The 288,358-nt window shown below is 39.6% G+C and overlaps 2 protein-coding genes across 20 annotated transcripts; both read right to left on the reverse strand.

Annotated features, from left to right (window-relative positions):
• Positions 1–18,834: 18,834 nt before the first annotated feature.
• Positions 18,835–37,079, reverse strand: aebp2 (AE binding protein 2). Of its 2 annotated transcripts, XM_072672788.1 has the most exons (8): positions 36,433–37,078; positions 28,310–28,520; positions 24,411–24,518; positions 24,035–24,221; positions 23,804–23,928; positions 22,861–22,928; positions 21,011–21,124; positions 18,835–19,662 (listed from the first exon to the last, which is right to left on the reverse strand). In XM_072672788.1, the coding sequence occupies exons 1-8, from the start codon at positions 36,951–36,953 to the stop codon at positions 19,650–19,652; spliced, it is 1,347 nt and encodes a 448-aa protein (XP_072528889.1). In that variant the 5' UTR covers positions 36,954–37,078; the 3' UTR covers positions 18,835–19,649. The 2 variants fall into 2 exon arrangements, with proteins under 2 accessions (XP_072528889.1, XP_072528890.1); XM_072672789.1 differs by lacking the exon at positions 18,835–19,662 and having other exon boundaries at positions 21,007–21,124; positions 36,433–37,079.
• Positions 37,080–45,068: 7,989 nt separating this feature from the next.
• On the reverse strand, positions 45,069–203,014 carry plekha5 (pleckstrin homology domain containing, family A member 5). 18 transcript variants are annotated; one of them, XM_072672790.1, is made up of 31 exons: positions 202,888–203,014; positions 202,673–202,749; positions 201,827–201,884; positions 100,472–100,555; positions 94,636–94,674; positions 91,754–91,874; positions 90,042–90,146; positions 88,370–88,442; positions 82,752–82,852; positions 80,693–80,808; positions 78,697–79,647; positions 76,717–77,161; positions 76,421–76,492; positions 74,789–74,908; positions 74,151–74,204; positions 70,172–70,252; positions 67,023–67,085; positions 66,693–66,773; positions 66,225–66,374; positions 63,628–63,729; positions 63,341–63,449; positions 61,919–61,962; positions 60,554–60,724; positions 59,489–59,609; positions 59,291–59,406; positions 56,035–56,232; positions 54,823–54,954; positions 54,491–54,621; positions 54,209–54,351; positions 49,580–49,661; positions 45,069–46,434 (listed from the first exon to the last, which is right to left on the reverse strand). In XM_072672790.1, exons 1-31 carry the CDS (start codon positions 202,977–202,979, stop codon positions 46,407–46,409), a joined length of 4,260 nt encoding a protein of 1,419 aa, XP_072528891.1. In that variant the 5' UTR covers positions 202,980–203,014; the 3' UTR covers positions 45,069–46,406. The 18 variants fall into 18 exon arrangements, with proteins under 18 accessions (XP_072528891.1, XP_072528904.1, XP_072528892.1 ...); XM_072672803.1 differs by lacking the exon at positions 94,636–94,674; XM_072672791.1 differs by lacking the exon at positions 70,172–70,252.
• Positions 203,015–288,358: the final 85,344 nt, after the last annotated feature.

A 288,358-nucleotide genomic window follows, 5' to 3' on the forward strand; every position in this document is an offset into this window, starting at 1 on the left:
ATAATTACTGTAGTAAAAAGTATAGATAACCAAAATTTCTACTTAAGTAAAATAACAGTACAACAACAAGTATTTGTACTTCATTACTTGACACCTCTGGCAGTAAACTAATCAAACAAGTACAATTTATAAGATATAATATAAGATGTACTTTCTCTAAATTCAACACCAACAGACACGTTTAATGATTACTGCAGTTTCAGAATCATTCATCCCCTTCATGACAAGCATATAAGAGTACTCATCTGCTGTTATGAAGCATAGCCAGACATCCATTTCTGGCAGCGTTTCTGAGCTATCTTAGCCTTTTCCTTGTGGGCAGTGATTTCCAGTTCACTAATATGCTTGGGTGAACTGCAACCACCTTCTTCAAATCCTATATATAATGACCACTCCAGAATCGTTCAGGACTTCTTCTGAAACCAAACATTGGTGGACTTTGAGGTACGCCAGGGATTATTGTCCTGTTGGAAGGGCCAATAATGCCCAAGCTTTCTCTGTCCTCACAGAAAGATGAGGTTTTAGACTAGGAAACTCCAAAAATATGACCTTTGTTTTTTCGTTGCTTTTTCACCCGTCCACTGGTAGTGCTGTTAAGCAATATTCACAAACACTTACACACGTTGTCTCAAAGTAAACAGTGCTGGAAGATTTGGAGATAATGTCTAAAATAACTTTTTTATGCTTATAAAAGAGAAATTAATGGACTGACATTAATCGACACAACAATCAATTGTAAGACAATGCTCTGTTGTCAGTGGACTCTAAGATGAGTCACCTGTAGTCTTTTCTTTTCTTCTAGAGGTCGCGTTTCCTCTGAATGTAGTAATGGGTTGTTTTACAAGACCATAAAAAACGACCATGGACGTTTTCACTAGAAGATCAGACTGATTTCCTGATGTCCTTGTGAACTATGCCCCCAACTGTACCTCTAGGAACATTCAGTGCTTAGCTCTCTTTTTCAATACTTTTCCTTGTTTGTGCAAGGCAGTGATCTCTTCTCTGAACAACTCTCTGGACTTATCTCAAGCACACCAACAAAGCTGAAGCCTTTGATTTGACACCTGATTTGAAAATGTATGCTCTATTCAATGTTATTCAAATTCTATTCAGGGGGTTAAATAATTATAAAACTGTATGTATGTGTGTGTCTGTTTGTTTTATTTATGTATTATGTTACCAGTTCACTGTTGCATGATCCATTAGTTAGCCACACTTCGCTTGTATGTGATTGTTACAGTTTTCAACTGCAATTTGAAAGAGCTCTTCAAAGTGATATGTAGGTTATTCCATGGATTATTAACAGTTTTTTATGAACAACTTTACAGTATTGTACACTTGCATACTGTACGTTTCTGTTCCTATTTTAAAGCGTCTGCTGCTGCACTGCTCAGAATTGCCCTGCCAGATGCAGTGATACGTCACTGGGCCTTTAAAGCCCAAGGCACACTTTCTCTCTCTCTCTCTCTCTCTCTCTCTCTCTCTTTCCCTCTCTCTATACACACAGACACACACACACAAAGGAAGCGAGTGAGTCAATGATAAACAGCAATTGCTGACACTGACCTAGATTCTCCACGAACATAAGAAAGTGGCTGAGGTATTGGCTAAAGGTGCTCAATAAAGCTGATCTGAGATCACTATTGCTTTTGCTCTTGTGGGCAGGACTGTGATTTTAACGGATGAAGCTTGTCCTACATCAGCATAATGGCAACGTCTGCTTGAACTGGATTAGGAACCATGTGACATGAATGACGTCAGTAGAGAGGGAGTTGTGTGCCTTGCATGCCAATGAGAGAGCCCCTGTAAAGAGCACTGCTCGGTAATGTATGATGAAACACTACTATTGCCATTTATAGTCTATAGGACAGGAGATTTGGCCTGAAACTGACAATCAAGATGGCTTTGCTAGTGCTTTTCTTCTATTAACAGAAAACATTTCCACTATCCCATGTTTCCCAACCACCACATGCCTTTTCAGAGTGTAAAACAGCACACAGGCAAGTGAGCCCCATGAGATGATATTCAATGTGACACACATTTGAAATTATTTATCTGATGAGCATTAAAATCTGCACTCTGAGGTTGCAGCTGACTCTCTCTGGCTAAAGGCTGCATCCAAAAGCTTACTTCACACATTCCTCTCACTGTAACCTTAATATCTCTCAAACCACAGACATACACCAAAAAATAACAGCGAGGCCACATATCTTCTAATCCCCCTTAGTTACAGCATTAATAAATCAATAAAAGAGTCTTACATGCCTTCACCGAGAACACACAAACCAGACCTACAGGATCTGTGAGCACAATAAATCACAGAACTTGATGAGAGGTCGCAGGACTTTTAAATCTTTATGTTTGCATTACTCATTTTGTTGTCAAACCTTTGTAATTTTGATAATGATTCTTTGATTAGATGAAACATTCATTTTCCTCTAATTCCATGCTTCAGGCCTTTTTCAAATGATGTACAAAAACAGAATATCCAATCAAAGAGCTTCAGACCAAAGATAAACACACAGTCATCAAGTATGTGCTTTTCTGTCCAAAAAGAGCTCAGTGCACATAGCTCCAGAGTTTCAACTTAACATCACCCTTTCTAGTAATCATACCTATCAGCCCAAATTGAGCAATCCATTCAGAATGCGTGCTCTATAAACATAATATATTGGGATCATTCAGTATATAGTGTAATTAAAATGATGCATGAATGATACTGCACTATAGAATTCCCACTTATTTTTCCCCATAAACACATTAGTGGCAATAACCTACAGTGATCACTATGAAATGTGTGGGATGCAAGGAATGAGATACGTCCCCTTTGCCAACCTCCATATGCTTGATAGACTTGATTCTTCCACCTTCCCACATCTGAACCCCATCCCCCAGACCATGAAATATGCAAAACCCAATTCTAATGTCTCCACGGTCTCCACAGAACCAAGATTGCTTGGCAAATTTGCAAAACACTCAGAAAGCTTTAAATTTCAACCCAGATCTCTTAAAAAGCTGCTTGTTCAGACTCTGTGGAGCTCAGCCATGTTCCTCATGTGCTTCCAGAACCTGGTTTGGAAATGGTTGACATTGTTTGATGTTTTTGTTGGGCCCACCTTGCTAAACTTTGCTGTGGCCAATAGTGAAAGCTCCTAACTTTACAGTAATTTATCCAATATGCAGTAAATGACTGTGAGAAAGATGACCTGAACTACTTTACTTCATTTTCAAACCTTCCATAAGCCATCATCAACCTAAAGCGTCAGGAGTAAATGTAAACATAGTGCTATATGCAAGGCAAACATATCAATACATTCAAAAATGTACATACATATATATGTGTTCATTTGATCAGTGGCACCCATACTTCTGCATGCGGCCTATGCACATTAAGCTCAACCTTTTGAACAACCATCTCAAGGTTTTCTTCACAATGTTAAGTTTTTCAAAGCAATGGAAAACAGACTTCACCAGCTTTAGCCTAGAAGCTGTAAGGAACTTCTAAACATTTGTTAAGTCTCTGTCCCAGCAGTAAGGGTATGCTAAGGTTTGTTTTAACATGAATGAGATTTGCCATGGATTTATCCTACAAGTTGTTGCCATTTTTTAAAACCTGCACTTATTAATGTCTCTGGTTTAAGTCCAGTGTGTGTGTAGTATTAGCACAGTGGCGGAGGGGCTAAGGACATTTCACAACCATGGAAAACAACATCAAACTGACAGGAAACAAACTTGGGCCAACATTCTCTCAGTCATTTGAATGGTCATCAATCACAAAGTCCAGGATTCCTCCTCTGTGGAATAATTTATATGAAGTCAGACTGTACTGCTGGCCCTTTTCAGGAGCTCAATGTAAACAGAATCTCTGAAGCACTTTCCCAGTCAATCTGAAGGACAGTTGGAAAGCAAGTTTACACATTTCTGAAGAGTTGAGGGGGACTGAGAATCTTCAGATAGATTCTTAAGGCTGGGTAGCTTTTAGGGGTTATCCATGCATGTAAATATAAGTCACTGCCAAGACCCTTTTTACACCATTTTTTTTATCACTTCTAGGACCCAGGCAACAGCGTTGACACAGACGGAGGAAGTACAGAGTCATTACAGAGTACTGAATGGAGGCAACCTTCCAGTACAGCAATAAACAGAATGTTTGGTGTTCAGTCTGTAAGGAAAAAAATAGATCATTAAATGGGCTAGATTTTCTTTATTAAATCAAATATTACAAGCATATAGTGTCTATTGTTTCTTGCAATGTCTGTTAAGCCAACAAAAATATACCATTCTACATCATAACAGGAACATTTATGAATAACATTCTACTAATTAGAGGTTAATAAGACTCCCAGAATTAATTGATTCCAAATTTATTCCATGGCAGTTCACTTGTCAAGAACCACTGGGCACAAGGCGGAAAGATCCCCGGAACAGGGTGTCAGTCCGTCGCACGGTGATAACCCATTAGTTTTCATCATCATAATGCTTATCTGATTAATCCAAATTTAGGTTGCAGTGGCAAAAAGGTAATTAATGCTGGGTAAATAATGCTTATAGGCCAGCTAGGAAATGTAATCCCGCTACTGGATCCTGGGTCTTTCTTTGGGTCCCACCCAGCATTCAGAATTTAGAGTATTTGGCCTTCTTGGAGAAGTAGATGCAATTCTGTTGAGGGCTTTAAGCATTTCTACTAGGCAACTTTAATATGCATGTGGGCAACTTGGGTGGTGGGATCTTGACTTCTGTGCTAGTCAAGGTTTGTTTATAACAAACACTATTTCTGAACATAATGTACTTGCTACCAGATCACCTTGGGCCAGAGGTCAGTGATTGACTTTGTAGTTATTTCATGTTTTGGACACTCAGGTAAAGAGAGGTGCTGAGCTGTCAACAGATCAAATTGCATGTTCTGGAAGTGTTTGAGGACTGCACCCTGTTAAAAATGTGCAATTGTAGCTAACAAAAATTTGTTAGTTTCTGCTATGGCAGGAAACAAAAAACCTGCTAATACCGGCAGGCATTGAAGAATGCATTCAGAAAGGGGACTGCAGATTGGCACCAACAGGCAGAAAGGGTTGCAGCATTGGTAGTGGCAGAAGTGAAATCCAGGGCATGGGAAAGTCCATGTAGAATAACTTTTGGAAGGATTCAAGAAGGGACACTGTCTAAACTGTGCTCAGTAGACTCAAAGGATTTACTTTTTAACCTGAGGAACTCCTAAACATGCCTTCTATCCAGGAGGTAGGGTTGAAAGCTACTGTAGAGGCAGACATTTCTTTGGCTGAAGTCACTAAAGTAACCTGGAGTGGATGAGATCTGCCTAAAATTGCTGAAGGCACTGGACATAGGAGAGCTGTCTGTTGCATGGACCTCGGCAACAGTGCCTTTGGACTGGCAAACTGGGGTGGTGGTGCCTATTTTTGTAAAAAGGGGAGTGGAGAGAGTGTGCCAACTATCAAGGCAGTTTCCCCAAGTCTATACAGGAAATGCAATGTGGATTCTGCCCTGGTCATAGAACAGTAGACTAACTCTTCACCCCCCTCTCGCAAGGCAAGGAAGTTCGCCACTCCAGTCTACAAATGTCCTGCAGAAGGCTTAAGACTGGAAAAGTATTTTAAAGAGATGCTTAATAAAACCAATGTAAAACTGTAAATACAAAACATTATATTATTTCCTATGTAAGTATTATACTTTAGAAAGTCTGCGATATATTTTTTATTCTTCTTATAACTTCTTATACAGAGTATAGCAAGCAGCCAACAAGTATCCTGTTTTGCTTGTCATCAAAATAAATTTCCTGGCCATGAAAAAAGTCTCTGAAGTTTCCAGAATTAATATTCGGTCACCAGTTTCCATCAAATCAAGAAGCAATGTGTTTCATCTGCTTCTAGTGTCACAAAAATTTTCTAAACCTGGGTGATCTCTCTTGGTCAACACAGATCATTTTTCACTCTTTCCAGGATTGGTAATTTAACGGCCATCGAGACATTTTCAGTCTGTGCTAAACAAAAGAATATGTTAACTCAAAATATACAGACTTTCAGTGGTTTTACTATTACAGTGTACTTATTTTGGTTGTCAGTCAAAAGTAATACTAAAAAAGTATTTAACCACAGCACATCTGATTTTCTGATTCTTTAAAATAAAGTTAATTAGGCATTATGTCCTTATTCAGGAGAAACTTTCGAAGAAAATAGGTTTAGACTCTTTTGAGAAAGTACTGGGTCAAGGTCTCGCAAAGGAGATTTTTTAACATATTGTATTTCAAATATCATTTGCAGTTGTAAAAAACAAATGAAAATTAAACACAATCTGCAACAAATAGTACATGATCAAATACATTAACCTGTTGTGACAGTTAACATGAAATTAACACTCACCAATAGACCACACAAAACACTGTACAATAGACCATACAACAACCCATCATTCAGAAGATACTAGACAGAGTATACTAGATAAGAGGGGGTGGAGGGATATGCTATGGCATATGCCTTTTATAAGTGCAGACTTATTGCAAGTAACTGTCCAGCTTGGGTCATTGTCCAAAGTGTGGATAGTGTACAAAATTAAACTGAGTCTGGAAGCCCAAATGCTACATAGCCTGCATCCAGATGGAAGGAGGTAAAACGGTCCATGTGAAAGTTGAAAGAGGTCATTCCTGATGCTGCAGGCATCATATATTCATGATGAATTTAGTTATTTAGTTTAGAAAATAAGGGACATATTGTTGATATGTCATTCCTGTCAAAAAACAGGAATCTCATCCAACTGATGTTAGTTGACTTTATATGAATCTCCTCTTGAACTGGAAAATTAGGCATTTTTACACATCTTTGTTATAGTTACAGATTTGTTTTATGTTTTTGTTGATAAATGGAAAAATACAGATCACTCACTGAGTAACAGTGGAGGTGGGGATGCATGTGATCCACTTGTGATAGCATATTCTTTCCAGATACGATAGCGTACATAGTTAAGCTATCAGCAAACAATGAGCCAAAAGAAACCAACAATGCTACAGGCCTGGTAACTGTAGCTTTCAGAACTTTTATAAAATAGAAATAAATGAATTTTAAATACAAATGTTGACCTTGAATTTAACTGCCTAGTTACCACAGTGGGTAAAAGCTAATTAACTGGAGTTCTACATTTTATAGCACTTGGCACAGATGCCTAGAGGAATGTCTGAAGATTGTAATTTTCTCACTGTTTTCTTTACCACTGTGAACTTTATTATTTATCTCTCTGAGGTTTAGCTGTAGTAAAATCCTTTCAAAGCAATGTCAGGATTCTCTTACAACAGAAATTACTACTACCAGCTTACTAAGCTAATTAGTGAAACTATGTGGCATTCCTAAAAATCAGTGACCTCTTGCTCCTGCCAAGACAGAAAATGGATGGTGGGGTTTAACTATTGGCAAAAAGTGTCTTGTCAAGTTTATTTTTATTCCACTCCATGGCAACCCAACACAGACACACACATGAAAATCTTCCACCACAAACTGTAAATCCTACTACATTTTTTTTTAACAAAAACACATTCACATTCACAAAAAGACTTCTTTAGTAAAGACTATACATTTGTATTTTTTTAAGACAAAAAGGATTTGTTGTTTGGATCAGTTAATTCTAATACATAGTACAAGGACGGACTAGGATAGGTTCAAAGATTCTTTTTTAGTACTAAATAGAACCAACTTTTTTGGTTCAAATGTAGTTGATCATTTTGCATGTCCAGATCCCATCCTGTTAAAATAGATGGTTTTAGCCAAGTGTATCAGTTTCTGTGTTTGGAGCAAAGTAGAGCCACATATTCTCAAACTAAAATAAAAAAAGGATAATTATGGCTGCTAACAATCTCTTTTCTTTATGTCTGCTGCTTCATTAGTATATTTTTATAGAAATGTCTGGGTATATTTAATGTACATTCAAATAATTTCCAATAAACTATTTCATCAGTATAACCCTACATTCACTAAAGGGACATTTCGTTTTTATAGAAGGATAGTGGAAAACAAACCATTATTTATAAACTGTGACATAGTTGAAGTTGACTTCAAATTCTATAGTAATTTAATGTATTTACTGATGGTTAAATCGGTACTCCACATATATAGCTAAGGAGTCTCTCTATCATAAGGAATTTGCATATTGTCAGGTCTGCGTCGCCGCGCCCGCCCCGGGGGCAGTCCCGAGCCGCAGTCCACAGGCTTCAAGTACAAGGACTCTTATGTTCATGTTCATGTCACGTGTTCTGCATTTCACGTTCACGTCACTCACCAAGGACTTTTATGTTGACAACCCTCTCATGTACCACTCCATGTTTTCTGTTAGGTTCCCGTGTGTTTCATTTACGTTCATTGTATGTTTTGATTTGGTTCACCTGAGAGCTGGGGTATTTAGGGAGCAAACGCGATCTCCCCATCGCCGCGAATTACGGTTCCTAAGCCGACCTGGAGTGTCGGCATCTGTCTACGGTTACTAAGCCGACCTGGAGTGTCGGCGGCTGTCTATGCTTGCTAAGCCAACCTGGAGGGTTGGCGTTTCGTTTGTGATATCCTTGGTTTAGTTTTGGTCTTCACGAGAACGTCACGTTCATGTGCATATCGCTTCTCTGGTTTCTACGTGGTCGCCTTGAGGATACGGCGACTAATCCCTAAGCTCCTGTTCACGTCACAAAAGTTTAGTTGCGCCTGATGAGCGTGGGGTTTCGTTTGTTTCTTTTGCTGGCCCTGCCAGTGGTTTTTGGTCTAGCTTTGCCCCCCTTGTTTATTTGCCCCATCACGCCTAGCTCCCTGGCTATCCTCCAGCCTCAGGTGGCTTTCATGTTTTTGCCCATGCTCAATTATCATGTTTGTTTTGTTTAATCATTATCCCTTGTGTTATTGCTGCATTCTCGTGTTTACCCCTGTTTTGTTCATTAAAGTCTTGCATCGCACCGTCCCGTCATTGATCTAGCCAGTCATGACAGGAAATGTTCTACATGCATTTCTGGACAAACCTAGGGACCCGAGAACCAGCATCTCAAGTGGTTTTATGTAATAATTTGGCACACATTTTCTGCTGTGTAATGCAGTTTTCACAACCTTTATTCTATCCGCTTCACCAAAGTTGCATTTTGCAGTTTCTTGCATGCAGAGCACCGGGCATGTTTGAGTGGCTCCTCAAGGATTTAAAGCACAAAACACAGTCTTAGAGAAATGGTGTTTACTGCAGTTAAACTATTGTCTTGAAAATCTGTGCATTTAATTTGTAATTTTCCACACAGCTCCAGGAGGTGTGTGGCAACAGCGGGGATGGGTGCCCAGAATCTGGTTCCTTGCGCCTAAGGACGAGTCTAGGGGCAGCAGCACCACACTCTGCAGAGTGTGTCTGAGACCGTTGGTCGCCTGATGCAGCAACAGACGGACCAACGGCAAGGGCTCATAAAAACATTTTTTCCCCCCGCCATATCCCTAGTCCATATCCGATGGATGTACCGGATACGTATTCTGGCGATCCGGAGCTTTGCGAGGGGCTTGTGTTTCAGTGCTCGGTTTATTTAAGTTGTCAAGGAACCAGCACTGACCAGGCGAAAGTCACCTTTCTCGCATCCCATCTCACGGGCAAAGCTCTGGATTGGGCCACCTGGGAGGAGCTTGATGTGAAGCACTTCAAGGCAGTGTTTCAGCGTCCCCAAGGGGGGTTCACGACCTGCTGCTGTGGCTGGAGCAGGGCGACAGGTTGGTAGCCCACTATGCGCTGGAGTTTCGCCCCCTAGCCACGCGTAGTGGGTGGAGTCACGCCATACTTGTCCCCCGTTTGCAGCAAGAGTTGGCATGCCGAGGTGAGGCACTTGAGCTGGACGAGCTCATAGCGCTCGCCATCAGGCTCGACCACCACCTCTACCAGGCCCCGAGGTGCTGGGGGGCCAGGTGCTGTGGAGAAGGGCTAACCCCTCCTGTAGCTCATAGTCATGCCACATTCCCTAGCCATGCCACATTCCCTAGCCATGTCATGTTTCCTAGCCATGCCATGTTCCTTAGCCATGTCGTCCAGCCCGCAGCCACCTCAGTTAGGGGACCACTGGACATCGAACCCATGGAGGTGGGCGTGTGGGCATCATGCCTACATCCTGGCCCATGGTCCCTACCCCGGTGGCAGCGCCCAGCACCTCTGCCAAAGTTAAGGCGGTGCCCCGCTCGCCCTCCGAAACCATGGCGGCTTACGATCAGAGAGTCTTACGATCAGAGAGTTAGTTGGTGCTGCCCTTGCCACCTTGGCTACTGATATTGCAGCATTCACAAGTGGAGAAACCTTGAACAGCACCAAGGATAAGTGTCGATCCCAGTCTTGCTGATGGCTGTCGGTAATAATCGATAGCTTGTGGTGAACGTGCGACTGAAATTCTCCACCAGTCTGATGCTCTGCAAGTGAAGTGTTGTATCAGTCTTCCTGCCGACTAGCCTAATACACAACCCGGCCATGACCTGTGTCTCAAAGTTCCACCCCTGGTCACTGTACAACTCTTCCAGGCACATCTTGACTGCCACAATTCCCCTGAACTACCATTTCTTGATACTAGTCCACACTGTAGAAACCACAAGCTGGAAATGCAGACATGCAGACTATGGCATTCCGCTGCCTTATAGGCATGGTTTGTTTTCTGATCTTTAGTCAGATGAAGAATTCAGAAAAAAAGAACATTGCTGACTTAAATATCATAAAGAGTGTAAAAAAAGAGGTTAACAATTCTGAACAGTTTCAGAGCCAGAACAAACCCCCAACAGAAATTCTTGTACTTGTATTTATGCACTGGATTTTCCAAACAATTAAGAGTATGTCAAAAAGGGCTTTTGTATCTTATATATATTTACATTAATATTTTATGGTAATGCCTTCGTTTAGATCATTAAAATGTAAAATAATTTACTGATGATTTATGACTTAAAAATATGTAGCAATTAATGGACTGTGGGAGCACTAACTGAGAAAACCATAAGATTATGCTGGCACATTAGATTAAGTTTTGTTTGAGACTTTGAACTTGTTGGTTGAGCTGTATGTTTTTCTTTCTTCATTTTTTGGAAAAGATTCATTCAGGTTATTTATTTATGGTATTGTGCACCTGTGACTGCATTTTGTGGAAAATAAACCACCATCATATCACGCCCTACTTGTTCTGAATCAGTTTTTCCACCACCTCTTGGCTGTCCTACATCTGAGCTTATTACATTGAGGAACAGCCACCATGTTCTAAAAAACACAGGCTATATTGTGCCATGTACACACGTGGACAAAATTGTTGGTACCCCTCGGTTACTGATGGTCACAGAAATAACTTGAATATGACAAAAGTAATAATAAATAGGAATTCTATGAAAATGAACAAAGAAAAAAAACTGACATTGATTTTGACCCTTGCTTCAACAGAATTATTAAAAAAAAATATCATAAAATAGGCCTGGACAAAAATGGCACCCTTAACCTAATATTTTGTTGCACAACCTTTTGAGGCAATCACTGCAATCAAACGATTCCTGTAACTATCAATGAGAATTCTACACCTCTCAGCAGGTATTTGGCCCACTCCTCATGAGCAAACTGCTCCAGTTGTCTCAGGTTTGAAGAATGCCTTTTTCAGATGGCATGTTTCAGCTCCTTCCAAAGATGCTCAATAGGATTTAGGTCAGGGCTCATAGAAGGTCACTCCAGAATAGTCCAAGTTTTTTACTCTTAGCCATTCTTGGGTGTTTTTATCTGTTTGTTTTGGGTCATTATCCTGTTGCAAGACCCATGACCTGCGACTAAGACCAAGCTTTCTGACACTGGGCAGCACATTTCTCTCTAGAATCCCTTGATAGTCTTGAGATTTCATTGTACCCTGCACAGATTCAAGACACCCTGTGCCAGATGCAGCAAAGCAGCCCTAGAACATAACAGAGCCTCCTCCATGTTTCACAGTAGGGACAGTGTTCTTTTCTTGATATGCTTCATTTTTCCATCTGTGAACATAGAGCTGATGTGCCTTGGCAAAAAGTTCCATCTGTGCATAGGACATTCTCCCAGAAGCTTTGGGGCTTGTCAACATGTAGTTTGGCCAATTCCAGTCTGGCTTTTTTATGATTTGTTTTCAATAATTGTGTATCACTTGGTTGTCTCCCATGAAGTCCACTTTGGCTCAAACAATGGCGGATGGTGCGATCTGGATGTTCCTTGAGCTTGAAGTTCACCTTTAATCTCTTTAGAAGTTTTTCTGGGCTCTTTTACCATTCGTGTTATCCGTTTCTTTGATTTGTCATCAATTTTCCTCCTGCGGCCACATCCAGGGATCTTTCCTTCGCTTCCTCTGGTCCATATTGAGTGTGGTACACACGCCCTATATATAGGCCCACTGACTGATTACAAGATTGTAGACACCTGTGATGCTAATTAGTGGACACACCTTGATTTAAAATGTCTTTGGTCACAATATTTTCAGGGATACCATAATTTTTGTCCAGGCCTGTTTAATGAGTTTACTTTTTTAAATAATTCTGTTGAAGGATGGTTCAAAATCAATGTCGGATTTTCATTGGTTCATTTTAATAGAAATTTTATTTATTATTACTGTTGTCAGATTCAAGTTATTTCTGTGACCATTGTGGGTTTATCTTTCATTAACCGAGGGGTACCAACAATTTTGTCCACATGTATATGTGGACTTTATGCATAATATCAGAGCCACAGTTGTAGTCCACTATCATAGCAGGTTAACTACCTCTGACCTGATCACATGGCAGTATAAGGACCTATCTTTCTATCAATCTGTCTAATGATGATCCATTCATTTGTTTCGAGTAATAGCTGCTGTTATCGGGCTGCCCGTCCAAATGAAGGATTTTTCAATTTTTCCACTGCAGTGAGTCTGGGAGATGCAATCACATGGAAACTGATGCTAATGGAAACCTAGACCCATTCTATAGTGGTGTTGGGCACCCTTTAAAGCAGTCCCAATCTCTTCAACCCCTTTCAAACTTTTAAGCTTTCAAACAAAAAATTCAGAGGAATTATGAGAGAGGGAGACTGTTTTAAATTCATCAGCTGTGCATGTGAGTCTAAATGATTTCTCGCTTAACTACATGGAACAGCCCTAAAAGCCTTATGGGGCAGTGTGGTTGTCAAATGCTCAGAATAAACAATAGATTCTAGAGCTTCAATCAACTGAGAGATGATGCTCACCCTATGCCTTAATGATGTTTAGCAGGAACCATGGACAGAATGCCTGACAAAAAGTAAAATGACAACATGCTAAACCTCTAATAACATCCTAATATGCTAACAACTGGCCAATGTTCAGCGGTGTCCTTGTGAATCCCAAGCTTTTTCAAGAGATTTCTGCTTTTAGGCTTTACTTGGCTGTAGTCACAAACTCCCCATGCATGTTGTCCTAGAATCGTGGGTAATGTGTGATGTCATGATGGCGGCCATGGTCCCCCTGAGAGTTAACCTCCTTTGTTCTAATTAGAGAAAGACAGCAACCTACAACCCAAACTCTCTTCTTTTCCCGGTTCAACAATGACATACCCCCCTCCTCCTCTCCCGATTGAATTCAAATGAAGCTCAAGTATCTTTATTTATACCATGTATTATCTTTTATATGGACTATTATATGTCCATTAAAGTTCAGACCTCTCCTCTGAAATGTGTGATGGTATTTGGTGTGGACAAAATATATATTTTTTGCTATCATTAGCAAATGATAACTTTGGTTCCACTGTTTTACTGAAGGGTTACAGTTTAATTTTTGTGAATTCATATCACTGCATATTAGATCACAATAAATAAATAAATAAATAAATGTTATCTGTGTAATAATTTTATTGATGTTGGTTAACCTACTAGCTGAGTAACTTAACTAACCTAGGTCCAGTTTTCCCCAAACATCTTATTTTAAGATCCTCTTTGCTGGTAGAGAGAGTGTAATGCTCGCTCAACCATTTAAAAATCAACTGTTTGCACAGATGCTTTTGGAAGTCCAGCCTGGCTTTTTAAACCAAACAAAGTTTTTTTTTTTAGTTTTCAGTTTTCTCTTAATTTCTGGCACATTACTTTGGATAAGGTCCTGTTGTCTATAAAAGTATATTCCAAAATGTGTCATCTCCTCTTTACAGGTTGGAACAAACATGCCTCTACAGCAAACTGAGAACAAGTAGAAATACAGTACCACTCCAAAGTTTGGACACACCTGTTTGAATGTGTGCTGAGCATCTTAAAAACATCTGACCATATTCTGGTTTCAAAAAAAAAAAGGACATTACGGACATAAGCATCCGATGTAGTTAGGATGTCGTGGCTGGGAAGGTTTCAAGTAGGCCTAAGTTGTAGGACTGTAGCAGTGTGTGTGTGTGAGGGCGGAAATACCTTTAACACCATGCAGCTACAGTATATTAATGTACAATTATACAAAAACATTTACTATTTTAGCAGGACCAATAAACAGCCTTAGTAGCCAATACAACCAAATCATCTCCTTTGTCCTCCCATTGGACATGATGGACTTGTATGAAAAACATGTACAGATGTACACACCCCCTTGCGTGCACACACACACACACACACACACACACACACACACACACACACAAAGCTTAGAATTCATTCCAAACGCAACTCGTTTAATATATCCACCAAATCCACTTTATATGATACAGAATAATATCTCAATGTGACCTTCCTTGTAATCAACCGCAGCAGTGATGCTTTCAGAAGAGGGCGGAGCAAAGCACGAGACACATCTACATTGTCACAGAACAAGAAAAACAAAGTGAGTGAGTTAGTCAGCCCCCCAAAATAACCACTGACTGGAGAAAGGCACTGCTGCCCAGTGGTCAAACGTCAGCTGGCCTGCAGCAGGGACATGTAGTATCTACACATCAGTAGATGCCCATTTGTAAACCCAATGAAACGGCTGACAAAGAACGGGCTTGCACCGGAGCTGCCCAGGGTAAGTGGAAAAAGCCACATTGTCTGTAAGCATGAGAATCCTATTATTGGTTGGCTTTGTTTAGCCATACTAAATCACTGTTCCAAAACACACGCTTTATTTCGATACTGGTGTAGCAACCAAACTGGAATAACAAAATGGAGAGGGATGAAATAACACTCAACTGTGACAAATGTAGGTGGAAAAATACTTGGAGCAGCACTGAATTAGTGGTAGAGGGAGGGGTCTGTGTAATACAGACAGACCCCCACTCTCTCACACATTCCTTCTGACATATTAGATGCAATCTCTTCCACGCTTCTCTATCTCTCTCTCTCTCTCTCTCCCTCTTTCCCTCTCTCTGCAAAGGCTGTATTTGACATCTGGCAGCCATCTTGAATTGAGTAAGCACAGCTTGCGCAGATGGATGGTCATGTGACCATATCAACCCCTCTGTGAAAAGCTTAAGCTTTCCACATGTTTGTTGCAGGGCAGGCTGGTAGGCATCTCATTCAATGGTAAAAGATGGGTTATGGTCACATGACATGACCCCACCACCTGGCTGACCCATTTTAAAATGACCACCAGATGGCAAAGTGTTTTAACTTGCCAAATGATGTAAAACATGCTAAAAATCAAAAGGAAACAGATACGTGTGAACAAATAGAACAGGACTAGACCTACAAGAGCTTTGCTATCAGATCTCTGAACTCTTCAGAACTCATGTTTTGATGGGTTTTTTATATGTATATATATATATTAAATAGTTATGTTTGTCTTTTTAAAGATGTTTCTTGTTAAAGACCACTACAATTGCTTGAAGGTCTATAATGTCAGCTACGGGACTGAGCCTGTTGGGTCATTGTGCTGTGTTATGTACACAGAGTTAGATAGTTTGTGTAGTTCAGTGGGTCAGTTTTCAGCATTATTTACCGGCAGCCGTAAAAACTGATTAGAACATTGTGGGTTAAACAGATTTTCATCAAGCAGCAGTGCAGCCAACTTACCAGTGACACAGATTAGAAAAAGTACCGCTTTCTAATAAGCAAAAATCATGAACATGTTTTATTTCAGGTAAATGAACATTTTCAGAACTATTTTTTGAGCCATTAATGTGTGAATGATAGGATTAGTTAGTAACTAGTAGCTTGTTATAATTTGTTAGCTTGGTTTCACTGTTTTACTGAAGGGTTACTGGTAGTTCCATTTTGTGATATTTGTCAATTCATTTAGCTGCATATTAGCTATGTCATGATGAAGCCCCAATATCACCACACCATCAATAATCAAATACTATAAACAAGGTTGGCAGAATAGTTACGTTAGTCTTTTTTAAAGATGTATTAGGTTAGCTAGTAGGTCTAGAACAGCTACGGGATATTACAACAGTGCAAAAACAACTGTGCAAGTATTCACTGCTCACAAAATTAAAGGGAACACTCCAATAACACATCCTAGATCTGAATGAATGAAATATTCTAATTGAATACTTTGTTCTGTACAAAGTTAAATGTGCTGACAACAAAATCACACAAAAATCATCAGTGGAAATCAAATTTATTAACCAATGGAGGCCTGGATTTGGAGTCACACAAAATTAAAGTGGAAAAACACACTACAGGCTGATCCAACTTTGATATAATGTCCAAAAAAAGTCAAAATGAGGCTCAGTATTGTTTGTGGCCTCCACGTGCCTGTATGACCTTCCTACAATGCCTGGGCATGCTCCTGATGAGGATCTCCTCCCAGACCTGGACTAAATCATCCACCAACTACAGTCTGTGGTGCAACGTGAAGTTGGTGGATGGAGCGAGACATGATGTCCCAGATGTGCTCAATCGGATTCAGGTCTGGGGAACGGGCGGGCCAGTCCATAGCTTCAATGCCTTCATCTTGCAGGAACTGCTGACACACTCCAGCCACATGAGGTATAGCATTGTCCTGCATTAGGAGGAACCCAGGGCCAACCGCACCAGCATATGGTCTCACAAGGGGTCTGAGGATCTCATCTCGGTACCTAATGGCAGTCTGGCTACCTCTGGAACATGGAGGGCTGTGCGGCCCTCCAAAGAAATGCCACCCCACACCATTACTGACCCACTGCCTGACACTCTGTCACGTCTGTCACATGTGCTCAGTGTGAACCTGCTTTCATCTGTTGATGTGCCATCCTGGATAAACTGCACTACCTGAGTCACTTGTGTGGGTTGTAGAGTCCGTCTCATGCTACCACGAGTGTGAAAGCAACACCAACATTCAAAAGTGATCAAAACATCAGCCAGAAAGCATAGGTACTGAGAAGTGGTCTGTGGTCCCCACCTGCAGAACCACTCTCTTATTGACTGTCTCTTGCTAATTGCCAAAATTTCCACCTGTTGTCTATTCCATTTGCACAACAGCATGTGAAATTGATTGTCAATCAGTGTTGCTTCCTAAGTGGACAGTTTGATTTCACAGAAGTTTGATTTACTTGGAGTTATATGGTGTTATTTAGGTGTTCCCTTTATTTTTTTAAACAGTGTATGTTCATAGTTTTTGGCTTTATCTAATGTTTAAAGCACACTGCACTGTGAATAACTTTTTGCAGTGTTAATAATGTGGGCTACATAATTACTCCCTGTAATTCAGTCATTTTCAAGCAACTGTAGACTTCCATTCCCCACATTTGGCATTATCACAACCAAAGTAGTTAAGGGATACTGAAATGAAAAGAATCTTTCAGTGAAAGACTTGGCGTGAAGTTAGCCAGAATTCATATTTTCAAAAACCATTTGGATGAGTGGAAAGTGAAATGGTTCCAGAAGTGATTTTAGGGTTTTGCGTTGCAGTCTTTGTTCTTGATAGAAGACTGAAATTCCTGGTCTGTGCAGCACTGCCACGTGCCAACTCAGGGAGTAAATTTATAACATTTGCATTTTCACACCAGTGTTTCTGGATTGTGAAGGACAAGAAAGGAATATGAATATTAAATCCATGATTCAGGATTTGGAATTGCAAGGGAACAACTGAGGGGAAATGTAGTACAATGGATGTGGCCTTTGCACAGAGTTCAGTGAAACATTATACTGTATCAAAAATCTTAATGGAGCAGCCAGGATCATTTACGTCAGACATTTGAACAGTGGTCAAAAGAAAGTAGTGTAGGAGAAATGGGGTCAGGCAGGGCCTTTTCCATAACTTCTTTTCCAGCCTTACAGCACTCCCATCCTCTTCTACAACACTTTCTCATTCTGAATGTACAAAATAGTCAGAAATATTCCTCTTGCAGACAGTATTCTACAAATCTACTCAACTCCAAGTAGCTGATAATTTGCAGATTTAATTTCCTCTCTGAAACCAGTCAATCTTTTGGTTAGGTTGAGAAGTATTCTAATATACAAGTATTTTAAGGTCCAAAACATCTTGTTTTAACACTGGTACCTGTGGTACAGGCGTTCAGCATGAAAACACACCAAATTTGCTGAAAAAACAAAAACAAAAAACAAACAAAATCCCTGCTACCATTTCTGCCAGTACACTAGACAGGTATCTGATGCAGCTTTTTAAAAGTGGACAGTAATGGCCCTCTTGTCTGTATAGAGAATATGCACTGGCCAGGGCAGCTGTCGCTGAGCCGAGACCTTCTGGCAGGCTCTTCATCAAGCCCCTCCTACCCAGTGCCTGCAAATCTGGGCCGATAGAAATGACTCCCAGATGCCCCTGGCCTCTGCGTTCCCAATAAACAAGAGTCCTGTGTGAGAACAAGGAGATTTTATACAGGCTAGTCTCAGTGCTAACACCAGACCTGCTAGGAAACGCACAGTGAAATGAAAGCCACAGGTTTAACAAAGCAGGAGGCACAAACACGCACGCAATGAGACAAAAACAAAACAGTGGCACCAGATTTTACATCATTTTAGGCTTTACTACAAAGACAAAGTTAGGATCCAACAGTACAGTGGGCTGGGGTACTCCATGAACTACAGAGCACCATCATTATCGATCTAAAAGCTTTTCTATAGTCTAAAAAGCTAGTGTTAGCTGTAGCACCATTCATTTGAGATGTATGCATGGTCATTGGCTTGTATATAGCTTGGGTAGAGGTCACATACAAAGAGCACATACATTAAGATTTACATCATCCTCATCTATTATTACCGGAATGAAATATAGCAGTACGAGACAAACACCGGACTGAAGAGGGGATCACTAGATCTAGTCTTTGACTTATTAAAAAAACAACAAAACTAATTATCTAACCATTCCATCATTCTGTACAGTAAGCTTGTGGAATATTACAACTATCTACAGTACAGTATAATTTTGAAGTACAAAAATATATTACAAATCTCCAGGAAATCTCCAGGGATATTTACATGGGCACTTTCTCAACAAAATGTGTCTATAAAGCTCAAGAGGAGGGCTGTGAATGACAGGACAGCAGTTTAGTTTCAACCCTAGGGTGGCATAAGAAAAATTAAAGAGTCTTCCAAGAAATGTCAAGCACCACAGAGTTTGCAGTTGGATTTTTTTTCCTCTTCCAGGGATGAAAACACATTAAAATTTTCACTGCATGCTTTGGCAGACTTGAGGGGCATAGTAGGAGGCCCCACCAAAAAAAATAAAAAAATAAAATAAAAATCCCACAACATTCTTGTGTCTAGATCCACTTGTCCACTTCTTCAGTCGGGCACATCAGCAGGTGATGACAATGGAGCTCCTCTGAGTCTTAGAAAAACATCCTGAAAAAGAAGGGACATGTGCGACTCAGTACAGCACTCAAATGCACTTGCGCACACACACAAAATACACATCAAATATGCTGCTTGCTTAAAGCAAATGCAGGGATCAGAAAATGAGGTGAAGAACATGGGTCATATATTCAAGGCTCAGCTAAGCTTCCACAGATGTGTCTGTGGAGCTCTCCTGGCTTTCTCTGTAGAGCATGTTTCATTGTGGGCTCTGTGGGAAGCAGAGAGCTGCATGTAATCATTAACACACAGTGATGCACTCTTCCACACACAAAAATGCATGCCTTGACCAACATGCTCAAAATGCCTTGCATTCCAAAGGAACTAAAGGTCATATTGAGAGGCCACATAAACAAACTCCTTACAAAGTGCAAATAAGGAGGAACAGGGGCATTAGACAATTAACCATAGGAGCCCAGCATCTTGAGGATCATAATGGCAGAGAGTATAGCAGAATGACCATAACAGAAACATGTAATCATTTAAGATTTACAACCTTCGATACACGGTGTATTAAAACGTTCAATTTAATTAATGCAGGAAGTGTGAAGCTTCAATTGGAGACCACACAAACAGCATTACATTCGCGTGCTTGTTACTAGAACAAATAAATATCACAAACAAATATTGCCAAATGTTGGTGTGTGGCATCAATTTCAGAGGTTTCAAGGGTATATGCTAGGCTTCTCCAGCTTTTAAAATACATTACATTCTGATGTGAATAATCATTTCCTGACTGCTGAGCATAAATATTAGATTGTGTTCAGTTCGCCCAACTATAACAAACTCCCACAATCTGAGTAATGAACTTTAGCTGTTACTTGCAGGTACTGGTGCCATCTTGTGGAGAAATTATCGCATTATTGACTTTTGAGCTCAGAACAGAAGAGAAGCTGAACTTGGGTGTTGAACTGTGTTTCCAAACTCCTGTCCTAGAGAATCAGTCCCTCTGCAGAACAACATACTACATTATCAGGGACGAGCTTGTTGTTTCAGTATTTGGGTGCAAGCAATTATGGTAAAAATATGGTGATATTACTCCATTCTATATTAAAACTGTAAAAATAATCAAATAATTCTGTAGGCCCATGTAAGTGTGCTAGTTACCTTGCTATCGTAACAGGCTCTGGACTAAACCAGAGTTGTTGGGGGTTCATTTACTAACACATAAAATAACGTAGGTTATTTATAAACACATTCTTGTGTTTTCTTATGATCAGAATATGCATTGGCATTTTGACTGGCGTTGCACTGAATAAATCTTGAAATTGATCGATTTATAAATCCCACAGAAGGAGACAAAGACAGACATTGGTAAAGTGCCTTTGGTGTCCTTCACCTGTAGATATTGGGGTCCAGTAGCACAGCTGTGTCCTGGGGCAGCTGAGAGAGGTGTACCACTTTGGTCTTCATTTGTGGCCGGTCACTCTCGCTCACCCACGAGTCTGGCAGTCTGTGCAGAGAAATGGGAGAGAGGGAGGAGCTTCATTCATGGGCATTCTTACATCAGAGTAGTTGACTGTGGTTGCCATCAGACCACAAAAGCAAACAGCAGCAGTCAACAGTTCTGAATGAGATACAGATGAATGGCACTCTTACGCCTCCTACATACCACAAGACTTTTAACACCGGAGGACCGCTCACACACTATGCAAGCGGAGGATTTCAGATTTTTTCTTTTTCCACAACCAATCAAAGAACCACCTGGATTTTTTTTTTTTTGGTAATTTCCTGTTCCGTTTTAGGTTCTGGTTTATAGGGCAGATACATGCCTTATTACAGCTGCTTTAAAATGAATAACACAGCATACCTCAGCGTACATTTGCACATTTTTATTTTGAAATATCTTGGAACAATGTTTTATTATTCCTCCCACCGCTAACATTTTACATCAAGGGTATGTTTTGCATAGTATATCTGTGATGCATAAACAATCCCCCAGCCCCTAGCTGTACAGTGGTATCAAGTGCTCTGTGATGATAATAGCACATCTGTGATGGTTCTAGGTTTGGAGAAGACCAACAGATTTTATTTCTGCTCATTGTCCATTAGACAATCACTGGTCTAGAATAAATTCCTTGCAGGTTGTGGAACCATCTTGCATAAGAGAACATAGTAACGTGTATTATTTAGCAGTGTTGGCCAAGCTTCCTCATCTTTGCACATGGAACTACCATGTTTTCGACAAACATTCCATTATCAGACCTAATGGGCTTTTTAACCTTATTCCACAAAGGAGTGTTGTTTTCAATGTTCTGGTGACCCAGAAATCTGTGTTTTATACACAGCCTCCTGGGACACAAACTTTCTCAGGGTTATCGTGGAGCTGTCTCCCCTCCAGCTCTGGATTCACATGGGCCTCAGAAGAACCTCTCCCAGAAGAAGTGCATTTCACCCACTCTACTTTTTTCACTTATGAACTGGAAGAATCATATCTTATCACGGTATCAATATGACTGTACAGTACCAATGGCACTCAAATAGTCATCTGGTGAGTCAATGACTGGAAAAATTTAGGCAAACACACAGGAATGCGACATTTCTGTCCACTATCAGCCATCTCAGCTTATATAACCACCATGTCATGGATAAAGGTTGACTTGGCACAAATGTATCTCACTCAGTTGGGACTGTAATTGGCCAAAAGTAAATCAAATACAGTGCCAATGCCAGACTTGATGAAAACAACAATTCACGTTAGACATTACTCGCTTCCCAACACGCACCTAATAAGGTAAAACCTCCCAAAACAACTCCAGGTTCTCTGTAATTTAAGAGTCATTAATGGCGACACATTAAAAGGTCATCTTGTCTTTGCTTTAAAAAACAACCAGGAATAAAAAAGAAAAAGTTAGTGCTTCCTTTTAGAAGATTTTTGAGAAAAAGCAGGACCTTGGACAAACATCAAGACTATGTGCCTTTAGAGCATGAAAGATGAGAGATTGTAGATGGTGCATTAAAAGTGCAAAAGAGCCCCCTCTCCATTAGAGCTGACATTAAATGTGGGCTTTTACCATGCATGAGAAAGGTCCTTCCCTCATTAACTCCAGCAGAAGTATACAGAGGCAGACGGAAAGCAAGAGAGAGTGTGCGCGAGACAGAGAGGTAGACTGCAAGTGAGAGAGTGTGCGTAAGAGAAAGAGCGGGCCAGACATAGACTCTCGGAGGGGGGATGCTGCCTGTACTCACATGTCCTCTGGGGTCCAGTGTAGCAGCACCTTCACCTTCCCAGAATCCTCCTTCCGCCTTGCAATAACCTGAAATGTGTATGAAAAACAGTGAGCCAAGCTTCTCAAATAACTAGTTTGGAAATTGAGGGAGATTTCCAGACCTTTGTGCAAAAGAAGAGCCACAACCTGACAGTTAACTATGTCGGTGCGTCTGTTCGTTCTATAACAACAACAACAACACACAGCTTATTAACAGTATCTACCCATTCAATACTTGCTCAGCTAAGTTTGTAAGACATTCTTAACAGCACTAACTTATTAAATACATTTAGTAGGTATACAGCACTGTCCTAATGTTTTACTTAACTTTACAATTTAAGTGCATTAGATGGACTTCATGATTCAAGATTCAATCCATACTCAAACTTAAATGCCATAGTAAATGAGGACCTGTTGAGAAACTGTTTTATAGTTTAGTGTTGTTCATGCCAAGCCATAGCAATGCTGAGAGGGGCTTATATTTTTGGTCCCACGATAGTCATTTCTACAATCTCTCCTACTAGCAGAGCATGAGTATTCCAGTATGTTTATTTTTATGGCATTTGTGTTTATACAGCTGGGTTTATACATCTTTAAACATTAATGTGCTCTTATGAATGCTCTTCTGAAGTTTATGCATATTTCCTAGTAGCATGTTCAATTAGCTTGCAAAATGTGAGGTTTGGAAGAAAAAATAAATGAATGGTCTTTGTTGCTTGTTACAAGTTAGAGTAATAACCCATTTAACTATTAAGACAAAGAATAATGTAGGTAAACATCACTGCAATCATTAGATGCAAATCTCTTATGAGATACTGGACCGTGATTAAAAATCACATTCTTAGCTGAACTGAAGTGGACAATGCAGAAGTAGGGGTTTTTGTGCTGCCCTCTGCGGTATGGAGTAAGGATTGCAGGCTTACCGTGCTGTGAAACACCACACTGTGGCCCTTGCCCTGGCTCTCAATGTGGGTTGCCAGATTAAGACAGATGGCACGGTGACGGATAGCATCCATGGTCTGTGCGTCAAAGAAGTCATGCGGCCGAGCTGTGAAGAAACAGAGTTAAAACACATGCACATGAAAGCCTGAAGGTTGGGGGAAAAAGCAGTCGGAGAGAAAAAGGAGTAGTGTGCTGGGGACAGGGATACATACGCAATGACCTCCTGCGTTTGTTCTTCAGCTTTCTGCGCTTGTTGATGCCTGCTTTAGAAGGTGACTCTTCTTTTAGCTTAGCTTGGCTTGACAGCTTGGATGAGTTCTGTGAGCTAAAGTGGGTGGGCACATGGCGTGCTAACCCCCCCTGGGAGGCAAACGTGGCATTGCAACCACCTACTACACACTGAAAAAGACATAATTAATGTTTATTAATTGAAAAGACAACATTCAACAGATCACTTGATCTGACAGACAAACTTATGTTGTTTGTGATATGAAGTGCAAGTGTAATACATATCACAATGACAAAAGATAATATTTCAGAATGCAGAACAGATTGTGAGAGTGCATGTCAGTGGAAGAGCAGTCGTACCTTGAAAGGTTTGTCCCCACTGTGGGAGAGCATGTGTCTCTGGAGCCAGCTCTGGCTGGTGGACGGAGTGTTATACACCTTACAGCCCTTCCACAGACACACAAAAACCTGCCATCGAGGAGAAAAAAAAAACAAAAAACAAAAATCAATCAATCAATCTTGCAATTTAATAAAAAAATGATACTGGTAGCTGGTTTGTGAGCGAGCTGCCTTTTCATTCTTTTCTAGAGCAAGTCCATGTAACCAACGTAGACAACAGGAGAGTAAACGGGAACAAGAGAAGCAAGGAAGTCAGCACATACTGAAGATAATTTTTGACTAGATTGAAGCGACTATTTTTATTTTTTTCCTGTTTCACTGTTGGAGCATAGCCTCACCCCTCACAAAACAATGCTTCATCAGTTGGCGAGTTAACAAGCTAGCGTTTCAAAAATATCCCTGAACTGTGATGAAGTGAATAACCAACAGTTTCACTAAAAAATTAACTCGTCTATAGCATCTACACACATGGACAAAATTGTTGGTAATGAAAGAAAAATCCACAATGGTCACAGAAATAACTTGAATCCAACAAAAGTAATACTAAATAACAATTCTATGAAAATTAACAAATGAAAATCTGACATTGATTTTGAACCATGCTTCAACAGAATTATTTAAAAAAAATAATAAACTCATTAAACAGGCCTGGACAAAAATGATGGTACCCCTAAAAATAGGGACATGTTAAATCAACGTGTGTCCACTAATTAGCATCACAGGTCTCTACATTCTTGTAATCAGCCAGTGGGCCAATATATAGGGCTACAGCTAGTCACTGTGCTGTTTTGGTGACCAGAGGAAGCAAGGAAAGAGTTGTCTCCAGAGATTAGAAAGAAAATGATAGACATGCATGTTAAAGGTAAAGGTCATCAGACCATCTCCAAGCAGATTGATGTTCCTGTGACTACAGTTGCACAGAAAAAAGATTCATGGGACTGTAGCCAACCTCCCTGGACATGGCCGCAGGAGGGAAATTGACAAATCAAAGAGACGGAAAATACAAATGGTAACAAAAGAGCACAGAAAAACTTCTAAAGAGATTAAAGGTGAACTTCAAGCTCAAGGAACATCAGTGTCAGATCGCACCATCTGTCGTTGTTTGAGCCAAAGTGGACAACCAAGGAGGATACCATTGTTGAAAACAAATCATAAAAAAGCCAGACTGGAATTTGCCAAACTACATGTTGACAAGCCCCAAACCTCTGTGAGAATGTCCTATGGACAGAGGAGACAAAAAACTTTTTGCCAAGGCACATCAGCTCCATGTTCACAGATGGAAAAATTAAGCACATCAAGAAAAAAACACTGTCCCTACTGTGAAATATGGAGGAGGCTCTGTTATGTTCTGGGGCTGCTTTACTGCATCTGGCACAGGGTGTCTTGGATCTGTGCAGGGTACAATGAAATCTCAAGACAATCAAGGGATTCTAGAGAGAAATGTGTTGCCCAGTGTCAGAAAGCTTGGTCTCAGTTGCAGGTCATGGGTCTTGCAACAGGATGATGATCTAAAACACACAGCTAAAAACACCCAAGAATGGCTAAGAGGAAAACATTGGACTATTCTGAAGTGGCCTTCTATGAACCCTGACCTAAAGCATATTGAGCATCTTTGGAAGGAGCTAAAACATGCCTTCTGGAAAAGGCACCCTTTAAATCTGAGACAACTGGTTTGCTCATGAGGAGTGGGCCAAAATACCTGCTGAGATGTGCAGAAGACTTATTGACAGTTACAGGAATCGTTTGATTGCAGTGATTGCCTCAAAAGTTGTGCAACAAAATATTAAGTTAAGGATACCATCATTTCTGTCCAGGTTGGGGGGGGGGGGCATCTTCATTTCTGCATAGATTACTAATCATACTGATTGACATTAGAAAAATCCAAGCCATTTTCCAAATCTTCGGTTGCATGTAGTTTATGCCGATTATTACAGGTGCATTTGTCTGACATCTGCATACAGTCATCACAGATATGGTAATCTGCCATTGTAATATCAGACATGCATGTATCCATGACTGCTTTCAAACAAAGTCAATACTTGAGCAACTCAAAATATACTGGAAACAAATCCATGGTTTTCAATGCAGATCTGAATAAGAATCATAGATTTACACAAATCAGAAACTGCAGATTCCAAGACTGTAAATTCAAATATTAGTTGTTGTTACATGTTACTGGGAGGTGAAGCCACTTCTGAAATAAGACTCGAATGCTCATCCTTGGCCAAAGAGGAAACTGGTTTGGATAATCAGGAGCAAGCCAGGAACCACCAACGCACAGGTCTGCCATGACCTTAAGAGTAAGTTTTGGATTAAGAGGCTACCGTTCAAGAAAGAAGCCCCTGCTCCAAAAACAACACCTTCAAGCTGGACTAAAGGTTGTAGTTGACCAGGTGGAGAAAGAATAAGCCTTCAGGAGAACGGTTTTATGATCAGAGGAGACAAAGATGCTTTTGAGAAGTAAAAGTGAGGCATTCGACCTCAAGAACACTGTACCAGCAGTGGCACAGTGGTGGTAGCATCATGCTTTGGGGCTGTTTTGGAACTGGATGAACTCTGAATTCGTCAACATAATCTCAAACCATTAGCTAGACGGCTGAAACCTGGGCACAATTCCAAGAGGACAGTGACCACAGCCAGACATCAAGGGTGCATGTGGAATGCATAAAGCAGGCTAACATTAAGCTTTTGGAATGGCCTGCTCAAAGTCCTGACCTCAAATATTTGGACTTTGCTTAAAAGTCAGATCCATGCCAGGAAACCAAAACCTTTTATTGAATTCTACCAATTTGGCCAAGATGAGTGGTCACCGAGCCAACCAAATTCTGACAGAAGTTTGTTGATTGCAAACAAAAGCATCTGGTCAAGGTGCAACTTGCTGAGGTACATTTGACCAAATATTAGGTGTGCTCGACTCCCACCATGCAAAAACTGCACTAAACCCCTTTTTGAACATCTCAGTAAAGAAAATTACATCAAAATGAGAATTATTTTCATGTAATTAACATATTCCATTCCAAATGTGAGTTATTCGACCTTAAATTGAGCAAGGTAACAGAACAAGAACTTATTAGTATTTTCATGTTTAATGTCAAGCTTGCTGTGACTGCAGACATTATCAATTCACACATTTTCATATATTTTAAATCTGGCAGTGGGAATAGTCATGTGTAAAGCATTTACTTTATTTAGCTAGTGGCTAGTAGTTGAGAATTGAGTAGTTATTTAGCTGTGCATGTGTATACTATTTAGACATTGACTGTATGGCAGAATGGCTTCACTCACTCTTCAAGAGATTTGTATTGTTTGGGTTTCATTTATAGCTTTAATAGTAAACAATAAAAGTTTACTATAACTACTTAATATATAACTTAATTAAGTAGTTATATAACTACTTAAATGTGCAGCAAGCCAGCTCCACACTGCAAAGATCTAACATATTTTGATCGGTCATTGAACCCATTACAATGTGTTTATTGTAGCCATCATAAATGGATTACTTGCACTGCGAACAAAAGCCCAAGGAGGAACATAAGATAGCAAATTAACTCTGCACCATCTGGTTAAAACTGAATATTCTTCCCAGTTACATTAGTCAGCTAATGTAATTTAAACTGTCACAATATGAAGGCATTATATACTCTGTGTGTGTGTGTAATAATTCTGTAAAAATATTTCATAAATATTAAATACATGTTGCCCTACCAGAAAGCTGTCTGATCCATGTTTCCTTAAGGCAGCACTTTAATCACTTTCACTGTTCTTAAAGCAACAGTTTTTTACAACTAATTTCCATATAAAAAAAGCAGATGTGTTCTGTACTGATACTAAACATAAGCACACAGGAACATGAGACTGACCCCTCCACGCTGGCCGTCCACATGGACTCCACGGATGTGTTCTGCCAGGTCTGGGCTGCTGGTGAAGAGCAGTGGACACTGGTCCCAACAGCATGGGTACGATGAGCCTTTGGCAGATGGTGCAGCTGCCCCTCCATGGCCATTCATCATGGCTGGTGTGGAACGTCCGCTGGACGCTGTGCTCTCCATGTCCATTAGAGTGCTGCTGATACTGAAACACACGAACACAGAAGTACTGAACACTCACACAAGAATCTATGTGCATCAGTTGAGAAATGTATGGAGAGAGTTGTTTAGTCTTGGGCAGCTTAGTGGAGGAAAAAAACAACTAAAAACAAAGATTTGAAGATAAACCTCTGTGTATTGTTGCATATTGTGTTATAGCTTACATCATATTTTCTGCTGCCTTAATGAATAATGTCATATTGTCAGATTTATCATATTAAAAATCTAGATGAAAACTGATAATCTAAAAAGGGTATGTCCACAACAGATGCAGATACAAGACGTTCCAAATGAATTTCCATTACATGCCATTTCAACAAATTGTCACTTCCAACTTGAGCACTTGCCGCACTGTGCGACACTCTGCAACAGTGTTTACACAGTAAACAGCACTAAAGCAGACAATCTAAGCCAAACCTTGGCACACTCAGGACATCAACATTCCGTCTCTTAGTGGAGCATGTGCAGCTGTGGATCACCCCAGCCAGAAGAGAGAGCAGAGGGGGGTAAGAAGAGGGGGGAGGGAGGAAGGGAGGGTGGAAAAAAAAAAAAAAAAAAGGCATGGCTCCTGGCCTCTCTCTGGGACAAAGCCTCATCTACAAAGTACCATGAAAGCAACTGAATGGGTGAATAGGCCATCAGGGGGCTTGGTTGTCCTACCGCAGTTGCCACACACACACACACACACACACACACACACACACACACACACACACACACACACACACACACACACACACACGAAGGGAGAGCTATTGCATACAATTCTAGAAGCTTCCATCTGCTGCTCCCTTTTCAAACTTGACTGCCCACATCCATGAGAGACAATGCCCCAGGCAGCGCCCAAGCACAAGGGGTGGGACAATAATAGAGGCCCGCCTCTTGCTGCTTGTCTATTTCCACACACCAAACTTCACAGATTAGAGATGTTAAAGTTTGCCTGTAAGTGGACACACAATGTGTACATAGTCAGGCTTTACCTCAGGACTCAGCACTATAATCAAAAGTGTTTAAACACAAAATAAGGAAAGGTATTTGGGTGTGAATACCACTGTTTTCATTAGGGTTGGCGTTATTGGCATCGGTTACAATTCTGTATCTTCTTTCTAGTAATTCCAATGTTTTAGTAATGTATAAGAAACCATAAAACTGCTTCAGCTACAACAATTGGTACTGCAACATGGTTGATTAACAAATCTTAAGACCGCTGATACGCCATAGTCATACTGAACTGGTATTAACACTGACCGCTTCAGTCTCATTCAAATACTGTTTCTTGGTTATGATGTAACAAAATTGTTACAGTGCACTTAAAATATCCACCTTATTTTGCCACGGCCACTTTCAAGAGCTTGTTTCTGCCGCTTTTGAGTAGAATTCCCAGTCATTTTGCATCAAATGGTTCATAGTCGTATCACATTTAGTGAAAATCCACCCAAATGTCTGTGGAGGGGAAAACACCACCCGAACATCCTTACCTAAGGCTTAGTTTTGAAGCTCCAGTAAAGCAGAAGTCCAAACAATACAATGTCCTTTAATTAAAAAAATCTAATGACCAGTTAATCTCTCAGAACATCCAAAAGTATGAGCCCTGTGCAAATGTTTGGGCACGCTAAGGGTAGATTTTTTTTAATTAATTTTTTTGGACAAGATTCTCAGATTTTAAAGAACAAATCAGGCACGTCACCACCTGTACAGTAAGCAGAGGGGAGGAAAAGAAAAAATATGCAGAGTAATGGTAGCAGACAGGCATTTTCAACTTGCAATTTCTGCAGCGTGGCCTGTAGATAATGGCAGTTCAGGGGAAGTGTCAAGGCCAGGAAAAGATCTTGAGAACCAAGAGCCAAGACAACGGTTCATATGCTCCATAGGACTGTCAAAAACCTGCATTAAAGTTCAGCTAAGTCATAAGGGTGGCAAACCGTCCCACTTTGAAGCATTGCTTGCACACGCAATTTTCATGGAGGAGTCACTGAAGGGAAAACTTCATTGGAACCTCACCATGAAACACCACATTTAAAGTGTTCTTCAGCGCATCCAGAGAATCCAAAAGAATTTTGGAAACAAGTGCAGTGGACAGATGAAGTCAAAATAAAACTCTTTGGCCATAATTTTATGAAGAAAAAAAAATAAATAAAACTTTGCGAACCGTGACTCATGATTTGGGATTGTGTAGCTGCCAGTGGCATTGGCAATATTGCACAGGTGGAGAAAAGCATGCATTCCACAAAAGTGAATCCAAGATGCAAATGTCAAACCATCTGTTGACAGGCTAAGGCTGAAAAGAGGACAACAGGATAATGACTTAATAGACCTCAAAACCTACCATTTACAAACTGAAGCTTCTGGATTGGCAGTCAAAAAGTACTGAACAGTAAGGTTGCCGTATGTTGTGTTTTTTGTTATCTTGAAAGTCTAAAAGATGAAAAACAAAATAGCAATCTTGGGTACATATTTCCAAAAGTGTCCTACACTTACAATTAGCTTCAATTAACTTCTGTATGCCACAGTGTTCATTCAGATATATAGGGCAAGCACTGATATGTAGCCCAGGAGTCCGTTGTTCATTTTCCAGAATGCAGTTAGCAACAGCTGAGGCTGCTCTGTGGTCAATAACGTGCCCCCTCATTGCTTTCATTATGGGGTCGGGCTGGTGTGCGCGTGTAGACAAGATGTCCACAGGAGACCAGACATGGCATCTGTTCGACATTAGCACAGCTCCTCTTCCTGCAAGGCGTCAGCTTACTGCATCTCTCAGACATGCAGGCCTACAAAAATGTTACCTCATCATTCGTGGTGCACTTACTCAGGTATCCTAAGCATCCAATATCAGAGTTAGTTAGATACTCACTCCGGAGATCAGTAATCGTTCAAATACTTGTGCAGTTTAAAAATATTTTTAGTATATATTATATAATATATTTTAATATATATATAATATATATAATATATTTTAGTCTTTAAGTATGAAAAAATCAAACTAAAGTTGTGTGTGAAGCCATCAGGAAAAGACATTAGCCTAAGCGCTAGATAACCTACCCACCAGGTAATTGCGTTCATTATCGCTGGTTGTAAGCTAGATCAACGGATCTGCTGTTATGCCAGAAGTTCTACATAAAATAAACAAAGAAGGCTGTCCCCATTGTTTCATGGAAAATAAGACAATAATGAAAACTAAATTGCAATATTTTGAGAAGAATGTTGGTAAAGGGAGGTAATTCCTCTATTCCACAAAACACAAATGTCTCAGAATACCCCATTCCAACACACAGCCCAATTTCACATCACAAATACAAACATTTCATACTTGGGTCTCTAAATAGCATTCAGACAGAAGACATCCGCACAAACAGCACATTCAAGCCCTTCAGCTGCCCACACAGCAACTCTGGTCACGTATCTAAAGCTGCACCATACAGCGCGCAGCAACAAGACATGTGTCCAGACCTACTCTCCTGTTAAAATACACATACACACAACTGCAATCACCAAACACAATCTGTCACCAAATTTATCTGCAAATAGTACAAATAGTACTTCAAGCTGAAACACTGGTTTAACCACTGGTTTAGCCACTTGCTCAACAGTCTTCAAACTGCTGACTGGTCATATGGGGAGTGGTTCTGCTTGGGTAGAATGAAAACCTGCAGCCACATCAGCAAGATTTATATCTTTCACAATGTTCACCATGTCATGTTCACCATGCAGCAATGGTGGCAGTGGTGGCTCAGCGGTTAGAGCACTGGGTTATTGATAACAAGGTTGTGGGTTTGATTCCCGGGCTCGGCAAGCTGCCACTGTTGGGCCCTTGAGCAAGGCCCCTTTACCCTCTCTGCTCCCCGGGTGCTGGAGTTGCTGCCCACCGCTCTGGGTGCGTGTGTGTACTCACCGCCCCTATGTCACTAGTGTGTGTTCACTACCACAAATGAGTTAAATGTGGAGGACACATTTCGCTGTACAGTGTACACTGTACAGTGACAAATACATGCACAACAGCATTTACTTTTTTTTTTTCTTAAATTGCTGTTGGTCATCAAAGTCCCCACACAACTTGATCTGCCCTAATTTAAACACTACACACTGAGATTCTGCACACGAACAAGACTCCAGAACGACAACTCTGTACCTCAAACCCTTACAGAAGTTTCTCACAATGGCTTCATCACACTAAAAAGGCCAAGAGGAAGAAAAGAATGTAGCCTTATATATTTGTCTTTTTAACAGCTGCAACTGCAGTACTGGAGATGATACCAGCCTGAATGTTCCTACCACAAATGAAACATTGGCACTTGTTTCTGGTAGTGTATCTTTGCAGTTGATGCAAAGAACTTAAGTTAACATGGCTTTTCTCAGGTTATATCGGTCAGCAAAGCCATTTGTCTTTGACAAACCATCTGCATGGATACGAGAAGGGCTCCTTGTTTGCAGGTATTCGTGCACTCCAGAAAAAGTGTGCCGTGACTCCAGAAAGTGCTGTTTGTCACTGCTGCAGTGTTTGTATCCAAGGGACATAAAGAAGAGCAATAAACTGATAAATCTATGACCTATTCTATTGCAAAAAAAATACACAAAAGGTTAAAAAAAAAAAGTGTTGTTCAAAATCACACCCTGCGTGAAAGCTAACCAGTGATAATGAGCCTCCCAAACAAGCCAAGAATCACTCCTGGCAGTGGACTTGTGTATTCAGTATTGTACGTGTGTGAAAACACCCTTAAACCACCTGCCTAGGCATGGACACAAGACTTCTGAAGGTGTTCTGTGGTATTTAGCTTCAAATCATTAGCAGCTGATCCCTTATGTCTTGTCCAGATGGGCCAGTCTTTACCGCCCCCACACGCATCCATGAGCCTTGGGTGCACATAACCCCAGTCATTGGTTCACCGCTTGTCATTCCCACTTTCGGTAAGTACTGACCACTGCATACCAGGAACACTGCACAGGACCAGCCTTACGGACGCACTCAGGCCCTTTTTTCTGCTTCCAAACGACTGTTCATTTCCTGCCTAATATATCGCACCCCTTGACAGGTGACACTGTGACGAGATAATCAATTCTTCACTTCACCTGCCAGTGCTTTTAATGTTATGGCTGACAGGGGCATGAAATTAGCAGCTTATAGACAGCTGGTGTATTCTAATGCAACTTCATTACAAGTCCGCATTTTTCACAAGTAACCACAGAAAAACAGTGCATTGCACGCATGTATCATTTCCTGGAGTTTCACAGTACAGAGGGTGTTCTCAGGACACAACTGCTTTAAAAAAAAGAAAAGAAATTTCATCAACTGTGTTTCTTTACAAAATCTCAGACGTCGGAAATGCCACCATATTAATATTGTTCACAATATTGGATTATAGTGGATTTTTATTTAAACCTCATGTTTTTAGATGAACACAAAGATAAGCTACTTTTGTTGTGGTAATTGATCAGATACTAGTATAAGCTAGATGGTTAGGTCTAGACACCTGAATGAATGTGACAGTTCTGTTAGTATGCCATTCAGCCTTGAAAGCCACGTTGTCTTGCATTTAGCCAGCTGAACTGTTTACAGGGGCTTTTAAATATGAGGTCAAATGACAGGAAATGATGAATATGCATCAAAGCGTGCTATGATCAAAGCTAATCAGAGATGAAAACCATAGAAATTATAAGCAAATAATAATCCAGTCTGAACTGTCATACTTGAAATGCAGTTTTCAGCGCATTTCAGACTAAAACACTGTACTTTATTACAAGTAAGAGGAAATCTTTGAGTAAGCAGCTGCTGCACAGGCCAAGTAGGTAAGGTTTTTTGGTGGGAATGTGAGTTTATGAATTAATTTAAACCCGCAAACCTTAATTACCATAGGTAGCAAAAAAAAAATCCATCTTTATCAACAGCTAAAATTAACTGCGGAGAGCATTTTTACTTAGATATTTTGAGACTGACCTCATTTTAATATATAGTACACTGATTAATACTGAGACAGACAGTATGTGCTCATTATATCTTCCTATATGTATGAGAGGAGCTTTGAGGTTTATGGTAATGTGAAAAAAATAGGATGCCCTTAACATCAGCCCAAAGCACAATGTTCCAGATGTTCTGGTCTTCGTTTACATGTTAAATTCTCTTGCCCTGATTTATTTTTGGACCAAAGGGTTTCCTCCTTGTACACCTCCCATGGAAGTCAAACTTGTTTGATCTCTTTCTGATAGTAGATGCAGGTACTTAGACATCAACCTGTAGGTCCCGTGGTGACATGTTAGAATTGTTGGAGACTTCTATGTGCATCTTGCAGTCTGCTTATAGGCTGAATTTGCTAGGGCTGCCTGACCTGGTCATGTTGGCAGATGTTTTATATGTTTTCCATTAGTTTATTACTTTGCGTTTAGTGGAGCGGCTGATTTCTAATTATTTTGGGATCTCGCCTTTTTTTTTTTTTTTTTTTTTTTTTTTTTTTTTTTTTTAAATCCCTTCGCAGACCCATATTCACCAAGTCTTCCTTCTGAAGGGCTCAGAAAGCTCTTTGGATCTTGTCATGGTGATTCCACTTAAACCAAACTTTCTCTACACTTTCAATATCGTTCAAATGAAGATCACAAACTCCATATGTTTAAATATGCTAAAAAGACAAAGTTTTAATGGGGCATCCCAATTGTTGTTTCCACATGACTGTACATAATGCCTATTTAAAGCCCTGTCTTTTCAGGTGGCATTTGTATTTTTCAAGCACCTCACATCTACTCCTGGTGGGAGTTTTAGCATTGATTAAATAAAAGCATTAGAAATACATGAGCAAACAACACACTCATGTTGTATGAGACCTATAAAACAGATTCTACGATACAGTACTGTCACTAGGACCTCATAAAGGTCTGATGTGGAGCCTAACGTGTCCAGCACTTAATGGCGTTGTTGAATTCAACATCACAATATTTTCGGAACAGATATTTCTAACAAATTAAGTTACAAATAACCCCATGCTTCCTGAATAGTGCTACTCTATAAAGAATGACTTGCCATAGCTTGATTTAAAGAACACTGAGCATATATTTAATAGATATCTAGGGGCAGTGGTGGCTCAGCGGTTAGAGCGCCGGGTTATCGATAACAGGGTTGTGGGTTCGATTCTGAATCCTTGAGCAAGGCCCTTTACCCTCTCTGTTCTGGGTGTGGGTGTGTGTGTGTGTACTCACTGCCCCTAGATCACTAGTGTGTGTGAGTGTGTGTTCACTACCACAGATGGGTTAAATGCGGAGGACACAGTGCAGTGCACACTGTACAGTGACAAATACCTGCACCTTTACCTTTACGCTGGATACTAAACAAAAAAAAGCTTGCCTGTCAAATAGACTCTGTTTTTTTAATACTTCAGAATATGAACAGTGACTGACTGTACACGTGGTCCTCAGTATCATCACAGGAGGTGGAATTTTTTTCTTTTTATCTACACCAAGTGGGAGTAAACGGTTAGAAACTGGCCAGCTTTAACAGACACATTCACTACGGGACACTGTATTGTCTCCTTTCCACAGGGGGTTTCTTAAACAATACGGGCAACGAGGCTATGGGTTAACTGCCACTGTTCATTATGCGCCGTCTACTTAACAAGTCTTAACTAATTGGCATCAGGCAGCTAGTTGACGAGCGTATGACCTGGAGAGATGTAGCTAGCTAGCTAGCGGGTCTGTACCGGGCAAGGAAAGAGAAGGAAAAGCGAGAACAGCACATAATGAAGCCCTCAGGACTGTTTTATAATAACACACCACTGCTTATATCATCACCACACGACAAACTGCAGCGATACGCTTTTTCCTCCCCACAGTTCCAGGCAGTGGAGCTAGCTTTACGTGACGCCAGTAGGCGGACCATGTTATTTGTCAGCCCTGCTCATCTAATGTAGCTAGTTACAAACCTGTCTTCTGAATCCATTCGGCTCAGGGGTTCTCCATCGGAGGAGGACGACATCTCCACGCTGGCTCTCCTTTTGATCCCGTTGCCAGTTTTGTCCGGACACTCTTCCCCTTTACTCGCCGCACACTCGGCTGGCGAGGACACGCTCTCCTCCCTTTGTTCTTGCTTTAGCTCCACCGTCACGTCTGCCGAGTTCTCCACACTCTCGGAGCTCTTCTGGTCGGGGCATTTCTTCAGCTCCTCCGACTCGGCGTCCATTTCCCTCTCCGCTTCAGCCTCCGCGCTCGACCCGTCACCGTTGGACGGGCTTTCCGTAAAGTCGCCGGCCGCGGCCGGAGCTTCTTCTTTCCTCGTCGCTGTGTCGAGCTCGCAGTTCTCGTCCATTTTACCACTCTCGCTATCAACCGGTTCCTGATCCGGAGCGCGCAGGCCCTCGTCTTTCTCCTCGCCGTTCGCCGAGCCGTTTTGATCGCCGGCTTTGGCAGAGTCTTGTTCGGATGCATCGGACGTCGCAGAAGCCATCCTTGATAGCGAGAAGTGTCTCGTGTGCGTCTAACTAAGTTTGAGGAGAGCAGACCGAATCAAAATGTGGGCATTTGTTCTCCTCGGCTAAGCTACGAGCACACAACGAGAGGTTGAGCAGGGCGGAGCCAAAGATGACGTCGCCCCCACTGACTCCACGTGTTTGAGCTACTTCAAACAGAACTGGCTTGTTATGTGAGAAGTTGTTCAGTAACATGTCATTTTACTTAAAAAAAACCCGACAGATTGGCTTTACAGATCGTCAGCAGTAGCCGTACATCAGTGGAAAGATGCGCTAGATTGAGTGACACCAGTCCACCCGTCCACTGGGACATTTGACTTCATTAGAGCAGGGGACATAATGGGACCTGGGAAGTTATTTCTTCGTTTTTTTTATTTAATATTTTTTAATGTTGCATTTCATTAATTATTTGAATCATTTTCAGTGTACTTAATGATTAGGATTACCAATGTGTGTGTGTGTGTGTGTGTGTGTACGATCCGCATTATCTAGGGTAGTATTTAGGTGAAAGCAATATTTTGTATCGTGTTCTAAAGTAATATTACGTCAAAAATTGCACTTTTTCATCGGGAACAACGCAATTGGAGAACAAAACTGAATTGCTGTAGAAATTTAAAGGGAGCAAGTTAAAGGTTATGCCTCCAGTGGTCATTCGGATGGTGGATGTCTAAAGAATAGTGTTCTGGTCCACAGTAAACTCAAGTGTTTTTGTCGATTCACATTTTTTTACAGAAAAATAATGACATTTTAGATCACGAGGAACTTTAAATGAAAGTCTACGTTTACTGTCGTAGGATACATAGAAAAATGCTGTTCGTATTAATAAAAACTCAGTGCGTGATTGGCTGGCTGAGCCTGTATCTGAGCCAGATACTTACTTCCTGAAGTTTTTCCAAGCCTGCTTGCGATGCGATGTGTTGTGATGTGTCTTTTTCATTTTACAATTTGTCAGGACTAATAAAGAAGGCATCAACTCACAAATCTTTCGGGGGGGAAAAAAACAACGCACTATTTTTTTTCTGTTTGCCTGAGAGCCCTCTAACGAACTGACCAGCAGGTGCAACGCTAGCCCGATTTAGAGAGGGGTTTAGCTTCCCAAACACAATTAGGTTTAATCTAATAGCTTCAGGCTACATCTGCTTTTTTCACACACATTTTACAAACCCAGTGTCCCTTCAAATAACCTCCTGGTGAATTTTAATAACCCGTTAAATTACTTACAATTACCGCTCCAACCTTCTTTGACTAAAACCACTCTGGCTGGCGATGGTGGGCGCACTAGGCAGCTAGTCAGTCATTGTCCATGTGGTGTGTTGTAGATCAGGGCAAGCACGCTGGCGTCCAAAGCAAGAGGAAAGCAAGGAGGGATGACTGTGGAACAAAAACATCCATTTGAGCATGGCCAGAGTTGGATATTAATTCAGTTAATCCGTAATATTTAAGATAAAGTTTCAGTGGCTGTCCATACAGACATGTAAACATGCCTGTATTGTACTGTAAGGAAATCAGATGTGCCCCAAATGGCACTCTTCTCAAATAATGTAGGTAAAAAATGTTTGGAAACTAGAGGAACTATAGAAACTGCTAGGACCTGGAGTTGAAAACTAAGAGGGACCCCTTGTAGTAGTCTGCTTACATTTTGCAGTCAGCCTCTATGGGAACTGGCCTGTACTGCTCCACTCCTCAGTCCTATAAGGACTATGTGACATACTGCTTGATGCCAGAGACTGTGGACACACTATCCCTGAAGCGTATAGTTCAAAATACTTCAATACTCAAATACAATAGTTCAAAAAGTTCACACTCAGTTCATTTGAGTTCAAACATTTTGGTATTTTGAGTTAAGATAAATTTATTCAGTTATGTTGACAGAGAGTTTCAATGAAATATGGTGACCTTTAGGGTGTGCCTAATGTTTAAGCAGTGCAACCTTGGTGAGTAAAACCCTTTCCTATTGGTTTCTGCCACCATATGTTTGCATACTGGTCTTTCCCCCCTCACTTTCCATCAGTGTGTAGTCATTCCATTACCACTTTCTCTGTTGCTGAGTGTGGCTTTATGTTGGCTGAATGCTGCAGTAACCACTAATGCAGAATTTTGTCACTCATTACTGTGAAGATGGTGATTGTGGTGATGGTGATGTCAGTTAGTGAAAGTTTGAGGTCTTCAAATCTGGTCATTGAATCCAGTTTTCAGTCCTGGACTTGTAATGCTTGGTGTGACAGTAAGTGGCCAATCAGTCACATTAACTGTTCCCTTTAGCTTCCAGTGAGAACAAAATCCCAGACTGGAAACAGAATTGATTGCCTTTATGTAAATTTGTTTAATGTCTATTTTAGTACATTTACAATGAACTCAGTGTATAATAGTTCAATTTTAGTGCAGTCAAGTAACACATAACACATTTTAAATTAGGCATTTCTGTGCAATTACAGTATTATATGTACAAACATAGCTGTTTCATTTAGCACTCTTTAGGTGCATTGATCACAAGTACACTTTAGTGCATTGTTCTCACTAGGAAATATCCACAAATGAAGAAAATTTGGAACAGTGATGTACCTTACTGGTACTGAGTTGAAACCTTCCTACCAAGATTTCACTAAGAGTGAATCAATGACTGATCAAGGGGGGTACCAAAAGAGCATTTCTGAACACTTAAGGCCATTGCTTGTCTCAGTTAAAGTACACAATTGAACAATAAGAGACACCAGGCAAAAATGACATGCATAGGAGAGTTTCAAGGCTCAAACCACTGCTGACCAAAAAGAACACAAAGGATCATCTCACATTTGACATAAATCATCAATGCTCCCAATACATTTAGGATAATACTTTGTGGAGTCAAAGGTGCAACATTTTGCAAGACATGGGTCCTATTATATCTGGCCTAAAGCTTTCAGCACATTTAATCCTAAGAACATCATAGCATCCAAACATGGTGATGGTCTGGTGTGCTGGTCTGGGGCTGCTTTGCTTCTGCAGGACCTGAATGACTTAATTGATGGAACCATGAATTCTGCTCTCTGTTAGAAATGTGCACCAGTTTATGACCTAAATCTGTGCAGTTGGGCTATGCAGCAGAACAATGATCTGAAGCGCACAAGGAAGTTGACCTTTGAATGGCTCAATAGAAATGTTTTGGAGTGTCCAAGTAAAAGTCTGGACTTGAATCCCATTGAGATGTTTCATGACCTTAAACAGGAAGTTCATGTTGAAAGATCCGCCAATGTAATGTAAATTTGTAAAGAAGAGTGGGCCACAATTCCTCCACAGGAGGAGCAAATGTTTGATTGCAGTTGTTACTGCCAAGGGTGGCACAAGAAGTTACTTTTTCACATGGATATGTGTTTGTAATAAATCTTTGCCTTCAGTAAATGATATGATCATTTATAAGCTGCATTGTGTGTTTACTCGTGTTGTTTTTATCTTATATTACTGTATTTTGAGATCACACAGTCATAGTTATATCATCATCAAATATAGAGAAAAAATATAATAACTTACCTTTGGTATTTCCAATGCCTTCAGTAAATTCAGAACTTGATGTGAAATGTTCCAAAGAAGGGGGATGTGTAAGGTTAACAGGACTAGGCATTTAGCCTTTTGCTGGAGAGATGGGCTACAACTGAGCTGGTTTTGGTTTCATTGTCATGTCAGAGAACATTGAGAAGGTGCTACATCAGGACTGACTGGGCCTAACCATTATGAATACCAGATGGGTAGGTAGAGTATTCATTCTTCCATCAATCTTCGAGTGAATAATATATCCACCTCAGTCTCTCAAAACAGTAGAGAGAAGTTTCACAATATTAAGACTGTGTCTATACTGTGTAGTCCAAAAACATGGGCCTCACAAAAAATAGCTAACAACACTCATCAGAATTGGCAAGCATTATCTTCTTACAATCACACCTTGAAGAGCTTAGGCAAGCAACAGAAAATCCTTCAGTTGTGTTATGATCAATCTTAGATAGTGTTGTGCCAATCAGGATGAAATGAATTAGGGATAAAAGGCTAGCACTGTGGTACAATGACCACACAGGCTGCTTGAAGCTCTCAATGTAAATGCTGACTGGCAAACCTAGAATATTTTTGAATCAAATTAAAGCACACCACAAATGCCTAGCAGATTACAAATATACTTTAATTAAAGCCAAATCATCTTATTAACCTCAAATAGAAAACAATAAAAATAAAGCCACAAAGAAACTAAATCCATTCTAATCTATAAATAATTACAAACACTGCATGTATTAAAAACTCCAAGTCTAGCTTATTGAAAATGTATTTCAGAATATATTGCTATAATACCTGATATTAATGGGTAAATATTAGACACACATATGCAGTATGTATTAAAGGTATAAACAAATATATATTTAACATGGCAAAACAAGTTTTAGGTACAGATGCACAGAAAAGATGCAGTTGGATCATTTAATATATCTTGGTTTTTAGAATTCTAACTTTTAAGTGTACTTTAAAATATATTCAATGTAAATATGTTCATTGGCCAATTATGGGTAATCTACAAATTCAAAAACTATTACAAACCACAGAGTTGAACATCTTATAAACACTTGGTTACCCTCCAAACTATTACAATGGACAGTTTGAACATATAAAAACTCCTAGCCCTACCATATTACAAACTCTTAGTCTACACCTAACATATTACACCCTAGGTCTAACTTACTACAAACTCCAGTCCCAAGCACTTACAAAAGGAACATCTACACAACATGTTACACAACACATACAAACCCTATTTAGAATCTTTTCACAATTCATATGTTTAACTTTAAAAAAAAAAAAAAACACCAACTCCAAACATTCTAGAATAATAATTCATACTGTTGTAAATTTTAGGTCTAACAATTAGACCTAATGGTTTCGGTAGCTCAATCTATGCGACAAACCGTTTAAAGTCTAGTCATGATATTTCACAATCTCTAACCTTACCTTAATCCTGTTACAAATTCTAAACAAGGCAACATATAACCCTTTACAAACCCAAGGTCTTACCTATTTCAAAGCCTAACCCCATCCAGATAAATAACCATAAAAATTCTGATACTATAGTGCTTCATGTTTTTTTTATTTGTTTTTTTAAGAGAACCAACAAAAGGTTGATTATGATGATTTTAAATTACTTAGTATTTCAGTTCTGGCTTATGTCCAGGAACCAAAAACTATATATATGCCTGAGAATAAACAATAAAACATACTGTGGAATTTGATAAATATAAAATTGTTAATAAGTTACTCCATCTGTTTCGGCTTCCTCAAAAAACACACCCTGTGACGAATTGTTTAGGGGGTAATAATGTTTGTGCCAATTATTCCAGGTATGCTCTGGACCCACAGCAAATCTGACCATTGGATAAGAATATGAATGAATGAATGTCCAGTTTTTTTCCCCCTCTTCTCTCAAAAAGGACACTTAGAATACATGGGTGTTTGTTGTGGTTAGGATGTGGCTTAAAGAGTCTATTTAAGTTGTATTTTAAAGCATATCTACCCCGTTACAAACTAGTTCTATTTCTCTAGTTCTAGGACCTAACTCTAGGTCTAATCTGTTGCAAACTGTAAATATAGTTCTGTTCACAATGTATTACCTACCAAATGTCACACGCCCTGTATAGCCAATCAAGGACTTCTAAAGGCAGTAATCAGTTGGCACAGGTGGGGAAGATCAGATGAATGAAACTTTAGTCTAAGACTAGGCTTAAACCTTGTCTGAGAAACCAGTGTAACCAGTGTAACAAATTTCCAACCCTAGGTTTAATCTACTGCAAACGCTGACCCTAACTATTACAAACCCTAGGCATGATCTGTTGCCAACTGTAACCCTAAACATAATCAAATCCTAGGTCTAAGCTATTATGAACCCCAATCAAATACAAACACTAACCTCAAACTTTTGGAAACCCTAAACCAAACCTATTACAAGCCTGTCTACCATATTACAAAGTGTAGCCTTAATCTGTTTTAAAACCTAGCTCTAATATATTACAAACGTTTACCCATTGTCCCCAACCAAGCCTAACTATAATATCTTAAACTATAGTTATGTGATACATTGTGTTTATGTAAATTAATTGTATTAAAAGTATATACAATATATATGTATACACACACACACACAGTAGTTTTCAGTGGTGAAACATTTTTTTTTTGTGTATTTTGGAGATACACTACTGGTCCAGCAGGTGGAGTAATGTGCCTGAAGAATGGAGAAAGACCAGCAGATGGTGCTAAAGATGACTAAATAAGGAGCCATGAGTGTGAACAAAGCTTTTTTGGGGCGATGTCCGTTTCATAGAATCATGTGTAGTGTGCCATCTAATTTGCAGTTTGAGTTGGAACTGACTATGTTATTTAAAAAAAATCCCATTCTGGATGGTGCTGGGTCATCTTTTCACAAGAAAGAAAACTTTTCCTCCATTGCAGACATGGTCCAATACTTTATGGCCAGAGTAGACACAATATTGCATGTGATGTAACCAACATGATTCAGCCTCCCCCAGCACCCTGACTATATATCTATATTTCTTCAACTTCCTTTAATGGAATATCTGTTTTTTTTTGGCTCAAACCCAGTTTGTGGTTATAAACTCGTCCACTGGTTACTGAAACATGTTCAATAAAAATGTTTTCACTTCGTTGGATTGGATTTGTGAAAAGTTTTCAAATAAGGTAGAACTGTAGAAAATGTGTTGCATAAAAATAGTTGTATCATAGCAGTGTATCACTAATTGAGCATTTTTCTTTATGTAATGGTAATGGGTAATTTCTCCAACTGTTCTTAAGATGAAATTTCTCATTAAAACCCACCTCAGATTTTGACATTCACCAACAATTTCTTATTTAGGATTAGTTCAATTCATGAGAATAATGGGATCAATCAGTATAAGAGCATAGTTGCAAAATTCTCATCAACATTTTCCCTCTGTGAAGTGTAGAGTATTATGGTCTTCTTATTGACTTTTAGTAGTGTCTAAGCTTAGAGGTATCTTTGATTTTTTTTGCCTATTCAAACTAGCTGAGGTTATTCTTGGGTAAATAGCAAAGCACTTTTGTAAGTCACTCTGGATAAGAGCATCTGCTAGATGCCTTAAATGTAAAAAAACAAAACAAAAAAATAACATGAATGATTTTTTTGCAAACAAATTCAAGACAATTCTTAGGGACATGTTTGTGAATGAGGCCCAATGTAATAGAATATAAACCTGGTAAATGCCCAGGACCTTGCAAATGCCATGTGACCGGGTTTCCCAGCAAAAACACAATGCTGTCTACTTTCTTGCTACAATGTTGTTATTTAAAAATAGAACATTGAATAACAGAGCAAATAAGTGCATACAATAATTCAATAATAATAGAATAAATTAGTCAATTAAATTATATACAAATTATTCATAAATTATTCATAAATTAAATAATAAAACAAATAATTGCATTGTCGATGCAAACACTGCACTGTATTGGAGTGAGACAGGATGAATTGCCTTTAGTTTGTATGTAGTGTCTTCACTCATACTTAAAACTTGAAGTGTAATCATGAATTACCCCCATTGTGTACTTTGTGTGTACTTTCTACATTGTGTGACATTGTCAAGTCACATGTTTTTATAAATCACATTTAAACACTGCTTAAGCGAATTAAACTGATAACAAAAGTAACACACACACACACTCTCTATCGCTGTCAGTGTCCAGTTAACAAGCAAAAAACAGCATGTGCCGTTCTGAACCAGTTCGCATAGTGTGAGTGCGCCGTTACGTTTCCTCACTTTAAAACAGGTGACGTAAACGGATATTACAAGGTGAGTAACACATTAATCATGCAACACAACAAAACGATAATGAAATTCGTTGCCAACACAATCGATTATTAACAATTTTAACAATGTTGTTGCAGCCCTACCCCTAGTATTAGGTAGATTGTCATAATAATTTGATAAGACAATGTATGTCAAATTTTGTACTTTGTGAAGACAGACAGTGCTTTTGGTTATTTGTTATTCTGAAAACAATAAAGCAAGCTTAGGCAACAGTGTGGACAGAAGCAAACAACACAACCAGCATTTATAACAACATCAACATTTATTTCACATGATATAAAACAGATGAGATTTGCATATTGACTCTGATAACCTTTTATAATTTTCTGCTCTGCTTATTGTATGGTGTACATTATATACAATATGATCTATACATTTTCTACATTAATGTTAACACCAAAACCTTGCTTATTGCTTTTTTACTTGTACATGTGCTATATTCCTCTAGATCTGGATCCCGACATGGACAGAGACCACACTAAACCAAGCCTTTAATACTCTCTTTAATACTCTAATTAAATATATCTCAGCCTTAGAAAAATAAAATGTAAGCCTGAACATTCATGGATGTGTCGGGGAACAGTGCTGCAGGTGTATCTATCCAACGTACACGTTTTTGTACAAAGCCAAAATAATACTCTCTCGTCTGCAGCAGTACAGTGGCACCTTATTGAAATCATCTTTTACACTGTATGTGTTTTTAACACAGATCGTTTGATATCAAGACAGTACTACTTTAAAAATCAATGAGGTGTTATACAGTGCAAAAGTCCTGCTAAAATCGGAGTGTTAAAGAACACTGGTAAAACTGCAAAAGAGGAAACAAATCAACTAAAAATACCCAAACAAATTCAAATAACAACAAAAAAAGGCAGTTCAATGCGTAGAACCCCTGGGCAGTGGAAGTGACATGACTGTGTTGTGTGGGTGTGAGAGTGAAAGCAAGTGAGAAAGAGAAATAGAGAGAGAGAGAGAGAAATAGAGAGAGAGAAATAGAGAAATAGAGAGAGAGAGAGAGAGAGAGAGAGAGAGAGAAAGCGAGAGATAGAGAGTGAGAGATATAAAGAGATATATAGAGAGTGAGAGAAAGGGGGAGAGAGAGAGAGAGAGAGAGAGAGAGAGAGAGAGAGAGAGAGAGAGAGAGAGAGAGAGAGAGAGAGAGAGAGAGAGAGAGAGAGTAAGATATATATAGTGGGTGAGAGAAAGAGAAAGAGAGAGAGCATGCCTAACTGATGCCCACTCCCCTACCTGTTGGTGAACTGACTGCGGCTGCTCTTATATTTAAACATTTATACACATTATTTAGATTCTCCAAAGCAGCGCTCGCTTCACTTCATACAAATTCGACTCAAACACAGAATAAAACTCTGCAATCATCAGATCCACAACAAAACATAGAAATAATAACAATATCATAAATAAGAATTATCATGGAACCTGTTGCTTGGAGTCTGCAGTGGCGTCTGGGAAATCAGATGTGAGCTACGGCTCAGTTCAGTGAACATCAAATCAGTGTTGCTGCAGCCAGTCTCTGCAATATAGGGCTGCATTTTGGCTCTCCAGTAGGACGTCCTTCATATGTTAATGTTTAGCGATGCCAGTGGCGGAGCTGGTTGGGAGAGAGCGGAAATAATGAGTTAATTGTTTGGTTATTTTTAATACACTACATGTAAAAAAAAAATGACTAAACACAGTACTTATGCTATCTATGTTTGCTGTATATCAGCAAATAATCAGTAGGTGTGAGCAGTGTAACTGTACATGTATTGAACCAAGTTTTACAAAACCTTAACCTGTATGCTCAAGCTGATTGGTGTCGGACTGTAGTGAGTGCTAACGTCTGCTTCTTTTAAATCGGCTGCGTGTGTGCATCTTTTTATTTGGGAAGATTGGGATAAGTCTTTAAATGGTTAAATACAGCTTAAGTGGAACAAACTGAAATGCTACTGCTACTGCTTTAGTTTTAGTTTTTATGGCATAAGATATGCTTTTCAGTTTTGTAGCCAACTGTTAACTGGTACTTTTTTTTCTTTAGCCCTGCATAAAAACATCTTCATTCACTGAAGGCTCTACTACTTCACTGAATCAACTACCTCAGAGAGGACTATACAACAGTAGGTGGAACAGACTGCAACATAGGCCCTGTACCATTACTTGCACCCCTCATTTGCGCATGCCCATCAAGAATGGTGCTCACGAGCACTCGCTATGAGCACTTCATGAGCCTCTCTTGTAAGTCCCAAACAGATCATACTATTGTTGGAGAAAGCACAATTAGCCGTGCTCTCTACAACAAAAGTTTGATCTCCGGCTGCTGATGGCAAAGCCGCATGGCTTAAGATTCAAACTGGCGACCCCCTGGCCATAGTGGTAGCCCATTGTGGAAGTCCATCACAGATCCCCTGCTGGACCCCCTGCAGTTTGCGTACCGAGCAAACAGGTCTGTCGATGATGTGGTCAACCTGACCCTGCACTTTATCCTGCAACATCTCGACAGCCATGGAAACTATGCTAGGGTTTTGTTTGTGGACTTTAGCTCGGCCTTTAACACTGTTGTGCCGCAGCTTCTTCAGGCCAAGCTCTCCCAGCTGTCAGTGCCAGACTCCATGTGTCGGTGGATCGTGGATTTTCTGACAGACAGGAGACAGCAGGTGCGGCTGGGGAAGCACAATTCAGACCTCCGGACACTCAGTACTGGAGTCCCTCAGGGTTGTGTTCTTTCACCCCTTCTCTTCAGCCTCTACACTAATGATTGTGTCTCCAAAGATCCAGCTGTAAAGATCCTGAAATTTGCAGATGACTCCACTCTGGTGGGCCTCATAGCCAACGGTGATGAGTCTGCTTACAGGAAGGAAATTGAGCAGCTGGTGTCCTGGTGCAGCAACAACCACCTGCTGCTAAACACAGAAAAGACTGTAGAGATGGTGGTGGACTTCCGACGCAATCCACCCACCCTTCCCCCCCTCCACATCAACAACACTGCAGTATCAATGGTGGAGTCACTCAAGTTCCTGGGCACCACCATTTCCAGAGACTTGAAATGGGAGAAAAACACCATCTCAATCATCAAGAAAGCTCAACAAAGAATGTACTTCTTGAGACAGCTCAAGAAATTCAACCTGCCACAGACCCTGATGATCCAGTTCTACACAGCGATCATCGAGTCCATTATCACAGCCTCCATAACTATCTGGTTTGGTTCCTCCACCTCACAAGAAAGAACCAAACTCCAGCGCATCATCAGGACAGCAGAGAGGATCATAGGATGTAACCTGCCATCACTTCAACAGATCTACACCAGCAGGATGAGGAAGCGGGCTGGCAAGATTACATCTGACCCCTCACATCCTGGACACCTCCTCTTCCAGACACTCCCCTCGGGTAGAAGACTGCGGTCCATCAAAACCAGCACAACACGTCATGCTAACAGCTTCTTCCCCAGAGCTGTAGCGCTCCTCAATCACAGTGGTCACCTCCCACTGTAAACCTCTAAACTTACAACTGAACTGTACCAAACCGGACTGAACAGTTATTTGCACTCTGCCTATTTTGCACTATGACTATTTGCACACCTGTACAGATGTCCTTTTCTTTTCTGTAAATATATTTTTCAGCTCTTTATTACCTTTATTACCTTTAGTACTTTCTACTTTTTTTTAATTTATCCCCTACCCTATTTATTGTTTAGTGTCATTTTCCTTTAGTTTAAGACTGTGTTCTGTGTTTCTTTGTTACTTGTCATGCGTGTTGCTCTCACCAAGACAAATTCCTTGTATGGGTAACATACTTGGTGAAATAAAGAGATTCTGATTCTGATTCTGATTCTGATTGGACTGCTGAGTCGCTTAGAGACCATATTAGGCATTTTAGAAGCAGTGTTGTATAAAAGCGAAGGGATGTGAGGCGAAGTGTGTCCCAATTCTGCTCTAAACTCTCATGCTCACACCCATTTTACCTGCCCTTTGGCAACATTATAAAAGAAACAAATATCTGTTTTTAAAGCAAACAAAGTGTTTATGGCTATATTATATATTTTGTAGCATTATAACCTGAAATATTCAAAGAAAATGTAGGTGATGAACATTAGACTTTGAGTAAAATTATATGCAAATTATATTAAATTCAAAGCGAACATAAAACACAATATGTTTATTTCCAATTGTGCATCTGAAGTCTACAACAAGCATAAAACTCCATTTAGCTAGCAATTACTGGGTGAATTGTGGCAAGTTTGAATTTGGCATGGCTTCTTGTAGATAATGAAGCCTAACAGGGAAGCTAATTACTATTGCACTGAGTGGCCATCCTTTTCCTCCTCTGTTTGAGAAACAGATATGCGAACATACACAACCTTTAAATTACAGGGTTTTATTAAAAAAAGATAGTTTATGATAGTGACAAAAAGACTGGTTCATGAGAGTGTGGCACTTCAGAGCCTAAACAACTATCCTGTCTACCTAAAAAATTTTCATTTATGCATTAACAATTAATTGCCTGAAAAACTGCTATACTATTAAAACCGCAATTAATTCAAAATTAAGAACAATAAGTGAATAAATTGATTCAATGTATTCCTCCAGTTATAACAATACTGTGTACACTTTAGATGATCATAAAATGCTTTACGCACAACCCAGTGTGTCCATCATCAGGACATAATAGGAGGTGAGTAAAAAAGAGAAAACAGGATTCAGAGAGGTAGGATCTAAGTCTGGCAGTGAGCTCTTACTGTACTGTTTCTCCACTACACACACATGAAGTGTGATCCATCAGGGAGCTGTGGTGGGCAGGGAGGAGAGGAGCTTGGAGACTGTGGTGGACTGGACAGGCTGTTCACTGCAAACCATTTGACAAAGCAAGCCCACAAACAGACACAAATGTTAATGGTACACATCAAAAACATGCAAACATTTAATCACATTAACACAGACACAGATTAGGAGCTAGATAAACAGACACGCGCATAGACAGAGCAGGAAAGTCCAATTTTCACACATGAAAAAATGGCCATCTTTAACATGCTGAAACCTTTACATCAGGTCCAACAAGATACAAAAAAAAACGTACTCAGTGCAACACCCTGTTCCGTAAAATCTTACATTGGGCGTTTCACTGACTGAGTTTAAGCTCTACAACGAGACAAAGACAAGCAATTGTGTAACCAATTAAACAATCTCTGTAGAAAACATTTTCCAATATAATGGTATGCACTGAAGCAGCCACACATGAGCTTAATGTCACCATGCCCAATGCAAACTTTTGTGGCTAAACACAATCAAATCCTCACTGTAATCTCGAGTCAAGGCAGGCAGGACGGGGAGATAAACCCTGTCAAGTAACGGTGCCAGGACTGATGTTTAAGACATCAGCAAATCTGCAGGTGGGCCAAATATTTGTTTTCACTTCCGTGGACCGGAGGATATAGGATCAACTACAACAAATTTCATCATATATTTCTGAGATGTTTGGTGAATGCTGTTTAGAAAACTACAGTAGAAAAGAAAATTAAGTAAGGACCCAACTTGTAAGCTTATCAGAACAGATACAGAAGAAGCCTGATAAAAAATCTAAACACACTACATTTTGAAATTGTACCAGGATATTTAAAACCAATTTTACGATATATAATATTTATTGCAATACTTTGACATGCAGACAAAATGCATCAGTTGCAGCAGATTCTAAATAAAATGCTATTCCCATACTGAGTACAGCACGATATGCTCGCTTGCATGACGATAACAAAATTGGTCATGAATATCATCATATTACCCACCCTTATGTTAAATAGCTGTTTGATACACGGTGTGTTGATACTTTATACTTTTGTACTCGTTCTCTTCATCTAATATATGATTTGTGCCAAACAATATTATTTATTATTTTTATGTCAGAATACAGAGTAACTGTACATTAGAATTTGCTAAAATTTTGGATTTCTGAATAGGTACAGAGGCTGTAACTACAAAACCACCAAAATGTGTAATTTTGCCAAACTTGCATACAACCGTTCTTCTCGTACCAGCTGGTTAAGATATGTTTACATTCAATGCTAAAATCTTTAGCTGCGGACAGTGTGATTTTAGCATTAATTGTAATATGTTCGATTTTATAAGAACCACAAGTGTCCACATACTTTTGAATATTTAGTGTAGCTGTAACTGGTAAACCTGATTTTTAAACTTTAAAAGCAGTGCTAGCAGTGCTAGAAATATAGCACTATCTCCATATGTCCATATGTTTTAGACTTGATGTGAAAGACAGCATAAATGGAATTTGGTATGATAAGGGCTTAAAACAAGCACTGCAAAACACCCTAAGGACACGATCATCAAAGTAATAGAAAGCAATAGTCCTTCAATTCCAAAAGCCGGTCTTGTGGACCCTGGTCTCGTACATTGTTTCCCCTGCTCTTACACATGAGTTTGTTAATCAGTTAATGAGTAGAACTAGGTGTGACTAATGAGGGAAAGCACAAACAGGTGCAGAGTGTGGCATAGGATGGACTGTGTGAGTGAGGTACTTGGAGTAAGTAATTCTTACTAAACTTATTCAGAGAAAGCATTATTCTTAAGCATGCGTTCAGACTGCCAGACATCGACAAAGCTGAGAACTACCATGGCAAAGTTTATACCCCCCTGATTAAAATTTCTGTTACTATGAAAAGTCAACTGAACTGATAAACACATATCTGAAGCCATGAAATAAAGGAGGAAACTTTGCTTTCAACATTTTGAGCAAGATTACTGTAGTATTATTGTATCGTACGATTTTACAATAAAAACAAATAGCTTGTTAATGACTTTAATTAGCTTGTTAGGGCCAGTCATTGTGAGGAAAAGCCAGGAAAAGCCAGGTTTCATTATCACAAGTTTCATATGTGACTTTTTAATTAAATTTTTTTTACATGCTGACTCCTTGAGTCTAATTTAAACTATCCTCCCAGCCTCCCAACAACCATGGTCTCCCTAAGCAGCTGCCTAGCACTCTGAAAATGTAAAGTTCCAAATTGATGCCCACAAACCAATGCCCAGGAAGCGGTAGAAGGTTATAAGACTTATAGCAAAGACAGCCGGTGGAGTTATCAAAAATGTTAGTAGTCAAGCTGAGGTCTGAAAGACCAAGACCATTTTCAGTAAGAACTACTTGAAGTATTGCCCAGAAAGGTTAAATCTGAATCCTTGTTGACTGCAAGGCTGTCAGGAAGATACAGCAGACTTTGGAGTTCTTGGTGTACTTTTTTATTTACAGTGCACACTTTTTGCACAATCTTTATGGAAGAGCTATCTGAAGAAAATGTTTCCTGTGTCCACCACAAACTTCAGCATCAGATTAAAAAACAAAACAAACAAACAAACAAAAAAACACACAAAAAAAACATTTAAGGTAAGTCTGGAAGTCTGATGCAGCTTTTTCGGCTGCATTGAGCAGAGGTATGTTTGGAGAAAAATGCACGCTGAAGTTCAGGAAAAGAGAACCTATCTAACTGTTAAGCACAGGGTTGAGTCAATCATGCTTTGAAATTGTGTTGCAGCCAGTGACACTGGAAACATTTTACTGATAGAGGGAAAAATGGATTTTACAAAACACCAGAAAATTGTCACACCATCATTTGGCAGAAGCTGAAAAGATGTTGATGAGCTTCTACAGGATAATGATCCTAAACACACCTCAAAACCCTTAAATGCACAACCTCAAGAGGTGCAAGCTCATAAAGGTTATGCCATAGCCCTCATAGTCCCTCAACCCAAACACCATTGAAAATCTGTGCTTAGACCTCAAAAGAGCAGTTAACACTAGATACCTAAAGAATGGTAATTTTACATTGAAAGCAGTTCATCTTCTATTCACTGGAACAGATATACACTGCTCAAAAAATAAAGGGAGCACTTAAATAACACATCCTAGATCTGAATGAATGAATGTTTTCATGAAATACTTTGTTCTGTACAAAGTTAAATGTGCTGACAACAAAATCACACAACTCATCAATGAAAAAACAAATTTATTAACCAATTGAGGCCTAGATTTGGAGTCACACACAAAATTAAAGTGGAAAAACACACTACAGGCTGATCCAACTTTGATGTAATGTCCTTAAAACAAGTCAAAATGAGGCTCAGTATTGTGTGGCCTCCACGTGCCTGTATGACCTCCCTACAACGCCTGAGCATTCTCCTGATGAGGTGGCGGATGATCTCCTAAGGGATCTCCTTAGGATCTCCAACTCCTGGACAGTCTGTGGTGCAACGTGACGTTGGTGGATGAAGCGAGACATGATGTCCCAGATGTGCTCAATCGAATTCAGGTCTGGGGAATGGGCGGGCCAGTCCATAGCTTCAATGCCTTCATTTTGCAGGGAATGCTGACACACTCCAGCCACATGAGGTCTAGCATTGTCCTGCATTAGGAGGAACCCAGGGCCAACCACACCAGAATATGGTCTCACAAGGGGTCTGAGGATCTCATCTCGGTACCTAATGGCAGTCAGGCTACCTCTGGCGAGCACATGGAGGGCTGTGCAGCCCTCCAAAGAAATGCCACCCCACACCATTACTGACCCACTGCCAAACCGGTCATGCTGAAGGCTGTTGCAGACAGCAGATCACTTTTCACGGCGTCTCCAGACTCTATCACGTCTGTCACGTGCTCAGTGTGAACCTGCTTTCATCTGTGAAGAGCACAGGGCGCCAGTGGTCGTCGGGCCCTCATACCATCCTCATGGAGTCGGGTTCTAATCGTTTGTGCAGACACATGCACATATGTGGCCTGCTGGATGTCATTTTGCAGGGCTCTGGCAGTGCTCCTCCTGTTCCTCCTTGCACAAAAGTGGAGGTAGAGGTCCTGCTGCTGGGTTGTTGCCCTCCTACGGCCTCCTCCACATCTCCTGGTGTACTGGCCTGTCGCCTGGTAGCGCCTCCAGCCTCTGGACGATACGCTGACCGACACAGCAAACCTTCTTGCCACAGTTCGCATTGTTGTGCCATCCTGGATGAGCTGCACTACCTGAGCCACTTGTGTGGGTTGTAGAGTCCATCTCATGCTACCACGAGTGTGAAAGCAACACCAACATTCAAAAGTGATCAAAACATCAGCCAGAAAGCATAGGTACTGAGAAGTGGTCTGTGGTCCCCACCTGCAGAACCACTCCTTTATTGAGTGTGTCTTGCTAATTGCCAATCATTTTCACCTGTTGTCTATTCCATTTGCACAACAGCATGTGAAATTGATTGTCAATCAGTGTTGCTTCCTAAGTGGACAGTTTGATTTATAATGTGTTGTTTAAGTGTTCCCTTTATTTTTTTGAGCAGTGTATTTGGCCAGGGGTTTTGCATTTGGCTGTATGTTTTAAGCATCTAAGCAGAAAGAATACTTCCTCTTACCTGAAACCAGATTACCAAGTTTAGAGGTGGTCAGATCATAGGAGTCTTTGATTATCTGATCTTGACTTTGTTCAGGGAGCTTTTCCTCTTCCTCCTCTTCATCCTCCTCTGTACCCACTCGCACCATCACTGCTGTCTGCAGGCTATGAAACAGGATAGAAAAAATGTACATACTGGCAATATGTACAACATAGAAAAGATATGTGCTTAAGCGTACACAAACAGACAGGCACATAGGCACATGGGAGCATCCAGGAGCACACATGCACGCACACACCTTACCTGTTCTCAGTAGACAGGGTTTTGATGTGGTCTACAGCAGGCTCTATCTGTCTGTGGTGCTCTGGGCTTTTGCTGGCTTCAGAAGTCTTCTGGCAGAGCTTAGCCTCTGACAGGACCTCACCTTGTTCCTTCTAAGACAAAAAAGGAAAGAGCAGGATGTGCCACAAGCTCTGACAACAAGAGAAAGTGAATAATGTATTGCAACATGTAATGCAATGTTAGTGTTTCATTTTACATAGGACAGAGTCACATGCCCCATGCTATTTTTAATGCAAGTCATTCCAATATCTCAGTGAGCTATAAAAAGTAAATGTGCTGGGGTGCCGTTGTACCTCAACTGCTATTGGTTTGGAGTTCTCTTTAGGCGTGGCCACCCGTCTAATCAGCACAGGCTCTCCTACAGACATCTCCTTTCTTCTGCCATCCTGTTCTTCTGGTGACAACACCGAGCTCCTTGTGCATGTCTGACACACAATCAGAGAAGTAAACCTCACAGCAATGTGTTTTAAACTGTATCCTTTTGATGTCTTCACGAGGAAGCTTCCGTTGTTGTTGATTTTAAAGTCAAGTGTAAATCATAAGCTTAGGTGTAGCCTATGTGCTTCTTTCACAGTTCTAAATCTCCATAGCAGGTGCTGAAGAAGAGCGCTCTGAGCATGACTAGCATCTTGAGATTAGCAGACTCAGTGACAGACATGATGCAGCCAGACTGCTGTAAGCATGATGCATAATTCATAATTCTGATTTCCCACAGCATCATAGCTAGAGGATCATTCATCAGAGACGAAAGCAAAGACAGCTGCTTTGTGGACTAGCATTCACAACATACATAAGCTATGACTGGGGTTAAAGGCAGTCAAGATGACTTCTGCAAGGCATGGTTTATAAGAAGCTATATAGAACAATGTGTAATTGTTTTAACATGACCAAAAAGCACAGAATAATATATGACTGATTCAATAGACAAAATCTGCATTTATTGTGTGACTGTTTCACTGAAATTGTATGCTGTTTGTTAAACATATTTTTGATAAAAGGTATTCATGTATAATGATTTACTGGTGGTTATTAGAGTACTGAACAGTAGAGGTTAGTTAAAGACAAGTGCAAAGCCTCCCAAATACATCTGCTTGAAATCCACAAGGTAACAGTTCAATAAAATGTATCCCTTGGGGGTTTTGGGATTAGAAATTCAGTGATAAAATGAAAATAATTCAGGTAGTGCTAATCTGACACTGTACAAGCCTTTGGTACTTTGCCTACAGATATGGCCTAAAAGTTACAGAAGCGCACTTGAAAAGGTCACCAGTTCAAACCCCTGGACTGGCAGGAAGTGGGGAGAGCCATTTACTCCCTCAACATTTACGATTTAAGTACTCCTGCACTGGGCACCGCAATTGTTTCCCCGGGCACCAAGGTGGCTGCCCCTCACTGTCCTAGTCACTAGGTGTGAGTGTGTACTGCTTTTGTTGTACTGCTGTGAAAGTGTTCCTAATTCTAGTTTACAATGGTATGAGTAGATAATATGAGGTTAGGTTTGCTACCTGCAGTGTATAGTAGTAGGGGTTGTCTTTACTGAAGGAAAGACTGTGTGTGAGGGCACTTTCCTCTCTCCTCCGCTCACGCTCACGTAGCGCCCCCTGTTGGTGCCTCCGAATCCGCTCCATCTGTTCCTCAACACTCATGCGCTGCCGAGCTCCCTCCAAACCACTCATGTGCTCCACTGCACTGCGAGGACGGTCCTGTTCAGGGTGTGAGAGACAAGTTTGAAAATAAACCCAGGCACACAAGAAGACACACACATACATTATTAAATTGACTGTGTTTAAGTAAGTGGAATTTAGCCTAGTTGTACAGGACCCAAATTAACATACTGATAAGGGACTGCAGACTGCTTTTCTAAAGGCATAAAACATTAAAAACACACTGGCTGTGCTATTAATCAACCCCCCCATCTCCTCCAAAAAAGAACAAATTTATTTTACAAACATTGATATTTTCACAATTGAGTCTTTTACATGAACATATTCATTTTATCTAGGACAGTTACCACAAAGAAAGAGGAAAAAAAAACCAACACAAAACAAACAAACAAACATAATACTACAGTAATCTTGCTTAAAATGTTATAAGCAATGTTTTGCCCTTTATTTCATGGCTTTAGGTATGAGTTCATCCTCTGTTAAGTCAACATAATCGATTACGAAATTACAATTTGCATAATGTGTGTTGATGCCTTACAAAGATGGTTGCGCCTACTGAGACCATAGATTTATCTGGAGCACAAAGCTGCAGCGTCCAGTGTTGATACCTAAGGCTTTTCTCGATACCGTGGGAGCTTTAAAACATACATAGCTGATTCTCAAATGGCTCTTAGCCAACATATGTTGTCCACAAATTGTCCGCTTTCTTGTCCGTGAGATGTGTAGGCTACGTGTAATACATACATATATATACATATATATATATATATATATATATATATATATATATATATATACACACACACACACACACACACATACATATCTATGAGACACATAAAGACACATATACATATATATATATATATATATATATATATATATATATATATATACAGTGAGTCCAAGAAGTATTTGATCCCTTGCTGATTTTCTTTGTTTGCCCACTAATAAAGACACTATCCTTCTGCACTTTTAATGGTAGATATATTCTAACATGGAGAGACAGAATATCAAGACAAAAATCCAGAATATAATTTTAAAGAATATATTTTAATTAATTTGTATTTCAATGAGGAAAATAAGTATTTGATCCCTCTTGCCAAACACACTCAATACTTAGTGGCAAAGCCTTTGTTTGCAAGCACAGCGGTGAGACGTTTGTTGTAGTTAACCACAAGTTTAGCACACACACCAGGGGGAATTTTGGCCCACTCTTCTTTGCAGATCCTCTCTAAATCATGAAGGTTGGTGGGCTGTCGCTTGGCAACTCTGACCTTCAGCTCCCTCCATAGATTTTCGATCGGATTGAGGTCTGGCGACTGGCTGGGCCACTCCATGACCTTAATGTGATTTTTCTTGAGCCAATCCTTTGTTGCCTTTGCTGTATGTTTAGGGTCGTTATCATGTTGGAAGACCCAACCACGGCCCATTTTCAGATCCCTGGCAGAGGGGAGGAGGTTGTCCCTCAGGATTGTGCGGTACATGGCTCCATCCATCTTCCCAGTGATGCGGTGAAGTAGCCCTGTACCCTTGGCAGAGAAACACCCCCAAAACATTATGCTTCCACCTCCATGCTTGACGGTGGGCACAGTGTTCTTGGGGTCATAGGCAGCATTTTTCTTCCTCCACACATGGCGGGTGGAGTTGAGGCCAAAAAGTTCAATTTTGGTCTCGTCTGACCACAAAACCTTCTCCCAATAACTTGGTTCATCTTTCAAATGATCATTGGCATACTTGAGGCGCGCCTCCACATGTGCTCTCTTCAGCAGGGGTACCTTTCGGGCACTGCAGGATGTGAATCCATTGTTGCGCAAAGTGTTGCCAATTGTTTCCTTGCAAACTGTGGTCCCAGCTGCCTTCAGGTCATTTGCTAACTCCTGCCGAGTGGTTGCAGGACGATTTCTGACTGTTCTCAGCATCATTGCCACCCCACGAGGCGAAATCTTCTTTGGAGCACCGGGCCGAGGTCTGTTGATTGTCATGTTATACTCTTTAAACTTTCTGATAATTGCACCAATAGTTGTTACTTTCACATCCAACACCTTACTAATCTTTTTGTAGCCCATTCCAGCTTTGTGAAGGTCAACAATTCTGACTCTGAGGTCCTGTGACAGCTCTTTGGTTTTACCCATGTTGGAGACTTGAAATCTGTGTGATCTGTCTGATTCTGTGGACAGGTGTTTTTCACACAAGTGATTAGTGAGAACAGGTGGCTTCAGGTCAGGTAACAAGTTGATTGGGAGTGTCTAACTGGTCTGTAAAAGCCAGAACTGCTAATGAATACTAAGGGATCAAATACTTATTTCACTCCATGAAATACAAATCAATTAATATATATTCCTTAGATTTATTTTCTGGATTTTCTTTTTAATATTCTGTCTCTCCATGTAAGAATACATCTACCATTAAAAGTATAGAATGATCATGTCTTTATTAGTGGGCCAACGAAGAAAATCAGCAAGGGATCAAATACTTCTTGGACTCACTGTATATATATATATATATATGTGTATATATATATATATACACACACACACACACATACATACATACATATCTATGAGACACATAAAGAGCCATGTACAGTTTGTAAGCTAAATGATTTGATTTCTGCACTTCTATAAGTTATTTTGTTAGGATGTAATGTTAGGAACAACATTAGCACTCATTTTACTTTGAGAAATCTTTAAGAATGTACTAGTTTTAGTAAAAAACAAAAAACCAAAACAAAAACAGCATGACTCAAAATATTCAAGAAATACTGTCAAAAAAATTTATAAACTTGCTCTGTTCCTACGGGAAGTGACTTGAATTTTAAATTGTTTTATTTATTTTGTTAGATTGATAAATGTTAAAAAGACGATTAAAGAAAATATTTAAATATTAAAGATTTTTATCATGATACTGGAGAAATTATTTTAATTCCTAACACACTCTAACACAAATTAGCATAATTTAAAAATGTAGTTAGTTATATAGTATAGTTAGATTAATCTGCTAGTTGAAAAAAACAAAAAAAGAATAGTAAGATTAGTTAATAAAAAAAAAAACGTTAGGTGCAGCTCTAATCACATTTAAATGAAAAGGAACCTACTGTTCTTGGATCTGGCTTCTTGTTCTTCCTCAGTGTCACATAAGAGGCAATAGTGGAGGATTCTGGCATTTGAGATTTTGTCCTGGGGCTCACTACACCAACAGGGTAGGGCATGCCTTAAAGTAAGAATGAAATATGAGCATTAGTAAAGTTCAAACTGGTTTCTCACTGTAGTCTGGTGCAGAGATGTATAAGTACCTTTAGTACTAGAAGGCTCTTTTTCAGTAGATTGTTCAGACTTCTCCTCTCCATTGCTCTCATCTACTTCAGCCACTGTGGTCAGCTCTGGCTCACTCTTATACAGTCTGTAGTCTGGGCCCTGGAGGAGGGATTGCACATTTAAAATACCTTGGTCAACAGACTGACAGAAATACACACATAAACTCAAACAAAAACACACACTCTTATATTAACACAGGCTCACACACACTCTCATATTTAAAAAATAGAGATTTGCTAGGATTATGGTTGGAATGTATGACATGAGAATACCATGACATGAAGATGCCAAGATAAAGAAAAATATGAATGTAAACATATTGAAATTAGACTGAGTTGCATACAGAAACATACATCAGTGATGCTGACTGGGGAAAAATTAAACAAAATTCATAATTGTATTTTTTATTGATGTAACCATAATCAACGCAAGTATGCAAAGGCAAATGCCAACAACAACAGTCAACGCTCTGCAAATGCATGGTCCTGCTGTACAAACTTAACGTGTGTTCGTACATTACTCTTGGTTAAACGCTCAGTACTCAGTAGGGCTACAGATAGAGACTCAAACTAATGACAGTTGACTGGAAAAAGCACATGGCTGGTACAAGGCAACTTGGCTGTCGCTGTAGCTTCCCTTGCAGCATCTGCTTTAGTTGAGTTCATTTTCAATTCAGGGTACTAATCATTATTAGAGACTTCAAAACTGTATAGCAAGGATGTATTTAGTTTCTTAACCGTACAGAAAAACTAGACAAAAACTGCTTTATAATGTAAGACATTGAAATAACATCAAACAATATCGAATGTGATGTGGCGTGAGGGGAAAGACAAAAAAAAAAAAAAAAAAAACTCTAAAAACTACTATTAACTACCATTGAACAGATACACTGATTTCATTTTCAGCTCAACATGCCTTGTATTGTTACATTACTAACAATGTTGACTACGAGCAAAGATGGATGTCAACATAATTCAAAGTAAAACAGGAAAACTCAGGGGATGTACAGATGGTGAGGTGGGAAGGTTTCAGCAGCCTCTTACACTATGGGCGCCATTTCGCTGGGCGGCCTTGCGGTCCTCAGGCCGGTGAGGGGTTGTGCGAGGTGTGGGAGTCTGTACAGAGCTGGTGCAGGGCAAGGGGTGCACGCTCTGGCGCTCTCCACCCTCATACAGCTGGGGAAGTGGAGGACGTGGGGGCACGGAGTCTGACTCCTACAGATTGAAAATAGTCCCAACTGAGTGGTGAAATGAAAGCTCAATTGCCATGGGTGACTGCTGGCTCGTAGCGGTGTTTGGAGAGAAATCAAGTAGTGGACCCTGACCAGAATGCTGGCAGAACACTGAGTTTCCACCGAAGCTCAGCTAATCACAACTTCTCTTCTAATCGACTGTCTGGGCGTACCGTGTTTACAAGAGATTGCAAAATGTGTGTGTTTATACTAAAGGAAATCTTGGCTTTGTTGAGCAATGTACACTGTAAGGACAGAAGTACTGGGACACATGCTCATGGATCATTTCTTCCAAAATCATGGGTATTAAAAAAGAGTTTTTGCTGAGAATTCACTGCAGAAATGCAGAAATGAACATAAGTGAAGTCAGGATGTTGGATGATCACCACCCTACCGCATCCCTAACTCACCGCAAAAGTGGATTGGATGGAGCACCAGAACACAGCTCCAGTTTAACTGCTCCACAACTCAGTGCTGGAGGCTGGCATTAGGTTAATGTTTATCTGCTCCAAATAGTCCAACTACTTTTTCTGGCATACTTCTCTATAGAGAACAAGCTATCTTTAAAGCAACTTTAAAGGACCTGAATGCATTCATTAGAAGGTGTGTCCACAAACATTTGGACATATAGTGTATGCTCACTAGACACGGCAACATTCTAAAAAATAAATCCAGTCTGGTATAGCACAGAATATGTGTAGGTAGTAATATAAGTTGCGTATATACTCATTTGATAACGTCACAGGCCAGTAGTGACATAGCCTAATGTTTCTAGTAACGCTAGGCATATAAAAAATATACACATTGCATTTGTGACATTTGTGACAGTACACACTGCATTCGCACATATATGTTTGCTTATCAACTAAGCATTGTTTAAATACTGAGAGAATTTCAATATTAAAAATAAAAAACAACAACATAAAAAGATTTGAATAGGGTCATATTAAGTAAAGATTTACTGATAACTGAGACAGTACAAAGGGTAATCCCACCCTTTATGCAGAAGACTGGGATCTGAACAAATGACATTAATGTACATATAAATTAAGTCATTTTTATTAATATGTTTTAAAGAAGAGTTTTTAAAAAACAACAATATCAGACTGGTTCTGGTCCATTTTCAAATGTTGAGAACTGGTAAAGAAAAACTGGTAGTTTGATATCTAGTGCTTACCTCACTTTTCTGAAGGCTGGAGATTGGACTTGCCCCCGGAAAACCTGCAAGCAAAGGTGTGCAACCACAAGTTACATCACTACATCGCTTTTTAAGCAAATCTAAAGAAAGTCCCATATTGGCATGGCTTTCATGTCCATTAGGAGAGTGTGTAAACTTCTGAACATAACTGCACTTTTCAGTGATCTGTTGGAATCATCAGGATGTGGAAATAAAATTCTGTGTGATCAAGGCAAATTTCTGAAAAACAGATGTTCCTATTATTTAAGCATTCAAGTGCTTTTGGGTTCTCTTCTGCCTTAGCAGTTAGTGATGGAAGTGATTATTCTACAGCATTTTTTTTTTACCAGAACCTGGGTCTGTATTCACAAAAGCTTTCCTAAGAAAAAAAAATATTTTCTTAAGACACTAATCATTGGTTTCCTATTTAAGTCACCTCCGACATAGACTTCCTGCTGTAATTCATAAACAAAGCGAAATAAAATTTTTCCCAATATTTCCAATAATTGTTAAATTAGCTATTAATTCAGTAATTCAACTATTTCAACTGATCATTTTAGAGGCATACATATTGAACGCTTAAAGTCTAAGTGTGAGGTTAAGAAATGATTTAAGAATTATTTTTTGCAGAATACATTTTTTTTTTTCTTACAATCTTTCTTTCTTAAGTGAGAAGTTAAGAAGAAAAATCTGAACATTCTTAAAAAGATTTTTGAAGAATATGAATTTATCTTTTTTTTTTAAGCAGGACATTGACATGACAAGATAAAAAGCACATCTAAGAAGAATTTGTTTCTTAAAACACGTTTGCGATTCCGGTACCTAGTATTCAGAATGTATCCTAGCATGTAATGTTGTATTACAACATGGATGTAACTATGGTTGCATAAATAATTGATGATCCCCAGGGTGATGCTAAAAATAATCCCGAAAGCATGCCAATGAAGTCACTCATACGACTCTGAGTGACCAGGGACCCTGGTGGTCATGCACTATTTACATAACCGATGAACAGGAAAGTCTAAGAAAAAACGCTCTGGAGGTAGGAGAATCTGAAGCGGAGATGGACTGTTATGCATAGAACTGTAACTACTTACAAGTAATCATACAAGTTTATGCCAGGCATGATGACACTTTACAAATACCACACAATGCTTTGTAAATGCTTACATGAAGCGCTATAAACACAGTACTCCTAAACCAATGGTTCCAGGAGGCCTCCTGCTCTGTACATTTTCAGCATGAGAACACAGACTGTTATTCAGGAAGGACTTGTTAATTAATCATGCTGATTAGCTGTGTATTGATGCAGGAATAACACTAAAAATCTGTTTAGCAAGGGACTCCAGGGCTAAGACCTACTGGTGTAAACAAATGTTGCTGTGTGCATTTGTGTGAGAAAAGAGGCAGTGGAATTCTCACTGGGCTCAGTGCTCCTCTTTGGCTTGTTTTTGTTGAGTGCTTCCATCACGTCCTGAATTCGCCACAATTCCTTCTGAATCTGCACATGCTGCTGACTGGGTGGCTCCGTCTAAGGACACACACACACAAACACACACAAACAAACACACACACACACACACACACACACACACACACACACACACACACACAAACACAAACACAAACACACACACTTTGTAACTTAAAATAGCCATGCACAGATGTGCAAGGTGTGTATTCACAATGTAAGGAATTCAACACTTTACCTGTGGACTGCCAAGGGCCTCCAACTGTTCCAGCAGGTTTCTCTTAGCCAAAGTGACATCAGCCTCCAATTTATCATACTCTCTCCAGCTCCGATCCAACTCCTGCAACGATCACATCATTCACACTGAATGTATGTCTTACTCACAGCTGAATAATCAGTGTGTAATCTACAGCATTAACATAAGATACATTTCCAAAGGTTTGAATGTTCTGGTAATCAGACTTTCAATGATTTAATTTCTATGTGTTTATTGCATCTTAAATATCTTCTTTTTAAAGATTTTTTTTACCCAATTATCCTCCCAGATTGCAAATTACCCATCCAACTCTCCAGTACTCTACCCCTATCCCATGTGATGCTCCTGACACTGGGAGGGTGAGAACTGACACATGCCTCCTCCAACACATGCGCAACCAGCCACCGCCGCAAACCGCCACTGATGCAATGTCCCCAGGAAAACAACACGCTCGGAACATAGCGCCGAGTACCCAGCTCTGATGCATCAGAGACACCAGTGCCGGCCAGCATCACACCGAGGAGATGTGGTTAGAGATATACATCTATTCAAACCGAGAAAACAAGATCAGCTGTGCTTTCTCATGCCTTCTGATGGCAGGCAGCATGACCCGGGATTCAAACCAATCCTTGGGTTTTAGTGGCAGTGCATTACTTTGAAACAATCTGAGCCCCCAACATAGAAAAAAAGAATTTGGTTCTCAAGTCACATTTTATCAATAATTTATTTATTATTTCTTTTTTGCTGGGGGTGGGGTAGGGGTTATAGAATTAACACAGTCAAAATTATGCATCAATAATAGCTATCAATAAGTGACAACTGTCTCCAAATTTCAATAGTCCAGCTGATGGCTAGAGGTTATGATGAAGAACTTTGAGTAGCCCTGCATCTTCATCATTCCATGCACTTCATGCAATCTACATCTAATCTCATCTTTACTCTTCCTAACATACCTCATGATCTTACCTGTGGCCAAACAACTTATTCTTTTTTCGTTTATTAAGGTAAGATGTGCAGTGGGACACCGAAGTATAGACAATAGATGATAATGTTGCATGTAAGGCATACATGCACATAGTATTATAAGCACCAAACGCAAAATAAACATTACAATAATTAAAAAAGAAGACAATATGATCAATAACATCTGACCACATATCAATGTTTTTATCTGATGCTCCCTGGAGTCTAGTACATGATCTTTCATGTATTGCAATTTAAAAGTATTGGAAGTCCAAGTGTGAAATAGAGGAAGAAATAATGAAGATGGTGTGGAAGGGTGAGCTGCAATGAAGAGTCATCATTTAGAGGACACATGGAGGGTGAAGCATTACAATGAAGACCTGTTACATACGATATAACTAAGGTTACCCTGGACCCCATCTTAGATATTGCATGACAACCCCAAAACATGTGTAATGTTGTGTCAATTGCATTGTTGCTGCATAAATGGCAATATGGATAATCAATGTGCTTCTTTTGATAACGCTTCAAACAAATGGTACAAGCTCTGAGAATAAACCTAAAGTGAACCAACTGATGAGCGAGAGTTCCTGATGGAGAAAACATATTGCTCCAGGTTTTTCCCAGTCCAGGGAACCATTCAGCTGCAGCTACCCTTCCCGCACCGCACAAGTATGTGCTCTCTTAGAAACCTGAGAAATTAAGCACTTGTACATACATGAAGCCAAGTACTTGGCCAGCAGGTGAATAGATAAGAGGGCATTCAGGGGCATCTTTCAAGCAAGAAAAACTGAACAAATTTGAAGTTAAAAATAAGACGCATGATCTGGGAGAGAAACGTTTTTTTTTTTTTTTACATCTTGGAAAGTGCACATTCCATTGTCATTAAAAAGATCACTCCATACCATATACCTTTAGAGCTCCTGATTTCAGCATTTCATAAAGGTTGTACGAACAACTTATTTTTCATCTGGAAATAAAACATTCCTCTAGACGGCCTTTTCTTTGTCCGAGTTCAGCTGCAAAATTTAATTGAGCTTGAAGGCTTCTCTCTTGGACAGTCCCTTGGCAGCCTTTAAGTCCATGGCGATGTAAAACTCGCCTGACTATGGACAGTGACAGGGACAGTGGTTTTCCATTAGCTTCCACTTCATGGCAGGCCTGTGCCTTGTTGGCTGTTCTATCCAAACCTATTTCCTCTCAGCTGAGGGTGACAGTTTGGGGCTTCTTCCAAATCTTGGCAAAGTGGCTACACCTCCCAATAACTTGTCTGAACAAATGATCTTGCAGTGCTCACTTGCACAATTTTACTCATTCTTTTCAGATCTGTGCAGAGGTCTTTGGTCAATCATGTAGTCAATCATGATCACTAACAGGAAGTTAAGATGCCTTGGCAAGTAAAAGAAGTTTTAAATTGTGAGTGGGAGTATGTATATGTTATAGACTCTATGTATTATTATTATTGTCATTATCAAAAATAAAAACTAAAAAAACTTTTGTTTTCTTATATTAAAGATGTATGTTTTGCTTATTCGGCCTAAGAAGAGGAACAGTTCCACAAAATCACCAGAAGCCCATTATTGCCATAACATTCATGTCCATGAAAATTCACTCACAGCATTCACACGGGACAGCTCTCTGCAGGTGCTGAGAAGGCCGCTCTGCAGTACATCTCTCTGCTGTATAACACTCTGCACAGCTGCTGGGTTATCAGCACTCATCTCAATCTCCTGACTTGCTGACAGCAGGGCTGTCTCCAGAGTGTGCTGCAATGGTAGGAAACAAAATTCTCAAACAGTACTTGTACGTGTAGGCATTCTGTTGAAACTCTGTTAAATCATATTATATCAAAAATATGACATTTTCAACACGGCAAGATTATTTATTCTTGTAATACAGAAACGAGTGATAAAAAAAGTACATCCAAGTCAACTGGTGAAGATGATGACAATATTTTATTGTAAACTTTAATATCCCATACGAGCCAGTGAAACTGCTTCCTCGGCTGTGCCCAAAGACATCCAAAATGTCCTTTTCTACACTCTGTGAGTAACAGCCTTTACATGTGTTTACATCTGTTGTACCTTCTCTCTGTGTAGTTGCTGAAGCTTCTCCTCCTGGGTGCGCACCACTTTGCCTTGTTCACATAGCCTGCTTAGCTTAGCCTAAAACAATAAGCTGAAGTTGAGGCTTTTCCCCTTTTATGTCATAAAAGTGCACAACAGACCATTTGAGATCAACTCTAACCACACTGTATGATATATTGTTTATATATACAACTAATACACAATAGATACTAATAGACAATACAACTGCTCATTTCTGCAGGGTGAATGGACAGTGTAATTAGTTTCAACTTAGTCATTAAAAATAAGCATCCATATTCCAACAAACGCAGACAACAGTGAACTTACATCAACATCCAGTTCTTCAGGTCTGTAGCCATACGTGTTCTCTCTGTAGTCCTCAGGGCTCATCTGCAACAAAGAGCAACAGTCAGATGCATCACTACCATGAAGCTGCAACCATCTCTGCTCTGATGTAAATGAAACACCATAGGATGAGGATGATCATAACCAACAGATCCATTTTCGACCCCAGCTATTGAGGGCTTGTCCTTTCACAGCCGTGAATTGAATTTCAGCAAATATGATTGTTAAGCAAATATAGGAAATAATGTCAAATTGAGGTAGGATGCCGATCTGATTTTACAGTAAGATGCTACACCTTTTTGTACAGTAGAATGTACCAAAACGTGAAAAAGAAATCAACGCATGCCTAATTCATTCCAGTATCTTGAAAAAAAGCCTGTCTAAAGCCTATTTAGACTGGGATTACGTTTACATGGGGAGGTGTGGGTAATTTAATTTAATAAAAAAAAATTAAATCCAGTCAGTCACACAGTATGGAGAGTGCACAGGACTTGAGTGCCTCCATGCTTCAGGAAAAGACGCATTTCCTTAGGATGCAATGGACTATTTACTAACTTGTCAATTTGAATAGGATTAATACAAGCTGTTTTATAAGCTTGCATTATCAAAAGTAAAAGGTAAGAAATCTTTCTTACACTGACGTGGGTGGGCACAGTCTGTAAAAATGTCTGACATGCTGGATTTAGATGGGATGAGATGCATCAGTAATAATTACATCACCCAATCTCCCCATGTAAAAGCCTGCCCAAACAGGGCTTAAGAAGAGATATCCAGTACTGCTCAAACTGTACTGTACTGTGTACAGTTTACAAAATATAGTGTCATCTGAGAAAACATGTAAAGCTATGTAACTGAGCAGTAAGTTGAATAAATCCAAATAAACATTACACTGTCTGTGAGCAATATGGCTGCCTATTGATGTTTTAGCACACAAATGAGTATGTCGGCCATTTGTTTCTGAGTGTCCGAAACATAAAGCAGCACTTTGAACATGATTATGAGGGCACTACAAACTCCCACAATGCACTATAACGTAATTTATAGTAAACATTGTAGTTCACTACATCATTTAAATGTGGACCAAGATGCATTGTGAGTGCTGTTACTAAGCAACAGTTTCGACAGTGGAACGATATAAATGATCACTGACAACTTTTACTCATATATGCAAGTGATAGTTGGCCACTAAATGAGCCACTGGACGACGTGAATTTAAGATATCTTCTCATGTAATTTGTTACCAGGAGGCTTATGTTGCTGAGCAACACAGCGGTCAAAGTGCTGACACATGTTGATAATGAGGACGTTTCTGAATTCACTTGTGTTTCTAACACTACTAAACTAGGATACTACATTTTGTGTGTCAGAACATTAACTTTAACATTAACTTTAACCATTTCCAAAACTCTCTGCCTATTTACCTTATTTATTTACATTATAACTAGTTACATTTGACTGTGATTTATGTTTACTTAAATGTATTTTAATGTTATTTAAGACTTACTTGCACTTACCAGCACTTTATATCATGGTCATGCAAAAATCTTATCTATTTTTTTTTTAAAATGAATAAATAACTTCATTAGTTAATGTATTTATTATGTATTTATTTTGAATAAATACATAATACATTTATTTATTATTTATTTCATATTTTGAAGCTGTTCTTTAAGTTGTAAATTTCATGATGATTAAATCAACAGAAATGCTACAAAAATCAATTAATGTATACTGACTTCCATAGAAATGTACGTTTTTTTTCCTTCTCGTGTATAGTTGATATCTAGGAGATACAAGGTGTGACAGCGATGATATGCATGATAATTGTGCTGTAGCACACAGACCTCATCTGTTAAAGTAGTTTTGTGGATGCAATAAGAAAGGTAGACACAAACAATAACCTGTTTTCTGTTTCTGACACACACACACACACACACACTCCCACAAACACACACACACACACACACACACACACACACACACACACTTACACTCTACGTTGACAAGGATGCAGGAGTGCAACAATGAAAGGTCAGTGGCAGCACTTTTATACATGTATTTGTTCTAAAAGTGGCAGAGGTATTGCATGTCAACAGCATACACGCTGTATGTGAAACATTCAAAACGTCTGTTGCAGGACACTAAGGAGGACGGGGAGGTACACACGGAGTGACAAGGTTCCATAAGAAAAATAAGCAGTAGCCAGTTGCATGATGGATCCTCAAGACAGGCTCATAATGTAAACTATAGAAAAACAAGCATGGCTTGGGACTACACCAAGCACGCAGTCCCCAAACACAGATGCATTTCGATAATACTAAAAAAACAAAAACAAACAAATAAAAAAACTAGCTGGTTGAGACCCCGCTTGCTACAGTAGATTCTCCAAGGTAATGACAGAATACAGAAAGAGCAGTAGTTGGGAGGATGTTCTCCATGGGCTGTGCGAAAGGTGCTGCGCTGGCAGCCATAGCTATACAGCACACTATTTACTGTTCCCCTCGGCCTGCTCTGTCAATGCCCGAGTTTGCATGACTAATGAAAATGCAGCAAAAAAGGCCACGGTTAAATCAGGCTCTCACATACCCCAGCACACAGTAAGGGATTGTGAATTTGCTCCCGACATCAACCTTTACAGAGCAGGTAGGTAGGACTGTACAGACTTTTAAAATCAATGTCCAATGGTGATAAAGCTGGCTTTGACAACACTGCCATTAGCTTAAAGGCAGAGCGGATGTATCAACCATTCATTGTATCCAGATAAATGACCTAAGTGACTCTGGAACCCATGGCCGATGTGACCCTGGAAAAACCCTAACACATGGCTGCTAGGATGAATGAATGGTGAATCGCAAAATGATTCAGAATGGAGTGATCATACCAGCAGCTGTTGGGACGTTTGCATGGCAGTGTAGACCATACAATACAATTAAGCCATGCCAACACTGTTTGCAAGAAAATAACAACAACCACAAAATAAAAACAACCAACCAAACAAACAAAATGTAATGTGCTGTAATAGACCCAACACTGGATGAGACAGCGAAGGATGCATCCGTGGGGAAGAACAGGAGGGCAGGCTCGATGATACAGGGGATAGGTGTATAAACGTGTGTACATCAAGACCTTACTTGCTGGTATAGTTGAGGTCTCGGAGCCGAGTTCTCAATCATAGTGTGAATCATGAAGATTATCGGCTCATTCTCCTTCATCTGGTATAAGTGAGGAGGAGGAGGAGGAAGAGCATTCAGCACACAAGAGCACTGCTATAAATAACAGGTGTGCGTGCATGTATGTGTAAGTGTATGTGTATACCAGAGCAGTTTTTTTCTTCCTATTTTCCAGCTGCATCTGTGTATTGTTGTGTCAGAATATTGCATTTAAGATTTTACAAAGAATACTACAATATGAATGTTTGTGGTCTGAGCCCCTTCCTTCATAAACCTTGTTTACTGTAAACTGTGAGGGCGTCATACTGTACATGTGCAAATAAACTGAATTCATTTGTCTGTTCTGATACTGTGTTGTTTTGGAGTTTTTGCTAGATGCCAAGAAGAAAACAACAAAAACATTTAAGTAAACAATCAGAAATACCAGTAGAAATACTTATGAACAGTCTAGTGAATCAACCAATTTGTTTAAAAGCTTTTTGGAACCTGTTCTTAGCGCAGGTAAGCAACTGACAGTGTCTGGCAGTAAACAAATGGGAGGGCAGGGGAAACCTTCTAGTCTGTGACATTAAAGAATCAGTAATATTACAGATATGTTTTGTACAGGTTAGGCCATTTGTCAATTATAACTAACAGAACAAAACAAAAAGCAAATATTAGAAAAATCTGGATAGTTGTCCAAACAGCAGGATATACATCCTAAATGCCCTCACTTATACAGATTACTATGATTGAGCCAACATGGCACTCTAATAACAACCTTCAAGTTCCTAAATATTTAAAAAGGACTTTCTCTCACTTCTCTGATTTGTTATTCGATTGTAAAAAATCTGAAATACAAATATCACTGAACTAAACTGAAACCTGCAGGAGGGGTCTGTGTGATTGCACTAACACACACCCAACAGAACTAAACACCCCAAAAACTCAAACAAAACACAGACTGTGGTTTTTACTAATACTCACAAATCATTAAAAAACTATCTCAAGAACATCATCAAAATATAGCAATAACAATACAAAAATGTGCAAGTTTCCTTTTTTACCACTCAAAATTCTTTTGGACAAGCAATACAATTACAAGAATACAACAAAGAAATACTTTCAGTTGTTACAGACTAAGTGAAACATAGACGACATCCCTCATTTAAATCATTTCAAATCTTAAATTGTGGGTTTTTGTTTAAGATCTTTTCAAAATATTAGGACAAATATAACAGACATAAGGAGAAACTAGGACAGGGCATTGCTGTACAATTCAATAACATGATGTTTTCAAAATATATAAAGCTTCAGATCATTTTTAGGTTCGCATTAACAAAGTTAATAAGTTGCATTAATAAAGGTAATAAAGCCATGCTTCCTTATATCTACTACCCTATTATCTTCTCTTGAAACTACACCAAAGACAACAGGACTGTAAATGCTTATTAGGCATTTCCAGAATGTTTTTGGAGTTTATCCTGTTCCATAAAAAAAATATCTGAATCACCATGTAAAGAAAATACAGTAGAGTTTACTCCCAGGTCTTGGATACCCATGAATAAAGTGCACATTATACAATAGAAACTCTAAGAACAAACAGCTGAACAGTTCATATATTTCTGACAATATGTTATGGATACAGCATATGTATGGATATCAAATGCATCGCTAATAGTATAACTAATACAAAGCTGCAATATCACAGTCTATGTCAGTATCACAGTATTATCAGCACAGACTATATTATATATATGTGTTATATATATGTGTGTATATGTGTGTGTGTATATATATATATACACACACACACACACATACTATATAATGTTAGCATACACACTAAATATATATATACAGTGGGGAAAAAAAGTATTTAGTCAGTCACCAATTGTGCAAGTTCTCCCACTTAAAAAGATGAGAGAATCCTGTAATTGACATCATAGGTAGACCTCAACCATGAGAGAAAAAATGAGAAATCTCAATACTGTTATATATTCTTTGTTGGCAATGACAGAGGTCAAACGTTTTCTGTGAGTCTTCACAAGGTTGGCACACACAGTTGTTGGTATGGTATTCCTCCATGCAGATCTCCCCTAGAGCAGTGATGTTTTGGGGCTGTCAGCGGGCAATGTGGACTTTCAACTCCCTCCAAAGGTTTTCTATGGGGTTGAGATCTGGAGACTGGCTAGGCCACTCCAGGACCTTGAAATGCTTCTTACGAAGTCCCTCCTTTGTTGCCCTGGCAGTGTGCTTGGGATCATTGTCATGCTGAAAGACCCAGCCATGTTTCATCGTCAATGCCCTTGCTGATGGAAGGAGGTTTGCACTCAAAATCTCACAATACATGGCCCCATTCATTCTTTCATGTACCAGTCGTCCTAGTCCCATTGCAGAGAAACAGCCCCAAAGCATGATGTTGCCACCCCCATGCTTCACAGTTGGTATGCTGTTCTTTGGATGCAACTCAGCATTCACTCTCCTCCAAACACAACAAGTTGTGTTTGTACCAAACAGTTCTACTTTGGTTTCATCTGACCATAAGACATTCTCCCAATACTCTTCCGGAACATCCAAATGCTCTCTAGCAAACTTCAGATGCGCCCGGATATGTACTGGCTTAAGCAGGGGAACACGTCTGGCACTGCAAGATCTGAGTCCCTGGCGGCATAGTGTGTTACTGACTGTGTGTTACTGCCTTTGTAACGTTGGTCCCAGTATTCTGCAGGTCATTCACTAGGTCCCCCCGTGTGGTTCTGGGATTTTTGCTCACCGTTCTTGTAATCATTTTGACCCCACAGGCTGAGATCTTGCGTGGAGCCCCTGATCGAGGGAGATTAGCAGTGGTCTTGTAGGTCTCCCATTTTCTGATTATTGCTCCCACAGTACATTTCTTCACACCAAGCTGCTTGCCTATTGCAGATTCAGTCTTCCCAGCCTGGTGCAGGTCTACAATTTTGTTTCTGGTGTCCTTCGACAGCTCTTTGGTCCATAGTGGAGTTCGGAGTGTGACTGTTTGAGGTTGTGGGGAGGTGTCTTTTATACTGTTAACGAGTTCAAACAGGTGCCATTAATACAGGTAATGAGTGGATGACAGAGAAGCCTCTTAAAGAAGTTACAGGTCTGTGAGAGCCAGAAATCTTGCTTGTCTGTAGGTGACCAAATACTTATTTTCCACCATTATTTGAAAATAAATTCTTTAAAAATCAGACAATGTGATTTTCAGAATTTTTTTCTCATTTTGTCTCTCATAGTTGAGGTCTACCTATGATGTCAATTACAGGCCTCTCTCATTTTTTTAAGTGGTAGAACTTGCAAAATTGGTGACTGACTAAATATTTTTTTTCCCCACTGTGTGTGTGTGTGTGTATATATATATATATATATATATATATATATATATATATATATATATATATATATATATATATATATAAAGTTTCTCACACCAAATTAGGAGAAACTTAACTCAAGACACCAGCCAAAAAATAAATGCCTCCAAGATTAGATATGGCTGACAGTTAGCACTAACTCCGGAGCCTGTAAAAAAAGGCCATTTAATTAGCTTAATGGCGCAATGAAGGGATTTAAAGGGCAGTCCTGGCTAATAAATGAATGGTCATAACTTCCAGAACAAAAATGATTAGAGATTAATACTGTAATTTAAAACTAGAAGACCTGAAATATAATAGTGCTGCAACCAAACGATATTCATTCAGAATCATTCTGAACAAAATGAATCCATTTGGATTTTCTTTAAGGTTGGCACTATTGTGTTACAGTATGGTCACCTATTTTACCACTTTAGGTCTTTGCAGTAATCATATGTTCTTTTTAAAGACTAAAAACATGATTAAAGCACCCCTTTACATAGTACATACCACCTGTGAGGGAGGGAGAGAGAGAGGAAGAGAGAGAGAGACACACACACACAGAAACAGAGAGCAATGGCTCTCACCTGGCTGTCCAAATACATGAGATTCCTCTGCAGGTGATGGGAGAGGATCTCACTCTAGTGAAGGCAGTAGAAAGAAGAGAGGACAGAGCTAAGGAGGAGAGCAGTACTGAGAAACAGTTATTGTCTGAAGATTGATGCTAGAGGAACAATATATGCTTAGAGGCCATTCACAGCTACCAAAAGGACTGGTAGCTTCCAGCTAGGACAAGTGCAGTTCAAGCTCTTAGCCAGGTCATCATGCACTAGTGGGTCAAAGTATATGAATCCAAGCAGAAGTGCAGAACATAAGGCAAGCATCCAAAAAGGATTAAAACAACAGTAAGGTATGCCACATGTAAAGACGTTTCTGAGCAGACCAAAGTCCTAGGTAAATGCTCTGCACATAGCCTATGAACATGGGCAGACATCTGCTAGAATCCAATGGTTCTATTACTGTTAGTGTGGGGTAATACATCATCTAAAACTTTGGCACAATAGACAATTATAAAAATGACAGCATGCTAGAAAAATGAAAATCACAACTAGAAAATAAGGGGAAACAAAAAAAAGACAAAATTGCCAATGAGGAGCAAAAGCATATTAAGCATTCCTTCACTCTGGGATGCACAGACTAGAGCAGGTGATCCTCAGAGGCTGACCTTTGGATTGGTGGCATCAAGGTTAAGCTGCATTAGCTGAGCAAGAGTGTGCTCTCGGATGCTGTTGAGCTCAGCCTGCTGCCGTCGCAGCTTGATAAGCAGCAGGGTCAGCTCCTCTGGCTGGAGTCGCAGAAAACAACGCGCACAAGGGTCGTAGTTAGAGAGCCATTGTGGACAACAGGTATGGCTTAGATATGGTTGGAAGAGTCTGAGGTGGGTTATGCTTTCTATTTCGGGCTGGATAAAATGGAAGGACCTGCATCAAGCAGGCTACAGAGTTATATTATATAAAATAAATAAATAAATAAATAATAATAATAAATTGCATGTATTGATCTAGCATCAATGTGGCCAACTAACCTCAAATGTAAAGTGCTTCCCTGATCAAAGAAATTCAAGGTTTCCACACGTCTCGGCCGATGTTGATACTGATACATAAACATTTAATATATGTATAAATTGTGATAAATTGTGATAAAATCTACCTGGATTGGCATTAGACGGGACTACAGCATTTACAATCAGGTTCATAAGTATTTGGACACTATGTCACCACCTTAATGGATTTTAAATTAAGCAATCAATTTGTGATTAAAGTTCACAGTTTTATTCTAAGGTATTTAATAGATGTGGCCTGACTCATCAATATCTGGAGTTAATTTTAGGTGCTGATTTTGCATTTGGCATTTGTTCATGGGTACTCTGAAAATGACAATATGTCCAATAAAGCATCAATGCAGTAAAAGAGACCATCATTAAGCTAAAAAAACAAAACAAAACAAACAAATACATTTGCTGCCAAATGCAACTGTTTTATGCTGCAAAATTGATAAGATGACACTTCACAAGACGATGACCCAAATGACCCAAAACAAGCAACCCAAGAGCATCTTAGGGCAAAAGAAATGTGTTCAATCACCTGTCCTCAATCCAACCAGGCATGCATTTCACTTAAGGAAAGCATGCCAAGTTGGGAAAAGACCCACAAACAAGCAGCAACTGAAGGCTGCTGCAGTCAAAGTCTGGAGAAGAATCTCGAGGGAAAAAATGTAGCATTTGATGATGTCTGTGGCAGAGACATTAGCCAGTCCTAGACTGCAAAGGATTTGCATCCATGTATTGTATGAATAATTATCTTAGTTTGTACAATTATTTGTGAGCCTGTAAAAATTGAGGGACTATAAAAAAAACTGTAATGTCTAAACGGTTAATGCAGTATTTTTGTTGAATCCCTTGAATTGACAGCTAAAAGTGGATTGCTTCATGTTACATTCATTGAGGTGGTGTACAGAGGAAAAATGGCAACGTGTCACTGCCCAAATAATTACTGACCTGTTGGTTTCCGTAGTGTTAAAAACTGCATTTTATTAATTTTACTGCATTTACTGCATTTTACCCCCATGCTGTTCCAAAGAACTATATAAACAAGAATCGTTGGTTAATATCTATTGGTTAATAACCAATAATAAAAGATACCAAAGCAAAGGTTAAAATGCATGTCTGTATTTGGGCAGCCCTGGCTAATGTGAGCCTTTGCTCATTCACTCATTGCTGCTGGTACTGTAATTTAGAGCATAGAGAGTTATTTGTGGTAGAAGACAAAGACAAAGGCAGACAGGGAAAGTAGCATACCGTTTTACCCTGCAGGGATTGAGGTGTGATGTTCTGAGCTGCAGAGGCCCTGCGATCAGGCAGGTATGAATACTACCAGAAAGCAGAGTAAAGAAAATAAGAAGTGAAGAGTGAGGAAAACCCTGCATTATTATGCTGCATTACCATTCTCTTAAATAACAATCCACGTTTACCAAAGCTTTTAGCACAAAGCAACCTGATCAACCTGACCAGGCCAACAGAATATGCACCTACGGAGTGCTACTTATTACTGACACTGAGGAAGTCTTTTAACATGCTTTCGGATGAGGGCCTACCTTTGCAAGCTGTGTTCTGTGGCGGCGGTCAATGCTGACGTCTCCACGGAACACTGGGGAGGAAACCTCTGAGCTGGGGTTGAAGGGCCGGTTGGGGGAAACTGAGTGGTACAGAGCCAGTGACCCATGGGAGGGTGAAGAGGGGATGGACTCAGCAATGCGCCCCATAGTTTTGGGACTGGGCAGTGTTCCGTAGCCCAGCCTGCTGTGGGCCTGCCGTTGCTGCCACTCATATAGCTGCCACATGGTGTCGTCTCTCATGGAGCGCCGCTTCTCCACTGTGGTGGGCTGCAGTGCGCGGTCGTACACTGAGCCTGCTACACTGCAGATGCTGTCTGGTCGCAGCATGTTACGAGGAAGCGTGCGATAGCCCTCTGGATAGCGCGGCACAACCTGTGCCCGATGGCTGGGCATGTTTCTGGGCAGTGTCTGATAAGAGGTGATGCTGAAACAAAGATGAAATGTTAGCACCACATGATAGCTACACAAAACTCAAACCCAGCACAGCTTTCTAAGTTTTCTCCCAAAACTACCTAATTTTACCCTCTAGAAAGCAATGACCATTGTCATTGCAACAGGGAATGATTAAATGCTAATTAAGCACCAAGACCTTCTGGAAAACTTGGGCATGTGGGCAAGAAAGACAAGAGCATGCATGAAAATGCAAATTCAATGAGCATGACGTAGCTGTATACGTTCTGCCTGTACATTGTAGCCAGGCTGTGGTAAAACTTGAGAAAAGGCAGCTGATTACTTGAAATAAGGCCATGCAACAGCATTTCATCTTGAGAAAACACAAAGTAGAAAACTACTTAATGAGGGTCATTTAAAGCCCCCGTCTACTCATTTTAATGATTCTCTTCTAATTATCATCTACTGTTGTTGTGATTAATTTACTATAAACTGGCAGAGAATAAATAATGTTGGTCTTTTTTTGTAGAGAGATGATTCAAATTATTAGCTTTTCTCAGTCAGCTTTAAATTATATAGGGCTAGACTTCTTTAAACTCCATGCTGAAAATGCACTTATGTGATGTCTTTCCCTTGTTATTCGTGAGGAAATGCTCAGTTTTGTCAAAGTTTATGGACATTCAAACATCATTCAAATATCTGCCTTTAAATTCAGAACGTGGTGATTTATGACACTTTAAACAAAGACGACTGCACCAACGAGGCTGGAGTTATTCTCTAGCTTTTTACTGGAATTGTCAGTTTACCTTAAATGGTCGGGAACTTGCAGAAGGAAGAATGTATTGTATTATTATCTTCAAGTGTGTGCAGTGGATTGTTATCAGTGCTGTGTACTGTGGGATTTGTTTACTACTGTCTGTATATTCCTGCATATTGTTGCTGTCATGCAAAAACTGTAGCTCCATTTTTCACTGTTTGACCACTGAATCTGTAAATGTGTCTTAATTCCTTGATGAATTGAAAAATAGGATTTTTTTTTAATTCATCATGTGCAAGTGCTTGTGAATTTTGTAGTGCACTTTCTTTGCAACTAAACTGGATTTTTTCATGAAAGGAAGAGAGAAACTAGCCAGGTACATCACATCCTTTTCCACCTAAAGTGGGCGAAACAAGCTGAGGGTCCTGGTCAGTAATGCGTTTTTTTCCACCTAACCAGCTTCCTGCTGTAAGCCCCCTGCTGTGCTACGATAAAGAGCTCATGGAGTAACACTGCCTATGGCTAGGAGAGCAGACAAGAGTTCCCCAGTGGCCAAAGCTGTCAGGACAGGACAGAAGAAGGAAAGAACATAGAAAAGTTGTCATCTGCAGGCCAGTCAGAGATTCGAAAGGGCAAACTTTCTAACTGATTAACCCCACGGGGTCAGACAAAATGGGTTGAATGAATGTGAATAAGAATTAATAGTGACTGAAAGTGTAGAAATTATATATTTTTGTATGTATTTTCATGTAATGGATTGATTAAAAGCTTCAAAGCATGTAAGGGCGCACGTTCATTCACAGAAACTGTACCTCCTAGTGTCATCGTCTTGACCTCGTGTGCGGTGCATCCTAACCCACTGCTCCAGTTGCTGCATGGAATCGGTTCTGCTTAGGGCTCTTTCTGGTTCTGTAGGCTGGGGCTGGACTGATGTCCTTTGTGGAAGAGTACTGACCATGTCTCCCGGGCTCCGCTCTACTCCCTGCTCCCCAGAGCCATTGACTTGGCCTGCTTTATACTGAGCAGGACCTCCTCCACTCTGGAGCTGGCGTGAGGAGGAGACAGCTGCGGCAATGGCAGCTGCTTGGGCTGGCTGCAGCTTGATGCTGTTGATCTTGGTGAGTGGTCGCTCCACACCCAACTCCTTTTGGAACCCATACTTCTCACCGTCTTGCTGGAGGATGGGTTTCTGCGGTTCTTTCTGCAGCACTACCTTCTCCCTTTCTTTTTGCACAGGTCGCCCTCCGTCCTTTTGCAGATACATTTCCCCATCCTTCTGCAAAGCATACTTCTCGCCTTCCTGTTGAAGTGCACATTTCTCCCCGTCTTTGTGAAGAGTGTATTTCTGCCCGTCTTTCTGAAGTAGGTATTTTTCTCCATCTTTCTGGAGGGTGTACCGTTCACCATCTTTCTGCAGAGCATACCTCTCCCCATCCTTTTGAAGGACAAGTTTTTCCATATCTTTCTGGAGCATGTACCTATCACCATCCTTTTGCAGAGCAAATTTTTGTCCATCTTTCTGTAGAGCATACTTTTCATCTTTTTGGTGGGGGAACATTTCTGAGTCTTTAACAGAGAAGCTTCTTTCTTTTTCTCTGTGGATGCTGGGCTGTTTCTCTAGCTGCTTCTGTTTCTTGTCCTCTTGGCGAAGGCTCTCACGGTTCCTCTCGTTGTTTTGGATCTCAGGTCGGGTCAGAACTCTGTGATTCAACATGTTGTTCATCTCCTGTGGGCTGCGTGGGTCTACCTTCACCTTCTCCAATCTGAGACAGAAAGAAAAACAATAGTTGAGGAAAGGAAAGGCAAAGGAAAAGGAAGAAAAGAACAGGTTGAGTCATAGTACAGTAAAAGTTTTATGGATTATATGCTAAGCAATAAATACAGAATTTCCAAATGTTTTTACAATAGTGACCATCACAAATCAGCTTCACAGAAATCTAGACAAATCTTTTAATTATCCTATTTATGTTCTCGGCATCAGTGAAATTAAAACTCCCTTATAGGCTGACATTCCCACACTGAGATAAAAAAACAAAAAACAAAAAAAAAAACAGAATCACTGTGCTGGCCATCACACAACGTCAAAAGAGAATTCTCAAGAGAACTGATGAGTTGCATAGGTTTTTGAAGATTCACATGACTGCCTCTATCCCAAAGCCTGGAGTCTACCACTCACTCGAAGATGCAACCATACAGAACACACAAAGCCTTTTTTGGGGAAAAGAAGCGGAGATAGGTAAAGTATAAAGTAAAATTAAAAATGAACTTAAAATCACTTTACCACCATTGCACAGCAGTACAGTGGAATTTAAACTTAATTTTTTTTTAAGTGATAGAAGTAGTCATTTAAAAGGACAATTACTGTGTTTTTGCTGAATTTGAACATATATTTTAAATTGAGTAAATATATAAATATACTGTAAAATATGGAAACACATTACACATGCAATTTGGCCTCCAATTTGGAGCTCCAAAATGTTTGCATACAACTGTTATTACATGTTGCTTCCTGTTATAATTTTGCATATTCCTTCTACAGTATGGTCCTACTACATACATACTTTGTTCTCAAAATTGCTTACTGTCATGAGAGCTCTTCAGTAACGACAGGCTTCTTTTAAATGTTTTAAACAGCAAAAGCTATACTTCACCACATGAAAACAGGCCGACAAACAGACAGACAGATGGTACTATGAGGAGTGTTTGTGGGATTCCAGAACATGTTCCTGTCAGTACCATTTCCTAAACTCAGGTACATACATTGGCATGAATGGTTTGGATATATGTTCTTGAAGGACGTCTTTATACCTTCTGACTGGCTCTGTGTGGACCAGTGCTGCATCCGTCATCACCTTCATCCAGGACTCCATTTCTTTGGCTGTGTCAGTGCAAAAGTAGTATGTCCGCATGTTGGGGTGTGTGGCCTGGAGTTGGGACAAACAAAGCAGCCTAAAAGAGGAAAATAAATAAGAACTAATAATTAAACTCATCAAAATGGGTCTGCGCTTTTATGAAGCACATCTTTGCCTTTGGTAGTCATGGTTGAGTAGCGGTTCTCGCAGTAAGACTTAAATGTGAAATCTCTATTCATGGAGGTTTCCTCAGACATTTGCTTAACTGCACCATAACTGCTGCTGGCTACAATTAGTGTTGCTAAAAAATAATATTGCCTGAAATAACTGCATACATGGTCACTGGTGTCCCAAATAACCACGATGATGTGATGATATGCATTTTTAGAACATACCTTGTAAGTCAAACTCCTTTCGGTAAACAAGGCGGTGCTCCGGCTTACGCAGCCACAGGGTGGACAATTTGAGACATTGACAGAACAATAACAAGAGAAGGAGGACACTGATGAGTCAAGACAAAACGTACTTTTCACCACAATAAATTGCAAACAGGAAAACAAGATTCCACTGACAAAGATTCTGTTGTTCTGAACAGACAGTACTAGGGTTCTCTGCAATGTGAGGCCACAAAAATGTGACAACAGACTACACCAAAAATTGTGTTAAATATTCCAGTAACCAGGCTGTTTTAACAATACCCTGTAAACATTCCTGTTCTAAATGTTTTCAGAGACCTTACCGTGAACTCTAGCCTGTGGATAATGTACATTTTACCTTGATAAAGATTAATGCACATTAATGCATTTTAGAATATCATGACGACCTTCTTAATAGTGGGCATAACCACCACTAACTTAGAAGGTGTTCATTAAAGAGGTTAACTGGCCCACAGTTGCACTTCGATTGCTCTGTATCACTTGCAGCAGTCATTGTTTCCCTTTGGCATCAATGGCCCTAGAATGTTGTTGGGATCCACTTGATGTGTGAGGTGTCCATTCTTGTACATCTTCACTACAGCAGCTCTAGAATACTCCATGAACTTAGCAGTTTCTGAGTAGGGTTTCTGGTAAGGATTAGCTGCACGTACAAATAAGTGAGCACACCAGTCAGTTGTAGCAAACTGACGATTGCCATGGACAAAGGGAGTGATTTGAATAATGTCCGAAAGGGCATTGTAGTGGAGTACCGGGCGAATGGTGATAACATACTGGAAACAGCTAACTTTGTGGCATGTTCTAGAGGTGCCATGGGGAATGTGTACCAAAAACGCAAAAACGGTCATTCATTCCAGCAAGTTGTACAGAACAATCGTCAATATAATCGACTTTATAATGAACACCTTCTGTCACCTTATATGGCCCATGCCACAATGTCTCACTAGTGTCAAGGGTGGTTATTCCCACTATTAGGTATTAGGTAGGTGGTTAAAAATATCCAGATATTACTGGGGATATACACAAGTAACCTGCACACATGAGTTACAAAAAAAATGAAAGCTCTGTTTTCATCGCCCTTCATTTATGACCAATTCAGCAGCACATGAAGTGTGCACAGATGTTACAACTTACCCTACAGTCACTACAGAGTCGTATAAATGATTCTATAATGTCTGAGCCAAACTAAATCCATAAATAGTTCTGCATCCAAATGCATTTCAGAACAAGCAAATTTAATCTGATTTATTCACATGATATCCGTCGTATGTGTCTGATCACTGCCAAGAAATGAATTTATATAGAGGATATGGAGTAGTAGGGGGGATTAAAGTTGTAACACTGCGTTAAATCTAATTCTGCTGTGTGGAGGCTGTCTGTATTCATTGTTTTTAACACTATCATTCTTTTCCATTATTATTCTAACTGCAGCTACTCAAACACACAGACGCAGCATTATTTTACATATTCCATTTTCATTTCAACATCACAATGTTTACACACTCTTGGAAATATTACAGAGGAAGGTCTGTGGCTATTCTTTGAGAGGACAGAGAGAAAAGCTGAATGACAAACTCAGACCTTGAAGGCATATTTCTTGCTTATGTGGTCATCCACAGACAACATGGAGATATGGAAGCTTGGTAAAAGGATGCTGCCAAGAATCCCTTCCTCCTTTTCATCTGAGGAGAGAAAACATGAAAGCCATTGCTATTTTCTTCAAGAAGTTCAGGAAATCATCTGAATTCTCAACAATAACTCCTCAGCAATAAGTCTGGACACTTATCTTGGCAGTAGCTTCAGTAAACAGGCACACTGTGGTGCTGATTAGAATAATGTGTGATGCCATGCATGGGAGTGTGACAATGAGGTCTGTGAAAGCCACAGACAGTCTCCCTTTCCTTCCGATGGCCCAGAGTCTCTCACAGCAGCTTACAGACCAGGAGTCAAGGCCAACATGTAGTGACAACCATGGTATCTATTAATATTCTATCATTACAGCAGAGTTGAGATAAAGGACAGCAGATGTAGACCAAAGAGCTGTGTTTGTTTACAAAACTAATATATCTATTTTTTTTTAGATAGGGTTAGATAGGTAGACAAAACCAGACTGTATTATCTTTACACTGGAATAAGACTGAATCCAGCTTAATGTGCCCACACACAGTTGACAAATGTTCTGAGACACTAAAGGCCGAAAAGAAGAGGCAAGAGCTGTGTAAACTGTGGTGGTAGAAGAATTCCCACTGGTGCCTCGCGGCTGAATTATTGACAGCAGCGTGAAGAGAGGATGGGACGGGAGTAAACAAACAACCACCAAAGGAGAGAGGCAGACAGAAAGGAGAAATCATTCCAGGAATAGTCAGGACAGAAGGGTAGCCTTAAATTTATTTTCTTGTACATACATGCTTTAGAAACTGCAGTCTGAAATGCGACAGTCTGAACATTTTCGGCGTAAGAAACAAAACAGCCATTCCTTGTCTAAAGTAGACTAGATTAAGCAAAATTAAGCGTTCAAGTAGATGAAAATCTTTAGTTCAATGTGGCCAAACTGATTTCAGAGCGTTCAGAAATTGTTATCGGTTTATTATCACTTTTCTTGGCAAAATGTCTCAAGAGCGCTATTCGACTGATGAGCTTATTCAGGGCGACTTAAATTTTAATCTGTTGCAAAGGTAGGCTAATGTAGCAATGGAAATCTTGTCTTCCCAGATAACATGCCTATGTGGGGCCTCTACGGAAAGCCCTGCTGGGAACCAGAAAGTTTAGTCCATGGGATCATTGTTGTACACTGCAAATGGGGCCCAAGACGGGAGCCATGTAAGATTAAGGTGAGCTGTAATGATGGGGCCCATTTGGGAAGCCCAACTGACAACACATGTACAAACCTACTCAGAGCCCATGCCCGCCTGGAACGCACCTAGCCCAAGTTCCACCTGGCCCCCAACAGTAGTGTGAAGCACATGTGACACATGTAAACCCAGCGAACAGATCTTTTCGAACTGTGCCGATACAACAGCTAGCAGATGCCTGTGCTGACCAATATCACACTAGAAGTGATGCGGAGTGAAAGGGTCATCTACCACCCCAAGGCCAATTGTGCTCTTTCGGACTCCGGCTGTGTAAATGTGTGTAAATGCGAATAGATATAAAATGAAGACAACAAGCGGCATGACCCAGAATTTGAAGCAGCGATTCTGGGATCATAATGGCAGCGCCTTAGTACACCTGGTTGGTGAACTGTTCCCCACTGTGCTACACAAACTACTACGCAGCTTTATCCTAACCCGAATCACCCACTCTATTCAGCCAGAGTGCATTACTGCCATCACAGACAGGGAGCTATACCTTAACACCTCTGCACTGGCAAGAGTAATCAGTCCGGACTAAAGGAACGTGTGAGGTCACGGTCACACCTGAACTCTTCATTTTATATTTATTCGCATTTACACCGTTCTCCAAAATGAGTCCTTTACTTGACATAAAATATTTCATCTGACCTGCTGGCAGTGACAGGAAAAGAGAGACAGAGTGAGCGGGTGAGGCACATAAAAGAGAGAAAGGCAGAGGAGAGAAAAAGAGAGGAAAGAAAGAGGCAAGGCAGAATCATAGTGTGTGTTAGTGTGTACATGCAGCATCTGCAGCCAAAGCACGTAGCACCTGCCTTAAGAACCCTTCTCTCTAGCCTCAATCAGCCAATAAACAGCCTATCCCCTCTTGGGCCCTGTCATGAAAGAGCTGCCTGATTGCTCCGGGGGCTCACTTAATTGCACTATTTATGGAGATTTAAAAGCCCATCCTTGGGAGACTTTAGCAGACAGGGCAGAGCTTGAGGAGCAAAGGCAATACCTGTTCAATTGCCACCTTTTGGTACTGGCACAATGTATTCTACAGAGGTCAAACCATTAAGAGAAAAAACAAGGTGCACAAGATCAGTTAGTAAAATGCCACACAAATGATCCTGTGTTCCTGCAATATGCTCTAATTCAAAGCACACATTTTTCTCACACCTTGTGAGATTTCTGCTTTAGTGGCAATTCTGGCTAGTAATTCATACTCTCGTTTTCTCATAGAAGACTGTGTGTGGGTGAGTGGAAATCTAATTTATTCAGTCAAGATCAGTCAGTTAACAAAATCAGTACGACTTACATTAATGAGACTATTTTTGGTCCATATACGAGATGCTTTAAGTAAGCATTCAAATGTTTTAAGCATCAGTATTCGTATGATATAAGGTCACTGCTGGAATGGATATGGTGGTATGCAAAGGTTTGGGCACCCCTGGTAAAAAATGTCTGAATAGCTACAGTGGAAAAAAAGTATTTAGTCAGTCACCAATTGTGCAAGTTCTCCCACTTAAAAAGATGAGAGAGGCCTGTAATTGACATCATAGGTAGACCTCAACTATGAGAGACAAAATGTGAAAAAAAAAATCAGAAAATCACATTGTCTGATTTTTAAAGAATTTATTTGCAAATAATGGTGGAAAATAAGTATTTGGTCAATAACAAAAGTTCATCTCAATATTTTGTTATATATTCTTTGTTGGCAATGACAGAGGTCAAGCGTTTTCTGTAAGTCTTCACAAGGTTGGCACACACTGTTGCTGGTATGTTGGCCCATTCCTCCATGCAGATCTCCTCTTGAGCAGTGATGTTTTGGGGCTGTCTGTGGGCAACACGGACTTTCAACTCCCTCCAAAGGTTTTCTATGGGGTTGAGATCTGGAGACTGGCTAGGCCACTCCAGGACCTTGAAATGCTTCTTACGAAGCCACTCGTTTGTTGCCCTGGCAGTGTGCTTGGGATCATTGTCATGCTGAAAGACCCAGCCACGTTTCATTTTTAATGCCCTTGCTGATGTAAGGAGGTTTGCACTCAAAATCTCACAATACATGGCCTCATTCATTCTTTCATGTACACGGACCTTTGCAAATGAGTTGTGTTTGTACCAAACAGTTCTACTTTGGTTTCATCTGACCATAAGACATTCTCCCAATACTCTTCCGGAACATCCAAATGCTCTCTAGCAAACTTCAGATGCGCCCGGATATGTACTGGCTTAAGCAGGGGAACACGTCTGGCACTGCAAGATCTGAGTCCCTGGCGGCGTAGTGTGTTACTGACGGTAGCCTTTGTAACGTTGGTCCCAGCTTTCTGCAGGTCATTCACTAGGTCCCCCTGTTGTGTGGAGCCCCTGATCGAGGGAGATTAGCAGTGGTCTTGTAGGTTTCCCATTTTCTGATTATTGCTCCCACAGTAGATTTCTCCACACCAAGCTGCTTGCCTATTGCAGAATCAGTCTTCCCAGCCTGGTGCAGGTCTACAATTTTGTTTCTGTTGTCCTTCGACAGCTCTTTGGTCTTCACCATAGTGGAGTTTGGAGTGTGACTGTTTGAGGTTGTGGGCAGGTGTCTTTTATACTGTTAACGAGTTCAAACAGGTGCCATTAATACAGGTAATGAGTGGAGGACAGAGAAGCCTCTTAAAGTAGAAGTTACAGCTCTGTGACAGCCAGAAATCTTGCTTGTTTGTAGGTGACCAAATACTTATTTTCCACCATTATTTGCAAGTAAATTCTTTAAAAAAATCTGACAATGTGATTTTCAGAGTTTTTTTCTCATTTTGTCTCTCATAGTTGAGGTCTACCTATGATGTCAATTACAGGCCTCTCTCATTTTTTTAAGTGGGAGAACTTGCACAATTGGTGACTGACTAAATACTTTTTTCCCCACTGTAAGTTGATAGAAGAAGAACTGATTTCCAAAGGTTAAAGAGGAAACACAAGAACACCTGAAGCAGGAATAGTTTGTTAATGCTTTGCACCAAGCAAATGTTTGGGCAACCTAAGTGATTTGAGTCTCGGATCTCAATTAGCTTGTTAGGGCTATGGTTTGTCCACAATCAATGTTAGGAAAGGTAAAGTACTGCAAAATTAAATGCTTTAGAAATGCTCAGATTCTGTCGCAAAACTTGTGACAGCAACTAGAAGCCATGGGCCCCCCTAATCAGCTGCCTAGCTGTTTATTGTTACCCACAAAGCAGGAGAAGGTTGTAAAAAAGATTGCAAAGAGTTTTCAGGTAGCTGTTTCCTTATAGCAGTTTGTGATATAAGAAGCTGGAAAACCTTTTAAAAAGGGACTGCAAGGAGGATCTAGCAGACTCCAGAGTGATGGTGCAGTGTTCTAGACACCTGTACAAATATGACCTTTATCAAAAGGAAAACTTTTTAATTCGAAATTCAGTGCTAGACATTTTCAATGGAACATCTGGTAACACTTTAATTGGATGGGCTTTTGTAGATGCTCACCTGATATTCACCTAACCTTGAATGTAAATAACTGTCTGCTGAATTTAGGATCAGGTTTATGTTAGGGTTAGGATTTAGGGTTGATTCAAAGGCTAAAGTTAAAGTTAGGGTTATGTGCAGGGTAACATTCAATAGACAGTCATTTGCATTCAGCTGAGTTCAGCTGCATTTATTACATATTCAGCTAAATGTTAACTGAAAGTCAGGTAAGCATTTATAAGGCATCTACAATGGACCATCCAAGTAAAGTGATACAAAACATCTGAACAAGCTGGGTGCATTTTGGAAAGTTTTTTTGGAAGTTAAAATAGAACCTCTTGGCCATTTAAGCAAAACGTGCAGTTGAAAAAAGTGTGTTGAATTTCATGAAAAAAATCTGATCAAGTGGCAACATTATCATTTGACTGCTAGAGGGAAGAACAGATGAAACAAAAGATGAAAAAAGGATGGCTTCTACTGCAGGATAACAGTCTTAAACACACCTCAAAATCTACAATGGACTACCTCAAGAAGTGCAAGTTGAAGGTTTTGCCATGGTCTAAGAATCTGTTTAGATTCTGTTTAAGAATTTCACAGAACTAGAAGCCTTTTGTAAGGATAAATGGGGGGAAAACAAACAAAACAAACAAAAACTGAAAGACTCTTAGCCACTTACAAGCTGTGCTGACAAAGGTGGTGTTTCTAAGTACTTAACATGCAGGGTGCCGATCTCCTTTTTTGTTACTTTGAAATAATATGGGATGGAAATAAAAAAAGTAATCTTGCTTCAAATATTTAAGAATTGTGTCACTGTCTTTTTTTGAGACCAGGTCACCCGTTACTCACTTTACTATTCAGTTACAGAAATTTTTGCCTGCCACTGCATACCTTAGATAAGTAAAGTAGACTCACCTCTGTAGTAGAAGAGGCACATATCGGACAGCACAAACCACCTCTTTTTCCACATCTTCATCCCTGTGCTGTCCTGCAAGAACCCACAGCATACATGCCATCAATCATCATCCTCAACCAATCGCAGCGCAGTGCAGGGTGCCAAAACCCTGTTGGCTCCCTCTGTGTTTTCTGACACACTCAATTAAGAGTCTTTATCTTGTCAGACTGTAGCAAATTGTCCTTCTTTATCTCTTAATGACAACTTTGCTCCAGATAGAGTCGACCACGCAAATCCCAGCTGCTTTAGTCATAAGCTCATCTTTTTGCTCCTCTCCTTACATGTTCCTCTTTTTAAGAGGTTTAAAATTCAAAAGATGAGCGATGCTCTTCCCTTTCCCCATTCGTTGCGCTTTCTTCCAACCTTTAAACAACCTTTCAAATTGACCATGATTTGACAACAAAGCTGGACAGAATATCCTTCCTTCATAGGAGTCCTTTGGTATGTAAGCTTTGAAGATAGCAATGTGGACTCCTCAAATGTTATCCATAAATTAGCAACACTAATGTTTTGCCCCTCTTGCTGCTAACAAAAACTGGCACCAAACACTTTTCTGGCTTGATAAGCTCTGTGTTCTGAATAGTAAACACACTCTTAAAATAGGATTTCAGCTTAGATACAGATTTGGTTATGCAAAAACTGTTTGTTTAGTATATGTATTTTAATGGTAAATATTCAACCATAAGTCAATTAGTACACTTGTTCTTCAAACACAGACAGTGGTTAAATAATTCAACACCCAAATCTACAGAAATGATGAACATAACTGAAGTGGCCTGCCTTCTCGACTAAACTATTAGGTCAGCATACCAAACCAAAACGAAAACCTTCCAAACATTGCATTCAACAAAAAAAAAAGGATCAATCCGAGAGCCACGTCATTTTTATGGACTGTGCGCGCCCACATCAATAAAGATTCCCACGTCTTTTACCTTCTTTAAAATAACTTGCAAAAAACTTAGGTTATATGAGTAAATATTCCTTCATATTCTATAGAAATAAAAATCTTTTTTCCCCAGTCTGGAGGGCACTCGAAGAGGATATAAATTTCATCATACATGTACAGGTACTTCACTGAAATTTTTGGCAAACCTCAAGAGTTGTACGACATACAACACTCAAATACAGAAGGACAGTCAAGCGACTCTATGCTTCTATAGCCTTCTTACCTATTAAAAACTATTTAACTACTAGTTGTAGATTAAGATTGGTTATCATCTTCTAATATTTAATCAGTGGTCATATGACGGCAGTACATAAATGGAGTAGTCCCTCCCATCTCAGTCATTTATGCAGAGATGTCTTCTGAATTTTTTTTTTTTTTTTTTTTTTTTACAAATGTACAGTAGTAAAATTACGTTACTCCATCTCCCCATGTAAAACTAATCCCACCCGGATAGGGCTTCAGACACATGTCTATATATGTATATACTCTTAATATTTTTATTATGTTATCAAAGAGAGGGCAAATTACTCCATTAGGAGGAGTAAATTAGTTAACTTGAATAGTACTAAAGGGGCAGAGGTCAAGATTCAAGAAACAACAACCTCTAGTGGGTTAAGCAGGTGAAATGTGTGTCTGTGTGAGGAATAGTTCACTGATGGAATAGTAACTCATGCCATTATTCATACCTGTTTGTAAAGCCAGTTGCTTTTAACCACAGGGGCATTTGGGTTTCTCTTTATCGAATTGGACCTCTTGCCAAAATTGTGGACCTTTTTTGAGGACCTTGATGGCTAAAATTGAACAAAAAGATCAAATAAAATCACAATATTACAAAAAACAGCAATACATGCACAATCCTGACTACATATTAAATGATGAAAATAATTCTACTTTGAAAATAAATACATATTGTATACAGAATCAATTAAAGTAGTTTAGTAATTACACGTAAGGCAATGCACTACTGGTATACACAGGTAGTAAATAAATTAACCTGGAAAAATAAATAAACAAATAGATAATAAAAAAGATAATTTATGATCATTGTTGTGAAATCAATTCCAAATCAATGTCAGAAAGGATGTGTACAAAACAAGAGATAAAAAATTAAACAGGTCCAGTGCTTAAGTAGTCAGTTGGATACTGATCCAAGTTACCCTCACTTTATGACCACATATTGTTAAAATTATAACCTGACCACCTGGTGCAGGTGCCTAATATGCTGTTGGACCTCCTCGCGCCACCAAAACAGCTCACTCCATAAGACCTACTAGGTGCCCTGTGTTAAATGCCACCAATAAGTCAAAAATAGATGATGGGGAAACCAACACGGAGGAGACTTCTTGTTCCAGCATAATCAATAGGCCAGTGGTTAACACACCTAGTTGTCCATGTGATGTAAAAACAGGACCAGACATCCTTCTTCTACTGCTTCAAGGTTCTGAGGCTTGTATGCATTTTGTAAGCACTTTCGACAGTAGACAGGGGTTAGCATGAAGTCTGGACTGGTCTGCAGCTATACATCTGGGTGGAATGTGCTGCGTATAGGGACACAGTCCTCTCCTTTAAATCACTAAAACTTGTCTACTTGCCATCAATGACCTCACAAAATGATGAGCCTTGGGTGTCCTCAACTCTGGTAATTGGTTTTGTGATTTGTCCCTCTGCAGACCACTGTCGGTAGGTACTCAGATATAATGATCTGACTCTTGTCAGTGTTAGTAAGGTCATCATGCATGTCACACTGACTACAACTATCTAACATGCATCCCAAACCTTGATGTGTCGTTTTTAAAAGATAATCAATGTTGGGCTCCGAGTGGCTCAGTAGTCTAATGCACCACTGCTATGACGCGGGGGTTGTGTCTGAATCCCTAACCATGGAACTTTGCCATCAATGGCTGGAAGCCCAGAGAGCACAACTGGCCATGATCTCTCCAGGTTGGTAGATGGCGCTCTCTCCCTCATCACTCTTAAGCAATGTTGGCAGGCACAGGTGCCTGTTAGCTGATGTGGCTAAGTTGGGGACCCGGTGTCTTCATCTGAGCATAAGGTGGCATTTTTAAGAAGGCGGTTGGTGGTTTTGCAAGTACCAGTAGGAGACTAGTAGTGTTGAGCATTGCTAGTGCTAGGGGGAGATACGAATAGGTGGGTCAATAGGCAGTACCAAATTGGAAAAAAATTATGGAAAAGTTTGACAAACAAATAATAAAAAAAAAGTAATAAGATAACCAGTGTTATACATGTCATCAATAAGTGGTCATAATTGACGTATAGCTGAGAAACAGCAAAGTACACACATTAGCTAAAGCTAATGTTACTTGCTACGAGGCCTGTCTGAGGATTGTACATTACGAATATACAGGGAGAAAAAAAATTGAACCGAAACAAAACTCACTCTGGCTGTAGGACTACTGGGGTACGTGGTGTAGTCAGAGCCTCCTGTGTAGTTGGATGCCTCACTCATGGTGCTTGTGGGTCGTTCCTTCTTCTCACTGGCCGGCGCTTTAGGTGCCGGTCTTACAAAGAAGACAAAGATAGATGAGGAAAGTGAAAAAAAGGAGAAAAGAACACATGAAAGAGTCTGAACTCTGCATCTTTCAGACAGATCAATAGAAAGTTAAAAGACGGGGCCCAGCAGAGACTGACTGACTGCTTGGTGAATGAAGGAAAGGAGCAGAACTCATCTCTCCGGTCTGTGGCCAATGCAGCTAGACTGCTGTCTAATAGGAGAATGTCTCTGCACCATCTATTATCCTCATGCAGAGGCCAAACAAGAGAGCAAGAGAGTAAGATGAGAGACGCAGAAAAAGAGGCAGACAGACAGGCAGACAGACAGAAAAAGGACAGGACCCATTTATCACAGCAATTACTCACTCACTCCACATCACTGCAGATTTACTCCTTCAGACCAGACCGCAGTCAAAAATACTGGACAGCATAGGAGGCAACTCGGCATACCAATAAAATCATCATACTTATTCCATTTCAGTAACCCGTCGCTGGTAAAACAAACTCACAAAACTGTGCCCTATTAAATTAAATTAAATTTAATTTACAGTGCTTGCAAAGACAAAAGGTTTTGTGCCAGTCTGGTACAGGTATACTGCACATTTGCCTTTAATTGAAGTCAATGACGGCTTGGGTTTCAATAAGCTTTTGTAACCTCAAACTAAGGGGAAAATAGTTCCAGATACCATTCACAGCTTCGCAGATGTCCAAGGCTTTATCCACAACTTAATAAGCTGCAGAAGATAAATATGGCCCTATAAATCTGAAGTTGTCCTAAAGCATGGATAATGAATGAGAAATGTAGGAGGCATCGTCTCCCATGGCTGGCCTATATTCTGAAGTTGCGCTGGAGTGCTGTGATGTCTGGGGGGAGCATTGCTATCTGGAGCGAGGGAGATGAGAGAACTGCTGTCTTGCTTTTGGGTCACCTCACTGGAGAGAAAAAAAGAACTTTTCTTATAAAGAATAATAGACACACCTAGTCAATCGATGTTAAAGGACAATGTTAATTTGTTTTACATATCTGATGTTCTTTTTAAGGCCAAACGTGTCAATTTGAACATTTGTTATTTATTTAGAACATCTTACACACCAGATGTCACTTCAGATGTGTGGCCATGTTCGATGCATCACCACAGTTACATAAAAATAAGATCAATAGTCTGTAAGTGGTCTTTGCTAGTTTTGCTCTGTTCTGATGTTTTACTGGGCTGAGTAATGTACTCTAAGTGTTGTTTGGAGTGTTGCCATGGCCAGCTTTTACAAAGAGTGTTTTAAAACCTGTAACCACACTTGAGACCACTTTTGGCTCGCTACTGCCCTTACAGTGTTTTGGCACTGCTGCTAACAGCAGCAGCTGTAGTGGGGGACCTGGCTTTTAGGATTTCAAATACGGTCAACTTTTCAGCTGTTAGATCTACTTTGTGGCGAGCTCTGTAATTCAAGTTACAAATACTGCAGAGAGTGCTGTCTGTGTCACGTTTTGAAACATGTAATCACACCTGAGACCACTTTCGGCTGGCCCTTATAGTGTGTTATAGTACCGAAGTAAATCGGTTGGTACCCTAAAAATTGCCAGCATCCAACCCTGATTGGAGTGTTGGTGTGAATGCATTCACTGCCCTGCACTATTTGACTTTGAACATGCAACACTTCTTTCCTCTCTTTTGAATGCAACCAGCTACTAGTTTAAACACACACACACACACACACACACACACACCATAAACACATAAATCAAGATTGCAATGTTTTGATTAGATATCTTAAAAAAAAAGAAAAAAAAGTGCAGAGTCTAAAATAAATCAGGCTGTCCAAAAGATGTTAAAATGCGCTAAACACCAGCACAACGTCAACAAACTCACAGCTCATATCTTAGCAAGCTAACAGCTAGCAGTTATCTGAAATGTGAAAATATGATCAATGTTCCCCAACCTCTTTCACAATGAATATCAGGGTAACTAAGCAGGGATAAAAGCATGTGTGCAATTGGACATGGGAGTGGGTGGCTTGGGTGCTGGCAGCAAATAGAGGTCATTGAGCTGAAGAGCATGATTCATACTGTCCTTCAGATCTCTCTCTCTCTCTTTCTCACACACCCTTTTGCTATTCTCTCCATCACTCTTTCGATCCACAGTGAATCATTCCAGAGGCTTACTTAGATTTTCGAGTTTGTATCTTCAAAAATGTTTTATTATATATATATATATATATATATATATATATATATATATATATATATATAATAATTTATTTTTTCTAAGTAAGCCTCTGGAATGATTCACTGCGGATCCAAAGAGCGATGCTAATTGAGCAATGCTATTTCTAACTTCTGTGCAGTGGAAGTTTGGAAGTGGAAGTCTACAGAGTGTTTAAAATGTACCCCCCCCCAACCCATATTGCAGGGTATCCCTTCAAACCCAGCTGTTGAAGACACTGTAACCGATTTGCCACAAGGACCAAATGACTGTAGCCTGTTTCCGGCGAACCACTTACGTGATGGAAGAGTCATGTTTCATATTAAATATGGGCAAGACAAATTAGACAGCACACATAAATCTTGCATCTCTTCAACGTAGCAATGCATAGCAGGAGATAAGGCAATTCAATTCACACACTGCCTTGGGTTAGTGTTGGAGCAGAATTAATGAGACAGAATGGCAAAACAAACAGAAAGATGAATGCATCCTCTAGTTCTCCACAAAACAAATGATGCTTAGGAGCAGAGATGACAAAAGCATCCGTTAAGTTCCTATTGCAGAGCATTACCTGTTTGAAACAGGGTGGACAAGTTTCCCACAATTCAGGCTAGAAACAGAGGAAAAGGGGAAAAAAAAGAACTAAATATACACATTTGTTGAAAAAAATCATAATTAAATCATAATCAATATGTCAGACATTCATGAAAAACCTCAAACTGACTGTCAGTTAAAAAAAAAAGAAGAAGGAAAAAGTAAGAAAAGAAAGGTCATATGTTCATATGTATTCACATTACTGCTGTAAAATTAAACACTGGCCTCAAGCCATTATATTATCAATCGCTGTATCGTTTTGGAGAAGTCTGCTGTCTTGTCTCAAAGGTCTATTTGATCTCAGCTGGGAGTCTGGATGGTTTCAGCAATGCCGAGCAGAGCTGCTCCTCCAAAAGCTGTTAGAATACGCTAGCTGTTTGCAAATGTAATCACTGCAGTGAGACAGACTGATTGCAGTCCTACTTTCCCTCAGGAACAAAAGCAGAAACACAACAGCTTCACATGCTGATTAGTATATACGCTAAATGGATGAAAGTACTGAGACACCTACACATTACACCTACATGTGATTTTATAACATCCCATTCTAAATCCATAGACATTAATGCAGAGTTAGTCCCCTTTTGCAGTTACAACAGCTTTCAGTATTGGCTTTCTACAAGATTTTGGCTTTCTACAATTGCTCGTTCATCCAGGAGAGCATTTGTGAAATCAGACACTGATGTTGGACAAAAGGACCTGGCTCGCAATTTTCATTCTAGTTCATCTCAAAGGTGTTGGAAGGGGTTGTGGTCAGGGCTTTGTGCAGGCCAGTCAAAGTCTTCCGCACCACACCCACACCTTTATGGACCTTGCTCTGTGCACTGGGGCACAGTCATGCTGGAACAGAAAAAGCCTTTCCCAAACTCCCCCAAACTTCCACAAAGTTGGAAGTGTACAATTATCCAAAAAGACTTTAAGACACTAAGATTTCACTTCACTGGAACTAAGGGCCCTATAGGCCAGCCTTTGAAAAACAACCCCACAGCATTGTCCCTCTTCCACCAATTCAGAGTGTCCACCAGACTGCCAGATACAGAAGTGTCATTCATCACTGCACAGAACACGTTTCTACTGCTCCAGATTTTTACACATAAGGCAGCATAACCCCCATTTTTAGGAATTTTTGTGGGGTCAGAAAGCTGCACGATGGTTCAGACTGTTCAGCATAAGATTAGCTCATGTTCTAGACTATACAGTTGAAACCAGTAGTTTACATACACTATATAAAAAATATATATATATTTGCTAAATGCCAGAATAATGAGAGAGGGAATTTTTAAGACACTTGTTATTACTTGTTATTAAGTCAAAAGTTTAAATTCAGCCAAGATATCAGGAAGAGAATTGTGGAGTCTGGCTCATCCTTGGGTGCAATTTCCAGATGGATGAAGGTGCCTCGTTCATCTGTACAAACAATTATACGCAAGTGCAAACAAGGTGGGAATGTCCAGCCATCATACCACTCAGGAAGAAGACTTCTGTTTCTTCTTTCTTCTTTGTCTCTGTCTTTTATTAATCACTATTTATGTAAAGCTGCTTTGTGACGACAACTGTTGTAAAAAGTGCTTTACAAATAAATCTGACTTGACTTGACTTCTACGATTTTTATTACTTTCTTCAAAGTCAAAAGCTGAAATCCATTTCATTAGTATTTGGTACCATTGCCCTTAAACTGTATAACTTGGGTCAAACATTTTGAATATCCTTCCACAAGCTTCTCCCAATAGTTGTCAGGAAATTTGGCCCATTCCTTCTGACAGAACTGGTGTAACTGAGCCATGTTTGTAGGCCTCCATGTTTGCATATGCCTTTTCGGCTTTGCCCATACATTTTAAATAGGATTAATCAGGGTCAGGGTTTTGTGATGGCCACTCCAGAACATTGACTATTATTCTTAAGCCACTTTGTAACCAGTTTGGCAGTATGCTTCGGGTCATTGTCCATTTGGAAGACCCATTTGCGTCCAAGCTATTACTTCCTGGTTGATGTCTTGAGATGTTGCTTCAATATTTCCACATAATGTTCTTTCCTCATGATGCCATCTATTTAGTGAAGTGCACCAGTCCCTCCTGCAGCAAAACAACTCTACAACATGATGCTGCCACCTGTTTCACAGTTGGGATGGTGTTCTCAGGCTTGCTTCCCCCTTTTTCCTCCAAATGTAATGATGGTTATTATGGCCAAAAAGTAAAATTTTAGTTTCGTCAGAGCACAGGATATGTCTCCAAAAATGAAGGTCTTTGTCCCTGTGTGCATTTGGAAACATTAATTTAACTTTTTTATATTTCTTCTGAAGTAATGGCTTCTCCATGGCAGAGTGGACTTTCAGCCCATATTGATACAGTCCTTGTTTTACAGTGGGTAATGACACACTCTTCTCGCATTTAGCAAATAGAAATAATTTTGGTAAACCTAAATTGACCTAAAACGGGAAAAGTTTCTAAATTCATGTCAGACAGTGAAAAAAAAATGCATGTGTGTTTTTCTATATAGTGGATGTAAACTTCTGGTTTCAACTGTATCTAAAGAGTCCTACCAAAACAACCAAAGTCCAACCAAGATACAAAAAGATAGAGAGACAAACAATAACTGGGAAATTTAATGAGCTTCTGCAGAGAGGGTAATAAAAAAAAATTGGGCTGCTGTTGCCTAAGAGTAGTAAATGCGTCATGTCCACACAGTGAAAGTGACATTGGTAGAGTGGGGAATGAATCCGGGTGATATTTCCCCAGTGAAGTATAAGGAGATTAGAATGGTGTAATTCTTAAAAAAAGGTGCTCAAGTAAGTGTGTGTGTGAAAATGGGTGAGGGGGGGGTGCTAAGTGGGAGACAATGACAGTAAGGCAAGGGCCCCTGTAACCTTGTTATCAAGAGAGCAAGGCTTTGCTACACCATTTATACCCATTAGCCTCCTCCATTAGAAGAGTGAGGGGAAAAATAGAGTAGAGTTAGTTTGCGTTCTGCTCCCACTCATTTCTCAAAAGCCTGGCTATGTGTCAGAGAAAGGTGACATGCTCAAATCAGTCGACAGCTTATTTACTCTGTGAGGCAGACATTTTGCATTGCACTGTTTGCATTACGTTTTATGACTGAGGCTCATGATATTCCACTATGTTTAAAATCAAAGAGATGTGATGAAAAAACATAATATCTGTATTCCATCAAAAGGAAAGAGTTTAGAAGTAAAACCAGAAAACACCTATCAATATTCAAGAAAAGTCCACTGTCCAAATGGGAGAGACAAATCAATGGTTTAAAAATACAAATCTTTAACAGCCAAATAAGCTGTGAATAAAATGTCAAAAGAAATTGCACTAAACGCAGAGAACTCGCTCTTCTAGTACAGCACATGGAAATTTAAAATAGCTTTTGGTCTATGAATCCTCACATTTAAATAAATATTTTCAGTGCTCAAGTCCACAATTTACATGCACAGTTTTTAGACATTTGTTCAAAGGTCTGAGTGAACAAACACACAGTGACTGTGAGCTCACGTGCCTAGAGCGGTGGGCAGCCATTGCTGCTGCCCCCGGGGAGCAGAGAGGGTGATGGACCCAACATTGGCAACTTGCCGAGCCTAGGTATCAAACCAACAACCCTGTCATCAATAGCCCGGAGCTCTAAGCACTGACCCACCACTGCCCACAGCCTCATAACTCTATGAGTGTGAGTCACGTACAAACTGGCAATAAGATGCAATGGAAAAGGTGGGCTCCACAGAGGAAATGTTTGTTTTCCGTATTTCTGTACTGTATGAGGAGGGGGTGTGTGTGTGTCAGGTAGCGTGTTAATTACGCAGTAAAGTGTTCGCTAATGTTAGCATATTCAATCAGCCTATTTACACCTGGCACTGACGTGCATTTTGTTTGTGTATAGTATCGTGAAATACTTCAAACTGGATTTCCACATCCAAAAAAAAGGCAACATATATCATCCTTGTCCAATCAATCATGATTTCATGTATTTAACGATTTAAAAATCCAGATTATTTGTGAAATACCTGTGTTTAGTTGTTTCAAAGGTGAGAGAGACCAGAGCGAGAAGGAGGAGGAGGGGCGGAAGGGACAAACAAGACCACAGTAACCAAAGCAATCCCTCTAACCCACAACAGTTACCACAATACCATGCAAATCCAATGGCTTACATCTTAAGGTTTTCGGGTGGCACGTGCGCTCCTGAAATTACCATATTTATCCTAATATCACATACAGTGTGACTGAGTGAACTGAACCGTGAGCCACATATCGAGACTGGGCTTAATGCCGGACAACAGAGTTGTGGCAAACTTTGCATGCAAATCCAAAACACTTCCGGCAAACAAAGCGGCCTCTCCTGGGCACATATTATTTTTCATCTCCTTCAGTATAATTTTTGTGGCTGTAGTGCCAAGCGCTTGCACTGTCTGAGATGCGTCTGTTACACACATACACATTCCTCACATCCTCTACAATTAATACATGAAATAATTACATATACTGAGTGCTAAGACCTTTTGCATATGCTTCACTAATTCATAAGTTATGCCTATTCTGACATGAGTTGTGAAAAAGTACTAAATACGTCAAAAAATCTTTTTGTATAATATACTTTTTTTTATGTGAAGGTGTGTTGACACTGGTAAAAACATCTGAGGCATTTACATCAAAGGCTTTGCCCTGTAAACATATTAAAGTACACATTAGAAGTTTGACATCTATATTTTCTGCTGTTTAATACCAGTTTAATAACTGATTTTATTATATAATTATTATGAAAAAAAGGGTCCTACAGTCAAAATAAAGATTTAAAAAAACAATGTACAATACATTTATCATGCAGTAAAAACGTTTGCATAGTAACAGAATTAAAACTCTTACTTTCTCTAATTCCATCACACACACACACACACACACACACACACACACACACACACACACACACACACACACACACTCTCACTTACTTACAACAAGATACGCATACACGAATCAGCAGACTTGCTGAAAACAATAAGAGTTCTATTCTCAGAACAGCTATCTGTGAAAATCTCTTTTTAAGCTGGTGTGCCTTCCCAATCATTTCTCTTATGACTGTTGTGTGATGCTGGTATGCTGCAATCAAGTACCAAAATTACAAAGAGATGTCTTTTGACATTTAAAGTACATTTTAATACCACATAATCAAATTTAGCTTATCTAGCCTGTCACATCAATACACTTATAACTTGTGCTATCTCACAACATAGCCACGATAATGGCTGTACCGCAAGATTGGCTACAAAAATAAACCACCCAAAAATAACTAAACCTTCATGTAGGCTCAGTTAGGAAGCCAAGAATGGCTTAGCTTTTGTCAATTATCCCTTGCAAAAGTCATTAACACAGAGGGTCACTTACTTTTTCTAGCCTGCACTGTAAATGCTTAATAAAAGACATGATCAGTACAACTGTTTGTGAGTTACCAGCTTAGTCAGATTGTGTTTGTCTATAATTGTGACTTAGATAATCAGACCACATTTTATTAATAATCAATGTAGAAATCCAGGTAATTGCAAAGGGTTACACATCCATGTTCAGAGGATAGGCAGTTAATTCAAAGAGTGGGAAAGCTGACACTATTACTACACTATTACAGGTTTTACAAGTGGCGGAAAAATCAGAAGTGAGAGGAGGTCAGTCAAACTGGATCATAACCAACATTAAATAAGGTGTACAAAGCATTTTAATGTATAACTAAAAAAATCTAAAGCATTTCATTCTGGTAAGTCACATTCTGCACAAAATAAAAATACATTAATTTAACAGGAAATGGGTCACTGTTTAAAAACTTACTGTTCGTTGACGACAAAGATGCAGTTATCTTGTGAGGGTGTGCCAGAGACAGGGTGCTTGCAGGTCACTTTTCGCTCATTGTGACTGTGTTGAGAAATAGAAAAGGAGAGAAAATCATATTAGTAACATATTTTGCAGTTGTGTGATGCACATCACGGTATAATGCCGATTCTCTATGTCATGGCACTTCAAAAAATAATACAGGGCAACAGATTATCCCAAACAACAAAGACAAACCCCAAACATCGACACCAAGAGATGAATAATCATCTTCACTCCAATACACTTCATGTCAATTAAAGTCAGTCACAGTACAGTGTCACTCCTCCATAAAGAAGGCAACTCACACCCACACAAAGACATCTACATACGCATACTCACAATAAACTACACACCTTGAGCGAAGGGTGGTGCTAAACTTCAGCATTGTCTCTCATGGGAATAAAAGCTTGGTCTTTCTGTCACTTCCTTAGAAACTTTGCACTCTACCTCCTCCTACTCAGGGAAATTTGAAAAACAGTCCAACCATGGAGCTTCTGCAGTGTGGCTGACTGTTCCCCAGTCATATGCTCTGATCACAAGAGCATGAAGACACAACCACCCACCCCTTTCTCTTTCTCTCTCCTAACTCCTAACATTCCCTCCCATACACCATGAGGTTCTAATCGCTCTATAAATATGATCATAGCAACACATGTGCAGAACAGAGGATGAACTAGCTAAACTAAACACAGACAAAAAAACAAAAACACACACAAAAAAAAAATCATAGATTTAGACAGATTTAAAAAGGGACTATGAAGACGCTGTCCATCATACTCTTCCCTCTGGCAAAGGGAAGAAGACACAGACGCAGCATGCACATCAATCATGCCTTCCTTTCCTGGAGAGAATTCCAGGTGTAAGTGTCTTCCGTGTTAACTAAACTCAAAGGCAAGTCTGCAGAAACTAAATGACCACTAATATTGAAAACTGATCCCAGCTTCATACAAATATTGGATTGTGTGTAAAAAATTATATATGGTGCCTCTTTGATTACTTTTATTTTATTTTTAACGACGACTAGTATTACTTTTAAGGCCTTTTTTTTGGGCCGATATCAATCGGCAATCATCTTTCAGTATGGTCAGTGAATTGCCAATACCGATCAATGGCGGGGCTGAAGGCTATATTAACCTTTTCAGGCACCTTTTCTTGGTAATGCATCATTATGCAGTGCTTCTGTAATGTTTAAATTTAATCACATTTAAAACACTCTTGATTGCTTATCTAGTGCTAAAAACTCATTCACTTTGGATGGGATTCCTTTAGCTTTCTGTGGAAATCTGAGTGCATAGACCGTGCACATCATGCTGCCTCAGTGATTCTTGGGAGAGGAGTCCAATATCTGTTTGATACACAACCAAAGACATCACAGGTGCATTTTTTCTTAGCTTTTTTCTTTGACATGGCTTTGAAGGTAAAAATAGTGGTTTTCTCAAGGCTCTGGCATGACAGCGCATTCTGACTAAAAGGAAGTCAAACACGATTGTTCCCCTTTGAGTAAAACTGAAAGTAGCAGCCTGAGAAATGAATGTGTCCACGTCTGTGAGTCCAAAGATCTGTGATGATCATCTTTTATCACTCTTTCAAGTACAGACTGAAATCAAACCACACAGACAGGTTGAAGCTCCAGATCAAATAAAGGATTAATACAAAAACACCAGGCTTATGGTTACTGTGAGCACTCACAAACAAACAGCACTAATCTTTGTCAGCCAGACTGAAATGAAAGGTAGCTGAACAGTGGCTTTGAACTGCAAAGTAAATGCCCTAATCTGCTTAGATGTTTTTAGTAAACAGGCAGTAAACAGCTGCAAACAGGTTCTTTTCTCAGCAGTAAATCGGTAAGCTGCATACAAACAAGCAACACGAGGGCTTCTCTAATTAATAAAAGAGCAGGTCCTTTCTTAAGTGCTAACGTGATATGTAAATCTGCCAGTCTGCAAGAAAACATTAACCACCACTGCTAATGTGTAACAGGGGTGTACCGGTACACAGCAGTCACTGTCTGGTTCACAACACTGTTTGAACCTCATGGTTCGGTACAAACAACGGGGGAAAAAACAAGTAAAAAAAAAAAAATAAATAAATACATAAAATACATAGCAATACTCCTAAATCCACTACAGGTGAAAGGGTTGAACCCAAATATGAGGCTGGCTGATAATTTAGCCGATTCTGAGACCCCGTCAGATTATATCATCTATGTTTTGGGAGTTGCTGTAGCATTGCCCAAGGTCACATGACCCTGCAGTTCCTTATTCAATCGCTAGATGGCAAAAAAACATCACTCATGGCTAAATAATCCCTTTAAAGCCAGTGTAGAAATCCCAGTTGGTGGTTGGAGTTCGACAGTGTTTTAAATATGGTTGATTCCAAAAAGCTAAATGCATTTCATCTCGAGAGACAACACACAGAACATTACAGAAGCCCTGCACGGTCATGCATTACCAAGTAAATTAATGCCTAGAAAAGGTTAATGTGGTATCCTGGTATTGATGATCTGCGATTGATAATAGCCTCCGAAATACTGATTGGCACATTTCTAATTACACTGCCATTGTGTACATTAGCGCACCCCCCCTTTTGGCCTGCCACCAGCCCCCACCCACTCATCAGAGGACAATTAAGGCTTATATTTTATTTGTAATGTATCATTTATGAGGAAGGACCTGTAAGCACAGACAAACAAACAAAAGAAAAAAAGAGAAAGACTAAAGACATGAAAACTTTGACTAGCAAATCTCGTTAAAAGAAACAAAAACAATAATCCTAGTAATCAAGGACCCAGTGGGAAAGATTATGCAGACCCCAGAAGAAATTAACAACACATTCAGAGATTTCTTTGAAATGTTATATTCAATAGATATTAAAACTTTCTATAGAAAAAAAAAAATACACCAAACCTACCAGAAGAACAAAAATAGACACTAGAAGAACATATATCCTCACAGAATAATTTCACAAAGCAGTAATCAGTTCCAACTCTAAAATTCCTACTGTGCTCTCAAAGTGACTGAATACATATTAGATATTCTCTCTGCGATTTTGGATTTGATCATGCCCTCTCCAAACAAATTATAGCTAAATAAGACCCCAGAATAATCCTACCAACCAAGCAACAGGAAGAAGGTCTGCCCGTCACTCGCAGTGCCTATCTCTGCGTACAAATATGCGGAATTAATAACTACAGCTCACACAACATAAAATTATCCACATAATACACTACAGTGGACAAAAGATGCAAATGGCATTCACCATCCCTGAATTCTCTCCACACTGCACATCACAGATAATTATATGCAGGCAATGTGGCACTGCACACCCATAAACACTCTCATTCTTTTAGCACTCTGCTTAAACGTCACTCTCCCACTAACCTCAAAAATAGGAAATGTTAGGTCTGTTAGGAGCCACATTAGCATGACAAAGGGAACTCCACCACCCAAACCAAGGTGGTTACCATCAGTACAGAAACAATCCTCATGAACTGGAATTTTAAAAACACCACTGTTTCCCCCTCCATCACTCACTAAAAAACCTATTGGAATCGAAATAAATCCTTGCTTTCATTAAAAACAAAAATGTACACTCAGTATAACTTAATCTGGACTAGTCATTGCACCCTGAGCCAAACTAATAGTCTATAACAACTGAAAATACTTCCCTCAAAATTCTTTTTTCTATTGCCACCCATTCAGGCACATACACACAAACAATAAACTCTGTCGCTGTACAATAATGATACTTAACATGTCAAAGAAATTAATAATTTCCACACACAGCCCTTTTTCTCACTTTATTTATTCATTTGTTAATCTATTTTTCTTCATATTATCATCATCATCATCATCATCATCTTTGCTTTTTGTATTGCTTGTGTGCATTAGTCTCACAACATTTCAACTAGTGGTGGACAACAAGCTTTAGCTGAAAACCTTTCCTGCCTCAACCACATGATTACTATCTTTACATCAAAGAACAGCCTAAAACACTCAATAAATGCTTTCTAAGACACCTTTAATCCAGGTACATTTGAAACTATTTTAAGAAACATAGGAATTCTAAGAGCATTGCTAACATGCACTTGACTGATAATCTCTCACGTACACACACACACACACACACACACACACACACACACACACACACACACACACACACACACACAGTTCTGGCACATATAGAAGCTAGCTCATCTCACAGTTCACCTATCAATACATCATGTGCGCGGAGTGCCCAGTGTAGCAGCAGGGCTATGCTGCAGGCTCTGCAGCTGTGGATACAACTAGGCCTCACAAGGCCAGCTGCCACTGATGTGAAAGGTCACATGGCTCAGAGTTTGAGCTTGGTCCAGACTCCAAGTCCAAAGCCGCAGAGACCCCCTACATTATTAACCGCCCTCCATGCCTGTCAAAACACATTCTGTTTCAAAGATGAAAAGCTTCATTCCATCACCTCATGGTTTTATGTGCTCATTTATACATTGCGGAATACCAAAAAAAAAAAAATGTGTACATGATAATGAAGGAAACAGTTAAGAATGCCACAAAGAAATTGCTCATACATCATTACAAAAAAAATGTAAAAACATATTTTTCACATATATCCATCATACCCAGGCAGGCAGGAGATGAATTGAGAATGATGGAATTGCAGTGGGAAGATTCTAAAATTTATATGAAGATCTAAAATGTTCTAATACATACATTAATTAGGCACTTTACTTCAAACACCAGTACACCTACTCATTCATGTAATTATCAGCAGTGTAGTGCATGAAAACATGCAGCATGTGAAAGGTACTACAGTTAGGAAATATCACATAACATAGCTTCATAATAATAAATGCAGTGAAACTAAAATTTAAAACAACCTTCGTAAACTGTTTACTAAGATACATTTATACATTATACATGTGGCATCTTTCACCCACTGTGAACGGGCTGTTTTCGAGCTGAAAGATCCAAGCAGTGCAGAGCTAGAAGAGTCATGTTAACAGAGGTAACTTGGCCTTAGCATTTGTTCGTTTACCAAATGAAGACTGGCTTCCTTTCTCTGTGTAAATTTCTTGTAGGCATCTTGATATGTCTTCAACTTAATGTAGTACTGTAATGGTGCGTGGCGCATTGAGGAACTGGCCAGACTGGTTCCAGCTGACAGAAAGGCTACAGTAACACAGTTAACCACTCTGGACAACTGTGGTGAGGAAAAAAAAAGGTATCTCAGAAAGTACAACACGTCAAACCCTGAGGCAGATGGGCTACAACTACAGGAGGGTTCCACTTGTAACGGCCAAAAACTTAAAGCAAATGTTCTCTCAAACGTTTTTCATGAACATGACCTTACCATTCATCAGAATTAAACAACACCTTTGGGCAGTGACCGAACAAGAGATTTGCAACATGAAAGTGCTCATGAAAGAATTTGTTCACTGTCTGCTGGAACCTTAGGACCCCTCTGATATGATTATTATAAGCAGTTAGAATCATGTTTTGCTAAGTGCATGCTTTCTGAGAAAACGTTTCGGAAACGCTTCAACATGTCTTCCCAACAGAACAAATTTCAAATAAATTCTGTAATGTCAGCCTTCACACTTGACAGAAGCCGTCTCTTCAGTTCTCAGTACAGGAATAACACTTCCAGAGTTTTGTTTTTTTTCCCCCTCCAGAATTATGTGAACTAAGCATTGGAAAAAAAAACCTTGAGCCAGTTAAGAAACTTGCTTTTCATTTTTTTTGCTTTCATTTTGCCACACTACTCAAAAACAGATAGTTAAATTCCACAGAGATCACATTAAAGGTTAAAGTATGCAAGATATTTGGATGGAAAAAGATGAAGAATGAATGATTCTACATTTAAGGAGACCACAGCAAACAGACCACATCAGAGGTCTTAGTGGTTGTCATTAAAAATGAGTTTTTTTTAAATCACTGACATTGGCATGGACAATGAGTGTGTTTGCATGCAGCTCAGTATCCGATAATTGCAGAAAATCATATTTTGTCAGCAATCCGATCAACGTGTTTACATGCACTTGAGTAATCAGTTAATGGGAAACTTTGGGTCCACATGAGTCAGGCAGTAATCAGAGCTTTGCTTTGCAACCCATAACCAAACACCTCTCTTATTTTTTTAATTATTAAACATCAAGCCAAAAATACAGCTCCCTTTATTGTATTTCTTAATCGGATCGCTATACCTTTAAAGAAATATAAAATATATAAAAACATAGAATGTTGTTTACACGACCACTTGAATAATCAAATTACTAGAGAAATCTGATTTGGTTATAGAATATATTCAGCCTGGAGAAATGTATCTCTGTGTGGGCTAGCCACTGTTATCTAAACGAGAAGTCATGGAAATGTCAAGTCAAAAGCTATGGAAGCATATTGCTGCTTTTGCGCTAAAGAACGGCAAGGTAAGTCTTGCGGAGCTCTATCATTTCTAGGCATCTACAAAAGGTAATACAGAGATGAACTAAAAAACGACTCTAGGCAATAACAAGTAAACAATACCAAATCAAGTGTGGAGATCAATGGCTCTCACCAGCCCATGAGCACATGATGAGCTTAATGCTTTCTATGCCTGCTCTGACAATAACACAGATCCTGTAACAGTAGCACACAATCCACTCGACATAGGTGATCCCCAGGTGACTGTGGCAGAAGTAAGTGGAATGCTTAGCAAGGTTGAGGCTTATATGAAAACCATCACTGTGCTTGTAGCTAAAACAAACACCTGTCTCCTGGTCAAAACAAATGTTCATAAATATAAGTACTGGCCAGTTTCTCTATTGGCTATAATGTACATAAATGACATCCTTTCCTTAACGCTTGATCCTTTCCTCTTACTGGTCCATTACTGGTCGTCGCTCTGTGTAGATCTGCAGGGATGATTTAATTCCAGCCCTTTCATCTTTCACGCTACTGAGAATAAGCTGTACACCGGACTTGACACACATACAATATAATAACCAAAAGATTTATCAAATATTATTATTTATTAATTGCAGCCTATGGAATATTGGCTACCATAAAGCTATAACATTAACAGGTGAATATTTGTTTATTTAGCTATTCATTTTTTTTATTTATTCAGCTATTTATTCATTGTATGTATTACTGACTTATGTATTTGGAGTCGGTGTGGTTTCAAAATCCATCAATATTTATAATGTTAATGCACTTAAAAAGTGTAGTTTGCAACTTCAAAGGAAGAATAGCTGTATCAGGACATCGTTTATTGATTGGCCGTCAATACAGGACTGGGGCTATCTAATTACCCCAGACTGTGGTATTGGTAACAGTCATCCACACTAGTAACATGTTCATTTTTTCTATTTAATTATTATTATTATTATTAGTAGTAGTAGTAGAATGATTGTTAGTAATAATAATAAACTCAAATGTAGGAAACCCCAATGTTAGCCAATGTTAATAAAAATAATAAACAGTACTGCAGTATTACCCACATTAAAAATTGTGCCTGCTTGGAGAACAAATATATTTTACGTTTGAGTAGCACATAGAAGGGTCGGCTACCAATAAACAGGACAAATATATTTTATATTATATAGCTTGGTAGGTCTGAGGACTTGCAACACTAATAATACTTTGTCATCTGATCTCATTTGCAACCTTAACTTGTTTAAACTTTTTAATGTATGTCACCCAAGGCTCTGCTGTCTCATTTTACGCATTAACATGACTTGACTATGGCAGACATTTCGTATTAACTTTGCTGTGATTCTTGCTTGCACAGTAGCCTCAATTAGTGTCGTCATAAACAAGTTAACGCAGGCTCTTGTCAGTTCTTGTCTTTGTGCAATCTGCCCTTTTCTTCCTCTCACAAAAGGAGGGGAAATTCATAGGTATATACATGAAAGTATACACATATTATAATACCGATTCATTTACAAAGAAAAAAAGAAAATTATAAGAGCATACAGCATATGAAATACACATAGTTAACCCTTCTTCATGCTTAATTTTATGGTCACCTTTTAAAATGGTTGAGCATGAAAATGCTGTAATGAAGTTATGGCAAACATTCTCTACTACCACCTTCAAATTAACCACAGAGAAATAATACCATCAAAGAAATTACAATAGTCATTTAATGCTTTGATTTTGTCATTTGATATCATAAGTACAAAAACATCAGGATACAAAAGTTCCATATAAATATATATATATATATATATATATATATAAAGTTGTTACTTCCATAAAAATCTACAGCTATTCCACTATTTCAGCATTCATCTAAACCAGCCTGCCAGAAAGCTAACACAAGAAAAACAACAAGTGCTGCAAAAAGTAATTCTGCTTGAGAAACGGTCCTTAAATGTCGACCGGCAAATAAAACAAGGCATTGTGTGACGAGGCAGCTAAATATAAAGTTTTTCCATTCTTCAAAAGTTTCAGCTGGAGACAGTGTGTTCGCATTCAGCCTTTAAATGGCCTTTATAAGGTGGATTGAGTGTGGACAATGGGAGGTCGCCTCCCTGTGGAGGTGTTGCCATTCAGCCCAGTTCTTTGTGGCTTGCGCTCTAACCTTTCAGAAAGGCCAGCGAGGCCCACTGTCCTCCTTTCCTTTGCATCCACCCCAGTGCTCACTCACACAAGCTGGGTTACCACATCACATTGTGAAAGACTTCCATACTGCCCCCCTATGGAGTGTGGTTTGCTAAGCTGTGTCATGAGAGGATATCTTTGATAGCTTGTGGGTGGGGACCTGTGGTGATGCAGCATCATCACAAGACATTTGAAAGTTGCCCATGGCAGACATGCTGTGCGCAACCAATCCAAAAAAAAGTACAAGATCTGAAACAAACACACTGAACTAGGGCTGCTCCCTCAAAGTTGAAGATTATTTGTCTTCAGTCGAGACGTCGACTGAGATTTATTTATTTTTGTCCCAGTCAGTGTTCTTTACAATAATGATATACAACAAATAGAGGCACAAGGATAATATTTCAATGATGATTTCAAAATTATAAATAAGGGAACTCAAATATATGTTTAGCAGTGCTATTTGTGCTATGTGCTATTTGTGGTTGGTGTGGCACAACAGATAACACCACTACCTGCCACTGAGCTACCACACCATGTGGGAGACTGGGGTTCGATTCCTGGTCTGGGTGACTATGCTGCACTACACCAATAGTCCTTGGGCAAGACTCCTAACACTACATTGACCCACTTCTGTAAGTCGCTCTGGATAAGAGCGTCTGCTAAATGCCATAAATGTAAATGTAAATGTAAATTTGTCACTGAGACAAGCTTAAACCTGAGGTAAAATGGTTGGTTAAAAATATATATTATATAATAATAAAAATCTAGCTATAGGAGAAACCAGAAGAAGGCTAAAGGCCCAAACTGGTATTCTGGCATTTACAGACATTTGTCGCTTTTAGGCCTTGAATTGAAATGTAAAGTCTACATTTCAGTTAAATCAAATATATTTGCATCAACTAATGTAGAAAAAAAGATCAGCAACATCTAAAGCCCTGGTGAGCAGGTCAAGATCAGCAGTGGCAACTACCTCAAAGCTGGCAGAGGAGAAGTCCTGGAGAAGCTTCCAGAACCCCATCTTCCTCTGGTCAAACTACTTATAAATTTAATGAAGTCACTGTAACATCGGTCTGACTGCTAAGCTCAGGTGTACTGATACAGTCATAGTAGTGCTAGTAAGAATAATGAGTGTAATGGATATGTCATGTAATGTAATCAATCATGGTGGTAATAATAATAACAATAATACTAATAATGTCCTAGGCTGTCCTGATCAGGTTAATGTTTGGCAACTAGTCTGAGGCAAGGATTTCAATGACATCTTGATTACTGTGCATCAAAACCACTGTGGTTTACAGAGACACATTTGTGTCACTGTCCACATACTTGTAGATCTGACAGTATAAAGGTTTTTGGTATCCCAATACCAAATAAATCTTAGATGAGCTTATGCTTTGTTGCCAACAATGGGGTCGATGTAAGCCGCCCATTTAAATTCCTCTCAATTTCTTTTTCAGTGCTAAGAAGTGTGAATAAGGGCTAAATCTGCCCATTTGTTGCGTTATCATAATAAAATTCCTTTCTGGGGGAGTTTAATTCCACTATCACAGATTTTACAATTCCTAAGCGGTTTAGCGAGGAGGTCACAGCATGGAATATCGAATCTACAGAGGGCAATAAGAAAAAAACTGCCATGTACACAGAGTCCACAGTTAAAGTACTGTGTTCGGCCACATGTGCTCATAAAGACAAGAATGTGAAGGAACATCAGGCTTGTTTGTCGCAGAGTATATAAACGGTAAGCTATAATCACAATCTCAAGTAAAGGTACAGCAAATGCTTCACCACACTAAGGACATAAAAGCTCTGGTGAGCCGAAGAAAAAATGTCACAGGATCCCACCCTGCCAACTTTCCAAAACAAGCTCTATAAGCACCAACAAAACACACACAGAATAAAATTTTCAGCTCAACCTTGAATCTGCTTCTCTACTGAGACAGTGACAAAACAGCCCTCGGAAATACAGCCACTCACTCAAATGTCTTGCAAAAGGACTGTGTGGGTGTTGCTAATAGTAACCACAGCAGATGGCTGATGTTGTCTTAGCAAGCTGCGTCGGTAATGGACAGGCAACAAATTCCTTAGAAATCCCACTGACTTTAAAGTAGGAAACTAAAGGGAGAGGGGGGCTGATCCGAGGCTTGTGCTTCCATCAGCATTGGTGTCCATCACTTGTGTCTTGGCGAGATAATGCCATGCTGCTCAGAGAGCCTTGCCCAATCCCCTGCAATCCTGCTATTCCATCATCACACACATCCCTTACACTCACATAGCAAACTGTTCTGAAAGCATCAGTCCTGTTATCTGACGAAAAGGCTGTTACCAGTATGGTCAAAGCACAGCAACCAGAGCGCAGTACATTTCCAGTCAAAGATCTACTGGTTGAGGAGGACTGAATGGGTTGAATTATAAAATAAGAATGTTTAGGGACACAAAGGAGAGCCTACTCATAAAACCATGACAATAGGTGCTACCACTAAGTGGAAAAATATATAATAATAATAATAATAATAATAATAATATATTATATATTTTATAGTACTGAAAAGGGTTTTTTTAACTCAATAGTGTAACCAAAAGTCATGGGACAGGAACTGGTATCATGTAGGACCACCTCTACCCTGACAAAAAAGCAACTCGATGTGGCATTGTATTAACAAGTCGACAGAAGATGTCTGGAGGGAAGTTGAGCCATGCTGTCTGAACAGCCACCAGCCACAGCTCTGTGGTATTTCTTGGTGCAGGGTCTCAGGTGTGTAAAGACCTATAAATGTATGGATGGGCAAATGGTCACCAAGCAGTGAAACATAGCAGGCACCAGTCACTGATGTGTTTAGTATGGAACCTTCCCAGTGCCTTGCTGACAGCATCACACACAGCCCCCACCATCAGCCTGAAACAATTGGTACTGTGACTCATCAGACCAAGGCCACATGTTGCCAGTCACCTAGGGCCCAGTTAGCAACCTCACAAGTACAGGTGAGGTGGTGTGTCTGGTGTTGTGGTGCACTCTGGTGGGATTCTTGGCATGCCAGTGTATAGCCTAGATCTATACAGGGCCATTTACGTTCTCCAACTGTTTTCCAACCGAAGGGGATCCAAATGATTCTCGCCATTGTTCTTTTTAGCACCATTTCCTTTATTTTTTAACATGACCAATGAAGAATTAAAGAAAGAGTATACTGTGTAAACATTATATTTCTACAACATTCTACCTCAAGTTCTCAACTTGATTAACACGATGAGCCTTATCATGGTTATACATTTCTGCCATTTGCTGAAGAAATGTTGCTTCATCACATAAAGAGATTAAGAAGTGCACTTCCTTGCACTCTCAACTTTTAATGGGAAAACAGTGACCCTGAAGAAGGACCAAAAAGCTCAACAGTAAAGAGTTGCTTCTAACTGCTCTGACAGATCGAATGTGTTCCTCCCTGCCATGCACAGGTCTATAATGATAAAATTGACATTCAAGAATAATTAGCATTCGTGAATAGATATCCGGTTAATCGTGCCAAAATGACTGTATGGATGGAGGCGTAAAGGGGCACTAAAATGGAAAACTGTATTTTGCTTGGCATGAATGAATAATAACAGTTCATTACATGGACCTGACATACTATGAACATCAAACATCGCTGTCTTCTCTTTCAAAAAAAAGAAAAGAAAAATATTGCTGTAACTAAAACAGTGTTGTAAGACAGGCCAATTCCAACACCTCGAGAATATATTAAGTCTCGCCCCTTTTTTATTTATGCCCCCAAAATGTACAGAAATTCAGACCACTAGCAAAAGCGGCTACTCCACGCAAATATGGAAGCGAGGCTAAAAAGGTTCAAAGCTTTCAAAGTGAGAACACAGCACCCAGGAAGCAACTGGATGCCTTGGATTCCAGTCCTGGGGATCAAACCAGCGACTTTCCGGTCTGCATTCTTTGGCACCTTTATGGCCCTGGTATACTTCTTGGTGCTTACCAAGAACGCAAAAAGAGGACATGCGTTTTTGGAAAGAACATTCTTTATAAATGTGAAGTGCATTACCACCATCTACTGAGTGGGTCTGACCAGCATCTTTTTTTTTATTTGCAATAAATGCTGGGTATTTGTGTTCGTTCGCGTTGGCAACTCATGCATCCTCAGCTTTCAGGGCTGAGAAAGAGCACATCAGGAACGTACTACTGAAGTTGAAGTAGTACTGAAGTTGACGTCAAGCAAACCTACAGCACAACATTGCATGCTGATAAAGACTTGTCTTCTTTTGTGTTGCCATGCTAGTTTGTCAGAGAAATACATTTGAAATGTTACTGGACTTAGCTAACAACTACTGCTATGAGGCAAAGAATTAGACCAATAATTCTTTAGAACACTACAAAACATGTCCTGTATCCTACAGTGGCTTATGAAATCAGTAAAGTGCATCAGTAATAAATAGGCACCACAGAGGAAAAAAAAACATTAATGTCAGTTACATACATCTGTATCTGTGCGTCTACCTACATCTGTATCTGTCCATCTACCTACATCTGTATCTGTGCGTCTACCTACATCTGTATCTGTCCATCTACCTACATCTGTATCTGTGCGTCTACCTACATCTGTATCTGTCCATCTACCTACATCTGTATCTGTCCATCTACCTACATCTGTATCTGTCCATCTACCTACATCTGTATCTGTCCATCTACCTACATCTGTATCTGTGCGTCTACCTACATCTGTATCTGTGCGTCTACCTACATCTGTATCTGTCCATCTAACTACATCTGTATCTGTCCGTCTTCCTACATCTGTATCTGTGCGTCTACCTACATCTGTATCTGTGCGTCTACCTACATCTGTATCTGTCCATCTACCTACATCTGTATCTGTCCGTCTACCTACATCTGTATCTGTGCGTCTACCTACATCTGTATCTGTGCGTCTACCTACATCTGTATCTGTCCATCTACCTACATCTGTATCTGTCCATCTACCTACATCTGTATCTGTCCATCTACCTACATCTGTATCTGCCCATCTATCTATAACTGCATCTATCCATATCTCTACAACTGTATCTGTCTATCTACCAAAAACTATATAAGTCTATCTACAATAATATCTGTATCTTCAACTGTGTCCATCTACAACTGTATCCATCTACAACTCTACATATCTATTTATCCATAAATCTACATATCTATCCATCTATCTACAACTCTATCCATCGGTCTATTCACAGGCTGTCTGACATGTGGCTTTTCAATCTGACATAACTGGCTTTATTAGCAGGATATTTACACATGTTCTGATATGTTTCAGTCATGCACCAACCAGATGGCTCATTTCAGACAGGTAGTCTGTGATAGACAGACTATCATATACACATAGGGATAAATTAAAATCCTGGAAAAACTTATATGGCATTTTCATTTTTAATAATTTAAATGTCACCTGCATCTATAGCCAAGAACGCAGAGAGAGAGAGAGAGAGAGAGAGAGAGAGAGAGAGAGAGAGAGAGAGAGAGAGAGAGAGATCTGTTCAGTGATCTCATCGTTTTGCACAGACAGTGAGTCGTTACTGAAGATAACCAACTTAGCGCTAACTAAACTATACCGAGGCGCTTAACCGAGGAACCCTGGGCTGAGCCTTCTCTGTGCCATTATCTCAATCAGACGTTCGAACCCCCAGGCTAACGTTATTCGCTCTTGTACTCCTACCGACAACAGCTAGCTCTCCGGACTCTCACCGAGCTCACTGAACATACAGACATGACACAGCTGGTAGAATAAAGCTTAGACTCACGCTACGAAACGGCGACGAATGAGTCGTCATCATCAGGGTACTGCCGGGGGGCACCGGGGAGCTGAAACACGGACCTTCCCCCGCCTCGGTCCTCGCGCTTTCGGAGCGCATCGAGCCGCTTCTCCTCTCTGAGGCGATTTGCAGCGGTTTCCTCGCGCGCGTGCAGCGCTCACAGCTGGGAGCGAGCGATTACGTCACGGTCCTCGCGCTCAGTTTCCGCTAAGCGGCTCTCGAGTGTTTTTCCAAACAACTAAATAAATATATAAATAAAGACGACGAATTCCTGGCATGCTGCACGAGGACATCTTTATCACGCGTCAGATTAAAAAGTGCTTTTATCATCTCAAGATTTCAAGCCACAAAAAAGGTAACATGGACAAGCACAAACAACCTTACAGGGACAGATATGCTGAGCACTACAATGAAATGGCCCTAGTACACAGAGTTGGTGTGGGAAACACAATGGCAGGCTGCCATTGTGAAAGACTAGCTGTCAATCTACATTCAAGAACCCTACAATCTTAGGAACTCACAAACTTGAGCAGTGAGCACCCGGATGAAACCCCCATGGACAGAGAGAAGCTTAAACCCAAGAACCCTAGTCAGTATTGTGTACAATCCTGTAATAGTACTCTACCTTGTCAGTCGATCTGTCAGTCGGTATAACAATGAATGCCTTCCCCTAACTGTAGGTGGACATTTACATTTACAGTTTACACCATTTAGCAGACACTCCTACCCAGAGTGCCTTACAAAAGTGCACAGTCATCCATTTGGAATATACAGTAGTATTTAGAAGTGCTGCCAAACCCTGGCTCTGGAATTCACATAGGAACCAGCCATCCTTCAGTATGAAGGGATACACAGAAGCTAATCAGCTTTCCCCTGGCTAAGCTCTATTCACTGTTTTAGTAAAGGTATAGCTGATGCTAAAGGGTCTCTTATTCTTTCACTGCCATAGGACAGTGTCTACCAAACAACGTGTTTCTCCTCAGATCTTCAATAATCAATCCATCAAGGCACAAGTAGAATCTTATTATCAGCTATATGAGCATGACCGTCGTAATAGAATCATAGTACCTATACCTATACTACCTCATAGTGGAAGGAACAACCCTTGACTCTGAAAACACAAGCAAGACGTGGCATGCGCCATATTGATGGTAAGTGTTCGTTATAAAGGTTAACTGGTCCACAGTAGCACGCCGATTGCTCCGTAGCACTCCCACATCCCACAAAGTTAACACATTCCGAAAAGCTACCACCCTTTGCCCACTGTCACGGTCATATCAGAATACCATGGCCACCTCTGGTTGGAAATGAACTCGGCCCATCACAGATGCACGTATACATAAGCGAGCACACCAATCAGTTGTAGTGCAAAGGCAAAGGCGCAAAGGCGGCGATTCAACTGATGCCCAAAAGGCCATGATAATAGAGTACTGGACGAAGGGTGGCATCTTGGAAACCGCAAACTTTGTGGGATGTTCTTTGCCCACTGGAGAGTGGTACAGAGCAATCGAAGTGCCATGGTGGATTAGTTAACCTATATGATGAACACCTTCCATCACCTAATACAGTCTATGCCACAACGTCCCGTAGCGTCATCTGAGCCATGGGTGTTTTTTTCCACTAATGGGTAGGTGGTTATAAAATTCTGTGTAGACTGTGTAAACACTATATATAAAGAGTATGTGTTGTAAACTGTTCTAAACTATAGGTTTTGGCCATTTCAGCCACACAAAATGCTAACAGCCGTGTATAAGAAGTTCACAGCACTTCAGTCTCCATATACAAACAGTGACAGCATAATGGGTCATACTACACGGATCAGTGATTTTCAAATGTGGCTCTGACATAGAATGCCCCTTTTTCAACAACCCCGTATCAGCCTCTGGTAGAAATGTCAGCATAGTAAATGATCATTGTGATTGGGTTCATTGATTGTTCCATGACCAGGCTACTGACTCAAGCCTATGAAGACCATTCGAAGTATCTGCAGGAGTGCTATAAAGTTCACAGTCATTGGACTTTAAGTGCCATTCTACCACTTTACCAAATCCCTAATGTGCCTCGTTAGACAAGCATAGTACAGAATCAACAACACTTACCTAATAAGACACTTGAGAATACTATCAGCTCAGAAAAGTGAGTATTAGAAGTTATAGAATTTCTATAATTGCCATAGTGCCAAATATGACAATGGCAATACACTGAGCATGGCCACATATGTGAAGTGACATCACTCAGTGACCCAGTTCCATTGGCATGTCCATACATTAACAGTGCCTCCACCATGTTTGACAGATGAGGCGGTATGTTTTGAACCATGAACCCTCCCTTGGCTTCTCCACACTCATGTAAACTTGGCTTTCATGTCTCCAAATAGGTTTACAGAAAAGAACATAGAACTGGGCAGGCTTTTTAAGATTTTAAGCAGTCTAATTGGGACTTTTTGTTCTAGAATGTTAACAGTGGTTTGTATCTTGAAGTAAACCCTCAGCATTTACATTCATAAAGGAATTTCTTAATTGTTGACTTTGACAATACGCCTACCTTCTCAAAAGTGTTCTTGACTAGTTTCATTTTTTCTTTTTTTAAACCAAAGAAAGAATTGAGATCATCTACTTAAGTTGTCATCTATGGTCTTCTAGGTCTGCTGTCTGACTGAGGTCATCAGCGCTTTCCTCCTTCTTTTTTTTTTTGAAAATGAAAAGACCAATACAACAGAAAAGCTATCCTATATCACAGCACTATGCTGGCCTGTGTACTCTCGCATATTACTATGCAAGAAAGAGGCGAGCTGTGCGTACACAATCTTTAATTTATGAGCTACTCTCATACATGATTTCTTTCTCATTAAAGATGTATACAGTACCTATTCCCAACAAGAGTTCAGTTAAAGCCACAACAAAAGGCCAGCTGTAAGTTGAATCAGGTTACTACAATAGGCTTACAACAGTAGCTGTAATCAGAGTGTTATCATGTGTATTGATGGGCGATTCAAAATAAATAAATAAATGAATAAACAAATAAATAGATGAACAATTAAACCACTGCAAGAGTAATTTATTGCTATGGTGCTGGGGTATGATGATGCATATCCCAGCGCCATATGCATTATCATACGTTGCAGTCTAGACTGTCTAGACCTACAGACAAGAGTAGTTTCTCAGCAAAATACAGCTTGACAGGGGACCATTAGGTTGAAGAAAATCTGTTCCAAATGAGTTCTGTCTCAGCACGCTAATTCCTATTGTCAGCAAAACTAAATGTGATGGTCATAAACAGGGCTGTCCTTTCGGTAAGCACATGACCTGAGAGGGAGAAAAAGGATAAATAAGTTGCTATGGAAGGGAAAAACTGATATCTTGGATAATACACAGCTTTCCGCAGCTTGCTGATTCATTCACCCACTGCAAAATAGAGTGTTTTCCAAGAACAATGACTCAGGCTTGAAAGATCAGTTATACCTGTGAATTTGTCAATTGGTCAGTTCGCAGTAGAAACAGACTTAAGACTTTCCAATTGCACTTAAACAATCTAGGATTGGTCACTGCTCTTCAGTGCAACCTGAATTATTAATCAGCCCCATTCTCCAGAAGTTATACTCAGAATAACACTAATAATAGCACCACCATAAATTCACAATCTTGGAATAAACAAAACCTGCACATAAACAACATACAAATGAGCACATTAATATTTGGTGCATTGACTTTCAAAATGAGGAACTAAAACTACCTAAAAGTGTGTTGTGGAGACACAAAATGGATCCGCTATCCATATCCCCTTTAGTCATTTAATATGTAAAACAAAAAGTTAATAGTAAAAACGCACCATCAAGTACATTATACAAAAGCGACTAGAGTGGACATATGTAAAAACATATTACGTACAATACCAAGTATCACAGAAACACACTCACACTCAGTCTTTTGTTTTAAAATCAACACTGAAATTATATTATATTATATGGAATATAAATATGGGATATATTATATGGGACATATATATGGGAAAATGCTGCAAATAAGAGAAAGGCTACTACAGCAAGATAATGAGCCTAAACACATATCAGAATCCTCAAAGGACTACTTCAAGAGACGAAAGCAGAAGGTTTAGCCATGGCCCTCACAGTCCCCTGACCTAAACATCATCGAACATCTGTGGACAGACCTCGAAAGAACAGTCCATAAAAGACGGCCCAAGAATCTCAACAAACTAGATAGAAGGCTCCTAGAAAAAAAATAATGAAAAAAATCAAATCAATCAAAAAACAAAGACTCGCAACTGGCTACAAAAAAACCTTTACATGCTTTGACACATGCTGTTGTGTTACTAAGTACAGACTATGCAGGCTGCCCAAAATCTAGTAAATCAAGTAATCTTAAACTTGTTTAAAAAAACCAACAACACTATATTGCCCACATACGTTCTACTTATATGCAAATGTCCTTCATCCAAATAGTGCTGGTATATATGAAAATAATGTTAGCTATAGCAGCTAGTACTTTAATCAGATTAATATTTGATGCTTAATGGTTTCAAACTCTTGCTGTTTATTAGTGTGTTGGTTTTATTGTTCCTTAATTTATCAATGTGTAACAATTTTTTTATTCTACATTAAGATTAATTTGATGTACTATTAGGTTAATTCACTTCGGAGGTTTAAACGCCCAATTTTGTCTGTTTATTTAAACAATGACAATACTATTTTTACACTCTTCATGTAAGAACCGCATACCTTTATAATTCTAAGAGGTAATGGCCGATCTCGCAGCAACCAAAAAGACAGTATTGAAACTATAGTTTAAATCCTCAGTTTCTGCCCATCTTCTTTGGCTTACTTACTTTCAGGATATTACTCTTCATTCTGGAGTGTACAACAGCCAGGATAAATGGGGCCAAAATAAGAACAATTACTGTCCTGTTCAAATAATGAGAAAGAGTTAATGAGTGCACTTTGATGTTCGTTAACCAATATGAGTGTATACAGAAGTTTTACAGAGTTGATCTATTTATATATTTATTTACTTATTAATTTTTTTTGCTCTAACATAGTTCTTAATGATGTACATGTTTACTTGTTAATAAAATTTGGTCACAAAAGAAATTCGAAGAGGTAGACATTTGATAAAACATAGATCACCAATGCAATCTTAGAGGCTAATCTACTGTATTTCTCAATACTGGTTGTGATAAGATACAATTGGAAGAAGATATATTCCCAGAATCGTTCTTTACCAATGTAAAACTTAAAACGGCGTCTTTTAGATTATATTCTTTTCTGCGTATGAGACAGAACTTCCCCTGAACACGCAGTCTAAATTTCACTGCCAGTCATTTCAGCAGTCAGCATCCTTTTACAACTTATTAATGCTGCAAACGTCATCAAATCACTGCCCGTTTTACGCCAATTTCACAAAACTGGTGTACCTTGCTTTTCTCAGTTAGTTGCAAATGTGCATTTGGCCTACTTCTGCTACTTGGTTTCCATGCCACGGCTGTTCGCTGTTCAGCTACTGAGACTGCTGTGTGCATCAGGTCTGGATGTGGGAGGATGCCACTTTCTGTTTGAGTGCTGGAGCCTGCCTTCTTCCCTCTCCAGTACACCCACACAGCACAGTCAACTTACTCCCATCTCTCAGAGACCATACTGCATGATTCACACTCTGCAGGCCAGCCACAGTTTTTCATGCAATACTGTTGGTGTACTCAGTGGAATTCTAACAATTTTATTACAATTCCCTTACAGAATTCTATTGCTTTCCTGTTGTTTAAATGCCAAGATATGCAATTACATATGATTTTCCAAAACTATACAAGTACTGCGTAATAAAACATGTAGAGCTGGTTAATATTGATAAAATCAACCCACAAGCACTATATTTTGCGAACATATTATGAAATAACAGCATTTAATTACATTTAAGCTTGCAGTAAAAAAAAATGAATGAACCCATAATTCCCCAGCACTAGTAAACCAAAGGGAAACTATAGTTATTTATTGCAATTCATCAATATCGCTATAACCTAAAATCTATTTTGCCATTGATACCAGAATACACCTTGGCTGAGCATCCTTTTTTTCAATATTCTTCATGGGCTAATATACAGGGTATGTATAAGGGTGCCAGTGATTACTTAAATGGCATATGATTCATCATGCACTCTAAAAAGAGGCAGAGTTTTTGATTGAAGATTAAAACCTTTTCTTTGCTCCAGCTGATTCAGAGATTACATAAGGTGACATCCTCTGACAGGGCGTGATTAGAATTTCAACAGGACTCCCCGAGTCTCTTTAGTCATGCCTGTAGAAGTACTGGCGTCCCTCACAGGAATGGGATTTAATCACAAATGTACTTGCTAACTTTGCAGCTGAAGCTTCTTTAAACGAAGGCAAATACTTAAGTTAAGATGTGCCATCTCAAGTTAATCCAATGACTTGTCACTAGATAATCTAAAGATCTTTTGACCCCAAAAAATACAGAAAATGAAAAGTTTAAGTTGATTTACTTCAGCTTAAACCTTCTGAAGTGCAGTCTGTCTGTGACTCTGCGAACGTGTTGTGTCGACATGCCCCATAACATACTTGCACATAGCATGAGCAACACACACACACACACACACACATATACATATATATATATATATATATATATATATATATATATATATATATATATATATATACACATATACATATACACACACACACACACACACACACAGAATTTGCTTTGTACACAGTGAGCTTTTGCAAGCAAAGCTTACCCTTTTCTGTGTCTTAACACATATACATTAACCTGCACCTTCACAGAAGTATGAATCAAGCTTTATTAGTCTGAATCAGTCTCTCTGACAAATATATATCAGTGGCTCTGTTGATGTTTTTCTTTACAAGTAATAACCTTGCCATTGGAACTGTAGTGCGGGCCAAATGTTTTCTGTGGGAAGTTTTAGTTGCCAGGTAACTTCGCTTCTGCTAAAACATCAATAACTATGGCCAATTCCAAGAACAGGCTGAGCTTTTTCTCAACTGTTCGGAGTCATCCTAACCCAGTTTCCATCTTTTACATCAGAAAACATTTTAGGTTTGTGTCATGAGAAGGAACAAAGGAATTCACACTACATTGTGCATTATTTTATATTAATGACCTTCCACAATTCACAGGGATTTTAAATGCAGTGGTCATCCAGTGAAACAGTACGTTTGTGGGCAATCAGCTTTTCACTGCTGCCAACTACGTTGTAGTCTCAGCCACCATGTTCTCCCTCAAAAACACTATAGAGTGAAATGCTTGCTGGAAGCAGATGTTCATTCACCAGAACCAGCACACTTAAAGTAACTATTCGTCCATAATCTAGTATCAGAAATTCTGTGCACCACAAAAAAAATTGGTCTTTATGCTTTTGTTTTGTCTTCAGAAAGTGAAGAGCATACTCATTTGAGTTTAGGTCAGGTAACTTGACTTATTTTGGTACATTCTATTTCTTGTCCTTGGGTTTCTTTTGTGGTAGGTTTTGGGTCACTTATATATCTATACACTGTAAAGATATTATCAGCTTTAACTCAAAAAGCTGCCTTAAAGTGTAAAGCTAAATAGAATGGGAATTACTATTTAACCCATGACAAAGTGTAAATTTGACTCTCTGAAGGTTAAACTATAAAATTAAACAAACACCACCTCTGAAGCAACAACAAAAAACAACACTCACTTTTATTTTCTTGGATGAATAGTTGAATATGAATTTTACACATAAGTAAAATTCAGTCAAAATTCCGTACAGCATATGGTAATTTCCTCTTACAGCCTTCAACATTGGGGCCAATCAACATTTACATAGAACAGAACATATACCAAAGAAAATATACGTCAAAGGAGATAGACACACCGATTATGCAAACAGATGGTGCTTGGTGCCAGTAGTGAAGTATTACTGCCAATGGAGTTTTACCATTTGTTAATAGCAACCAACTAAACACAATTTGATGCAACTCAAAGATCTGTAAAATGATGACCATGTTTGACAGATCATGTCATATAATTCAAATCATGAGCCTACTTCAAACTCTCCCCTTTAATCTCGGCTTCATTTGTCCAAAGAATCTTGTCATACAACTGAGCAGGATTTTTAAGAAGGTTGTATTGACGCCTACATCTTCGAAAGGGTTCTTGGCCTGACTAGATGTTGGGAAGGGGACATAACGTAAGGGACTGGAAAATGGAGCCTCTGCAAAAATGGCTGTAATTCCTAAGCAATAAATGCAGTATTTCCCTCAATCCACTCAAAATCCTGCAAAATGTATACACATATCAAATCCATTTGCTTCTTTTCAAGTCCATTGTGGCAGTGCATAGAGGCAAAAACGTCAGTCTCATATTTACATAGCTACATGTTATGTATTATTTACTTATTTATTTAAACCATATGACTTCTGTACCTTTTGGTTCAATGTTAAATATGTTGGTCTCTGTGCTAAGTGTAAAGCACATTGGAGTGTTCAAAAACAACCATCATTGCATGTTTCTGTATTTCTATGCATGTGCGTTTATGTGTGTGTGTGTTAGGGAGGTTACACAGTGCTGCAGATGTTGTTCATTGTGCATGGCTGCAGCAGGCTGTCATGCACATGGCGAGACCTTGTCACAGGCTGTCTCTCTAACAGCAGTGCTCTTATGTAAGTCATTCACTCCAAGCCAAGGGGACTCTAAACAGCCAACATGACACATCCACTAACACAAAGCTGTAGAGAGCATTTCACGCCCCTCCGCCCTTTTTCTCTTCTCCAGTTTCCTCTGAGTTTTGCCTGCCTCCCAGCTCCAGTTCTGACCTGGCACTACCTCTCTCTGACCGTAGCAGCTTCATCCAGCTGCCCTGTGGCTCCAGGGAGACTAGTCCCTGCTATTTTGGTCCACAGATTTGTAGGCAGGGTTAATTAAAATGGGCTGCGTGTCCTTTAGGTCACATCATCAATGAACACACATCATAAAATTCCCGGTCAGTAGTAGTAGTGGTGGTGTGTATGTCTGTAGTGCACATGCAGTAATCATGCAGGACACCAAGTGTCAATAGCAGTGTCAGAACTAGTGAAATGGGGCAGAAATGCAATAAAACTGAAAACCTAAGCCTTTTAAAACACAAGTACAGCAAAGTATAACCCCCATTACCTTACTTCCACCTACATTATGCATTGCTTCGCCCTCTGATCTTCACCTCACAGCATGAATGCGGTCATCTGTAGCAAAGGTTCTGCATTTACAGGTCAATGCATAATACATTTTGTTTTTAATTCTATAGCTAATGCTACTTAACTCAACATATTCTAATAAAATGTTAAAACAGTATTTTGAGTATTTTAAGTGTCTTCATTTGTGAATAAAACGCTACTAAATTAAAGTCAGCAAAGAACCCTGGTCAATACGCTGTTTTAAACTTAGCATATACCGGCACAATGAGAATGCAGGCCATGGCTCTGAATACAGATGGGAGAGGACCAGGCATTTTCATGTTTGTCCTGTGACATCCATCAGCAGATAGTCAGCAGGCTGCATGTGGGTGGACAGCTCCAATAGTGTTCACACCTAAGCTTCCTCCAATATAAATGTCTCACCGCCCTAATGAGCCAATGAAAAGAGAACTACACTTTGTGTAATGCTCTTTAATAGAGTGGCACATCAATGACATGTCTCATTCAAAAAGCTGTCCCGCTTAAAACAATGGGTGGATCTCAAATCGCATCATCGTCTATTTGATACTTTCCTCCTCTACATACATTTCATATCAATCCTTTATCAATTATTTAAATTCTGTTCTTACTAATGTTAAGTAACATCTATGTAAATGCTTTAACTATTTAAATTCTTTAAAGCAGCAATATGTGAGAACTGGTAGTTCTTGCTCCTAGGCTCCCCCTACAGTTGGGAAGTGAAATTCAGAATCAGAATCAGAATCAGAATCAGAATCAGAATCTCTTTATTTCACCAAGTATGTTACCCATACAAGGAATTTGTCTTGGTGAGAGCAACACGCATGACAAGTAACAAAGAAACACAGGACACAGTCTTAAACTAAAGGAAAATGACACTAAACAATAAATAGGGTAGGGGATAAATTAAAAAAAAAGTAGAAAGTACTAAAGGTAATAAAGGTAATAAAGAGCTGAAAAATATATTTACAGAAAAGAAAAGGACATCCAGAAATTCGTGCTTTGAGTCAATCTTTAAAAGGACAGCATTTCTACACAGCATTTCTGGACTTATTCTCCTTATTGCAAGTCAGTAAAGAATCACAATGATTTTGTTATTGAAACTGTTATTCAAAAGTAAATGCTACACAATAATGGTTTATTACTCAATAAAACCTTATTTTAATAATAAAACTTTATTAGTCTTGATTTCTATAGTGAGAAGTATGATAACAATATGGGCTAATGTGACTTTTTTATTATTATTATTATTATTTCAGTTCGCTTGTTACGGCCCAATTTGGGGAAATAAGCTATTCATACCAGGAGCATCTGATGCAGACTTTAAGCTTTGGGTCTACATTTACATTTAAGGCATTTAGCAGAGGCACTCATCCAGAGCGATTTCCAACTGCTTTGCTATTTACCCAAGGATAACCTCAGCTAGTTTGAATAGACTAAAATTCAAAGATACCTCTAAGTTAAGACATTACTAAACACAAGTCAGTAAGGTAACCACTCTGCTATATATATATATATATATATATACAGTGAGTCCAAGAAGTATTTGATCCCTTGCTGATTTTCTTTGTTTGCCCACTAATAAAGACACTATCCTTCTGCACTTTTAATGGTAGATATATTCTAACATGGAGAGACAGAATATCAAGACAAAAATCCAGAATATAATTTTAAAGAATATATTTTAATTAATTTGTATTTCAATGAGGAAAATAAGTATTTGATCCCTCTTGCCAAACACACTCAATACTTAGTGGCAAAGCCTTTGTTTGCAAGCACAGCGGTGAGACGTTTGTTGTAGTTAACCACAAGTTTAGCACACACACCAGGGGGAATTTTGGCCCACTCTTCTTTGCAGATCCTCTCTAAATCATGAAGGTTGGTGGGCTGTCGCTTGGCAACTCTGACCTTCAGCTCCCTCCATAGATTTTCGATCGGATTGAGGTCTGGCGACTGGCTGGGCCACTCCATGACCTTAATGTGATTTTTCTTGAGCCAATCCTTTGTTGCCTTTGCTGTATGTTTAGGGTCGTTATCATGTTGGAAGACCCAACCACGGCCCATTTTCAGATCCCTGGCAGAGGGGAGGAGGTTGTCCCTCAGGATTGTGCGGTACATGGCTCCATCCATCTTCCCAGTGATGCGGTGAAGTAGCCCTGTACCCTTGGCAGAGAAACACCCCCAAAACATTATGCTTCCACCTCCATGCTTGACGGTGGGCACAGTGTTCTTGGGGTCATAGGCAGCATTTTTCTTCCTCCACACATGGCGGGTGGAGTTGAGGCCAAAAAGTTCAATTTTGGTCTCGTCTGACCACAAAACCTTCTCCCAATAACTTGGTTCATCTTTCAAATGATCATTGGCATACTTGAGGCGCGCCTCCACATGTGCTCTCTTCAGCAGGGGTACCTTTCGGGCACTGCAGGATGTGAATCCATTGTTGCGCAAAGTGTTGCCAATTGTTTCCTTGCAAACTGTGGTCCCAGCTGCCTTCAGGTCATTTGCTAACTCCTGCCGAGTGGTTGCAGGACGATTTCTGACTGTTCTCAGCATCATTGCCACCCCACGAGGCGAAATCTTCTTTGGAGCACCGGGCCGAGGTCTGTTGATTGTCATGTTATACTCTTTAAACTTTCTGATAATTGCACCAATAGTTGTTACTTTCACATCCAACACCTTACTAATCTTTTTGTAGCCCATTCCAGCTTTGTGAAGGTCAACAATTCTGACTCTGAGGTCCTGTGACAGCTCTTTGGTTTTACCCATGTTGGAGACTTGAAATCTGTGTGATCTGTCTGATTCTGTGGACAGGTGTTTTTCACACAAGTGATTAGTGAGAACAGGTGGCTTCAGGTCAGGTAACAAGTTGATTGGGAGTGTCTAACTGGTCTGTAAAAGCCAGAACTGCTAATGAATACTAAGGGATCAAATACTTATTTCACTCCATGAAATACAAATCAATTAATATATATTCCTTAGATTTATTTTCTGGATTTTCTTTTTAATATTCTGTCTCTCCATGTAAGAATACATCTACCATTAAAAGTATAGAATGATCATGTCTTTATTAGTGGGCCAACGAAGAAAATCAGCAAGGGATCAAATACTTCTTGGACTCACTGTATATATATATATATATATATATATATATATATATATATATATTCAGCATACAGAGAGGAGGTGCAGCAGCTGACAGACTGGTGTACAGTCAACAACCTTCACTTGAATGTAGACAAGACCAAGGAAATGGTTGTTGACTTCAGGAAAACAAGACACGACCACTCTCCGCTCAGCATCAACGGCTCCTCTGTGGAGATCGTTAAGAACACCAAGTTTCTTGGTGTCCACTTAGCGGAGATCCTCACCTGGTCCCTGAACACCAGCTCTACAGCCAAGAAAGCCCAGCAGCGTCTCTACTTCCTCCGGAAGCTAAGAAAGGCCCATCTCCCTCCACCCATTCTCACCCTCTTCTATAGAGGGACCATAGAGAGCATCCTGAGCAGCTGCATCTCTGCCTGGTTTGGGACCTGCACAGCCTCTGACCGCAAGACCCTCCAACGCATTGTGAGGACAGCTGAGAGGATCATCAGAGTCTCTCTCCCCTCTGTCATGGACATTTACACTGCCCGCTGCATCCGCAAAGCAACCAGCATTGTGGATGACTCCACCCACCCTTCACACAGACTGTTCTCCCTCCTGCCATCAGGAAGAAGGTACCGCAGCATCCGGTCCAACACGACCAGACTCTGCAATAGCTTCTTCCCCCAAGCCATCAGACTTCTCAACTCCAGAGACTGAACTGATGTTTTTTTTCTGTTCCTCTCACACTCTCTCACACTCTCTCACACTCTCTCACACTCTCTCACACTCTCTCACACTCTCTCACACTCTCTCACACTCTCTCACACTCTCTCACACTCTCTCACACTCTCTATTTACCCCAGATATTATGGGAAGCATTTCTGAACAAAGCATTTTGCACAAATAACATTACTACCTCGCTGGACTCAATATTTATTGCACACTGCATAATTTTGCACACTCCCCCTAAATATTTATTATTCTCTGTCTGTACTGTGTTGTGTTGTCTGTCTGCACTTGTATTGTGTTGCACTTGTGTTCTGTATGCACTGTGTCTATGTTGCACCATGGTCCTGGAGGAACGTTGTTTCGTTTCACTGTGTACTCTGTATATAGTTGAAATGACAATAAAACCCACTTGACTTGACTTGACTATTCGCCCAAGTATTCTCTGAAGAGGTGGGTCTTCAGTCTGTGTTTGAAGACAGCGAGCGACTATGCCGTTCGGACACCCAGGGGAAGCTCGTTCCACCACTTCGGTGCCAGGACAGAAAAAAGTCTGGACGCTTGTGGATTTTGAGGGATGGTGGGTCGAGCCGAGCCGTAGTCAAGTCTTAAAGTGACGAGAGACTGAACGAGCACCTGGGCGGCCTCTCTAGAGAGGAAGGGTCGAATTCTATGTTGTACAGGAGAAATCTGCATGACCGAGTTACGTTTGCAACATGACCTGAGAACGATAACTAATCATCTATGACTACACCAAGGCTTCGAGCTTCTGTAGAAGGAGTGACCAGTGAGTTCTCAAAGGAGATGGCAAGATTGTTTTTAAGTCCAGCAGTTTGGGTCTAAAAAGAGTTAATACAAATGACAGATGTTTTTAGACCTGACGACAATGTTCTGATGTGAGGTTTAAGAAAGTAAAATTCATATATAATTTCCACAAACATGTTTTTAAAAATATCTACAACTACAGCTCCTAAGCAGTCCCTCTCAATTCATTGTGTAAAGTATGCCGATGCAAAACCCCTTTGGAAAACAGTTAGTACCTAAAATCCAAAAGCTTATATAATTTAAAATTAATTTGTTTTAAACTTATGGCATGGAAAGAGGCTCTACAAGTAGAGCTGACAATAGAAGAATGGAGATGGTAACAGAGATTAAGCATGTAAGAAGCTTAAACCCATTTGGCAAACTCACGCCTAGACTTTTGCAGTACAACTGCCTTATGAGAGCTTATATTAAACCAGACAAACTCAATAAAATATGTTACATAATGCTGTTTTAAAATACTTTATATATTCATGTTAAGTATCAGAGTTAAGTATTCAGAGTGGTGATGCATTCTTGAATATTTTGTTTTAGTAGGCCACATAGGTCCTCTGTGGGTTTTTACTGGGTGATTACAGTAAATCGGTGGGAGTGCTAAGAGGTTTTACCTTTCAGTCACAGGCAAGTTTACACTACAAAACTTGGGATACCACCACTTACTGGTCATTTTGACCATTTAGCATGCTTATTTATAGAATAAGACAACTGAATTACTATGTTTTTTTTTTTATTTATTATTATTTATGAACTGATAAAATGAAGAAGACAAACTCCACATCATGCAGCTGATGTGAGACTGGACACTTTGTAGTCAACACGTGTGAGTTTGACCTTAAGTGTACGGCTCCCCGAGAGTTTAGTTTTGCTTGCACTGTCTGTTCAATCAGCACAGACTCTTTTTCATGATCAGATGCTGTGTTAGTCTGGGACGGAAGAGCATCGTCTGCTCGCCATGTTTCAGTGAGATTCGCACAGTCACAAGTTCTATTGATACATTTAGAACAAAGTTTCTCCCTAAAACCTTGTCATTGGTGTGTCTTGGACAATACCAACTGCCTGACCCAGCCATGGTCTGGAAACATTGTAAAAATCTCATTGCTCTCTTTCATTATGATTCTGTCTGTTCTTATTAAGCTCATTCTGATCATTTTGTTTAACTCTGATGTGGCTGGTAAATCAGGATTGGTCAGTTTTTATCTCAGCTTTTTTTTTCCTGAGACAAGCGAGAGGCAGCTGCGTTGCCAAGGTAACAACAGATGCACTGGAATAGTACGGAAAAGCGAGACGTTTTCAAACATATATTTTAATGTATCGAATAAAATGTGATATTACTAAGGTATCCACATAGTATGAAGTGTATAATATTGTTAACAGTGCACATTCCTAATACCACACTCCTAAACCTTGAATTCTGCACTTGATCAGCGTCTGGTGCAGAGTGGAGTAAGAGGATAAACAGAGTAGCAGAGGGCTTTATGTGAAGGCTGCTGATAAGATGGTGCCTCTGGGTAATGGAATGCATGGAGAGAGACTAAACATTGTGGATTCACCTAGTTTTGTTGTTAATAACAATATCTGTATTCAATGTACTTTTCTTCAGGTAACATTATTTAATATTACCATAATTGTAGAGATATTTGTCCTTAGGGATCAATAACATGCATTTACCCATCTTACCTATCTGAAGTATGCTACAATACCAACCAAAAATCCAACCCTTCAGCCTTGATGACAGATCTTTGCAGACAGATTTGTGCTGTATGTTTCGAGATATCGCAACATTGTCAAATCAGCTTTACAAGCGTACATCACAAAGTCTCCTCTGTTACCAGGTCCTTTTGTGCCCAAAAGGTAAAAATACACATAAAAAAGGGATAGTGTAATGGGCAGCCTTTACAATGTGAACAGATGGAGCTAATCAACAAACAAGTACTAGTCTTGGTACTGAATAAAATAAGACAATTAAAAGGTAGTAAAATGCTGAGTATATACAAAAGTTGGTTTTATACACAGAATTTGTGACATTGCCAACATTCAAATTTCAAAATTAGTTTTACAAAATGCTGAAAACCATAGAATTTGAAACTGATGACAAAGACCTATATATATTTCACTAATGTTACTAGAGTTAATTTTTTCCATGACTTTCAAGTCTTCACTTTGTTATGAATGCTAGCTTGTGTTTTTGATATGTTGATCAGTTAGGTTTACGGAAACCTACCAAGTCACCATTCATGTAAAATTGGCTAAACATATAAATAAAGGGGTGGGGGGGCATATCCCTGCGCAGTTGGGTGCTTTTACTTAACTGGCAGGTTTAGTAGCAAAAAAAAAACAAAAACAAAAAAAAAAAAACAGGGAAATCAGCAAACCGTGCTAGTCTCCAGCCACCGTTGTCCAAATCTGAACAAACCAAATGCTTGCAGCTAGGGAGGTCATGGTAACCGATATTTCATTACCAAATCGAACTCACTATTCAAAAAATGTGACAGTACTTGTTTTCTATGGTACCGAAAGGAACCTAAACTACCCCAGCCGTCATAAATACATTGGACTGATTTCTCCGGAACTGACAGGGGCAGCATACTATGCCTACACGTGTAGGGAGGGATGAAGAAGGAAGGAAGGAAGGTAGTTGGAGTCAGATGATCAGGGATTAGTAAGGAAACTGTGTCACAGAGCATTCGTAATGAAAAGAGGAAAGGCCTCAGGCTGATCTAAATGGCAGATCTGTAAACAGAATTCCGGGAGAGCAAGTTTCACCAAAACATTCAGAACCTGCAATGTTCCTGTTATTGTTTCTGAATTGCATTTAGAAAAGCAAGCATTTGCTGCGATGGTCTGACCTACCTATACCTAGAAGCACTGAGCTCAAGTGATCTGATCACTCTAACTACCTACAAGAAGCACCATGTTGTTTTCTGCTACTTCTTGCTGGGTTCGGTTTAGTGGTCAAAACACCACAGTCTTTAAACAAGAAAGCAAGTACTGACACATATATATATATATATATCACACTTTATAGTTATAAGCCAATGCTGGGCCAGATACTAAGAGCCAAGTCAGTGCTCTTCTTGTTCTAATCAACAAGTTAGCTTAACCTGCTTGCTTTTAATGTCCAGCCTGAGCACCACTGTTGACATGCTGTGCCATCACAGACTGAGGAAAATTCATACACAGTATTGTTTGTTTTAAATATATGAAGGCTACATGGCCATGGTTTTTTGTAATATTAATTGTTGTCTTGTTATTTAATACAACTCCGCTATTAGCATTTCTTACACATATTTCAAGCAGCTGGGCAATGCCACCATACAGCTGATCTGCATTAATTTTTTTTTTGGCACAATATTATTTTGTTTTAAATAACAGAAGACATTATTAGGGCTTCATTATACCCTTTTTATTAGAAAAAAGATAAGACTTCATGCTTAAAAATAGATTTATTTAATTGGTTTATTTTTCGTTGTGGTATCGTAACTTGTATCAATGATACCACATGCATGATACCATGTAATTAGTATTGGTACAGACTACCAACTATACATGACAAATTTCTGGTATCATGACATCCCTACTGCAGCCCAGTGTGTTATTTTTGGCACATGGTCTGAAATTTGGCATCAACTGTATACGAAGTACTAAAGATGCTACAATGCAAATCAGCCAAACACTGGCTGTCTATTGGTACTTTAACTAGATATGAAACTTCAACTGTTTGTATAGTAGGATATATTAAATGATTCAGTGATTCACTACTGGCTTTGTATATTAAAATATCAGGGAGTACCAATTCATGTCTTTATATATATACGTATACATACACACGTGGACAAAATTGTTTGTACCCCTCGGTTGATGAAAGAAAAACCCACAATGGTCACAGAAATAACTTGAATCTGACAAAAGTAATAATAAATAAAAATTCTATGAAAATTAACAAATGAAAATCCAACACTGATTTTGAACCATGCTTATTATTTAAAAAATAAACTCATTAAACAGGCCTGGACAAAATTGATGGTACCTGATGGGACATGTTAAATCAAGGTCTAATTAGCATCACAGGTGTCTACAATCTTGTAATCAGTCAGTGGGCCTATATATAGGACTACAGGTAGTCACTGTGCTGTTTGGGACATGGTGTGTACCACACTCAACATGGACCAGAGGAAGTGAAGGAAAGAGTTGTCTCAGGAGATTAGAAAGAAAATTATAGACAAGCATGTTAAAGGTAACGGTTATAAGACCATCTCCAAGCTTGATGTTCCTGTGACTACAGTTGCACATATTATTCAGAAATGTAAGATCCATGGGACTGTAGCCAACCTCTCTGGACGTGGCTGAAGGAGGAAAATTGATGAATTCATAAAAAAGCCAGACTGGAATTTGCCAAACTACATGTTGACAAGCCCTAAAGCTTCTGGGAGAATGTCCTATGGACAGATGAGATAAAAGTGGAACTTTTTGCTAAGGCACATCAGCTCTATGTTCACAGCCGGAAAAATTAAACATATCAAGAAAAAAACACTGTACCGACTGTGAAACATGAAGGAGGCTCAGTTATGCTCTAGGGCTGCTTTGCTGCATCTGGCACAGGGTGTCTTGAATCGGTGCAGGGTACAATTAAATTTTCAAAACTATCAAGGGATTCTAGAGAGAAATGTGCTGCCCAGTGTCACAAAGCTTGGTCTTAGTCGCAGGTCATGGGTCTTGCAACAGGATAATGACCCAAAACACACAGCTAAAAACACCCAAGAATGGCTAAGAGGACAACATTGGACTATTCTGAAGTGGCCTTCCATGAGCCCTGACCTAAATCCTAATGAGCATCTTTGGAAGGAGCTGAAACATGCCGTCTGAAAAAGGCACCTTTCAAACCTGAGACAACTGGAGCAGTTTGCTCATGAGGAGTGGGCCAAAATACCTGCTGAGAGGTGCAGAAGTCTCATTGACAGTAACAGGAATCGTTTGATTGCAGTGATTGCTTCAAAAGGTTGTGCAACAAAATATATATATATTTTTTTATAATTCTGTGGTTGGAAAGCAATGTCTGACTTTCAATAGTTAATTTTCATAGCATTTTAATTTATTATTATTATTGTCAGATTCAAGTTATTTCTGTGGGTTTTTCTTTCATTAACCGAGGGGTACCAACAATTTTGCACACTTGTGTAGATTAACATTATGTAGGAACTGTTAAAGAAGCATATAAATCTCAATCCTAGTCTAAAGGAAATGTAAATCACTGATGCAGCACATTGATCTACTCGCATTTGTCAAGCATGGCATCAGTTACTGCTGTGACAGTAGCGTGCCAAAGGCTTTTTGATACAGCTCAGAAAGTTTATATACAGGATCCACTACTGGGCTGCCTCGAAACCAGAGCGAAAAAAAAGTTATAGTCAAGAGTGAATGTGTTTATCACGCTAATCAGGCACAATAATATTAAGATGCTTTCTTCTGCAATTGTCACCATGAGCCCTCTCTAGGGATGCACCACGAGGCAATAAAAAGCCAGCTCTCATTGTGACATTCAGTCATTTAAACAGACATCAAGATCAATATCAGTTTGCCTTGCATGGGACTTGACAGAGCAATATCCTCAGTGCTGCTATGAAGTGACAAATAGCCACCTGATATTAATAACACAGCTCTGCTATATTAACAATTACCTCTTGATTGATGTTTGCTTCGAAATTAGGACTGATTAGGGCAGTTTCCAAAGATCCTGGGGACAACAGAGCAATTTGAACAATAGGGCAATTTGTTTCACATACATGCAGGCATACATACAAACCTCGGCCATCATTACACAACATAAAACATGATTAGAGCTGAAATAAGAGGGCTGTGAGGCGTAACTGAAGTATACGTATCTATACTAAAAAAAGAGATTTACATTACATTACATTTATGGCATTTAGCTGATGCTATTATCCAGAGCGACTTACAGGGTTTCTCATATAGACAGATGATTCTGAAACGATTACTGTAAGAAACAGCTTTCCCAGGTTTTATTACTGTATCATTAGGCTGCATCATTAAAAACATTACAAAGACATTACATGTATGCTTACGTTATATTTCTGTTTCAAAGTTGTATTGTAGATGGTTTTCCCACTCTCTTCGTCAATGTTTTGCAAGTTGCAGACCGAGGGATGGCGTTTTGTCAAGGGACTGACATGGATATATGTCTGCTTTCTACCAAGCCAGAGGAGTGGTATTTCCCCTGCAGCTTGCTTGTTTGAACTGACAAATGAATCTTTCGTAAAATCCACAGTCTGAATGCACTCAGCTACTTGCTGCACCCACTATTAACAGACATGCAAATGCACACACACACAGCTTGTCTAGCCCATGTAGAGAAGTACTGCCCATAGAACATAGACTCTTTGGAGCAGATAAACATGAATCTTTTTGGCATCATGCCAAATGTGTATAAATCCCCCCCGCATTGAGCTGTGGAGCAAAATTCTCTAAACTGATGCTGCTCCATCCAGTACCACTGAGATGAGTTGGCGAGTTAGGGATAAGGTGGTCATCATCCACCCCCCTTGCCCTTGTTGCTAAATGCAATCAAATCCACACAGCAATGCTTCAAAATCTAATAGAAAGCCTTCCCTGCACAGCAGAGACAGTTACTCCAACAAAAGCAGGATAAACCCTTTTCTTAATACCACAGATTTCAGAAGAGAATGTGTGCACAGGTGTCCCAAAACATTTGTCCATATAGTGTAGCTTGACATGAGTGCAAGAATTTAAATAAATTTGGCAGTACTGTTTCTTCGAGCTGAGTATTTGGAACAAAGCAGAGAGTGCAACGGGCGTATCTTTTAGCTTTACTCGTTTTTCTCAATATGGAACGACCTCAACTGTTATCCTCTATTCTTGTTTGAAAAGACACTTTCCGCAGTGACAGCCCAATTTTTAATTCTGGCTTCATAATTTTTTGTGATGATTTTTTTTTTTTTTTTTTTATGTACCACTAAGATCTGCAATGCAGACTCGTGCCACATCATTCACTACAGTGCTACCCCATCCATTACCTTACAGAACTTAATAATGACTTTTGGCTACAAAGACATATAATGCTCTAAATCAACAATGACCTTAATTATAGAAAGAGACATAGGATGAGTAGGTTCTCAAGCAAATTGAAGAAAAAAAAAAAACTAACAGTGGGCAATGATCGATTACACACACACACATATATATATATATATATATATATATATATATATATATATATAAATAAATATTATATACTTTTATTACCCAATTTGTAGGGTTAACTGCTTAAAAATATATATATATATATATATATACACAGAACATTGCACTTCTTAGAGATTTCACTGCTAGATTAAATAGTTAGTAAATCCACTACTGAATCATGGAAGGAACATGCCACAATTTAAGTAAATAATCTCAGTTCAAGTAGTTTTAATTAGTATGTACAAAATTCTCTAAACTGCAAACTTTCACCCCATTCCATTACATCTATTTTTTTTTCTTTTCCCATCATCCTGTGTCTGCTGTCATACACCGATCAGTCAAACAATTAAAACCCCTGCCAGGGGAAGTGAATAACACTGATTATCTTCATCTACAGTGACATCGGTCAAGTCTTGGATATATTTGGCAGCACGTGAACAGTCAGTTCTTGAAGGTGATGTTTTAAAAGCAGGAAAAATGGTCAAGAATAACAATCTGAACCATCTGACAGGCGCCAAATTGTGATGGATAGACAACTGGATCTTCAAAACAGCAAGGGGTGTTCCTGGTATGCAGTGGTCAATAACTATAAAATGTTTTCCTAAGGAGGACAACCGGTGACCCTGCAACAGGGTCATCATGGGAGCCCAAGGCTCACTGATGCACATGGAGGTCCCACCTCACAACTTACAACATCTTGGTGCCAGATACCACATGGAGTCCATGCCTTTACGGGTCAGAGTTGTTTTGGCGCTCTTAAGGGGACCTACACTATATCACGCAGGAATATATACTGCATGTATACCCCCCCAAATATAAAATGTACCACAGAAATATGGTACATTGTCCATGTCAAGCTGCTCAGTAAACAGACTAAAAAAATTCAATGACTATGACATTGAGATTTGGAGAAGAAAAATGATAATAAAAGAGAGGGAGTTTTCAATCATGCTAGAATTGGGGTTTTGTGGTTTCTTTGACAAGAGATGAGCAGTACAATGACTAAACTAAAGATCTCTAAAGAATTATTAAAACCTGCTATAGACTATGTAAAGCAATCAAACTTCTTCCCAATCCAGCTGCTGTATATGCTTAGCATGGGCATACTATAATCAAAGCCAGTTTCTATCTAATTTCTGCTCCTGGAACGAGAACAGCTACAGCATCCTTTGTCTACTGTGTCGTTACGATATGACTAAATAAGGTCCAACAAACTTTCAGTTATTCTGTGTGCTGCAGTAGGAGGGGTTCAGAGAGTGCCTGCAGCACTGTTTCGACCACATTTCACATGAATTCAGTTCACTCACAGCAGGGAGTATGGATCCTGCACGAGACAGCAGGCAGAGAGTGTTTGCATGAACAAAGTCTGCCCTAAAACATACACACAGCAATAGCTAGGGTTGAAGATTTCCAATAAGTAAGAGAATGAGGGGGGGGGAAAGAGGCTTAAATGGGTTTGACCTACTAAATAAGAAATTCAAATATGTGTGATTTCCACTTGTGACTACTTCAGTCTCCAACAGGAGTTTTGCAAAGAAAGTGAGACACAGCCTAAAAACTGCAGGTGCTTTGGCATCCATTCATCATAAAGCGCCTGGCACTGGCTCAGGTCCAGCTAATTCTACATCCAGAGCTGTGTTTAATCATTCCTCTAAAGCAGCCGCAACCTCGTCTAACAGTTCAAATCTGAAGATTAAAGCGCAACATGGAGATGTAGCTTTTATTTTTGGTCGGCTTGCGTCTATCTACAGACAGCAGCTCGAGCTCAGTCTCCGGAGAACCACACCTGCATCTATCTGACGAGGTGTCTCATTAGCTGCCGCTGCTGCATCCTTGCGTGTTGGAGAGGGGTGACAGTGTACACCTAGGGTGTTCGTAAAAATGTGTGTGGGGTGGGGGGGTGGGGGGTAGTGTTTGCTCCTGAAGAAGAATATGTTCACTGATGGAGCGTGCAACAACACTATTAAATGAGGATTAAAGCCTGGCACACACTGTATAATTTTAGAAATCTTGTTCTTTGGTGACAACTCACACCGTAACCTTTGGATCATGCATTATGTACAGCCAAAGCTTACAGTTGGCATGCTGCAATGTAGGTGCTAACATTGTATGTGAAATGCCTCCCTTATGGATAGTTCTGTCCCCTATGTAAAAATGTCCAATAACACAAGCTGTGTGGCCCAGCACAGAGTACAAAAGTGGAGAAAGCTGCAGCAGCTCTGCTAACTTCTGACACACTGTCATAAAACAAAACTCAGAGAAAGGAGATGATACATGAATAGGCTGATGCATATACAGTCTTTGTGAGGTCTATTTTGCATTAAGAATAACAAAAGAAATGGACAAAAAATGCCATTCAATTACAATCAGAGCATAGTCAGCATCTTCTATGGTCAAAAGAAAATATTTAGATATTGCAATATCATGCTTATTGCAATACTGTATTGATATAATAGTGTTTTTTAAATCAATAGTTTACAAGATTGGTGGCATTCTGTGTTGTGTTTAAACACTGACGGCAAGAGTCTTCAGATCCCAATGTTCAGATTTTTTGCATATGATGGTGTTTTCAAATTATGATAGTTTACAATATAGTATATACAATATACAATATTTCACCTTGCTTTCAGCATCACAATATACAGCAATATATTGAATTGTAGTCCTCATTTTGTGTTGCATACCACATCATCAGGGTCTTGCCAATACAAAGCCCCAGCATCCAGACTCCTTTGTTTCCCATGTTTTGTCACCTGTTCGTCATGTGTGTTGTGTATTTCTGTATGTTTGCATGTGTTTATGAATTCATGAGGCACTTAAACTGCTAAATAAACACATAAGGCACGTCTGGCTTTATAGCATGTACTCAACTGATAAATGTTAATGTAAACTGCCATTTGTCAGAAGGAGTAACAAAGAATAGGGTCACTAACATACAGAAACTGTTAGTTCAGGTCTGGTGTTTTGGACAGTGGTGTGTGGGAAGGGCACTTAACTCCTTAAACCAGGGCTGCTCAATCATGGTCATGGAGATCTACCACCCTGCAGAGTTTAGCTGAATCAAACAAACCTAATCCAAATAATGAAGGCCTTTAGTAGCAACTGAACATTAGAGTCAGCTGTATTGGATCTGAACTCTTCAGGATGGTAGATCTCCAGGACCAGGATTGAGCAGTCCTGTATTAAACACACTCCAAGGCTTATTACATCCTGAGGCATATTACTCAATAACTACAGGGTCTTTAAGAGGTTACTGATGGGATTATTCTCTGGTAATAGTAGATTGTAGTAACACTTTGGGCCACTTTCTGGCAGGCCATAGGGTTTTTAGGGGGTAAACATGAAATGTGTCTCTATTAGGGTTGCAGCGATATACCATAGTATTAACATTGATGGTTATCACATGTACTTAATATCTATATAAAAAAAAATATATAGGTGTATAAACCAGTTAATCAATGAATGGAGAAATTAATATGCAGATTAATCTATAATAAAAAGAAAACACTAGCTAGATACAAAATACTGTGCGACCGTAAAACCACGATATTTCTGAGATGATTATCATATCATGCAAGTTATCATTATTAGTCTATACAGTTATAGGCACATAACTTGCATATATAGCAACCTTTATCCCTTCACGGCTCACAGTACATGCTTTCTTAAGGTGTGTTTCTACATCAAAAAACACACATGCTACTTCCCGTGTGCTTGCATGTATGTGCAGATTTGATTTCTTCCATAAGGCTTTGCTGCCAGTCAGTAAGCAAGAACACAGGACACAAATTAATGGGTCTCCAAAGACTCCACTGTACTTCTAAAGTGAAACTCATTCACTCTTAACTACTGCATCCCTTTCACCCTCCATCTGGCATAATGAGAGCATAAGAAATTGCCTGTGACATTTAGTGTCCTTGCCAAACTGTGATGTAATCTTACTTCTGGAGTTTGGTCTTACCCCATTACTTCCATTACCTCAAACGAAAAGAAGAAAGATCCATATCTAATATATTATATTTCTTATCACTGTGATGAGATTCTACTGTAGACACATGCTTAAGGAAGTGAGGACAGAAGGGATCATGGGCACTGTTGGAATGAAGCTTCTGAAGCCTAAATTAGGCAACGTTAGGCTTAAGCCTTGCTCTCCATGTACAACTTTTTTTTTTCAAGTAACCATTCAGCTAAACGAGCAATTACAAAATACATATAGTCGGAGCTCTGTCACTACTCTATCCTTAACAATAAGCCTCTATATACTTTATGAAGTTGTTCAGGGAATGATGATAAAACAGATTCAGAGTCTCTGCCTCTGTAGCACGTTCACAATGCTCTGGCTCCCCAGAGAGTTGACACTTTTAGGCCGTTTTCTCCTCATCAAGGACTATAACACACCTTTCAGTCACTCTCAGCACAGCACTTTACCACCTGGGTGCTTGCACTCCCTCTGTATCTGGTTTTCAGTGTCTGTGTGTTCCTATTCTTTTGCCCCCCGTTCACATTTAGCCTTTGCTTGGCCATTATGCCTACCTTGAAGCTGTGTGTTTTGAGTTGTGCTTTTGTAATTATGCCATCATCATTGTAATATCCAAACTTTTTATTTATCATCTTATTTTCTCTAGATCTTGTAGCCCTAATTTGGGCTAATTTTGATATTCTAGAATCTGTACACATGGTGGAACTAGCAGGCTAAAACAATCGGCAACATGAAAGACCACCATGCAGTAAGCAGAGCAAACACAAACACATACTGATACACACATATATATAAAGGTGAAGGTGCACGTATTTGTCACTGTACAGTGTGGACTGTACAGCGAAATGTGTCCTCCGCATTTAACCCATCTGGTAGTGAACACACACTCACACACACACATGTGTTAGGGGCAGTGAGTACACACACACACCCAGAGCGGTGGGCAGCCAACTCCAGCGCCCGGGGAGCAGAGAGGGTAAAGGGCCTTGCTCAAGGGCCCAACAGTGGCAGCTTGCCGAGCCCGGGAATCGAACCCACAACCCTGTTATCGATATCTCGGCGCTCTAACCGCTGAGCCACCACTGCCCACTATATATATATATATATATATATATATATATATATATATATATATATATATATATATATATATATATATATATATATATACACACACACACACACACACACACACACATACAGTGGAGGAAATAAGTATTTGATCAACCCACTGATTTTGAAAGTTTGTACTCTGTTTTTGCTTCATTTTAACAGCGAGAGATGGAAAATGAAAAAGAAAATTTAGAAAATGAAATAATATTTAAATCAAATATAATTTACATTTCATTGAGGTATTTGAAGTATTTGATCCCCTAAAAACCATGACTAATGTTGGCTCCCACAGACCAGTTGACACACCCTAATCTCAATGAAGTCCTTACCTGCATGAGAGACACCTGTCCCAAATTGTCACCTGGGTAAAAGGCCACCTGCCAAGAGACTCAGTGACACTCCAACATCTCCACCATGGGCAAGACTAAAGAGCTGTCTAAAGATGTCAGGGACAAAATTGTTGACCTACACAAGGCTGGAATGGGCTACAAAGCCATAAGTAAGAAGCTGGATGAGAAGGTGAAAACTGTGGAAGAAGTACAACATTACTGTCAATCGACCAAAGCCTGGAGCTCCATGCAAGATATCACCTCGTAGAGTCTCACTGATCATGAGAAATGTTAAAAATCAGCCAAGAACTACACGGGAGGAGCTGGTTAATGATCTCAAGGCAGCTGGTACCACAGTCTCCAAAAAAACAATGGTAATACACTGAGACGTAATGGTTTAAAATCCTGCAGTGCACGCAAGGTTCCTCTGCTCAAGAAGGCTCATGTCCAGGCCTGCCTCAAGTTCGCCAATGAACATATTAATGACTCCGAGAGAGACTGGGAGAAGGTGCTGTGGTCAGCTGTGGTCAACTCGATGTGTTTGGAGGAAGAAAAATACAGAATATGAACCTAAGAACACCACCCCCACCGTCAAGCATGGTGGTTGTGGATGGGTCTTCCAGCACGACAACAACAAAACATACAGCCAAGGAAACAAAGGAGTGGCTCCATAAGAAACATATCAAGGTCATGAAATGGCCTAGCCAGTCTCCTGACCTCAATCCCATAGAAAATCTATGGAGAGCTGAAGCTTCGTGTTTCCAAATGCATTCATAAAAACCTTGAGGATTTAGAGATGATCTGCAGAGAGGAGTGGGCCAAAATTACTCCTAAAGTGTGTGCAAACCTACAAAACTACAAGAAACGTCTGACTTCTGAAGGGTTTTGCCACCAAGTATTATATGATGTTTTACTAGGGGTCAAATACTTATTTCCTTCAATGAAATTCAAGTTTTTATTAAATGAGAAATTATTATTTCTTATTTCATGTAATTTTCTCAGTTTTTCTTTTGATATTCTGTGTCTCACTGTTAAAATAAAGCTGACATAAAGTTTCATTTATTTATTTGTATTAAAACTTTTAACTTTTAGTCAGTGGGGGGTCAAATACTTATTTCCTCCACTGTATATATATCCCAGAGGTAGTTAATTAAGCCTGTAGTTAATTAAGCAGTAATGTCTAAACATTCAATGGAATTCCACACACACACAAAACACACCGACAACGTCCTTGTCCAATCCGCCATGATGTCAAGTGTTAAAATTAGATGTTAATAGCCAGAATGGATTTTCAGTATTTTCAAATACAAAGGTGGGAGAAAGAGAATAAAGCGAGATAAAAATGAGCATCTGAGTCACTAACAAGCTTCTGAGAGAGAGAAAAGGAGAAGGAGGGGCTGGGGTCAAACAAGACAACAGTTACCACAGCAATACTCTAAACCACTAGCTATAGTTCCTGCAATATCATACGAATCCCAATTCTTACAGCCTAGGGGCTGTGTCCCAATTGCATATTACACACTAAGACTATGGCATATACTATACCATATATATATGTATATTACACCTTATACTAATCTTAATGTGCAAGTTTGGCAGGTAAGTACAAAAAATACTAACCAATTTTCTACTAACAGGAAGTGATGAAGCATTTCTATGCCAATATACACCACTGCAAGATCTCCTGCTGCTGTTGCCACTGCACATGCATCATTATCCCCCATTTTTAAAATAATAGTTTCAAGCGTGAGCAGCCCCTCCCTTTCTGTTTACGTTGTATTTTGGGATATCGGTGTCCATGATAACGACACTCAAAAACCGACAAATTCTTAGCATGTTTTTGGGAAATTTTATACCGAAAAACTATTTAGTATAAGAAATCGGCACACAATTTGGATGCAACTAAGGGTTCCAGTTGGCATTTGCACTTGTGAAATTTCATAGTGTGTCCCATGTATTCTCCATGCCATTACATGCACCAAACTATGTTCCCCGTACCATGGGGTTCAGTACGAATGCTTGTAGCGTTATACCTCTAGCTTCAATACAAGGCTATTACTTCTCAGTCAAGTCAGTCAGTTTACAGTTGCATTTACAGTGACAACGTATGGTTGAGAAGCAACTTGAAAAAACAAACAAACATTTAAAAACATAAAACCTGACACATACAGTGCAGTCATGCATTCAGTCTCAGATCTAGGATCTTACCTGAAGAAGAAACACTGAAATACTGACTGTAAATCCGGTCAGGTTTTGAAGCCACGGGTGATGAAAATAAAAAGTAGTGCTCCATTTTTCTTTATCAGTGTTCCTGTGAAGTGTGTGAATCTAAGGATCTAAATTCTCTCTCTCTCTGCCTAGACAGTCGAACCAATCGAGAGCAAATGAGAGCTAAAATAGCCAGCCACCTTGATCCTCAGTTTGCCCCATGCACATTCACAGCGTAGAAAGAGAGAACGGCAAATCAAGAAAATGATGAGCTGCGGCGGCAGCAGCAGCAGCAGCAGCATCTCTTTGTGGCTGCAACCCTCATGTGCTGTTAGGCTGCAACTGGGCATGCTCAGAACAGTATGCAAGCTAGAAACAACCACAGATCAGAGTTATTGACATCACTTAATTTACAGCAACACAGGATATTGGTTTCTATCGAACCCTATCAGACAACATCCGCAACATCTCAATAAACTAAATTAATCCCTATTAAACCAAATATCGCTATGGACCTGTGGTTGCCTGAAAGTCTATATATGAGTGTGTGTGTGTGTACGCATGTGACCTGCTCTGCTCTAGTTCCTACTGTCCTGTGGCAGCGGCCCTAGGCTCAGGCTGAAGGCTGCAGGCTAAAGCAGTACTCTGTGGAACTAACTAGGTCACAGATTGATGGCACAGTCAGTGCCAGCCAAGACCGAAAAACAAAAGCATGAGGGAGAGAGAGAGAGAGAGAGCGAGAGAGAGAGAGATTCAATACTCCGAATTTAACGTTGAAAGTGCAAGTTCATCATCATCTCTTTAACTGAGAGAAGGAAGAAGTGAGTGCTGGTGAAATCTCAGAAGCAAAAAGCACAGCCACTAGAAAAGATGCATATAGAAAGAGACATTGACAACTTTGAGTGGGATGTTGTGTGGACAAATATTCAGGATGCATCACGCAAAGACTAGTACTGAACAAGTCTTAAATAACCTGCAGCGCCAAAACTGCCCACGACCAAGGCAGTAGATCTGAACATAAACAGCAGGAGAGAAAGAAGGTTTGTACTCACCCTAATTTCATTTATTTTCTCAGCTAATCTAACAGTTTGAAATGGACATCAATACCAACCCCTGCCATTATATTCTCATCATCACTTTCCTAAAAAATATAATAGGTACAGAATTGTTTACATTAGCGTTCAACTGCCAACTGCGACCAGTTTATTAAACACCTAGTTCTTTGTAAAGGCAAAGTGCAACTGTATGTCATTAAGAGGGGGGATTGTGGGGGTCATCATGTGGAATTATGCATATTCCCTGTTTGCCTGATCTGTTGAAGCGGTTAAAGCAAGAACCAAAAAAGAGCATCATATTTCCAAGAGAAATTATAAGGCTAAATAAATTCCTGCTTAAGAGCACTCTGTGATTTTGCTCTGCGAAGATATTGCTCTCAGAGTCCCAAGATGTTTTCTATGAAACTTCATAGGGACATGCAAAATATACATCAGAAGAACATCATCAAATGGTGCGTCTCATATCGTACTATCAGTGCTACAAGAGGGGAGCTTTTTTCAGATGCACTGTGCTCCTAGGGATTGTATTTAAGATGTAGTTCAGTGACGTTCCTCTTAAGAGACAGAAAAGTCTGGAAAGTCTGCACACCCCTTTTGCCTTCTACATGTTTTATTATTGTTATAGATTTTTTCTACAAATAGATTGTGTTTATTTCTTGTCACAAACTAGCCCACAATGATTAATCAAAAACACAAGTGTGCACACCCTTTATACTCTCCGATATGATGCCCAGAAGTGAGCTGAGAAGCAGTTTGTTTCTACCGATACTGCTTGAGGTGTTTCTACAAATTAACTGGAGTCCAGCTGTGGTAAATTCAATTGAATTGACATGTTTGGGGATCGCCAACATCTGCCTATATAAGGACTCACAGTTGACAGTGCATGTCAGAGCAAACTCCAAGCCATAGGGTCAAAAGAATTATCTGCAGACCTCCGAAACAAAATTGTGTCAAGGTATAGATCCGGAGAAAGGTACAGAAAGAAAACTTGCTGCAGCTACAATCAATCGTTAGTGGTAGAAGTTTGGAACCACCAAGAATCTCCCTAGACCTGCCTGCCCAACCAAACTGAGCGATCAGGGAAGGCCGGCCTCGGCCAGAGAGGTGAGCAGAAACCTGAGGTTCCCTCTGACAGAGCTCCAGCATATCCTTGTGGAGATGGGAGAACCTTTCAGACGATCAACCATCCAGGCGGCACTTCACAAATCACACCTTTATAGTAGAGTGGCCAGACGGAGGTCACTCTTTAGTAAAAGGCACATGACAGCCCGCTTGGAGTTTGCCAAAAGGCACCTAGAGGATTCTCAAACCATGAGAAACAACATTCTCTGGTCTGATGAAATCAAAATTGAACCTTATGGCCAGAATACCAACCATCACATCTGGAGAAAACCAGGCACCGCTCATCAACTGGCTAATGCCATCACTACAGTGAAGCATGGAGATGACAGCATCATGATGTGGGGATGTTTTTTCCAGCAGCAGGACTGAGCTGACTAGTCCTGATAAAGGGAAAGATGAATGCAGCCAAGTACACCAAGATCATTGATGAAAGCCTGCTCCAGAGTGCTCTGGACCTCAGACTGGGGAGAAGGTTTACCTTTCAGCATGATAACAACTCGAAGCACACAGCCAAGAGAACCAAGGAGTGGCTTCAGAGGAAGTCAGTGAATGTCCTTGAGTGGCTCAGCCAGAGCCCAGACCTGAATCCAACTGAACATCTGTGGAAGGAGCACGAAATTGCTTTGCACCGATGCTTCCCATCTAACTTGATGGAGCTTGCAAAGATATGTCCAGAAACAACTGTGCCAAGCTGGTAGCTTCTTTCCCCCAAGACGCCTTGAGCTGTAATTGCTGCCAAAGGTGCATCAACCAAGTATTAGTTAAATGTGTATACAGATATTTTACTTTGCAATTATTGGCGATTGTGTGTAGATCTTCGTGGCAAAGCAATGAACTCAGTCTATTGTAAAATACGTCCGTAAATGACAAAACATGGAGATGGTGAAAGGGGTGTGCAGACTTTCCCGCTTGACTGTGGCACCAGCCAGAGAGAGAGAAAGAGAGAAAAGGACAGAGACAGAGAAAATATAGAGTAAGGCGATAGTAAATATTTATAAGTATGTGCGTGTGTGTGTGTGCTGAAGCCTCTCCATGCACCCTCTAACTGTGAATGACGAGATGATGCTTCTTCATTTGTGTATTTACATAACTGTAGACTGCGCATCAGCTTGTGCATCAGGCAACACACATCCACAGTGAACTTAGCCAAGTTATTAGTTCTAATTAGCAGAGAGGAGGCTAACTGCTAACCACCACCATCGATGCCATCTTTACACTGCCTCTGCATAGTTGTCATGGTTACCATCTGTCTCTAACACACACAGACACCCCCACGCCCACACACTGTTGGGAGAGGGCACTGTTAGGACAGCCAGAAGCATCTCAGAGTACCATGCAGGAGATTGCAACCACACAAACATACAGATTAGGAAACACGCCCACCAATTAAAACTGACAAGACACACCAGACAAGTATAATAAATTACCAGTCTACACCAAGGGCATACGCTGATCAGCCATAACATTACAACCACCTCCTTGTATCTACTGTCATTGTCCATTATATCAGCTCCATTTACCATCCAGGATCACTTTGTAGTTCTGTGATTACAGACTGTAGTCCATCTGTTTCCCTGCATACTTTGTTAGCCTCCTTTCACTGGTAGGTCATTCACAGCACTGCAGTGACACTGATGTGGTGGTAGAGTGTTAGTATGTGTTGTGCTCAGACACAGCAGTGCTGCTGGAGTTTGTAAACACTGTGTCCACTAACTGTCCACTCTACTAGACACTCCTACCAAGTTGGTCCACCTTGTAGATGCGAAGACAGAGACAGAAGCTCATTTGTTGCTGCACAGTTTGTGTTGTTCATCCTCTAGTCCTTTATCAGTGGTCACATTTGTGGATGGTGGACTTCTCTCAGTCCAGCAGCGTTTTAAAAACTTCCAATCGCACCAGCACAACACACACTAATGCACCCACCATATCTGTGTCACTGCAGTACTGAATCCACAACCCAAATAAAACCTGCGTTGTGGTGGTCCAGTGAGGTCTGCGAAAAAAGAGCTACAAAATGCTCCTATATGTTAAGTGAAGCTGATATAATGGGCAGTGTATGTAGAAACAATGACTGGCTGACTGACATATACATGAGAAATGACCAGTCTACATCCAGGCCATACTGTATCAGAAATGTCCAGTCTACACCAAAAACATACAGATCATATGGTCACAAGTCCAGTTACACTGAATGAATGTCATGGCAATACTGTGTTTTCAAAGATTTCTTTGTATGGTTCTAGAGCAAAAGAAGTGTACAACACAGGGTCAAAATTAAACATACAGAACACCCAATACTAGATTAATAGCAACATTATGCAGCACTTTCCCTTAAAATAACAGCTTCAAAAATCATTTTGATGGGACACTGACATGCCCGACATGTCAGTTAATGTACCACGGAGTGTGCATGACATCTCTTGCGAGAACTGTGGAACCCTAGTCCTGTAATATTACTCCTTGTCATGTGAGATACTTCTTTCACTTCAAATGTGTCCTTTGCCAGTTCTGTAACCTTCAGCTTGTCAACAAATGCATGTGTACGGCTGACAACAAGGGTGGTGCAAACACTAGTGGAACAAAAGTAAATTACACTCCACACCTGTAGGGTGAACCTACCTGTTAGCCTACTTTATCCATTCCACTTTTTGTGTGTGTTTGGGGAATTGTCATGATGGAATCAGTATCAAATCAGTATCTCGATTAACTGAACAATTTACGAGTTTGATAGTTTTACAGTAAATATAGAAATATAGAAGCCGTTTGAGTTGCTCAGTCAGCACAGTGATCGAGTTCTCCACCATGAGGCGATGTCACATGACTACCTGTCTGTGCGTTCAGCTGCCTTCTTCCAGACTTCAAAAAAATAGCTTTGTCTCCCAATAACTTACACACTTACATAAGTACTTGCATACGCTTGTTTAAACGGATGATCTTAGAATATGCAGTCGGGCTCATCACTGAATTTAATTGCTGTTTAGTATTTTTAACAGAATTTAATCATTTTTAATTATGATCAAGACTGAGATGAAAACACCTCATCAGCTTCCAGAATTGTGAAAGCTAGATGTAGTTTTGATAAAGGGGTCACATTTACTCTTCCAAAATAAAAACTACAAACTTCCCTGATCTTTTTCTAAATAATAAAACGTCTTTAAATATACTACTAAATTATTTTAGTCTCCCAACACCAGGGCTATCACCTGACGTTGAAAGCCTGTCAAACATTAATTTTGGCAAAAGCATGTTATTTTAGCTTTATTTTTCCTGCATACCAATTCATTACCTTGAATACTCAGTTTATAGAAAATATTTTTTGAGCTGTATACAAAATACAAAATAACAAAATGGAGAAAAGGCTTACCTGTTCAGACAATCAATCAATCAAGCAGGACATGCAAAAGGAAAACAGAAGAGAGATTTTTGGTTATTATTATTTTAAGACACTGGATACATTCCACAGAGATTCCACACTTTTCTGTCTAAAATCTGAACTTCCACACAATAGAACCTGATTTCACACAATAAAAAAAAATCTCACTCACCGCCAACAACTTATTTTAGTTGACAATTAAAATAGTTGAAATTACCACATTTTGGACCAAAGCCAGTTATAGCAAACACTTCTACTGTATCTAAAAAGCTTCTAATGATTGATATGGTTCACATCACCAGCCATGTGTAATATTATAAATATTGATTTTCATTTTTTTTCTAACTATGGGGTATTGCCAGAAACGTATCGGCAGGGTAGCTGTCAGGTATTAATCATGTTATTACTAGGGTTACTTTAAAAGTAAAGTGTTTATTATTTATCCAAATTCAAATCATTATCACACTCCTTTCTGAAGCAGCATCAGAACATGAGTTCTATGTTACTCATGATGAGGGCTAGTGTAATATCTTCAATATGTTAAAATTTCAGCATTATCTTAGCACAATGAGCTGGTTATCTACTGCACAAACACATCCAGATGTGTACTTTTGAACACTGAGTGGTTTTCACAAAGCATAATAAATAAATAAATAAATAAATAAATAAATAAACAAAACCTTCGAAAAACTGAAGGGTTTCTTTCTCTCCAATTTACATTTATTAAATTGGATCTTCATTAAATATACAAGCATCAAAACAAATAACACAGGGGAAAAAAATCACTGATTGCAATTATTCTGCCTAATCAAAAGTGAGGAAGCAATTAAAGCCTCTAAATAGAAAATAAATTGTGTAAGATAAACAGGGATTTGGTTCCCTCTGCTGGAGTCCAGGTGCTACCACACAGGTAAAACAGGCTCTGAAGTCATGTTCACAACACACAGTCTTCCAGCATTGTATTATATTTGGAGGAAGCAAAAGCATGAACCTCAGTCAAAAAGCCAAGGGAGTGATCTGTAAATATACTGATGATACAGATCAAGAAAGAAAGCGTATTTGCAGTAGCCCTGCCGATTACAGGAATTACTGCTCACTAAATTCAGCAGTTCTTAAAACACACAGAGCTGAAGGAAAATATATTGTGTGTGATCATAGGCATATATTGTTTGTGGTACATTTTTAAGTACACATGTATACATGTATTTTATAGGTTATAAGGACAGAATTATTTTTAAATGTCCCTGGATATGCTAAAAAGACCTCTTTTGTTTATTAAAAGACAGTAAATGTACCATGTTCCAGTAGAAACGAGTATGAATTTCTATTATATAGGATCATTTCTTTTTAACAGGATACTGTTTCTGAAGAAACCTAGCACAGTAACCTGAACCTAACTGCCTCAAGATATGAGGTTTAACAGAAATAATTTTTTTTTCAGACAATTTTCATACATTCAAAAGTAAATAAACTCGCTTGTTTTCATTTTTGTGCAATCGAGTTGCAATTACTGTTTAGTTTCGTTGAGTTGCTTTGCCAGGGTTTTACTGTAGCTGCCTTGAGCTTCTGATGTTGAGGGATGCTGCCTTTAGTAAGATGAATTAGGTTGTTGTCAGGTGACTGACTTTGCTAAGTAAAATCATTCTATGTTCAGATCTTGGGATGCTTTTGCAGTGTATTTTGAACTATTATCCATCTGTACTGTGAAGCACTATCCGATCACTTTGTTCAAAATCTAACTGGATCTGAGCACTATATAAAACATCAGTGACCTTGTTCCATCAGCAGCCATACATGCCCATGCCATAACAATGCCTCCACCATGTTTGACAGAAGTGGAACAGCTTCAGATTAAGAGCCCTTCCTTTCCTTCTTCTTCTTCTATCAGTCTAATCTGGGCTTTCATTTCTTGTGTGTTACCTATGATAAAACAATGTCATTGTCCACATACCTAAAGCAATGGCCGTGCACACTAAATGTCTCAACATGAGTACGCAGCTATAATCAGCTTTTGCCTAAACACAGAGAATTAAACTAAAACACGGTACACTGCAAAATCCAACCCTAACCTCACACTGATGCACAAGCATGAAAATAAATCGATTGTGGTAGCATGGAAAAATTAATTATAGACTGAGCAGACATATATTTTATCAATATAAACAATTATAAGCTGTGGCGAAAGAATTCTGAGCCTGAAAGTGACACTTAGCCTGACAGTATTTTCATCTAATCCGCCCCACAGCGCAGACATGGACATCTGTTGACTGTGAGCCACAAAAGACTGTGCTCAGAGCACTTACAGCTGGATGAACAATATGACCACATACTCCATTAGGCTGCCAGCCTTAAAGTTTTCCATCACGAGCAGACAAACTGGAGCACCTGAAGCATCCTAAGCAAAAGTAGACCTCAAGTTCAATTGCATGCTGCGTTCCTCCCTGTTCTGAACACTGTGTATTCATAACTATTACTGGAAGGACCCTTTCTCACTCAGTCTTGTGATTGCAGTAGGATCTCTCTCTCTCTCTCTCTCTGTATATCTGTGCATCTAATATACATATATATGTACACCTAATACACACACACACACACACACACATACACACACATACCTGAGGCAGTTAAGAAGTGCAAAAGTGCAGCTTCAGCAAGTATCACTATTAAGGTGAGGGACAAAACAAAACAAAACACTACATGCCTAATCTAAAGCTAGACTTCATTTCAATTACTTTGGACTTTTAGGTGTTCCATTAGCACAAGCAAATAGGACACGCAGGAAGAAAAACAGCAGCTCATTTGACCACTGCTTCTATTTATTTGCTTGGTTTTGGAAGGCTTTTAGGAATTTCTGGAGGAAAAGTAAAGTGCATTAAGGCTGCAAAGCATGGATGAATGTAAAATGCAATGTTCAGGAAAGGTTTGGAAACATCACAATGACTATATGAAATGCAATAATTTAATAGTTTATATATTAATAAATTAATAGATTAATAATAGTGTATCTATGAGTGGATGTGTAGTAGTTGAATCAATGTAGGCCTACACAAAAAAATAAACACATCATTCCTTAAAAAGCTTTCAGCCAACATGCTCATGTGAGACTTACATGGGTAAAACAAGGGTTAGGTGGTTTCCAGGCAAGCATAGGCTTAGTGGGTTTGTACATTCCCAATCATTCCCAAATCGTTACAGCCCACCTTGATCTCACATGGGTTCCATCTAGGCCTCATATACGCAGTATACAACAGAGACAGAGCCCATATTTATCCCCTCCTGATCCCATCACTGACCCGGGTTGGGCCAACATGAAGGACAAAATGTTTCTTTTCTCCCACTTGGGCTATGCATGCAGGCCCCACATGGATACGTTAGCTGGGCTGTTTTACAAGGTATTACTTTAGGTTATTCATTTCATAACAGGAGGTTACAGGCTACACAAAGGCTACACCTTTCAAAATCTAACGATTACGGCACCATATTAAAACCAAGATGTAGACACAAAAACCATATAAGGGGGGCTGAGATTTACACAGAGAAATGAATCAACTGCTACTAGCCTAGCCACACTGTATTTCAACTAATCCCTTTTTGCCTTGAGGAGGCAATTTTACTGGCTGGCTGGCTGGCTGAGTGTGTGACTGACTGGCACAACCACTAACACTGTCTCTTGTTTGCCTAGAAGACATTGTACTGGTGGTCACAAAGCGTGCTGCCGGGAGGAGATATAATCTTAGGTATGCTGAAGTTGTGTCTCCTTGCTTGAAATATTATGGTAAAGAAAAGTGTTACCACGGTGACTGCTGGCCTTGCTCAGCATCGCTATTGCAGCATTAGTCACAAGCCATGCTCATGGACCCTTCACATGTAAAGCTAGCAAATGTGTGGTCGGCATATTAAGGCTCTGAGGGCAAGGCTTGAGTCCTTTACCAGGCCGGGTCACATGAAATGGTTCATAATAGAGGTCATTTTATGCCATAGCACCTTTTTCAAAATGCAGAGCACATATTTTTTTGAATTCCCCATTGCTGAAATGCCACTGAAAATTCTATGCAGCCAGTGGCTGTTCGGCAGAACTAGGTAAACGTAAGAAAGACTGGGAGAGGAGAAAAGACTAGGAGAGATAGATACAACTAGGTAAAGTTAGGTTAAATAGGTTTTACAGTTGAGAAAAAGAAATAATCACAATGTAACAAGGCCCCTTGCGTACACAGGCGCCAGCATCGCTGGTCAACACACACAGGCACATGATTCCAAGAACTTTTAAATTCTTCAGTACTAGATTTAATTAAAACCCTATTGTGGTCACAGAAAGCCACAGAAGATCACATATGACTTGAAATTTACACAAAGAGAAAGAGAAATGCAGACAATTTTTGCTAAACAAAGCTACTTCAGCTAAGGGTGAAGTGTGGGTCTGCTGCCACTGCTGTGAAAAAAAAAAGAAAAATACTAGAGGAAACACTGGATACCTAACGACAAATCCTCTAAATCAGCGGATCCTAAGCCTGGTCCTGGAGGACCCCCTGTGCTGCACATTTTAGTGGCTCCCTGCTCTAACACACTACCTTCGACTCCAGAAGGGCTTGGTAATTAGCTGGATCAGGCGTGTTGGGAGCAGGGTAAACAATAAAACATGCAGGGCAGGGGGTCTCCCAGGACCAGGGTTGGGAATCCCTGCTCTAAATGATATTTAAAGTTTTATTCCAGTAAATCTATACAAGTCTACACAATTACAGTAGCACTAATGAATCACACATGCTTTATTGTCTCAGAACAAGCACACAAAGATAATGAGAGAAACTTCCTAGAATGAAAACAGAGACAATGGAGTGGAAGCGATGATCTGAGCATATACTTACTCAAAATCACCTTGTCTAATTAGAGTGCTATTGAACCAAGTGTGGGACTAGACTAAGTGTGATTACTGACTATTGTTACCTCAACGCCATCTATTATCTAACTATTGAAATCCCCATAGACCAAGAATAAACCCTCATTTGATCAGCATAGAGTGAGGCCGGTATCACTGTTGGGGGCCCTAATATTGGTTGACTGATTTTTTTTTTATTGTGACATGTTCTGATACTCTGATGCAGAGCTATGTCATCTGTGCCCAAAGCAGGGCTAAAGCAGAGAAGGTGCTGCAGAGGCTGAACTGACCACAAAAAATCCTTTTGTCATGAGATAATGAGGAAACAGGCTGGAGCAATTTATTAAGAGCCTGTGCAAATAGAGGGACTTTGTGAAAAATGTAACTCATAAATAATTAATCTGCTGAACCGGGAGAATATGGGTAAAAAGGCACCACCACTCCTAGTCGTCCAAACGTTTCTCCAGGTCACTGCGGTCATATGAGGGTTGAATTTACCTTTCAGATTCTCCTATGGGTAGTTCTTCATCTAGTGAACAGATTTATCACAAGATTATCCATTAGTCTTTTCAACCACCTGAACCTGATCTCTCTCTCTCTCTCTCCTTCTCGCTAACAAAGGACAGTGGTCACCATGGTGATGACCTGGTCATGCCATCCCAGCAAAAAATGAACGGCGGCAGAGGCCTTAACCTCATCAGTCAGGATGACTTCCATGATCATGAGGTCATTCCGGTGGCTGCTGTCAATACAAAGCTGCTGAAGTTGCAGACATAAATTGCTTAAGCAGTCTTCATGTCTCAGCGGTTTACTGGCAGACATAGACTGCCTCATTCAAGCTCCAGCGCAGCTGACCATCAAATGCAACAAAAACCCATCTGAAATAGAGCATTTTTCCAATTCTGGTCAAGCAAATGAGCAACTCCGCCACACAGACATAAAGAACAGACTGTTTATGAGAGGCAGACGGCCTGTCGGACCACAGCTGACTGCATCTCACATTTCTGTATTACTGTTTTTTCCATTTTGGCTCATTCGCTACTACTCATTATACAGAAATCTTTACTTTTCCCTTTTCAGAGGTTTATAGAAACCCTTAATCTATCCGTACTTGTTGGCAACATGTTATTAACAAGCCTTCATTGCTGACACTTTCTACAAACTCTGTATTTACTTAATCGTTCTGGACTTGGAGCCCATGTGTAATGGAAATATTAGAAAAAGATATTAAAATAAAATGGGAAACCTGAACTCCCTTTCTGTGCAGGGGTATGGAAAAGATGGCTTAAGAATGTGAGGTCCAACACTAGGGGTAGTGAAATAAAATATATTTTATTTATAAAACAAATGGAAAGTCAACTAGAAGATTCTGCAGTGAGGCTGCAGTGGGAAAATAGTAATCCGTCTTACCCTCCCTAGTAGCCTTGACATAGTGAGCATCTTGAGTGCTTGCGAGAGGCCAGGTTTAGCCTGTGGGCTTAGCATTTCACATGTAGGAACTCAGTTCAGCAGCTGTTGAAGTGTTACCAGTAACCAAAACTAAATCTTTTTTAGTGATTTAGCCGTTCCTCTGCTATATTCTTTAACAGCTCAGCCATATCTGCATCCGTGTGGCTCTTATTCATTGTTCTTGTTGGGAGCACATGAGACGCTAGCTGTCACTCATTGGTGATGAAATGCGCAGTTATGGAAACATAAAATTCTGTTGCAATGGACGTCCACACATCACATGTTACAGCTATCCCAACTTTTTCCCCATCAGTGATTCCAGACTTCGATTTTGGTCTTATTGTAGAGTTTGGGAGTAGCTGTGTCAGTAAAATATGTCTGAGAGAGGGCGCTGCTGTATCTCGGCTCCAAAGAAGGCAACATAGTGAAAGCATTGGTTATAAGAACTGTATGTGGCCAGAAATCATTGGCAATAAATATAATATAATATAGATAGAAATATAATATAGATAGGAATTTGTAATTCGATTCACTCTTTACGAGTTGTGTGGAAGCTCTCATGTCGCTTGCTCAATTGTAGCCTTTACCAAAGCCAAAGTGCATCCATTCGCTGACTTTTAATGTAGAGGGTGTCGCTCAACTATCCTGTGTCTTTAAAAACTGTGAATTGATTTAGAATCACCTACATCTGCATCTAGAAGCGTCTAAGAATCAAACTTTTCCCCCACCCCAATTCAGCCCTATCGCCTCTTGTGCTTTCTGGTTCACATCTGGTTCACAAGTACTAGAGTCTTGCGCAAGTTTTGATGTTGCATAAAGGTGGGTGTGGAGAATTACTGTATTGAACAGTAACTGTACCAAAAAAAGCAACAGCAATACACACACACACACACACACACACACACACACACACACACACACACACACACACACACACAGACAGAGTGACTTGTGGAAAAGAAAACTACATGTTTTCAGATTGAAACAGAAAGGTAAACAAATGTGAAATGCATGCAGTGTAAGAGGCCTGATTATTTTCCTCCAAGCAGAATCACAACAGGGAGCAGAGCACTCTATGGACAAAGGCTTTCCCAACATACTATAGCATATACTCAGTGCCCCCCCCAGAGGATCTCTAGAATAAACAGCATAGATCTGAGATCTGAGAGCGAGAGAGAGTCAGATCAGAATCTTCTGCCACATAAGAAGTTCAAATTACATATTCACCCCCGACTCCTGCATATTCTTAAGTATTCTCTTCCTCTCTCGCTATCAACCTGCCATGCTGTCTGTCTGTGACTGACGGCTTTTCACATTTTAAGAATATCACCTGGTCCCTCAAAACCAGCTCCATAGTTCCTAAGGAGTACATCTAAAGAAAGCTCATCTCCCCCCTCCCATCCTCATCATGTCCCCCAGGATGACTGTAGAGAGCACTGTGAGTCTGGATCACCGTCTGCTTAGAGAATTACAGCGTCTCTGACCGCAAGACCCTAGAGCGGAGAGTGCCACATAAGTAGGGTCTCTCTCCACTCAATCAATGACATTTGCACCACACACACTGCATCAGCAAAGCCACCAGCACCACCAGCCACCTATGGCAGACCCCACCCACCCCTCACATATTACTCTGTACAGTAATGCTGCCTGGCAGAAGGTAACAGAGCATTCAGGCAATCACTGCCAGACTCTGCAACAGTTTCTTCCCCCAGGCCACCAGACTCTTCAACAGACAAGGACTGAACTGAACCCCCCCCCCCCCCCCCCCCGCCCCCCCTCCAAACACACACACAGACATCTGAATTTAAAGCACTCCCACTCTACCTCCTTGCTCACATTCTCAGGAAATGTTTACAACTTAGCACTGCATTAACAGAAGCACCATATTCTTCTACCTCAGTAAGTACTGATTGTGAAATACCTAGGTCATAGTATACTACATATCTCTGCACCACTGTCCGTGCCACACACACATTGAAGACATTCAGTTTCTGTCCATTTTACCTAGTGGCCTTTGTAATAATCATGATTGTAGCATTGCTTTTAGCTCTGTGTGTAGTTGCACCATGGTTTTGGAGGAACCTTATTTCACCTCACTGAGTACTTTGTTAAAACAGCAATAAAAGCCTGCTGAACTTCAGGGGCAGTGAATGATATGACGTTCAATTATTAGACTTTTGTACAATACATTACAAGATATATTACTCACGTGTAAACAAAAATCTATAAATGATCAGGTTCTTCACATATTACATTTATTATTTAACTGCATAGAACAAGACTGTTGTTAATAGAGAAGAGCAGATTACATGCGTACACACAATGCTGTCAAAGCTGTTCAATATTAAGAACAGATTTTCATGATAAGCTAAACTTTGTTTCGTATTCGCCTGCTCTGAATTCCAATGATTCATTTTATCTCAAAGGTGCAGCAGATCCTCACTGATTGGCTGATCTACTTCCGTTACTGTAGTAATCACAAATGAAATCTAAAATGAAACGAAAGCTAAATGCTGGAGATGCTATGCTGTTGTTCGCACGGCGTCAAAACCACACACAGTCCACTAAACACAGACACTGTGGGGTTTAAATCAGAGCAATATTGCTGCTACATAGGTAGGTAGGTATGGTAACATCAGTACGCACGTTATAGCACTCTAATATATTATTGCTTAAATGTACAATTCTTTCTATTACATCACAAAAAAAAAACACATACAGGCCTACAATTGTAACAAAGTGTGACGGTTTTGTGATTGTGAAACACACAGAAGGCCCTTAAATATACCCTAAAATGTACCCTACAAATGCAAGTTGTAGTTTGTTTTTTTAGATCTGAGTGGTGACTTGAAACAAGTCTCATATCAAAGGCTAATCAAAGGCTTTCATTGCATTTTCATGACAACACAATTCATTAGTAACTCTACAGTAATCACATCCTGCACTCACTTATTGCAGCAAACCAGGAGAGTTTCTCCCTTGGCCAAAACTTGTATCTGACTTGTCGGTCATCTTTCTTGTGATTTTAGCACCAGTTTGTTCTCCTGCACCTCATTTCACTGCAGACACCAGGTAAATCTGGCATTCATCAACAACAAAAAAACAAAACAAAACAACACTACACAGGAAGTGAAGTCACATTCTTGTGTCTCTAAAATTCTTTGTACAATTGTAGCCCATGTGTGAGATGATGTGTTATGTCTACTACCTGTAACCCTTTTTCTTTACAAAAGAAAAATGCAAATTTCTAATAATTTATCCACATTGTGCAGCTCTACTGTAAAGCTATAGTACTCATCTGCACTTTAGATAGGGGTTAGGCAGAAACATAGGCTAGGCATTTGGTGTTCAACCCTACAGTGTAGCAGGTGTGCTCCACCATGAATAACTCATGAAAACAAGTGTTCACATGTTCACAGATGTAGCACTACGCTTGCCAGCCTGAGTCAGGTGAATAACATTAGACTGAAAAGCAATTAATAGAATATGCTGATAATCACCACTGTGTAAAAGCAGAATTAGGGAAGGATTGCACTAGTATACGATCCTCTAGTATACGATCCTTTAGTATACGATCCTTTAGTATCCGGGCAAGCTGCAGTCTAATTTAAATGGTCGATAACAAAATCCTTCTGGAACTGATAACAGAATCCTTCTGTTACTCTCCAGTAAATTCACTTCATATAGTGCAATGGAAACTCATATGCCGCATGATATACTATATATGGATCTTATGAAAAACTGCTAATTTCTTTAGGATTTTCGTTTGATCAAGGCCTAGCATGCATATACAAACTGTGATAATAACGCGTTAGTGGGCACAATGTGTAAAAAGCAGCCAGTATTTGCACATTAAAAAGGTTACACTGCAAGGTAAAAGTTACAATTTACATGTGATAGTATAACCATTCCTAGCCTCTACATAAGAACAACTCCGGAATGTCAAACTGCAAGCAACACATGCAGCATCATAGTCCGGTAATAGACTGATACAACAGGGAACCTTCTCCAGACATTAAGCTTTGTTTCTTTATTTATTTTTGAGGTTAGAGTCTGTTTCACCCAGTGTCATATAGTCCACCCTCTGAGGTAGTTGGTAGCCTGTAGAATGTAAACGTTAGCATGTTCAATGTGTTTGCACATGTTTGCATAAGCTGATTGTGAAATACTTAGGTCATAGTATACGACATATCTTTGCACCACTGTCCGTGCCCCACACACATTTAAGACATGTGTAGTTGCACCACGGTTTTGGAGGAACCTTATTTCACCTCACTGAGTACTTTGTTAGAACAGCAATAAAAGCCTGTTGAACTTCAGGGGCAGTAAATGATAAGACGTTCAATTATTAGACTTTTGAACAATATGTTAAAAGATATATTACTCCCGTATATGAACTAGAAACGAAACAAAAATCTATAAATGATCAGGTTCTTCACATATAACATTTATTCAACTGAATAGAACAAGCCTTGTTAATAGAGAAGAGCAGATTACATGCCTACACACAATGCCACATACTGTCAAAGCTGTTCAATATTAAAAACAGATTTTCATGATAATGATCATGATAAAACTTTGTTTCATATTCGCCCGCTCTGAATTCCAATGATTCATTCTATCTCAAAGGTGCAGCAGATTATGCTCTCACTGACTGGCTGATTGGCTTCAATGTGTTTCCACAATCTACTTTACAGCTGTCGAACAACGGCAACTGTGCATCTTTGCACTCACCATAGTCCCGACGCTAATCAGTCTGAGCCAAATGTTGGCATGTCATGTTGCTAACTCATGTTAGCTTTTCTGATAAATATATCCCAACTTTTCTCCTATGACATTAGATCCTTTTTAGCACAATCATTCTTTACAAACACACATAATTGCATAAGGTTTGAAACACGTAGCTGTTTGCCGCAGAGCTGCACACAGAGCATTCAGCTGCACTGGCTAGAAACTGTCTTCATGAATTATGAAGGTTATTGCAGAAATGTTTGTTTGTTTTTGTCATTGTCCACGATTCATATACAGTCTCGAGACTTCTATATGTACGTTTTCCTTTCTGCAGAGCTGAACCATCTTCCTCTGTGATTTGATGCTGGTGTAAGATGATTTTCTGGGTGTCCCTGATTCAACTTTAACACCATGAGCCAGAAAACCTCATCACACCTAATCCCCCTGATTTAATACCTGCATATCTTAATTATACTTTCTTTAGATTTTCATATTAACATGGCAATCATAGATCTTATCATCATTCTAACATTAACACTTTATTAGCATTTTCATTTTTTTGTCACCTTTTTTTTATCCTGTGTTGTTCAGAGGAGGGCGAGTTTCCCTTTTGAGTCTGGGTTCTAAGTTTTTTTACTTGCCAATTGATGCCACTGGCTTACTCACTTGGGGCCTGGACCCATATCTCTGTAAAGCTTTGTGACACTGTCTGCTATATATTATTTTTTCCCTTTTTCATACGTTATATTGGTCAAATAAATAAATAAATAAAAAATACCAACAAGCCTTTACAAGGAGTCATATTGCTGTTTCTCGCCCATTAATGCTTAATACTGGTAGATCATGACATGTTTGACAAGGTTCTATAATGTGGAAAACGTAAACCATAATAGCCCTTATTCAGAACCCATGACAGTATTTTACGCCAGTGACTTGATAATAAGTCTCAACATGCATCTCATGCAGCAGTTTCTAATGCTCTAGTTTTACACCCAGAGAAAAATGCCTCTACACTCTCACAACATTGCACTGCAAAGTACCAAACATGCAGAGGGTATTTGTGCAAATGACACTCACCCAGCTGTTGTGAAGCTAAGAACAACTGGCCTAAGGGTGAAGACAGATATGAATTGAGGCAGCACACAAAAGACCTAAACACTGCAGGAGACCCAAACCAACACGGAGCATAGTTCTGCAGAACAGATCAACCAGCAGAGGGCTCTTTCCAGCTTCAAAGAGGTTTCCAGAACACTTGAGAAAGGTGTTCCTAACTATTTACATTATTACATTTACCATGTTTGAAGGGATCCATTGCAGGAACTTCCACAGACTCACAGTAGTGTCAAAAATATTGAAGTATTAAACAGAACAAAGTTAATCTTCTCGGTATATTAAACTGACCTTACCCTGTTTACATTTTTTTTCTTTTTTCTTTTATTCATAATAATTGTAATTGCACTGGGGCTTTCAGTCTGGAATAGATGTTATTCAGATTTCTCTTATTTTGTCTTATTTTCCCTTGGTCAGCTGTGTAACTTCATCCATATATAATGCACAGGTAGAGGTGGCCAGTGTGTAAAAATGTTATTGTTATTATGATAAACAATATGATTTTTGGAGCATGTTGGAAACTGTCTGTACATAAAGAGCATTAACCAAATATTTAGTTCATATAAGAGTTCATGAGAGCCGCTTTTTAAAATCTGGCACTTTGTCTGTGTGTCAAGATATTGTGATACAGCATGCAGAGCATGTGAAAAATGTCTTTATATATCATGACATGTTTTTCATCCAAAGCTAACAAAAAAAATGCAGAGCTGATATTTTTTCATATTTGCATCTGGAGTCTCTCAACATAACAAAAGTGCCGATGTCATTAAAACAGGCTTTCAATCAGAATCAGAAAGCAGTTAAGAGACATAAGCTGAACTAAGACCACACTAGAGCTAAGAAAGCTCAGGTTAACTGCCAGAACAAATAATACTACTGTAGTAAACATTCTCACTACAGAACTATGAAAGAAAAAAAAACCACACAGTTTTGTAGAGTTCCTGCACAAGCACACCTATTCAATAAAAACCTATTGAATAAGTGTTCAATCATGTCTGTCAAACCAATCACATACAAATTTGGATCTATGCACACCACAGTGATCCAGTTAATGTGGTGTTATGCTTGAACATGTAGCACCAAGTTAGTGGAAGGGAGGGCTGAAAGGGACAGACGCTCTATCAAAAGACTGGTGTAATTCTTAGCTCACAGGATTGATGGTGTCATTAAGGTAAGGGAATATGTAAGCAAGTCGTTGAGAGTCAATGATGCATGTTATTTTTCTTGTCCTGGGAGCTGAACTGAACAGAATCATTGGGAAAACTCTCTTCGGCATACATTTTACATTACCCACAACAGCTTGCTTTAACACCGCTTGCCAGATATGCAGCTTGACCTTACCTACCTTAGCAGTTACCTAGATACTAAAATCCGTACTGTGACAAGACGGTGTGTGGTGTTTTCAGATTTCATGGAACTCTCCATCTTTGAAAAGGATTAGAGAAGTCTCTTGGTTGATGATCCATGCTTTGCTGCCTTTCAGTCTGCCCAAGATAAGGTATCTTCGAAGACAGCTACCTTAAGCTGCCAGCCTGAGTAGACCGTGCACTCTCTAGCTCTCCCTTCCTCAGAAACGCACAATTCGCATAACTAAAATAAGCCTGCTCAAGCTAAATTTACTAGTGCAGCTGATTTATTCTGTGCAGATTTTCCTGTCTCAGTGTCCTTTGAGCTCTAAAGCCCTGGTTACCAGGGTCCAAAGCAGAGCAGCAGTAATGCCACAGCCCAGAGAGAGACAGACACTCAAAAGTGGTCGCTCTTCTCATGTGCCCCCAGGGCCTTTCATGCATGCTGTGCTGTGTTGTCCACAGCCCCGTCCATCTGGTGCCCAAAGGATACTGCAGATTCTCCCTGATCTGAACAGCGTGTATGCTGAGGACAGCCTGCTGCTCAGCCTGGAACTGCATACCAAGCCCCTCCCCAACATCTATCTGGGGGCTTCGCTAATTGTCTCTGCCTTTCTCTTTATCAGTGTATATGTTATACAGAGAGCAAACTGGCAGACAACATCATAACACACAAGAACGGTTAACAAATGTGTTTTGACCCATTAAATGGATGAAAGTCATAGGTGAGGGCTTGGGTAATATCAGCAATATTACACAGAGAGGGCTCGATGTATTTAAGGTAGTATGTGTTACCTCTTTTCCACAAGTTAACTCTAAGTGGTCTTAATGAAATGCTTCGGTTAAATTCCACAGGTACCCTTTTCATCCTGTCTAAAATTGGCAGTGGTAGCTCAGTGGTTAAATTGCTGGGTTATTGATCACAGGGTTGTGGGTAGAACAAGGCCCTTAGTTCGCTGTTCCAGGGGCACCTGGCCTTGGACATAGCATGCCTGACCCTGGCTATCAAAATATTATTGAAAAATATATCACAGCATAGCAGATCTAATTAGAAACCTTGAGAATAACCTTGAGAAGAAGGCTCAAAAAAAAGGAGTCACGTGTATACGTGCAAAAAGCCACAGGGCAAAATGCTCTACATACATACGCTCAGAGCTTTTAGACAGCACCCATTCCGGCGCGCCTTTGAAACACTGCTTATTATGAGCCTGTGCAGTCAGTAGGCGTTCCACACTAGAGTTTGTGTGATTAGCTATAACTCACGTAAATCAATGTCAATTTCAGATGCATTGCGAGCGCATACTGTGGTTTCATCAAGGAATATTTACGTACACCTGGCTAATTTCCATTAGCTTTGAAGGGTATTTATCCCTTTAGCCTTTGAAGGCAAGTGCCAAGTCCCCACCCATGTCTTGGAGTTCCGCATACACAGCCAAAAGCTCCACTTGGAACATGATGTGACATGCACCAAAAAACTGAAAACAAATTCTAATTTACTTTTTCCACCCTTTGCCACTCCTTATTTCAGTGCCACTAGACGATCACACAACCCAGCAGAAAGTTAATCAAATCAAACAATGTATAAGCACTTCAACTATTCAAATGAGCTTTACTGCATTTCATAGAAACACATATTGAGCTTAGGACAAGGTTCTAAATAGCACTGGTGATCATGATTGGACCACAGAAAAATGTATGAGCAAACCTTTTCCTTCCAGCAGTTTAAATTCTGACACTGCAGAAATGGGCCGGCAAATGGAAATTTAAGGACCCAACATGTGTGTAATTACCAAAAATAGCCCAAAAGCTTTCAGTGGCATCTGGAAAAATGTCCCCACTACTTGTCTCGTGCATAATAGAAGTGGTGGGCCGGGGCAAATTCTGATACTGGTGCGTCTACATCAAAATTCTGCTTGCATATTTAAAAATGGTTTAAACTATTTTGCTCGCATTGTAGTAACTTGATTTAAGTTTAAGAGTTGTAGGGTCTGAAAATGGCCAATCCTGTGTTTTCTCTATAATTAATAATAAGGCTACATTATAGTCATGGTATTAACAATAACGGCAAGTATTTGGTTGTAATTGTTTAGGCATTTTCTGAAATAAACACTAACAACACTGAAAACTGGGCTTTTTTGAAAGCTCCTCTCCAGGGTGGAGTTTGTATGTTTTTATGGAAATTAATGCTTTTGAACACACCCGTTTCTTGCATGATGAGCTGCTTGACTCAGCACGTCAGACGTGGCTGATAAATGGCTGTTTGTGTTCAGTAATGACAGATTTAATTCATGAGGTCATTGACCTCACATACTATTTTATGTACATTGGTCTTATCACTAGAGGTAAAACAGTTAGAGTTCTGGTGGAATCAGTGAAACTAACTCCTATGCTATTATGCAAGATAGTTTTTTGTTAATTCTGCAACTTTCACACTGAGTAAAGCAGCATTTTCAGGAGTAATGCAAATTTGCTACTCTGTACTTGGTAAATAAGCTTCCACGGCCTGCAAGAACAACAGACTAGCCAGTCTGCCACAAAGATTATAGGTTATCCGTAATATCAACAGTTTGTGAAGATATACTGGCTCTTACTGCAGTTCTTGGTCACCCCCCTACTGAACAAGGTCATGCCTTGATATGGTCGTGGCCTTGTGCCATTACTAGAACTACCTCTGAGGCTTTACAGATTGTCATACAGCTGAAATCAAAATGATTCAACCCCCATTGCATAGGTTTGTTAACAAACCAGTCAATCAAGATCAACCCCCATCAACCAAGATCAACAAAAATTTAAATAGCACAACTCAACTAACGTAACAAGTGGATACTGAAAGATAGCAAAGCACTGAATGTTCCTAAAGTTACAGCTGAAAGCATAGTTCCCAAATTCAAATGTTAAAGGAACACTCGCTACACTACCTAGATGTGGCAGAAAGAGAAAGCCATCGCCGGCTGTCACCAGATTACCGAGTAAGCAGGTGGTCGAAAAGCCTGGAGTGACTGCAAAATACCTGCAGCAAGGTTTAGTAGCAGCAGGCCCTGAGGTTTCAATTTGTACAGTAAGGCGCACACCAAGTCTGAAGGTCTCCAGGCCTGTACACCTCTACTGACCCAAAAGCGCAAAAGAAAAGTTGGCTCCAAACTGCTCAAAACCAGAACTTTTTAGACCTATGGATCAGTGGTATATCTGGAGAAAGAAGATGATTGAAGCCTGTCTACAGTGAAGAATGGGACTGGCTTGGTGTAGCACTGTGGCTGCTTTGCTTCCTCTGGCACAGAAAGTAAAAGGTTGTGAGTCACTGGTCCTTGATCCTAAACATACCTAAGGCTTGGTTCCAGAAGTCGTCCTGGAGGATTCTGAAGTGGCAGTCACAGTCGCCCGACTTGAACCCAATAGAAAATCTTTGGTGGGACTTGAAGAAGGCGGTTGTTTATATTAGTCACCTGGAGGCCATTGTTGCCAGATGCTGCAGTCTGTATATGCATCACATTTGCAGCAGGTCATAACAGAAGGAGGGTGCTGTACTAGGTACTTGCCATGAAGGGGTTGAATAATTTAATCATTTATAAACTGCAGTGGACATTAAAAGTGTCAGTTGGTGTTGAATTCTGAGAAAACACTTGTTATATTAGCTGTGTTTAGCCATTTAAATCGCTCATGTTCGATTAGTTTATTGCAAACAGCTGAATGTTTGTACATTTTACTAACAACTAATCATTTTGACTGCAACTGTACCTCTATTCACCAGAATTAACAGCCACAGCTGTATGATTCTGAGTGCTGAATGATTCTTCACTTTTTCGGTGCAGTTGTTTGAACATGTGTGGGTCTGTGTGAATTTATTTGGTGAGGGGCAGCATTGCTGTATCAACAAGAAGTGTCTACTTTTAGGATATCACATGCTATGCTATGCAGCATGTCTGATGAAAACCCAAGAAACAGATCAGCTTTTGAAAATACAGCATTTTTCAAACTAATCAAACTCATATACACATCCACACAAAGTTAGGCTGGCCTTCATAAGTCATAATTATGCAGGACCTTACATCCCTGTGCAATCTTTATGCAATACTCTTTTCTCTTGCAAACATTTTCTGAATAGGGAACCAAACCATCAAAATAAACTTGCTACAAAGTGGCCTGCCAGGAGACCCATCAACAAGGCTGAATCAAGTTCTCAGTGAGAGGAATATAAAAGAGAAAGAAAAGGATAGGGTGTTTGCAGACTGTGATTTGGAAACAGGTTTATCCAGCTGGTTGAGATTTATAGGCTTGCTGAGTGTTGATGCACTCCAGCATTTAAAAAGAGGGAAAAAATCTCATTTAGAGCTTCTCATTTAGCAGCAGGCTAGCAGACGCTCAGTCTCTCACAGTGAAGACTGGCAGATGACCTGAACAGCAGAGTGGGTGTTCACCTCCAACTAAGGCTGTTTATGTTAGTAACAATGTAATCTTCTGATTAATCTGATGGTGAATCTGATGGTGAATCTGATGGTGAATCGGAGCCAAAACAATAAAAAACAGATTAACTACACAATTACAAACCACACATAGCCGGTCAACATTTACAGAACAAGGAAATAATAATAATTATATATATATATATATATATATATATATATATATATATATATATATATATATATATAAGTGTCCATCAGACACTAAGAAAGTAAGGTTATATCCCAGGGCACATATTTCAGGTGTTTTTCTTCCGTGTTGGGGTTAGTTTGGAGTTGGTGGCAATTGGTAGTGATGAGGGGTGTGTAAGGCAGCAGATTTGTTGTAAACGGAGAGCAGGTGTGAAGCTGATGGAATTGGCTCTATGTGGTACATCAGGGACACACAGTGAGGACAGAGTATAAACCACAGCCAGAACCCAGGCTGGCCGGCACATCTGTTAGAGCGAGCCAGGGGAGAGGCCACAGTAGCCGTATCCCCACATACTGCTCCAAAAATGCTTATGCCGCCTGTAAACCTTTAAGAATACCTAGAACTTATGAACTAGATGTTAAAAAAATGCATGCTTTCTTTGTCTGTTTGCAATAAATTAACATATTTAACAGATCTCGCTCTATATAAATACAAATAGAAACTAGAACAGAAACCTGTATGTTCATTGGTTGGCTTAATAATTAGAATTCAGAACATGGACGTGACATACCATGAACCTTAAACACGGTTATGTCCTCATTCCAAAGCAAAACTCAGACATGTGAAACAGACTGTTGACAGTCTTGACCCACTATATTTATGCCCCCAATATTTATATACACCCACTTAACTTGTGAAAGCCTTTCGACAATAAAGCTGTGATGAGCTAAAACAAGATGGCCACTTTTTTTAGGTGATTTAGGTGTTGTTGAACGCTGGAGAGCAGCACATCACCTTTAGACTCTACACACAATAAGGATGAAGTTTGAGAAGTTAGCTGCTGGTTGTGCTACATGAAAAGCTAACTCTAGCTGTAACTCCGCTGCCTCAAAAACAGACTGGACTACCACACCTGACTGTCGAAATAGGAAAATACTGAAGGGAAAGTACTGCAAAGTTTCTCGGTGAGACTTGAGAAGGCCAAACCCAGGAACCAAACACAAGCCCATTACAAAAGGAAAATCAGTGTGTTTCATTTAAAACTACAGGCTTGTAAAACCACATCTGAGCTCTTTTAACCACAATCAAAGTCTCATACTTAATATTTATACATCAACCATCAACATCGATAGTCGATGACAGGTCGAAGGTGCTGGTTAGACAGGGTAGGTCTTTTTGCTGTTTGCAGTGGTATGTGTATCATGTCTGTAGGTTACTCTGATCCAGAGTTATGAAGTCTAGAATACCAGCAGTGTGGGAACTGGGTTCAGTGAATGGATCTGCCTAATTATCAGGTACACGATCCAGCTAATTTTGTTAGTATCGGGACTGATATCCGATCTTAGTATCAGATCAGTGCATCACACACACACACACACACACACACACACACACACACACACACACACACACACACACACACACAGGAAGTCACCTGACTGCAGAGGTTTAAAGGATCTGGGAGCTGAATGTGCTGTTATACATAGTTTGGGAAAGCAATGGCTAGTCAATAATTATACAAAAACAAGTCTTTGTGTAAAGAACGATTTGAAGAAAAGTATATCCACAGTTAAGCGAATTGCTTGTTTATTCACAGACATATCATTTCCCTAACTAAAATGTGAATATCAAATATTTGAAACAGATCATAACCATCAAGCATGTGGTCAATCATCAAAGAGACACGATTACTGAGGGTTGCACATGCGCGCCGCATACACATTCACACAAAGGAGCTGTCAGAGGGGTCAAAGCAATTACTGTAAGTACAGCCAGAAGCAGGGCAGCAAAGCAGAGGACTGTGTGGGCGTATGCGTGTGTCTCCCTGTCCTCGTAACTTGTGGCTAACCCTCCCCCTTACTCCCTCTTGTCCCATCCAGCTCATGGCAGCTCTATTCGATTAGCGTCGCCTGATAAAGAGGACGGATTCATCAATCCTCAGGGTTTAATTGAGCCAGCTTCATGGCTTCCTCCTGGGTGGAATAATTAAAGACAGGCAGCCAATGTCTCTGAAGACGTCCTCTAGAGGCAGGGTGAAGAGGGAGAAAAGATAGAACTACAGAGGAAGATGAGGGGGGGAAAAAAAAAGGGCTGAACATGATAAACGAGGAAAACAGAAAGCAAGGACACTTCGTTAATAAATAAGCGCTGAGCAGAAGGACATGGCAGGCTGTATCCGTCCAGTAGGGGAATAGAAAACACGTGGGGGCAAGGGGAGGAGAAGGGGTTTGCGGGATGCAGCCTGCAGCAGCTTTAAGGAATTTTATGACAGAAGACTTGATGATTGGAGTACAAACCACATGGCTGTCACTCAGATCTGCAGTACCTAAATAACCCGAGGTGGCATGAGCTTAAACCACACACCATGGTGGTTTAACGACTACATGATTAAACTTGACTACATTTAAAAGCTACTGCAGAATGGAAACTGGATAAAGAGAGTTCAATACATGGAAGCAACATCCTGTGAATCTCAAACACTGTTGTCTCTTTATTAAGAAGAAAACCCTGCTTAACCAAAACAGAGCTCTAAAACGAGCCAATTATGAAACCCAAAAACTACATAACAGGCATAGACTGAAAAATCTGCGCCCCCTAGCGGACGCTTTCCTAAGGCTAAACGCTACAGCAACTATGGAAGAATTTGGAAGTGAGGCAGAAATGCTAAAAGCTAACACTAGGCCAACTAAAGATAAAGAAACGACCCAGGAAGACTACCATGCCCTGAAGGGAAGACGATGAAGCAAACATGTGCTAGGCTAATAGCTAAAACAAGCAGCTACAATTTCTTCGGCCAGCTAACCACACAGCTGTGGCTAGGCTAGGCTAGGCTTGGCTAGGCTTGGCTATGTTGCTCCTGTGAGCTGTCATGGTGCACCAGCCGATAAAAACTGATTTTTTCCCCCCCTCACAAGCTCTCCATAAAAGGAAAGGTTTTACCAGCTGTGTATTATTACGGACATGGCACGGAAACAATTAGGCCGAAGGAAGTTTGTTTTTAACAGAAGCATCATGGCACAGTGCCAAAGCAGTGAAAAACATTGCAGGAGTGTATGTACTATTTACATGCTTTCTCTGGCATGTTGCTCACAGCAAGAAGGCAAACAACTAACTCAAGTTTTACCCCGGTTGACTGCTGATGTGCTGCTTGCCATTCTGATGGTTAATGTGTACATTAACTGAAGCTGCTGGCCCACACCAGCATGACTGTATGCCTTGTGCTGCTGCTACAGGAATGGCATGAATCAGTAGTTGCACAGGCTTTCCTAATAAAGCGTTCAGAGAATATATTTTTTGAACTCAACTACCACACACATACACAGACAGTGATACACACCACACTCAAGAGAATGGTAACAGAGTGCAGAAATGAGCCAATTATATTGTCCAATAATCCTGCTGGCCAAGGTCAATGACCTCAAGGATCAGCTAATAAATGTGAGGAAGCTTAAATGTTCAAATTTAGGGTCTGTCCTAGTCTGTCCTTATATGTCTGTCTAAACACAATCGAACCCGACATTCCTACTGAAAGCACCTCCTGGTTGTAAGGCGTTGCTTTTGTTCTCATGCCGACCTTGTGGCTGCTGCTGCCAACATATCAATAATTCTGGCATACCAGACAATTTTTTTTCATGTTGAGAGGAGAATGAAAACATATATGGTGTTAAATTGGGGTCTTTAATGTTGACAAGAGGTATGTCATGGACATTTGAAGTCTTCAGCTGGAGCCACCGTGGCATAGCCTACCAATTTGATTAATACCACCAAAACAGAAGCTACCACTTATAGTTTGTAAGCTGATTTTAATTATTAATTTTTATGGACATATTCATTAATAATTCATTAGATTTGTTTTATTATTATTGTTGTTGTTTTCAGTTATTACATTTCATTGGCTGCGGGTGCTGGTGTTGTCCCCTTAAATGCACGTTCCCCTTCAGGCACACATGTTCACTTAACAGGAGTCAACACCAAGTAATACTGTAACTAACGTCATCAAAAGCAATACAGGTGGGCCAGCTTGTGGTCGGTCATGTTGGCATTAGCTGAAGTGGTGTGGCAAGAAGAAGGCACGCCGCTATTTCGTACCAGGAGCCCGTTCCCTGATTATGGGCAGCTGCAGCTTGTTAGGAAGGAGCTCTCGGTAGCTTTAAAAGCTCAGCTCTCACCAGCACAAGAGAAAGGATGCTAGCCTCCCGGCTAAGCAGCTAGAGTCAGTTAAGAGGATGTTAGCCCCTCAGCTAAGCAGTGAAAGTCGGTCGAGAGGACTCCAACCTCCTGGCCATGGAGAAAGGGGCACCAAGAGACTCATACTACACACTTTAGTTAAGAGAAGTACTATTTTGGCTATGATGGGAGCACACATGGTAATAAAACCTGTAGGGTTTGCATGTGATTCAGCCTATCACTGGGCTGAGATCACAGAGTGGCAGAGGCTTCAGCTCATATCTCTCATCTTTTCTCAATGCCCACCCCCCACCCCCCACATTAAAAATAGGTCAAACACACACAATCAAATAGATGTACCCCTAAAAAAAGTTATAACAGGAAAAGGGCACTACAACTCTGTTAGCAATATCTAATATATTATATCTATTATATCTCTATTATATTTGTAACTCAGAGAGACCTTATCCTTTTGATTTGATTTTCTTGTCAACATTAAAGACCCTAATTCGACTCCATAAAAATTTAGCAGAAAAAAAATAAGCAAGGATAAAATGATCATAAATGATCAATTATGAGATAACAATAAGAAAAAAACACAATTTTAACCTGATCAACAGAGAAGATAATTTTTGTTTTGTCTCTCATGCCTCATGGTCTATTCCATGTACTTCAGTAGGTTTTCTGCTTGATGTAGGGTTTAGGAGGGAGGGGGTAATGCAATCACGAGTATCTGTGCTCAGCTTGCTTTTTTGCTTTTCTGGTAATTTTGGCCCTCTACTCCTGACTGTGAGTGGTCAGGCAGAAAATCGGTATAGAGAGAGAGAGCAAATGTGGCCGACTCTACAAACAACTGAATCTGCTCTCTCACACCCTCCACCAGTTTGTCTGGTCTTGGTTGAAAGAAACACAGCTAGCATGAACAAAGCCTGGTGTAATTAAATACTTCTAAGTCCATTACAAATGCTATTTGTTTGGATTGCTAACAAAAGTAATTGTGATGATACTATTATGAATTTATAGCCACTGATGTATAAGATAACGATAATATAAAAGCATAATAATGCAATGTACACAGCAATGAACATTTGTATCTGGAAAATATAGAGTTTAAATATCATAAATAAATACAACATAAATAAAATAAAACCACAAGTCGACATGCCTGCTCATTCACAAAAGTATCAGGTTAGTGGTTTTAAACGTCTTTACTTGTCAGTTTTACACATCTTTCAGTGAAGTTTGGGTCAGAAAACAGAGACTGACAACATATTTTCTGTCGGGATGCGCAGCGAAATCCAACACAGCGTTGCTGCAGCTGTGCCATAGGTCAGGTGGGGTGCCTGATGGCCTGGAGTCATAATACTTGTTTAAGAAACGGACACATCAAGTGTGCAGCGAGGTGGAAACGGCTTCTGACTGTCCATACCTGTCGCAGACCGTGCTGTATGTAGGTGCCACTATTGATGTATTGGTAACTCCGCACACTGCACTGTTTTTCTACACAATAAACGTCACTGTCTTACACATACGTCCTCGCCTTCAACTGAGCAGACAAGAAATCAAGCGTTTGCTAAAACACACGCAAGTAAGATAAGATAAGATAAGATAAGATAGTCCTTTATTAGTCCCGCAGTGGGGAAATTCCCAGTAAACACAATATATATCTTTAATAATACATAAAAATATATAAATACATACATTTACAAAAATATCACCCACCCACCCTACATTTTTGTCATTTTGCCATTTTGTCATCACAACACATGGGCACCAACACACAGAGAATCCCCACACACACGTTTAGTCAAGGAACAAAAGCTCAAGTGTGCACACACACACAAACACACACAAACACACACAAACACACACAGACACACACAGACACACACAGACACACACAGACACACACAGACACACACAGACACACACAGACACACACAGACACACACAGACACACAGACACACCAGAAACATACACAGCACCCCACGCGCTGTATGGAGTAAGACAGATTAGCAACAGCTCTGCAGGAGCACCTCTCCTGGGACAGGAGATAAGAAGAGACAGCGAGGATGCAAGCCATGGGAACTCTTGGTCTGTTATTGTTGGAGTGTGGTGTGTGTGTGTGTGTGTGTGTGTGTGTGTGTGTGTGTGTGTGTGTGTGTGTGTGTGTGTGCACACGAGTGTAGTTCTGGCCTTGGAAAACCCTGCACTGCTAAAAGTGGCAAAGAGACAGGCAGCTGGTGTCATGTTTGCTGTCTGATAGATCATATTTTCTTGCTGTTCACGTCATTACATCACTAAGTCCACTTGACCATATACACCCAGTAGCACATACATCCAATACATACAGAAATGAATAAGCTTACCTTTTGATTTTAGCAAATGACCAACGAAAACCTATTTCTGGGTTACACTCCTTAAACCAGCGGCTCTCTGGCTCAGTTGCTGAAATGCACTAGAGAAGCCATCTTTACATCTGACGCTATAAAATGCAGAGCAAACTTTGCATTTAACATCCACAAATAAACCAAAGCACACCACAATGAGCATCAGACAGCCTTCCTTTCTCCCCCAGTTAAGAGTAATCTCGAACTCTGATTTTTAGTTAAAAGTTTTGCTATTAGTTGAAGGTGCTGTATATGACTTTGGAGAATAACTGTTTATATTTGAAGTCAACATTAAAACAAACACACCACTCCCTTCAGTGCTCCTTCAGAAGCTGCACCCCCCAAAAAATTCATGCACATGCACTGGGCTTGTAGACCAAAGGTTGGCACCCGAGTGGCTCAGGGGTCTAATGAGAAACCAGTATGGCCCAGGGGTCGCAAGTCGAATCACAGGCCATGCCACTTTGCCATCAGCGGCCAGAGTACATGATGATGCTCTCTCCAATTATCACTCGCCGACACAGGCGTCTGTTAAATGGTGCAGCAGAGCTGGGAACCCGGCACGTTCCTCCGAGCGTGTCTGCTGCCCGACAATGCCACACTGGCAGCAGCGCGAAAAGACGTGGTGGCTGGCTTCACAAATGAGACATGTGTTAAGTCCTTACCCTCCTAGCATCAGGGAGCACTGTTAGTGCTAGGGGGAAGCTATGAACTGGTGGGCTAATTGGCAGTGCCAAACTGGGAAAATGAAGGAAACATTTGACAAAACAGAAAAAAAGCTGAAGATGGTTTCTACAGTACGATAATTCCTCAACCCAAAGCTGAAGGTTTTGCCTAGGACTTAAAAGGTTCCGATACTTGCCCAAGGGGGTGTTAAGAAGTACTGACCATGCAAGTTCTCATCCTTAACGAAGAACAAACTTTAATACTTATTTAAAAGCATAATTACAGTTTATTAGAGATGAACATATTGCTAACATCAAAAAATAAAAAATAAACAGAACATGCAAACATTATTATGTTCAATTGAGAACATAAACAGGAATTGTCCTCTAAATAATAGTTTGTACCCAGTAGAGGATTTTTTCACTTATTTACAATTAGAAAATCAACAAAGGTGGCCATAATATTGCATAAGACTGCATCTGTGTATGTACATAGACAAATACATGGTATAAAATATGGCGCCTCTCTCACCCTGCTGTTAGTTGGCAGTGATATGGACTTGAGGTCTGTACTATTTTTAAAATGTAGGTGGGGCAGTGGGGCCTCTGCAGCTGGGATTAATGTCTCCGCTGACCTTTTGAACCCAAAGTTTGCAAAGTCAAATGCACACACTGCAGAATGGTGCTTTAAACCCTTCACACATTGCACAACACAGCCCCCTCCCCCAGGACGCCTGGCCTTGTTCAGCGCACAGTCAGTGAGCAAACACCTGCTCTACAGTGACACATTTAGGCCCCTACACATTCCACAGGGCAAAAAACATGGGGAGGTTCATGGATTCAAACAGTAAATTGCTGAATGATTTTAATTCTGGTTTAAGAGACATTGGTTCAACAAACTGACCAAAGTGCTGTTTTCCCCCAGCCCAGTCATAGGACTGGACAAGGACAGACTTGCATCTGACATGCATCTGTCTGTCTTGCCCACAGACACTCGTCTATATGGGCGCTAGGAACAACAAATCAACTGCTTACAGATCATTTTTTGATTTACAGTGTGCAATGATGATTAATCATCAGGCAACCAAGTACCCTTTATTCTAATTAATGCATCACTAATACTGTGTATAGGCAGACCACCCCACTACTCTTTCTCATAATGGAGGTCATATCTATTGATGAAATGAAATAAAACCTAATGAAATCTCAGTATCCTTAAGCTATTAGTATCGGTACCAGAGCAGATAATGTGATATTGTGCCTCCCTCTACCTGGAACAAAGTCTTCGGATGTGCATCTTAACCCTTGACAGCATCTGCAGTTTTTCCTCCACAGAATGAAGCCTTGTGTCTGAAAGCCAGTCAGCTTAATTATCCTCAGTAAAAATTAATGAGCAGATGCTATTCAGGACAAACTCAGAATACTCTTGGCTAGCAGCTGTTTAAAGGACCCTTGATGCCACAGCAAACAGCAAGGTTGTTGCAGTATTATGTTCAGTACTGTAACAGTAGAAGAGTGATGGGTCGAATTGGAGGACAGGAAAAGAGAAAGAACAGAAGCTCAAAAAATGATACATAAAATAAGAAAAAGATTTAGTGTTTGCTAAATGAGTCAGTACAGCCCAAGAATGAGTATAGTCTTGCACTCATGGTGAGATCATCATTTCCTCTGCTGGCTCCTTGATGTTATGTCACTGGGGAGACACAGCAGGAAGCCAGATCACTGCACATTAGATACTACAAGAGAGAAAGAATGTACTGCTCTACTGACCTGAAAATGTTACAGGTCATTGCCAAAGTGCATCAGTCTGAAGCATAATTTATAAGCTAAACACCACTGCTGACGACACCTGTGAGATCAGTAAGGCTAAGCAGTAGACAGAGCTGGGCAGCGCATGCAGAGAAAAATGTTTATTTCCATGAATTATGGTAAAATACTTGATCTCAGTGCTAAGTGGTCCCAAACCCTCACACTTGGTACTCTAAGAAAACTGATACATCTTGGAAGCTCCATCACTGCATTCTGCCATGTTTCCCCTGACTCAAACAAACCCATGTTGCGTACAGCACCTGCTCGGCTGTGTCTGCATCCATTGCTAACTTTGATTGACACTGCACAGTATTTAGAAATCTTTTTGAATTGTGTGATGCAATCATGTCAGAATCGCAAAGAAATGTTTCCAACATCTTGTGGAACTCATGCAAAATTGATGTTGTTTTGAGAGCAAAGTTAGGCCCCACCCAGTACTAGTATAGCCTTCATAATAAAGTGCTCATTTACACACTCAGACACACACAAGCCAAGTTTACTACTGTACTAAACACATATATACATGCAATTGTGGCATTAGTGGCGCTGTAAAGAAAGACAGCCAAAATCATCTTAGAAGAAAGTCAGCATTCAGTGAGCCGCAGATAAAACTTTTAATGCACTGCGTCTCTAAAGGCAGTTTATCAAACTGAAGCCTAACTAAAAAAATAAACATGCATCCGAGCTGTGTGCAGAAACACTCCTAAACTTTAATCTCAGAAACTCTACTTTTCCAAAATGCAGCCCGCACAGCGTTCACTCTCCTGAGGCCCTGTCTCAGATCACTCCCTATTCCCTTTCTAGTGCACTTTGCAGGTCATGAAATAGCAGCACCTCCACCCAAACAGTGCATGATCTGTCTGCCCAGAAGTCATTTATATTCATCAATAGGTTTGACGATTCCCTATTTACCATCTAATCTGTTTAATGATGGAGGGGTTTGTTCTAAAAGAAGCGCACTGTGTACTGAATATGGAGGGACTTGAAGCCGTGCTTCAGAAAGAGTAAACACTGCATGCTAGTGCTAACATGACAAAACAGTAGTGAGCTGTGCAGGTTACATTTTAGCAGTGCCCCTCTACAGAGCTTGTGTGTCTGTTAACTGAGTTATAGCTGTTTTTGGAGACAAAGCTCTACATTGGTGTGTGTTAAAAGCTGTAGTTTTGGTCCACAGTTGATTTGGTCCTCCTGAACACCTTCTGCCCACTTGTTTTTCAGTTCTTTTTTTCATGACATGAACAGCTTCCAACTAAATTAAACAAAAATCATGTTGCATCTGGTTTAAATAGTTAAGCCACCAAAAAGCTTCAGTTTACATGTTTAACAAACTATTAGCAAGTTAAACAACCATGACAATTCCCCCTTTCTGAAGTCCCCAAACCTCAAACTTAGACCCTCTTAGAAAGCTGAAACATCTCTTAAGCTCTGTCACTGCATTCTGCCAGGTTTCCCTTGACTCAAACAAACCCAAGCTAACGTTGGTTGATGCTGTACACTATTAATAGTTTCAATCACAATTTTAATAATTACTAACCATTATTAATTTGAAACTGCAAACCAATTAATCTGTAACACACACATCCCTTAATAATGTTCATAATGAGACAAACACACATTGTTACTTAAAATGCCCCTTTGCTCCACAGTTTCCATCTAATGGAACACTATGGATAATTGGCATGTCTTGCCCCTGGACTTGTAACTGTTCACGCTAAAACTGTAAGTGTTCATGCTTTGAAATACATTTTTCTGCACAAGCTGAGAGATAAATACATGACCATCACTATAAGTGAAAGAAGCATGTGCACTGCCACATGGAGAGTGAGTAACCCAACATAACATAACATAACATAACATACATAAGGAAAGAAGTTTTATTTTTACCAGCAGTTAAAGATTTTACCCATTTTCCTCAAGTTGGTCAATTACCCAATCCATACATATTCTCCTCAATCACATGCAATGCTCCCGACACTGGAAGGGTGACACCGGCTCTTATGCCTTGGCCAGCAGACGCCAGTGCGGGCCAGCATTGCACTGGAGTGATGTGGGGAGAAAGTGCCATCTATCCACCCTGGAGAGGGCAAAGTCAACTGTGCTCTCTCTGGGCCATAGTTGCTGATAACAAGCAGCATGACCGGGATTCAAACTAGTTTTCCTCTGGTCATAGTGACAGCAAAAACACTTATTGCAGCAATAGATGGTTTTAAAAATGTGCTTAGGTGTCTTAAAGCTCTGCACAAATAAATATTGTTTGTCGGCCTTTATGGAATAGGCCATTCAGAGAGCGTTTACTGTTTTCCTAATATCCTTACAGTGCCCAAGAATGTGCTTACACGTCTGATGCAAGTAGTTATTAATATTTTATTTAGCTCTTTGTCCAATAGTAAAGGGTACTTTGTTTATTGATATTTACTTTTTTATTGGTATTTATTAAGTTTATCAAACTGCTTTATCAAACATTGCATTTTATTTTCATGTCATGCAGCCCTAATATGGCACAGTTTCTAACAATAAATCTCTTTAAAGCAAGAGATGATTGATAGTCCTCCAGTTATCAAAAGGAACAGCTTTGCCTCAAACCTACTAGCTTATCCTACTACGCTTGGGTTCAGAAAAGACACATGGCAGTTTCTCAGGACTATTTCCACTCTTGTTGAGCACAGTTGATTACAAGCACATTAGCCCACTTAACAGGATGAAATGAACACTGAACAATAGGAAGCCACGTGGGAGGAAGCAAACCCAAACTGTGAAGACAAACACACTGAAAGATTAATAAGAGCCTGGCGTTTGTAGTGGCATTGACTCAAGCAGCGCTGAAGCTCCTGGTGAGGAGAGTAAATTTTTAATGAACCTTAGCCTATGATAGAGGAAGCTTAACACCAAGGTGGAAGAGCTTGTAAGGGTTGGAGGGAATGCATGTGGCGAGTATAGAGACATGGACTCCCAGAGGGTTTTACACCCACAGGTTGCGCTCTCATAAACCTGATCTGTGACTGACCCACTGAAACTTTGGGTTTTTCCAACTATAGTCTCACTACAGCCATGTAGTTAATTTATATCCATCTATATATCCATCTATATTTACAAACAACTAAGTACAATCAGAATTAAAAAAATAATAAAATGTAGAAACAGAATGTTAAAAAATAAATCAAAACAATTGTCATGGCCAACATTACATGGATTAGAGGCTCTGAATGTCTGTTGTGATTAATTTTCAATTAATTGTCCAGACCTACTGCCAACAATACAATACTGGTGTTTTACTCATGGCACACACTTGTCTCACACTAATGGTGGTTGGTAATCAAGACAGATCAGACAGGTAAATTAGAAGGTAGGATGGAAAACACATGCTCAGTCTGAAATGACAAGACCAGGCTGAGGAGCATTCCTTCGTGGAATCTGCCGTTTTCATTAAACCACAGTGCTTACTTGCATGTGCTTCAAGATCAATGGCCATCCTTATCTAGTTACAGCAGATTACAGACAGGATTTCTGCAAGCTAGCTGCTTTGAGATGGGAATCAGAGATTTCCAGTATTAGGTCTGTGACTTTCCAGTAATTGCTTCCCCTTCCTGTAAATACAAACAGACAGCGTCTACCATAAGTTGGTTGCCATTTACTGACCCCTGTTTGCACACTTAAGAGGTGTCCAGACTTTGAGAATTAAGGTGACTAGAAATATCTTCAATAGTATGCTTGGGTAAGGAGGTTGTAAACGAGAGACAGAGAGCGCAAGAGTGCATGTGTGTATATGTGAGTAACTGGCTCACCATTTAAGGGCAGTGGCTGAGCAGCAAGAGGACAGCAGTTTGGTGATGAGACACAGACATTACATGTCCAGCTACTTTAACTGTAATAACATCTACTAGAGGACTAGAAGGACTAGAAAGAATAATCATTTCTTAGATGCTCTTAGGTTCTCTTTCATAAAAGAACAGAATCAGATATGGATGTCTTTTACTATAATTAATTAAAGCATACACTCAACACTTTATGTTTTGGCATTTGTTTAAATGTTTTGTTGCTGTGCTCCATAGGAAAAGGTTCAGTGCCCCCCGTCCCCAATTTTCCCCCTCCCAACATGTAATTTCCAGTTCTCCTTCACAAGCTAGAACTTGACCCATAACACCGTGACAGCAGCACTGAAATGATAAGGGCCAATATGTGCTTCCTCCATCACATGAAGCCAGAAAACCACTTTTCAAACTTCAGTTACATTAGCTAATAGAGCTCCACATTGGCTACAATTGCATTGGGTGATTGAGGGCAGGGCATCCTACTCATCTTTAACAAGTAGTGCAGGGCCAAAGCTAGGAAGACCATGAAAGACCACAGCCACCCTAACAACGGACTCTTCTTTTTGTTGCGGTCAGGGACACACTTTAGCTCCCTGAAGGCAATCACAAAGGGGATGAGGAGGAGCTACTTCCTGCAGGCCATTTGGGCTCTCAACTAGGACAGTAACTAGGACTACCCCACACACTTACATCACAGGCAGGACTTTTGACTGGACACTAAACACTTACTATTATTATATTACCTCCTCCTTATTTGCACAGCATTACATTCCACATTCACTTTTGCACATTTTGCACTTATCAACGAATCTCTACATTGAACACCAACTATTACATTTTTCTTATTTATATTGTGTATATTTAGTGTGTATATATATATTTAGTGTGTATATATATATTTAGTGTGTATATATATATATATATATATATATATATATATATATATATATATATATATATATATATATATATATATTGCTGTTCCATGTTTTTAGTTATACTATCTCTGTACATATTTGATCTTATTTTTCTTTTGACATTTCTGTGCTGTTAAACTGTGTCTTACCAGCGACATCAACCTCACACACACACACACACACACACACACACACACACACACACACACACACACTAATCTGATGCTTCCAGTTCACTTACCATATCTACACTGAGCTCCACTAGCCCAGGGACCGTAGGCACTTTCTCTCACAAACACTGTTCTCTCACCTAAACACTAGCTATTCATATTCCTGCACTGTACACCTTATTTACATGCATAATGCTGTTTACAACACCAGACGGGTCTACCTCAGCACAGTATGAACTCCTTTACGCTTCGTTACATGCACAGCACATTGCTACTCTACATATTTATTCCATTTTACTATTAGTATAGTAACTTAGTTTGAAATCACCCAGCCTTTAAGCACACATTGGCACATGCACATTTTGTATTTGTACATTTTTATATTTATTGGTTTTATTGTCTTTGTACTTGTTGTTAATGTACCCAGTCATGTGTTTTGTCTATTGTTATTGAACTATTGTACCATGTCCTACCCATTCTGGAGACTTGTTGTACTGTACATCCCTGTATTAGCATAATGACAGTAAAGTTGAACTCTATATTCTAACTCTATATTCAATACTTGGATGGGCAGTCATCCAGGTATATCCCTGCTAGCTTTATCATTTATGACTATGTGTGGGTCAAATAAACTAGGGTAGTAGGAGGTAATGTCCAAAACAGCCTGTATGAAAAAAATGCTTTGTTCAATTTTGTAACATGTGTAGAATAAATAAATAAATAAAAAATATTTTAAATACATTTTGTCAAGTGATCCAAAAAGTGTTACATTTAGATCTATCTCTAGTATCACTAGTATGTTGTTGTTTTTGGGTTTTTTTTTTTTTGGGGGGGGGGGGTTAGTCTTGTCCCCAATTCTACCAATCAGATAACCAATCAGTTTTCTTAGTACAAAACACCACAGATTCACACAACAGATAGTTGAGATTTTGGAGCCTACCTAAACTACGTTCATGCAAATTCCTTCTCTGCAGACAAGTTTATGTGCATCTTCACAGAAGTCTACATCAGCCTTTTTATTCACTTCTAAAAAGCAGGTGACTTCTCTGGTCGAACTAAATTTAGTTCTGCTCTAGTTCTGCCTGTGATTTCATCATTTCCAACGCAAATGTCTAGGCCGGAATCAAGCAAATCAAGCTTATGGAAACTGTTATTCTGAGAACATTACCATTACTTTGATGTAAAGTAACAAAGTTTTTATATGATTTGCTTTGCAAAATTCCTCAAGCTTCTCATCTTCAGCAAGCTCTTCAGCATAAACCAATGCATACTGAATCAACAGAATCATTCATAGTAAACATGCACACACTGTCCCAGGCACACAAGAACCTCAGTAGCACTGATTCTCTAATCAGTGTGACTGTTCCTGAGGTTACATGGAGCGCTTAGAGAACTTCTAATGGCCAAATTGGCAATTTCAAATTACTGGCTCTCCAAAAGGAGAAATATGTTCCAAAAAGCCTACAACTAGGACTTCAACTATAGGTGAGAGTCCTGCCAAACCACTACACACCATTGAGAAGTGAGGAATGAGAGGAATCTTCTAAAGTACAGAAGCGCTTTACACTGAAGCCATAAAGATAGCTTTAAACAGTTGAACCTGCCGGGCACAGAGTCATGACAGTGACGTATTGGACCCTGGAATAGAGAAAGTAGCTTGTAAGATTAATAACAGTTATCCATGCTATTCACTCTAGGGTGTAGAAAACACAAAAGTTTAAGGTCAAAGTCCTCTTTTTAATTAATCATTAGTCATCTATATTTGGACAAAAAGTTTATAGAAAAGGTGGTGACCAAACCAGTAAACAGGCGAGGGTCAAAACCGGAGCTGTGGTAACCATAACAGAATGCAGAATGTCCCATATATGTCATACGTTATGTACATGAAGGGACATGTAGTTTTGCTTACATACTTGTCAATTAGACTCATTAACCCTTAAGAAGCGTGTGGTGTACACACCATAAGCTGCCACGATCTGAACGCCCTCTTAGAGGGCAAATAGTCTATATTAGAAAAGATCTCTAGAGAGACAGCCAAAAAAGGTCACAGCAGATCAGAACAGCTATGGTGTTAAAGAAAAGTTAGAAAGCGAAAAAAAAAAAAGTGTACCAAACGAAAAAAACAGGCCATGCCCAGATGAAGTGCCCTTTTCACAGTGAGCTAGAAAGTATTTTGGGCGATAAGCCCAGCTGTCAACTATTGGAACTGCTTGATCGCTCCTCAGATGCCGGTGAGGACGAAGCTGAAGCTTTTGGGAGCAGATCTGCATTCCTTGGCAGTTATGATGATGGCCAGTAGACAGGTATTAAGTAGCCGCTTATCTTTTTGTAGAGTAGTCTTTTAAACATCAGAAGCTTTGCAGACAAACACGCTGTACATAATTTAAATCAAACTAGGGCTGGGAGATGTGGTAAAAATACTATCACACAATATTTAAAGACATTTTTCACGAAAGACGATATATTCATCATGACACATGTAAACACAGACTAAAACAATTTGAAATGCTTGAAACATGCAGTTGACCAGTGTTTATTAAGGGATAACAATATGATATAATATATTCACAGTTACTCACACACTTGTTAGTTGGCCACATTAGACCTGAAGGCAGTAGTATGTTTTCCTAGTAAAAGCAAACTCTGTAAGCAGATTTGATCCCAATAGGGTTCTTTTATTTTATTGGCTTTTTCTATCATAATCATTCTAAAGTACAACCAGAGGCCTTTTTATGTGGTTTTGCTTATTTCAAATATGAGTTGCATGTACACCTGTTTAATCATTCATGTGATGTATTGGTATATGATCTGTAATGTCATCTGATCTAGGTGATTTCACCTCTGAGCCCACCCCATATTCAATTACAATCATTTTTACCATGTTTACCATGGATCGGGTATTGGCTATTTTAATCCCGTTCCAGTTCCGAGTTTTTGTTTTAACCACAGTGTGACCACAGAGTGCCATCTGGTGGTCTCAAGGCTCCATTAATGCCCATTATTGCCCAGCCAGAATTGAAGCTAACGCCAGCGCTAATATACACATGCACACAACATCTCTATCCTGCTCTATCTACTACTCACCTGCAGTGGTCGACAAACAACATATCAGTGCAGAGTGTACCACAACACACACAGGGTTTTAATAGAACTTGGAGCTGAATGGCCAGGGAGGCAAGTCAGACTGGATAAGACTTCTGTGACTTATTTCTTAACAGAGACAAATGACTATGCAACACTATTATTTGCTGTCCCTCTCCATCTGTTCCCAAACCTAACTACACGTTCAAATTGATGATGGTATTTACGCAGTGTCAGACTAGGTCAAACTTCACCTCAACTTCCTGGACAAGCATCTTTCCAAAAGTTTCCCCAATCCTCCTTTCCACCTTTCACATGGCTCCTCCGCAATCTCCACTGATAAACAATTAAATGGCTTGTTTCTGGCTTTATCTCAGACCAGCACAATCTTTCAACCAACTTACCAGACACAGTGTTAGGTAATGTTTGTGTCATAAATGTTCATTATAGCTGTCACCATTCCTTTTTGCAATAATCATTTGCATTTTTTAATTAAGCCTTTTTATTGATCAAAACAGTGCTAGAGTTCAGGTCAATTAGCCTGCTAGCAAAACTAACACTAGCATTACAACCAGCTCAACTTTACTGTGTTTGCAAGCACTGTTTAATACATTTATTGAGTAACAAAATGAAATGGTATACAGCTGATTACGTCTGTTAGCACTGTTTAGTATTTAGTAGTTGTTGCTGTTATAAGCTGCTGTATCCCGCTCTCTTTACCCTTCAGACATTATATATCATTATATAACATTGGCAATATTGCACGGGTGGAAGGAGGAATGGGATCCACAAAACACCAGCAAATCCTGAGTGCAAATGTCAAACCATCTGTTAAAAGGCTAAAGCTGAAAGAGAATAGCTTCTACAAAAAGACAGTGATTCAAAACTTACCTTAAATCTACCATAGATTACCTGAAGGGACACAAACTGAAGTTTTTAGAATGGTTCTCACAGTCCCCTGACCTACACAGCATAAAACATTTGTGGATTAACCTTAAACATGCCGTGCAACAAGATGCTTCAAGAATATCTCTAGAATAGAACTAGAGGCCGTCTGCAAAGAGTACGCTACTAGACTACTAACTACTAGAACTGAAAAACATGTGCACAGGACACAGCCATGATGTGGATTTTTTTTAAGTGTACATTCTGAGTGCACAGATTGTCTGATGACAACTAACGGAATTAGTTTGGACTTTGAACAATCATTGAAAACTGCTTCTTTTTTATTATGGAAATTAGGGGTGCATTGACTAACCAAGTCAGTCGACTAAAACCAACAACCAATGACATCACTGCACATATTTCTCACGCTAACTAGGAACGATGAACCGCAAATAAATTTCAACCATAACAGTGTGGAATACAGTTTTACTGCCGCTGTTGCTTCTTACAGTAATAATTCTCTTAAGCTGAAGGCAGAGCTGCAGTAAAAAAACATGCAGACTGAGCTTCTCTCAGTCACATGAAGAGAGCATGTGGCTAAAACTGCTACAGATCTGCAGCGCCATCACTTTGACATGTGAGTGGAGAGCTCTGTTAGTGTGAGGCGTGGGAGTCTCATACGGACACAAACAGAGTAGAAAGTAAGTCAACCCAGAGACGTTATAAATGAGGAAGATTAATGGAATTTCTTTTTTACTAAAAGAGCAAATCAGCAAATTAGCCAGTCATTCAATAATCAATAGATCATTCGACTGTCAAAATAGTAATCTGGTGCAGCTCTAATAGAGATGGATCCTTTTAAATAAATTTTTTTATTTCTAAACCATAATAAATGATCACACACCCATCAAGTCTAAAAGTATCCAGACACTCCCTCTAATTACTAAATGTAGCTACCTTAAGGTGCACGCACGACTTATACAGGCATTCAAAGATGCATTTACACAGTTTGGGAAACTTCTAAAGCAAAGCACCGCCAACAGAATCGGACGCTCTAGAGCAGCTGCACATGAGTCTAAGGTCAACATGACCAGAGCCAAGTGACAGCTTGAGGGATATGCCCCGATATGACCAAGCAAACTGTGAGCTATGGAGCAGTGGAACTGTGCTTTTTTGAGTGACGGAGTACAATCAAATGCCTTTGGAGTTGGAGTGCAATTTGTGATTCAGAACTAAGGATTCAACATCAGTACTTGAACTGAATAAGGTTCTCATGGTTAAAAGCAATGATTTTAGAAGCTGTGATTTAAGAGCCTTCTCAGAAGAGTGGACGCTGTTATTGCAGCAGACTGGGGACACCTTAACCTCCTTGATTTTGGAAGAAACCATTTCTAAAAAATACATTTAAACATTTAACTCAGAACTATTCAGGATGTCTTAAGAACGTATCTTCTAAGTCCTAGAATTAAGAGCCACAATAGTTCAATGGTCATCTTTCAGTACAATCTGTCAATCTTTGATAACGATTGAGGGCAGGGCAGAATGCTACATTAATACTACATTAACCTTTGCAGGCAGACTTGGTAATGCATCATCACGCAGGGCTTTTGTGATGTTCCATGCATCACCAGTCCAAGATTAAATGTACTTTACTTTGTTGGAGTCAACCACATTTAAAACACTGAATCCCCAGCTGAGAAATTCCAATTGAGAGCTCCACTGTGGGGCTCAGAGTGGAAACACAACTGAAAAGTTGTGCTGGCTCCTTTTCTAGCGCTAAAAAACTCTTTCGTTTTCTGACTATTGCTGCTGTATTTTTGGTCGCAGTTAATGTGATCTGCACTGTTTGCTGTTCTGATACTCACTGTACTGGGCAGAGTAATGTACTCTCGAGAAGTGGTATCCAGTTGGTAGTTTGGCAATTGTTCCATCTCTAGCCTAGAAGAGCGTTCCTACGAATAAAGATTTTAATGTAACTGCCTGATGTTAAGGTCAATCTATAATCAGGTCACGCTGTTGATTCAGTATTACAGTATGCAGCAATGTAAAGCGCTTGAATTCTGTTCATATTGCACAGCTCCACACCGAGGCTCAGAGGTTCTCCAGGGCAGATTCAAGCTTAAGAGCAGCCAGAGTACTCTTCCTTCGCTTTAGCACCTTACAATGAACGGATTTTCCCAATTACATAAGATCATTAGAGGAGCAAGGTTGCAGAGCTGAGCCGTGTTTCAGCAGATGATCTCTCTCTCTATTGAGCCTTTGAGTCCTGCTATAAACCAGGCACCACATGTACACACAGACGGGCACACACATCCACAGGAGGCTATGCGCATATATCACACATGAACACCCACATGCGCACACATCCACACACAGGAATGAATGAACGCTCACACGCACTCCGATACGTGGATTTGAACACGCCGCCCTCATTTTCCAGTAGCGAGGGCACTGGTGCAAATGGAAAGTCTTAACACATCAGAAAGTAAAGCTTTGGTGAACGGTGAGAACAGCATCCACCCACTTCAGAAAGCAGGCTCACTTGGAACACAGGCCCTACTTATTACAGCGGAGACGTTTAGCACAAACTCCTTCTGATTAGGCCAGATTGTGCACGGCAGACAGAACTGTCTACCTTCAGATGTGCCTAAAAGAAGCATTACAAAAACCAGCAGGTGAATTATTAATAGGAGCCTTAGAAGGAAGGTAGAAGGTAATGTAAGCTCTTTACCAGTCTCATCCTGTGCCCCCTTTTGTGGAGGCTTTGAAGACTCTGACAGTATCGGGACCTTTCATATCATCAGCGTAACAATGTCTGCGATGCTACCCCTTTTTTACCTGTGTAGGCCCATGCTTCTCTCCCTCATACAGGCACACACTGGCACATACACACAAACAGGCCAAAGTTCCCGGGAATGAATGGAATGCAAAACAGAGAGTAAGACAGAGAGTGTTTGCAGGAGAAAAATAAGTCTTTTACAGCATTCCAGGTTAATTCAGAAGGTGAGGGAAGTCACGCCTGGCTCACACTGATGTTTTTTTATTGAGTCAAAGGAGGCCCTCAACAGCAGGATGAAAAGCAGCCTACACAGCACTAGCAGTAGCAATAACCAAGTCAGCAGCCACGCAGAGCCTGCCCTGGTGCGCACTGTAGGAGGAACAATACATGGTAGTGATTAGATGGGAGATGCTCATGTTCATATACCATACAATGTGAGGGATCAAGCACAAATTACACCACATTTGAACGGTGTGCCACAATCTTCAACAATAGATCAAAAAACAGGATAATCTGATAATCTGATCATTTTGAGACAGATTTGCTCTTCCCAACAACTGCAAAAAGGGTGATCGTAAACAATGATTTTCCCATATTATTCTGTAGTGTGTGGTGCCCATCATCCAATCATCGTGAATCGTAAATATGAAACATGTTCAATATCTATGACTCTGGATCCTATAGTGTCAGATGGATGCAGAGTCTCTTTTGGGAAATGTGAATTTAAACTTGATGCCTGAAAGACTTTCCCGCGAGGTTTTGAAGATCAGAGCCATTGGTTGGGCGTGCATAATTTTCACATGTGGGGTTGTTTCATTCAGGGCAGATTGTGTAGAGTGGGCTCTATACTTTGATGACCAACAACGATCAAAGACAGAACAATCTGTGAAAAATGTTGGGTCACATCATTTTCAACATCAGTTAGGAGTAAAATCATGTAGCGTGGGCAAGGAATTAGGCAAATGCTAGTGTTTGCTAACTCAACCTGGCCTTCGACCCCATAGCTCTAAGCCTTCGAACGAAACACATAACAATGATGTCAGAACAAAACAGGTTTGCTGTAAGCTCAAGGGTACACAGCAAAGTTTCAGCAACAGCTGCGTAAATGCAGTTTTGTACGTGCCGTGTTAGCATGCAGCCTTCGACTGCTGTGGGCCGAGACAGCAGCAGTTCTGCTTTAATGAGTCTGGTGGAGCCTGTGTGGTGAAATATTTAAAAGGCGTAGCTGCTGAATTTCCATACACGTGCTTTGATGATGTTCTTTGCTGCAGGTGAGGTCACTCCACTGTGCCATGAGAAGGATGAGTCACTCATAACAAAACCTGGCAACCTAGGCAAGTACCTGTGCAGACTGACAAAGACAGCTCTAGACTTTTGCACTTTGATCCAACAGACTCCTGGAAAGATTCCATTTGGGTCAATGCCCATCATACACCAAATGGAAGAATGTAATGTAATGTAACCCATTCTTTAAATCACTGTTGCTTAACCCTGGTTCTGGAGGCACCATGCCCTGCACACATATTGCTTCCCCTGCTCCCAAAACACCTGATTCAACTAATCAGTTAATTAACCAATCTTTTCAGAGTGGCAGTGGGTGTGTTGAAGCAGGGTAAGTACTAAAATGGGCATGGCAGGGTGCCTCTAGGACCAGAGTTGAAAAACACTGATCCTAAATACATGCTAAAGCCAGTATCTCTGTGGATCTAGGTTAAGCATAGCCTATATTTAAAAGCTATTAACATCTCCCAAACACAAACTAAATTATCACCTATTTGGCACATTCCTTCATGTTTAAAGGGGCTGCGGCAGGATTCCTTTCCATTAACTCGTTGGCCGCTTAACCTTCAAACACAAGCTGTATTGCTCCTGTGATTTTCTGGAGGAGAGTGAGAGTCCAGTACTTAGCCCTGACTTTCAGGTTTCATGTGGCTGCCACAAGAATGGGGCTTGGACCTCAGTTTGGACCTTTTCCATTCAGACCCAATAGTAATGCATTTAACATATCTGTTCTAATTAAATCAAGAATGAAATGATAAATATTTAGTGAGTAGGTGCAAAATGGGAGGATAAACAAATGAGTGAGAGAGAAAGAGAAAGAGAAAGAGAGAGAGAGAGAGAGAGAGAGAAAGAGAACAGTAAATCACCTCATTATTACAAACATCTCCTCTGTGTCCCCACAAGGCCCTGATTAAGGCAGTAATTCAGCAAATCTCATTACAGCAGTTTAAAGGCATATCCATAACGCTCCCCCACTCTGTGGACACTTCATTAGCACTTCACATGAGCTGCCAGCTTTAGCACATCACAGGTCCAACGAAAACAACTGTCAGAAACTCTTCATCCGAATCATTCATCAGCGACTGATGCTTGGTCTGAGGCCCTGCAAATACAAACTAATGAGCGTAGTCATCCATCAATCATCTCACAACACCAAATGAGAAGCAAGGACAAACCGTCAAAGCGGATGGTACTGCTCAGCTTCAATCCACATGCTATGCTGCAGCATACTGATAATCTATGCTACTCAAGTGGGCATAAAACAAACCAATGAACCACTGTGCTTACCAGAACATCTCGTGAGGATCTATGCCACAGGCCTAATGGGAATTCCATATGGCTCTCAGTGGGCATGCTACATCAGCCTAGCAAGGGTACAGGTCAGTAAATGGCACAATCATGCTCCCCTCTGTCTGCCCCCTCCTTTCAGCATTGGAATTAAACCCTGGATTATCTTCTGGGGGAGATTAACCGGAGGGTAGCCAAGCGGCTCGGGTCCAAAGAAGGCTGGGTCTTGAGATTGCAGGATGTCTCCTACTCACATTTAGCATGTTGCACTTTTCAGATCAATCGAGCAGCAGTGTAGCTCACACAGCAGGTTGCAGGAGTCTATACAAGTATTGTGGAGTATTTTTTTTAAGGTACTGACTAAATCTTTCAAAAGACAGGAACTGAATTCACTTGTGAATTCTGCTTCATCTCCGGATCAGCAGCATTGTATTTGATTACCTGTTTATCCTCATTCTGCCTTGCATATTCATCATCTGCAAAAATAATACAATGCTGACGTTTACAGCGGGCCAAGACCCTGTAGGGTTCTCTGTGAAATCCGGATTACTTCATTAGAGCTGTGCACTACGGTTGGATAAAAAGCCAGCAGCAAAAATGCCTGCTGCAGAAATTTACTGGCCTCACATGGATGACTGCACCACGCTTAACACAGAGGCCATCATCCCTGCTAATAGGCATCCTGGTGTGTAAGGGCCAGATCATGGGAGGAGCCCACAAAAATGCTGCAGTTAGCTTCTCCAGCCAACTGCCATCACTGCTCTTCCCCCACAGGGCAATGGGAGCGTAGCGCCAGACAGGAATTGGTGGTTATTACTGGAAGAAAAGGCTATTTGGGAACTCGAAAAGGAGTCACAGACTGGCAGTCAAATGCCTGACACTGAATCCAGTTCAAACTGTTAAGAGTTAGACTGCATCAGCTGTTTTGCCATGGTAGGTTTGAACTCTTTATGCACATGACCGCATACTGAAGTCATGCAGTCTAAAGAGAACAAACCCGGAAATTAAGCTTAGCATCAGTAATGCTTTTATCCTATACCTATCCAGGCCCATTGTATTTTGGGCCTAGTCCTTTGCAATTGACATTTTGAGACAAAAAATCATCTCGAGTAAGAAGCTTCTAATGGAATGAGCTCAGATCAAATACACTCTTTCTGGGGTTAACGAGGGCGGATAGAGAAGCAGCGGGAAGACAGACACAGTCATAATAAAGCTCTTATAAATCAGATTAAAACTTCACAGCCGATTATATTGACAGGTTGAGACAGCAGTCAATTATCTTTCCACTCATCTGGGTATCTGGCTGCGATCTCTGAACTGTGACAGACTACCAGCGACAACACATTTTCGGAAAAACTGACAGTAGTCTTTATAGCTTATAACCCAGTATGGTCTTGCACATAGACTCCTGGACCACTTCAATAGATAGGGCGCAGCAAAACAATGAGATCAAAACTGATGTCAACACAATGGCTGAATGGCTACGCTATGAAATATCTAAAACATCCTCTGGTTGACCCCGTTCCTGGGATTTATCCTTAAAAAAAAAAAAAAGGTGTTATGCTGAATCGCACTGATCTCTTGTACATCATTTCTCTAATTATCATTTTTCTTTTATTAAAAAACACAACTGACATTTAAAAAAGTCTCTTAAATCTATTTTACTATCACTTGTATTTCACAGTGCTTATTAAATACATTGATTTAGTGATGTGCTTCAAATACCAACACATTTTGTAATGAAAGGTGCAAAGACAAGAAATTACTTTACTAATTACCCTAGTAATGGTGTATTCTATCTAGATATCTATATGCCATTACTGTACTCATACACAAACTGCCTTTTAGCAGGTGTTCATGGAGATTTGAGAATTTGACCTAAAGCTGCTCAAGCAAATAAAATATATTTCTCTGTCAAAAATAAATAAAAATAATAAATGACTGGGGCAAAAGCACACTACTGCACAGTAACAATGGTGAACTGGATTTATAGCACAAAACAAAAAGTACAATGTTGCACTATAGTCATTTTATTAGAAATCCTTTTATTAGAAATTAGATTTCCTTCTAATCGTTGAAAGTCAAAACTGCAACTGAAAATAAAATTCAATTAAACATCCAACCCTAATTTCAACACAGTCCTAATAGCAAAAAAAAACAATAATCCAAAGCAGATGTTCTCACTCATACCTATGAGACTTAAATGTACAAGTGCTGCTAAGACTCATAATTACAGTTGATCCCCTGATCCCTTATGGAAGCAGGAGAGTAACTAGGCAAGTGATGAGAATATGCAAGCAACTGCACATGGCTTAGTCTAGCAATTCTCAACTCCACGCTTTAAATGTGCCTCAGGACCTGAGACTTCAAGAGTCTGGATATACTTTTTGGATGTCTTGCCCTCTTGGTTGGACACATAAAACACACACACACACACACACACACACACACACACACACACACACACACACACACACAAGACTACATTTCATATATTTCAATAACCCTAGGCTCTCAGGAGCTACAGCAGTCCCTTTGGCAACTAAGATGTTTCAGCGCACATTGGTTTTTCAAGATCCTAAACTAAGCCCCTAAATGGCACTTAAACCTTACTATGAAAGCCAAACAATGAAAACTTTAAACTACTTCCCCTTTGAATAAGTGATTTGTTTGAAATCAGTATCATCAGTTATGCTAACCGCTACTTTGTGCACTCCACATTAGAACAGGAGGCACATTATTCGGATTCTGTTGGCCTCTGGCCATGCTGCCTTTGGATCAACAGGCAGCCAACTTATCTTGGGTGGGGCGGTAAATTATGACAGAAACAGTAAGGCAACAGTTCTTGAAGGATCACCACGTCCACTTCCCTTTTTGTATCTCTGCAAAACTCACTACAAATTTGTGTGAATGAAATGAATAAGAAACATGTCTGCTACTTTAGATTCATTATTACAAAACCTTTAGTGGTGCATCATAATATAATACTCAGAAAACATACAAGATTCTGTGATGAGCTTTTTGCTAATTAACATATATAATTAACCATATTTGATACACGTCTTTATACTGACAGAGAATCAGTTTGCTGGCATGTGAGGTTAGTATGATTAGCTACCTAAAAAACAGCTGGACTGATTTTAATGTGGGAAACACTGATTTAAAAAGAGCAGAGAGAAATCTGAATAGTTGAAATATGTGCTTTCATTTAGTAAGTTACATTCTTATCCAGAAAATGAATCCACATAAAAAGAGTCTGTGTTTGCTTATACAGGGGGAACGGTACTTTTTTTCCTAATGCATTTTTGTGTGTTTATTAGACAATAATTAGACTAATAAAATAGATCATATTACTAAAGTGGAGGGACTAACATACAGACAGTGCTCCTGGATGATCACTTGGTGAAAGCTGAAAGCTGAAAGAGTCTACTCCTAATGGTAAGCTTAACCCGACTGAGTCTTTTAAATGTCAGCGTGTGAAATCCACATTTGGCTTTAGCTTAGCTAGATTGGTTAATAATACTGCAAAATATGCTGCAAACACATAGCTTAGTTCAGTTTCTGTAGTGACTCTACACAGCACTTTTTGCATGTTTTGTAAGTCACCCATGCAAGTTTGTTATTTAGCAGGTTAAAGAGCCAAGTGGGCTAATAAAATCCAAAGAGTAGCATTCTATTTTTCCAGTGGCACAGCTGACAGAAATTGGTGGATAATAAAGTGGTCTGTTAATCTCTGAATGAGTTTGAGAGGGTTGTGTTTCAGTTGTCTTTCAGAGCCAAAGATATGTAGCAAGGCTTGTACGATGCATCCAACTGTAATGGAGTAGCCGAGCTAGAGGATTAGGGGTGACACCCCCCGGACCCGCACCCCCACCTCCACCCAAAGTCTGCCTTGCCTCACTGGTTTGAGCGTTAATGTGCTCAACAATCCATAATATCTAGCTCAGTGGGATACATTTGTCTTTAATCTCTGGATGAAAATGAATGTCAAACTAATGTCAGGGAATTAATATACTTTCTAGAGGCAGTTAAGATTAATGAAGCTGCTGGTGATGAATGTTGACCTTTTTGCTTCTTATTGTTTAAAACAGAATTAACAAAACTACATTTAGATAGTCTCTAGAGATTCTCTGTGATCTAAACTGCCATACATGCTACCATTCATGAATCAAGCGAAAAATATTTAGAATGTACAGCCAGTTCCAAATGTATTTGGACAGTGACATTACTTTCTTTTTTTTAATTTTGCATCTGTACACCATTTCAATGAATCTAAAATGGAGCAATCAAGATGTGATTGACTTTGTACTTGGCTTTCAGCTTTAATTTAAAGGGTTTAACAAAACTAATGCATTAATAGTTTAAGAATTACAGCTATGTGTTACACAGTACCTCCATTTTGACAGGCATTTAAAAGTCATTGAAAAATAAACTGATGAACAGTTTAATGGCCAGGTGTGGCCTGTTTTCCATTATTTCTTAACAAATTAAGGAGATAAAAGGTCTGGGGTTGATTCCAAGTGCTGATTTTGCAATTGGTAACTGTTCATGGGAACTCTCAGTATGCAGTCCAAAAAGGTGTCAATGCGTGTGAATGAGACCATCATTTGGCTGAAAAAACAAACCTATTGGAGAGATAGCAAAAACTTGCCCGAACAATAATTTACTACATTCTTAAAAAGACAGCATGCACTGGCAAGCTTAGCAACACTAAATCACCACTGAATACTTTATGTGGTGAAGACAATGATACAGCAACAAGGAGGTATTTGAGATGACTTTATGAAAATAATACAGAGATTTACCTCAAGACGCAAACCAATGGTTTACACTTAAGAACAGAAAGGCCGGATTAGTCTACCCAGGCAAAGAAATGGACAATTGACCTTAACCCAATTGAGCATTTTTACCCCACTTACTTAAGATGAAGACAGAAAGACCCAAAAAACAAGCAGCGACTAACGGCAGCTGCAGTAAAGGCAAAGCATCTCAAGAGAGATAACTCAGCATTTGGTGATGCCCATGGGTTCCAGACCTCAGGCAGTTGTTTACTGCAAATGCTTTGCATCCAAGTATTAAAAATAAGTCTTGTATTTTTAACTATGCTAGTTCGCCCAATTACTTTCGTACTGTCCCAATACATACTGACCTGACTGTATATATGTCTAAATGAAGGTGCCATATTTTAAACTAAACTAAAATTGTAAAAAGTGCCATATTCCCTTAACCAGGATAATCAAACTAGATTTAATTGGCTCATGATTATCAGATCTCTCAGATGTGAGTGCACCTAACAGACAGTAGATTTCTACCTGCAGTGCTCTCTCATCACTGCATGAAGACAGCAAAATGAGACGGTCGTGACAGCCAGGCTGCAAATGTTTGGAGTGCTGATGGGAGGAGACTCTAAAAATTACAGGGAGCTTCCATTAAGCCCAAAGGCAGCACCCCGGCCACACCAGGTCCTTACAGACAGCTAAAGAGGGCATACTGGAGGGGAAGCCACTAGAGAGGCCAGTTACACAACTAGTACTGTGCTTTTGTTTTCATCTGCTGAATGTTTTACCTAAGTTAGATACTAAATTTACTGTTTGTTAAAGGTGTAGCAATTACAATTTTTTGTATACTGATCAATACTATGCAATACTACAGCTAAGTTAGGACAGGGGAAGGGGCTTATGGTATGCACACCCATATACATTTTAAGGTTGTTTTGGGGCTTTGTTTTGTTAGAGGGCAGAGCAGCAGGCACTGCAAAAAAAGGTCCATCTGAGAACTTTTTTTTACCTCTTTGCCAAAACATTCTGTATAGAATAGGGATGTCCAGATCCAATTTAGTGGATCAGGGCCAATCCAGGCATATTTTAAAGGATTGAGTATTTGCTATTGGCTATTCGCTATTGGCTCTGCATTCAAAGCACCTTCTGGTGTCCTCAAGGCTCCATTAATGGACATTATTCCAGCCGGCAGAACTGAGGAGCGTTTTCAGAAGGTAAATAAAATAGTTTAGAGTCTGCAGTGTGGAACTATGTTACAGTGGAACATGAACACCTAATATAATATCTGAAATTTTGTAAAATGATCACTGAAACACTCTGTTTTACCAGCAGGAGAACCACACACTTTTCCTTTGTATTTAAACCAGCACTGAAAAGCATTCAGAACCGAGTGCTAACGCTAATGCTAATACACATAAGCTATGGAAACCCAAGTCCTAGCACATTCACCTCACTATATTACAGTTATTTCACATCAGTAGTTGACAAACAACAGGTATCAGTTGAGCATGTGAACCACTACACTATAGACACACACACACACAAGGTTACTTGATCGCGGTGTTTAAAAGGAACTAGGAGCTGAAAACATTAACATATTGACATTAGGATATGAACGGAAAATACATTTAGTATTTTTGTAAAATACATGCACCTCGAGGGAAGCTTAACAGTGAGACAATTACAATTATAATAGCCTACCATTTACCATATTGGAATTGTTCCTATTGTGATATAATGAAGTTACTCAACTGAACTTACCTATAGATGTGTCCTACCTAAATAGAAGCATTAAAAGCATTAAAGCTAGAGCAGGGAGTTGTTTGCCACAATGTGTAATACTGAAAAAAAACACTAGTCATCATAGACACAGGGTGCTTTTTTTCACTAGACTACATCACGTCAGTGTAGAATGAAGATTAACTGCAATGCAATGAGCCATTTGTTATGAAGTGCCTATTTGATCAGGCTATTTGTTTAATAAAGCTAGTAACATTCTGAGAACAGGGTTCAGTGACTCTGAAATGTAGGTTAAGTGGGTGGGGATGAGGTGCGCAGAATCTGAGCTGAGGGAGTAAAAGGCAACAACTCCTATTAATTATGACTAACGTTATTACACAAGACGTTAAGAGGGGGCTTTTAGAAAAGTTCTCTAAAGTGCCCTGTCACAGGGAGGCAGTATCATGACCGGCACACAATTCTAGTAGCAAAGTTACACAGTTCACTGAAAGAGAGAGCGCGAGAGAGAGAGAGAGAGAGAGCAAGAGCAAAGCGAGAGAGAGCGTGTGAATGCTATGGAGAGCCTGAGTGCCAGGATCACAATTTTGGCTTTGGATCACAGACAAACACAGTTTGAGACTTTTCACCATAGTCAGCTTGTGCAAAAATGACGACTTCACCAAGGCAGGTTTCCAGAGGCTGTTTTACCACATAGTAGGTTTTAGAAAACCCCTCATGCCGAAGATAAATCTCAGCACACTGGTTGAATTATCTGGACAACGTCTTGTAAATGCCCCAGGGTGGGCTGTAATACAGCATGGCATGTGGGCTGACCCACAACTGGATGCTCCGCTGGCCATTTAGAAGAGCAATGATCAGGGACTGGCTCAATTAAAAGCCTGCTCTGACCTTCTGACTCAAGCCAACAAGCCACAAATGAATCAAGCAGGACGCAGTGGTAGTAGAGAGGCCTGCATCAGCAGAATGCCCATCCCTGAGGAAACCCAGCACTTAGGCGCTCTCGGAGGAGAGCATCAAATTAATCAGCTCTCTATCATCTCCCATGACTGACTGCTAAGGTGTTCATTTAGCTCCCACTAATCATTCTGACAAAGCAATAAATAATGATATTAGCAGGGTAACTTTTGTAATTGCATTCAGGAAAAGCATGGTTATTTAACTAAATAATTCAGCCTTTGGGTTTGGTCAAATGTCAAATCTAAATTCAATTCCAATGCATAACTCTGATAAAATGACAGTCTGGCTAAATTAGTCATTCTGCTTGAGAAATTTGCCTTCCAAGTACATCGTCCATATTGGCTGCGAGACTAAGGCCATCAGGATCGCTTTCTTGTCAAGTCAAAGGAGAGGATAAAGATTCCTTATCGGAACAGCACAGTGCTCTAGCAACGAGCTGTCATCAGCAGCTTACGTGTCAAAACAGTGAGCAGGCAAAGCACTCATGACCCTTTTCACACCGTTCTTTCCCAGCCTATTAGTCCAGCACCAAGAGAGTGGGAGAAAAGTAGGGGACTCTAGTAGAGATACAAGTCGCAGAAAGCAACAGGAAGCTTTTCATCAGTGTAGAACGACTACACCCATTTACCGACCCACTTAACTGTCCCAAAACCACAGCCTAGCTCAGATTACCCTTGCTGTGGAAAGGAGGCAGGAACACACACACACACACACACACACACACACACACACACACACACACAAAGATCTTGGAAAGGGTTCCAAAGGACAGAGCAATAATCTTACTCTTAAGGTGGAAATGCCTGCAGTGAGAGAACTCCAGTTTTGGATAAGTGACCTTTGTATCTTTTTTCTCTTTACTTTAGCTGGATTGGTCCCTTAATTTCATAGCCACTGAAACAAGCTTTCTGTACTGAAGCCTTTCTAAAAACCAAAAAAACAAAAACAAACAAAGATTGCACTGGCAAGCAAGTAAACATAAATAACAGCATTCAATCTTTTGCAGCGACAGCACTCCTCTCTGCTTTCTGCTTTCATGTGTGTTTGCACTTCCCTGCACTCCCCAAAAGGGGGGTGTGGACTCCAGCTTTGCCTTTTGGTCCAATCTCCAATTGCATGGCAGCATTGAGAGAGCTAATGGCCAACAACTGCTTCCTTCTTAGCTGTTTATTCTGCAGCACTCCCAAGACAAACCAAGCCGAGACTGTTGCAGTCAGCCATAAACTAGTCCAACCTTCGCCGCCAGGGCCACCACGGCCCTCCCTCCTTCTCCTCCTCCGCTGGAGTCAATCACAGGTCACATATTTTTTCATCAAGTGCGATTCTCTTTCATATGTGTGCAACAGGGACTGAAAAAAATCTGTGATAAGCTCCCATTGCACACCAGCAACCTTAAATCTTACAGCAGACACACTATTCCTGGGAGGATGCAGGATGCACAGTCTGGGGATTGTTAAACAGACATAACTTTTGATTAGAGCAGTCTGTTGGAGATCTGGCTTCTTTTACAGTGAGATTTTAATTAGGGTCTTTTAATGAAATCATGAATTGTTATAATTGTTGAGATAAGTCCCTTTTATTGTTTTCATTGTCAATCTGACCTTGGTTAAACTTTTGATTACTCATAGATTAATCATCAAAACCACTGTTAGATTATTCAACCACATATATAATTGATAGTGACAGCACTAATACAAAACGCTGGCATGCTACTTGTTGTACACCCCCTCACCCCCCCCCCCCCCCACCCCCCCGTCTGTCCCTTAGCCACTTTGCGCTGGAGTAATGAATGACCCCATATCATTCTCAATCTCTGGCTGTCTGCCATTAGCTGCTGGTGTAATAGAAGGAATTCGCCCGTGCACAGAGCCACAGGTCAAAGGGTGTTGGCAGGCCTAGGCCTTTTATGCTGAGCTAGGATCGGAATCTCTCGTCATGGCCACAGGACAATGGGTTAGAAGGCGCTCCAAGATAGGGATAAAGGGCGACATCTCCCTCTTTACATGGACACTTCATAATACGTCCTTTGAGTGAGCAGCAGTGCAGCAGCCAGACTGAGGGAATAAGTGTGCCCTGTCTTGTTGGGCACACACAGATAATCCACAGACAGGGACAGAGAGAAAGGAAGTACATTCGAGCAAAGGGAGACACACCACACAGTGCAGCTCTCAGATTTGTCCGGTGTCGAGGTTTGTGAGATCACCTAGGGAATGCACAGTCCCCCTGGTGTGGAAAAGACACACTGATACAACAGGCAGCATGGCTCAATGCAGCTCCACAGAGTTCAGGTCAGCCTCTTCCGTCTCCTGCTGCTGTCTCGCAGCTGCCGAGGAGGAGGAGGAGGAGCACAGGAGAGGAAGAGAAGCAGGCTGTGAGACTAGTGCCTGACACGAAGAAACACATCAAAGTGCTTTAACACAATTTAGTTTACATTAATGCAGTGACGACACGCTGCGAACGCCAAACTTGAAGAGATGCCCTATGGCTGGCATGAGTTTAAAAACTACATCCAGAATATATTCATTAGGGATCCACTCATTAAGATTTCCAGCCATGAAAGCAATGAAAAAACAAAACAAAGACACAGGAAATTTCCATCAAAACTTTGCCTCGCTGTTCTTGGGATAACCATCATACTGTTGCTTTCAGACAGTATTTATGTGAACATCAGTTCAGTCAGATTCCTTCTACACACTTGCAGCCCAATGGTAACTAGCTTGAAACCAGGCTAGCTCCCATCGGACATCGTGTGTAGAAGGAATCTCGTTATCTCTTGAAAATCTAGCCCGACTGCTCGTAAGTAAAGAAGAAACTGTAGTCTTGGTGCTGTGCCCTGAAACGGGTATGCAGAAAATCTAATGATGTGATTTCAAAGGGAACACCAGTTCATCACCTCACATTAAACAAACCATGCTCACAAGACCTTCCCCATTAGGTCAGGACTCTAACACACTAGGTCAACCGTAGTCTGTGGGCTGCTATAAAGTCATCACGGAGCATTTGTGTCCAACTGCTGCCTATAGTTTCGTGGTGTGTCTATACCATTGGATATATTTATGTCAACAGCAATGGAATCGTCATCAGCTTGCCTTAGATGTAGATCCGGGGGTGCCCAGTCTTATCTACTACAAAGGGCTGGTGTGGCTGTAGCTTTCCAATTTAACCAAGCAAGAGCAAACTTGACTCTACAAACATCTGCTCAGGTGTGCTCCTGCTTGGCTGAAATCAAATCCTGCAGAGACACTGGCCACAAGCGCGATATGACTGAAATCCCCTGTCATAAGGTGATCACAGCCACTTTCTTCACAGACAGCGGTCAGCCGTAGAATAGGAAGAGTAGAAATATTGAACAAAACAAGCTGCAACAGTCTGTCAGCTCACTCTAAAAACACCACAGACGTGCATGAACTCGACCTGCGCGTGGCTGTAGGCTTCATAACGCTCAAGTCCTGAGGCAGCCAACAAGTAGAGCCTGTTCGACAGAGCCACGTCTGAGTCACACAGGCCTGTCAAACTCAGCCTCACACTAATGACTGGCTTTCAATGGTGAGAGCAGGAGAAGCTCATCTCTGTTAGAAGTGGCTGCTTCCGTGGCGAGAGGGAAAATGCTTCAGCTACACTACAGCGGAATGGGGTGTGTGTGTGTGTGTGTGTGTGTGTGTGTGTGTGTGTGTATGAATCTCTGTGTATATATACGAGAGAGAGAGAATGAGTGAGTGAGTGAGTATGAGAGTGAGAGAGTGAGCGTGTGTGAGGGGGCGGTGATATCTCTGCCGCGATCACACAAAGCCAAACGATAGAGAAGAAAACCCCCAGAGACCGTATCCACCATGAGCCAATAAATAAATAAATAAATAAATAAATAAATAAATAAAGCCCAACTCACTTGATGAAGCAGCGTGCTCCTTCAAACGTATATCCTTCCTCCCACCCGGTTGGTAAATCTACAAGCAGAGAACAACAATTAGCCCATTTTTCTCGCTGCAGCAGTTGATTTTTCCCCCCCCATCAGCTTTATTGCATAGCCTCTCTACAACAGCCAGTGTGTGCTAGCAGCCTCGGTTCTGCAGTGCTATGTGGCTTTTTCCTCCACACTAGCCTTCAGCTCGAGCTCATTACACATGACACTGCAGATCACCAGTCATTTCGGGCGCTTTGAGCAATGCATCGACAGCACCGCGGATTCTACAACGTTAGGGCTTAACTGACACAAGTTGCCACTGGTATGAATAATGCTGCTCTTCATACCGGTGGGGTAATGGGAGCGAGCTGGAGCACACACACACTGCCTGCTCGTGGGCAGGGTAACGAGCAGTGTGTTACTGTTACTAGAAAGGAGAGGGCTCTGAGCTATGCCACCGTGTGAAGTCTCAAGGTTTCACAATCCGTCGCCCACTTTAGCTGTGTGTGCTGTCTGTCAGGAGGACGGCGGTCAGTCCGGCGGTTCATTCGTGAAACGTGACACGGAGACGGTGCAGTGAGTGAGTGAGCCAGCCAGTCACGGATAAACGGCTCGGACCAAATCTAACTTCAGCCCACTGTGACAGCGAGTCCAGTGCAGTTTAACTCCAGCAGACACTGGAGCGGCTGCGTAGTGGCACAGCTGCTGCTGTTGCTGCTGCAGGATTCCGTCATGACTGTTTTCTCGTCTTTCTCGCTGCGTCTCTCCGGTTCCCCCAATCACTGCTCCACAACAAGAGCCCCAAAAAAGCAGACCACCGAAACTCTTTACCTGGAGTTTTTCTGTGCCCCGTAATGACTGCTTCTCCTGTGACGGGGTGTAGCCAGGTCGTACTCTTTGCTTCTTCGCTGTTGGGTGAGAAAATACAGAGAATGTAAAAAAAAAAGGATAGGAACCCGCCGCATGCTGCTGGGTGAGACCGAGCATTTGAGCCGAGACTCATCGGAAACTTAACCAAAAAATGGAACAATTCTCGTCATATTTACTTGATGAAGAAGACTCGTCCGTCCCGGGTCACCCCATAACTCCAAGAGGAAGGCAGGCAAGCTAGCCAGTCGGGGTTTAGATCCGCCGCCATGTCTGGCACTGAGCAGCACTCGAGCTGCGCGTCGCCGTCGTCCTGGCGCGTGCGCGCGGAAACCATGGAAACGGGGCGGCCGCGCGCTTGCGCCTCTGGGGGGCGGGCGCGTGCACGTCGAATAATTTACATCCATACATCCATCCTCCACTAAATGCAAGGGATTGAAATACAAGGTTTAACAGCCAGGCGAACCCACTCACAGGTTTTCGGACAGTGTGTTCTCTAAAGAGTGCGAATTCTACAGTGGCGTGAGGACTGGGAAGGGGGTGTTTTTTTTCACCTCAACAGTAATTATACAGGGATACAGGTTATATATAAAACAAGGCATGCATCTGCGCCAGGGTACTGACTTCTGATATACATTAGCTAGATTTCCTATGTAGGACGCTGTACTGCTACCCCGAGGTGGGACGTATTCAAGTATAATACAAGATCATCAAGAATCTGCAGTTTATGATAGCTTTTCTTTCACGTAAGACTTATGACTTAAAGGTGACATCGGATTTGTTCCGTTTTTAGGTTGTTATTTGACGTATAAATAATAAACAAATGGACACAGGCCTATTCACAACATGCCTCATCCTCTGTTTTGCCTCAGAATGATACACGCTGATTTTTTTGTTCTTATGAGAGGCTCGTTAAAAATACAGTTTTCCATTCTATTATTAACCGTTAACAATAACTTAACTAGGAAAATTCACTGCGCTCAATGTTTTGACGAGCGGTACGTTCACATGTTCAGTCGAAAAGCAGCTTAGCTTCTGCTAACTAGATAATTCTGTCAGGTGTCAATAGCCGATCAGTCAGTACAAAAGAAATAAGAGGATGTGGTGAAAATAAATAAAGAAATAAATAAAATCATTACAGCATTTATACGTTGCTGGAGTTTTTTGAAAACATTCGTCAGATTCATTATTGCAGTGGTTTTAATTTTTGTAATATAATTTTACAATTTTACAATATACAACAATGACAAAAATATATAGTTGTTTTACACAGATTATTTTTGTTTTACATTAAGTTTTGCGCCCAACCTGGATTATTTACCTAGCCATGGTACATATTGCACAGAACACTTATATGCACAGAACACAACAAGGATATTTTAACCTATATGGTTGGATTCAGTAGTTTAACCATTGTGCAACTTGTCATGTAAAACTGGGTCGTTTCTACAATTTGTTCTATATTTTACCCCATATTTTGGACAAAATGAACAATAATATGGATCCGCGCTGCTCATTGATTTAAATTAAGCTAAATTTGGCATCTTAATAGCCAGCTTATATTAAAAATAATCACTGCAGCATTTCATTTTAATAGAAGCTGACTTGTAAGCATTTTCTTTAAAACACTTTGGAAATAAGGCATTACTAGTGAAAGCCAAGATGTGTTTATTTTTATCATAAATTGAGAACTTTAATTTTCTCATTTGACATTTCTCATTTTCTCATTAGACATGTTGCTAGATAACCTTCTAAACTATCATTAACATCAAAACTGAACTTTATGTAACTGTATCATTTTAGGTATGTACTTTGATAATTTTGAAAATTAATGAAAAGCACCCTAATTTGGTAACACTTCCAATTCTCCTCTTTCTCCCTTGTCTTCTGCAAAAATAAAAATAAAATAAAAAAAACATATTTGCCCATATGTTATTTAGCGAATTTGCCCATATGGTAACTAAATTAGCGGCACCAGGCTGGGTAGATAAAAAAACTCTACTGGGCCAAATGCCTAGTACTGCATGAACAAAAATGAAACCCAGCAAAAAATATACAACTAGTGCAACCCAGCATTTGAGTAAGAAAATAAGCAAGCATTTTCATATAATAGATGTTTTTAATTTGTTTAGAGATTAACCAGTATCCCTGTGTCTTATACATGTTTAGTCTTATGTAGGTTTAGATATTCAGGTTCAGTTATTGAATTACAGCCAAAGTTGTTGCAGTGATGGGTCCTTCTCCACAGTCATTTCGATAGAAACTCAGGGAAGTATAGTATTTATTAAATAGACTGAATTAATGAATAGTGTACTACTTACAACAACATGCTAACCCTCATGTTAATGTTACCTCCATAGTTCAATCAGTAATTGGTCTGCATGTTGGAGCTGTTTGTGGTGATGGGTCTAGAAGATCAACTGTTCCAGACACTGGCTGACCCTTTAACCATACTTGCCTCTGTGAACCCACCACTAATCTACCCAATTAGTAATCCAGTCTGTTAGAGAGGCTTAAAACAGATTAGCATGTGTCGGCAGAGACCACTTCTGATCGACGCTCCATTGTCTTTGGGGCTAGTGGGAACACTGAATATGCAATGGATAATTAATGTCCTCTCATTTGTTTGTATGTTTTGCTATCGCTGACTTCTTGAATTTACGACTTGCCTTGTGAAAGGAACACATAATTAGATTCACTGTCAGAGGTTCTTGCCAAGGAAGTTAATTGTATGTGAAACAGCATTGGCACCTGTCAATGGGAAAAGAAAATGACGATCTAATTCCATCTTTTTTTTACCAGCTACTTGTGTGTGGCAGTTGCACAGTGAAAGCAAGGCTTCTGCCTGTCAGTCTGAGGCAGTGTAATTGTTAGCAGTACACATTTTGAACCTGCCTGTCCTCCCTTGCCCGTCAAGCCTACTCAAAGTTTTCATCAAACCTCCAAATGATCCATGAATCTGTTTTCCCCACAGTTAATAAACGGGAACAGAACTGTGCACATAAGGATTATTAATGAGGCTTCTTTCGCACTGGGACCTGTTTGAAGTAATGAAGGGCACAGTCCGTCTGACACCATCCACACAGGCATTCCCACGATGTCTGAAGATTCTATAGGTTTCTGCTGGAAACTTAAGAGTTTATGAATAAACCATTCCCATTCTCCCATCCTGCTGATCTTGAAGGCCTGACCGGCTGTCGTAAACAATGACTTTGTTTCTCTAAAGCCTTAGGTGTTAAAATCTTGTAGCAGTTTCAGCTTAATTAAGATCAGCTCCTGGATGAATGGTACAAATTAACACTTTGCAATAACACGTTTGTGTCAGAATTTATGTCCTTATTCTAAAACTGTGCTTTTTTTGTGCATTTTCTAAACAGCTTTTCCAGGGTAGACTGCAACACTCAGTTTTGCCAACTCCTAAATTGACAACTGGGCCCACTACACACTAAAAATCTGAAATACCTGTCAGTATCATTTAAGCAGGTGAAAGTGATTTGAGAATTATTCGAATAGAAATGGTGCTTAAATGTATATTGCCAGGGCTCAGAGTGCTCCAGCAGACTTAAGACAATGCCACTATGACCCATGGATCATGAACCGGATGTTGCTGCCTGCCATCAGCAGCCAGCGCCCGAGAGAGCACAACTGGCCTTGTGCTCTTTCTTGGATGGGTAGATGGCTTTCTCAGTGTGATGCTGGCCAGCATGGGCATTTCTGCTAGCAGACGCATCAGAGCTGGGCACCTGGCGCTTTCCTTTAAGCACATTTGGTTGCCTGGTGACCAATCGCCTGCAGTTTAAATAAAGGCAGTGACTAGTTGTGCATGTGTTGGAGGAGGCATGTGTCAGTCCTCACCCTCCCAGTGTCAGAAAGATTACATGTGATAGAGAAGAGTACTAACGAGTGGATTGGGTAACTGGCTATCTAAAATTGGGTAAACATTTTTTCCTTTTTCCTTTTTTGGCTTTCTATTAATGATGACCCATTTTAAGTTTCCGTTGATTAAAATAGCCTCATATTCACTCGGCGATTTACTTTTGAAGTTTCTCAAGCAGCCCCCAAAAAAGAATGTATTCCAGTATCATCCTGACGGCCGATTAAAGCACCTGTATTGCTGTGATACAGTACAGTTGTAACCTCTATTGTAAACAACAGCCTCTGCTGACAGGAGTGTTTGAAAGTTCTTCAAGGACACACACACTTTAATGCCAGGTGAAGCTGTCTGAGTGTGGGGTCAGGCAAGGCTACAGTCTCTGCTCAGAGGCGAGGAGAGGAATGCCAATGCAGCTAAATACCATGTTTGTCCATATCGATCCTGTCTGGCATGCAGGAGAAGGGGGAAAGGGACTGAGCTTTAGATAGTAGATGAAAGAGAGGAATTAGCAAGGCTCATCTCATTTAATGGCCTGTGTTTCTGTATGACAATTTCAGCTTCTTGCATTCACAGTTTGCTGCAGTATGACAAAGAAATTATTGTTATGAGACACACTATGAGACACTGAGCCAAAAAGCTTGAATGAATGAGTACATGAGTTACTTTTGAGTGCCTGTTGATGTTTAAATATAAAAATGTTGCCATTCTTCCCTCTGATCCACATAAATAGCATCTTAAAGGCTTGAATCCAAAGCCAACTGATACAGGGGAAGCACAGTTTGCGATGGTCAAATAGAAAAAAATCTTTAGGGGGTGTACAAAATAATGGAAACACCACATTTCCACAGTTTTATCAGGTTTCATCCCATATAGATGAACAGTGAAGGTTTACAAATACTAACCGCAGCCAATCTGCAGGATTTGTCAGTGTCCTCTACCTCATCCAATAGGACCATCATAAGACCACCACTGACCACATATTACCTCAGTATAGTAGTGACATCAAAATGGTCATGGTTTGTTAGCGTGTGTTGCAATGCCATAACTATATTAGGCTCATCACTCTATTAGATATACAGCATGTAACTTGTTGGTCCATTTTGTAGGTGTAGAGTAGGACAATGTAGCTTATCTGTGTGTGTGTGTGTGTGTCTGTGTGTGTGTGTGTGTGTGTGTGTGTCAGTCATCCTTTTAATTGATCCTTTTATTTGATAATTGTCTAAGTCGCAATTATAGACAAACACAATCTAAATCTAAACTAATAACACACACATTATCTTTAATTGAGCACATTTAGTTAACATCCACAATGCAGGCTAGAAAAAGTAAGTGTAACTGTTCTATCCATGCATCTCTTTAACACGTCTCCTGAAGTCTTCTGATCGTTCCTTATATTATTATAATTAGGCATGGTTTATACAAACAGTCTTTCTCAAAAGGAACAGATTTGTCTGTAATCAGGCTTAATGTGCCTTTATTTATTTAAGAAAGCACTTGTAAAGCACACTTTCAATCTTCCAATCTCCCAAATTAAAGTGAGTTTGGCTTATAAGTAAAGGTTTCCTTATTTTTTCTAGCCTGCACTGTGTGTGTTTAAGTAGTGTGCTCAATAAAAGACATAAAAAAGACAACTGTTTTGTGTTATTAATTTAGTTAGATTGTGACCAAGATACAATATGTAGTCTTCTATAATAAGGCTGACAAGAAGCTACTACTGAGCACATGCCAGACTATGTTTATAAAGTTTGAGAACATGTCAGGAGCTTTACTTATTATTCATATAGATTTTATTTTGAGACAGGAGGATGGGTTCCCCTTGGTTCATCTCAAGGTTGTTTTCCTTGTTTTCCTTCCACTGCATTAGGCTGTAACATTTCTTTTGTATAGAAACTGGAATAGGAATTCTATGAAATAAATTCTATAAATATAGTATATAGTATATAGTATGTATACATTATTCTATTTTTCTTCTTTTCCACTTTTTACTCCTAAATCTAGTGGTTTCTCATCTGTTAAAAAGGTCTCCCCATGTTACACATGATGCAACTAACATCCACCAAGCTGGGATGGTGAAGCCCAGCATGTTCTTCCTCTAAGTCTCTTGAAGCACTGCATCTATTCAGACTGCCATCAACTCAACACCACTGGACAGTCAACGCACCTGGAGGAGAACGCTGACTGTCCAATGTTATTAAGTCAGCTAACATGACACCTGCATTAACTAGCATTGCTTTGAGTGATGGGTTGAGAAAGCAAGACCAATTACGCACTCTTGGACTCTTGGCCATGCATGGCAGAGGCATTAGCCAGGGTGAAAACTGAATATATAAAAACCTGTTCGGACAAAATCTCTTTGACATCCAAGTGCTAATTCTTGACTGCACAACCATTAACATCTCTTCTAAATGTTACTGCAGCCATCTACTATTTACTTGCTTAGTTGTTTCTCATGTTTAATTTCTGGCTAAACTATATTTTCCCCTCTGCTTTAAAGTTCTAACCTAAACATAACTGTGACTCAACATTTTTTATTTCAGTTTCTGTGTAGTTAAAAAAGTTAAATTGCTAACAAATTGTTAGGGTGCCAATAAATTTAACCTTGACTGCCAGTGATGAAAGTGTGTGAGAGCAGAAAGGTGGGCTGGGAATACTGAAGGATTCATTTGGTGCAGACGGGATTTAGATAGGAGCTGCAGCCTGGCTGCATTTCCAGCACACCGGCACGCTTCATTGTCTGCTGCTGCTTTGCAGTAGCACTATCACCTCTTCTGACCCATGTTCTCTGAGGGAGAAATAAATTCTGTAGGTAGTTCAGAAAATACATCTTTAAAGGGATACTGAGACTTTTGATGTTGGTGAGGCCAGGGATATCAAGCTTCAAAGAACCAAATCCAGCTTTGACTATGTCCCAACTAAAGAAGGACAGTTCTTGCCTGAGGAACAGAGAATGACCAGCAAGAGTGTGAGTGAGAAAACTTTACCATCTGAGCTGCTGCAATCAGTAGCCATTGAGAAGAGAACATAGGGAATTCACATTGTGCCCTTTCCTATTAGTTCAAGTGCAGCTTTGTCTACCAGTCGTCATGTAGTCTACCTGGTTTTCTTTGTCAGCTTAGATTTTCACCAGGGTTGCTAAGGGGTTATCATGTATCTAATATCGACCTCCCTCCTCTGTATATATAATGTGTGTGTGCGTGTGTGTGTGTATGCTTGACCAAATGCGTTTCCTACTCATCCCTGTCTGGTGAAGGAGCACTAGGTCAGAGGAGACAGAGCTGTGATCTGGAGTAAACTCTGCAGGCATATCAGGCTGTGTTTGTTTAAACTCCCTTTGCCCCATTTCTTCAGCCGAGAGACAAAGCCTTGCTACATTCTCACTATGCCAGGTGGATATCACAGTCATTCCCAGCTTTCTAGTGACATGTGATTCTTTTGCGTTTCAATGTTTGAAATTGCAATAAGGTTTGTAGTACAAAGCGTACTATTTTCTTTTTTATCCAATATATTATTCAAGCCTTTATTAATCAGGGCTGAGTGATAATGTTTTCATGGTAAATTCCACCACACCATGCCCTTATGGTTATTGCCAGCTGTTCTGGAACACTAAACAGCTGCATTCCGTGGCTGTCCCACAAACCCATATTTGTCACTTTTCATATTGTGAATCTGGCATTTGTTCTTTACATTATGTCCAAATTTCATGAATGGACCAATAGCAATAGCATACTACCTAAAGCAGTGCTGTTGACGCCCAAATGTTTGCCTAGTCTGGGTTAATAGACCAGACGGAGCAGAGTAATACAAGATGTTAAGATGTTTTTTCACCAACAACTTCACCACACACACACACACACACTGCATAGAAGTCCCACAACATAATATAATCTCTTTGAGTGTTAAGCAGAACAATGCATTCACAGGGCTGTCTTTAATAATCTTCGCATGACACAATTACATAATCATAACCAGTAAGAAAAGCACTTTGTATCAAGCGATCCAGACCAGAGGCATCAACATGTAATTAATAGATGTGAATTATCAAACAGATGTTGGAGCTGTTGAGCCCCTTTGGCACTCTCTCTCTCTCCCTCTCTCTCCTTTTTTCCAGCGCAAGAAAACCACACATCTCCACTGCGGAGTTCATATTAATACATCATCCCCTTTATCAAAGAGCATATGCTAAATCCAAGTGTGAACCCCGGAGAACTTCATGGAGCCTTTGATAGCTCCCCACCTGCTGAATGAGTTTTTTCCACTCACCCATTTTACACAATTTAAGGTATGCACTGTGGCTCTTCCTTGTGCTGTCTGGAGCTTTCTTCCCCCCCCCCCCCCCCGCCTTTGTTCCATCATGTACACAAGGGGAAAACACTGAAATCCTTCTTTTCCTTTCGTACCTCCCTACCACCACCACCCCAGAGTCATTACACTGCTGTTCCTTGTTGTGCAATAAGAGAGGTGTGTTTGTCTGTGGGTCTGAGCAATGACATCATACTTCCCCTTAGCCCGGCCTGTGTGCGTATGTGCGTGCACGTGACTGTGTGCCGTGTATGTGTGCGGTGTGCACGCGCAGTCTATGGGAGTGGACAGGGATTTGAAATCTTGCAGTATCTCTGACATTATTGCAGACAGAGCTGGTGTTTTTGAGAGCTGTTTCAAGCAACACTGTCAGCTCTTGCAGCTGCTAATGATATTTTTAATGAGGATACTGGGGCAATTTTCTCTGTCAGTTCATTATAGGCCTACCTTTCCTCAGAAAATGTTTGCTTTGTAATGGAAACTGTGTCTGTCCGTCGGGATTTGGTTTTAAGTTAATGAGTCCTAAACAAGCAGTTTTGAAATGAGAAGTCCTATCACAACCACTTCATGGGAATGCTACAAAATCCTACAGGCAATATGAGCTCTCAGCTTTGCAGAGTCATTCTATATTTAGAAAATCACTGGTTAAGGCCATGTTCACAAAGACATTAATCAAAAACACACTTCTTGCCATTGATTCCATGCAGAACAATAAGATGTCAAATAACAGACACCAACCTATGGCAAGGTATGACAGTTGTGCTCTTCTCTCTGCTAAAAGCATTCTTTGAAAGCAAGTTTGAAAGCTATTTTGTTGGAGCATATGCTGACACACCCATGCATCTGTCCATAGGAGCCAGTCTGGGGAGACAAAGTCAAATCATTGCTGTCAGCGCATAACCCATACTGCATAACCCATCTTTAAGAATTTAAAGAACAGTTCACATCCATAGCTGCAAAAACATATGTAAAACGAATAGGAACAGCTTACATGCTGAGCATTTCATTCCATCTATCTTATATCTGCCTAAAGACACATAAGAACATCTCACAGTAAGGGCTGTTTGTTCACCTCTAAAGATCTATAGGAGCTCACACTAAAAGCTGTCCAATCACTCTCAAAGAGCTTACACACCATCTCTAGCAATCAGTCTAAAGATCTAAAAGAACAGCACACCCCTGGAACTGCACAGTCCACCTTGAAAGATGTACAGGACCAACTCACATCCAGAGCTGTACAGTTAATCTGAAAAGATCCAATCCAAAGATTTAGAAAAATAGCTCATGCCCAGAACTGCACATTCCATCTCTTAAGATGTACAGGATCAGCTCACACCCAGGGTTATAAGATGAATGCTAAAGACCTATAAGAAAAAAGCTCACAACTCGAAGCTGAACAGTCTGTCACTGTGCATACTCATATCTATAACATCAATGAGAAAGGCACTGTCTACAACTTTTTATTTATTTATTGATTGATTGATTTATTATTAATATTTTTTTACTGGATACCAAAATGTCTTGTTCCTGCTCTCTTATTACCAGACATCTTTACAAGCATAAAAAACCTGAATTAAGTCCCAGTGCAATTTTAAAAAGGTGATTTTCAGAGTCAAGGTTAAATTTTTTTTTATTTATGTATCATTATTATGTATGTATTTGTTTAACTAATTTAATATTTATTTAAATTTGTTTGTTGAATACTTACCCAACAAATGAAACTCATAAATGGCTTAAAGAAAAACTATAAGTGCTTGTTTATGACATATTTATTAATCAGCACATGTTGAGTTAGTAAACACTCATTAAAAAGAGAAATTCATCAAATTCTTCTTTACCAACTCTGAAATTCCTGATCAAGTGTGAGTGTGATAAATCACATCAGCTATTCATTTCAGTGTTACTGTGCTTTGTTAAAGCATGAGTATACTGATAAATCAGCTACTTTTCTCAGTGTTATCTAGGTGTTGCTGAGCTCTTTTGGGAGAACTTTGCACTGAACAGTTTCCACAGTAGTTGACATTATCACCAGTGATGGGTTCAGCATTGGTGTTGTACTGTATAAAATATTAAATACCTGAGCATATAAGTTGTATGTGGGTCTCTTCTGTGAATTTACCAAACTGTCTACCACTTTTGCAGAGTACATATGACAGGTGGCTTAATGCTCAGCGGATTGTGTGAGCAGTAGTGGAGTAAAGAGGAGAGATGTGAAAATGAATTTTTTAAGGGGAAAGGGTCCACCGTAATTCCATTGCTGACCAGATATTGTTGGGCATTAGACCATTGTGGCATTGTAATATGTACTGCATAATGTGTATTCCATTACAGTACATAAACAAAGATTTTGCAAGTTCAGCCCATGCACTCAGCATATGATGATTTGGGAGGAAACTGAAGAGATGGGAGAAAACTTTGGGCTGGAATTTAGGCAGCTTCTACTTGTGATAGGAAGCCCTCCCTCCCCCCTCTTTCTGATAAGGAATGAGAGATGACAGAGTTCAAAACGGAGGAGATGGGGTGATGGAGGGTTGTGAAAACTTTGTCATAGGCACACAAACAAGGTAGAGATGGTATTCATAGGATGTTAGATTGGAAAGAGAGGCTTCAGGCATGTTCCTCCTCCCAATTATTTCATCACATCACAAAATCAAGATACGTTCAGAATATATTTTAAATACATTTAGAACACATTCAAATCCAGGTTTTTTCATGAGACATAAAAGAACAAATACATAAAGGACACCGCTGACCAATAACAATGTGGAACAGTCTGAATTAAATAAAAAACAGAAGCATTTTCATCTGTATCATCAATATGTATTCTACATGTATTTAAAATATATATTTAAATTGTGTATCAACAGATGAGCTACAACAACTATTGCCAGTAATTGGACACCTTCCAAGTGCACTTACATAAAGATGTACCTGATAAACCTGCAACCCAGTGTGTATTAAAATTCTCCAAATTAGAACATTGTGTGCTCTCCAGAAACATCATGTTCAAACGTGCCCTAGAAATGAAATGTTCACAAATGCAGAATTTGAGTCTCGTTTGAACACTGAAAGCTGCTGCGATGCTTCTGTGGGCATTATATCATTCCATATGTATGTAAGCCTGTCCCTCCATTTCAGTATCAAACCATGCGATTCATTTTGGTCTCGTAAACACCGGCTTTCACTGTGAATCCTCTGATAACTGCTAAGCAATGGCATATCATGCAGATCAAGCCCCAGTCCCACAGAGGAATACTAATGCAGCTCCAGCGAGAGGGCCCTGTCATACCTCAGCTCCTCCACTGCAAGCATTTGCAGTAGCGAGACAAGACATATAGAAGAGCATGAATGATTTGCAGAGCATGACAGAGTACCATAACAAGACCCTGAAGTGTAGACTATTGGTGTGAGCCCCATCACCATACCCACGTCTCAACAGAAACTCCAAAGAGTCTGATCTGAGCACTTTAACCCGTGGTCTCAGAATAAACCTATTCATATTGCATGACCTGGTAATACACTGTGTAAAAAGTCTCCATGCGATGTACAGGCATCAATATTAAATGAAGCTTGAGGTGTGTTTGGTACTCTTTCGCTGAGATACAGCAGTACAAGAGTCCACTAAAAGATCTATTAGTCAATGTGTCCAAAATTGTCACATGAAGACCCTGAATACAAACATTGGTGGCATAGTTAAGACCTATATTGCTTTGGCTCCCTAAAATGAAAAAAACCCATTTGGTATAGGTATAGTTATTTAAAATTTGTTTAATATTTGGCTACAATTCAAGAAGTTATTAAAACCTGGTATCAGTACTGGGCCAATATCAACAGGAAATGCTGGATCAGTTACTAAGTGAAATACCACACCAATTTCTTTTGGTGTAACATAAAGTGAAGTCATGTGTAATGTAATACACGAATAGCTGGATGAATGTTAAATAATATTAGAATTACAAATGTGTCTTAGCATAGTAAGATATTTGAGCAATTTGAAAATGGTACTAATTGAAGGCCATCTTGATTTTGTGTGCCAACTAAACATAGAGTAGCATATGCATCTTTAACCAAGTATAACCAGGTCTGGAGAGACATCATTGGATAATAGAATCTGAGTAAAGTAATTTGGGAGCACCCAAACAAACTAATTAAAAAAGATCCTATCACCAAAAAGCCTACATTAACTGCACTTGTTTACCCTTAAAGCAAAAGTGAATTGTGGGGGTTTGCGGATTTAGAGACCTTTCTGGCAAGAACGTGTAATTGCACAGAGCATGCAGAGGAGTACTTTTAAACATGCAAGGTGATGCAGTCTCCATTCAGAGTGGAGAAATCTAATCATTGCAAGTTTGTGTTTACTCAGTCAGTGGAACAGTTCGGAGTGTATTCTGAGAGAACTCAGTCAAAACTTAGTGAAGGAAAGATTTTCAGAAGATGAATTCAGAAAATGATATACTGTTGTTCTTATCAGCATAAATATTGTGTTTAGGTTTTAAACCATTTAAATACCTGTAAAAACCTGTATCTACAGTAGTGACCTTTTAGTTAAATATAAGTGTCATAGAACTAATTCTGATTAATGTAAATAACTTGTCATGTGAAATGTAAGTATATAGTTTTTGCTCATATATGCTCAATTACGTCCAACAGGCATAGAAGACTAAATACACACAAACACAAACACTGACACAACACAAAATAAACTTAGCAAAATAGTAAGGAAATTTTTGTTGTAAAAAAATTGTTGTAACAATACTTCCTGGCAATAAATCTTATATGGTTGGAAATCCTGTTAATTTCTCTTTTAAATGGTACCACATTTGTAAGAAACGTGCATTTGTGGGATGAGCAGTAGAGCTGAATATGCTCCCATGAAACATTATCCAAATCCTCTCTGCCATTGCAAAAATAGTTTATTTTGCTGTTGCTATTGACACTTGTTTTGAGCTTTTGATACCCCCAGGTGCTGCCAATCAGTGGCCTGATTCCACCAAACGAGTCAATGGAAGAATAAGCTGTTTGGCAATGGCAGAGAGGATCTGGCAATTTTTTCATGGGTGCAACCCACATACTACATTTAAAAGGGAAATTAAGAGGCTTTCCAACAGTATAAGATTTATTGCCAAGAAGCATTGTTACAACAAAAAAATAATCTACCAAACACACATTTCCTTACTTTTTGTGCTAAGTTTAGATCAGAGTGTCATGAGACACCATCTAATTTATATCCACCTCACCTCCACCTTCAAACAAAGAGGACCTATATCCGTGGTGCTAAATTTAAAACAGCCACCCAAACGTCCATACATCTGCTTTTCTCGTTTGGTGAAGGGAAAACCAGCACCAGATCATCCTTACCCAGTGAAATGGCTAGGTTATGAAGCTTGGGTGAAGCAGGCGCATCAGGTGCTTTTGAGACTCTTCAGTAGGTTTGCGTTTAGGCTAACGTCATACATATTAGCCTCACAAACACCCGCCGCATCATTTTCACCAGGTCTGGGTGAGGATGATCTGGTGTTGGTTTTCCCTCCACAGAAGAGTAAGACATATGGACATTTAGGTGGATGTCTTAATTTTAGTGCTTGCAACCACAGACGCAGGTCCTCTTCTTTTGATATGGTGCCACTCACTCAAATCTTTGTTAGCTCTGCTCTACATGACACTAAAGTTCCTGTTGGAATGTTGGGATTTACATAGTGAGCTAATTTATGATCAGTATCCTCAGCAGTAACCTACTTCAGACTGCATTCACTTTAAATTTGATTCAACCACAAAGTCAGTCAGGTGTCTGTTTAGGTGGTCGCATAGGTTGTGTTTACAAAATGACAGTTGCTATACAGGTACCTAATACAGCAAAACCTGTACAACACTGTAACGCATGTGCACACAAAATCCCCAACAATGATAACCTGGTTTATTAGCAAAATCATTAAAACACATGTCGTACCTGTTCAGCAAGAGAAAGCCAACTCAGCATCATTTTCAATCATTTTAGGTCATGGAGCTCTTGCCTAGCCAGTGTTTATCCTGGTTTTAACCAGGACTCTGTCATGCTCTCTTTTGGCTTGCCAGCTTTCTGGAGGTTTAATTCATCATTTCTTTGCTCCACAACAAGCAAATGGTGCCAGACCCTCGTTCAGAGGCTGTGCATGTGGCTAAAGTAGAACTTTAATAAAACTCCAGTGAAAACCTACCAGACCACTCTGTCTTTAGAATTGTTTACAATTAGATGTTGTAGAGATGGACAGGTAGGCACACTAATATCATTTATTAGAATATGTATTAAAAAAAAAAAAAAAAAAAAAAAAAAAAAATATATATATATATATATATATATATATATATATATATATACGCACACACACACACACACTCACATATATATATATAAATAAGAAAAAATGCTAATATGCTAAAGCTGTTACTAGGTTTGAAAACTGATACTGCTCATTACATTTGAAGAGCTGAGCAGTAGGGAGGACTTTCAACCACATATGGCTCTGCATAGCTTCCTGAGAATGACACTCAGCCCATTCCACATGCCCATCAAACCCACAGTAATCAAAATACTATTACTCCAACTCAGCAGCTCTGGGGATAAAATCTTTTCCCCAGTGATGCTCTCACTGATTTGATTCCATTTTACAATGTATCTCCATAACAGCAGCTTCATTATAGCACTCATCCACCTGTTATCTGGGCAGCAGGAGTGATACCCTGCTCTCATCCTTTGTCATAGAGATGGCAGCACTAGCTGAACAGACTGCTGTAATCTTACACCGTATTTATGGAGCCACTCCATTTCTGAGACTTACCTTATTGGCACAAAATTCACAAAAGCCAGCACTTGTGTGGCTCTCTAGAATTTGCTTCATCTATTAACATGAGTAAAAATTGATTAATTAAATTCACTAAATTGTTCTTTGACTCATTTTTGATCATATATTGCAAAAAAGTTATAGCAAGATAGCACATCTAAATCAACAGTTACAATGTTAAGCCGTCTTGGGAAAGAAGCTACGAGTTTGGCACACTTTTTTGCCCATTCCTCTTATCCTTGCAAGCTCTGTCAAGTTGGAAGGGGGGTGTTGGAAAACAATCACTTTCAGCTTCTTCCACAGATGTTCGATTGGATTCAGGTCTGGGCTCTGGCTGAGCCCCTCACATTAACAGAGTTTATCTGAAGCCACTTTTTTTTGTCTCTTGGCTGTGTTCTTCGGGCCGTTGTCATGTTGGAAGGTACACCTCTGCACCAGTCTGAGGTCCAGAAGGTTTTCTTCAAGGATCTTGGTTTACTTCTATTTCACTCTAGCTGGGCTAGTCACCCGGTCCCACTGCACTGTAGGGATGGCATTAGCTTCAATTCTCATGGTTTGAGAGTCCTTTAAGTGCCTTTTGGCATACTCCAAGCAGGCTGTCATGTTCCTTTTACTAAGGAGCTACTTCCGTCTGGCCAAAATTGTGATTTGTGAAGTACTGCCTGGATGGTTGATCTACTGAAGGGCTCTCCCATCACCACAAGGATACACTGGAGCTTTGTCAAAGTGACCCTTGTGTTCCTGCTCACCTCTCTGGCCAAGGCCTGCCTTCCTTAGGTGGATTCTAGGTGGTTCCAAACTTCTTCCATTTACAATTGGTGGTGGCCACTTTGCTCTTTGGGACCAGTAAAGCTGCAGCAGATTTTCTGTACCCTCCGCCAGATCTATGCCTTGATACAATCCTGTTTCTGAAGTCTGCAGATAATTCTTTTGACCCCATGGTTTGGAGTTGGCTTTGACATGCACTGTGGGACCTTATATAGGCATGTGCTGGCAATCCTCAGTCATGTCTAATCAATTGAATTTACAACAGGTTGACTCCAATTAGGTTGTAGAAACATTTCAAGCAATATCAGTGGAAACAAACAGCACCTCAGCTCACGTCTGGGTGTGTACACTTGTGTACATTTTAATTTATTTAATTTAGAATGTTAATAAATTAGCATATGTCTAAAAACAGTCAGTGTGAGCTATTTTGTGAAGAGTTTTGTGACAGAAAATGAAGTCTTTATGTAGAATAGGTCTGTAACATAAAAGAAAAAAAAACATGGCAAATGGCGAAGGAGGTGTGCAAAATTTCTGGCTTGCAGACTTTAGAGAGGCTGGCTGGACTGCTTATTAGCCAATCTGAGATCATGCAGAATATAAGATCAAAATCCATGATCCCTGCTTGTTTGTTTGTTTGTTACGTAATGCGCCTCACAGGTTTTGACTGGGATTTGAATTAAATTCATATAGCTGTCATTTATTTATAGTCATTTTGCAATCTGGTGTCCAATCCAGAAATATGGATTCTCCTATTGAGTCTTGGTCCCTCAGTGTTTTTCCTCCTACTTTGCTTGATTCCTCTCAGTGGTTCTTCTTTATGCTTTTATAGAGTTTTCCCTTGAATCTTGGTTGTGTTGTTAGAATGTTTTTCCTGTTCAATCTTGGTTCCACTTAGTGGCTATTGTTCATGCTTTTAGGTGGGGGATTTTGGTTCCTCTCTGTGGTTATTTCTTGTGTTTTCAGAAAGCTGTTCATGTTGAGTGTTGGTTCATCTCAGTAGTTATTCCTTGTGCTTTTAGTGACTTTTAATTTAGAATATTGGTTGTGTTTGGGTTTATTCACTGAGCTTTAAGTGAGTTTTTTTCTTTTTGAATCTTGATTCCTCTTACAGGTTCTTTTTTCTTTCTTTAGGGAGTTTTTCCTCTTTAAGTCTTGGTTCCTTTCAGTGCTTATTCATGAGAGTAACTGCTGTTCTTTCTAGTAGTAACTGCTGTTTTTCCTGGGAGTAACTGCTGTTCTTCCTGGGAGTAACTGCTGTTCTTCCTAGGAGTAACTGCCGTTTTTCCTGGGAGTAACTGCTGTTCTTCCTGGGAGTAACTGCCGTTCTTCCTGGGAGTAACTGCTGTTTTTCCTGGGAGTAACTGCTGTTTTTCCTGGGAGTAACTGCTGTTTTTCCTGGGAGTAACTGCTGTTTTTTTCCTGGGAGTAACTGCTGTTTTTCCTGGGAGTAACTGCTGTTTTTCCTGGGAGTAACTGCTGTTTTTTTCCTGGGAGTAACTGCTGTTTTTCCTGGGAGTAACTGCTGTTTTTTTCCTGGGAGTAACTGCTGTTTTTTTCCTGGGAGTAACTGCTGTTTTTCCTGGGAGTAACTGCTGTTTTTCCTGGGAGTAACTGCTGTTTTTTTCCTGGGAGTAACTGCTGTTTTTCCTGGGAGTAACTGCTGTTTTTCCTGGGAGTAACTGCTGTTTTTTTCCTGGGAGTAACTGCTGTTTTTCCTGGGAGTAACTGCTGTTTTTTTCCTGGGAGTAACTGCTGTTTTTTTCCTGGGAGTAACTGCTGTTTTTTTCCTGGGAGTAACTGCTGTTTTTTTCCTGGGAGTAACTGCTGTTTTTCCTGGGAGTAACTGCTGTTTTTTTCCTGGGAGTAACTGCTGTTTTTTTCCTGGGAGTAACTGCTGTTTTTCCTGGGAGTAACTGCTGTTTTCCTGGGAGTAACTGTTGTTTTCCTGGGTGTAACTGCTTGTGTCCTTGTGGTCTTAGTCTTAGTTCCTCTCTGTAGTTCTTCCTAGTTCTTTTAAGGAACTTTTCCTTTTGAATCTTGGTTCCTCTCAGTAGTAGGAGCTTTTTATTGTCAGTCTTTGTTCTTTTTTGAGGAGTCCCCCCACCCCCTGCCTGGTGGGGAACTGTGTGTGTCATTTCATTTTGTTTTATGTTGAGTGTGTTATTCCATTGCTATTGTGAAATGTGATTGTGCCTGAGAAAGATGCTATATAAGTAGACACTATATAAAAATAATAAATATGTGTATTATTTTTGTTATTAATGCGTGTGCAGCATGTTCATTTAGCTTGCCATGTGGGCTCGGCGCTGGTAATAGCTGCGGCTGATGAAGCTCCTATTTAAAGTGATTCTTAATTACCTTACTGGTAAAGCCAGGAGTGTGTGGTCTATGGATGAAGGAGACTGAAATAGTGACCAGAGTATGTGGAGACTAAAATAAGACTCATAATGCAGAGCAATGCCTCTGCCTTCTCTCCGTATAACTCTCTCTCTCTCCCTCCCCGTGTGTGAATAAGAATGAAGAGATGAAGAGTGAGCATATGGTGCTGCTCAAAGCTTGGCTTCAGCCCTGTTGGACTGCCTGGGTTCGGTGCTCCCTTGGTACTGTGTGGGGCACACGCGACTTCTTCAAGTACTACAGCGCAGCTCAGCTATGCAGAAAATGTCAAGAATGCAGAGTTGTTTACTGATATATTGCTGTGAATGGCTCACATGTCTTCTATGTACTCACCTCTTACGTAACATTAAACAGCAACACAAACATGTAATTGCGAGCACTGAAAATATGTCTACATAATTCACTGATAACATTAACTTGACTAGCAGCACACTGCTGGCGGGGGTAGAACTTGCCTGTTTTGCTTTAGTGCAAGCAAAAAAAGAACCGATGGACATGGGCAGACACCCAGGGTAGCATCTTGCAGGGGGGCGTCATGGAGCGCCCACGCAAAATAATTCGGAATGGTGAAATTTGCTCTTCATGTCAATGATATTATCATATGATGGTGTGGGTCAATTAACTAAAGCATACATCCTGAATAGAGCTACAAAACGACTGTACCGCGTCCACCTGTCCTTTAGAATTTGTACATGTGAGTCAAACTTCCGTACTTCTGTAAAATCCATACAACCAAGTTTACTAGTTTAAAATTACAGTATCTTGTACTGAGAATTGTGTTAGATCTCCCTGATAAGTACAAGATGGAAAGGGGATGTCAGTTACAGCCCCATCCTCATGTCTGCCCTAGTGTCTGCAGTTATTTGTGTCTCAGTTAACATTACCTGGCCATGCACTAGTCTACATGTTCTGTGTTTCCTCTTGTTTTCCGCCTTCTCCTTGTTGTATCCAGGTGTTATCAGTACCAAGCTCTGCCCCTCTTGTTACCATTGCCAGGTGTTCAATGTCCTGACTCTGAAGCCTTTTGTTTCAGTCAGTCTTTGCTGAGCCTTGAGTGTTTGCTTGTGTGTCTGCTGTGTATGATATCCTCATGCTTGTGGACACCCTGCCTGTGCATGCCTCTTGTTTTATTGTGATAAAGTGAGTTTTGCAACCTCAAGCAACCTCACAATCTATGACATCAGTGGAAGCCTAATGTTGTATAGTACTAATGCAATTAGTCAAATCAGCCATAAATCTTTTCCAATATCTTAATAAAAAAAAAGGGGGGGGGGGGGGATTGGAAAGTTGCGTTCAACCTGGGCCTACCTAGTTTCACGCCTGAAACATCACAATGCTACATTTGTACATTTTTGACGTACAAGTGGTATTGGCCAGTAAAGAGTAAAAAGCACTGGTCACTTTGGACAGCTAACTTTAGGTAGCTAATATACCAGCCAGCATCTCACCACTTGGTGACATAAATAATGTGAATGTGCATCTACATGTGCAGTACATGATTGCACGTGTTTGCCACCATCACAACACACTAACTTTAACTACGATAACTGCAGCTAGTGAACTACATGGACAAATCAGTATGAAAATCAGTTTACATCACAAAAAATATGATTATACCTGCATACTAGGATACCCCTGGCTGGCCCACTATGACACCATTTTCTCATGGTAACTAGGAAGTGTTATTCAACAGAGTGAACTGTGTAAGAAGAAGTGCATGTCTACTCCATCTTCGACCTCCTCCTTTAAAACCACAACATGAAGATAAACACTCACATTCTATGGGCTTACTTAGAATTAGCTTATGTATTTAGAAAGAAAAAAGCCACAAAACTGCCACCATACAGATTATGGGGCTGTGTTCTTAATCTATTGCCCAACTCATCTCTCCTGAGAGGAAAGACTAGTGTTTTGCTTGCCTCATCGTCTATGGCTTCCACTTTGCTTCTCCGCCTTCTGCATTTCTCTCTTTCCCCTTTTTTCCTGCCTTGAGTTTGTTTACCTTCTGTCTAATAGTACCTGCTTTTGGATTCAGCGTTCCCCTGCCCTGTGTGACACTTACCATAATTATCACAATTTACCATAATGAATCAAAGTCTTCAGACACAGCTAGAAGAAACAGATCCTCTAACGAACAGCTGTGGAGGTGGGTGGTTAGAACCTTGTGCTGTGAGGCAATTGGTGGAGTCATACCTTTCTGGACTGCAGACATATCCTTGTGATTATTTTTCATTTCCAGATTAGGTGTTAGGGACGCTTTTAAGACCAGTATAGTTAATAATGCAGGTGGTGTGCTTTATGTTGTTGAGAGATCATCTGGTGAAATTCATCCCAAGGATTTGTAATGACAGCTTGCAGAAACCATGATACTCAAGGCCTAGACAGATTATCTTCATCGTTAATTTTTCAAATGGATTAAAAAATCATGACAGAATGGTGTGCTGGTTCAGATTTAGAATATATATAGTCCAGTCTCCAGACTAAAACAGGCTAAGAATAAGGAAATGGCTAAGGGTAAGGGTATGGCTTAGATGCCAAAAATGATTACTGAAAAATGATACCAACAAAATACAAAACAACATATTTATTTATTATGGATAGGTGGCATTTCCAACATAAAGAAATACATTAATCTGTGCTATAAAGGCAGTAGTTGTACTGTAAATGTGTTATTATTAATAAAGAGACCTGGTCATTTAACCGTTTTTTTTATTTTACACTTGTGGAAGTAAAGCAAATTTTTTCATGAAGCATTGCAACAGGCCTACAGTTACTAAGTTATGGTGATGTGTTATTAGAAGAAAAACTACTTCATACCACTGGCAATTCACTGCACATGACCCTAAGGTTCTCATGTGCTGACCATTTCATATTCGTATAAACTCCCTCAAAGTCTTGAATGTGGGGGCAGTTAAACCACATTCTTTGGATAGATAAAGCTCTATGCACAAGTTTGTGATTCAGAACTATTCATCCAACATTCAACAATAATTATTTCATGCTCTCAGCAGTGCTCCAAGATTAGTGTAAAGTCTTACCAGAAAAGTATTTGGGGGGGAAGGGTGCAAATTCTTTAATGATTCCCTTGATGTTGGAAGAAATATTGGATGAGCAGCAGCCAATATGTATACTATTTGTCCAAACGTTGGACATACAGTGCATATACACTAAATGTTGTCAAACCTTTCCTGCATTTTGAGGTAGTAGAGGTAGATCTAATCTTTACCTCTCCCTGGGCTTCTGCATGACACATGTATAATCTGTGAAATAAAAAGGTTCCCTCCAGCCATTACAGTAATTAGATATCATCTGCAAAAAAGGCAAGCATGAACTATAATTTAAAATAATTGAGCTTCTTTGAAGACTTGAATATATTACTTACTGCTACTAGCAAACACATTTTAGCATCTTGTTCTCTGAAACTGTGGTTTTCTAGAGATGCCAAATGCAATATTCATTAGTATGAAAGACATTAGCTTTAGTTTTTATACTCCAGGCTTTGCTCTAAAAATTAAGAATTAATAATAAGGTGAATTATGAAACAAAAGGACATTTAATAGAATTCTTTCATTTTGTTTTCCAAATATGCCATCCTAATCATCTGGAATTAAAAACCACAAGTTGTCCACTCTTAGTGATTAAGGCATAAGAAGATATTAATAATAATAATAATAATAATAATAAAACTCATCTGTCTGTACTTTGAATTTGCAACCTCCTCAGTTATCACAAGCTCATAAGGAAAAATAATCATTGTGTTCATTATTAAGAAGTGTTCTTCCTGATAGCTGGTCCAAGTGTGTGAGGAAGAGAAAAAGATGAGTGGGAGGATTTGAGTGCTGGTCTGAGGGTCAAATTCATTTCAGCACAAGAGACTCAGTATCCTTACTTGCTGTAGCCATCTTTCAGGTCACTGATGATGTGTTCTACCGCAGTAGGTTCAAGATCACTTTCAACAGCTAAGTAGCACTACACAGACACACATCTCTTGTTGTGTTGTTATATTGTGAGCTAACACATTAAGTTGCAAAATTAGAAATACATTTCCCTACTGTCTACATGCCCTCTAACAAGCCGCGTTTTAATTTGGACTATATTTCCAGAAGTATCTGCACCTCTTTCAAATAGTGAAGTTTAGGTGCACCTATTGCTTTAAAGTCAGGATAGTGTTTTAAGAAAAGCACTGTGAATAGAATTGGTCTAATTGGAGAAGCTACACATGAGCGTATGGACACCATGCTCAAGCCATGTGTTAGCTATATGGTTATGATGCTCCCATCATTTGTGTTGTGGAGCTGTGAAACTACATTCTCTGGAGTGATGGAGCTCTATCAAATACCTTTTGGGATGAGTTGGAGTGCAGTGATTCATCCTACATCAGTATCTTACATCATTAATGCTCTTGTGGCTAAATGCAGTCCAATTCACACAGACATTTTCTAAGAATTAGCCAAGAACAGGGGCTGTTACTGTCACATTTTAAGTGTGTGCATAACTGATGGTTATTGTTGTCATCATATATTAGGCTTTCAATGAGATCTTCAAACAACTTCATGGGTTGAGTATACAGCAAACATATTCAATAGAAAGGAATTTGTGTCCAATTGTTTTGTGCCCATGTTTCCACAATCTAGCTGATGGTTTGAAGTTAGGTTCTTACTTCTGAGGTAGCCCTCCTTCTTCATTATTCCATTTCCTGCTACCACTACCATGCTTAACAGTTGGTACTGTGTCATTGGGGTTGAATGCCTCACCTTTACTCCTCTTAACATACTTCTATTCATTGTGGTCAAATATCTCAATCTTTGAGCTGGCTGTGCATATAATGTTTGAATATGTTTAAACCCTGTATGTATAAATGTGTTGATTTTTATCAAATTAAAATCTGTCTTTATAACAGATTAACAGATTATTACAAAGTAATGTCAATTACATAAAAATATCAAATGTGAAAAAAATGATTGCATCAATATTAATCCCCTTGTGTCTGACTCAGTTCAACAGAGCTTGAGCAGTTTTGCAAAAAGCAATGGAGTAATTATGTAATGTATTTAGTACATTCTATGTTTAGAGGGATCTATTTTAAGCACTTTTGGAAGTGGCTCTGGATTGCCTTAAATGTAAATATAAATGCAAATAAGTAAAATTGCAGTGTCCATATGTGCAAACCTAATTGAAACTCATTCACACAGACACGGCCAAAGGTACATTTACTAAATATTCACTTGAGGGGGTGGATATTTATGCAATCTCTTATTTAACATTTTCTATTTTTATGTAATTACACTATGTTTTAGAAATCTGTTCTTATTATTACCATCTGCCAAATATTGAGTTGCTAGTTGAGTGCCACCTCAACAAATCTGACCATTGAAGCAATATACATCTGAAGGTGTCTTATGGTGTCTGGCATCTTAACATTAACAGCAGATCCTTGAAATCTATGGATAGCATCAATGAGCTTTAGGTGTCAATGACCTTGTTGTCGGTTCACTGGTTGTCCTTTTTTTGAAGTACTATTGGTAGGTAATGACTGATTTGGGGATTATCTTACCCAGTCATCTATCACAATTTGGTTCTTGTCAAAGTGGTTCAGATCCTTATGTTTGCATCACTTTCAAGAACTGTTCACTTGCTGCCTAATCCACCATTGGCAAATGCCATTAGCAGATGCCGCTAACGATATGCCTATTCAGTGTATATATATATATATATATATATATATATATATATATATATATATATATATATATATATATATATATATATAAAGCTTACAACTTAAGCAGTAATTTCTACTCATGTGAACTTACCACTGCTCTGCTCACCATGTGTAATGTGTTGCATTATTACTGCTAGATAAGCACCTCCACCCTAATGAAACATTGTATTCATGTCTCTCTCTTTGTCTGTTGTCGGTACATTTTCCAATAACTGAAGGATATCACTTCCCAGACACCAACTGTCTGTGTTGTCAGAACATGTCGCAGTCAGACGCAGCCAACCAGTGAACCAGTCAAGGACGGCCATCTCGAGTTGCACCAGGCATATGTGGTGAAATCTCTCGGAGTCCCTGCAGAGAAGGCCGTTCGCTAATGCTGCCACTATGCAGCCGTAATCAATATACACACCGGGAGAGCAAGGGTAGACACAGCACACTCCGATTGGCTTTGGCCACATGGCTCAGTGCCTCTGCAGCCAGCATCTGGAATTAAATACGGCTTACTTTTCCCCCCTTATTTTGTGCATGGCCACATGAGGATCAGACTTAGCTTAGTCTGGCATAAGGATCATGTTGATATCAATCTCTATTCTTCAGCTGATCTCCATGAAAAGCCACATATTCAGTGAGTGGGAATCTGATCTGCAGATTTGTGGTATTCTCACCCATGGGCCATGGCATGTGACCCTGTGCTTATTGACTGAATCACAGAAAGCAGACACGAGCTGCTTACCCTAAACAGCAAGCCTATTCATTTAGCAGGGGTCCCAGGCATCACACGGCAGCCTAATTTGATGAAAATCCTCACACTGTGCTCAGTTCAGAGGCAAGCCAATCGGAGAAGCCCTCTTCAGGGTGCTTGCCCATTGCTTTTGCACTCGATTCAGCGCATTTCAAAGAGTAGGTTGGCTACAAGTGTGAATGCTGGGAGATTGGAAAGTAGTCCTAGAGAAGCTGTTCTCCACTGGCAGCTTTCTGGAGCATTAGGGGCTTTTAAAGTCTCTGTGCTCCACTGGCCTCATGAATAAAACCATGACATTTCTGTTTAAAGCTCCAGATTGGGAGTGTTCAGCAATCTCTTTTGAACTGGGGAGTAGTGCACGGGAGCAGTCAGGGTTTGTAAAAGATACAGTCTATCTCCACAGAGTATCAAGAGTTGAAATGCTTCGGAATAAGGAGTTTACTTATTCAATGCTTTTATTGGTTCCTTTTAAATGTATTCTGAGCCAAAGAAAAATTCATTGGAAAAATCTGCAATCTTCGAAACTAAATTAGTGAATCCATCAAAAACCTGGTGAGAAGTGCACTGGTGGACCTGGCTCAGCTTTTTGTTTAGCTGAGCATGGCTCTAAGCTGTGTTATTATCCAAGCACTATGGAACAACGTGTTACTCATGGGAGGACATGCAGCCCCCACACACCATACATTACCATGGGATGGGAAACAGTTCGGTACAGGTCAGAGAGTATTTATAGAACACAGTCTGGAGTGAAGCAGCCTCAGAATGCCTACATTTGCACCAGCCTGAGAGTGCAGCTTGTATATGTCAATGGAATGAATAATACAACTATTAATCCATAATGGCTTCCTGTCCTCCTCTCTTTGACATTTACGTTTATTCATAAATCAAGAGTGACTCAGAAAATGGGCAAACAGTAAGGGTTAGGTGATACAAAGTACACAGTGGTAGTAGACAGGTTCATTACCTCAGAGAAGAGGTAGTGTCCTAGTGAAGCTTAAGTACTGTCTAGCTAAACAGTAATAATTACATTACGCACTGTATAATGATGAGATCCATTGCAGCTTTAAAACCAGAAACATGATTTTCAAGGCAGTGTATTGTCATTTTTTGAATAGGCCATGTTTCACACACCATGTGCATCTGTGCTCGACAGGTTGGCTCAACAGTAATAGCACATACAGTTACCAAGGCATATGAAGCAAGGCATAAAAGGTGGTATCCTATGACACTATGACAGTACCATATTTAAAGCCAGTGAGCAACATGCTCGATTTTAAAACAAGCAATAGCCATAGGGGTGCTTTTTTTCTTCTGGGAACGCTTTCCACCAGATGTTGAAAGCGTGATATTGCAGTGTGATTTGATTGCATTCAGCCACAAGAGATTTCTTTGGTAATGATGTTGGATGATTACTTCTGGGTTATAATCATCAGTCCAGCTCATCCCAAACATATTGGATGGAGCGTGAGCACGCTGAAGAACACAGGTTCACTGCTCCACAGAGAAATGCTGGGAGTCTGTACACTTCTGCTGTCATCATTTGGCATCGGGCATAGTGACCTTAGGCTCAAGTTTGGCTGTCCAGAAGCAATCCATTTTATGTTTTCCATGAAATAATTCTATTATTCCATTTTTAGGCTTCTACCTTGCATACAACTTCAGCATTAGCATACCCTTTGGTCAGTTCCTTAAATGTTTCAATTATAACGTGGGATGAGTCACTGGAATTAAACTAATGAGGTTCAGTAATATCTCTGCAATGAAGTCACATTGCTTATCTATCATAAATAGCAAAGCTGCTGTGGGCTCTCATTGGCACATATACACACATATTTTACAGTTTATGTATGTAATTATACTGAAAAACAATTCTTGAATAAATTTGCAAGCAATTTAAGACTGAGGCATAAATTAGAGAAATTGAAGAAGAAAAGCCAAAAGAGGCATGTCATTAATCTTGTAAATAGTTCAGTTTGGATGAAGGCCACAGTTCCTGCTATGAAACCTTCTCATCTTTGCCCTCACCATGTGGCATGGCAACTGGTACCGAATGTAAGAGAAATCTACATCAATTCCTGCTGCTTGCACCCAGCAAAACAACATGCAAATTCTGATTCAGTCCTGGCTTGGTCACATTTGATTTTTTATGTACATCCTGTTCTACGTAGAATCCACTTAAACATATGTAGTAGGGAATTTTCCATTTTTTCATTTACTAAGCTAGGACACTTGTGGTGGGGGAAACAATAATAATAATAATAATAATAATAATAATAAGAAGAAGAAGCCTGGAGAATGTACTGTACCAATCTTTTTTGTCAAGCTTTTAACTTGCAGTAACTTGTAGTTATTTACATTCCATCAAAAAAACACAGCATCAAAAAATAATGGTAAAAATAAAGGCCTAGTGTAACCCAAAGAACACTAGAGCTTTAAAAGGGCCTTTGTATATGAGTATTGATTGCTGCACTCTCCAACACAACCTGCTCAACACATGCCTAGCATCATTAGATTCCTGTGTGGCACCACACTAATGTATCAGATGATTAATGACCCTTTAATAGCATTGCTTGAGATCGATCAACCACTCAGGTACCAAAATGGACAACAACAAGCCAAAGGTTTCTCCACACAGAAATATGGAGGTTCAACAGGTATTGCTGGTATGGTATAATGTGATATTAGTTATTTCTCATTTATAGATCATTAAACCAAAGAGCAGTGTGAATTCTGAACTTTCAGCCAGTACAACATTTAGCTTGTAGGTAATATTTTATTCGTCCATATATATAAACATTTGTTGACATTAAAACATTTGAACTCAAAAACTAAATCGAGGGTAGAAATATTCATACATATATAATATAAATCTAAATAAATATATTTAAGTATTACATTCCATTGTTATATTTAATTAGTATAACTACATAATGAATAATATAATGATTAATATAATATTAATATTATATTAACAATATAATATAACTCTATACTAAACAGCTAGGGTTAACAGCTAAGCTTCTTTCATGACTATATATTACTCTGTATCCTGTGCTGACTACATTTCTCCGTCCGAGTTCTGTCAGTTATTTGCATCTTCTCATTGTGCATTAGTCTTCCCCAGGTGCACGCATCAGGCAAAGACTATTGATTACTCCTTTCCTAATGGAAGTGTGTGAAATAATGAGTGGTGACACTCATGAATCAGTGTTGATGAAGGTATTAGTTATCTTAAAGAGAGTAGATTAGAAGCTGAGATACATGCTGATAAGCAGGCAGTACTTTTTTATTGTGATGAGGCTAATTCTTATCTCAGATTGCTATGCACATGACACATTTTGTGTATGAGGACTTGATTTAAAGCTGGGACAGCTTAATACCTATATGTAAATCTCTGCATAACTGCAGTCTTTAGACAACTCCCACACTCAGGAATAAAGTTCTACTTTTTAAGGAAAATATGTCTCATAGTTTGCTTTTTCCCCCATTGGTAATTTTGTGTTTTCACATACATAAACAAATATATAATCCTATATAAATGCTCCTAAACCTTATCACCTCAACATGCCTCAATGTTTCTCATAGCATTGAGCAAAGCCTTGAAGAAAAGTGTCACAGAGCCAGTGCTCTTTATGACAGTGGGCAGAACCCTTATGGTAGGCACTGGATGATTTTTTGACCAAAATAGATTCGAAAACATTCTTACTCTGTCAGATTCTGAATGTCACCTTCCTGCATTATTGTTCAAATGTTATCACAGCTGCAATCATTTCTGACCTAAAAATAGTAAATAGGTGCAAATATGCTTGCATCCTAACATTTTCCACCATTGTGAAAGAACTTTTAATCAGGAAAAGAACAATTTAAGCATCCAAATGGATTGCTGAGTTCTCAAGGTTCTAAAAAGAAGGATCTTGAAGAATCTTTAAGAGTGTCTCAAAAACATACATACATTTGAGCAATTATTTTGGCTACCATTGTACAACATCTAAGAAAACTAGAAGAAAAATGTTAGTGTATAAAAAATATATGTATAATAAAAAAAGACATTAAACCTACTATAAAGTCTATTGATTGTAGGAGGGCTATACCATCTTTACATATCAGATTAGGTCCATTTTTAAAAGTATTTCATTGCAGACAGTGCTAAAGTTTGTACCAGTTTCCCCAGACACAGACTAAGCCTATAGTCATAGATTAAATAGAGATTTGAGGGAATCCCTGTTGTGCCTAATCTATGTCTGGAAAAACCCTCAGGACTTTCCTTCAAACTGCACATTATATGACAATATAATGAGATTCTAATGATTATACCTGTGGCATGCACTACATAAAGACATTTCTTAATATGTATACATTTCACTGCGTTCTTGCTTGTATATAACAACATATATTTTAAATATTGACACTGAAAGTAAAAAACTGACTTATGAGTAAATATTGATTCTGGTGTTAAATATCTGGCAACCTAAGATCAGATGACAGAAGGGGCAGATTGGAAGTGGTCTTAAGTGGAACATGCCTGAAGCCCCATCATTGCTAATCTAATAACATAAAAATTCCATTTCTGCCTTGTCCACGTGTCAAGTCTCTGCAACCCTGTCACCCCGTCATCTCCTGTTTAACCCTGTCACCTATCATTCCTGGCTCCACATATCCACATCAGAGGGGGGACTGGCCCAAAACACCTCCCCCCCTGTTCTTCCCCCTGTTTTACAGTATACTGCAAAATCATCATAAGCTAAAGGCATGGTCCGTACGAGCAAATAAGGCCTAAAATGCTGTTTTTACAAGTTTAATATATTCATTTTTGAGTAATATGACTTGATAGAAAGTAAAGGTTTTCATTGTGTGGTCTGGAAAGATTAGAATTTCTTTGGTCACTATTGGATGCACATAGTTTGGGCAAGTTTCTGTATCTGGTGGGCAGGTTTAAGAAAAAGTCAGACTGGCAATCAGTTCTGCCTCTTCAGTCACAGCATAATTCAGTCATGTTGGTCTTCAAAGGCAGGTAAAGACTAAAGCACAGTATGAGGTTTAGAGTTTAGTTGATTTTGTCTTAAATAAAATATTTAATTTACCATAAATTGCTAATGTCAACAGTATTTCAATTATTTCAGAGCATGTTTTTCAAAGTTTAAAGAATTTAATCACCTTCCTCATTTTCCCTGTGCTTGATCTGCTCAAAATATTACAGAGATGACAGCAGTGTAGAACCATCATGGTCTCTTTATATCTTCTGATTGTTCTTGTGGTTTATGACCTTTTTGTTTATGAGGGGAGCTAAACTAATAATTGTGCTGTGAAGGCATTAAACACACACACAAAGCAGGCCGATGAAAACAAGTGACCTGGCAAAGATGAATCTGAACTAGGTCGCTGATCTTTAATGAGCACAACAAGTAAACAAAATAAATGATTAATAAACGTAATAATCTCCAACATGATTCCCTACGCTTATGTTACCATCCCTCCATCCATCCCTTCCCCAAATTAATCATCTGTCATTCGATTAGGACATCAAAAGTCTAAATAAATCAGAACTAGTTAAACCAAGTTGGAGCTATTGGAAACAGATATGCAGGTTGAGAGATGTTTTGGAGATTGGAGACTGCCTCTCAGTCTAGTACAAATTGGTATATTTCAAATTCTCTCAAATTCCTGTCTATCCAACTGGTCTGTTTACCAGTCTGTTGTGTTGAAATGTGTAATGAGTTCATAGAGCACAGGTGTTCCTAGAAAGGCAGAGTTCGAAGTTTTCTGTGGGACGCTTTTTGGCATGCTGAACAGTTTTCACTCAATTCTCCCCAGAAAATGCTTGGAGTGGACCATGTCTGCTGGCTATTGACTGGGCAGTCCGTGCGGTGGGAGGGAGAAGCAGGAGAGAGAAGTGAATGGAGATAAGATGTTAGTCAGGAGTTGTGCTCAGAATGCCTGCAGTATGTCTCCATCTCCTCTCTCCCTGAGGCTTTGTGGCTTGGCAGATGCTTGGTGCCATCTTGTCTCTCTCTGTGACAGTAGCTAAGCCAGAGAGGAATGGCAGTGCTAATGAGTCGCCTTATGCCTCCACAGAACACGGTGAGCATTTAGTACACGCACGCACACATATAAACACTCACACACACACACACACACACCAACACCAGCCCAGTAGGTTTCATGTCACTATCAGGAGTTCCATGTTGCTCTAATGCACTCTGCTCGGTAATCTTATTTACACTCTCCACACGCTATACGAGTGTACAAAGCAGCTGCCAGGATCCAGGCCCTCATTGAGCACTTCATTCACATTTATAGGCCTTGTACATTTGGTCCAGATGGACAGTGATCCTTAACACAATATTTGTGTTGCCTGTAATCACCTTAGATTTTATAGATGCTATTTTGTCCCGCAGTTTCAGAGTACAGTGCTTAAAGACACAGCATGCTGAATTCTGTATTCACATTCACAGGCATGTTTTCATTTCAGTGCATCAACCCTAAAATAATTCTACACGTATGAAAGAATATCAACAATTCTCCATGTGAGACATGCAATGCATAGCCTGTATCCTAAATCACTTCTACAATACTGGGGGTGTACTGGTACATGTATTCATAGTGAACCTGCACAGTACGGATGTCAGATGACCTCACTGTATTTTTGTTTTACAATGTACCTGTGTTCCTGTTTTTTTTAAACATTGTTTTATATTGTTTTCCTAACTGTAAATCTGCATAAGTTACAGAGAGAGACATATGCAGAATGTAGAGTAAGGTTTAGAGTAAGACACACAGTGGGGAAAAAAAGTATTTAGTCAGTCACTAATTGTGCAAGTTCTCCCACTTAAAAAAATGAGAGGCCTGTAATTGACATCATAGGTAGACCTCAACTATGAGAGACAAAATGAGAAAAAAACTCTGAAAATCACATTGTCTGATTTTTAAAAAAATTTATTTGCAAATAATGGTGGAAAATAAGTATTTGGTCACCTACAAACAAGCAAGATTTCTGGCTGTCACAGACCTGTAACTTCTTCTTTAAGAGGCTTCTCTGTCCAGTATAAAAGACACCTGCCCACAACCTCAAACAGTCACACTCCAAACTCCACTATGGTGAAGACCAAAGAGCTGTCGAAGGACACCAGAAACAAAATTGCAGACCTGCACCAGGCTGGAAAGACTGAATATGCAATAGGCAAGCAGCTTGGTGTGAAGAAATCTACTGTGGGAGCAATAATCAGAAAATGGAAGACCTACAAGACCACTGCTAATCTCCCTCGATCAGGGGCTCCACACAAGATCTCAGCGTGAATGCTGAGTTGCATCCAAAGAACACCATACCAACTGTGAAGCATGGGGGTGGCAACATCATGCTTTGGGGCTGTTTCTCTGCAAAGGGACTAGAACGACTGGTCCGTGTACATGAAAGAATGAATAGGGCCATGTATTGTGAGATTTTGAGTGCAAACCTCCTTCCATCAGCAAGGGCATTGAAGATGAAACGTGGCTGGGTCTTTCAGCATGACAATGATCCCAAGCACGCTGCCAGGGCAACAAAGGAGTGGCTTCGTAAGAAGCATTTCAAGGTCCTGGAGTGGCCTAGCCAGTCTCCAGATCTCAACCCCATAGAAAACCTTTGGAGGGAGTTGAAAGTCTGCATTGCCCGCCGACAGCCCCAAAACATCACTGCTCTAGAGGAGATCTGCATGGAGGAATGGGCCAACATACCAGCAACGGTGTGTGCCAACCTTGTGAAGACTTACAGAAAACGTTTGACCTCTGTCATTGCCAACAAAGGATATATAACAAAGTATTGAGATGAACTTTTGTTATTGACCAAATACTTATTTTCCACAATTATTTGCAAATAAATTCTTTAAAAATCAGACAATGTGATTTTCTGATTTTTTTTTCTCATTTTGTATCTCATAGTTGAGGTCTACCTATGATGTCAATTACAGGCCTCTCTCATTTTTTTAAGTGGGAGAACTTGCACAATTGGTGACTGACTAAATACTTTTTTCCCCACTGTATATATTTGAACTGCATAATACCAAACACTTAGGTATAGTTCAGTGGCTACCACTGCTTTCATCCATGATTCCCCCTTCAGGTTAAAAACACCACGCTATACCAATAAGTGTCATTAAGTAGGACTCTTAACACTCTATTTGCCACCTGTCACAAAAGAACAAATACTTCTACTACTTAAATTACTGGGGAAAGCACCACCAATATTTTCAGCTGATGGAAAAATATTTATTTTGTCATTGTATTTTTTCTAGGTGAGTACAAAAAACAAACAAACAAAAAACGTCTAAATTGAGGGAATGCATACTTTTGGATGACATTCTAAAAAGACAAATATAGGCAAAAAATGCCTTTTTTTACAACCAAGTTTACAAGAGTAGTCTACTTGAGAAGATGCATGTTCCTTTGCGCTCTGTGTTGTAGGAATAAACACCCCTCAAGCAACAAGATGCTAATGAATGGAGCGGAAAGAGAATTTTATGCAGCGTCTCAAAACCATGCATTAACTATGTTGTATACTGCTATTATTACGTTTCATATGTTCCTTTTTGGGGGAGTTTGTAAACATATTCCTCACTGAAAACAATGAGAGAATAAACCTCTCCACTCTTGCAAGTCTGCCAGTAATCTTCCAGCAAGCACAACTGCATTGCCTTGGTTCCTTCTTAATCTCCTCGCCATTGCTCAGATTTAATGTGTCTGTGTGGATGAATCTCTTAATACCTGTCCAGATGAGTGAAGACACACAGGCCTGGACTGTCACAGCCTCAGCTAATGCAGTAAATATTGATATGCAGCAGCACGCCAGCTGTAATGAAGTGTTGAGTTACAGTCGGTAGGCGTGTCAGCTCGAGAGAGGGGGAAAAAGAGAAAGAGAGGGGCTTATGTCGCTACATGGAGTGCCTTTGGTGCTCTTGGCATCTCACTAAACTCTTACTGATGTGGGACCACTAATACATGGCAATAAAAACACTTCACAGTAAAACTCTCTCCTATTCTTTGTCCTATTTCTTTCTGCTCCTCAAGTTCTTTAGCTCCACAGTTCTTTTGAACTGATAGGAAAACAGTTCTATCAGTGATAGAACTAATTAGAAATAAAAATAATTAGAGCATTTGTATTGGTCCATTTATCCAGAATTATTTAGACAATGTACAGAACAAGTACAGGGTTCAAACGATGGAGAAAACGCACAAAAATAGAGATACTTACATACAAGTTCAGCCAGAGACATTATGAATGAGGAGACCATCCACTGGTATAAATATATATGAATGGGAGTTCTTATAACACTCAACTTGACATCTTTTCCAGATAAAGTACCACTCTTTAACAAAGTATTTATTTGGTGTTTCTCAGATTTTATCAGTGATTTGAACTGCATTGGTCTCTCCTCATTCATAGAAATGGACCCGGGTCTTGTGTGACTAAACATCAATGCACAGCGTTGTTGTAAAGATGACTGCAGAGTGAACAAACTTGTCATTCAAGTGTCACAAATATCAGCACGGTCAGAACATTTCTCAACCAATCAGATTGTGAGGTCGAACTGTTGTATGATTACATGGAAATGTGTTATAAATGGGACAACAAAATTTCACCACAATGTCATTTACGCCATAAACCTCTGATGCCATTTGCATTCTTACATTGTTCACATGCACACAAGTGTTACTTTATGAATACATTATTCAGTGTGTATGCATGTGGTATGAAGTCGCCATGTATGTAGTCTTCAAATAAATGCTGAAAGAGCTGCCCTTGCATTCATTGCATGATCAAGATCCTCGAAAAGCCAATGTACATGCAAATATGCTCTAAGAATGAAATTAAAGGTAAAGGTAAAGGTAAAGGTGCATGTATTTGTCACTGTACACTGTACAATGAAATGTGTCCTTTTAACCCATCTGTGGTAGTGAACACACACACACTAGTGAACTAGGGGCAGTGAGTACACACACACACCCAGAGCGGTGGGCAGCCAACTTCAGCGCCAGATCCAATATATATGATCAAGCTCCTTGATCATATATATTTCATATTTGCTTCAACCCTCTATAACCTTAAATGTGACAGCTTGTCTGTGTGGATGTGCAAGCCAATGTCCTGGATCAGCATCTGATCATTTTCAAATCGCTCATAGTCACCTGGAGACCAAGGGTGTAAGAGTCCTAGATTCTCCGCTGGAGCTGAGCTCAAAACATCATGGTATTAATCTCAATTGCAACTTGCAGCACATTTTGCACAGTCCAACTTGATGTTCCTTTCTGTCAGTTAGCTAAGGAATCCTTGAGGCAGGTACAATCCTTACTCCTACGCTAAAAGCAGAGTGCTTCTTATGCAGTATAAGACAGTTTGTTCGGTTGAGGGCCAACTATGACGTAGGTTAGTTGTGCCTGCTCACAGCCCTGGGGCATCAAGTTGGCATTTGCAGAAGGGCTGCTTTCGCCATTAGTTGCCTGCCTCTCATTAGCATGTATCGACCATCTTTAACCCAATGGGATACAGTCAGGCCGTTCAGTGAATGCAGATTCATGTAATACCAGTGATTTCTTTCTTTTGAAGGAATTGCACAGAAAGATTTTATTATTAGCAGAATTACAGCCAGGCATAGACTTGTGAAAAGAAAAACATAATCCATACCTAAGATACTGTTTTGACTGGGCATGCATGAGAAATATCTGTAATCACACCCAAAGTTTTGTCCATCCTTGTTCCTTTCCTTAGCCCTGCAGCTTTAGCTTCAGAGTCTGCTTGAGTCTTGAGGGAGACTGCTCTCTGAAGCTTGTAGTGGAAAGAAGCTGCTGTTAAAACCCTCACGCTGAGTGAAACTTTATCAACTACTAGTACACATTAACACACATGATATCCAGCAGCCAGACTACAAATTCCCTTAGTTTCAATAAGACAGCACATACATCAAATTTCCCAGAGATTTCTAGTAAATCCACATGGTTTTGTTTCACATGGATTAAATGAACAAATGCCTTCCAATGCTCAGCAGTAAAATGTCACATGGACACAATCACAGAAACATACTATGTACATATACTCAACAGCAGGTGTTTTCTGAGTTTCTGAGTTTGCCACACTGTACAGATAAAGGTCTCCCCAATCCATTTCTGCATTGTTACACACTTTTCAGTTTTAGCAACATGACCAACAATCGTAACCCGTCAAACATCAAGCTCTTGCAAGCAAACGTGAGCTCTTGCTCCAGTCTGGTGTACTATACATACTCTCCGAACCAATATCCTTGGATTGAGTAAGTAGAGCATACATGCCATTGATCATACTACTCCCTTCCAGAACAGCTCAGTGATGGATCACTTTGGTTTGCTGCTCTACTTTCAGCAGGACATAGTTATGCCCTGTAATGCCTTGAACCCTGCCAGAGGCCCAAATTTCCCTCTCAACCTCACACAGACAAGGACAGAGCAAACACCCAAGTAGCTCAGGAACTATTTGCCTTTTTGTCAGAGAATGTAATCAGCTCTCCCTGGTTGCTCTTTTGGCATCCAGAAACTACAATGAGCATGACAGAGAGAGATCTCTATGGTAATGAAATGTTAAGATTAGTCTAGACTGTACTTTTAGTGGGAGATTGCTGTTGGTTTCCCAGGACAACTTCGTCCCGTTCCCAACTGGTGACCCAGGCTCAGTTATTGGTTCGGTGAACCCAGTGGGTAGACCTAATCGCAAATGTCAGGAAATTCATGGGATTCATTGGATTTTTAAGTTCACTCAAAGCCTTCACCACAGCACTGCAGTGGGCTAACCTTGCATTCACCTTAGATGTCTCCATGGCAACAAACAGGGTGGTAGAAAAGGTCCCCCACCATCTCCACTGCCATTTCAGTGATTGAGAGGATCTCCAGAAAACAAAAGTACAATTTCAGGTTTCAGATCAGCCCTTGATTGTCTGATTATCAAAAGTGATCACTATAGACTCACTACTGTTTATTCCTACTACCTCAAAAACAGTGTTAATGCCATATTCATTTTTTGTAGCCATAACCTTGCATGAGTCTCTGAAATAAATTGAAATGAGCGTGAGCATTTCCATGGTCCATAACAATGCCCTGAAGAAACATGATGCTAGTTCCTTTCTTGAAACCATTTAGGATCAGGAGCACTTTGGTCCAAGACTAACAATGAAGAGTCGACTCTTTAAATCCAACAATACTGTAATGAGGCAAAAACTATGTCACCTTAATCTACACATAAACCTAATCTTAATCTTAATCCTTAATCTTAACCACACTGAATGATGAATCCTTACTGTTTCCATTACTTTTTTTATATCCCCCAAAAGATTTATGTCTTCAACATGGGCTGCTGTTTTATCAGTTGTTCCGCGTGTAACAGCTTTACAAATGGACAGGTGGAAATACAATCAAATAGGTTGTATGTTTGGAATAAAACAATCGACATATATGGTTATTTCAATGCGAGATCATGACATGATTAGTTATTGTACACTGAAGGATGAATTTATTTGCCTATAATTTATTTTACAGTAACATCACTGTTGGATAATATTAAAACTGCATGAACTGACATGATAACTGTATGATATTCCTAGAATATATCCATCAAAACACATCAAACAGGGGTCAGATGTGATTCTGGGTAAACTCCTACTTTAAAGTCCTTGGTGTTGCACCCTAGGCATAAATGGGTGATGTGAATGCTTCTCGAAGAGATGAGAAAGATAGTGGGGAACCAGCACCAATTATAGTTTCACATCACTCTGAAGCCTTACAATCTAGGGGGGATTGGAAGTAATGAATCCCAATCTCACTATCAATTGAAGCTGAGGCAAATAATGGCTACCAATTACATTCTCAAAAATCTTTTAAAAAAAAGTCAGTCGACATTGTAAAGGTTGCTACCCCAGTAAACAATTCTTCTTATAAAGCAAGACAACCTACCCAAGAGGAGTCCTGCTCACTCATTCAGTAACAAAGAGGTCATTGTGATCTACTGAAGTTCTAAAGGTTTGTATGTGACATGGTGTCAATCATATCTGACTATCTGTTTCCTCAGGCACGCAGTATCTTCAGAGAGCAGTCTGCTCAGACAGTGATAGCCACATTGAAGATGGTAAGCACAGCAGAAAGCAGGAGGTTGTATCTTCTCTCCCCATGCACAGCCCTCAGACGTGGGTGAAATCTCATCTCCTTCCCCAGCCACACTTCACCTGGACGCCTTGCACAGCCACTGTGCCTTTGAACATTCAGCGGCAAACCTTAGTAATGCTAATGCCACTTTTCAGTGGGAGAGGAAAACAACTGGAAGTTGTTTCTACAACAGAATTCTTCTAAATCTGTCTATCCTTTTCATTTACCTCCACACTCAAAAACAATATGCTGACACCCTCACGATGCTGCTGCAGCAGGCTGATATGGGAAACAGCACGGTGTAAACGTAAAGCCTTGGGTTAGCTTTGAGCTCTCAGTGAGCAGTGTCTGAGCCGAGGAGGAGAATCAATCAGATAGATTGTTTCAGGGATGAGAAACTAAACTGAATCAAAAACAGATGAACCATGTCCGAGGAGAGAGAGAATCAAAAATCAAATGTAACAGTTCTCTTATAAACACATGAACACATTTGTCTTTATTTAAACAATATTAAGATATGAAGGTAATATAACTGAACTAATACAACTGAAGAAAAAAAATCACAATTAATAAAAATACTTATTTTCTTGTGAGGAAAATGTTAGGACACCCTATACCCTAATAGCTGGTATTTCCCCTCTTGTCTACCATTTGGTGTGGATCTGGACTCCATAGTTAAGGTGGCAGAGAGGAGCACACTGCACAAACAGCTCTCCATCATGGATGATGATGATCACCCACTGCAAACCATACTTATGGACCAAAGGAGCAAGTTCAGTGGCCGGTTGCTGTCACAGAGCTGCTCTACAGACAGACTCAGGAGATCCCTAGTTCCGAGAGCCATCAGGCTCTTCAACTTTTTCCAGTGGGGCTGGAAGAGGAAGAAGGACAGATGAGGACTGAGTCTCTTATGTTTAATCAGAGATTTATTAATCTGCACTATTATTCTGTACATCCTGTACATCTGCACTCCTGTTACTTAAATACCAGTATATGCACATATATCCATCTATCTATCTATCTATCTATCTATCTATCTATCTATCTATCTATCTATCTATCTATCCATCCATCCTTTTGCTTTTTGTAGTCTGCTGTTGGCAGTTGTTGCACTTGTAAATTATTTAGCAAACAGTGAAATGGCTGATTTCTAAGTGTTCTAAGAGATCTTTTTAACCCCTTTCCCAGACTCAGACTGCAGAAAGCTCTTTGGATCTCGCCATGGTAATAACACTCACTTTACCAATCCAGAGCAAGTGGAACTAAATGTCTGAGGTTTACAGTTTAATTCTGGCTCCTCCAAAATCCTCCAAAAGTTCTGCATCTGATTCTAATTTTATGCATACTTTTAAGGCATGAACTAGTAATAAATGTGGGGGGTGTCCTAACTTTTTCCTCACAGGAAAATAATATTTTTATAGTGTTATTATACTTTTTAAAAGACATTTCTTCAGTTATTTATTTTTTGTTATGTTACCTCCATCTCTTAATGTTGTTAGGGTGAAGATCAAATGTCCATGTGTTTAAATATATTAAAAAGACAAAGGTTTTCATAGGGTGTCCTAACTTTTTCACATGACTGTGGATGTGCTGTCTCTCAATGATTGTGCATTGCAAAGCAATCACAAAAAACACCATAGCAACCATCAGCAATACCACAGCAATCACCTAGCAACATCAAAGCAACTACCTAGTAACCACTTATCAACACCAGAGCAACCACTTAGCAACTACCTAAGAACACCATAGCAACCACCTAGCAACCACTTAGGAACACCTTAAGAGCCAACTTGGATACCATGGCAACCACCTTGCAACAACACAACAACCACTTAGCAACACCATAGCAACCAACTAGCAACCACTTAGCAACACCATAGCAACCATCTAGCATCTACTTAGCAACACCATAGCAACCAGCTAGTAACCACTTAACAACAGTATAGCAACCACCTGGAACACCATAGCAACCAGTGAGAACAATTGTTACTGTGCAATCATTGTGTGTTTCCTTGAGGAAAAGCCCTTTTCTAGTTTAATTTGTTGCCTTATCTTATGGCACATACTTCCTGCAGCTTTCTAACCCTATGTCCCAAAATCTCATTGAACCATGCTAAAGGCAGCACAATTTCTAAGCATCATCAAATTCTTATGAAAACAGGTCTACAGAGTCTGTGAAGTGGATAGCATGTTGAGTTGGAAAACACATGAAACAAAAAAACCCTAAACTGTAAATATGTGCTCAAGGCTGGCCTAAGCCTTTCCCCCCACCCTGAATGTAGAATGATCTGTCCACTGACAAGGATAATTGAAAGCAAAGGAACTGATGACAGGTCTGTCCTGGTTGGGGATGCTGTCAGGCACTTGGCACTGACACAGAGAACACCTGCTGAGACATAATGGAGTTTTGGGGACAACAGGAAAAGCCCAAAGTGACAGGTACTCCCTGTTGACGTTTGCAGAGTGTGAGGAAGGCAGGATGAAGGGAGAGATAAGAGAATAAGGGAAGATGACAGAGGCAAGGCTTGAGAGACATCAGTAGAAGTGGTGCATTGCTTTAGTCTAGTCACTGGCCTATTTAGTCTGCATCTGCGTAGACAACTGTTTGGGTAGAAGCAATAAAAAAGGACATTACTGATTTAATTTGTTTGGAAAAGACACAGAGTGTGCTCCAGAGTGCTATTTATAAGTCTGGGTCAAGAGCCCTCTCTCTCTCGCCCTCTCTCTCTCTCTCTTTCTCTCTCTCTCTTTCTCTCCCTACCACAGAACAATGTCCTGTCCATTCTTGATCAGGAAACCATACTCCTAAAGAGCTAGATCACAGACATCTGAACTGTGCTCACTTTTTTAATGAAAGAATGCATTGTATACTTTGATGTACTGTTTAAAACTGCCAGTGTTTCAAAATGTACTGAACTAAATTAATCATGGTGATGTCAGCTATAAACATATATACATATTAGTGGGTACTTAGCCTTTAGGAGATTCGCTCTCCCATCCATTTCATAAATTTCAGTTTTGACTGGACAAGGCACAACACAGGACATCCAATCACAGACATGATATACATGTACTATAAGTCTTAGAGACACAGTAATGAAAAGAGCCTGTTCAATTATAAGGATTATCAAAAGGTTGAAAATGGTTTCCAAAAATGCATAATGCTTTTTTTGGTATGCAAAGCTACACAAACATTGTACAGAGACTTCAGCATTGTACAATGTGGGGCTCATTTTCATACCCCGAACCACCATGACCTTGTCAGTAAGATCCAGGACAGATGGGGAATATTCTGCTCCGATGGGTCTCTTCTTTCTGAGATCTTCGTCCATGTGAAAGCCTGGAGGAATCACCAAGCACTGAGTGTTTGTGTTTGTCTGTGCTGCTGACCTTTGTGTCCAATCTGAGAAATGACAAGAGAGGCACTGGATATACCAGAAAGACAGATGAGAGCCCTTTTTAAACCTCTGTTTTACTTATAAAGTGCCACACAAAAATCCAAACTATTGCGTTGACTGCTTTTTCTCTCCTTTTGTTGTGGAGTGGCAGGATTATGCATTGTCTTCATACATACAAGTTTAAGTTTTGGTCCATTGAAGTTGTAAATGTACTTTTCATTTGTATAAATCACTTGATTTTGCCGTATCACAGAAAAATCCTCTACCTCGACGGCGTCTGAGTTTTAGGATGAGTACTGTGATGCTATGTTGATTGAATAATCTTTGATTGCACATTGTCCCTCTTCTATGGGGGCAAAAAGAAAGGAAAATCACACTAATCACTGATGTGCACCCCTAAAAAAATCATAACAATTTGCATGAAGACAGTCATACATATTTTACAATTCATAAGGGGCTCCAATCCACTGGTGGCACTGTTTTGTCAAATGCACACAACCCAGGCGTACCTGGGTCCCCCACATCACAGCATTTTGCTGTTCTCTATTCTGGAACTTCTACAAAAGGAATTCATGGATTTAGGGTTAAGATAAGGATTAGGTTAAGGTTAAGGTTAAGGTTAAGGTTAGGGTTAGGGTTAGGGCTAGGGCTAAGGTTAAGGTTAAGGTTAAGGTTAGGGTTAGGGTTAGGGCTAAGGTTAAGGTTAAGGTTAAGGTTATGGTTATGGTTATGGTTATAGTTAGAGTTAGGGTTAGAGTTAGGGTTATGGTTAGAGTTAGGGCTAGGGTTGGTCCTGTACTAGGCCTAAAGAGAGCAGAGTGAGGCGAGCAGAGTGAGAAGTGTGCCACTAGACTGAGCAGGACACCAATTAGGGGTGATTATGATTATGGTTTGGGTTAGGACTAGATTAAGATTAGGGTTAGGGTCTGGACTATATTGAGTTAGGGTTTGGGGCTAGGGTTAGGGTTAAAGTTAGGGCTAGGTTAAGATTAGGGATAGAGCTAGGTTTTACATTAAGATTAGGGTTAGGGTTAGGGTTAAGTCTTAGATTAAGATTAGGGTTAGGGAAAGGACTGGAATAAGATTAGAGTTTGGTTAGGGTTAGGTTAATGTTAGGGTAAGAGTTGGGGTTAGGGTAAAAGGCTTAGGTTTAGAGTTAAGGTTATGTTTAGAGTTAGGGTTAGGGTTAAGTTTTAGTGTTAAGTTTAGGTTTAGAGTTAGGGTTAGGGTTAGGTATATAGTTAGGGTAAGGGTTAGGGTTGGGGTTAGGGTTAGGGTTAGGTTTAGAGTTAGGGTTAGGTTTATGGTTAGGGTTTAGAGTTAGCATTAGGGTTAGGGTTAGGTTTAGAGTTAGGGTTGGGTTTAGGGTTGGGGTTTAGAGTTAGCATTAGGGTTAGGTTTAGAGTTAGGTTTAGAGTTAGGGTTAGGGTTAGGGTTAGGGTTTAGAGTTAGAATTAGGGTTAGGGTTAGGTTTGGAGTTAGGGTTAGGTTTAGAGTTAGGGTTAAGTTTAGAGTTAGGGTCAGGGCTAAGGTTAGGGTTAGGGTTAGGGTTAGGTTAAGTTAAGATATAACATGCCACACAAGGTCAGATGCTTGCAGACTTTAAATGAAATAGAAGCTTTAATAAAAAGGTTGTAATCCAAAGTCAACAAACAGGCAATGATCAGTTCCAGAAGGCAAAAAAGGATAAACATCACAAGTGAACACATCCAAAGGGGCAAGGCAAAAACAGTCAAAAAAACAGGCAACAGGTATAAATCCAAAGAGGTAAGGCACAGGTAGAAAGTCCAAAGGGCTGGGCAAAAAGGCTAGGTCGATCAGAAGGTCACCAAAATAGGGATACAATACTTCACAACCAACTAGGTCTAAAGCCTGAGCTTAAATACTATCCTAATTGTCAATACAACAGGTGGTAATAATCAGAACTGAGCGTGAGGATGGCTGGTTGAAGTCACACAATTACTGATAGTGTAGTCCCAGGGGATTCTGGGAGTCCGAAATCACTAAGGTACTCAACAGAATCTTGTCATTAACCCACATGTAGGTTAGAATTAGGTTTAGGTGGAGTATGTGAAGTTTAGGTTGAGGTTGAGGTGTAGGTTCAGGTAGGACAATATCACTGGTTGCTTTGTAACATTCTCTTGTTCAAGCTGTCTGGGTTGTGACAGTAATTCGTACATATGTACAAGGGTTGAACTATATTTAGTACACATGGTATGAATTCTGAAATATGTGTCTTGTCAACATTTTTAGAAATTTGTATAGATTTATAAATGTATAGATTTTCTTGTTTAAAAGTATTTATTCAGAATGTAATTTAAAAAGGCCTAATTTATACACAGATCACAGATCTATTACAGATGTCGGTATGTGTTACTTAAATTAAGCCTACCTAACAGATTTTTTGTACATTATTTATTAAAACTGTCTATCCAATTATCTGTGTTCCTGCTTTATAATTGATATATTTGGAGGGGAAATATTCATAGAAATATGTGGTAAAGTTTGACCACTTTGTATTCAGCAACCCTGTTAGCTGAGCTTGTACAACTCCTGGCAAATGCTGGTATATATGTATGTCCTGGAGTCTTTGTTCTTGCTGCTCAGCGTGGGCCCAACCAATTCCGCAAGCACATTGACAGCATGGAGAATTTCACTGTCAAGTGCAAGAATGGTAACTGGATAGTAAACGGTTTCTGTGCCATTTCAGAGTGGATACTGGCTGCTCCTTAGCGAAGTTGGATACACAGTGTTGCTGTGCCATTAGCCCTGGCTAACATCTTGCTGTTTGTCTTTGATCAGTAAGCTAACAATGTGATCTGGATATGGGGATCTTTTATAGACCTATAGGTTTATCTTTTGGATCTAAACCTTTAATTACTGTAATTTTGAATAAATATTAGAAATTCATAGCTGAATACATGATGAAAACGCTAGCTCAGAGGAGGAATTTTTATCTATTTAAAACCCTGGTGGGATTTCCACTGTAGTTTCCCAGGTGACAAAATCCATGTAGAAATGTCTGGTCACAAAGCATAGAATCCCAAGGAGGACTGGAGAACCATTGCTGGTGGGTTCCCTCAGTGATGGGACTTTCCACACTGCTTGGGGTCCGTAAATAGAAAGTATGTCATTATCCAGGCTCCAAGCAACTCTGGTTCTATTTACTATAACTACTAAGACAAAATCTTTTGCAGCCTTTCCCAGGATTCAACATCTTCCACAGAAACAGGAATTACAACCATTGGATTTTGCATGCACTCATGGTTGCTGAGAACACCTTTGGCACCCTGTAAGCACAGTGGTGCATGAACCAACGTGTCACTAGTACTAGCCCTTAAACCGCAGAGGCATGTGTGAAAGCCACTTAAATCCTGTGCAGCTTTCTGCAGAGAACTGCAAGGAAGCCATCTATGACAGATGGTCAAGATGCAGCTGCTTTACAGAATTTCCCCAGAGTAGGTTGCAGCAATGCAGCAATGGAGGGAATGCAAGGAGAATGAGAGAGGGAGAATTCAGTTTTCTTCACAAGGGGGAAAAATGTAAAGATATTTTAAATGGAGTTATGACATAACTACAGTTTGGGAAAGGGGGACTACACCATGACCTCATCCTCCTCCATCCTATATATACCCTTCTCTTTCACTTCACCGTCATGATGAAGTGAACATGATAAAGTGAATTTTGCACCTACCCCCACCCCATCTCCTCCCTTCTTCTACAAGCTCACCTCAACAATCGGGGGGACTCAGTGTCCCATGCTCCTTCCTCAAAGCCGACCTGAGCTCCAGCCCAAGGTCTTCTGAGTTTGCCTCCTCTTAACACCCTTACGTAGTATGGGACATTCTAGCAAAAGAGCCTTTGGAACCTGAGAAACAATATTCACATTGAAGCTAAAAAAAACCCTGAAAAACTATTAACTACAGAGTTTTTACTGAAAACGTAGCAAACATCATGGCACCCCAGTTTGCTGAATATGCAAATTGCAACTGACAAGACTGAGTCAACCATGTCAGCTGCACCCTACTTACTATTAATGGAACTCCATCTTTAGCAACATCTGGTGGATCCTAAGCTTAGCTTCAGCCTTTCTGGCAACAAACTCATAGAGAATTACTCCTCTTCATCAAATGATGCAGATGTGTTGTGCCCTGCAGTAGCTACTGTCTCTACTGCATGAATCAACATTTTCACAAAGGTGCGCATTTGCAATCCAGCTGACCCTCTTTTGTCTCCATTCTCTCTGGTTGCTCATCTGCCTCTGCTGTAACAGATCCTGGAGTAAACACCATCTCCCTTTCCACCTCCACCTCAAAGTGCAGCTCACAGTCCTCTAACTGACTTGTCTGAGTGGCTAGAGACTAGCTGAGTGAGGACATGTTCCTAGTAGTAAGCCTGCATGTGACAAAAGAATTCAAGAATGACATTATCTGGGAGTACTGCCATGGCTTTTGCTCAGTACTCCCAGAGCCACCCTTGTTACAAAAACATACATAGTTTTTGTAAGTTCAGGGTGTTTCTTTGTGTTAGTATCTCCATTCATTTTTTTCATGGAACCTTTTTGAGAAAAGAAACAACATTTCTGTAAAAACCAAAATGTTAAGAAAGCAGAGGCTAAGGGGCTTGGACAGGCCATATCTATTATTGATCAGAAGGATTTGTTGGATCCAATCATTTTAAAGTGTCTCATCACCACATCATAAATCCTTTGCATAGAGGTAGAAAAATCTCATCTCGATTTGTTGCCCTGTTGCCATGTTGCTTGTTGCCCTAACAGAAGGAATGATTGCCTAGTGCTTGCTAGAGTAAAATATGGTAACACTGTATAATCAATAGACGTCTAAGCGTTTTCACACATCCTTATAGATGTGTGCTGATGAGCGTACTGAGGTCTCCTAATTGATGTATTCAGCTGAAACACAGGTAGGTCAAGGTATCTGCTGCCACATATTTGATTTCCGATTCTCATGTGACAGTTTACTGAAGGGCTTAACATCACCCTGATTCTCTATTATTGATGCATGCAAATTATGTTTTTGTTTACATGTTCACAGATCTGATTTGCACTCACACAAGCTGGCGCCCGTGATCAGCCAGGTGTGCTTTGATGATTTCCTTGCATCAGCTGGTACCTGCTGATCCATGAGAACCCATGACAATGCCAAAAAAAGACTCCTTCATGATCATGATCTTTAAACTCTGCACTACGTGTTTATAAAATTAGAGACCCTTCATACAACATATTGTAGATAAGCAAAAAAAAAAGGCATTTTCACCAATTATTGAATAGTTGATGTTAAAAGGGAATGCAACTTAAGGGTAACATGTATGCAGCATTAGCAACAACCAGGCAGAAAAGTTACTTTATTACTTTATTAGACTCTAGTGCCCAAAGTACACCTTACTATTACTCCTACTCATAAAGATGATGACATGTGGCTTTTTGACACCCTAGGATAACTGCTTTTGGTTTTCTGCAGAACTATTTATATTAATTAATGATATTTCCTAGAACCACAAATTCAGGCCATTACCCTTTATAAACATTTATTAATAAGTGTAGTTCAATCACATTCTGCATCTGACACTGTGTGTTGGAGCTTGGAGGCGGAGGCGGGCGTAAACACTATTTATTTAAACATACAAACATGCAAATACAAAGAAAGTAAAATTTTTGAACAAACATTACTTTTTGGAAAATATTTACCAAATGTAAAAGTTTGTTCAATTGTGAGAATAAATAGATAAAAATTTGAACTCAGAACTCCAGAAAAATTAGAACTCCAGAAAAATATCCAGAACATTTGACAGCTCGAATGATCAGTCGTAACGTACAGATTGTTTACATAATCTTCTACTAACCAAACATGTCTAGCTGGAATCACTCTTACACTTCACCAGCAGTGAACACAATCTTTCATGTTTTTAAAGCTAATAAATGAATGCTTTAAATGAAACACTGCAAAACACTCATCTGAGTTGAATGGAAGCAGTTAAATTGTTTGTTACCACAAGAAGCAAATCTTTATTAGATTAAACAAACAAACCATGGAGGCAACAATGTGAAGAAAAAAAATGTGTAATGTATCAGTACTGATTATGAGAAACGTGTCATTAATGTACTGAGGCACAATCTGATCACATCCCTGTTAGAACTTTAGCAAAGCTCTCACACTGAGAGAAAAGTCTTCTCTGAGGTTTTAATTCCAGTGGGTTTAACCTTATCAGTTAAACCTCAACCATCATTTGTTATTTTAATATTCAGTTCAGAACTGCTTAATAATTAAATAAACAGGTTAGATGAACAAAACCCACACTCCTGAATAAACTTTTTAACACCATTATTGATCAGTAGTCTGAAGCTCATAAAGACCTGCTGATTGTCAGTACAGTCCCCACAGTTCATTGTCGCTAACAACGGCTGACACACTCGCTCATATTGACAGTGGCATTCAGACAGGCACAAAAGCTCTATCTCTGCTGTGAGATGTTGGAGCGCTTACTTTATTATGTTGGACGATAAGGCTGATTGCCAATTACCCAAAGCTCTTTCAGAAAGCCGCTTCCCTCATTGCGGTATTTTCTCTTTATTGACCTCCAGAACTGTATCAAGGTGTTGCTCAGAAGATATCACTCAGAATTTTGAATGGGTGTTCAGGTAATTGCTTCTTGAACATTGTAGGTAAGTGCTTGACACAGGACACGGAGGACAGCAATTTTGTGAAGAACGAAACCATCCAAAAAAAGGACAACACTATGCAATGCGCACAGTTCTGTTCAGCTTGTGGTCTCCAGAGGTCTAGCCTCAATTCTCTCTCCAGAACACACCGTGTCTCTGCCTAGCCTTTTCCGCTTCTGCTTCCCTTGTCTTCTTTTGTGGGACTTGCTGCTCTGTACTGTCCATTTGGAGCTTCCAATTAAAAACTGCTTTCACAGCAGTGCACAGTGGAAATCATATTGGTATTGGTGAAATATGCAGTATCAGTATGAAGCTGATACCAGCAGAAAAAATAAACAGCCTGAAATATCACAGAACTAGATGGAAATTAAGTCATTGAATTTAATTGGATTTATGAGGTCAAATGATCACAAAAGTCTCTGCATGTAGTCTAACAGTTTTCATTTTTTAAATTTGTGAGTAAATTGAATAAGTAAATATGTGTATAATGGTATGCATATATCATGTTGCTAGCCGTGTATTTGTGGAACTGTAACATGTTTGAGTAGTTTGTGCATAACAGTCTACTATTTTCCATCTTAAGCACAATGCTTCAATGAACAATAGCTCATATTAAAGCTTAGTTACATATATTATATGCAATAATATCCAAGAGGAACAGGCAATGTGCCATTTAATTCCAGTAAATCCTGAATCCAGTTTGCATCTGCACTGTAAAAACTTAAAGTCAGGCCTACAGATGTTTAGTCTGCATCCCTCCCCTTCAAATTGTTTAACAGTGCAGGTTAGAACGTCCCCTATCACATGTGAGGGGAGACCTATTCTCAGACTCATGGAGGGATGTGGCGTTAATGGGACTCAAACATATGATCTCCTGTCTTTTGACAAGCAGGTAGTTAGACAGTTGCACCACCCTAGAGCTAAGAAACTGTGTCCAAGTAAGAACAGAAAGGTACATGTAGCCAGAACTGGATCCATGTTCACAGATCTGGCGTGGTACAATTATCTAACTGCCTGTTCATCAAGTGTGTGGAGATCAAAAGTTTAAATCCCAGCAAGGGCTACAGGTGGGAATAAAGAATAAACACATTGAGGGGAAGGAACACAGAGCAAACATCTTACACAATATTTAAGCAAGTCCAGCTGCAGCTCATTTACTAATGTTGTGAATTAACTGAAATCAATATGTGCTGATGACCAAGGAATTAGGGGAGCTTTTAACTAAATTAGTTAACTCAAAAATGCTCTGTAATCAGTTTATTATTTTTAGTTGGCCTGACTATAAATACAGTGTGATGATGTTTTGAGTACCGGAATTATACATGGATAAGGTCCCCCAACATAATATTACAGGTGTAAATGCACAAGATGTGTGTAAAACATTTAAATTCAGTAACTCAAACCACTCCAGGAGGAAGTATGTGGTACATTTGAACCAGGTTTTATTCCAGTGTAAATGCATCTGTCTGTCCAAGCCACATTCCACTCCCAAGACTCCTCTCTGTGACAGCAACTTCTTCTGTCGTTTAACCAATTGGGAAGAAACCACCCCTAGCCTGCTGCCACCTATCAAGCGCATAGCTGTTCCCTAGTCCAAGTCCAGGTTTCTTCTCTCTTCTTCAGTTGTCTACTTTTTTAAGCTGTCTGAGCAACAAAGCAGCAGTTTGGTTAACCTTTAATAAACCTACAATAAACACATTGATACAACTGATACACAATGTTCTGTTAAACTTGACAGACTGAACGTTCTGAGAACCAAAAGGTAGCACTCAGAATCTCCATGTAACATTTTACTAACCAACAATAAGTTTTGCATGTTACAATCCAATACTGCTCATATGAGGGCCCTGAACTCAGCCTGGTAAATTCACTCTAAAGTGCTCTGTGTATTGCGCCGACTATGCCTTTTAGGCAACAATTCTCTAACAAGCACAAATGTGTTGGTCCAGTGCGTAGGAAGAAATTTGCAGCTTGGAGGAACACTATAATCCTAGGTAGGTTGCCCCCCATTCCACAGTAGAAAAATTAAGAAAAATAGGACTTTTTTCTGACAGCAGTATTTATTAATTGGTTGGAGACAAACATAAATACAAATAATAAATCATTAAAATTCCTCTTGCTTTCATCCCTTTCTGTTTTTATAGCTCCTTAGATTTGTTCCCTTTGATCATTTGCTGAAATGAACTGCTCCCACATTTCTGTTTTGTCTAAACTATCTAGTGTAGGCTGTTTTACTCATATCTGACCTGAACTGTGTCCCTATGCACAGCCATCTCTCTTCCCAAACTGCTGCTGAAGCTTTGCATTTTGTGTAATTTATTCTTTAAGCTTTGGATCTTGTGATATATTATTACGTATGAACAATTACCAACTAGTTTTACATATGGAGAGATGGGTGGGAGCTTTGTCCATTGCCACTTACTTTCTGTTTCCATTTTGGCACTGCATTTTATTCTGCTACATTGATGACTTTATATTCTGCTTTGTGATTGAGCATACCTCTGACTTTAGACATTTATCCTTTAGACAAAAGGTTCATCAGAAAAAGGAGAGTAAAGTCTAACTAAATTCTTATGCCAATAAAGTCTGGATGTATTAAAAGATGTACTATAGATAGGTGTAGTCTAGGCTCTGCTATAGTTTTAAGCTGGACTGTGAATCTCCATAAGCTACTCAGTTACTTTTTATATCAGCTCATATTTGTTTAAAAAGGTGCTTTTACTTTTTTAGTGCTCCAGCAAAGTTATAATAAGTTGAGGATTAACCAAACACTGATTTATGTATATATAGTACTTGGGTTCTCATTTGTCTTCTGTTCTCTGCACTGTCACTATTGCTCTTACAAGCTGTAGCTCAGCTGAGCTACTGCAATCTGCCTCACTCCACTTATCCTTTTGTCTGTTATCAATGATGTCATGAAAAACATTACAAAAAGTGGTTCCTAATCCTGGTATTGTAGACCCATCTACCCTGCACATTTTAGGGTCTTCCATGTTCCCAACACACCTGATCTAACTAACCTGGACATTAACAAACCTTTCACAGGTCAAAGTCAGTGTTAAGCCAGGTTTGGGAATGGCCAGTCCAGCTAATTAAGCAAATCTAACAATTGTAAAAGGTTGGCTACCCTTTGTGGCTCTCTTTTTTAACATCATCATCATATATGAATTGCTATTAATCTTCTCTGCATTTTGCGTTTTGATGGAGATATGTAGGCTTTGTATACCACTTTTTTATTTTGGACATTTTGCTCCAAAACATACTAAGAATTTCATGATGAAAGTTAGTCAGGTAAAATTAGATGTCACAGATTTATTATTTGTGAAATTAAACCAACAAAAATAGATTAACAAGATGAGGTGAATTTTTATTTCTTACAATTTCAAAATGTAAAAATCTATGGTTTAAATGAGCACATATGAGCACTAATGTTGACAGACACTCCATAATAGGCTAGCCCAGCAGTGATACTGACATGGTAGAGTGTGTTGTTTTACTAAATGTGTTTTAAGAGTAATCTGCCAAACAAGAGTGAAACTAACCACTGAAGTTTAATATAGTTCCAATGTATACCAACAAGCCTTGCCTATCCACTAAAATGTCCTGTAAGTGTACACTGTGTAAAACCCCTGCTGGACTAACACACATACTGTATACTGTATGTATGTATGTATACTGATGTGCCATAGCAACACACATTAACATGCCACTACCATACACAGCAAAGGTTTCACAGCAAAGGTCTTATAGACAAAAGTGGAGTGAGGAGACAGACAAACCGATGGGCTACAGTAACATATAAACATACAAAGTGCACCTGAGTATATGGTATATGTTTCATGATAAAAGCACATACATTTGAGTTTGGGAGGGGCTGTGTGTGGAAACATTGGTGTCTGCCTGATGCCTGCAGCCAGTATGGGTCATCTGGACTGTGATGTGACACGGAAGGGTCCCTGAACTGTTTCATCCTCTTTACAGAGACAGCAACCCAAGGTCACTACAGGGATAGCATTTCCTGAGAGAAAGCATCCGTAGCTTTCAGTACCTGTCACTGGCAAGTGTGAATTACACCTTTTGCTCAACACTTCAAGCAGAAAGAGCCAGAGGTTGTCATTCAATAGGTTTGTCTGTGTGAGTGTGTTTGTACATTTTCATGGCAGAATGTGCTGTCATAATATACTTTTTGTCATAAAATCATAAAATCATGGAATCTTTTCTACAATATTTTTTTATTCTTGGACAAATGACTTGTTCTAACAAAATGCTACAAAGACTATGTTCTAAAAATATATGTAGATAAAAAAACAACAATATGTAGACATGCTTGTACTTTAAGCACCCCCTCTGGTGCTGTATCAGCCATCATTGAAAAAATCTGTCATGCACACATCACCATAGCACAACATAGCACACCAAGGCACTACCTAGAATGGGTTTCCAATTGTGGTGTATATTATACATATGGCATAAATGTGTCTGTGAATGTGTGCATTGTAATGACTGTTTTTTAAAAAGATCTCTTTTATCTCCTCGTGTCCCCTATACACACTGCTTTATAGGTCAGCTTTTGCTGAAAGGTGCTGTTTTATGCATACAGAAAATGCAGTGGCTTGAGCCTATATAGACGGGAGGCTAATTTTAATGGTTAATGCAATATGCATGAATGGATTTAACAAACACAGATTGGCTATGTTTGTATGCTTGTATGAGCAGGTTTGTTTGTTTGTGCTTGTATGTTTTGCTGCATTGTGTGTGTGTGTTTGCTGGGTTTGTATTTATAGGCATGAGAAACAGCAGTGGGGGTAAGGTTGAAGCCCAGTGTGGTTCTGCAGCTGAAGATGCGTGGTTTAAGTACCTGACCCAAATCTTTCAGCACAGACTAAAGCAGATCCCATGTTTCCCTCCAAAAGAATGAGACCACATTAAGCCACCTACTCACCTTCCTAGAGACCACACCTCCCTTTGACGCAAGGGATTTGATGTACCATAAACATATGGTAGGCCATTTTCCTGATAAGCCTGCTACCTTTAAGACTGATGTGTAAATGACATTAAATTACTTAGCTGCAAAGTATTAAGCCTCATTAAACAAGCAGTGTGAATAAAATGTGGAGAAAAATAAACTGAAAAACTGTTCAGATCTTCAGAGCTTTGAATCTTCAGGGAATAGAAAAAAGACTTTACTCCACTCAGAGGCTACAATAATCTATTATGCTTCCTCTCAACAGCGAATTTAATCATCTACCACTTCAGATACTTCTGCAGTAGCAGCACTCCTTATCACTTCAGTGTGAGTGGGTGGGCCCTGACGGCTGGTGGGCTCAATGTAATGTTATATTGAAAAACAGGTTCATGTATCACATACATGTACATTCTAAATTTTCACAAGCTGCCGGTTCTTTTTTCTGCCCTCTCCATATCAGGTTCTGTGCAAGTTGATTGGCGGGCTAATTTATAGACTAAATGGGCTTTAAATTGGACAGCATGTTTTATAGCCTTAACTATATTTGTGTTGTTCATCACCTCATCACAAAGCTGAGTAAAGGTGTTTACCAGAAATGAAACGTACTGAAACGTTACCATGCTACTAAAAGGCAGAAACGATTGCTCAGCTACATTTAACTTCCCCATGGCCACAAAGATGACTTAGAGAACTGTGAGCCAAAAAGATTGTTGATGTGGACCTTGTGGGAAATGTAGGTCATTAGCCACAGTTAATAAAGTTAGCATTAGCGTTTTAAGACAGCATTGCTGCACATTTCATAAAAAGTCTGACAAACACTTTCAGTAGCATGATTTTATTTCCAGTGTGATGCCAGGTAGCCAGTGATACAGGTCTTCATGTCATGAAACTGCTTGATTGAATTAAAGAGGAACAATCATATCCTCTCCAGCAGCATTTCTCTGTGCCGAATCCCCTATAGTGAGCATGCATTTGAATAAACAGCCAGGGGCATGATTCTGTTTGTTTTAAGCCCAACCCCCCCCCCCCCCCCCCCATCCAAAAATGAGGTCAGCTTAGAGCACTGCCATTATGTGTGTGTGTGTGAATGAGTGAGAGTGTTGGGATGAACAACTTTAGAAATAGTTGTACCTGCTACAGGTAATTCAAGTGTAATCATTGAAAAACAAATTATACATGTTGTGGGATGAAATTATGGATAAAGTATACCAGCTAATGAACAGATTAACTCTTCATCAAAGCCACATCAAAAACAAGCCAAAACTGGAGAGCAGTTCTGCGGTCCGATCAGGATCGGGATTTGAAGGCAACTGCTTTGCCAAAAGTATTTGCTCGCTTGCCTTCGCACGCATATGAACTTGAGTGACATCCTATTTATAATCCATAGGGTTTAGGAGTGTGTTTATAGAAATTTTTGACCATTTTTTCACAAGCGCTTTTGTGAGGTCAGACACTGATGTTGGACGAGAAGGCATGGCTCGCTTTGTTCTATCGGGTTGAAGTCAGGACTTTGTGCAGGTCAGTCAAGTTCTTTTACACATAACTTGCTCATCCATGTCTTTATGGACCTTGCTTTGTGCACTGGTGCTTCATGTTGGAACAGGAAGGGACCATCCCCAAACTGCTCCCGCAAAGTTAGGAGCATGAAATTGACCAAAATCTCTTGTTATGCTGAATCAAGAGTTCCTTTCACTGGAACTAAGGGGCCAAACCCAACTCCTAAAAAACAACCCCACACCATAATCCACCCTCCACCTAACATTTGTCACAATGCAGTCAGACAAGCACAGTTCTCCTGGCAACCGCCAAACCCAGACTCGTCCATCAGATAGCCAGACGGAGAAGCGTGATTCGTCACTCCAGAGAAAACCCTTTCCATGAAGCTCTCTACTCACCGTTCTTGAGCTAATCTGAAGGCCACATGTTTGGAGGTCTGTAGCGATTTACTTTGCAAAAAAGTTGCAGAGCATCTGCTGACTATGCTTTGTCATTTTATGTGGCCTACCACTTTGTGGCTGAGTTGTTGTCAGTCCCAAATGCTTCCACTTTGTTATAATACCACTGACATAATTTTACGACTGGACTTGTTGTACAGGTGGAATCCTATCTTGGTACCACGCTGGAATTCACTTAGCTCCCGAGAGAGACCCATTCTTTTACAAATGTTTGTAGAAGCAGTCTGCATGCGTAGGTTCTTGATTTTATACACCTGTGGCCATGAAATTGATTGGAACATCTGAATTCAATGATTTGGGTAGGAGTGAATACTTTTGGCAATATAGTGTAAATCAGCCTCTATGCATGGCAACAAACTCCTATGCACGGCTTGCCCATTACCATATCTTTGGAAATGGCCTGCTTGTATTACTGTACCAGTAATATAACGCACTGTCGCTTTACAGCATGTCTTTAAACTGAACATCTAGACATTTATTTATATCAGCACCCTCTTTCATATGTCACCTTTGTATAAATGAATTTGTTGATGTTGATCATTGTCATTATTTAAAACATTATTATTATTATTATTATTATTATTATTATTATATTTTTACCACTTTTACCTTTAAACAACAGCTTCAAAATCGCATTGATGTCCCATTGACAGGTAATATACTCAAATGTACACTCATTCCAACAACACCTGAGTTTGGTCATTCAGAAGCTGAAACTGATGAATAACAAATCTGTCTGTGAAATTTACAAAATATTAAATTTCTTATCAATTTGCTGATTTAACCATGCACAGCTTTGATGATTAAGTGTGAACCAACAGTATGCCCATGAGTTAGTCCATATAGACTTAGTCTGTTCTAATCAATTTAAGGTGCCTCCCCATTTTACAACAAACACCAGTGCAGCTTGTCCTACAGAGCTCTACTACTATCACAGAATTAGAATACAGCTGGAGTTGTCTCACACCAATGAACAGCTGCTCTTTACAGAGATTATCACTTATGAATTATGTAACACTCCCCACTCTTCTATGAATGCACTGTATATTTAGAGGGAAGTTGTTACTAAATAAAGGCTGGTGTAGTGTTTTTTCCATGGCTGCTCAGGGAGTGATGGATTGCATGAGCCTTCAGAGGAGTCTGCATTTCTTATTTATAACCTACCACACATTGAGTTGTAGACCTTTACATACACACTGGACACTGCCGGGTTCACATTTTTAACAGGTAGTTTTTTTCTTAACACCAAACACAAGGTGTGTGTAAGGATTCCCCTCCAGTCCTATGGTCTCTTCAGGTCAAGCAAGAATCAATGCGCAAGAGAGTGCAAAACAAAACTGTTATATAGACTCAGGTCAAGGACTGCACACTTTCTAATTGGGAAGACTTTAGCTGCTTTCATTGCCGAGCAGCAGTGAGGGTGCCATCAAAGCTGAGCTGCAGGCTGTCAGAGCTAAGTTAGAAACAGGGGAGCAAAGACTGCAAAACTGGTGCAGCCAATAGTCAACAGGCAACAAGCACCCACAAGGCAACGAAACAATAACTGTGGGTCCATATATGGAGCAGTGTTTTATGCCTGGTTAAGCTGCTTCATCCTCTGAGGAGCAAAAGTGAATCTTTTATGCTGACCCAGTGTTTAAACGATGCTTATTATTGCATGAATTCTGTAATGCACCACTGGTCAATGTGAGCGCTGACAAATACTGACAAACATAATTAAATGTGTACCCATTTGAGTGAAGTTATACATGTGAAATAAAGATAAATCTATCTATTTATCATAATATACTCATGTATAATTATATATATCACCGCTGTCACAAAAAACCCTTCCATTTCATTTTTTTCTGTTTTTTACTTGACACAATTGAAATTGCAATTCAATAGAAATGCTTCAAAATGATTTGAAATAAAACATGTTTCTATTGACTTCAATTGAAAGCTAAGTAGATCTGTTTTTACTCCTGCAAAGTTGTCATTTTGGAATTACAAGGAATTGCATTTTTGCTATTGTGTAAGCAGACAGAAATCCACTGTTATAACAATAAAAATTATAGACCTCTCTCCACACACCCTACAATACCAAAATACAGCCCTCAAATACTCATTCAATCATTTTCTTTTCTTGCTTTTCTTCCTTGTGTCTCAGCACATCTTCACAAGTAAGATATGCAAGGATAAGATGTCTGATACTGGGCTTAAAAAGATCTTCTAATAATAAACATACATCCTTTTATCAGGTGACATTTCACATAATCATGTGTTATGGACATCAGTTCAATTCAATCAAAAAAGTCATCAGTTCAATTATTTTTTCTCATACATTCCCAACATCCGCCCACCCAAACAACTGCAACTATCCAAACTGGACGACAGAAATACATTATGTTGTCCAATAAAAATGACTTATTCAGGAAATATGCAACTTTGCTCTGAGGCCTGCCAAAAATATTGCAAGAATTGTTTAGGAATTATCCCCAGTTTTTTTACCCAGTCTTTCCACTTCACAAGCTTAGAACAGTTCATCAGCCTTTTGACTGTTGCAGACTGATCTCCTAGTGAAAACATCCACATTGGTGCTTGTTATTGTCTTGTAAAATAACAAATTGCTACATTCAGAGGAGGCACCCTAACCTTAACCTAACATTAAACACATGTTAATCAACACCCAAACCTAATCTTAACCTACACCTTAACCTGCACCTAAACCTAATCTTAACTTAACATTTACTCACACCTTAATCTGCACCTAAACCTAATCTTAACTCTCGACTTAATCATCTAATCTAATCTACCAGTGCAATCGACTTATATAGACGTTTCTATTATGTTAGATTTAGCTATTCTTTCATGCAGGTTTCTGACAATCATATGGGTATTCTAATTGGCTGGTTTTACCAGCATATTAACAGTCCTTTTGAGATTTATCATCATATCTTGCCCTCCACAGTTCTGTAGAATTTCCTAATAACATAGCTTTTATTTTTGCACCACATGACCTGTTTGTTTTTTAATCACATTTATTTATTTTTTTATATTTCTCTGTTAATGATTTATTTGTTCCGAATTCTTTATCTTATGCTGTTCTTAACAGACTAGTTTCATTAGTTTCTTACACAAGCACTGTCTCTTCCTCTGTTTAACAGTTACAACAGAAAAAAACCCCACACACTTCAGAATGATGGGTTATGGGAAGGGTCTTAACATTTCCTCTGCAGTCATGGCCCACCATGTCAGCCTTCTGACCTCCAGAGGGAATGGTGGGAATCTGAAAGCAGTTCTCTTTCATTGTGGGTCTGGGTCAAATGCTCTCTCTCTCTCTCTCTCTCTCTCTCTCTCTCTCTCTCTCTCTCTCTCTCTCTCTCTGACTTACAAAGGGGTACTGTCAGCTGAGCCAAGAAGTGTAACATGACATACACAGATATTGAGTGGTGGTAGAGGAGAAAAGCTTTGGGGTAGGGCGAAAGCACTAAGCCCAAGTGCTCATTGATAGAAATTTTTTTTCTACCCTTCCATTCACTGGTCTCTTTATGGGTACCATCTACCTAATAGGCCTATTAATATATATTTGTATAAATATACAGCCTATCTCTTACCCAATTTTCATTAGTCAGTTTCCGACCACAGGGCACATATGTTATTTGGGTTCAAAACACATGGTAGTGTGTGAGGCACTGGCATAGTAGATCCGTTTTTACATGTCAGTGTCTCTGCTAGGTTGACAATGATCCACCACATACACACACAGACACACACACACATTAACACAAATGATGCATCAAATGTGGAATATGCTCATTCTGCAGTGTGATTTATTATTCATTTCTTATTTTATTTTTTTGCAAGCTTTGGTACGTGATTCCAGTTCCTCAGAGCACACTGTTCAGATTCAAGCAATAAAGAAGTGTTCCTTAATTAATGGCTCTGTCATTTCATCATCAGCACAGAACTCTGTCATCACTTTACTTTAAGGGCCACAAATATCATCAACACATGAAGAAGGAATGATTTAGTAATGCTTAACATGCTTGTTCTAAGAGGAGTTGGATGGCCAGTTAGTGTTTACCACAGTTTACCTAATGACTTCCATAAAGACATTTATGAACATCACCTGAATGTCACCTGATGACATTTGTACAGTAATTACTGCATGAACTGATATATTGCTCTTATATGCATGAGCCATGCTTAAATTATGCATATTTACAATGATATATGTATCATGTTTCATACTTTGTGCCAATTTAACTAGCTTACCAACTGCCCTAAAGGATTACTTTAGTCGACTTTTAGAGTAATATGAACAGCTCTATAATCTTCTAGGTAGCTGCACAATATGGCACAATAAAGTATGTGGACATCTGAACATCAAAACCATACGTGTTTCTGCTCCTAGATGTTTCCACTGTCACTTACAGTTGGCCAGGCAGCTCTAGCAGGGCACAGATCTTATAACAGTGCCACGCTGTAAGTCACTGTCATAATTACTTAGGGGGAGCAAAGCATGTGCTTACTACCCCAGAACAAAGTGCAAATACAGGGATCCCAAACATTTGGTAGTTTTGGTATTCAGTGGTATCGAAGTGGATGCTTTGTGATGGCAGAAAGCTATGAAGAGACAGAGAGAGTAAAAGAAATAGAGACACACTCCTACTACGGTCTTTATTGCAAAACTAGATTCCAGCCTCAGCTCAAATGACCAATCTGACAAATATAAACATGTAAGACTAGAACCAGCCGGGTGTGGGTGTGACCTTTTCCTCTGTGGTTGCAGGGCACCTCAGAGAGGTTTAAGTTCAGAGACGATGATGATCCAGAGAAATGATTTGTGGCAAAGTCACCTCAAGATAACTTATTTAGCTTGTCTCCTTTACCTCCACTGAGAGAGCCATCCCCAGCTGACTGTAGGCCTAGACAGTAACAGTCTGATCTTAATCAATGGCTATCGATTTCCCACTTATCTCGGCTGCTGGATGGGTCGATGCATTGGCATCAGGGCTCCACACATAATGTCATAATAGAGGGAAGTCTGAGCATTGGACAGTGGCTCAGAGTCCAAAGTGCTGGCCGCTGCTTCCATTTCATTCCCTGTCAGGAAGAAGTTGATTACATTTTTTCATTTGTGGCCAGGCGAATCAGAAAATATCGATAACTTGTTAAGAACAAGCTGGTCCCTCAGTGCACCCTGATAGTCAGAGATGGAATATTATTCATTACATAATGGCAGCTGCCAGTGTTGGGAAGAATTATAAGTTAGGGAGCAGGAATGGTAAAAAAAAAACATACATTGCAAAATGTACATATAACAGGAATTACATGTTGTTGTTTTTTTTAACATTCTGTAAAGGATCAGCTCTCTGTTTATTCCATTGTGGTTTGCTGTGCATAACCTAATAATTTATTAAAGTAGGAATTTAAATTAGATGTTAAAATAAATTATTTGTAAATTAAATTACTGGATGTAATGAGGCTTTTAAGACTTTTTGACCACTACAACATGGTGGACATGTTGAAAGTTGATGTATAAAGTTAATGATTTTAAGGCTTGTCTTATTTAGTCCAGTCTTTGGCTTGTGCATCAGGGTGCTGTTTATTTGTAATCTTTCTAAATTCAGTATGAGCACCAGTAAATAATAAATAAACTAATAAATAGAAGGTTTAATTAAGTGCTCCATTACTGAGGAAATGTTAGAGTTGTTTGTCTCCAACACTTCAGCAAAATAACTTGTAGAACGGCTCCAAAACCAGAATGTGAGAAAACTGAATATGTTTTAGAATGTTTTAGAAATGTTTTAAAATCACTTGGTTCTCCATGGTTTTCTTTGATGTAGTTTTAGTATGCTTGTGAGCACTGGCATGATAAAAGTCAATATCCTAATAAAAAATAAATAAAAATAAAAATAAAAATTTGGTAACTATTTATTTGGAGTGGTCCTTTGTAAATGATTAATAATGATTAATACAGATTTAACAGAGCATCAGTAACACATTAACAACACATCAGTGAAGCAGCGGCAGTGACGCATCTGAATACATTGATGTAAATATCTTGAAGACGTTTTGTTGGTATATTACTTACAGAAAGTAGATGTGTTGTTGATGTCACATGAAGTAGTTGTTACTACCATTAGGTAAAACCTATCCCTGCCTTACACAAAACCTAACCATAACCCTTATATGCCACTTTTGGGCCCCTGAGCAAGGTCCTTCACCCTCTGCAGAAATCGCTGCCTATTGCTCCGGGCATGTGTGTTCACTGTCACTGTATGTGCTTGATCACTAGTGTGTATGTGTGTGTTCAACACACGGATGGCTTAAAGGCAGAGGCCAAATTCCATCTGTATCCAACACAAATGGTGAATATGGTTGTCTTGTCTTGTCTTGTCTAAACCTAACCCTAACATAAACCCAAAGCCTAGAAAATCAGTGATTTCTCAAGTGAAGATATGAACTTGGACTCTCCAAATTAAGGGAAAAACAGCCGAATCTAGTAAAAGTCTTCAATAATCAGTTTTTTAATCATTTTTATTGGCCAAGTATGTTCACACACACAAGGAATTTAAAAGTATCTTGATGATCTACTGAAAGTGCAGATGCTGCTACATAATGGATATTTTGTTCATCTGTTACTGCGAGTGTGACGACTTTTTAAAATTGTGTCTGAAGGCCCATGGTTTTTTGATAGGTAAACATCACAACAATGTTTTTTTTTTGTGAGACCACATAAAAAAACAACATAATAATGATAAGCTCAAAACAAAAATGTGTGACCTGTGACTAATTCATGACACATTTGATGGTTTTCTAAATTCCTAAAGTTGTCCTACAGGAGACTAGAGGCCTCTGATGATAAACATTAGACCAATTCCTATTAGAAAGCAAAACCATCAAGCTAAACATAATCCTAATGGTCTGCAATAGCACATTATCATGTAATGTCTAAATGTGGCATGGTTTGAAGAATTAAAGGAAGTTAGATTGAGAGGAGATTGTTCTGCCTGGCCTAAAAAGTGAAAGACCAACCTTATGAACTAGCTGCTTTCAACATCACAAATCAAGCGAGCTGAGGGAACTGAGTAAATGTTCTGGCTACAAAATTTTAAACACTTTATAGACTGTCCAATTGCACTGATAATTCACATGAAATGCACGAGAGAGTAATTTCTTAGACTGAGGATACTAAATTCCTCTGACCTGTTGATATAAGCCAAAGCTTGCCTTAGTTTGTTTCCCGATGTAAGAAGGATAAAGGTTCTAGGATAACGGTCCTACCGTGGCACATCTGGGGTAAATATATTGCAGAGATGTTTTCTTCAGTTGGGATGTAGATATATGTTGCAGCTGGGTCACAGGGTGTCTGGAATTTGTGTAGCTAGAGGAAGTGAGATTTCTTTTCATGGTCAATGTGCAGCTAGCTAGCTAGTTTTCCTTTTGGGTTATGCAAATGGTGGACTGATAAGTACAAACACATTTGCAGCACCACAATCTTAGCAGGCAAATAGCCAACAGGCTATGGGCGTGAGCGGGCGGGCTCAGCTTCTGTCCATTATGGAACTTCTAAAAAAGGGATTAATGGATGGGAACTCCTCTAGAAACTGTACAAATTCTACTATGGTTGAGTTTAGTGTTTGGGTCAAGAGGTTACGTTTAGGCTAGTTTAGGCTAGTTGAAGGTTACAGTTATGTTTAGATGTAGTAAGTTTAGGTTTAGGTTGAGGTGTAAGTTGTTTTAGGTTTAGTTTAGGTTAAGGTTAGAATTAGGTTGAGGTGTAGTATGTTAAGTTTAGGTTGAGGTGTAGGTTACATTAAGGTTAGGTTTAGGTTTAGGTGTAGTATGTAAAATAGAAGCTTGCATGTAAAGCAAGCACAAAATATGCTGTAGCACACTTCACATGCATCAATGAATCCTCAAACAACAATGAACAACAAACAACCCTAAAACAAACGTATATCATATACATTATATATATATATATATATATATATATATATATATATATATATATATATATATATATATATATATATAATCCACGCATTGCTTGCTAAATATGCTTTATATCTCTGAAGTATGCTTAGGATTTATAATCAGAGGAAGTTTTGCCTGCTTCAAGGCTGGATGCTGTTGCCTTCAGGCAAGAGGCATAGATGACAACAAATCACAGCTTTTGAATGTTTAATTTATGAATCTAAGATACAGCTGTCTGGGGAAATGCTTTTTTCTATTGTATTGCATGTCATAAGTACTGGATATATACATATCTAGTTGCGTGTGATGTGTTATTTGTGTTTATCTGCTTTTGCTGTTGTGCCATCCTCAATTTAAAAAGCCTTTTCTGCTTGTTTTAAAGATAGACATAATTCATTGTTAAATAATGATATGCATATTATTTAACAACACATGTATTTTAGAGTTCAGTATTTAGTAGCACTGGACCAATTCCCATTTAAGTTGGAGGGGGTGAACAATGCCACAATAAAAACTTTTAAGCAAAATTAAGAAATATGTTTATAAGAGAGCACAATAAGCAAAATACATGCATATCCAAGTTCGTGGATGGGTTATTTATTTTAGCAGTAACTGCTCTAGCGCTGTCTTTCTACACAGTGGCTTGCAGCCTGAGGCTATTGCTGAGATTAAAATATTAAACATAATTTCTCTCTATATTAACTAAATTAAGAGGCAACTCTACAATGTCCGCATTATTGACTATGATGTCTCCAGTTCCATGTGGGTCAACATTTTTGGCAAAATAACAGGGCACTTGTTTGCTGTGTAATTAAACAGTTGCTTCTGTTGCTTGAGGATAAGCAAGAATGCTGCCATCTTTTCAAGTGATTTGGCAAGTTGGTTGTGTTACTTTTTGATTATGCTTGCAAATTGCACATCTCTGGTTTTTGGAACTCTTAAAATATGAACTTAAGATGGCACTTTTCTAGTATGGCAGCTAGCTCCCCAGTGTTTTATGACATTAAGTCAAAAGGCAACTGATTGCTGTGTATGTCAAGATTGAAACATTGGCACAAGCCAATTGAGTTGAACTCATCACCCTATTAAGCAGCACTGTTTACATGACGTTGACTGGCCTGCCACTACATGCCCTGCCTAACCCTTTTAAAACAGAGATGATTTATATCTCTGAGCAGGCAGAATCTCTTATAGTGCTAGAAGCCCTGTCTTATCTGAAATGTCTTCCCCTGATGTGTTCCCAAGTGAATCACAAAATAAAAAAAACAAAGTGGGAGAAAAAACTGTGTGATTTCCCAATAGAGAGGTGGAGCAAAGTCAGCTGATAGAAGAGAAAGATTGATGTCTTTGAAAAAAAACAACAACCCATACAGACTTGAAGAGCTGGGTGAAGTCTTTTTTATGTTGCAGCCATTCCTATTTGACAAGGTGTCCCAGGGACCCTGGTTTTTAAATTAAGTAGCTCTGCGTTCAGAAAGTGCAAATGAATTTCCCTGCAATCACTCGGCAAACTCAAGCCACAGGTTTGCTGATGATAGTAACAGCTCACAAAAAATGTCATTAGACTAGTGTATGACCAATAAACCTGTTGGATGATAATATCAGCTGATATGAAGGTCTTAAATATTTATTGGCCAATAAATCACTGATGATTAGTGGCTTGTCACTGGCATTTTAATGAAGTACTGATATGAAAAAGTCGCTACAAAAAACACTGCCTTTTGAAAGGTTTGATCATTTCATGTTCTAGTGTTTGTATTCTATCACAGCAATACAGACTGATAACTAATAACAAAAGGGACCTCATGAAATATAGCAAAATAATAGCTTAACAGCCACACTCAAAGTGACCAATGATGAGAACTAAATTATATTTGACAGGTGATGTATATCTGAAATAATCTATCAGTTAGTGAAGCACTGATCCATCTACAGTTTTTGAGATTAAAACAAAAATCTAAAATATAGGAAAATCAATTGATATTATAATAATGAGAATTTTCAACCATTCTAAAGCTTCTGCTATCAAAGAAGGATTTTGAATCCGATCCTCAGAGATGCCAAGTGAGAGCATGATTTGCCAGAATCATGATTTGCCTCAGCCAAGCCCTATATAAGACACTTTGTCAAGCAAAGCATGCCCCCCTCTTTATTTCTTTATAATTACTCTCTTTAGTAGTATGTGTGATGGTGTCATAAGATTGTCTACTTATGCACAAATGCTTATGAATCAGAAGTTTGTAGAATACGGATGCCTGCAGAGCCTCATGCTAGCACTAAGCACAGTTTTCATTCAAGGCTTCAAGAATTCAGAGTGAGCCTTCCGGGATCCTTGCAACTGTCGCCATATATTTTTTTGCGTGATTTCTCCTTAAAGAAAGCAAGTCATCCATCAGGACACCTACAACAGTGTAAGACACTGTTGGAAGAATCCCTGAGAGACAGACATTCCTTGTCTTGTTCCATTACAGTTGACGTGAATTGTGCTTTGACAGTTGCATCCCTGACAGATTCTGTAATGCTTTTATAATAAGATTTCTATTTGAAATATGGGTAATGGCATCATGAAGGAATATAGAGTGATCTAACACAGGGAAAGACAGACCTTACAGCCACTGTCACATATAAAACCATGCATTTACTCTAATAAATGTTTTTCTGTGGTTCTTGTATTGCATTGGACTGTGATGCATCATATTGTATTTAATATTTTTTTTAGAATTTGTCTCAATGAAAAATTCATTGACTCATACAGAATATTAAATTACATATGAATATCTTGGAAGGTGAAATAGCTTGAAAATGAGTCTAAATGTCTAAATATTCTCATTTTGAGATTATTGTAAGTTTCAGTCTGTAATTGTTTTATAAGATTCCTATGTAGTTGTTTTTAAGTAGTTTTATGTAGTGAATGTGTGTTATTCTACTGATTACAATTCAGTAAGAAACTATTAATTAAAATAAGATAATAATAAAATAAGATAATAATTTTCCAATACAACGATATAAAAGTAAATAAATACAAATACGTACATTCACAAGAATTAAGCTTAGAATAGGCTTAAATGATCTTATAATATTTTATTCTAACAATTTCCCATGAGAAATATTAGATCTTTTTTCCAGTGAAAAAAGAACCAAAGCAGTTATGTCCATTACTCTGAAGAACCACTTCATGCATCACCTTTTGCACCACTTTATGCACCTTTATTTTCAAGCTTATATCGCTGTCTCTTTTTCTCTGCCAAGAACATTAGCAGTGTTTTCTAAATGAAACTATGGTGGCAGCATTAAACATTATGAGGTTCCAAGAAGCATGTCACTGTATGCCTGTTTATCGGTGTAATGAGGAGAGTTGATGCTGTCACAATCTGACACAGGATACATAAATAGAGAACTGCACAAAGTTAACACTGTACAAATATATTTACTTGTCACTCTAATTACATCTCAGTATTTTGCTTTGTTATCCACGGATCCAGTGTTTCAGTTATTATTTCCTGTGCTTTGAATCAAATGTAAATAGGAAAATGTAAATGATTAAATGGGAAACCTCAGACGAGTTGTGTTACTATCCTACTTAATATCAAATTAGATCATGTCATGCACACTGTCAGCACCTTTGATCTGAAACTAGAGCTGCTGAATGTAAGATCACATGTCTCACATCTAAGGTCATTGTAATATTTGTTTTTATTTATTTATTTATTTTTACCGATCAGAGGTTTAATGCTTTTTTGCCTTACATAAATTTGGATTAGACCAAAGGATTAGAGCACTGAGCTTAAAGTTCAAACAACCTGAGGGTACAGTTATGTAAAGTTTTCATTTAAATGGCAAAAGGGAAGACAAAGTAATCATTGGTAACAATGCTCTAGGCATACTGCATGGTATTTGTGAGTAAATCAACTCTAATCAGATGTACAATCACTCTGAGAAATTAGGAAGCAGCTTATTGAACATGCTGTATGTGTCAATAGTCACCTGACCTTGAAACATTGAAATGATAAGTTGAATTTAATTTGAATTACATTTCTGCAAACATAAAAATTTTTTTTATCATCATGCCACAAAATAAGAAAATGTAATATCTTCAAAATTCTAAAGATTTTATAAACATCCTTAAATGTTTCTTTGCCTAGTTTAATGATTCATCTCTGTTATGGAAATATCTTGTGAATGACTCTGTTCTATATAGACCCCCAACAATGATCAAATTATTAATGTTTCAGTATTAGATAGACCCCTGTTTATTTACAGTGTACTTTCTGCATAACTCATTTCACTCATTGTTGCTAAATTGATGTTCCCATAGGCTTTCTAGCAGTAGCTGCACAAACTTGTCAGGATGCAAGAGGATGCTATTGTGGTCTTGTATTGATTCTTCCTTTCATTACAGCAGACCAAAGTAAACTATTGCAGAAATAAGTATTAGCATTTGATCTCTTTCTTTGACAAGCAAAATAGATAGCATGTTACTGTAGATTACTGAATGTAAAGTACATCCCCCATGGCAAACCTTATGAAACCAAAACATATGATTTTTAGCCATTTTTAGCCATTTACTTCTGACCTGACAACATGACCTTTACTATCAAATAAAGGTTCATTTAATGGTCAAAGATGCAGTTTTTTGGTCTTTTGATGCCTCTCAGATATAAACTGATTATCTGTTTTTTTTTCCAGAAACATGAACTGCAATTTCCATGGAGCGCCACACTCGTTGAGAAAGAAAGAGCAGGAAGAAGGAAGCAGTGTGTGTGCTGAGCAGTGTGATGATATATGCATGACTTACTCTGGGCAGCAGGTATAAATTACTGGATGCGAAATAATGTGAAGACGGTAGTGTCTGGGTGAGACAGAAAGGCGTGTTGTGGCAGGTGCTCTGGAGGCAATCCATCGCTCGTGTCACCCACTAAACACAGGGTGGATAACAGCAGTCACTGTAATATTATATCCGCAGACAAACAAAAGGCTTGGTCTGCAGAGATGAGTCTCGCTGACTTGTCTGTGGATGACGAAAGGGTTGTTGTAGTCACAGAAGACAAATTGCTCACATAAATTGAGGGCGGGTACTGGAGAAAAGATTTGGACAAGTCATCATAAATTAAATATTCCCACGCATTTTTGAATGCCTCATACATTACGTAACAGGTTTTACTGGAAAGACTCAGAAATACAATGAAAAACATATCAGTTCTTTCCAAGCTGAACCAGTATTTTAATCTTTCAGTTTTTGCTGAAACATAAAAATACTGGTTTAAGAATTAAAAAATGTAATTGTTCAATGTCAATTTTTTTGTCCTTATTCTTGACCTAATACTGTTCATTTCTGGTTTCTGGTCTCAAACTGGTTTAGAAGCCTGTTTACAGGTATATAGACAAGACAAGGAGGGCTGCAATTATATCAGTGATATGAAATCATAGCGACAGACCAATGATGGTCTTTACTATTGCCATGCCAGCATTCTGTAAACCCCTCATTTGTGTAACTGACTCGTTGACTGTAGCTGAACGAAAGTCGCTTACACCCAGCTGGAAAGGCATATCTCAGTAGCTGTATTACTAGTTAAGTCAACATTACCATGGGTGTTGGCTAGATTGGTCAAGTATAGCTCTGGCACAAAAGGGTTTAGATGTCTGCACACCTTTCTCTATGGTTCATGGTTTCTTACAGGGCCTCTGTAATCTACTCTCCAAACCTAGTTCGTCATAGGTTTATTACAAAAGCAGTGGGAAATCTCTTGAAGGTAACCCATTATATTGAACTGAGGTTGCTTCATGTATCCTGTTCTAGCAATCAGAGGCTACACTAAAAAATAAATAAGGTTTCTTGGTCTGCTGTTGCTCTACTCCCAGATTTTCTCTACCCTCTCAGTGCAAGTCATTCATTTCTACATGATGATTCAGCCTGCCTTAAAGTTCAAGCCTTCAACCCTTAGCTGTGCTTATCAAGAAAAAGGAGAACAGCAAACCTGGTAATGACCCCTAGAAACGTCTATACTCTATAACATATGACACATAATCAAACCCTTTATATATGAGTGGTGATAATGTCTGATATAAGTGTACAAACTGTATGTACTTAAGATTGAAATATCACAGACCAAAAACAGGCCCAGTTGTAGCAGACACATTTAAACTTTGTCATGGCAATTGAATGCCAAGTGGCCACATGTAACCTGCCATGTGAAATGTTTGCACAGCTAGAAAAGTCGCAACTACAGCCCGTTAATTAAACAGTGATTGAGATCACTAAATGTTCTTTCCAACTGCTCAACCACCTCAAGCAGTGAATCATGATGAGGATGAACACAAACCACCACAGGTTCTGGTAAATATTTCACTTTACTAAGGAAGACATTAGATTTTTATGTGTACGTGGATCCATTATCTGCAGCTCTACTGGGGGGGGGTTACATTCCTCTAGCCAATGCTTGACATTGAGCATGGTGGTCATAGGTTCGTATGTGGCTGCTCCAGAGCATATCTTTTTCTTTACAGTGCTATTTAAAGTGCAATGTTTTCACAGGCGTGTGCATTTGCAAACATTAATTTGGCTTTTTTGTTTCTTTTGGAGTAATGGCTTCTTCCTGGCAGAGTGGCCTTTCAGCCCATGTCGATACAGTACTCGTTTCACTGTGAATAATGACACACTCTTACCATAAGCTTCAGACAGCATTTTCACAAGGTCTTTTGCTTGTCTTTTTGCTTGCTTTTGGTCTTGGGTTGATTTGGGCACATTTCGGAACAAAGCACATTCATCTCTGGGACACAGAACTTGTCTCCTTCCTGAGCGGTATAATAGCTGGACATTCCCATCTTGTTTGTACTTGCGTATAATTGTTTGTACAGATGAATGAAGCACCTTCAGCCATCTGGAAATTACACCCAGGGATGAGCCAGACTTGTGCAAGTCCAGAATTCTTTTCCTGATATCATGGCTGATTTCTTTTGACTTTCCCATGATGTTACACAAAGAAGCAGTGTGTTTCAGGTGTGTCTTAAAATATATCCACAGTTGTGTCTCTAATTAACTCAGATTTTGCCAATAAACCTAAACATCATCAAATGGGCTGTCCCAAATTGTTTAAAGGCATAGTCTACTTAAACTTTTGACTTTAAAGAAAGTAATAAAAATGGCCTATTTTGTGTATATTTTAAGGCTGTTTGATTTTTTGTTGCTTGTGTCTTTCTTGCTAATGTAAAGCATCCTTGACTTTAAGAAAGGCGCAATATAAATTGCAATCGTATTACTATATTATTATTACGTATCACGCAAGTTTAAGGAGCTGATGCTTCCACGCTTCTTTTTAAATACCCTTCTCCTTAACCTCAGTCCCTGCCATACACATAAATCACATTAAATAGAACACGCTGCTTTTAACAAAGATGCCACTGACCTGTTTTCTAAATGGATCTCTCTGTGAGGTCTGGTCCACCAGCACTGTGTCTTCTGCCTTACCCAGTGTGTTTCCATTGTCAGCCGTCCAGCCAACTGTCCCGCAGCTATGCTCATTCCTCACCATTAATTCACATTAGGCTGACGGTGGCTCAAAGAGCAGTTCATTTAATTGTGATTAAAATACACTTGAACGTTCCAATCCGTGCAAAGAGGGGATTTGTGACTCCTCAAATCTTGTTCTCACAATCACCAGCTCCTCTTAGCTGCTGCTTAACTCTGCTACCCACATAAGAAGATAAGAAGATACAATAATGGGAATGGTGGAGGTCAAGTTCAATCATACAACAAAGACAATCATAGGACAAAGTGGTGGTGGACTGTTATTCTACACAAATACAACCTTCATGGAAGAAAACCTTTCCTGTGTACCACAAAATTCAGCATCAGACATTTTTACTTAAGAATATCTAATCAGGTTGGATGCATTTTGCATTTTGGAAACAAGTCCGATGCACAATTGCAGGAAAACAACACCTAGGCAACTGTTAAGCACAAGGGTGGATTGCAGCCAGTGGAACAGAGCAATCCACCAATATTTCATTAGTAGAGAAAATAATGCATTCAATTAAATAGCAGCAAATAGCAGCAAACATCACGTTAAAAAGTTGCTACTAAAAATAAGGTTTGATATCTAAGATTAGAATAATGATTCTTAAAAAAACATCTCAAATTAACTACCTAAAGAAGTGCCATCTGAAGGTTTTGCCATGATCAGTACACTCCCTTGACATAAACATGAAAATCTGATGCTGCAGAATGCCCAAAATGATTTTATTTTTTGTATTAATTCAATCTGTAAAAAATAGAAAGCAATATTGTTTGAAATATTGAAGAATTCATCTTCAACTTTATATCTTTTGGAAAGAGTATATCTTTTACTTGTGTCAGAGCCACACCCACTTCTGCTCAAGCCAGCTTATTTGCCTGTCCAAGGCAGTCAGACTCTCCAGAGTTTTTGGGACTGGCCACGCCCACCTGGCTCACCTGCTCTCACTCTAGGACAATCAGCAGGCTTGAAAAGCTCTGCTCACAAACACTCACTGCAGAGTCTCTGGTTTTTGTTATCTAGTTTTTGGCCATTTGCTGACTCTGGATTTTGCCTGCATGTTGATTGTTCATAGTTTTAATTCTGTGCTGACTTTGGACTGTTTCTTGGATATCCTCTTGTGATTTGAAGTTCAATAAAGCCTGCATTTGTATCCTAAACAGTGTTAATTGCTACAACTTGCTTACCTCTTTATAGTAACAGATATTTTGACCATATGTGCCCTAAATTATGCATGTAACTGTATATCGCTGCTACATTGGAAAAACCTTTGGGATCTCCATTTTTTAGATTCTAGATTCAATTCTAGATGAACAAACAGAAATGCTCTAAAATGACTTGAAATAACATCTTTGTACATTCCTCCTTTCATTAGACAGCAATGATATATAACAGCCTAAGTGTTTCAGTCAAAAAAGAAATAAGAATCTATCCATGTGAATCTTTTAGTGTACATGTCAGATCAGTGTGTGTCTCTATTATTTCACTTCCCTTCCTGCATGAAGCCCTATTCATTGCTGTAAATCTCAGTGACCTCACAGACCTCACAGAGTTCACCCACTTCACTTCGCTATTTGGCCAAAATGTCCCAAGTGCATCAACAAGAGAAGCAACATGCTCCTCCTCTCTGTTAGCCCTCTATTTGGATAGGAAGAGATTTATTGTGCTTTTTTTCAAGTGCGGCTATGTTGCTCATAGCTCCCTTGGGAATTTGGTATAAAAGCTCCTGCCTTTGAATAAAAAGGCCTTTGCCTCAGAGGGTATGCTGACAGGGCCCCAGTGATTCTCTTAGCCTGCCTTGTCTCTCCTGTAGCTGAATAATACATCATATGGACTGGCTTAGCAATGCAGGCCAGCTGAGGAGATCGCTCAAAGAACATTATATCACACAAGCCCACACCAAGCAGTCAGAGGGTTCAGTGCACTTCAAACCTTTATCAGGTGTTGTTTCACTGTGGGTGAGTTAATATGACCCCACATCCTGTACACAAAAAAAACAACAAACTTTAACTACTATTCTTATAGTATATTAGTGCACATTCTCCTGTGAACACTATAAGTCTTTTGGGTCTGAACCAAGTCTTTACTCTATGGGGTTTGAGTCCAAGTCCAGTAGTGTCAGAGTTAAGTCTTGAGTCTCTGAGGTGCAAGCATGGGTGGGAAGCAACCAACTAAATGAAATTTGGTACCGTACTTAAACTTTTTAATTATCTGTACTCTACTCTATTCATATGTTTTCTATTTGTTTGTATGTTTGTGTAGAAGGCAAACACAGCTGGGCTTAAGTTCAATAATCTGATAGGAATGTAAATCAATTCTAATAAAATCATTGATAAACTACACTGACAGAGTACATTTAACAGTCATACAACCCCACTATCTGCACTCTTTGTACTGCCCTCAAGTTCTGATGTTGGCAACATGCATTTGCGTGAGTACGTACTGTAAGCACATTTCTAACCCATCATGGTATTTAACAAAACAGCCATATGTGTGTTATGCCTCTACAATTACTGTCATTATGTATCCTGTCAGGTTCTGTTCCACATAAATGAGTTTCACCCATTTGAACAACCTGGGATGCTCAATGTATTCTAATGCATCTGCACCTAGCTTGCTAATAGTGTTATAATGATTCATGTTGATTAATATTGCCAATCAGTTCCACCAGTTCAATAGCATTAACTGGTTAGTCATGTGAGGTCAGAAGGCTGGGGTTTTAAGTGGTCTGAGAAGCATTTGATTGGACGGCTTTGACAGACATTTGTCCACTTTCAAGTTTCATAACCACCTTAACAACCAAGCAATAGTCTTTCCACCCTTGTTTCATTCTCTCCCCTTACTAGCAGTAGCACTGGCTACTGTCATGCAGTAAACACACTTTTATAAGAGTTAATTAAAACCTCAGAGGATCCATAGCCATTTAGTCTGAGGCAGGCCAGAGGCTGCTAGCTAACGTAAGCATCTGACTGCTGCAGACAGATGTGTTGTATTTGCAGATTGAGCTGAAAGAGAACAAAAAGATCTTCTGTTGTCAGGCTTCTCTGTCAGGCAAACTGGAGTGGCATTCTCTGTTCAGTAGCGAGAAGCGAAAACAGGCTAGTTAGAGTCAGCAGGCTTCTACTGAATATATTGTGTTGTCTTTAACAGAATCCAGAGGGACTTATCACTAATACATGGATACAGGGGTTTCATTTATGTCTTTCATTTATGTCTTTGTTAAGTAAAAGATCTGATGTGAACACGTCAATCCAACAGATTGAAATCCAAGAAGAAATCCAAAAATAAGCAAATAGAACTAAAGCATAATGCCCCAAAAGAATGACAGAGGACAGGCCCAACAAAACTGCCCTGGGCAAAGAAACAAAAGAACACAAAGGAAGCCCCTCATCTGCACACCACACTTGTGTAAGTAGTGTTCTTGATGTTCTCACAAGTCTGCCACTTAACTTACTGTTGCAACTTGTTAGTAAGAGGTGCTGCCACAACTGTCAACTGTTTTTTAGAAAGCACGGCAGTACCAAGACCCCCTAACCACCCACTAACCATAGGCTATGGAAGCCTTCACAAACTCACATTTAAGATTTATTGTAAGGTTAGCTTTGAAAAAATGATAAAAAATGCCTGTATATTGAGAAGGTGGGTGTCCCACATGTCACTGGATGTCACCACAGTGTCATCCAGAGAAACAGCACACATTCTAACCCAGAAACAACATAACTAACCAAACGCTGATATTACAGCTAGTAAGTTGCTGTAGTAAATTGTATAGCTTGCATGCTGTACATTTTATTACAGTACCTATGTAATACTGTAATTTTTATTACAGTAGTATTGACAATACTGTAATTGATATTACAGCAATAATAGCAGCACTGTAATAGCTATCACATGTTAATCACAGTAAATATTAGATCACGATAAAAGGCATTTCTCCATTCATTTTAACACTGTGAATTAAGAATGGTAAAATAGTTATATACTGTAATACAAAGACACTGTTTGTTACAAAATAATTTGTTATTTTCAACATTTAAAAACTTTCTAAAATACTTAAGTACTCAATAAATTTTGTTATATCTAGCAACAGAAAAATGAATGACATGTTTTACCACATGAAGCTAGCTAGTGGTAAATAATGCTTTTTGTAGCAGTTTTATCTTCACAGATTTATTGATATCTGCCTTACTACAGTATACAGACCAGTGCATTTGGCCTGAAATGGAAACCCAACAAAATGCAACAAAGTAAGTACTTGTTCACCTGGCTGAAGTATACAAACCTCTGTTCTGAGATCAAACAGTGAAGAAAACCTGTCAACACCTCTTTCATCAAACCTAGGCAGCAACTGAAGACACTGAACTACATAAAATCTGGTTGACTCAACACTACCAGTTGAAAACTCAGGCTCATCACAGATACAATAAGAACACAGTGGTATAGAAAGCCTTATTCCAGACAAACCAAACAACTTTATCTTAAGTCAAGGTGAAAAAGTGTGTATTTTAGTGCCTGTTTGAAATCAGCTCTTTTGGTATAAAGTTTAAAATAAAAATGTAGAACATTCAAAATTTCAATGTGCTTCTGAACAAAGCAGTGCCCATCAGTGTTCTGTCCACCTCTCTCTCTCCCCAGTGCCTACAGAGCTGTTTACATATTTGCTAATAACAAGATTTGACAGCTCTATATTTAATATACACAATATTATTGCTTCAGTAAACAGTGGTTAATTGTATGTGGTTCAATTATGTTCTACTCTGTTTGCTGTTCTCCAGCGTGTCAGTGGAAGAGGAAGCAAGTGATTAAGTGATTCTCAGAACAATAGCAGTCTTATGCTATTTGTCAATCATCTGCTCCTGTCGTACTTGGAGTATTATTATATTTAGTAAACACTTCATACATATAATTTCATACAACAAATTTTTATACCCTTTAAATAGTTTGACCAATAGTAGTCAAAGCTCAAGGCTTTTAAATAAAACTTAAGGGATATTAAATTTACACCAGACAGCAGTGACTGGAGCCAGAGGCAATGGCATACCAGTTAGGAGTGATCCACTAATTTAAAATTTAAAGGTAATTTAAGCATATGCAAAAGGGGTCAACACAGAAACAGAAAACAATACCAAAAGAATGTCTTGCTTGCAACACTATTACAAAAAAAAAGCTAGATTAACAAACCACTAAAAGAACTTTGTAGGAAACATGGAAAGCATTCATCCACCTTCTTCTGGTCAGTGTTACGGTGGGTCCGGAGCCTATCTGGGATCATTGGGTGCAAGGCAGGAATACCATCTGGACAAGGCGGCAGTCCTTCACAGGATTGAGCCATAAAATGGCCACCTCTCCTTAAAATAAAAAAGTGTAAATTAAATGATTAAGATCAATTGATTTATTTAGTTGGGTACACTTTTAGGATGCTGATGTACAATTAGACATGTACAAACTGAGTTTTTCAATTATCCACGAAGTAGACCAGTAAATATCAGATCACATAAAATATCCATATACTTCACCTAGCACTGTGCCCCCACTCTCCTCTCCTGCTGTTTCCACATATATGCAAGACTCTTTAAACACAACTGGTCAAAGAAGGAGAACCAAAGTTGGAATCTCCCAGGAGGACAGATTGTGAAAACAGGTCATGTGGAAGAAATTCCACCAGATAAAGATTACGGAAAAACCTTTGGCCCAGACTACACTTGCATTCAGGCTCAGAGATTACTGCTTGTGCAATAATCTGACCTTCCCTAAACAAATAAAAAAAATTGAAAGCATTGCTTTATTCTCCAGAAAACAGCCTGTGAAAGAATATCATCTGAGAACTGAAATAACACAACAGCTGAGCAGTTTAATTCACTGTCATGGGAAATTGTCACATCTGTGCTCCCTCTGAAAGAAGGTGTGACCATTTGGTGACATCCCAATAATTTCAGGCTTGTAAATATGTAATCCATGGCATTGTTTTTCATGTTACAGAGTAACAAAGACAAGTATCCCACCACAGGCTCAATGATGCAACTGCAAGACTGAAAAGATGCAGTTGATGAGTTGAAAAGATGAATAGATGGGGTTATAGCTTTACTGGTGGTACTGGAAACAGGTGCATCTGTTTTTCCAGAGAGGTAAAGTGGAGAGGTGCAGCTGCAGGTGCGGCTGTGGGTCGTGGTGTTTAAGTGACAGTATAAAAAATAAAAAGGCAAAGCTAAATGTTTATCAATAATATAGCAAAACATTTAGATATACAGGTGTACATTGTTTTCCTAAAAACTGTTGCTAATTAACTTGGCATAGTTTAATAATGAGATTTGACATACTGTGGACCTCAAATACTGCTTTTATCACTGTCACATAACAGTCTTGACTCTTTTTATTTAAGCCCTCTACATTTACATACATGCAGCCCACTAGAGAAAAGAAAGCCTTTTGTCAAGCAAAGCCAAGCTGTACACTATAAACGCCTTGATACTGTTAGTTCAAGCATGCACATCCCTGCTATTAGTTATAGGATAACAGGTTGCTACAGGAACCAGACATTGTGAGCAACAACACTGTGCCAGTGTTCAAGAAAGGGTAACTCAGACAGCAGTCGAGAAAGCTATAGCCGGAGAAGCAAGCCGGATACTCTCACCAATGGAAATCAAATAGACTACCACAGACTAGAACTAACCACAAATCAGGGGAACTTAAAAGTTTCACGCTACGCAAGCAAGCGTGCCAGTGTGCGTGTGAGCGCTAGGCTAAATGGTAACTCTGCCTTCTATTGCCGCTTTAGTCCACATCAATTTTTCCAGTTTTTCAATTTTTATTCAGGATAGTATCATGGTCATTTACACACAAGTTATTTACAAAGTGTGTCTTTTTTACTGTATGTAAATGACTTGTGATCTAATTGGCTGCCCTGTATTGTGCAGTCCAGGCATGTAACTTTAGGATGAAAAAGGTCAGCCCCTTAAACTGTTTAAACTCTGTATGTAAGCCCACATGTCATTACTGTCATAATTTACATGAGCCCTAAAAAAGAACCCTATGGGACTATGTGGGAAAATATCTGGTAAGCTAAATCACTATATAGTACTTTACACTTTAGGATTAATAACTAAATCATTAACCTAAGGTTTAAGAGGTTAAACTACTGAAGCCTGAATTACTAAATATTTGTACATGAGTTATTTTTGTCTGATAAATTATTTTTTTGTAGCTGTTATATGGATTGTATAAATGGTGTGAAAGGTGAATGTTATATATATTTTTATTTTACTATGCTTATATTGTTTACCTTGGACCAATTGCACAAATTTGGTTAAATTTTTGGCCATGTAAGATAAAGACAAAACTCTATCTCTAAATGCCTTCATTTATAAACCAATATATTATAGAACGTTTTCCCTCCCCCTCCTCATCTAGTGGCTTCTATACTTCCAGGATTTTGTCCTTCACAATTGAATGCGGACAGTATTCATTTTGGAATGCATGATCAAATCAAGTTCCAGCAGATAAAATCCTATAATCCCATAATTATTTCATGCCTGAATGTCCTGTCACGTTCAGGAGAGAATTGTGTTCTAATTTCCAATTCACATTTTTAACAAGAAAATAAACAGCTATGAGTAAGTAAACGGGGCAGCTGCAGCTTAAAGTTAAGAAAAGCGGGCTTGAGACTAGGAAGTCTCAAGTTCATTCCCAAAGTCTGGCATCTACGGCTGGACTGCCCTTGAGAAAAGCACCTAACCCCCAATTGCTTTCCAGACACTAAGGTGACTGTGTGTTCTCACTGTTTTAATGAGTGTGTAATCTAGTATGAGTGTGTGTGTGTTCGCTGCCACAGGTAGGTTAAACACAGAGGCTGAGTTCTAGTGTGCAATGGTGGTACAATGTGCTTAATCTTAATCTAAAACTATGAGTCCAAGCGGGAAAACAACTTGGAGTGGGCAGCTGGTTTTCAGTTTTCCCCCCTCCCCAAAGAGAGACTCCTCCATCTGCTAAAAGCCTCCTTGAGCAAACTTCACCACATGCATCATTATGCCTCCAAGCAATAACTACACAAATATAAAATTGGCCAAAACAACTAACGTTACTCAGAAGGACTGGCCTTACTGTCCCTCCTCAACCAAAGACAACAGAAATAGCACAGGCTACTCAAATATTTGCTGCAAACAAAGCCAGCAACAGCAGTGCAGTTCTGGGACTAATATATAATCAAACAAATGTCCTCTGAGATTATATACTATATACCTTAAATACCCTCACCTTAAATAATTGATTTTCTTTCTCAAACCCACCCTATACCACAAAAAAGGACACTTAAAGGACTCTGACTTTTTCTCTGCTGATCATTACACATTCTCCTTTCCCTGACCCACTTGGGGCCACATCATTATAATATTCCAACTGACAAAACTTTAGTTCTCAGATAATTGGCCTCAAAGTTCCAGTGCAGCTAAAAGAAAAGCATTTTCAGTTGTCTGCACTGAAAGATTAAAAAGCAGTTGAGTACAGTCATGTTAACATTTGTGATCAAACCGTCAGACAGAAGCTCTTTAGGCCACACTCTGAGATACTTAGAATGGTTACTGAGACAAAAAGCAGGCCTGATAGTGTTATGGCTTGTGCATACCCAGAGCCATTGAATGCCAATTTAACCCAAGTCAACCTGACAGCAGTCAGTGTGTTCTTGCTAGGCTGCCATCCACAGATAATGGGACTGGTATTTACAAGTCACTTCTTTTCACTGGTCCATTAATCACTACCCATAAATTACCATTTGTTGGGGGCTGAAGTCACATTCAAGTGCTTCACATTCAAATCATCTGTATACTATCATGAGGTGCACTGTGCCATTTCAGTGCTTATCAGAAATCTCTTATATATCATGCATGCATGCAGGTCTGAAATGTGAATGGTATCATCTTTGGAAAGAATATAGATCATAATTACTCATGGATTGTCAGTTCTCTGGGTGTATGGATGCTGATGTGCCTGCCATCTTTTAGTAATGTGGCTTTTTGTTACTTACACATTTTATTTAGTCCAGTGGTCACCATCCCTCTTCTTAGAAAGCTACCTTACTGAAGGCGTCAGTCTCCACCCGAATCAACCATGCCTCATTCAGCTACTCAAAGACAAAGTAATCAGATGGATTGTTTTAAGATGCATAATTAATAGGGTCAATTATGGTTTAATGGTTTAATCCATAGTAATGTGGCCAGGTGTTGATAAGATATTTGGAAGCATTTATGAATTACATTGTATCACTTAATTGTCCAACTAATTTTAACTGTCCCACAGCCTCTGAAACACCACTCAGGCAAGATGTTCCATCTTAATCAGTGCATTCTAGGCCAGTGTTTCTCAACCATTGTCCTGGTGGCACTGTGCCCTGCACATTTGAGTGAACTCCCTGCTTTAACACACCCCCTGCAGGTCTGAAAGGGCTTGTTAATTAGCTTATTAGTTGAATCATCTGTGTTGAGAGCAAGGAAAGCACTAAAAAGTGCAGGGCAGGGTGCCTCCCAAACCAGGGTTGCGAAACACTTTTCTATGCAATTGGTATGTTTTACTCCTGGGCTCCCCCTACAGTCGGTAGGAAGTAGGGTTCCTACTTTGAGCCACCCCTCAAGAAGGACAGGCTTCATGCAATTCTGGACTTTTGGGAGATACAGAACCAGCATCTGAAGTGAAAGAAGCATGTGGACTGTAGAGTAATACATCTTACATTAATATGACTTGGGTTATGCAACATTATGCAGTTCTCAGGAGTGTATTCCTGCCTGATCCTTTAAAGTTGAAAAGCCTAGAATATCAATGGTAGAGGCAATGTTTTCCCTATTACCTGTCAGTGAAGCATGACAATGATTTTGAAACTGTTATTTAAGGATATAAACGCTACATAATGTTACTTTAAGCTACCATTGTTGTAACTTGCTTTTTTTTAAGCATCTGTTTAATTTGTCATGTCACTAAAAAAGGAAAAAATTTCATGCTCAAGTCAGAGCATTTATATTGAATTTTTTGCCCACAACCGGTAACCGTTTTTTTTTACAAGTCGCCCTCTAACTCATATTCTTTTGCTCATTCATAGAAAAGAGGTGCCTCAAAGCACAGCTCTGTAGCTCTTTTCTAAACTCTAACATACTTTAAGTGATTGTCCTTTGCTTCTACTTTGTATGGGCTGTTTCTGAGGTAGGGTGCACAGACAGTAGCCCTAGTCTGCTCTCATTAATACTGTATGTATCATTCTTGCTTCAGCAGCTAAGGAAATTACTTTTTTTTCGGATGAAAATCAAGTAATTACAGTTTTTGTGTCTACCATGGCAAACAGGCAAAGAATTCAAATTGCCTGCCAGCATGTAGGGCCGAGGATTGATGCATCGCCACATATATCTCCACTGGTATTTTGCAGCAGCTTTAGTGTCTTCCCCCACTGTGATTAATTCTAAATTAAGGCAGGTTTTGTACTGTGTGAAGGCAGAGGTGAGCTGAGAACAACAAATGTACTCAAGAGACACATTGCCCCATGCTTTGTACTGGACGCACTGTTTGCCAGTCCAGAGACTTAAGAAATAAGACATTTGATTAAAAGATGCCAAAGCATGCATCTCTTTGTCTTTCTCTCTCTCTCTTTCTGTCTCTCTCTCTCTCATCATGCATCACACACTTACACTCTCAAGCAAATATAATTTGAAAAAAAGAATGAGACCACATTAGGACCAGGTAAACAAGCTCAAATCATTGCTCAAAGCACAGCTTAAAGCTAATAACTATGTCATGCATCTAACATTGTGTTTTTGGGGATTGTGGGTGGCTAGAGGTGGGGTAAATCTGATTAAGAGGAGAAAGCAAACCAATCTGCAAGGTAAGGGAAACATGGCTTGTGAGAGAGTAAAGCAGCCTAATGGTTAACCTTCACATGTCTTGGTCATTCTACACATACATCGTAGAACACACTGCCACCTACTCCTGCTTCCTATGTAGAATAACACTTGATATCCCAAGTGCCAGATGTTTCAGCTGTTTTTTCAGGCAATGCAAAAATGCGCAGGATCTATGAAGTCTAACTTACAAATGATCAATTCCACAGTTTTACTATGCAGTGCCAGAATAAGTGCAATTAGCAGGCTTGTTCACAATTACACTTCACAGCAAGGATAATCTGTTGCCGTGATCCAGCAAGCCTAATGTGCCTAGGAGATTAAAATCTCATACATTAAAAGGTGCTATTAGTTTTTTCTCATCCTGGAACAGTTTAGCAGGACAAGGTGGTCTGTATAGAACTCAGTCTGTTACCAACAGGCACTACTACTCACATTTTCTAAGACTTTAGCAGTTTTAGTCAGTAGGACAGCCAAGTACTGCAGGACATGCACATGTACATTGTTTCCCAACATCCACACAGCAAAAGAAAATCATTGCTGACCCATCGCGTCTTGTCAGTTTCAGCTTCTCCCCTCATGGCATTACACTCATGAACAGTTGTTGCACGTAAACATTTCTGTAACCATTAATTTGTATATATATATATATATATATATATACTATATTCTATGCATATTTTATTTTAGTGTCTCTTACTTCTTACTTATCTTACCCTACTATGTTCTTACCTGCTTACCAGTTGCTGCACTCAGCCCTTTACATACCTTGCTTTTAATCTTGCCAGTGTTTGCATCCATGCAAGTTTAAAGACATGAGTGCATGTTTGTGCAGGTGAGATGTGTGTAACAGGTTGTCTTTTTATTTCGTTTCCTTGTCTTATTCTTCTTAGGTGAGTCTTTTTCTTTGCCTTGTAAGCTACTGTGTAACCAAAGACAAAATGCATTGTATGTGCAAACATACTTGGCCAATAAAGCCTAATTCTGATGCAGATTCTGATTCTGATAGCCAATTCTGATAATTGTCCCTTATTCAGCTTTGTGTCTGGGAGGCAAACTGGCAGCCGCTCAAACTCCATCAGTAATCAAATTAATCTTCCATTTACATAGGGCAGATTATGAGGAGGACGGAGTTGAATAATAAAGGAATGAAGAAAGACACAGGTCTAATTAGGCAAAGATTATCTTGTTAGGCACTAGAAATATCTCAAGCAAAACTTCATCAGATCCTTCAAGGCTGGCACCATGATCAAAGAGCTGGAAGAAGAAATACAGAGGAATCAATTAATCACCAGATTACTTCATCTTTACTCTGAATGCATGAGTTTATCCTCCATTATTTACTGGGAATATGTATCAACAGATAAATTATGAATTACACTAAACCATGTCAGTGTGTTTGAGGCGCTCTGTGTCCATATCTCTGTGATCTAGATTACATGAGTTAGATGAATCGCTCTCTCTGTCTCTAGAGGTGCTTGTTCATGATGTTCTCTCAAATGTGTCTGTCACCAAAAGTGTCGCTTTGAAAGCCTAGGGCTTAGTAGGGGTGGCCATTAGCAGAGCTCTTTTACAACACTGTGGAAATGATCATAGCTTTAGAGATCTTCAGCTGATTATGATGGATAACACTTCCTATCAGCAAGGTCTTATTAGGGAGGCCACTGAATAAACCCTCATAATTACAGCAACTATACAAACTTTTGAAGTGGTCCCACAAAGCAATTAGATACCATCTCTCCATCTACTGAATGATGTTATAGCATATGTTATGTTGAAGATCCCAGAACCTGTGGTTACTCAGTGAATTGCACAATGACTGCCTCTGCGTAGTTGCCAAAATTAATTTTAACATGTTGTCATGATTGGGAATGTCTTGCTGATTTAGTTTCTTCTTTTCCACACCATGAATTACTTATAATGGAGAAAAGACATAAAGACTTGACAGCCAGTTTTTTGACAGGCTGTTGCTTGCCTTTTCTTTTAGTTTGTGACAGTAAATCAGTAAAATATAGATCATTAATGGTAGGGTTGAACAAATACAGTCCCTCCTTTCAGTGATCCCTCTAATGTCTCGTACCCAAAACACAATAATGGCTGTTGCTACACTCCTAGATAACTAGGTGGTTTTGCAGCTCTTCTGACAATTGCAAATGTGTGCAAATGTGTGTTACACTCACTTTTCACACCTCAGTAATCCCAATCTTTATACCTCAGTAATCAATATCTGACAAAGGTTTCTGACTTAAAATTCTGGAGAAAGGTAGTACATTATATGAACCAATAAAAAGTCAAGTTGAAGTTATAGAGCACTTTTAACAATGGATGTTGTCACAAAGAAGCTTAGTAGAGATCTGGGTCCTATCTCCAAGTGTGTTTGCCAAGAGGAAGAAACCATGAGAGTTACCAAGACTCAAAGGGGACCCATCTCCCTCTGGTCAACATCAGGTTGCAAAACAAATAACAGTAACTGATCGATAAACAGTAATTCAATTAATAAAGAAATGTAAGTGAGCGTAGTACTACACAGAGGTGTTCACATTTAACCATTGAAAACCTGTGAATAGTGTTAGTGCAACCTTACTGGTTTTAAATAATTTGGAGGCTAATCTGAAAAAGATTTGATTTGCCAATAATATCAAAAAAACAAACTAGCTAAGGGTATTGTCTGAGTAAACAGCGAAGCACTTTTGTAAGTTGCTCTGGATAAGAGTGTCTGCTAAATGCCTAAATGTAAATGTAAGATCAATATATCATCTAAAATATGTTTTCCTCATGATCAAGTCTAAAGTCAAGTCAAGGTTTCTCCAGGACCATGGTGCAACATAGACACAGTGCAAACAGAACACAAGTGCAATACAGTACAAGTGCAGACAGACAACACAACACAATACAGACAGAGAATAATAAATAAACAAGTAGCAAATGGTTGGTGAATGAGAGAGAGAGAGAGAGAGAGAGAGAGAAAGAGTGTGTGTGTGTGTGTGTGTGTGTGTGTATGTGTGTGTGTTTGCATGGAACAGAAAAACCATCAGTTCAGTCTCTGGAGTTGAGAAGTCTGATGGCTTGGGGGAAGAAGCTATTGAAGAGTCTGGTCGCGTTGGACCGGATGCTGCGGTACCTTCTTCCTGATGGCAGGAGGGAGAACAGTCTGTGTGAAGGGTGGGAGTCATCCACAATGCTGGTTGCTTTGTGGATGCAGCGGGCAGTGTAAATGTACAACATCCGGAGAATTCGACCCTTCCTCTCTAGAGAGGCCACCCAGGTGCTTGTTCAGTCTCTCGTCACTTCCAGACTTGATTATTGCAACTCTCTTTGCATCAGGCCCCTGCAACTAATCCAGAACGCAGCGGCACGGGTCGTCTTCAATGTCCCAAAATTCAGCCATGTCACTCCACTGCTGCGTTCCCTTCACTGGCCTTCTGTAGCTGCCCGCATCAGATTCAAAACTCTGACGCTGGCCTACAAAGCCAAGAACGGACCAGCCCCTCCGTACTTGATGGCAATGGTCAAAAGCCGGTCTGCACCAAGAGCCCTTCGAGCTTCAAGTACGGCTCGGCTCGACCCACCATCCCTCAAAATCCACGGAAGACAAGCGTCCAGGCTTTTTTCTGTCCTGGCACCAAAGTGGTGGAACGAGCTTCCCCTGGGTGTCCGAACGGCAGAGTCGCTCGCTGTCTTCAAGCGCAAACTGAAGACCCACCTCTTCCGAGAGTACTTGGTCGCCTTATGTCAAAGCTTAGAGGTTTCTTTTGAATTATTAGTCTATTCTAACTAGCTATGTTTTTTTCTTGGGTAAATAGCAAAGCACTTTGTAAGTCGCTCTGGATAAAAACGTCTGCTAAATGCCATAAATGTAAATGTAAATGTAAATGTCCATGACGGAGGGGAGAGAGACTCTGATGATCCTCTCAGCTGTCCTCACAATACGTTGGAGGGTCTTGCGGTCAGAGACTGTGCAGGTCCCAAACCAGGCAGTGATGCATCTGCTCAGGATGCTCTCTATGGTCCCTCTATAGAAGAGGGTGAGGATGGGTGGAGGAAGATGGGCCTTTCTCAGCTTCCAGAGGAAGTAGAGACGCTGTCGGGCTTTCTTGGCTGTAGAGCTGGTGTTCAGGGACCAGGTGAGGTTCTCCGCTAAGTGGACACCATTAAACTTGGTGTTCTTAACGGCTTCTGCAGTGCTGTGAAAATATGTTTGCTCCATCTGAATTTCTGAATCTATGCAAACTTTCCAATTATATATGTATGTAGTATGTAGATATGCCTGTCTGACAGAAAAAAGACATTTGGTACTTATTTCATGTGTTTGGTGTGCAAGGTATCAATAACACAATCTACAGGTGTGAAAAGGTGCAATCCAAACAAACAGTTAATGCAAATAAATTGAAGGGTTAATTCAAATCAGTGTTTACTAACCATTGTCAGTGCTCCATTTAATAACTTGATTTAGGCTAGTCCTGTCCAAACCAATTTAATCTCAAGCCTTTAAAACAGTGTACTTTGTACATAGGTCCAGTCTGACAAATAATGCTACAGAGAAGAGAG

This window comes from Salminus brasiliensis, chromosome 2 (genome assembly GCF_030463535.1).
Source record: "Salminus brasiliensis chromosome 2, fSalBra1.hap2, whole genome shotgun sequence".
Classification (NCBI taxonomy): domain Eukaryota; kingdom Metazoa; phylum Chordata; class Actinopteri; order Characiformes; family Bryconidae; genus Salminus; species Salminus brasiliensis.

Excerpts from the sequence above, each read along its gene's own strand:
- aebp2 (XM_072672788.1), bottom strand. The coding sequence starts at position 36,953 with ATGGCTTCTGCGACGTCCGATGCATCCGAACAAGACTCTGCCAAAGCC. Across the intron at positions 28,521-36,432 it reads CGAATGGATTCAGAAGACAG|TATCAGCAGCACTCTAATGG; the intron begins GTTTGTAACTAG and ends CGTGTGTTTCAG. Across the intron at positions 24,519-28,309 it reads TGGACGGCCAGCGTGGAGGG|GTTTTTGTGTGTCTGTGGAA; the intron begins GTCAGTCTCATG and ends CCTCGATGGCAG.
- plekha5 (XM_072672790.1), bottom strand. The coding sequence starts at position 202,979 with ATGGCGGCGGATCTAAACCCCGACTGGCTAGCTTGCCTGCCTTCCTCT. Across the intron at positions 201,885-202,672 it reads GGGGCACAGAAAAACTCCAG|ATTTACCAACCGGGTGGGAG; the intron begins GTAAAGAGTTTC and ends CTCTGCTTGTAG. Across the intron at positions 70,253-74,150 it reads TCATGTATTTGGACAGCCAG|ATGAAGGAGAATGAGCCGAT; the intron begins GTGAGAGCCATT and ends CACTTATACCAG.